The sequence below is a fragment of the Siniperca chuatsi genome, linkage group LG5 (genome assembly GCF_020085105.1).
Source record: "Siniperca chuatsi isolate FFG_IHB_CAS linkage group LG5, ASM2008510v1, whole genome shotgun sequence".
NCBI classification, from domain to species: domain Eukaryota; kingdom Metazoa; phylum Chordata; class Actinopteri; order Centrarchiformes; family Sinipercidae; genus Siniperca; species Siniperca chuatsi.
Genome location: NC_058046.1, coordinates 20,769,565 through 21,022,562, shown reverse-complemented (window position 1 = coordinate 21,022,562; position 252,998 = coordinate 20,769,565). Strand labels below are relative to the sequence as shown.

Sequence of the window (252,998 nt, the reverse complement as noted above, 5' to 3'; positions counted from 1 at the left end):
ACTGATCATGACGCGAAATGCATCTGCTGTCCTCATGACTGCCATTCATTCTGCGTTGGATGTAGTGGATGTAATTTTGCATTTGTTTGTCTGGCAGTAACCACAGCTTTCATTAGCACTGAGGCCATCTGAATATCACATGAAAAAACAGTTAATGACACTTTAAATGTGAAGTTCATCTCATTTCTCACACGGCTGATGGAAATTACCAAGTAAATATCAACTGTTGACTGGTGATACTGACACTTTCAAAGCAGTTTATGTTAGAAGTGCAGTTTATTGATTGTAGAGCAGCTGGTGGCTAATTGATTAGGACTTGCCTACAACAGCACATATTTTGAAACACACAGGAGAAAGATTTTCACCGCATAACAGCACAAAGTGAGACGCTGTGATTGGTTGAAGCTGATGTTCTTTAGGGTCTCCACAGTGATGATGCTGAGGTTGCTCAGACCATTATGCATCACCTTGACAACCATCCCTGTGAGGCAAGACACATGACTGCTCTGTGTGTGTGTGTGTGTTAATGAGTGTGTGGGCTGTCCACTGTACATCCATCAACAGAGTCACAGACGTAAGCATAAGTGATAAAAAAAATAAATAAACAGGATAAAGTGACAGCAGCGTTCCAACTTAATACACCGGGTGACCTGTGGATGAAACCTAATCAAAATGATCTAGTGCCCTCATCGGGTCAAAATTTCACTTTGTGAGCAAATACCTGCAAAACTAATGACATTCCCATCATCTGTACTTTATGTTTAGTGCTAATTAGCAAATTGTAGCATGCTAACACACCAAATTAAGATGTGTTAGCATTTAGGTCAAAGCAAAGAGCCGCTAGCATAGCTAGACTCAATAGTCATGTTAAACAGTATGCTTTACTTTTTACGTCACCAGACAAAAGGCTTTTAGGATAAAGACTAACTAATGTGTTTGATTAACATAAGGCTACCTCAGGTTTCAATCCAAAAACTTTCCTCACACCTTCCTTTCCTCTCCTCCTTTGAACCCCTCACCCCTTCCTCTGAAGCCTGAACACATCACAGGAGTGGGGGATGTATTAAATCTGAAATCTTTCCACTTCAGTGAGATTCAGGAAATTGTCTACCCCGCGGGAAGCAAATGCAGATGGAGGGATGGATGGATGGAAACAGGGAGCGATGGATGGGGGAGTAAAATAGGTGGAGGGAGAGATGGCTTTAGGAAAGGAATGGTTAGTTTGAGAGAGGGAAGGTATTTGGAAGATGGATGGATTGGTGGTGAGCATCAGAGAGACAGAGAGCGAAGGGAGGGAGGGATGGAAAAAGGAGGAGAGAGACAGAGGTGTGGGAGAGGAGATGGCTGAGCTGTCTGTTTGAAGATAAATCAGAGAGGCAGTGTAGTGAGGTGGTCTATATTCATAAACACACACTTGCACACACAAACAGATGTGTGTGCGCATCCACGCTTGAATTCACACACATGCAAACACACACAAATACACTCACTTACTCAGCTAGCGCACACTCTGCCCCACGGCGAGGTGGTAAAAGGCCACGGCTGATTGGGTGCTGCAGGCTGATTTCACCCCGAGTGGCAGAGCAGTGCATGTTGGGATGTTTGGATACATATGCATTCATCCATGAAGGCATGAGGTAGGTCACCCCTCTTTTCTCTCATCCCTTCTTTTTAACATCTCCTTCTTACTCTTTTCTTCCTCACATCATCCTTTTCTCATTTTTTTCTCCTTCTCTGTTCTTTTTCAATACTGGCTCTATGCTTTCCACCATTTTCCCCACAGGGCTTTTGGCTTATACACCTCCAAATCTGCCCTTCTCTCTGTTCTTATCAATCCATCTTTCATACAGAAAGTGTATTCTCTCTGGGTATTAATAGTAGCTCTCAGTTCGCCTCTCTTTCTCCCACTCTTTTGTCTGGCTAGATTCATTTCCATCTGTCTTCCATCTCTCCTATCTCTCTCTTTATCTTTTTCTAGCTTTACTTTCCCTCCATCTTTCCCTGCCTGCAGCCCTCTTTGCTAACACATACACACACACACACACTGTAACCCTCAGTCCCTGCAGCGTAGTGTGCTAACAGAATAATTAGTCGTGCTTGATGTCTCTGACAGTTCTAATCCTTCTAAATGGCCACCACATGCCTCCCCTCATCAGCCCAGGGCTAGGCACACACGCACACAAACCACGCACACACATGCTCGCACACACACACACACACACTTGCAAAGAGGCATAGTTACATCCTCACCAATTGTAAGTTTTAATACTGGAATTTTAAAAAATTATGTAAAAATAGAAGTTGGAAAGATGGATAATTGGCACTTAGAGAGGGCCATTTGGAATAATAAAATTCCATGGTGTTGCATTTAAATAAAACAAATGCTGCAAACAAAGCACTATGCTAGTAAAGGTCATCTTAAAAACTCAATAAAAACACAGATATTTGTTGTTGTTAATTGGAGATTTTTATGATTGTTTTGAACATTTGTTAAAGCCTACATGCAGAATTTGAAAATGTCTGTCACTGTCACTCCCCAGAGGTAGTATTAAAAAGACACTCTCTGTGGTCCGGGACATGGATATAAATGGCCGGAAAGCAACACATAAACCTCGGATATACTTGCTGGGCTAACCCGTACATCCTGCGTTCCTTCTAAACATTGGTTGTGCACATCTTCAGAAATGAATAATAAGCAAGTGACTCATGCATGACAAGTGGGGGCAGACTTTGAACAAACAACAACGGCAGAAAGATTTGAAGAGCAACTAATCTACGATGGCACTGCTACTGCTTTGTCTGCCATGATCTCAACATTTACAGTAACCTTCTCAAGGAAACTATTCCTTATACTTTCCAATTCTCCAGGACTGTGAAGGAAGTGTGTGAACAATGCTGATTGTGTCGCAGCTGCTTGCCTATGCATCTACATTGGTAAAAAGCAATTCTTTCACAAGCCATAGACTGCACCAATTTTCACTGGGACTGTCTCAATTTTCTACAAAAAAAATGCCATCAGAGTAATTTAAAAGAAGCAATAATCACATAAACATTGTACAGAAAGTGGCTTTAAAGATCATGAGAAGAACTAAAGACCACAAAAATCTAACTTGTACGTTATAATTTCCTAGAAAGAGCATCATTGATAAGAGTAGAAATTCAACTGGAAGGTAATGAGTATCACCTCATCTGCTTTAAGAGGATTTACCTGCATGTGTTTTGAAGCCCACTGGATTTAATTCAGGACTGTCTGTGAGTGCCTTGTACCTGAACAAAGATACATATGTGTTTGTTTGTTTGTTGGCTTGAACAGTTGTGTTGGTTTGGATATCCAATTTCCCATATCAATTTCGTATCTGTGAGTTTATATTTCAATATCTCTATGTGTGGTTTTGACTCTGTGTAAGCCTGAATGTGTGTGTGCGTGTGTGTGTGAGTAAGCTAATTTTTCCCAACAGAACATGACAAGCATCATTACAGTGTTGCTCAGCGCCAACGTGGAATAAATACAAACAGATAGAGCGAAACAGAGAGAACACATCTATTACACACACTGTTGTAAGTGTGTGTGTGTTTTGTCTGTGTCTTTGTGTTATTGCATGGCTGTGTACTGTGTGTGTGTGCTTTTTGTGTTCAGTGAATCCTGTGCGGACGTGATAGGAAACAGAGACAGAGTCATGGGGGGTTTACAGCTTTGTACTGCTCTTCTGTGAGATTTCCCCTGAGAAAAGACTATCAGCACAAGAGAACCACTGGAGAGAAACAGAGAGAAAACATGAGAAGGAGCAGAGGGAAAGAGAGACAGAAAATGAGCGACATCTAAGGAGGAGAGAGAGAGAGAGAAACAGGAAAGGAAAAGCTGCAAGAAGAGGCATGCCAGATAGATTCTAAAGGAGAGAAAAAGAAAAAGGAGTGAGGAAGAAGGTAGAGTGAGGGCGAATGAACTCTAGAAAAAAGAGAAGTGAATGGGAGAAAGCTAAAGCAAAATACAGAAAGTTAAAAAAAATGGAAAGGTTGAGAGGTGGAAAAAGAAAATGAGGTGAATGAGGAACAGAGAAAGAGAGTGTAATGAGCTCTTAAAGGAGTGGTTCAACATTTTGGGTAGTACCCTTCTTTTGCTTTCTTTTTGAGAGTGAGATGAAAAGATCGATACCACTATCATGTCTTTGTGTTACTGTAATTAAAGCCGTGGTTGGCTTATCTTACCATGAAGCCTGGAGGCAAGGGGGAAACACCTAGCCTGGTGCTGTCCAAAGTGGGAAAAGAACCCCTCCTATCAACAACTCTAACCTCAGATGTCCACTGGATGATGCTGTCGTGTTCAAGTTGCACCACAGCTCCAGTGCTAAGTTTCCAAGTCTCCAGTGTCCACTGGAAGTGTTTCAAACGTGGAGCGTTCCTTCAACAGTCTGTTCTTCAATGGCCACAATTCAATATTGTTTAGAACTGTTTTGTATTTCTATTTCTTTATTAGTGTATATTAGCAGAAAGAAAACCATAGCATTCCTTCTCCTGCTTCACAGACCTCAGACGATAAAACAAACAAGAAAGAAGTGGTTTGGCTATATTTATGTAAAGCCAAGTCAATAAGAACCGACAGCATCTTTTGCAGGTGCTTTATTCACTTTAGTCAGAACCAGGCTAGCTGTTTCCCACTGCTTCCAGTCTTTATGCTAAGCTAGGCTTAACATGTCTGATTCCAGCTCCATACTTAACGCAACGATATGAGAGTGTTATCGATAGCAAATAAGCATATTTCCCACAATGTTGAACTATTTTTCAAGAGGATGTGGTATATATGAGTGTTAGTATTAGCAATGGGTGTACTTGTTTTCTTAGTTATGGAAAAACTCAAAACAAACAAAAGAAAAGAGAATGTCGAGCACATGGTGCACATGTGAAAAAAAAAAAGGTTAAAGAGTTTACAAGACAAATGTTCCCACGTGCCATCTTCAAATACATGTGTTTCGTTTAGGACACACAAATACAGTCACATGTCTCTAGTGTGAGTATGTTGTCTGCTGCGCAACAGTATCATCATGGCCATCATCATCACCATCATCTGTGAAAGCAAAATTTCTCCACTGAATGTATAACTACGTGTACAGGTGATGTTTCTACCCAACATTTAGTCTTGTAACAGACTGATAAGTTTCCTCACTTATTAGGGTTACAGTCCTTAATGCCAAGTTAACATTTTTGGAAAACATTTGTCTTCAATCAATCTCACAATGTCAATAGTGAGAACTATTATAACTAAAACCAGATGGTTTTCAACTGCCTGTTTTCAACTATTATCAACTTATTTTGGAAAGAAAGGCCTTGTACCTTTTACTATTTCAATCAATGTTCATCCTGTCAGAGTTGATGCTGTGAAGCTATACGTTTATATGATAAGACTTGCACAGATGTTTGTTAGTTTACACAGATGGTCATTTTCATACCGTATCCAGTCATCAAATTATAAATTAAATAAATGTAATTATAAATTATAAATGTAAAAATATTTTCTAAGTATAAATATATATGTGATGTGATGTAATTACACATCATAAACATTTGTTCAAATGTCACAACTTTGCATGCAAAGACAGTTCACAGGTTTTTGGAAAGCTCCATGTTTGGTTATTGTGAATGTTGTCTATTGTTTGTCTTCTGGCGTTGATCGGGGCTCATAAACACTTTTTTACAGCCAGTTCTCAAATGTTGAATGTCCAGACTTCTGAACCGATCTTCAATGCACTAATCCAGATTAGTCTGTGTATTTAGTAAGTCTACTGCCATGCAATGATAATGCAGACTATAAGGAGTTTGAAGAGATTTTCTAAATGGGCTAAAATATGCAAAAACGACAGTAGGATCCTTTGAGTCAATCCATGTTTGTTGAATTGGTAGTTATATAGTACTTTGCTTAGGGACATAGTGCATTGCTCTGTCTTTCTGTGTGTGTGTGTGCTTGTGTGTGTGTGTGTGTGTGTGTGTGAGTGACCATTAACCCATCACATGTGTAATGTGAACGTGTGACCACACACACCGTGAGCCCCTCTGTGACTCAGAGAGCTTGTGGAGATCAAACACTGGTGCCGTCATATGGTTTGAATTAGGGTCAGTCTTCATGTTTCATCGTAAAACTTCAATAAAGCAAGACTCATACAATACACACACACACACACACACACACACAGGGTGTTTGGTTTATGTGAGCAATGTTTGTTATGATGTGTCACAAGATCTGGGTGTTTTTTCAGTGTGTGTGTCTGTATATATAGTTTGGCACGATGGTGTGGTTATGTGTGTTGTGGTTCGTCAGTGTGTGTGTGTGTGTGCGCGCGTGTGTGTGTGTGTATGTGGTTGTGGTTCAGAACATTTTTTCCTAAACCACTGACCCATAAGCTATGAGAGGTTGTGGGTTAATGGGCCCACCCACAATCAGGAAATATATATATATATATATATATATATATATATATATATATATTCACACACACACACACACACCTGCATGAACTCATCTGATGATGTTTTACAAAGAGACATTATTTAGTTCCTTTACACAAGCGAATGTTTCTCAGTGAGAATCATCTCCCTGATTTTTGTTTCTTTGCAGCTTTGCTTTAGTGTTTAATGAGATACATTTGGGTTTCTGCAATAAGAAAAACGGATGTTGAAGAGCATCAAATACCTGGAGAAAAAGGCAAGAAAACCATTGTTATTAATCAGAGATTATTATTCTGTTCTATTTAATGTTTTCTGTCTTCAGAGGTAAAAGGTGAACAAAAGTATCAGGTCCTCCTTGGCCTCTGATCTCATCCTTTTCTGTCATGTTTTATATATATATATATGCACAGCCACAAGAGCAGCGTTGTTCACATGCTTACCTGTGTACTTTGTGTGTTCTTGGAGGATTAAAAAGTATGTCTACGAGGCAAAACTTCTCATACTAAGCTGTGCACTGCTGGACAGGTTCTCATGACAAGTTTAAAATTTCATCTACATATCTTTATTTATTGACACAAATGTTCTTCGTCTGTCATTGACTTATCTGCACGCAAACATTTACCTTGCTTGTTTGAAGGTTCCTTGACACAAACTGCCGACTGGAGCTCCTTGCTAGTGAAAAAACAAGTGGTGTCCTTTTTTTCCTCATTGTGAAAAGAGAGGCTTAGAGGTAAAGGTCATAATGCAGGTTGCTTTTTAGCTGCACTTTATCAACAGAATCAGCTGCAGAATAAATGCTTTTCTCCTGACTTGGATAAATGTGTTTAATTTTTGTTGTGTACATTGTTATAAGATGCTCTGCTGTCAACTACAAGTTTACCTTGAATTGTACTTTGCAGGTCTTGACTGATTGTTGACAGTTGACTGTTGTCTGAACTCAGGGGACTTCATTGATGAATAAAATACAGTCTACAGTTGCCTAAATGTAACATCTGCTTCTTTTGCTGATTCAATAACTAACTTCAGTTCGAGTGTTAAAGTTAATTTTAACTTCAATGTAAACTAACTTTGATGCGTCAGTAAGAAGCAGTCAAACTCTTCCTTTCAGCCATGTTTTGAAGGATTACATGAGTGCTAACAACCGCTAAGATAGAATATGTTTGCTTTTGGCCCTCTTACGGAAACAAAATATGTAATTGTATGAGTGTTTTGATAGCATTTTGCTTTGAAAGTACAACTGGGGTGCAGGCCTTGTTGAGTTATAAAGATGGATTTCACTACATAAAAGTTTTGCCAGCTGGGATGTCAAAATGTTGATTCTCAGTACTCCACAGAAACATCTCCAACCTTATAATTTTAAGCTCAAAATTTGTCAGCGTTAGGACGGTGCTTTCTGTCATGGTTGGATATTCGGTTGTTTGAGCAACAACTTTATTCTTAGAACGCTTTTGATTGTGGAAAAGCAATTTCACTGATGTGGGGTTTAAACTCAGCACCACTGGTGTCACATGCATCGTTGCTAACCACTCGACCATCCAACCCCACTAAAGTGCTTTCTGCTATCAGATTGTGGGCTGAGAATTGTGGGCTTTACTGCTCACAATTTTATCATGGGTTTTACAAAAGAAGAGATGCTTCTTATTTTTCTTGTGTGCAGTGCATGTGTTCATTTAAGTTCAGGATAAAGTAAAAAAATCTGTGTTTCAAGAGTAACAAAAGTCATTAGCATGTTGTCACGCTGCCTCACAGTCTGCCTGGGACTGTAGTCTGTCTGACTTTCATTAGGCCTTAATTCCCCCAGGAGTGTTGAATACACACACACACACACACACACACACACACACACACACACACACACACACACACAGCCCCCACTTAATGCGTCAGCAGTGTTTGCTGCTGTTCTCTCGGCCACTGTACTGCTTTGTTCTCAACATGGAAAATCTCCTTTTAACTACCGCAAGTGCAACAGTCTCTCTCACACACACACACACAGACACACACTTACCACTGTACAGCTACTGCTCCAGCTGCTGCTTGAGAGGATGATTAGGCAGCAGCAGGGCACAAATATAATATGATATGCACATATGTTGCCTGCATGCACGTTAGCACACATGCGTTTTATTATCCTTCTTATGACACTCATTTTGCTTGCATTAATTCCCTAACCAGTAACTCTGACCAACAAAAGGCCTATTCCTAACTGTTAGCCCTTCTTCAAAGCTGGGACTTGAAGACTTTCCCCTAAAATCTGCATTATAGGATAGATGGTTCACCGTCAGAAGGACAATATTTAAACCTGCAATAACTGATTTTTTTTGGCCACTTGGGGGCAGCAGAGACAAAATGTGAGCACAACTTTGACATATCAAGTTTTATGTTGACATGGTGGCGACATGGTGGCATGGTGTTAGCAAACAGTTGCTTATTTACGCAGCTGTAGCTGGGTGAAGTTTTGCTTTTATTAAGCTTCTATTCTAGGCTGCAGAAAACAATGACTGATTGCTAAATAATTGTGGAAATGCTGTTCATTTGCTCTGTCATTTTGACCCTCACAGTTTTGACTGCACTGATACAGCTACTTATCCTAAAATAAAAAGTCATCTCTAAAAGTAGATGTATAAGATCTATTTCCGTGTAGGCTTGTGTTAATGTGATTGTTGCGCACTGGACAGTTTGGATGTAGCACTTACTGCCACTCCTTCACCCAGCATGCAGGAGACTTGACAGAGGGTGAAATTCACCTCAGAGTCCTTTGCTTTTCCTCAGAAAACTGTCTGTTCCCTGCGTTGATCCCCAGAAATAAAACCTGCCTTAGACTTTTAGTTATGAAGTGAATCTGGGAGCCGAATCAAACCATTTTGACACACCACCTAACAGCTGTACTTTGCCTCCAGCCACTGAGAACAATTGTGGTGTTTGTTGGTGGTAGCATCTGATGCTTTTCTACCTCCATGACCTTGGAAATGGGTATTCACAGTATTACTGGCAACAGAAAACACCAAGTCATCAGTAACTGATCATTAACAGCAGACATACCGAGACCCTTCATGATCTTGTAATGTCATGCTGATAACACAGTGTGAATAATCATTGTTAGACATTAACAATCATCTTTTTCCACTTTCTGTGAGTCCTTCCCCTGTTTTTTCCTTCATAGCGTTTCCATGTTGCTTTCAAATGACAATGTGCATGATAAACATCAGATCAGGAGGATGTTTAATGAAGCAAGATTTAGTGCACGTATATTAATGAGTATAACAGAAATTGTTTATTAGATTTAGTGTAATTATGGCACACATATTGACAGCTGATAACAATTAACATTTCATAAGATATCCAAACATTGTTTAATGATATCTGATAGCTACTAATGAAATGAGTATATTTAAAAATTCAAAGTTGTCTGAATAACTTGCTCATCTTGTTTTGTTAAGTGCCTCCCAGGTTTCAGGGGCTGTAACTGATTCTCTGTCCTCCTCAACATGCTGCGTGTCAACAATCTCTTTTTTGTATCCCTTGAAGCTTGGTCACACTTAATGATTTTTACACAGATTGTGAGCCCGATTTGACCATTTCAGCCTGTAAATCAAATTACATAGTGTGAAAGAGCTCAGCATTTGACAAATTTGCCCTTGATGACTTCACGCCTCCTGGAGTTTGATGGAGCATTTGGGGTTGACAGAAAACATTAGATTACATTCCTTTAACAAATGTTTTTTTGACCGTGACTAACATTTTTCCACACACTCATAGATTGAGATGCTTGTCACTTTACATTTCACTGTACATCCTGTGGTGTGGTAGTGTGAAAAAATCAGTAAAAATCAGTTTAGACTGATCTGCCCCTGTTGCACCTCCAAAATGAATGACCCAAAACACGTCTAAAAATTAAATTTTTGCTTATTTTAAACAAGGCAGAGCTGCTCCTGACCTCCCTGGGGCCCTAAGCAGAAATTCTGCTAAGGGGCACTCCTACCTGACCCGTGAGCCATGTAAACCATTTGCCATTGCCACACACACCTGACACCCCAGTGCTCCCACTACAATCCTCCCTCCTTTAAAATAGTTTGCTCCATCTGTCGGTCTCAGAATAAGTAGACCTCTACAGAACAGAATGAGGTATAAACCATCAATATTTATTGAATATAATATTTTCTATAGAATCTGTTTCACTCTCACTTTTGTCAGGCACAAAGTCACAGAACACCACCCTGCAAGTGGCTGGCAAGCAAGCAAGACACAGACAGACCAAGAGATGCTGCCCAGCTTATGTTAGCAAGACGGACAGACTAGAGAGAGATGCTCTGCAAGCTAGCACATCAACTTAACGTTACTGATATTTGCTGACATCAAACTTGGAGAGGGGAGAACACAGGTTTACCTGATAGCTGTTCCCGCAATTCACTCTCATGGTTTTTTCGTGAGCAGAAGGATAGTTCCGCATCATCCTCTCATCGAAGTTGTAAACATTGACACCCGCTTTGACACGAGGGGGAGGCGAGGCCCTTGCGTAGTGAGCATATAGGGCCGCCTGGCTCTGTGACAAGGCCTAAAGTTCAGCCTAAACACAGCGTCTCTCTCAGAGTTTCTGAAAGGGATAGACTCCTTTCCTAAAGGGTGAGTACAACAAGTTTTCCTTTCTCCAAAGGAAGTACGCAAACAGGTAAGTAACATTTCAACATTGTAAGACTCTATGGCCATGCTAGCAGCTCAGTAAGGCTGTACTTAGTTACAACTAACGTCAGTATGCTAACATGCTCAAAATAACAACGCTAACATGCTGAGCTTTATCAGGTATAATATTTAGATGAAAAGTTAGGGGATTACCAGAGTCAGTGTCCAAAATTAACTTTTTGACTCACCGGCCAAGGGGACTGGTAGATAAAAGATCCACCGGCCAAGCATATTTTTTACGGTCAGAATAATAAATTGCCTTTTTTTCCAATAATTGTTGAAACATTTCACTCAAAACCACAGACATGCTGCTAATTCAGAAAAGGTTTGCCTTCTGCTTTTAAGTCTTACAGCTCGATGGCTCAATATCCTGTTTGAGTGAGACGAAGGCCAGGAAAGGAGTGTGTTCAGGGCAGTGTGTGTTGAGTGAAAAGAAAAATCAGTTCACAATGTGTGGGTCTGATCTTGTTTTTTAAATGTCTGTTTTCTTTCATACAAATGTGTTCCTGTGTGTGCCACCTTTGACCTACATGTCATGTTTATCAACCAGTCAGTTTCACTCCTTTTGACCTGATGATGGCACAGAATGAAAAGTTAAGGGATTATCAGAGTTCTTAGAGTTCATCCTGACAGGGACATAAATGTGTGTATCAAATGTCATGGCAATCCATCCAATAGTTTTTGAGACATTTCACTCAAAACCACTCAAAATCTCAACTTCTTGGTGGTGCTAGTGGAAAAGTCAGGGCATCACTAACGTAAATGAGATACATCCGTCTGACCAAAATTTGGTGCCAATCCATCCAGTATATGTAGATATATTTCCCTGGACAAGTGAAAACTTTGACCTGCTGGTGGCACTAGAGGAAAAGTCAGGGGTCACCAAAGTCATTAGGCTTCGTCCATCTGTCCAAAATTTCATGGCAATCCATCAAATAATTGTTGAGATATTTTAGTGGTGGACTGACCGACCCACCGACAGTGCCATCCGTAGAGCCACGCTGCAAGCATGTTGATATAAATCAAAAAGAAATGTCAAGTAATTGTTTCAGGATGGTACACCCCTATATAAAATAGTTACAAAATTGATTTGAAATGACAAGAGTCACTGGTAAATGACACTAGACATTCTTGTTTATGAAACTCTGTGACTACCTTCACGTGACTACCTTCACCAACTCCCACCATACTCCCAGGATGTGTATGGCATGTGTAAACTCATAAAGTAACCCTCTTTTTGTCCCTGTGGCTGTTACTGTAAATACAAATATGCTGCCAGTTAACTGCTCTGGTTAGAAAAGGGCTGAAAATGTGGGCTGTGGTTTTCAATTCAAAACCACAAAGCTGCTGAATTCTTCCCTTTCTTCTCTTTTCTTCCCCTCTTGTCTCTTCTTCCCTGTCCAACTGAGCTCCAACTCTCGTTTATCCACATTAAAGACATGCTGCTAATTCAGAAAAGGTTTGCCTTCTGCTTTTAAGTCTTACAGCTCGATGGCTCAATACCCTGTTTGAGCAAGACCAAGGCCAGGGAAGGAGTGTGTTCAGGGAAGTGAGTGAAAAGAAAAATCAGTTGTCAATCATAGGTATAATCTTGTGTTTGAATGTGTGTTTTCTTTCATACAAGAATGTTATCCTGTGTGTGCCACCTTTGACCTACATGTCATGTTTATCATCATTCACTCCTCTCACCTCTTTTCTCTCAGCCTTTGTCATGTGACCGTCTTCAAGCCTTCCAATTGGTCCACATGCGCTAACCTTATTAAAGCTACCTTGGTTTTATAATGGCTTTTAGCGCTGGCCATGGTGGATCTAATGCCAGTAGTGGCATTAGCACCAGTCTGTATTTACACCCCAATAGATACGGGGTTAGCCATTGCACACTGCCTTAATGCTAATCTGTCCTAATAGATTTAACATTGATCTGTGAGGCTGTAAAGCGGTTAGCAAGGTTCATAAAGGTCAAAGGAAAGCACTGCTACTTTGACCAAGTGGTTAGCTGAGGCTATTGTTATTGCTAAACATGACCTCATCCTATACATAAGCTCTATGCATACCAGTGGCATAATGTGCTTTTATAAGAACAGATTATGAAACATTCCAGAGAGGCTGGAGTTTTTGCTTATTTCCTGTACTGTCTTTGGTGTTATGTCACTGTGTATTTGTTATTGAACCCATTCTCTTGTTTTGTGGTGCTGAATGGAGAGCTCTGGTAAAGTGAAGTTATATATATCTTTCAGTTTGCTGTAGTGTTCTTTTGTGCTGCAACCAAAGTGTTTTCATTGTCTTAACTATGACTGAAGACGGACCAAAGTTGTCTAATCACTCACTGTTTCTCTCTTTGTCTTTTATTGTTTCAACCTGGCTTTGGTCTCTCTCCCTCTCTGTGTGTTTGATAAAACAGTGCCACACATTTTACACACTAAATACAAACACATTTAAATACATATTGCACTAACCCCAAACATGCCATTTTTACAAGTGCATTTTCATTTTATTGGCAGCAAACATGCCTCAGAGTCATTAGAGGAAAATAAAATAAATGACCCTGGATGCAGTAAAACAGTTTTCAAATTCCCATCAAATTTCTTCATACAGCTAATGCATCATAATATTTATAAGTTTTGTTGTCACACAATTGTGTTGTGGACCCATTATTTACCCATCATGTCATATAATCCCTTTTCAGACATGGAATATGTAGCACCTTATTCAGACATGAGGCTGACCTGTAAAGTTTCCATCACTTTTAAGTAGCAATGGGCATGAAAGGGGCTACATTTCCCTTACATGTAATGAATGCACCATACATTAACAGACAGCGCCTTCTTCCAGATTATCGTTGGCTGTGTTTTTGACATGACTGGCGTAGAGAGGAGTAGATTAATGAATGTTTGCTTCCCCTTGCCCTAGACTCCAGGGGCCAGTTCTTAGTTCAGTCTGATTCACACTTATCCTATTGGCAGTTATGCAAAAGCCAGACTACAACTCCCACACACACACACACACACACACACACACACAAGCCCATGGTTGGTCGGTCTACAAAAGGACAGTCAGATGATGACAGGCTAGCAAGAATGTGTGTGTGGTTGTGTAGGTGGGAGCGATGCTGGAATCATAAGCCTCTTTAACATCAGTGTTGAATAACTCAGTTACAGTAAATCTTCTTAGTCTGCTCTCTCACCCACAGCCTCCATCTCTCTCCATCAGTTCGCCTTCTTGTCTCTCACTCCCTTCATCTCTCCACTGTCACTCTCTTTTTCTTTTCCACTGCCCCCCCATCTTTGTCTGTCCTACAGTCCTTCCCCTTTTCTTTACCTTTCACTTCTTCACCTGTATACACAAAGACTCATAAACTTGCACCTACACACACGTACTCACACTCACCTCAAAAGTAATCACTTTAACAACACAACCACTAGAGACGAAGCTCTTTTGCTCATAGAAATATTGTAAGGTGATGAAAAAATATAATTCTGTTGGTTCTCAGAGAAAACAGAGAGAGGAGGTGTGTGAAGACAAAGAATTCGCTTTTAATGCTGTCAGTACTGGAGTGGATTTTGTTCACGATGATATTCACTTTGTGCAAAACCACTGAAATGAATTCATTATTATTAAGCTCCAGTTGACATTTTAACTTGGATGAATTGTTGAAACGTTTCTATCCCCCCGTGCTCTTGCTAATGTGGCGGTATTGGCCTTAGCACAATATCTCTTAATCTACATTTAATGATAATAGCAAAGTAATATTTTCTTAATCCTACAGGGGAATTAGCTTGCCTCCAAAATTATTTTTCTGCTGCATAATATTGTTTTTATTATGTGTTAATGAAAAACCAACAACCCTGATGTAACCTGTGGGGGTTCTGTGTCTTGATCAAGGACTGTGTTATGAGGGCTTTAATCCTCTTTGTTCTTACTGCACCACCTGATTGGCCTTTGCCGTAGAGGTCCTTAAAGTACACAAGTTCAAAACCAACACTGCCACAACTGAAAAGGCATGGTTTGCTAAATACGTAAGAGGTTGATTAGACGTTCATACAGTACGTGTGTGTGTGTGTGTGTGTGAGGGAGAGTGCACACGCTGAAGGTTCTTCTATCTTTATCTCCTCTCTCAATGTGTGTAAGAGCTCAGTTGTGGTTTAACAGTATTAGTGCTTACTTAAAGTAAGTAAGATTCTCAGTGTCTAAGCCTGTCTCTTGGATTAGCATGACAGCCGAGGAGAGGACACACGTACACACACACACACACACACACACACTTCTATTTGCATTTCTTTGTACACACAGATCATTGTGTGTCTCTCTCACACACACATACTCGCACACTTCCATTTGCATTCCCATGACCATAACAAGCCTTTGATTATCACTCGTGGTGGGTATTTTCCCCAAGCCTGTTTGCATGGCTGTTAAACAAACCGGGTGTTGGTGTATCTAGAGACGCATCTTTGTTCCTTTTTTACTCAAAGGGCAAGCCATGAATAGCTACATGTAATTGTCTGATATCGCTCGGTAAGAAAACACACACCTGATGACCATGAATACACTCCTGAGACACCTCCTTCCTGACGCCCACCAACAAGCAGGCCGCCTTGCATAAACAAAACACATAAATGCGGAGGACACACTCAACAGCAACGGAGATAATAAAATGTATGTGCAAGTGCATGCACAGGGCCGTGCAGGCACACACTCAACACACACCAACACCACCAACAACAAGGAGAATGGATTTCAAACAGGCAATATTGTCTCAAATTCAGAGGGTGCAGAAGTAGATCAACTTTATCTTTCATTTTACACTCAGCATAAAAGACTTCATGTTTTTGTGGCTGAGCAACTTGGCAGCTACAGTTCTGCTTTCTGTTTTATCCTTGTTAAAGTGAGGAGGAAAACTAGAGGAGAATGCTTCAAAAAGAATAGACAGATCAAACACGCAGATCAAAAAGACAGATCAAAATACCCCAGTGGTATAAAGTTTGACTCTCTGCTTTAGACTTTGAACATTCCTCACTGCTGTAAAATCATGAGATACCATATGGAATAACATTAAGGGACATAGATGTGTAAGACCCTACAAAGCAGTCAGAGAACGTCAAGACAAGACAAAAGGAGAGCCTTGGAGGGAGCTTGGTGGAGGACTTTATCTTAAGCACTTAATAGGACAACAAATGTACAAATCTTAATTATGAGCTGTTCCAGTATGATTTAAAGCCTCAACAGCCTTAATACTGAGCTACACAGGAGGCGGTTTTGGCTTCGCTTCTCACACAGGCATGAGACGAGTTATTTCCTGCAGTAATAGAGCGTGTGCGGTGAAGAGTATAACAAAGTATTACTGATTTATACAGACAGATGTGTCTCTAAGTGGGCCTGAATTGGGGGTACAAAGCAGAGCTGTTAACAGTCTCCTCTCCTGGTCAAGTTTTGCTTCACCTTGGGAGTATATTTAGTGCTCAAATATGTAAAATTAAAAAAACAAAACAAGTAAAGATCAGATGAAAAATCAATAACACCATGTTGTTTTTACTTACGTAGATGGTTTCTGGTGCATTTCCTCTCAAATTTTCTTTTCCATGACTGCAAGAAACACAACATCTTTTGGGTGCACAAGGACTTAAAATCCAGGTGAAAATTGTTTTAAACCAATTAAGTGTGTTTCAAATGTATAAAAACCTAAAACTATAAATCTTAAGAGCCATTCAGATATGTGCACATATTTTGTAGTATTTCTTCTATTTACCTGGCAACTGTTGTGATAAAAAAATAAATAATTACTGCAGTGATAACTTTACAGATTTGCAAAATCCTGTCTCATAGTTTTATTAAACAATTGTGCAGTGTTTTGGTATCTGATGAGGCTTCAAAATCATAGTTAATCAAACTGACCTTCATTTTATCATCCCATCAATTTCTGAAGCAACACACTCCCACCAACGCAGCCTCTTAGGGTTGTTTTACGCAGGGCTGTTTTTGGTCAGGTTGGTTAAGGTCAGAATGTAAAGAAAACACACCTCACATCATTTCATTCACCCTTTTTTTTACTGAGGAACAAGAAACCTCTTTTACAAGTTTGCAGAGTTGACACCATAAACATGAAAATAAAGATATAAACCATTTCAAAACTTACCTTTCCCATAAATCTTGTTTCATCTGAGAAAATCCACAATTCACTACTTTGTTACAGCAGCACAATTGTCACCATTACAAACCGGGGGGCATATTTGTCCATTTCACATTCATACAGTATTTCACGCTAATGGTAACCTCAGAGTCTCGTCCTGTCTTTAGAATCAAGCACTATGAATGTGACCAGATGTGGTTTGTGCTAATTGCTGTATAATGGCTCCACAGTTACATGATGTCTTCATTAGAATTCACTTTTCTGCATTTAAAGTGATTTGTTATGTTTATATGATATATACCATAAGCCATGCTCGCCCCACACAACTCTTTGAACTTGTGTGTGTGTTTGCGTCTTGATTAGCCAGCCTTTTGCTCAACCATCTGCTGTAGATCATGGCTCTGACTGCCACTACACATGTTAGGACACACAGAGTAACCGCCAAAACCTCTTACAAAAAACATCCACACAGTTCTGCACTCTTTATTCTCTCCAGACAATATATAGTCCTGGTTCGGCTTGTTGTCTTTGTGATCAGAAACACAGACGGATGTCCTGGTGGCTCCGAGCCAAGGTACACAAACACACACACATTGTAGGTTTGCAAGCGGCTCGTCTCCTTTGTTGCATGTCACCTCTGTCGTTCCTGTCTGACTTCACTAAAACAGGAAAGCCATAAAATAAAACAAAGGGACAGAGCAGGGGAGAAAAGATCAGTGTAGAGGCTAGAGCAATATATAACGAAACAAAGCAGGACAAAACAGCAGAGGCGAGTAGGTCTGTCTGACAGACTGGAACCCATCTGGACCTGATCTTCTCTGCAGCATCACAGCTCTGCTCCACATGCTGCCTTTGATACGACTCCGCTCACAGCTGGACTTGATAAAACTGGAGGTTTTGTGGTACGTAGGTTTATGTGTGTGTGTCTGTGTGCATGCATGCTTGTCTGTATGTGTGCGTTTATATATGTGTTTGCAAGTTTTTATGTGTGCGTTTTCACCTCACACTGTGTCACTTCCACATCGTCTAGTTGCGCACCCCCCCACACACACAATCACACATGTTTTCCATTTAGGTTTTAATTTCCCCCCTTCTCCCCTTTTCCTTTCGTCTGTTTAAACAGCCGGCAAGCTGCCTGTAAAAGCCCTGATCTGTTTACATGATGGGCTGCCTGGTGCTAGGCTGTTTAATGCACAGTCATAAATTATACAAAGACTCTGCAAACTGGGAAAGAACACCATACTGCGGCTTCAACAAATGCCAAAAACCTGTTTCACATAGCTTGGATCCGGGACACCCTCAAACTATAGAATAAGTGGATTCTTTGCAATTTTTTCCCCCCAAAGATAAGAGGAAAATCCTTTCAGTCACAATGAAGAAAAAAATCCCCTACATGTAATGTACAGATTTAGTAATACATTAACCATGTATAATTGATTATTTCTCTATAATGTAATTAAAATCTAAAGCACATTCCTTTTACTTCCTGGAAAATAAGATCTTTGTATGCACTTCACGGTGCTTTAGTCACTATACACAAAATACTACCATTGCAGATTATATGTTAATCAATGAATCACTTTCTATGATTATTATCAGCCCAGCACACAAACTATTAAACAGTCCCTCAAAGCATTAGAGTCTGTTTCACATGGAATCAAAATCAAAATGCCGATTCCTTCAGACATCTTTACTTTTTGTCCCTCCAGGGATCAAGAGAGGAAACTGGGGCTAAATTAGCCTAGGGTCAAATCAGAACCCACAGTGCAAAGATAAAGCATGGCTAATAATGAGGAAAAGGCACTGATTGTGAATAAAGTAAAGCACAATAAAAGAACGACGATAATCGTTAACAGTGGGTGAGGATTCTGACCTACATAAAGCTGAAACAGGACCTTAAAGATGTCATTAAAATGTCTCCCTGACAGTCAGCAGAACCAGTTTCTATCTGCTTTCAATACAATTTGCATCCCATATTTACATACAGTAGGTATTTCCTCTTTTCTGATAGCGTGAACAAACTGATGACCTGTGTCCAGACTTTCACATCATCTGTGATGCTTGAGTTTTAGTCAGCGATCACAACATCACCCTTTAAAGACTTGAAACCAGAGACTGTGGGAATGATGTCATCTGTAGACCAACGCTGAGCATGGGAGACTGTGTGCACATATGACAAGCAGTGATTTACTGAAGGTACAGGAGGAGATTTAGTGGAAAAGGTTCATACCTGTAGGCAGTACAATAAAATCCAACAAGGTTGCAGTGAGTTCACAGCTACTGAAGCTGCACTTCATGATGTGAACAGTTTACTGTATGTCAAAAATCAAAATGGCTGGATAAGTGACAATGCTTAAGATGGACTAGAAAGAGGTTGGCTGTTATGCACATGAGCTCAGTGAAATGTCGGCACCAAACACGTTGAATGACACGATCTGATCACTTAAAAATCCCCTCCTGACATGCTACAAAATATATAAAAATACTCTGCTTTGAGTAATAATTTGTGCCACAAAAAAGTTCAATTATCTTGTTAAAAATCCTTAAAATTACATCTCCTTCTCCCTCATTGAAATCCAGAATCTATGAATATGCAAATATTGTATATTTCAAAACTCCTAGACACAAAATGTCTCCTACGCTCAGTGTATGTGCGCTGGAGGTTTCAAGTTCTCACATCACACTTGCGTAAGTTGCATATTGAACCTTCCAAACTAGTTGTGATGTCACAAAATCACGAGTGTATGTGCACGCCTTAAACTGAGATTAAAGGCGAGCGCAGAGAAACTTTCAGCAGATGAACGTGAAAACAGCCTTCTAGTGTCAAACTTTGCACATTCATCATTCTGCACGGTGAAGCTCAAACATCCCAGTGAAGGAACAACAAGCAAAACATATCTTTGAGCGGAGGGGGACTTTAATAAATATACTGAATGTATAATTGTAGGATATATTTGAGCATGAGAAAATGAAGAAAAGACAACAGCTTGACCCAAGGACATGTCAACTGAAGGGGCCAGAAGAGCAAAAGCAAAGTACATATACTTGGTCTGTTCGCATCATCAGTCCTCACTGGCAACAGTTTGTGTTGACACTACAGTTTAGTGCCTTTGGTTACCTGCATGGTTCTGATCTTTGGGGGAAAGCTGACCCTGCCAAATATTGAAATGTGAGGTGTGCTCCTTCATGAATAGGTAACAGATTCAGACCTACAGGACAGCGCCCTCCCACCAATGGTGAAATATTTATTATACCCTTTGCTCCTCTTCTCCTCCTCTCACACAGAACCTCAGTCCATATTGTGCACAAGAAGACTGGATTTGGCTCAAAGGGACTAAAATTCTTCCAAAGAGGAAACAAACCAGTACCCCCAACTCCCTCCACCAAAATACAGAGAAAGTGGCAGACAGGCGGGGTTGATGGTATTCAAATTATGTCCTTGGTTGTCCATTAAAAACTGAAGAGTCACAACAAAACAAAAGGGCTCCATGGGACAGCTCTGCCAGAACCCTCACGCAAATCATCTGCTGTTGACACACACACCACCTCATGACCATGAATACTCTTTAACACCCTCTCCTGACACACACGCACAACCACACACACATTCAGACTAACCAAACTAACCAAATGCGCATATACACACATTCAAATAGCGCACAGCCCAACAAAACACACATGTTTGCATATAAGCTCACACACACAAAGACAGACACACATCACACCAACGCTCTTCTTGTGGTAAGTGGGACTAGAGTGGGATCACTCCATTTGTCCTCCCACACAAAGCTGCTTGTTCAGTCATTATCTGGGAGAGCCTCTTCTCTCCTCTACAGGCAAGATGACCGGGTCACAGCTAAAATAGCCTCTTCTCCCTCATGTCACTCCTCTCTCTCTCTCTCTCTCTCGCTCTCTCCACCACTCTCGCTCCCTCCTCTTTTATAAACAGAGCTCAGTCATTTGTTTTAGCCACTGAAATCAGAAAGAAATGAGACATTTGCAAACCAAATGAGGCTTATATGGCAGGTTCTTGTACCCCATCCAAAGCAGAGACTAATTGTGTGCTTCTCCACTCTAAACAAATGACTGGGAGAGGGAGAGGGAGTGAGAGACTATTAAAGTGAATGAGGGGATGGGCTATTTGTTAAGGAAATCAGGAGGCCAATGAGCTTGTGCAATTATCTATTTGCCTGGTCACTGTTGCTGTCTGATCACTAAGGCAGAACACAAAGTATCACAGAGAACGTTTGGACCAGTTCAGAAACACACAGCGTGGAAACACACACTTCATATACCAAGACCTCCTGGAACACTTTGCTTAAGTGGGCCTGTATTCTCTAACTATGTAAGGCATTAATGGTTACCTTGAAGTCTTAGTCCTATAATCGTGTTGTACTCACTGCACAGGCCACAGTCTGGGTTGACAAAATTGGCTGCCAACCTGACCTTGAGCAGAGACTTTCACAACGTTCTGAGCTACGTAACATCGCTATTCACTGAAGGTCTTCTGTACAGTATGCTGTTGATATAACACATAATAAACCCTCTCAAAATACATTACATCACCTCTTTGCATTACTGTAATGCAACCACAAGGGGGCACAAGCCAGTGTCTTCTTGTGCCAGTCCCAAGTCTGGATAAATGCAGAGGGTTGTGTCAGGAAGGGCATCCGACGTAAAACACATGCCAAATTAAAAATGCGAATCGTGAAAATGACTTCCATACCAGATCAGTCGGGGCCCGGGTTAACAACGACCGCCACCGGTGCTGTTGACCTACAGGGTACCGGTGGAAATTGGACTACTGTTGGTCAAAGACGAAGAAGGAGAGGAGGAAGGTGTGTTCGTAGGCAGAGAGAGAAGGTGAGTGAAGAGGATGCAGAGGACAGGGTTAGATGGAGGCACATGATTCGTTGTGGCGGCCCCTGAAAGGGAACAGCTGAAAGGAAAAGAAGAAGAAGACCTCTTTGCATTACTGTATTAACATTTTGAAAATTATGTTAAAAATCCTTAGCATGATTATTCTTATTCTTTTTTCATTCTCAGCTCGGAGGAAATAAATGACTTGGCACTCAGTTTAAAACATCAACGTTTCCATTGACTGCAGTGATCAAAGTATAAAGGGGAGTGGTAATGGCACTGACAAAAGCCCGTTTCCACACAAGACTGAACACCTTTTCACTGTCTATAAACAAACCAACCAACATTTTATAGCTGTGAAGGAAGAATTCGTTTTACAGTTTTCAGTGTCTTATTTCTATTAGCCTCAAAAGTAAGTCTTAAAACTCTTTGTGAGCAGAGAACGTTTTGTGACTTTTGTGTAATTAAACTTGAATGATCATCATGATACTGTATATGTATCACTCCATATACTTAAAATAAATGGCTAAATAAATAGTTGAAGCACAGAAAAATAATCAACAGGAAACCCTGATCTTTTGCTCTGCTCTCATATCTTGCTGTTGTTTGGGGCAAGGAAATGTGATGTTACACTGTGTTGCATTCTTGGGCCATGTGTGAAAGGAATATTTTATCATACTTATCTTGTTGTGTGACAAACTCCTGTCTGTTGATGTGGTGTTAGAAGATCTTTGATTTGAGAAGAAGTTTTGAGCTGAGTTGAGGACTGATTTGTGCTGAGGTGAGGAAAAGAAGCTATTATGTGGATGTTTAGTAAATATGACTAACTGAACAACTGATGTCCAAATGTAATAGTGCCCAGCAGATGTTTGTCTTGTCTTGTTGTTTGCTGTGTTGTTTGTGTGCTGTGTGTTGGTTAGAGAACTGAGAAAGCACTGAACCAAAAATATTAACGATTACCTCTTTTTATAGGAACTTGGGGAAATCGAATGTAACATGTAGCCATTGTCTCAGGTTCTGCTTTTATTTCCATTTCCACAGTCAGGGGAGAAGTTCGTTGACTTAATTATGTCCAAGCTCACGAAGGTTTCATAGTCAGGTGCATTCAGGTGGTGCTAGCAGTGCACTGGATCCTGAGCAAATCACTAGGACTACTACAGCACCATTTTAAAATGCCGCTTTACTACTGAATCTGAAATGACAAAAAAAAAACCCACACCAATTATGCCAAATTAATTTTGGACAAACCATGACATCCAATCCCTGAGACATTTGGGGAGACCATGAGAAGATGAGGGAACTGGAATCAGCCGGAAGAAACGAAAAGGTGCAGCGGATGATGTTATAGCGTTCGAGATAATTCAGGATATATCTCATAGTGCAGTGCGGAGATTTTAAGAAAATGAAAATGATAGAAAATCAAGAACCATAATGCAGGCAACTGAGCAAACTGTAAATTAACAAAGGGGATCCATGCACTGTGTGCCCTTCTGCACCACCTACTGCCTTGTTTTTCCACGTCTCAGATTGTAAAAATACAATGGAAATGTGAGAAATAACCTATAAACTTCACAAGTTCTCTAAAGTTCAGGTTGTGGAAAGTCTCAAGCTATGGGTTTTTCCTTTGATGGAAATCCACTATATATTCACACATCTGTGCTTATGTGCGACTCCTGTAGCCATTTGGCAATTAAAGATCACCTTTGCAGTTTATATTCTATATAGTTCTTGAAGTAACAAGGTGCTGAGAGAGAGTGAGAGATGTTAAAATAATTGCCCTGTGTTGGTGAAAATCTAATAAATGTCTTTATCGTAAGCTGCAGGAACTTTCTGAAGTATGAGAAAGTTGTCTTACAAATTCTTAACTGTCTCACATTTTTATGTGGTTATAATAATATATTATTAATTCAACTGTATTCTGTGTTACCTATGACTAATTACCATCATATGAGCATAATTTAAATAACAAAAATAGATGGGCGTACAATTAAATACTGCCCAAATAACTTATTAAAAGGATATGTCTGTTATTTTTTTTACCGCAAAAACAAAAGAAAAGGTACACATTCAGGTACTAGGTCAGACCAAAATACTCTGGCGCAGCACAGGATTTCTGTGTTTGTTTTGGCTGTGAATAGCTAAACATTGTGATTGGCTTAAGACAGTCTGATTGGTTCAGCTCAGGGAGGAAGGGTTTGATTGGTTCAGCTCAGGGAGGAAGGGTGACACAGGGGGAAGGTCAAGACAAGTGTTAATACTCACAGAAGAAAGACAAAATGGGATCAAACACGCACGCACATACACACACACACACGTGTAGTTGCACATGCACACCACTGTGATTAACAGTACCACCCACTGAACAGCACCTGTGTGTGTGACTGTGTGTGTGTGTGTGTGTGTGTGTGTGTGTGTGTGTGTCTGTGTGTCTGTGTGTGTGAGTGCTTGTGAGTGCTAGGAAAAAGGTCAGGGCTGATCACAGTCAGGAGTCTCTCATATGGACTGGATCAGCCGCTGCAGAGGTCAGAGGTCACAGGGTCAGGGGTTGAGAGGTGAGCGGTGCTTAGACGGGATGAGTGGAGCACAGAAAACCCTGAACCTGCTTTACGACCCAGTTTCACCCACCTCACCAATCATGACGTGGTCACTTTATCACATCTGTTGTGTGTCGGTCACTTAGTATTTAATACTACTAGTTACACAAAGGAAGGAAGAAGAAAAAAAAAAACAATTCTTAGCAGCTATGGACCCCCACAAATACATATGCATTTCGGTAATTACTTAAAAAAAAATGCATTTCAATACATACAAACAATTTCCTTGTGCAAGGAGTCACTTATTGTAAATAGATCATTCTAATAAAAGCCTCTTTATCAGCTCATATGAATTTATCAAATTATTTTTTGCCAGCAAAGTTATATTATAACTTCATATTCTCAGCATAAGAAAGACACTGGCCTGTGCATACTGGGTAACATGACTATAATGTATATGTATATATTTGTATATAGTTCTGTGAATACAGTATGTATTGTGTACTGCCACCTGGTTGGTGGTGGACACGCTGGTGATAGCCAATAATTTAATTACAGTAATTAGTATATGCTGGATGTTTAGTGTTTAACATGTCTATCCTTACCCATAGCACAATCACCAATATAGCTTTATATTTACCAAAGTAGCTGCTAGTCCAAGCCTTTCTGTGTTCCTTTAGCCTTTTGGTGTCTGGATTTGTGCACAAACTGAGCTGGATTCGTGTGCTTGGATGATAACATACCATTCTGTGAACTACAAATCAGGATTTCTTTATGTGGAAGTAGTATTCACACTAAGACCAATACATTTCTGAAGTGGTACCAGAAAGTCACAATATTCCATTAAAGCTGGGGTTTTGGGTTTGTCCCTGGAGTCATTTTCCTATGAGTTATCTCTGGGGCTATAGTCTGAATGGAGATGAAAACAGCAAACTGCTTGAACATGTAGTGAGCAACAGATGAGCAGCATAAATAGATTTTTTTTTCTTTTAAGAGAAGTGGAACACAAAGTGAGTTCAAGTCCTACTAAATAAATGCACACACCGTATTATATTACATAGACAGAGAGAAAAGGAAAAGAGAGAGAGATTTGAGCTGATTTATCATGACACTTGTTAGGAAGGTTCACGGCAGCTACTAAGAAAGACTATATTTGTGTTTCTGTTTCTGTGTGTGGGTGAGAGCTGATTCGTTTGTACATCTGCGTGCCCGTGTGTGTGCACGCGCACGACTTCAACCCTGTTCCTGCTGAGCCCACGTTACTTTGATTGACAGGTGGGACTTGCCTTCACTCACCGCACTGCCCGCCCAGCGCGCCTCCGGAATGGCAGCTCCTTGCTACGCCCTGATTGGCCAGAATCTGCGTAGTTCAACCAGGTCAACAGACTTAGGGCAGTTTACAGAACGGCTATTGGTCAGCTGCATAATCTACATTAGTAGCCCCACGTGGAGTGGCGGCTCTGATTGGTCCGCGGCCGTTTTGTGGGCCGGCCTAGAGTTTCGGTTAGCTGGGGAGCGTGAAACCGCGTGAGAAAGTTGCCATTGAGGTAAAGCAGAGCTAGACGGTGGACTGTCGCCGTCGCTGTGGGAGTTGTTGCTATCAAAACTAACAACATATTTCCTCTTTTTTCTTGAAATCTATTTTGGACGCAGGTTTGCATCCAAACTCAGCGGGGAAGTAAATATTTCTGTTTTTGTTGACAGTTCAACCGCCAACTAGCGACCGCGGCGAGTCAAGTGGGAACTCTTCACTGCAATTAACTTGTGTGGATTTGTTTCTGATGCTCTGACAGAGAGCCGACAGTTTGCGGCTGTCTGTTGGGGGTCTACTGGCTTTTTCTTGTTCGTTTGTTTGTTTGGTCGTCTCCCTGTACTCGGAATATATCGGAAACCCTCACGAAACAAACGCTGGCTTAGTTTCTCACCTGGTTCTTACCCTCCTCTTCTCCCCCAGCTTAGCTGCCTCCAGCTAATGAGCCGTTTCCTGTGTTGTTCCGGTTGATTTACGGCCACGCTGCCGGTGGAGCGGAGGAGAGACCGCGGCCGAGAGACACAGAGTAGCTAACAGGGATTCACATTAAACGGTCGGTGAACTCGGACGGAGCGGCGGGGCGGCCGGTTTTGTTTAAAATTAACGACAGTTGGCCCTAATAATAACGGCGGATGGATTCGTCTCCGTGATCTGGAGCACCCCACATCCTCACTGTACCCTCATTTGATCCCTCTATTTTTAAGAAGGCAACGGTTGCATCCTCCCGGAGATAACAATGTTTCCCCAGGGGCGACACCCGGTAAGACTCTTCCCTTCCTGCTTTAACAGTTGTTCACCTGGCTGTAACCTGGTGTCCACGGCAGCCAGAGAGATAACATTACCTCTTTGTATGACCCGCGCCTCTTGTTGTCTTTTTGTTAACAGCCTTTAGGCTAAGCAGATGTGTAAATCAAGCTAGTTCTTCTTGTTAATTGGGCTCTGCATCTGCCCCGAGAAGCAGAGTGGGATTGATAATATTGTTTGTTTAATAACGGCTAATAATTAAAAGATGTTGACATTACATGTGAGCCTGGAGAGAAATATGATGCATTTTGTAGACCACATAATGAGGCACTATGATGTTAATAATCCTGTGTGTGTGTGTGTCAGACGCCCCACCAGGCTCCAGGCCAGCCCTTCAAGTTCACCATCCCAGAGTCACTGGACCGCATCAAGGAGGAGTTCCAGTTTCTTCAGGCACAGTACCACAGGTGGATAATACAAACACACACATTCACATGGAAGGGCTCCACTGTCCTTGTTTCCTCATTGTCATCTGCCCTCTAACACTAAACCTCAACCTAACCACAGTCATCCCCTTTACCATAATGAACAAAACCCCAGCTCTGGCCTCATACTAACCCATAAACCTGGATTAGGTTCACATACACACACACACGCACACACGCACACATATGCAGCAGACCGAGGCATCAGTGTTAGTGCTAACACTGTGGTAGGTCTAAGTCTTGGTGATGGGTGAGAGCCAGAGGGTGGCGTGTGGGCTCAGGGTTTCATAAATCACTCCTTATTTTCCCTTGTGTGTGTGTGTGTGTGTGTGTGTGTGTGTAGTTGTGTGTTCGGAAAAGACTGTCTGAGTATGTGTGCAGTTGTGTTTCTCTTTGCTTTGTATGTCTGTACTTGTACTATGTTTTTGGGGAGGGTTGGCCGCAACAGGTGAAAGTTACTGACTTACAAACAGGCTGTTTTGTTTCTAATACACATCCTGATTCACGCAGACAAAGAGCAGGGTTAAACCAAACATCCAGCAGACACTGCTTATCATAGTTCGACAGGAAGAATCACCTTTTCCATTTCACTTTCATCCTCTTGAAAACCAGCTATGTGCCCTGCACTATTTAGGTTTCTCTTCGCATTTGTGAGTGCTTTAATCAGTGAGAAAAGGAAAGAGGGATCAGAGGAGACTTTAACCTGTCTACCAAGTTGTGTGATTTAACATTGTTAATTACCTATTGTAAAAAAAACAGCTGGAGGTTTGTACTGTAAAACTAAGGTTGAAACAACTGAATAACCTTCCACAGGGGCTGACGATTATATGTATAAATTCTCAATCTGTGGAAAACTGAGGTGCTGGTTTACACCGACAGGCTTGGGTTGAATGAGATCAAATTAGCTTAACTTTAGAAGTTTTAAGTTTCTCTTAAAGTAAATGGTGTATTGTTGTGTTTTTCAGTCTCAAGCTGGAGTGTGAGAAGCTGGCCAGTGAAAAGACGGAGATGCAGAGACACTATGTCATGGTGAGATCTTTGTGACACTCAATTAATTTGCCCCACGACAGCACACACTGAGGCTTTTGCCCTGCTGAAGTGTTCTCGAGGAATTCCCTACCAGCTCCATGTGTTTCTAGAGCTGAACTTTCATCTTTCCAAAGGCTGGGAAGTGAAAACTCTTATTTGAAGATTTGGTAAATGATGTCTGAATGAAGGGAAGAGGCACAATAATAATTAGAAAAAACATGAAAGTAACACCTGTTTTTATTGAGCACAGTTGCACTGAGTTTCATTACTCAGAAATGCTAATGAAGATGATTAGAGTGTCAGATTAGACTGTTACGATTTTGCAGTTTGTGAGTAGGCAGATTTTTCATTTAGATTAAACTGAGCACCAGTGTTTCAGCAAACCCAACATGTCACTAGGTTGAATGGATGGGTTTCTGCATTTATCTCTTCTTTCTAAAGTAAAATACCATTTTACTTTAATAGCCACTTTACCTTAAACAGTGTGAGGTCAAAGGAGGCTTAGTGCATTTGATTGGGATGCTGTGTCTGTTTTTAAAGTAGTTTGATTGCTCTGTGAGGAAGACCTGGTGTCACCTTCCAAAAAACACCCTCATCTTTAAAGTTGCATATATTCTCTTAGCTGTTTAAGCCAAGGGTTCAGAATTCCTTTCACTAATCAAACCATCTGACTCTCTGTCCTCTTCAGTACTATGAGATGTCTTATGGCCTCAACATCGAAATGCACAAACAGGTATGGATGCTTATCTGTCTGCCTCTTGTCTACTCTCTGCGTCTTCCTGTTTATCTCTCTTTCCCTCCCTCTCTCTCATGGCAGGTTTTGATGTATTTGGTGTGTGTGTTCCTGTTGACGTGTCCTTGTGTGTGCGCAAATGCATTTGTGCGTTCATTCATTTTTGTGTGTGTGTGTGTGTGTTTTTTACTGTATGCTTGCATGTGTGGATGTGTGTTTATTTGTGATCGATGGGGCTCTGTCTCCATTTCCCCAGTTAGGGCCGGCCACCTGAGCCCAGAGGCAGGATGAATGGCTCTGTAGATTGATTGGTGCTGTCTAGGGGAGCGGCCTGCTTTATTACATTAGAGGGGCAGGGCTGGGGAGGGCAGAGGAATCGATCACGGTGAGGCCGGCAGAGTAGAGACAGTTGAGCTCCCCCTTTTAGAAGCAGGGAGGCAGAAACACACCAACACACACTTTAGTAGGGCAGACACACAAGTATGCAAACACGGAATACAGAAAGGACACTTACCTACTGTAGTGTAAGGTAAGGACATTCAAGTACAGCCATAAGTAATGTATGCAAACACATGAGGACAGAAAGTCAAATATGTTTATGCATGAGTACACACATTGATGCATTGAAAGGCAAACATAATGTGTAGATGCATGGAAGAGAAGGGAAAACTCTCACGCTCTTTCTCATGCACACAAACACACATTTCCCCACAGGAGTGGTGCATGGCTCAGAGCCTTTACCAGTAATTACCACAGCTATCGACCAGTCAGACTAGAGGAAATTGGAGGTGGATTGGCCTGGCTGTTTCACTGAGGAGTGGGGATGCTTCTCTGACTCTCTCACACTCCCTCCCATTAGTTTTTGTTTCTCTTGTTCTCCTTCTCATCCTGTATTATTCTTCCCTTTTTTATGCCCCAAGTTCTCTTCCTTTCTTTCTGCCTTCCTCAGTCTCCATTTAAAGGTATGGGATCTCTTCTTCCTTGTGCTACACCCCCACCCTCTTCCGTCTTTCGTTTTATGTCCATGTGAAGCTACTGTTCTTATATTGTGAGGGAGATGCAGCTCTTCCTATTGTCCACACACACACATAAACACACACACACACACAATAAAAAGCTCCAGGGGAGGTCATTAGCTTGGGGCTGCAGTTGTCAGAGCAACAAGCTTCTGTGGGCGGGGGGTACGGGGGATACAGAAACAACCCACCTCATGCTGTGGAGGTACGTGTGTGTGTGTGTGTGTGTGTGTAGTATGGCGGTAATGCTCCAATTATATGTGTAATGGGAAGCCTGTTCTCTGTTAGCACAGTGTGTGTGTGTGTGTGTGTGTGTGTGTGTGTACACTTGCATCTTCTCTCTGTATCCTCAACCTTTTGTTTACCCACTCTCTCAGTTATATGAATATCACAGTGTGGACGGTTTACCAGAGCAATTCTCCAATGTTGTTATTCAGGAACTGATTTGAGAAATTTACTAAAAGTGCTTGGACACATGAGTTGTGAGTTTTCTGTTACCTTTATTTTATTTCCTCTAAATGTTGTTGAATCATGATTTGTAATGATGCCTCACTTAGGGATTGCAGCTTCGGATATCTGTGGCCTTGTCCGCTTGATCCTTATTAGTTTTGTCAGTTAGCTTAGTTAGAATAGCTCAGCTGACCTGATAGTAGTTGGTCAGACTATTCTCAGATGGCCTAATCAGTGAGCCTTTATACAAGGCTAATTATAGGCTTACAACTCAAGATTCTGAGAATGGACGTGCAGGTATGGTCTAGCCTGAAATAGCTCTTTATTTAAAGCTTTCTAGGCATTCAATAAGTTGGACATTATGAGATTGAGTTACAGCATGCGGAAGTCAGCAACTCAAGTGCGGGCCAGGGTGCAGGTTTCTACAGGGCTGAAAGTATGTTGTTATGGTCCCTCATTCTCATTCCTTGTAGAAAGGCTGAGATTTACACTGAGAACAAGACGTATCACATAAATGCTGCGCAGACTGGCAAACCAAAGCAGTTAAATACAAACATCAAACTAACCAACTGTCTTCCACCAATAGCCTGTTGTGGGCTTGATATAAAAATGTGCCTCTCCATAATAAGCACTGTAAAACAGATGTGCAATTGTCTATTTATAGCTCTTCACATGGTGCAGATAGTATAGTCCCCAATGTACACAGATGTGTAATTGAGCATTTTAAGCTTTTCACATGATCAAATCCTTATTAGACATGTTAAATTGCACATCATGTACTCTCACACATGCAGTCATTAATGACAAACAGAACTACTAGTGCTCTGAAGGCTTATAACTCCTTTTGATTCCATATTCTCTTTGATTCTGGATAAAGAGTCAATTATTTATGGTGTTCGCAGGATTAAGCTGTTCATATTTACTTACCTCTATTTGGTACTTCTATCTTTACTTACTTTTACTAAGCATATTTACTTAGCCACCTTATTTACATTCTTCTGGTTAGTGCCATTTGTAATTATATTAGTTTCAGTGATACTTATATTATAGATGTAGCTTAGTTAGTTAATTTAGTTAGTTCAAGAGTCATTCTAATAGGCTAGTACTCTATTTAGCCCATCCAAGTACATAATTGGCTGAACCGTGGCAGGGTCAGTTATTTTGCAAGCTGAGCTGTGTCTGTGCAGACAGGTCTGATGAGAGAAAGTATGCTAAAGAGGGCGTCTCCACAATGTCAGCTTTTCAGGAATGATCAAACCATTAAATAATACATAGTGCTTAGGTGTTCGGTAAAATTTTTAAAATCGAGACCAAATAATGTATGCCTCGAAAGTTTCTTGGAAAGAGGAAGTCCTGTGTGTTTTGGCCTTTTTCACTGAGTTCTGAAAAGTTTCCAAGCCCATGAGTCATTAGTTTTCAACACATAATAATTACAATCCTCCACCTTTTCCTAGTTTTTCACACAACAACAACAACACATAGGCCTGTGAAGCTTTCACATCCAGCGTGTGTGTCTATGTACCTATTTATGTGTGATGTGTGTGTCTGATGAGCCATTACTAAGTTTCATGGCTCCTCCAATTCCCTCTTCACCCTGGCCTTCTTATCAATTTGATTGGATGTAATATGAGTCCCCTTATCTGATTTGGTGCCACTGTGGGGGTATCTGGTTTCAGCCAATTGTTGCCACCTCCGGGGGTTTGGGGGGCAGTCGGATGTGTTGGCATGGATACTGGGGGAGAGCAAATGGAGTTAGTAGCTGATGAGATTATGTTGAAGTGCTGATGGGAAGAGGGACAAGAGCACACAGAGAGAGAGAGAGAAACTTGAGCTCACACTAATGATTAGACAGGAAAATCTCATTGTACTGTGTGTGTGTTTGTGTGTGTGTGTTAGTGATGCTGAAAATGGCACAAACTGAATTTGTGTGTAAAGGGAAGTGGATGGGTGCCGTTATTTTATCATAGACTGATAGGGTTTCAGTGTGTTTGTGTGTGTGTGTGTGTGTGTGTGTATGTGCACGCTTGTATTACTTTATTGGCGTTGCTGAACAGCTGTCTTTTCTAAATGAATGTAATTATGTTATTAACAATTAAGTCTCTTTCTGTCTCTTCCTCCATCAGACTGAGATTGCCAAGAGACTAAACACCATCTGTGCACAAGTCATTCCCTTCCTCTCGCAGGAGGTAAGCATGTGTGACTTTGAGCTACAGACTGTGTTTTTTATGTGATTCATACACTCCAGTTGTCTCTGCTAGCTTTACTGATAAATCAGCCTTTTACTCTTGGTCTCTAGCAACATTGTGTTTGTCTGTGTGTTTTGCAGCATCAGCAACAGGTGGTCCAAGCTGTGGAGCGAGCCAAACAGGTGACCATGGCAGAGCTCAATGCTGTCATCGGGGTACGTGGACTGCCAGGGCTTCCACCTACAGTGTGTATTCCTCTACTTATTCTTAACTTAAATCAAGTGTGTCTGCATATCTGTGTGTACTCTCGTTCCATCTTTTCAAAAATCTAATTTCTTCAATAAGAAATATAGTAGGGCTAGCGTTGTTGAATGTGAAAGCGCACAGCATGTCATACTAGTTACACAAGTATAGCAGTATATCTATGAGTTTAAACATTTCTGTGTATATGCTTATGGTTCACCTCTCCGTAACCTCACAAGTAAGAAGAGGAGCACAGGTTTGTCTTCCATTTGTAGAAACATTTTCATAATTTGTTTGCATCGTAATGAATATGTTGCAGAAACAAAGACATAACTCAAACACGACACCCAAGTACGTCAAAGTAACTTTCAGAATCACTACTAAAGCTTCACTGTGGTGCTGGTGTTGTATATTATAAACCTGCACAAATAAGTTTACATTGATTTTACATTGTAGCCATATAACTGACACTGTGTTTTAAAGGAAATGCAAATATTTAAATACCTTGATCACCAAAGTAATCAAGGTCAGGCATATATGTAGGACATATGAAGGAGTTGGATGGAAATGGAAAAAAAAAAAATTAAACTCAAGGATGCAGATAGTTTCTCTTTTTTATGGACTATGGGTCTGGAAATACGATTGATTGATTGATTGATTGATTGATTGATTGATTGATAGAACTGATCTTTTTCACGGTGAACGAGAAGAGAACAGAGGATATGAATCAGTTGGGAGAAGTGTGATGAGAGGTGTTATTGAAAAGATGTCATCAGCCTGTGATGAATGATGGTGCATGACCATCTATTCAGACTTGAGCTGAAAAGGGATTGGCCTGGTGAGTGTGAAAAGAAGTTACAAAAACATAAACTTCTTGCTTGCGGTTTCGCTATGATGTTTAGGTTAAAAAAAAGAGAAACAGAGTCTAGCTTTTTGGGTGGGATGGGAGGTAGTTGAGAATACTTTTCTTTATAGGAGCTATAGGGGCTTGACTGGTGGGAGGTGAGACCAGGGGTTTGAGTTGAAGGGGAATGTGGGAAGGGGGGGAGTCTTCATAGCTTTAGCTTAGCAAAGAGTGGGCAGTGGGTTTAAAGAGTTAAATGTGAGGTGGGCTTGTTAGTTGGCGTGCACTGATGGGGGTCTGTGTGTGTGTGTGTGTGTGTGTGTGTGTGAGATGGGGGGAGAGGTGGATTTGGCAGTTGCTGTTTGAGTCTTAATTGCAGGATTTCAGTGTTTGTAAAAGGGGGGGTCACAGCGTTGCCCTTACACTCCCCTCTTCCACTCTCCTCCCGTCTCCCACGCCAGCCTGTCATTCACCCCGTTTGTGAGTTAAATGAGTGTAATGAAGCATGTTGCCCCCACGTCCACACACTCTCTCACACACACACACACACACACACATACATGCATACACACCAGCTCACACTAACGTCCCATGACAAACCGGGCTCCCCTTGCCTCCACCAATACTTCCCCTCCATTTACTCCCATCAGGGGTCCTGTTTGTGTATCCATGTGTATGTGTCTGTGTATTTTTGCATATGTTTGTGTGTGCGTCTGGGTGTAGCAGAGCGTGCATTTCTGTTATCCCCAGAAAGCAACAGGCAAGGGTAGGATGGTTGAGTGAGGATGTGTGTGCCTGTCCTGTTTATCTAGACTCTGTGTATGCATGTTAGTGTGATCAAGTGTGACGTGTGGGTGTGTTTATGTTTGATTGTTTGGCAGGTGAGCCAACTCAGGAAAGTGTGTGTGTGTGTGTGTACAGGCAGGCGTGGGGGTTGAGGCTAAAAGACTGTTTCGTTGTTTTGCTTTCATTCATCGGGGGAAGGACGCAGAGAGTGAAGGATGGATTGAGAGGGAAAGAGAAGGCGGGGGCTCAGGAGAGGGGGAGTGGGTTAGTCAATTAGGTGAGATAAAAGTCGGTTTGACCTTCAGCACTCCTTCCACCCCTGCCGAGTCGCCTCCTGTGCCCCCCTTCCCCTCTCCTCTCCCTCCTTCCTCCTCCCCTCCTGGTGGCGAATCAGTGAGCTTGGATTCCTGCGGCTACTGTCTGAGGAGGCAATAATGATGTTTTGGAACACAAAAGCATTTCACGCTCCGACGAGCGCCTGATTTGGTGTGAAAGAGAGAGCAGGGCTGCCAGCCAAACTCTTTCTCTCTCTCTCTCTCTCTCTCTCTCTCTCTCTCTCTCTCTCTCTCTCTCTCTCTCTTCAGCCACCTCACTCCTTCACAAGACCTGACAGTGCAGGCAGCAGCTGGGCTCTCGGCTCTCTCCCCCCACTTCTCAGTCATTCCTCCTTTTCCTCCCCCTCTTCAACCACCACATCCTCGGGCTCTGGGCTGTGATCCCAGCTGTCAGTATTGTTCAGTGTTTGACCCCAGAGGGAGGAGGGTCTGTGTGTCGGTGTGTGTGAGGTGGTGTTTAGGGGGAGAGGATGTGTTCACCGCCTTGTAGACTGCAGCAGCTTATTGAGGTGGTGTAAACCCAGTCACTGAAGAAACTGTCCCATCTGTTGAAGACTTCAATAAGGCCAGAAATCTCTATTGATAAGGTTACAGAGTGCTATTGATTTTTACTTATAGATGGCTCAGTTTCATTCACTGACACTTGACTTTTTGGTGTCAGGCGTCAATGTTTTACACATTTTATAGCATTTTTTGGCTACATCCAGTGAGCGCAACATCTCATCTTTTTAGTACTTGCCAGCATTTCGCACTGCATCACAGGTGTGATGGATTAGGCTAGCAGCATGCTCCAAACAAAACTGCTAAACTGCTGGTGAAGATGACCATTACTGGTCAGCCTGTGTACACTGAGGACTTAATCAAAAATGCACTGCTGCACTTTGGCAAATCACCAATTTATGTTTCGTTTGCGATACATATTGCCAGCTTTAGGCCTACAACATCTCAAGAAGGTTCAACTGTGTGTTGCAGCATCCCTGAAAGCTCCACGTCTTTCTCTCAACTCAACACCTCTTCCTCTTTCTGTCTTTTCTCTCTGTCTCATAGCAGCAGCATCTATCCCATAACCATGGTGGTGCTCCTGTGCCCCTCACCCCTCACCCTGCCGGCCTCCACCCCTCTCAGTTGGGTGGTTCGGCTGGTCTCCTGGCTCTATCAGGAGCACTTGGTGCTATTCCTCCCCATCTGATGGGAAAAGATGGTGGTGATAAAAAGCCCCACCTGTCAGGACCAGACTCACACCCTGCGGGACCTGAGCACCTGAGAGGTGAACAAACATACCCTACATTCTTGAAATAAATAAGTTTAAGTATAAGTATTAAGTATAATAATAAGTTTGTGAATTTGAGGGAAAACATCAGGACTTAAATAGACATGGGTCATTGAAATTGCTTGAATTTATATATTTAGTGCGAGAATAGAAATTTAAGTTCTTTTGAGATATATATATATATATATATATAATTTAAATTAACATGACTGCAACACAGTCAAGACTCTCTCTCTTTTTACTTGTTGTCAAAAATTCTCAGTGTTGTAACAGTAATTAACCTTGATCTGTGTCTTAAACTTTCTTTCATATTTTTGTTTTGTTTTCTGCTCTGCTGAACACCCAACCCTAACCTCAACTGCATGTACACATTTCCAATGGCAATAGAGCGAGAGCCCAGCACAGTAAGTACTTCCTCTTTCTGCAGCAATGTTTACTGTTCTGACAAACCACTATTTTCTTGTGTTTCTTAAAGGGATAGTTTGGTTTTGGGGAATTTGACTTTGTTCTTAGATGCAATTTGACTTTAGCTCAACAGTGAGATTAGTATGTCTTAGCTCAGTTGAGAGACGTCTATGGGATCAGTAAGCTCTACTCAAGCTGAAGGAAAAACTAATTTAAACTGTCTGCTCTAAGTAAACTATATTTAGTTTACATATAGCAGCTCCAAGTAATGATCTAATTGTTTGGATTTGTACTTATGAAATTATCTACCACTGGTTATGTAGGATGAACAGACCTAAAAAAACAGAATCTCAAGGTCTATCATCCTTAAGGTGTATATTTTTGACTGTCAGTTTCAAAGTCTGTTTGTGTGTTTGGGGATATCTTGGGTAGAGCTTTGGCCTGCCTGTTTAGTTCTGCCCTAGATCTGCTCTGAACTGTTGGGTTTCTTTTCTCCTCCAAATGAGCTTTTTAGCATGGTCACACGCACACTCACTTGCGCACGCACACACACACACACTCCTCCAGCCTATCCTGCATTGTTGTGCCTATTTAACACCTCAGTGAGCAGATTACCCCTCCCCCCTCCTCCCACCGCCCCTGATCCCGCGCTTAAAGACTCTCATTGTGTTTAATATCACCACCACTGAGAGGAGAGGGGTTGGGAAAGGGAGGGGAGGGGGGGCAGCAGTCATATGACACTGTGTGTGTGTGTGTGTGTGTGTGTGTGTGTGCGCGAGAGACCATGCTAAAAGCGAACAGGGGAGAGACGGAGGAGGGAAATTGCTTATGTTTTGCGGGTCAGTGCTCCTGTGCTCAGCTCACTAAAACCTTTCAATAAAGGGGGAGGAGGTGGGTGGGAGGGAGGGAGGAAGAGGGGGAGGGCGTGAAGGAAGGGGCCTTTGGCAGAATACAGATTTTCACCCCCCCCCCATCCTTCTGTTTCCCTCCCGTGTCTCTTGTCACCCTTTCTTCTCCTCCACACTCTCACACCCTCCCTTCATCCTCTCTGTCCTCTAATCTCATCCCCTCCCTTTCTCCTTTTTTCTCACCCTCCTCCTTCTCTTAGCTATTCCTCCTTCATTTACCCTTTCCTCCTCTCAAAGCCCAAGCGCTCACTCGCTAGATGTGTGCACGCGCATGTGTGTTTGTGTATGTTGGATGCACATTTCATTGACAGGCTGAGACTATAATGGACTCAACATGAAGCTTTAATCCATTAACAATAGGATCCGTTGGCCAGGAGGCCGGAGGGGGCCAGCTGTGTGTGTGTGTGTGTGTGTGTAGTCTTGGGACAAAGAGGGACACACAAATGTTATGCAAGTAATACACACACACACAGACACACACACACACACAGTCTGTTACACACTTGATCATACACACAGGCTTTTACAGTCAATTACACATTGTGCACACACACACACACATACACACATTGACACACACACACATACTGCAGCCAGTGCAGCTTGTCAGAGCCAGGAGAGGGAGCACTGATAGATTTTGAGGGCCACTCAATGTAATCATCAACTTCAGGGGCATGTGTTTGTGTGTGTGTGTGTGGGGCTGTGGTCAAGTGAGAAAAGAGGTTGCTGTTTAAGTGTTAGTGCTGCTTAATTCATGCTTCTGTGAACTATTAATCTATTTGCAAGTAAGAGTCTGTTTTTCTAACCTGCTCTACACATAGCTGTGTAGAGCTATGGTAGATGGATCAGACAGTTTAGTGAGCTCATGCAGAATGCACACACAACAACGCACAACCTGAACTTTAAATGGCAAAATTGTCTCACCTCTGCAAATCCTTTTTCTTATTTTTTTTCTTCTTTGTCCTTCAAACTCTCCTTTCTCCTTTTTTTCTTTCTTTCTACGCTACTTATCGTTTTTCTTTAATCTCTCTTTCCTCTGCTCTCCTATCCCACTGTGTTCTGTCCTTCTACTCCTCCTCTCTACTTTCATCTGCAGAGTAACTCATTGCTGCCAGAAAGTCTTAGGAACTCAGATAAGCGACGCAACGGACCTGAGTTTCCAAATGACACCAAGAAACGCAAGGTGGATGACAAAGACTCTAGCCACTATGTAAGTAATGGTTCGCTTAAGGGGAAAAAATATTTAAAATTTGTCTGTGTTCATTTGCACATGCATTTTTAGTCTTTGTACAGATATATATGTATAGTCACACATTGGATGTTAAGAGTGATGTTTCACTTTGGTATTTATTTCCACTTAATATTCACTTAAGTCCCTTGGCCTGTTTTTCAGCTAATCAAAGGGCAAGGACATTTGTGACAATCTTCTGTTAAAGAAAATTACCAGACCTAAGTGCAGAATATTAAATGGTGTGCTAACTGATTGCCTTTCTTTGCAGGATAGCGACGGGGAGAAAAGTGATGATAATTTAGTGGTGGATGTCTCGAATGAGGTCAGTATGTTTTGATATTTTTTATTGTTTGTTAGTAGTTGTGATGATTGTGGTCGTTTGGTTGATCGTGGGATGGATGCAGTCCCTTTTTAAAATTAAGTACAATATATTCATGGTTTGAATCATCTATCCAGGAAAATGCCAACATCACTTTTGTGCAGTAATCTTGCTCTCAGGCAATTAACTGAATCCATGTCCCTCCACCAGGATCCTGCCTCACCTCGTGGCACGCCTCTTCCCTCCCCGAGAGAAAATGGTCTGGATAAAGCACGTCTTCTCAAGAAAGATCCCTGTAGTCCAGCCTCTACTGCATCATCAGCTAGCTCCTCCTCCCTCAAGTCCAAAGAGATGTCAATGGTAGGGATGGACAAGACTGTTTCAGTTGTTTTAGCATATAGTTGGATAGACCAGGTAGACAGATCGTTTGATAGGTGAATACATATGTAAGTAGTTACATATATCTTATATATTCCTAAAGTGTCTCTCTCTTTGTGTGGCAGCGAGACAAGGCAGGTACACCAGGACTAAAATCAAGCACACCTACGCCAAGAGGTGACTCCACCCCTGGTCCAAGCTCCACTCCTGGAATCCGGCCCAGTCTATCAAAACCCCCCTCCATGGAGATGCCACATCCACCCAGTAAACATAAACATTTGTATAAACATTTATAAATAAAATATATAATAGGTTATGGGCTTTGGATAAATGATGTAGGACTTTTTGCTGCTTCCTAAAAAACTTGTAAGTCTTGATGACATCACTAATGTTTCAGGGCACACCTTTTACTTTGGAAAAACCTCATGCATGTGCGGCGGTACCCAGTCTGCTTGATATGAAAGCTAAATCTGATTCACAGTTTCAGTTACAAATCTCTGTTTGCTTATGCTTAAAGGGACAGTTCTGAACTGTCCCTGCTCTCTTAGTTGTTAGCTTTTCATGTGTTGTATTCTTTCCTTCCCTCTCCTCCTCAGCTGCAGGTTTGCGGACCCCCCTGGCTGTACCAGGCCCATACCCGGGTGCATTTGGTATGTTGCCCCACGCAGCAGGAATGAACGGGGAGCTGGCTGGTGCTGCCGGGGCTGCGGCCTATGCTGCCGGACTACACAACATGTCACCTCAGATGAGTGTCGCTGCTGCGGCCGCTGTGGCTGCATATGGCCGTTCACCAATGGTGAGTGGAAAAGGGTGACTTATGTGACATTTCATATCTGTGTGCGTCCATCTGTTGCATCCCAAAATTAAAGAAAGCAGCTGCTAAATATCAAATCAATATAAGCGGTTAACTGTATTTAAGATGTTCGTTTTTTTCATGTTAATAATTGTTGATGTACAATGCGCATAAAATGTTTTAACCACCCTTTGACTTTTTCAGATTTTATTGTGATACAGTATTGAATCACAGTGGATGTAATTAGGTGTTTTTGACCCTGATCAACGGAAATTCAATCAAAGTATCAAAGTGAAAACAAATCAAATTCAAATAGCTTTATTGGCACGACCAAAATACTGTGTTGCCTACAAATGTATCTAAACTAATTACAAATATGAAACAAAAGATATTCACCTCCTTCAAGACAATATTTATTAGAGGCTCCTTTGGCAGGAATTCCAGCCTTGACTCTATGTAGATGGGCCGGTATCGGGTTTGCAAATCGGGACGCTTCAGTTTTTATCCAGATCTTCTTTCTAAAATTTCTTGAGCTCTGTAAAGTTGCATAGTGAATGTGAGTGAACAGAATGGAGTGAATTTTCAAGTCATGCCTTCTGCTTCTGCTGCCTTCATATAAGTTTTTTCAACAGTGGCTTCCTCTTTGCCATTCTCCCTGAAGCACCTGGGCAACTGTTGTATGCACAGTGCTCACAACTCAGCCATGAAACCCTGTAACCTGCTCCAGGCAGATTTACAGCTGTACTACAGTATAGTCTTTCCATTTTTTATGCTTGACCTTACGCTACTCTGAGGAAATATTCAGTGTGTTGGAGATTTTCTTGCATCCTTCCCCTGATTTCATACTTTTCAGTAACAGTACATTAATTGATCTATTGTCTTCATGTAGCTTTTGTCAGGAAAGTGACAGTAACAGATGCACCTACCAGAAATCAAAATTTAAATCACTTGTCATGCCTTGATTCAACATGTGACCAACTCCAACTCATTAGGGAAAAACAACTAACTGCAGCAGTGAAGTCTTATGATGTCAATTATTTCTCATTTTACTTATTTTAGATCTATTTGTAGAATTTTAACTTGATTATGTTGATCAGTTACATCCACCATAATTCAATGTTTTAAAAGGATAAAAGATCAGGAAATTAAGTGGTGTGAATACTTTTCATAAGCACTGTATATTTTATATTTCAACGTGTCAATAGTTGCACCGTTGTATTTCTTTTGTCTCTGTGATAGTATTTATACAGTGGATATGTTGGTGTGCATTACGTTCACTAACCTCATCACTCTTGTCTGTATTTGCATAGGGTTCATTACACTGTTTAAATAGGTTTAGTAGACTTGTAGACAGCTGTGTCTGGGCAACACTTGATAGAAACTCAGGTTGTGTACTCACCAGTTGCGAGTGTGTGTGTGTGTATGTGTGTGTGTTTGTTGGATTGGGGATAGCACAAGTGCTGACAGCTCTGCCTGTGTGTGTTTGCTGACTCTTAAACTTGTCATTCAGATGCAGAGGGTGTGTGTGCTCCAGAGTGCCTGTTTGCTTTGTGCTCATGAATGTTTGTGTTCTGTTCCACAGGTTAGTATTGACTTGTGTGCATTTTGCCAAGGCCCATGGGTGTGTGTTTGCACTGTGCTCATAAAATGTCTGTGTTCTCTCCTCAAGGTCGGTTTTGATCCTCATCCTCACATGCGAGTTCCTGGAATGCCGCCCAGTCTGACAGGAATCCCTGGCGGCAAACCGTAAGTGTGTTTGCGGCTGCTCGTATGGGAATTGCCCTGTGGAACATCTGATATGTCCTAGGAAAACCTCCTCTAGAACTAATGACACTTTTCTCTTCTGATTTAACTCGTTCTTTCCTTTCTGCATATTCTTCCACTTTCTTTCTGTATTATCTGTCCTCCTCCTCTTCATCTTTGCCTTCATGTTTAACCTCCTCTCGTCTTCCTTTGTATCATCAGTGCTTACTCCTTTCACGTGGCGGCCGACGGACAGATGCAGCCGGTGCCGTTCCCCCCTGATGCTTTGGTGGGCCCAGGGATCCCTCGCCACGCCCGTCAGATCAACACACTGAACCATGGAGAGGTGGTGTGTGCCGTTACCATCAGTAACCCCACCCGACACGTTTACACAGGAGGGAAGGGCTGCGTCAAGGTCTGGGATATTAGTCACCCAGGAAACAAAAGCCCAGTGTCGCAGCTTGACTGTCTGGTGAGTGAGGTGGTGGGGTTGGTAGTGCGGATATACAGTACTAAATGTCTTTTGAGTGAGAGAGGTGTGTGTTGTATTCACTGTTTATCAAACCTATTAAACCAGTATTTCTGCAGTCATGGTGCATGTCTGAGAAGAGACTAGAAAGATATTTGTGTGATGTTTGTCACATAGAAATGTTTCCATTGATACAAAATATAGTATTGTTTATATATGAAAACATTAAATATATTTTTTGTGTCTGCCACATCAGAACCGAGACAATTACATCCGCTCCTGTCGTCTCCTCCCTGATGGTCGGACACTGATTGTGGGAGGTGAGGCGAGCACGCTGTCAATCTGGGATTTGGCCACGCCCACTCCCAGGATTAAGGCGGAGTTAACATCATCGGCACCAGCATGTTACGCTCTGGCCATCAGCCCAGACTCCAAGGTCTGCTTCTCTTGCTGCAGCGATGGAAACATCGCAGTCTGGGATTTACACAACCAGACACTCGTTAGGTAAGAGAGACCTTGTTGTTTGTACTCTTTGGTTTTAGTCAGAATGAACATGGAGCGTTTGCTTACTTTCAGAGTCATTCTTTGCGGAAGATTAGTACAAATAAATGTGTGGTTAAGGTAAATTTTAAGGGCATCTACAATTACCGCCTGGCTTCTCTAAACACCTGTGAACCACAGCATTGACCTTCCTTAATTAGCAGACTGTCAGCCCTGCCTTTTATTATTATAAGTTGTAGCACCAAGAGGCAGAATATTTAGCAATAGTACTACAAAAGTGGCTGCTGATGAGAAATACTGTAAGCCCTTCACATTTGGTAGTCTGATGCATACCAACTGCCTGGGCAACCTGATGCCTAGTGTGTCTTTGTTTAAACATTTCTGTCTTTATTTAACTCAGAATGTATGTGTGTATCCTGCAGGCAGTTCCAGGGCCACACAGATGGAGCCAGCTGTATTGACATCTCCAATGACGGCACCAAGCTGTGGACCGGAGGCCTCGATAACACTGTCCGCTCCTGGGATCTGAGAGAGGGACGACAGCTGCAGCAGCATGACTTTACATCACAGGTACACACTCATAATCAGCAAACAGTGTTTTGTTGACTAACTGCATGGCATTCCATAATTCTTTCAAAACGTTTGTATTAAAAGTAGTATCACTAGTAAGACCGAATTCAATTTTAGCAGCTGGTCAAATGGTCAATGCTAATACAACCCAAGTAATATTTCCTGTCTCTTCTGTCCAGATCTTCTCTCTTGGCTACTGTCCAACAGGAGAGTGGCTCGCTGTGGGAATGGAGAGCAGCAACGTTGAGGTCCTTCATGTCACCAAGCCTGACAAATACCAGCTTCATCTACATGAGAGCTGTGTACTCTCCTTGCAGTTTGCCTACTGTGGTAAGCAACTGTGGCTGTCTTGATCTCGGCCTATTTAGTCCTCCTTTCGTTCTTTTTCCACTGCTCGTTTTGAAGTCTAACTTAGAACCATCCCCCTTTAAAACGAGTGATTTATATGTGTTGTGAAGGTTTTAGGACATAGTGTTTTTTGGGGGTATTTTTTCCTTTATTAGGACAGTATAGAGGTAGACAGAAGGGAAGAGAGAGAGAGGGGTATGACATGCAACACAGGTCCTTGGTCCTTAAATTTTACCTTTTTAATTGGCTTTGTCTATTCTACTTTTTTCACTGTTTAACCATATTTTGTTAATGATGTCATTGTCTAACATTTTGTTTTACCCTGAGATTGCTCATTGTGCGTGTGTTTGTTTCCCTACCCAGGTAAATGGTTTGTGAGCACAGGAAAGGATAACTTACTGAATGCATGGAGAACACCGTATGGAGCCAGCATATTCCAGGTTGGGACAACAGATCACTGCATTCATTATATAAACATTCATTATATAAAATATTAACATAGATAATATCTAAAACAGTCGCCTCTGAAGTTGCTGCTTCAGCTTTAACAGGCCAAACTGCATTTCCACCAGCACTGCATTGCATCAGTGACTTGATAACCATGAAATTGTCATGGTGTCCTCAAAAAGAGAATTCTCTACTGTCCATTTACAGTTTTAATGACGCATGAAAGTTGCAAACAAGCTTGCTGTTGAAATATGCAGTGAAATCTTGCTTGTAGTGTGGTAACACTGTCTCATGTGCTGCATCAGCATATTTCTCTGTGACAACATTATCAGAACATGTTATGATAGCGACTGTATCTTATTAACCATTCAGCAATGTTGTTTGGATTGAGAGCACCAGACGTAATTATAATAGTATAGTTTTGTCGAAATTGTTCTTTACTTGTGGCTGATTTTTTTTTCTATTCTACATCTTTTTCTTTCTCTTCAGTCTAAAGAATCATCCTCGGTGCTAAGCTGTGACATATCTGTGGACGACAAGTACATCGTCACTGGTTCAGGGGACAAGAAGGCCACTGTTTACGAGGTCATCTACTAAAATATGGAAACAAAGCAAGGGCATTTGTTCTTTCCCACACAACTGATATGTTTCTAGAAATTTTCAAGTGGAGCCAGAAATCGCAGACAGGAGTGACCTTGATGACACCTTCTTTTTTCTGTTACATCTGCCGAGGAGACGCAGGAAGGAGACAAACATTTTACATGCACACATCTATTGTGCCTGTATACATGACTCCATATCAGCTGAGAATTAACTGGAGCAGCTGGATGTTAATGAAAGGAGAGGAATCATTTGGATGTTCTTGTCTCTACTGTTTTCTGCTACGAACTGCACTGGGATCAGTTACAGGGAGCCGACAATGACTGAACCAAAAGGGGGCACTGCATTGTTTGACTGGAACCAGCTCTTCTGGAGAACACTATACTGAACATCAGATTTTAAAACACACTTGATTCAGTGCCACGACCAGGGGCAGAGATCCTAGAAGGAACACTCAAACCAGATTGTTGAATTTGTAAACACGTGGCAGATGGAAAGCGGAAAATGTGGACAAAAACTGACAAAATAGTGGAGAGATGGATGAGAAGCAACATTTTACAGTGAATGCAGAACATGTTGATTTGTATTTTGTTCCAGACAGAGAATGCTTACAGCCTGTTGATAGCCCAGCTGTGACTCTCTGACCTTAGAACCTCAGCTTGCTGTTCTGATACGCCTACACTGCCTGAAAAGTACCTTTTCTGTCTTAACAGTAAGTCCTATCCTCACTAACTGCACTGTAGTAGCTGTCCAACTACACGCTTAGTACACACACAATGACAGTTTTAGAAATACTGAAGGCCATGTAGACTTGTATAGCATCACGCTGTTGTTGATTTCTGTGATGGGTTTGTTTGATCCTCATGAGGTACCCATTTCAGATGCCACCAAAAAGCATTTACATACTTTGGAGAAAAATTTGCTTACCAAACCAAATAAACTTCTAGAACAGGAGAATATATTGTAAATGTTGTTACAGAAGGATTAACTCTGGTTGTGTTCTTCTTTTTTTCTCCTCTATTTCTTATGATCCTGGTTGAAAGACTAATTAGTAGAAACCTGAAGGGGAAAAAAAGTTTAAAAGATTGAATTAATCCTCAAATCCCATTGATCCTCCTTCTCTAGTGTACCTGTTTCAACAGATTATTTCCCTACTTATATTTTTTCACATAACTTTACTCCACAAGCAACATAAGCCTTCTTACTGGATTTTCTTTTAACTTTTTAGCCCCTTACACTCTATACTTGAGCCACAGTGTGCGTCATCAACTGCACATGTTGATGGGGTTTCCATTAGCAAAGTGAGCCCCTATTACCTGAAGTTGAGCTGAAAACATTTCAGAGACTCGGTATTGATAATTGTTCAACTGGAGAGAGCTTCAGATTTACAAATAGCCTTTTCGATATGGTCTTGTTGAAGTCAAGATGTGGCCCCTGCTGTCAATTTGAATGTAATTCATTTGCTAGTGGACCAAGTTAATTGGTTGAGGTCATAATGATTAAACTTAATGGTCCCCCTTAATTTAAATGAATCACTGTTTTCAAATTCACCCCGACCCTGCCTTTATCACTCTTTGAAACACGATGTCTTACTGTATGGATAGTTAATCATGCTTCATAAACAGGGACCAACTATACTTCTAAAAAGATCATCTTGACAAGTAAATTAACTTTGTGTTTTAACAAGTGAAAAGTCCTTTCTACCATACTCATTAAATAAACGCCATCTTAAAAACTGCCTTTTAAAAAAAATACTGCTATTTGTTTCTGCTAATGTTCTTGAATGTGGGACATTTGTGAAATTGCCTTGAAAAGAACAACTGTGTCATGATGTTGTCTTTTCACTTTACAAAGAAGATTTACAAGCAAGATTAAATTATTTGTCAAGATATAGTCTTAAAGAGAAGGTCAGCAAAGGTGCAGTTGTATTTCAGCTTCAGGAAGGCGTCAGTCAGTTTCAGCCATTTTAAACTCATTATTTTCTTGACCTTGTGCTTAGTTTGTTTTTTTTTAATCTATTTTTGTCTGTTGAATGTTTGTAAAAATGTATATATCTGTTTTTTTTTCTTACAGGACATGCTTTAGAAATAACAAACTGTTTTTGTACATCTTTTACATGAAAAAGAAATGTCTAATCAGGAGAAATACTAAATGGTCTTAATGCTAGCTAATCTAAAATTATTGAAATATCTAGACAATAAATGTTTTTTTTTGTAACTGGAGTGGTCTTTGACTTTCTGAGTTGGTACATGAACACATTAGGACCTCATTTATAAAATCGTTTGGATACATTATAGATATCTGCGATGGAACTCTAAACTGCTCAGTGACCAGCAGAGGATAATTGTTGTCCTCATTTAGCTTTGTGTGTATGAAGCTCTGAAATAAAATTTACTTATTACAGAATAAAATTATCATACGTCACAGTGTCAGTTTTTTCGCTGACATATTTGGTGCATTAAAGCCAAAATAAGAAAAATGTAAATAAGTCACCTGGAGTCTGTTTTTTTACTAAAGGATGCAGTGATGCATGTTGATGGAGTAAAGATTAATGAAAGAACTTGAAATATAGTGGAAACATCAGTGTTTTCAAGCAACATTAAATCTCTGCCCGGGCTCTCTCTGCATGTTCTTCCAATATTTGCTTGAGTTTCCTTTGGTCTCTTCACACAGCCCTTCTCCAGTACACCATGCTTTATTTACTTATGCTATTGCTGTGTATGCATTCCCAAAGTAAGACATTTCTTTTGTTCATTTCCAAAGATGTATAGACATGTCCCCGAATTGTGTTTGCTTTTAAAAAACAGCCTTCGTCATTGTGAAAGTGATTTTAGTGTGAGTGAGTATGGGGTGCTGGCACAAACTGAAGTGACTAAGACTCAAATGTTCCCACAATATAAAGTTATTTAGTCACATTCTGCAAGTTAAAACGTCAAAAGATGAAACAAAATGGAGTCCACTTTAGTTGTCTTTTTTTGTGTTCAGTGAACAGGTTTGCTTGTTCAGAGAGTGCTCTGTATGATGCATAATGAATGTATGACTGGATTAACACTTTGACAGCATCCAGTAAAGATAGTGATTCAGTAAAGGCTGAAATTTAGTCTTGGTAGGTTTTAAAGTGAGCGTGACTCCACTTGATGCAGCAAGCAACATGACTGTGAATGCTTTCTGTTTGAGTGTGGGCAGCTTGAAGGGCTCCAGCTGCATGTGTTGTGGTTTGTTGCTGCTGCTATAACATCGTCTTAATGAATTAACTTAGCCAGACTGCAAGTGCTACAGCCTGTGTATTACTAAGCATAATATTGCATTTATTCTTGCAGTTTTTCAAATAAAATGATGTAATGCCACTTTTCTCCCATGTGACATGAAACAAAATCTCATTAGTTAGTCAAATGAGTAAGTTATCAGGTTTAACTCTGAAACTGGATATAACACTTGTACATGTGATAACTCTAAAACACAGTTGTTTCACCTGCAAATCTCAATCGAAACAACTACTGGTACTGCAGTTGATTATTGCCAACGGGAGACAGTATAGCACGTTCCTCCAACAATGTTATTCACACTTTTCCTATTGAGGTGTTATCAATGCACATGTGCACACACAAACTTGAAACAACCCAGCTGAAGGTATACATGGCAATCAGGTCTCTCCAGCAGAAATCAGACTATCACATCTGGGTTTTTTAATTCCTCAGACTGAAAAAGGAAACCTGGTTTTGCATGTTCTGGAACCAGACTTCTGCTCTTTCCTGCAGGTCCTGTACTAAGACTGTATCTTTGTTTCTCCTGTGAAAACACATGACCTGTCTACATTGTTTTCCTGCTTTCTCTCTGCTGCTTTTAGGTTCAGCTCCAGCCTCTTGTGGTCCTGAACAGCATTAAGTGGGTAAAGAATGAAGAAGCTGGGTGGCCCACTCAACCAACCAGGGATGTTTTAGTCTGCAGAAAAGTGAAGTTACCGGTGTGCAGAGTTTGTGTGGATTTTTTTTTAGCCCATGTGGTATTGATATGGATTTATAGATAGTAGCAGAGCAGAGCAGCTGTTCAAATCAACTGTGTGTTAAATAACCAAGTCCAATCCCCTGCTTAATACTAACACCCACAACAAACAGACAGCTCTCTCTCTCTCTCTCCTGATGTAAACCTGTAAATGTAAATCTGATTAATTACTGTGAATATATAATTCTCTGTCTATCCCTGGCTCTCGCACACAGACACTTGTGCACACACACAGACAACGTTGTACAGTATGAGGTGATTATGTGGCAATTACAGCAGTCACAGTGACAAAATGAAAGCTGATCCTTGGAGAAAAAAAAAGGAGAAAATGTCACTCCAAGTTTTCAGTCTTTCCAGAGATTTCTGAGCTCTGAATCACAACGTTCTCTTTTGATCATCACCGTTGCTGCCTCTCTCCGATACACAGATGGATTATTCCTCCTAAATCTCCCAAATCCTTAATCCTATTTATCTCAACGCCACACAAAAAAGGTGCTCTCTTCCCACTGCTCAGCTTATGTGTACAGTACGGATGTGAATATACTTGTATTTCTACGTTTATGGGGACCAGCTCAGGACACGAGATTTCAGGCTGTGCTCACTTTGAAAATGCTCTGTTTTAGGATTCAAGGCTAAGTTTTAATGTAGCAGTAGTTATTCAATACTGGGGATCCAGACACATACAGAAATACAAATGATTGCGTGATGGAGTGTATATGTATGGTATATTGTTAGAGGCACTATTTAATCTAATTTTCATTCATCATTATTTGTTTAATTTGTTCTAAATGTTCTTCCTCAAGGCTGCCTGAGTCTGGGACAACCTAAATATTAAAAATTGACATAAATAAAATACTGTGAAACCGACTTCATATAAGTGGAAATAAAAAATGTACATTCAGGTGAAGTAGATGAAAATAAGTTAATTTCCGCAACTCATCACAAAATAACTAATAAAATGCACGTGCTCAGCATTAAGGATGGTTGAATATAAATTTGTTTTAAACTTTATGTTGTTTTCAAGCAGAAGTAAAAGATTTTTCGGGCACCTACGTGCAGAGCAAGCTGTAAACACATTAATACAACATTATCATTAATTTGGAGTCGTGTTTCTAGCCACCTTGTGAATGTAAGTCCACTATTCTAAAACTCTGTTTTTGGTTTCCACCATCTTCTGAGGGAAATATCGGGCTCAGCTGATAAATGCTCCACTGTGTTCACCAGCTAGTCGCTAACTTTGTCTGTGTGCCGTTTGACGCTGAGCAGGTAATGTGCAATGGGTTTATCAGAGCTTTTTTTGCTGAAAACAGCTGCCTGGTGTGGTGGAAAGCAACGCTAATAAGAGCAGTGAGAACCAAAACAATAAAGTTAAGGGCTGGAAAATCAAAATAACCAAAAAGCTGCTAAAAAAACTCCATAGAGCTGAGAGGAACTGCAGAGTCGGGTGATATTTCTCACTACGAGCGAACCCTTTTACATTACACAGTCATTTGATTCATTGTTACCTTAAAAATATTGATTAGTGCAGCTTTTATTTGCTAAATGACAGTATACATGTCAATAATGTTGTCATACAAACACTCCAACCCATATTTCTAATAATTGTGGTATCCTAGATCTCTACTTTCATTAATTGATTGACTTTTGCTTGTTTGTTTGTTTAACCTTGTCATGTAGTTTTTCATCAATCAGAATGAAAGTCGGACTTAACCATCATCGTAACGCTGTTTAAATATTCTTCACTGAGTTTGTGGACATCACATAGACAGTAGGAACAATAGAGGGAAGGCAAGCTACAATACACCCAGATTAAATTGAATTTGCACAAATATGAACAGGGGATAACGAGTGTGCAGCTGCTGCCAGCATGAATAGAACCAGGCCTTTAAAACCATTACGTCCTGTTACGCTGTCTTCAAGCCTCCTCCTCCTCTTTTCCTTTCTCTACATTTCTCTACTCCTCCTCTCAGTCTCATTTATGTTTTCCTCCTTGCTCTGTTCTACTTTCTTCCAAAGCCTTCGTCTACCAAGATGTTTTTTTTTTCTTTTCTTATTTCTTTTCCCTTTTTGTCCCTCCAGGCCCCGCACTCCCTCCCTCCCTCATCTTTCTCTTTGTTTTCCACAAGTACCTGGTTATCTCTTATTTGGTGAACCGACTTTCCCCTCTCAGGAGATATACTCTCCTTTCCTCTACTCTATCTCCCCTGAGCTTATTTGCCTTTTCCCTCTTTTCCTCCCGTGTCCTCCCTTTTTGCCCCAACCTCCCCAGGTAGCCCACTGTGCTTTGCACCTGTATGTGTGTATGTGTGTGTGTGTGTGTGTGTGTGTGCTAATGAGCTTGGAGCTGTCTCCCTCCCAAGGTGAGGTGCCATGCTGAGGTGATCATCACTGCTGGTGCTGCAGGTATCAACCATAAACACCTGCCAGGTTGCGCATTAACACACACACACACACACACAAAGTAATTTCCTCTCCCTCTCACTCATATGCACACACACACACACACACACACACACACACACACACACAAAAGAAGAAAATAATTTCCTCTCTCTGTCCGTACACATAAATGCAGAATAAATCTTTACTTTCCTCTCTCACATACAAACAGTATACAAACACACACACACATTAAATACAGTATGTTTTTTCTTTCTCTCTCACACACACACACACACACACACACACACACACAGCTGACTGCTGCACAAGGGCGATAGCACAACTCTGTCCTGTCAACATGCAGGATAATCAGCTGCTGGGGATTGTGGGTAAGCTGTAATAATCCCTTGCATGGAATATGGAAAGCATCAGAGAGTTATTCAATAGGACAGAGATAAAGGTGTGTGTGCATGTTTGTGTGTGTGTGTGTGTCTCTGTATGAGTGACGCGTTTCCATCTTTAATATGCATCTTCACCTGAAGCTGACTGTCAGTTTGAGTAAAAAAAAACACACATCAGTCTACACCAGCAGCTAAACATCAGCCCAGCCCCCTTTCAGAGAAGCTGCAGCTGTCTGAAATGTTCCCTGCCAGAGCCGAAAAGTCTTAATTAAGAAATACATCCTGAACAAAGCCTCATTTAGTCAGAGAAACACCAGAGAATACTACATCATATTTACCTGTCAAGAGGCAAACTCTTTCCAGAACTGAGCCTCTAACTCACAGCTTCATCAACGCGGTGTCATTGTTTTACAGTCAAATTAGGATGTAGTTAATAGGAAATCTGTACATGGATCCTTTTTGTATAGTGACAACAGTGTGCAGTTTGTCCCCTTTTGATCTGTCAAAGGTTCAAAGAAGAGTTATTTTTGTTGAAATGCATTTACAGTGAAAGGGTTTTTAATATAGTGTCATTGTTTATAATGGCTTTCCACAGGCTTGTCAGCAAAAAAGGGTTTCTAGGTAGAGCTCTTTGTCCCTGTAGAGTAGCCTTCTGGAACAATTGTTTCTGGAAAATAATCCCATTTTTCCATAGGGTGTTATGCAGCGAGATCTTCTTGAGTACAATGAAGATCCAGGAGGATTCAGGTGAAACTGTACTGGATTATTTGCCATTCTGGTAACCACTATGTGCACATCTGCAACTCTCTAACTCACATTTGGTGTTACATACTGTATACAATGATGAGATGCGCTCCAAATCAAAGGTTTCCTGCATTGGAAATAAACCTGGGTCAGACTGAATGTGTGCACCTTCCAGTATCCAGTATCCCAGTATTGTACAGTGAAGTCTTAGTTTTAACACCTGAACTACTAATATGAACTATTATCCTTGTAATTAGAAAACTAAATAAAATATACTGACACTCATATTTACCGTAGTTTTTAGTATCTGATTAAGGTTAAATAATGAGAATCTTTTCCATTCAAACTAATATCATAACTAATATTAGTGGTTGGGAGGTGAGGTGTGTGTGTACATAAACAGCTTTTTGAAGAAGTTCTCATCCAGGATATCTGCTGATATCCACAGTATGCAAATGCACTTCTTTGGTCTATACTTTCTATATTTTTCTCATTTGTATGTGTGCATTGAAATCCAATCTTGATTGAAACATTAACTCATGATTCATGAGTCTAAACTGAGCTTGTTTTTCGTGAGTAGCACAAACACTCTCTCACCCAGTTGTGGTGGAATTGATCAGAAAATTGGCAAGCAGTTTTCAGACACACCGCTCCAGGACTGTTTTCCCCAAGGACTGAAAACTCATCTATTGATCCCCCAATAGATAACTATAAACTAGGGTCTGCTGATCAGAGACATTGATTACCTATAACATTAATCATTCCAACTGATGCCAACCGCAAGCGACTGAACACACAAGCATTTCTGTCTTTGACTGTCTCACTTTTGATCCCAAATGCTACATATATCGTCCACAATTAGATTGAAAAAAAAAAGGAATAAAAAAACTATCTCATCAATCATCAGGATGCAAAGGAAATTAAAACTCCTTTGTCACCCTCTGGGTCATGCTAATCCCCTATCTTTATTCTTTCAGCCTCGGCTCTGCGACTACACACACTCAAAAGGAAACACACAAAATGTTCCATAATTATGCTGGAGGAAATAGCTAACAGTGGATTCAGATCCTTAAACGGTGTGGGTCCTCCCCAGAGTCCGGATTTTCAAGGGTTTTAATCAGTTAAATATGTGCGTGGCTACGTGGCTAATCTGCTGGTTAATCTCACTAACACTTTTTATGGGATTGCTCGCTGCGGCAAGGATTACCGCACCACAGATCACAACCTGATTTCCATAATCCTCTTCTTCTGATAAAACTCTGTTTGTCCCCCATCCTGTCCTTTTGTCAGACTGTCAAACATCACCCATTTATTTCATTGATTTTTGGATGTAGTTACTCTAAAGGCATTATTCTTTAGACTAACTCAGTGTCTCACTCTCCCAATCAAATGGGAAAACAAACAAACGAACTGTGGATGAAATGGCAATAGGTACATAAGTGTAGAAATGCTCATCACCTCATCATTATTATAATCATAATGGAAGATCGACCCATATTCTAATTACTTTCTGTTATTTTCGGATTACTTTTCCATCAGCGTAAATGTTCAGAAAAGAAATATGTTGCATCATGAAGAGAAGGATTTTTTTTCAGGTTTTTATTGAATCACAAATTAAAGTTATTGAACAAATGCAGCCACTGAATAATGTCTGCTTTGTTTGATGAAATCACCTTTCATGTACAAGAACAGCATTTTTCACTTCTCAACCGATTTGTGACATTGTTAATACTTTTGGTCACCTCTGTCACTGTCGTGTGATGTTACTTAAAACATGACTGATTCTTAGAGCCCTCTGAGCCTGAGTTAACAGGAAATTAAAAAATAAATTGGTAGCTATTTTTTATGATATATATGAAAAATTGTGGACAGTGAGGAGTCAAACATGATCAAACCATAACCTAACCATGATGAAAAAATGACGTACACTTGATTGAACGAAGGTTGTTTTACATAACTACAACCCAAAATATGTATATGTGAAAAATATCTGACCCAAAGTTAGCTGAAGTTAAAAATAGATGTGACACCAATTTTACATTTATTCATGAATAAATAAATTCATCCATCACTTTTTAGCCCCACTAGTGGGACAGCTCTTGAACGTCCGTCAGTCTGTCCACCACTTTGGTCCAAACTGAAATATCTCAACAACTATTGCTTGGATTGCCCTGAAATTTGATACAGACATTCATAGATCACAGAGGATGAATCCTAATGACTTTGGTGAACCTTTAACATTCCTCTAGCGCCACCAGCAGGTCAAAGTTTTCACTTACAGTATGCAGTGAAATACCTTCAAATCTACTAGATGGATAGCCACAAAACTTGCAGGTAACTGTAGGTATTCATGGTTTCTAGACAATGAATTTGACAACAGTGATCCCTGGACTTTTACTCTAGCACAGGGGTGTCCAAACTACGGCCCGCGGGTCAGTTTTTATTGGCCCGCAGCAAATTCTGAAAATATAATTGAATATGGCCCGCACATGGCGCTTGAGCTCAACTCTGTTGCACTTCTCAGTTTCAACACTAGATGGAGCCAGTCACAGAAAAGGTGCTTCTCCACTAAACAAAATTAAGCAAAGAAAAATATTTACCACGAGTCACCAGAAATGGCAGCACCGAAGAAACGCAAGATAGCAAGTGAGTGTAGAAGATTTCAAACACGGTGGGAAAATGAATATTTCTTTAAAGAAATCAACGGAAAGTGTGTCTGTTTGATTTGCAATGAAGATGTTGCCGTGAGTATAATGTCCGTCGGCACTATGAGACCAAGCATCAGAGCTACGCATCGTACACAGGTGCCGAACGAGCACAGAAATTCAAGCAAATGGCAGCTAGCCTGCAAGCTCAACAACAGTTTTTTTTTCGTGCTAACAAAATACAGGAAAACGCCACAGCAGCAAGCTATGAAGTCGCACAACTTATTGCCCAGCATGGCAAACCGTTCTCAGACGGTGATTTCATAAAGCAGTGCCTCATCAAAGTCACAGAAGTAATGTGCCCGGAAAAAGTGCAGGATTTCAACAACGTGAGCTTATCCAGAAATACAGTGGTGCGGAGAATCGAGGACTTGTCAGCTAACCTGAAACTTCAGCTGAGAGAGAAAGCTTGTGCTTTTGATTTTTACTCGATAGCATGCGATGAGAGCACAGACGCCACAGACACCGCACAGCTTTTAATTTTTTTGCGGGGAGTCGATGATAATTTTTGCTGTACGGAGGAGCTGCTTGATATGATGAGCCTAAAAGGCACAACGACGGGTGGAAATATTTTTGACGCTGTGTCAGAGGCAGTTGAAAAGATGGGGCTTAAATGGGACAAGCTCTGTGCAGTAACAACGGATGGAGCTCCAGGCCATGACGGGTGAGCGCAAAGGAATGGCATCCATGGTGTGCGTCAAGGTAAAAGAGAGCGGAGGTGAGGCTGTTAGGATGCACTGTATAATCCACCAAGAAGCACTGTGTGCCAAGACTGTCCAGCTGGGCGATGTGATGAACACTGTTGTAAAAACTGTCAACATAATTCGAGCTAGAGGACTGTACCACAGGGAATTTCAAGCTTTCTTATCTGACGTGGATGCTGAATACGGGGATGTGCTCTACCACTCTGATGTGCGCTGGCTCAGCCGCGGCTCTTTGCTGCAGCGGTTTTATTCGCTGAGATCAGAAATCGACAAGTTTTTGAAAGAGAAGGGCCGACCTCTTCATAAACTGAGTGACCCTCTGTGGCTGGCAGACCTGGCATTTTTAGTTGATCTCACTCATCATCTGAATACACTGAACAAGAACCTACAAGGCAAAGAACAGCTGGTGTCACACCTGTATGCGCACATGAAAGCCTTCTGTGTAAAGCTCCGCCTGTTTGAGACACAACTACGAAGCTTTAATGCTGCACACTTCCCTGCGCTGTCTGAAATCAAGTCTGCTTTTCCAAAGGCAGACCTTTCTGCTAAAAAGGAGAAATATGCTTCTGTAATTACATCTCTCGTGACAGAATTCAACCAGCGTTTTTCTGTCATTGAAAAACAAATCAAGCTGTTCTCGACCCCCTTCCTGGTGGATGCAGAAGAAGTGGAGGAGAGTCTGCAGTTAGAACTGATTGAAATGCAATGTGATGATTCTCTGAAGAGTCAACATCAGCTTCTCTCCCTCCCTGACTTCTATCAGAGTTTGGATCATGCCAAGTTTCCTCTGATGAGACGCCACGCAAAAAGAATGATGAGCCTGTTCGGCTCAACATACATATGTGAACAAACATTTTCTCTGTTAAATCAGAACAAAAGCAGACTGAGATCCAGAATGACCATAGCCATCTCTGTGAAGTCCTTCATGTCTCAACCACCAAACTTTCTCCTGACATCCCAGCCATCCTTCAATCCAAAGGACAGCATCACTGCTCCCACTGAGAGCAATGTTCTTCACATTATAGGTGATTTAGAAATACACACAGTAATCATGTGTCAATATGTCACCTCTTGTGTGTGGCCCGGGCCTTTGCTTATTTTTCTGTATTTGGCCCTCACCAAAAAAACTTTGGACACCCCTGCTCTAGCACCACATTGAGATCAACATTTGTAGTTTTAAGTGAAATGTTTCAACAACTATTGGATGAATTTTCATGACATTTGGTACAGACATTCATGTTCCCCTAGGAATGAATTGTTCAACGTGTCCTCTAGCGCCATCATCAGGTCTAAATGTTCATTTGTCCAATATGTTGGTTTATGACCAAATAACTAGCCTAATAACATTCTCATAAGCCTCAGCTATAGTTAATTAGCAAATGTTAGCATGCTAACATGCTAATCTAAAACTGTGAGCAGGGTAATCAACATACTTGCTAAACATCACATAGCACTGTCATTTTGAGCATGTTATTATGCTAATATTAGTGTGTTAGTGTGACATTAGTGTTAACATTTCAGCAGCTTAAGTATAGCCTCACAGAACCATTAGCACCCGGCTGTAGACTCTCAATCTTATTTGGACATTACTGATTTTACTTTTGTCGTTTTTATAGTGTAGGATGCACAAAAGCATTAATCTAATCTTGCTGAAGGTGACACCATTGTCCAAAATCACAAGAATTAGTAGTTAGAACAGATGTAAGTGTAGGAAACTTGTGTTGAACTGTATGAGTTGAACAACAGCCTGAAATTGTGGTTTTCTTTACACTAAACATTCCGTTTTGAACAGCTGTATTTTGAAGCTGTTTGTAGTGAACTGTGTGTAGAATCACATCTGATGACCATAATGCTGACTATAAGAATGGTACTGAATGTGAGTATAATAATCCTAACAATGAATGCATTGGCATTGCTTTCAGTTTGTCTCCTTGAAAACAACATTTTGTATGTATGTATGTCTGTGTGTACATGTGTGTCTGTGCAACATATTTGCCAGTGTGATTTTTTTTTAATCTCTTGCTGTCTCTCTCCACTAGCCTCCATTTTCTGCTCCGAGGGTCCGGAGAATCCCCTCATGTGGAGAGAAGCTATGATAAAGTAAGCAGAAGAGAAGTGAGGGAGGGAGAGAAGGAGGAGGTGAGAAAAAAAAGATAAAGAGGAGGTTTGGGGAAGAGGGGGAGGAGGTAAGGATGTTGGAGACAGTTGAAGACTGAGAATTAGGCTAGGAGTTGAATATGATCAGGGGAGGAGAGACAGAAGAAAGGCTATCTATCAGGAGGAAGAGAACGGGGGGTGAAGGGAGGGAGCACAGACGTTCAGTGGTGATGGCGGTGGAAATGAGGCTTTAACTGTATTACACTGTGGCAGCTCCATCTCCATCACTTTGTGGGTGAGTGTATAAGCTCATGTGACCCTGTGTGTGTGTGTGTGTGTGTGTGTGTGTAAATGTGTGTGTGTTAGTATCACGCCCAGGGGGCTTATGCTCTGTCAGTGCTCAGCAATAATCAAATAATCAGCCTCTATCTCTCTCCTGATCCATCTCCACCTCTATGTCTCCCCTGCCACCATCACTCACCTCGCCCCCCACAGTGCTCTCTCCTCTGTTTTTCACTCTCCCTCACACCCACTCCTCCCACTTCACACACACACACACACACACACATGCACAGATAGTGTAGATTAATGCCTGTGTATGTGTATTGATTCAGCCTCTGCCCTTTCTAAGCACTCTACAAGCACCATTGGCCTCTCACTCTCCACTGAGCAGCATCTGTTTCACACTCCACTACTGCTGTATGCCATATCACTCCATCTCTCTCTCTCTCACTCTGGATTCATATGTCTCTCTGTCCTTGTCCGTCCTCTCTCTTTTGCCTTTTAATGCTTCTGATTTCTTTCAAGCCCTGTCCCTCACTCTGTTTTTTCTCTTTCACCAACCCCCCATACTCCGTATTGATTAATGCTCAGGTAAGAATGAATGAAAAATCTTAAGGGTTTACAGTATATCGATAATAGGGGCTTAACTGTACTGTTGTAATTCATGGCTTCCTGGTGGGATCCTGGATTTAAAAAGCTTAACTGGTCAATGGCTTATGGTCCTACGATTGACTAATCTCGTCTATATGGCCAGACGGGAAAGATCTTGGTTAAATGTCAATACAGTATATATGTCATGTTACCTGCTTTGGGTCACTGTTGACAGTATTAAACCAGAACGTGATCTTTCCCTCACCTTAACCAAGTGCTGTGAGTGCCCAAACATAACCACAAAAAAGTTTAACCTTGCTTTAGTTGCTATGAGCGGATATTGTGGGGAAAACAAATAAAATATGTTTTCAGTAAATATTTGGATCCATTCAGTACCAACATTTTGTAACTTGGCAGATACGTTAATTAAAAAAGAACTTGAAAATTGTGTTTGGTTCACTACATATTGTTAAAAACAATATAAGACAATTGACAACACAGGATGAGGACAAACCGCAAGGACATAGTATCAACAAACAACATGATTTAAAAAACATTAATACAGAAGAAGGCATAAAAACACAACATAATCCCGGCTGCATTATGTTTCTTTCAAAATGTATTTTCTGTCGCAGAAGCATATACACATAATTTCTAGGAGACAGGGTTGGAAAATACATGTTTATCAGTAACAGAAAATTTGTAGTTTAAATTCACGACAAATGATGTATGTAACTGTGTAAAACACAATTCTTTGCCAAAGCCATGCCACCGTAGCAGTTAAAGTAATATAATCTATTTATTCATCCATCCATCTGTCGGTTTCCCACAACTTATCCGGTTCTAGATCATGGTGGCAGCAGGATAAGCAAGGAAGTCAATATCATAAAGGTTTTATACAGAATCAGAATCAGAAATACTTAATTTTGTTACACTTGCGTGTAACAGTCTGGCCATAAATGCCTCCAGCGTACTAATTGTTTTAAAGCTTAACGTCGTATTTTACCAATTGATACCACCATCGTAACGTAGATGTGTTGAACATTATTAGGCCATTTTGTGCTTTAATTATACACCGCAAATATAGTGATATAGTGGTAATGATGGTAAGACACTAGCTTATTATGGGCTATTATGTGTTTATGGGCTCTGCCACACTAGCATTTATAACAGATAAAAATTCTCTTCAATAGATTTGCTGGAATCAGTCGATTTGCTTGCAGAGCCAAGATAATATTGTTCAATGCTATCACACAGAATTCAATTTTGGTAAACTTTGACATGTGGATGTGCACTGTTGAGCAGCTGCAAACTGTCTTGATAGTGCTGACCTTTGATTAAGGAAAAATTTGGATTTACATGGCAGTCTGTAAACCGCCATAAGGATTATATTAGGCCACTGGAAGCTCTAGTAAATTAATGCAGATAATGGTGCCTGCAGTGTTTGTTCTTTTGAAAAAATACATATCATGAAAAGAGAAATGCCTCTGTTTTGTTATTATGGTGCTATCAGGTAGCACTGACTCTGAATAAAGGCAGTTAGTGTGCATCTCTAATTTCCCAGGGAGAGACCGCAAGAGGGATTGTGACTCACAGCTCAGTGAGGAGATAATTACTGTTTCCTCCTCACCTCTCTCCTCTCCACCCCCTCCATCCCTCCCTCGACTTGTTTTTTTTTATCGCTGCTCTTCCTCTCTAGCTGAGTGATTACCCCTCATTAAAAATCAGAATAAAACATTGTTAGTGCAGATCGTTAGGGCGCTCTCTCCCGCCTCTCTCTCACCTGCTACTCCGTTGTTAGCACTCAGCTCTGGCACTAAATGAGCGGCCTTTGAGGAATGTTATTCTAATTCCAATTAGCTCTTCAGGCTTGGCGGGAAGCCAAGTAGCAGAGAAAAACACTAAAGCTATGGGCATGCGTGCACCAATGAGAAGCAAATAAGGGCTTACACACAGAAGAACAAGCATACACACACATATGCTTGAAACAAAGTACACACACACGCACACATACATGCATAAGTAGGCCTACAGTGAAGTGACGTGCACACTCATTTTCAAGAGACCAAACACACACACAAGCGACACACACTGAATGCTCTGAGAATAGCAGCAGCTAATGGCTTTGGCAGCACTCTCACAGGGACCTGAAGAGCAATTAGGCTCCAAACTACACATTGTAAATCCCCTCTGATTACTGTGTGTGTGTGTGTGTGTGTGTTTGTGTGTATGTTTGTTAAGCACTGTTTATCTGCCACCAATTACCTCGCCCTGCCACAAGAGACGCATACTGGATAAATGGAATCTATAAACACACACACACACACACAGACTCAGGCAGACACACAATCGTTCAGTGCATGCACTCAGGTAAATGTGCACAGTCATACAGCGAGCAGGACACGCACACGCACACCCACACACACACACCCACACACACTCACAAATACACACTCACAGTAGCTGTCTTATCAGTTTATGTTGGTGTGACTGGAGGATTTAGTCACATGACCTGCAAGACAGGAGCAGCCAGGCGCCAAAACTAATTTCCACCTTCAAAGACTCCCTTATCTCCTCAGACACCGTGTGAATGTGTGTGTGTGTGTGTGTGTGTGTGTGTGTTGCCTGCATGCGTGTGTATGAGAGTGTGTATGTGGTTGATGATCTGATGTCCTTTGACAGAAAGACTCGCAGCAAATCATGTATCACTCTCTCATCTGCATCAGCCAGGGACAGGCACACACACACACACACACACACACACACACACAGAAAGAAAGCAAGATAGAGAGAGACAGACAGATAGATAGATGGACGGATCAAGAGAAAGGACACACACACACACACACACACACACAGAGCAGCAGCAGTGCAGGGGGAGGTGGAAACAGTAAGTGCGAGGGAATAGCAGACAGGCCAAGTGAAGGATATGAAGTGTGGAAAGAGATGGAGGGAGAGATGGATTTAAAGAGGGAGGGAGACACAAAGAAGAGCCACATCTGATTTCGTGTCATATTTCTTTCAAACAACAGATAAAAACCTTCGGCCCTCACAAAGCCAAAGTTCAGGAGATACAGAGACGAAAAGACAACAATCTGTATTCCAACAGCTTGTGTTTTACAGGGGCTTCTGGGGAAGCAACTCTTAGCCGACCTGTGAAGGAAAATATCAAAGATGAGCACGAGCAGAAAACAACCAGTTGGAAAAACACCACACCTGGAGCTGCAAGGTTTTCAAGCGACAGCAGTGGCGGTGGTGTGTTGTATATTTCATGGTGCTCTTTTTGAAGTTACTACATTTTCCACCGGCTCTTCAAAGGTCGAGACTGCAACTACGTTTCATCATCCCCCCCCACCCCCCCCACCCCCATACACCATGATTCTCCTCACTGATGTTTCACTCATGTTGTATTCTCTCTGTTCGCCCCCCCCCCCTCAAATCAAATGAAAATCAGAATGAAATCAATTGAAATCAAATCATATTTAATGCTTGGTGACAGATCTGTGATGCTCAGGGGAGACACAAAGAGAGCAGAGACAGGGAGGCAAGAGAAGAAGAGCACGTTCCTGAACCACATGATAAACCGCAAATCAAAACAGACATCAGAGGAGGATATAATGTCTGTGTGTGTGGGGGTGTAAAGGTGAGAAGAAGACATGCTATGTGCCTGGCATATGTGGGTATTATATATATTTGTACTGTATGTAAATTGTCACATTTAAGCTAAGTGAATACTATTCACGAATCATTATTTCCAAATAGTCTACAAGGAATCATTTACATGAAAATATTTGTATTATGTAAAACAATTGCAAATGAGCTAACTGATTATCAGGTGAGTCAGTGACGACTCTGCTAATGATACACACAAAGTCAGATAGGGGGTGAGTGTGTGTCCATACACTGAGTGTGTGCAAGATATTCTTCATGTGTGACCTATTTGTTCATGTGTGTGTCCTTGTGTGTGTGTGTGTGTGTGTGTGTGTCTGCATTGCTGCATGCAATTTGTTGTCCACATCAGATCCATTAGCATCCTCCTGACCTGGAGCCATTCCAGCCAATCAGATTTTAGTGTGCTGTCAGCAGGTGTTGTCAGCTCGCTGTGAGATTTATCAAAGTGATGGAGCGCACCGCACAGCACGACAGCAGCATTTATCTCTCTTTATCTCTCTCTCTCTCTCTGCACCACACACACACACACACACACACACACACACACACACAAGAGCACCACATGAGAATCACATCAGCATCACTTTATTTACTGCAGAAGCAAAGGATGCTCATGCTGAATAAGAGGAATACTGACAAGTCCTGTACTGCAGTGATCTTAGAACATACAGACGCACGATATGAGGCCAACAAGACAATAATAATGAGAAGGGGAGGAAGAAGAGGAGGAGGGGGAAGAAGAAAAATGTAGCTCAAAGCACTTTACAGTAATGTGAAACAAGAAAAACAGAAACAAGAAAACGGTTGAGCAAAATAAGTAACAAATATTAGTAATAGAAGTAAAATTTTAAGACAAATAAACAAATACAGAATAACATCAATAATGTCAATAACATAAATTATGAAGGGACCCGAGACAGAAAATTATTAAAGACTAGTTAAAAGACTAGTTGAAAGCTAACTGATTTAAAGGATACTTCAGTTATTTACAACTTGTAGCTTTCATAGTTTTGCTTATCATCATCTTATCTGTAATAATTTACTACTACTACTAATAATAATAATACGATGAGTCAGACCATCAGACCTGTTGTAGGTATACCCCCAGGTTAGCCTAATTTATTTGTAAAAGAAAATAAAGGCAAATGGTAGAATGATTATCCAAACTGTCCATTGTAAACATCCATAACAAACTCCCTGATTCAATTTTAACCTGTCAAACTTGCTGTTCAGTTTTCTGACTGACAGTTTGGATGTGCTCAGTCAGTGGTTTAGATAATCTGGCTAAACTGGTTTGTTTACAGCTCGTCTGATCGCCTCACTGCTTGTGTTTCTTTTAGGCGACGTTCGCCATGTTCTTAGATCTCAGCAATTACAAGTGGGTACAATGTTATCATAAATGATAACGGTATGATGGTCAAAACTACAAGAATAAGATCCAAGTTGTAGTAAACCAGACTCCTCCTTTAAGTTATCAGTTAAAAATGCTCACTGGAGTTGCCTCACTAGTCTCTTGGGAATGGTATTCCACATTTTGGGACTATAGTTGACAAAAGCTGCAACTTTAAATTTCTTTAAAAACTGTGGTTCTGAACATCTGCACGGAAGATGACACTTTTATATGGTATATTAATGCTCTGATTAAATTAAACCTCATAATTCCAAGTTCACATTTAAATGCATAGATGCATGGATGCCGTGGGTACTTTCTACTAGACTATTCTACTCAATCTAATACATCAAATTCTCTAAATACAACCTCTGACTGTATCTTTGACATGTAAATGGCTTCAAACTGCTTTTTTTTGGGTTGATTGCTCACAAAACGCTCTCACATTGTAAGATTTTCCCCCTCAGGACAGTCCTCACACACCACACACCATGCCACCCATGACCTTTGACCTTTCACTGTGCCACGACCCCTTCATGATGATGTACAGCAAGCTCATCATCTCCATGGTAACATGAACTAGTTGCACAGAGGAGCGCCACAGGGGAGTGTGTGCACAGTGTGTGGGTTCAGTCAGTGAAGTGAGAGGGGACTGGATACACACACACGGGCACACACGGGCACACACACACACACCCTAATAGGACTCTCCATCTGTCTATGTAAATCAATCCTGACCTTTGTTGAACTCTGGCTGTGCAGTTTGACAGTTAATCATTTGATAAGTGTGTGTGTGTGTGTGTGTGTGTGTGTGTAAACTATTGTTTCTTGTTTAGTGTAATTGAGTACAGAAAAACAGCAGGCCACCAAACCATCAGGCAAAATGGAAGTAGCACTGTGTGTGTGTGTTTGTGTTTGTGTGTGTGTGTGTAAGATGACGGTAAGATATGATGTTTTCTGACCTTGGTGGTGAATCAGACAAGAGATGTCTATCTGTCTGTGTGAAAAGCTGAGAGAATGATGGACACATAGATGGTTCTGTGTAACAAACCATCTGGAGCATCAGGTTAATAGACCATTTACTTGTGTTTTAGTAACGTTTGCTAAAAACTATAGTGCCCAGCTGTTTAAGGAAATGACAGGGACACTTTAAAAAAACAAAACTATATATTTGTAAAGATTTACATGTTCAGTAGTGAATGGGCTTGGAATGCCAGAGACAAGGAAGAGAAGTTGGAAAGTATTGAAATAGAGGACTAACACATTGTTGGTTATGTAAGTAATAAGAAAAACAAAGCTAAAATAAGCAAAGCTAAAATAAGCTACAGTGTCTCCTCTACTTAAGTTTACCTTTAGCAAAGTAATAGTATTTGTGACAAACTAGATGGCAGCTGCTCTAAACCAAAATCTAGGTTACATTCCCGTGTGAACAGCATGTCGATATAGTCTGCTCTCGTGTGTGACAAGTTTGGTCAATATGTCAGTACAGTTTCTAGATGAGATCTCTATATTGTTGTGTGGGCTGGGAGGGTCATTATGTCAGTGGGTGCCTGCTTTGTGTGCAGTCACACACACACACACACACACACACACACGCACGCACACACACACACACACACACACACACACACACACACACACACACACACACACACACACACACACGTCAATGGACTGCCAGTGGATTTGACAGATGAATGTAAATACACACAATCTGTTTTTTATGCTTTGTCTCAGATAAACCACACAGAAACAGATTTTTATCAGTTAAAATGTCATTCTTAAATCGTAGTGGGGATATGGCGTCAGACAGGAATAATGATGTCTGGTCTCCGAAGGGGATTCAGTTTATAGAGGGACTCTGTGGACATCGACTGCAGCTGGAGCTTATTGACATCAACAAAACGCTGTTTAGACACTGTGAAGAATACAGCCTGGCAACCCCCACCATCAGCCCGTCAAATACTATCTTATAAACTTTGAATCTTACCAGCGAAGACATTCAGATATACTGCATGTGGTTTTGAGTGGTACTACAGTGGAGCCAAGTCATAATACCCATAGATATACACTCACACCCACACACACAAATGTTCTCAGATTAACCTAATCAAGCTAATCTGTCAGATTAACACACATTATAAAACGGCCACTAATCCCCGCCCAGCCTTCTACAGAGCCAAATGAGTGGGCATTGAGATAAACCGAACTGCAGCACCTCTTCTGTCATTAGACTTCACATGAACACAAATGTTCACTGTTTAAAATGGTTTTAAACAGTGAACACAGGGACAAGTGCGCACAGGGCATATCTGTCTCTTAGGCTATTTCTACTGAAACTATTGGACTTTTGCTGCAATATTATAAACCGCGTCACATGCTTTGTTTTATATTAAATCAGAAAATTTAAACATATGCCATGCTGGTATTTTAACACAGAAAAGTGACGTTTTTTATGATTCAAAAATGCAAACTTGTTCATTTAGAGATAGAGACGACACAGTCACTCAACACAGTCCAGTTGATGATGCGCTTCTGGATAAGTCCACAGACTGTTTGGCAAGTTCAACATTATAAACTCAGGACATCTAGAATGTTCCAGCTATCATTTTTGTGTGTGTGATATAGCCTTAGCATGTGGTAAAAGCATTAAATGCTATTTATAAAGTTTCAGGACAGTACAGTACAACAACCCAGTCTTGTATTATAGGAGGCTGCTGCCCTCTTGCCTGCAGGAGGTGAATAGCATACAGTGTTGTTAACCACCAGCTGCACTTACATAAACTGTAAACATAAACTTTTTGTTAAATTAGCACTATTTACAGTGAAGCTGTGCATTTAGAAAGAAGACTATGATAAAGAAAACAGGGTTTCCAAGATCAAAAGATCAGTGCCACAAAAATATGTTGTGACACTATATGTATTTGTTTTAATACTAGACAGTAATTTATAAGATCTGCTTACAATATCAAGTGAAAATATATCTACTAAGGCCCCTCCCAAACAGACACATACGCACACACACACACACATAGTCTGGTGCACCCGATCTGCCATGTTGTTTATCATGTCTGGTTTTGACAATGTCATCAAAGACACAAACCATTTCAGCATGGTGTGTGTGTGTGTGTGTGTGTGTGTGTGTGTGGGGGGGTATTAATAATGTTGTGGGGACATAAATCTCTTTACACAATCACATTGTGGGTACTCGCCTTTAAATTTTAGGGTGAAGACTTGGCTTAAGGTTAGGGTGAGGGAAAGGGTTAGGTTTAGGCTCCAGGGAATGAATGTAAGTCAATGGATTTGGACAGACAGTCTACCATCCCAGATGTCATCAGAGTGACCAGTGGTCCCGTTTTCTGACCTCTGACCTTTCCAGATGGTGACACCCCGCTCCCTCCATCAGCGACCCCTCCCAGGAACAATCTCTGTCTGTTGTGTGTGCGTGTGTGTGTGTAAAAGTTTTAAAGACTGACTGATGAGATTTGAAGGATGTGCCATGACGGTTTCAATTAATTTAAGCTCTAATGTGATTTCAAAATTTCAATTTTTTTAGCAAAGGTTTGTGAAAATCTTTAAACATGAAATGCAAGATAAACTTTTTGTCATGACTCCACCTGATACAGAATACAGCTCTTCTTCACTCCAACAGTTCAAATAATTTGAGCATAAACTATAAAAGCTTCAAAATGATGCCTGAGTTTATAATGAGCTGATGCCACTCCATTTTCAAATAAAAACAAGTGCATTAATCAGGCAGAAACAATTAAACTTGTATTTTACAGTATATGAAACATACAACATTACTTTGTGTGATGCACAATTAACTTTATCCACTTTATGTGAACATAAATAGAGAACAGAGAGGTCAAACCTGAAATTGCACAACAGTGTGTATGAGCAGACTAAAGGATGGTTCTTTGAAATATTTTTTTATACCAAAACAAATATTAATTTTAAACTAAAACAGAACAGAAAAAATACTCCAATATTTCCAGAAAACATTATTGATGAATCAGCTGTGACCATGTTTATATTTCTTCTTGCATGGAGCATCTTCAGATAACATATATGAGACTTAACTGTCTTTTTTTCTGGGCTTTTGGAAAGAATTGTTCATTTTCACAAAACTGCACAGAATAATTTGTGGGAATTTTTAGGTTTTGTGGAATTCTGTTTTCCGAACATGCAGATGCAAAACAACGAAGAGAACCTGCTCTCTCCTCTACACTAATATATTCATTACTGTCATTAACCTTTCTGCTACACACTCCCCTTATCTAATTATCCCCCTGTTACCACACAACACACACACGCACGCACAAACACACACGCACACACACACCATTCTCAGCTGCTACTCCCCACACACCTCGTCCCCACCTCCGCTACCCCACATGTTGTTTGACAAATGAGTGGTCTCGCCTCATTAAGCACATGACAAAGTAAACAGATGGGAGGTGGAGACAGGGACCCGTGCACACACAGTGCAAAATCCCTAACATATGTTGAAGTAATTCAGCTACGCTCAGAGACACTTGCAGACGTTGCACGCAACCAAGGAGAAATGATTCAATTCAATTTGTTTATATAGCGCCAATTCATAACATAAGTTATCTCATTGCACTTTTCCTATAGAGCAGGTCTAGACCATACTCTTTATAATATTACTTACAGTACAGAGACCCAATTCCCACCATGAGCAAGCACTTGGCAACAGTGGCAAGGAAAAACTTCCTTTAAGAGGTAGAACCAGACTCAAAGGTGGGCGAGAGAGAGGGGGGGGAGGGAAGCACAATGCAAATTCCACCTAGAATTTTAAAATAATAATAATGTAATGGTAGTGGTAATATCAATATTAATAATAATAATAATAGGAATAATCGTAATAGGAATAATAATGAGAATAATAGGAGACTAATAATAATAATTGTAGCAGCAGGTCCTGATTCCACAGGAGAGGAGCTTGACAGCTGAAAGCTCTGGCTCCCATTCTACTTTTGGAGACTCACAACACAAGGGAACCTGGGAGCGCAGTGTTCTAGTCGGGTTATAAGGTATTATGAGATCTTTAAGATACAATGGTGCCTGACCATTAAGAGCTTTGTAGGTGAGGAGAAGGATTTTAAATTCTATTCTGGATTTTACAGGGAGCCAGTGCAGAGAAGCTAATATTGGAGAAATATGATCTCTTTTCCTAGTTCTTGTCAGTACACGTGCCACAGCATTCTGGATCTTAAGGGACTTATTCGGACAGCCTGATAATAAGGCATTGCAATAATCCAGCCTAACAAATGCATGGACTAGTTTTTCAGCATCATTTTGAGACAGGACATGCCTGATTTTTGCAATGTTGCATAGGTGAAAAAAGGTAGTCCTTGAAGTTTGTTTTATGTGGGAGTTAAAGGATAAATCCTGATCAAAGATAACTCAGAGGTTCCTTATGGTGGTGCTGGAGGCCAGGGCAATGCCATCTAGAGTAACTATATCTTTAGACACTGTGTCTCGGAGGTGTATGGGGCCAAGTACAATAACTTCAGTTTAACGTCAGAAAATTGCAGGTCATCCAGGTTTTTATGTCCTTAAGGCATGCTTGAAGTTTAGCTAACTGGTTAGTTTCATCTGGCTTGATCAATAAATATAATTGGGTATTATCCGCATAACATTGAAAGTTTATGGAGTGTTTCCTAATAAATATTGCCTAAAGGAAGCATATATAAAGTGAATAGAATCGGTCCAAGCACAGAACCTTGTGGAACTCCGTGCCTAACTTTGGTGTGCACGGAGGACTCACCGCTAACATGTACAAACTGAGATTGATCTGATAGATGGGATTTAAACCAGTTTAAGACAAGACAAGACAAGTACAGAGTCCATTGGCTGATGCAATTAAAAGGTCATTTGTAATTTTCACCAGTGCGGTCTCTGTGCTATGATGCACTCTAAATCCTGACTGAAAATCCTCAAATAAACTATTGTTATTTAGAAAGTCACACAACTGATTGGCGACTGCTTTATCAAGTGTCTTGGAAAGAAAGGGTAAGTTAGATATACTGTAGATCTATAGTCGGTTAAAACCCCTTTATCTGATTAATTGATTTGTCTCCTCCTTTGTGCCTTTATAATGGGGGTGCAGGTTGCTTGAGTATGAGAGACAGATAGTCAGACAGACAGATAGACAGATAGATAGATAGATAGATAGATAGATAGATAGATAGATAGATAGTACCAGTGGTGGTAAGTAGCCAAGTACATTTACTCAAGTACTGTACATAAAGGGGAAATCCACCGATTGTCCACAACAAAAGCCGCGTTTCCACCCAAAGTACCACCCAGGAACTACTTTTCAAGGAACTAAAAGGTTCCTTCAGCCCATTGTTGTGTGCGTTTCCACTGCAGTCTAATCAGCCACAAAGACTAGGCAAATTACACCCAATAGGTTACACCCATCACACAGCTGCATAACTTATTAAACACATGACTTGCAATTCAGCATCAGGACCTTTGCTTATTTTAACCTATGCACTCTCACCTGTTTTAAATATTGAGCTTACCGGTGCATAATGATGAAATTGACAGCCACTACTTCCTCAGAGCGTTGTAAATATGAGAATATTTACACAAGCAGAATATGGTAATAGTAATGGTAATAATACTAATATGGTAGTAGTACTTGTTTTCAGATACAAGAACAACCACTATACACACATTTAGTTCCACAACTATTTATTTATCTGCAGAAATATAAATGTGCAAAATACAGTATTTGTGTGCTTTTAGCCAACCCTTGCCTTAATGAACACCACAATTCCACACCTTTAGCGGTTGGCGTTAGCATGTAGCTAACGTTAGCTTTTTGCTAGGGTAGCAATAACATGACGTCAGTTGTGTTTGAGCATTTAACAAGCATCATGTGCATGTGGGCCGTATGTGATTTACCTTCAAATGACTGGTCATCTGTTTCTGTGTCTTCCACCATGGCTTCCAACAGCGCAGTAGCTGAGCCACTGCGAGAAGGCCGGCCTGTGACCCAGCAACACATCGATCCAGACGGTCAAACCACTTGCTGCTCCGCCGGTCCGTGCTCGGCCAATCAGAAATGTTCAGTTCAGCAAGCCTCACCGCAAAAGTTCTTGTACTTTTGGAAAGTACTACACCCGAGCAGGGACCTGTTGGAGTTCCTCCAAAGTTTCCTAGTCTCTGGGGAAAGTTCCTGCGGTGATCTGTTTACAGGTGTTGCTGAATTCTACTGCATATGTGAAAAAAGCAACCAATAAACAATATCGGTGTGTGGAGTTAGAAAAACGTGAGCTTACCAGACTCCTCATCTCTGCTCGAGGCTAGCGGCTCAAGGCTGCATTAACCACAATCACCGCATTTGATGATGTTTTTTTTTAAAGTGTCCATTGTGGGTCTGACAGTGTTGTAGTAGTACAATGCTATATCGGCAGAGTACACTTTTAAGTACAAATTTGAGGTACTTGATTTGATTTTACATTTTGTACAACTTTATACTTCTACGTGACCAAATTTCAGAGTGAAATATTGTACATTTTGTTCGCACACTACACGCTACACTCAGGTTTTGTCCTGATTTCATGGACTACTGAATGCTGAGAGGTGGTGTTGACAGACTGGTTAAATTGCACACAGATGACCTACTTTAGTTCGAAATCAATATACTGTTGTTGACAGGGAGTGATCAGGAAAAATGCATTACAGCCTGTGTCAAGTTAAGTCATTACAGCAAAAATATCCTATGACAGCCTATAAAGTTATATAATTAATATTAAACTTTTTTGCTGAATCATATGGTTTTTCTTGCGGCCCTTTAGCAAATATTCTAAGGCCTGTAACTGGTTCATGGCCAGGGTGTTGGGAACCTTTGGCTTATAAGATTGGCAGATGACAGTATGTACATTATATGAAGTAGGTAAAATGTTTTACCTAAATCTTAACAAGCTACATTAAAGTACTGCACATATTAGTGCATCAGTACTAATAATCCCACAATATAATACACAGTATATACAGTATATAATAATCAAACACATTGAAAGGAGCCATTCAGGATAATGTGCACAGTACTGCACTACTGGATGTTGTAAACCTCTTACGACAACCCTTTTGAGCTTTCTGAGTGGCTTTAGAAATATTTCTTCCAGTTGGTCAAATGTCACTCATGGACAAGGACAAATGTTTGTATCAAATTTGTTGAATACATTTTCTAATAAAGATCGAATGTTTTATCTGGATGATATTACTCTTGTGATGTGACATTCACACTGTATTTTTATTGACTTTTAACACAGACACAGAGACCTTAGCTGTGACTTTGCAGTTGCAACTCTTATGACATTAACAAAGACTTTCATGCAAAAAGAAGTTTAAATTGTGAAGAAATAAGTAGCTTCAGTGCTCCATGCACATTTAGATAACTGGTGGTTCTTGAGCTTGTATTGTTACATATTATTTGTTTGGAAATTCAATAAATGAAGTTTGTAAAAGAAACACTGCCAGACACAGCCCCCCAATTCCAACTTTGGAGAGGTTTCGGAGGGGCTTCAATTGCTGTTTGAGAATCCAACAAGCATTTACTTTGAAGCATATTGATACCTTTATACACTGCCCTTCAGCAGACTGACATTACAAGGTCATTTATTTATCAAGGCAATTTAACACGGAGAGACCTTAGCTGCAAAGGCAGTGATTTCGCAGTTGCAACTCTTATGACATTAACAAAGGCATTTATGTAATATGGATAACATGGTGTTATTATTAAGAAATAATGACATACTCTATAACATCAGTAGTGACAATTTGCCAAGATCACACGTACACATTTAAACAGAATTACAGTCATGTACTGTATCTAAGGGATAAAAATAAGGGCTTTGCTTTCCTTCCACCTCTCTTTTATGCTTATCTAATTTTTATTACTCATACCAGATAATAAAATTACATTAGTTGTTGAGAGCGTTCGTGCAAATTGAAAATGATCTGGTATAGATTCAGCTCCAAAAATATAAATTCTATAACACAAAGTCATCCGCAGTGGAAAGTCAAATTAAAAGAAATGTAACACTGTGGGGTAATATAATATAGACATTAGCATAAAGTCTCATACAATCACACATTGCACCAGGGTTCATCGTATATGAACAAAGACGAAGCTGAGCATTTCTTGCTTTAAGTTCTCCCATAATTCTCAGTGTCTCCATGTCAGCAATCGATGCAGTTCACTTGCAATAAAGTTTGACATCCTGGGTGGAACAAACAACAAACTCCTGTTCCCTTTCAGATCACCTACATGCTGCAGATGTAATTTCAAACTAGCACTTACATTGATGATAAGTGAGCCCAGAAATAATTAGATAACTGCCACAGTCTTATTTTCTCACCATAACAATATGCTAAAATATCTCTTTGTTCTCTATCACATGCAATTATTTGTCAGCATCACATACTAATGTTACTTTAAAAACATATACTTGGCTTCACCTTTAAATCCTTCTCATACATTTTACTTCACTTTCACAGCTGTCTTTCTTCACGTCATGGCAGTGCCAGTCTGGGCAAACTGTACAAATCACATCAAATATGTAGCAGGAACTAATGCAAATATGTGTAATAGCATAATAAAAATGGACATAACTTTCACATGACAAGACGTTTACACACACTTTCTTAAATTCATAAAATACGGAACAGTAAGACTTGGCTGAAATGCAGCTCAATACATCATGCTTAAATAACCTTGAATAACAAAAGAAATCTGAATTTATGTGAAGTTGTGGATATTCGGCTGTGATCCAGTGTCACTTGTTTGATCACTTAATCCATGTGTTAAATTGTTTTAGTTATTCACAATGATGATTTGTTCCCGTTGCTGTACTTGGTGAGATTATGTCTAATTTCTTGTTTTTTCACGTTTCTGCATTTGTAGTCATTTTTCCACCTGTGCTGAGTTCACATTAAGTCAGATGTGGAGGTCCGGCTCTGATGAATTTGATCAGGTGCAGCAGAAGACGTTTGGTTTCTTCCTGGGAGCAGCTAAGTTGGGCAGCGACTGACAGTAACTGTTTTCATTAAAAGTAGCCTGTTTTGTTACCTGCCTGTGGGGAGGAAAGAAAAGAGGAACAGGTGGAACAAGAAATTCAGGGAAGAAAAACTCACATTGAAATTTTTATTTTTGTTATCATATGTTTTTTAAAGGTAGGCGCCAATCAATTTCCTCATGGATCAATCAATTTCATTATGGCTAATAGTGTTCAGCAGGGCAGAAGCTACAGTTTTCTGTTTCTTTTCTATTGTTTTCAGTTTCACGTCAGGTCAGTCTAAATAGACAAGCCTCTTGCAACTTCCAATGAACAAACACTTGTATTTTGAGACCGATTTAAAGGTTACCTGTGTAGTTTTTAATCTCTAGTAGCTGTGGGTTTTGTTTATCATCAAGGATACATAGAAAGCGTTTGTTCACAAGAAAACTCCACAGGATACCTTTAGTTGCTCCTTTGCAGCAACCTTTTTGGTTTCACTTTTTCACACCAGAGGGCAGCAAAGGTCGCAATTAAGAGCTTGGCATACAGAGTATTTGCTGTTCATACTGTATATAAGGTGGTCCTGATTCTTTTCTTTTTAATTATTCAACTTGTAAAACAAAACATCAACTCTTATTTCCCCTCAGAGATGTTACCTTTGCATTTTTGGCACTGGTAATAGACCTTTCTCTTGGCAGACACTTTAACTTGTTATGGCAGGAAAATGTCCTAATGTGTAACTAATGTTCGATTTTAGTGTTCCACTAAGCCATGCCATTTAGCCTGCAGTAACACTTGTACCCTGGAACAGCCAAAACTAAAAGGAATGCAGCCAATATTTTTTTATTAATTACACCTGTGTTTGACAAGTGAAATGTCTCCTGTGAGGTAAAACAGACTAATAGGCTATCAACTCCTCAGTGTTGTCAATGTCCGACAATGATGACTGATAATTTGTCTTGGAAATAGACTCAAAAGTGCACAACTTTGTGAAGATTAAAACTTCAACTGCTGTTTTGTGTTTTGTACATTCAGCAGACTAAAACAGTTGTATCTCACCTGGCCAGGTGCAGCACAGCCTCCAGGGTGTTGGAGCCATCTTTGGCACTAGTTTCACAGAACAGAGTGTTGTATGTCTGTTGGGTGAAAACAGGAAATCCTTAATCATTAATTTTTATTGACTGCTAGTCATAAACCTACACCCAGCGACAGGTTAAGGGTTGTGCCTTGGATTTATATTTGGATTAAACTAGAATAAGAGTTAGGTGTAGATATGTAGCAGGTGTGCCAAATGTCCTCAAGTATAGCAAGATGAGTGGGTGTTTATTTGTCATTACCATGGCCAGTTTTTCTCCATAGCTGGTAGGAACACAGTTAACTCCATCTTGTCTAAGGTCACACTTATTACCCACGAGCATAATGGGAATATCTTCCTGGGACACATCCTGCCATGCAAAAAAACCCAAAACAAAACCGCTCTGTTGTTCATTGTACATACTTTGCAGCACGGTGATTACAGAATTTATGTGCTAAATGAAACACAAAATTTTACTATGAAAGACTGAAACTAATGGTTTGACATTAAGCACCACAGTGTGTACATCAGTGGTGGAAGAAGTATTCAGATCTTTTACTTAAGTAAAAGTAGAAATACCACAGTGTAAAAATACTCTGTTACAAGTCCTGGATTCAAACCCTTACCTAAGTAAAACTACAAATGTATTAGGATTAAAATATACTTAAAGTACTCATTATGAAGAATGGCCCATTTAAGAACCATTTCTATATATATTACATAATTAAATTTAAATTATTGATGCATTAATGTATAAGCATCACTATTGTAGCTGGTAAAGGTGGGGCTAATTTTTATTACTTGATATACCGCTGGGTAGCTATAATAATAAATCATAATATATTTGTTGATTAATAGTTTGCATTAATGATCTAAACCTGCAAAGTAACTTGTAAATAAAGTTATCAAATCAATGTAGTGGAGTAAAAGTATAAAGTAGCATAAAATGGAAAAACTCAAGAAATGTACAAGTAGCTCAACATTGTACTTAAGTACAGTACTTGTGTAAATGTACTTAGTAACTTTCCACCACTGGTGTACATAGTACATTATATCAGACAACACAGGATGTTACAAGTCACATACTGCATGCATACATAAAAAGTCACAATTTAACAGCAGAACACAATGTAGTCACTGTACATCTAACACTTACATATCTGCTGCATGTAAAAAGAGAGAAACAAGCACTTAGTTTGGTATTCAAGTGAACATGTGACAACACTTTAACTTACTTATAATAACACAAATGATGCCAATACAAATTTCCATTACAGAAAAGTAGATGGATTTCACCTTCACTGTATTACTGTCACTTCACTGTATTAAGTCTGGAACTTTTTTGCTAACTACTGTAATACAAACAGTGTCAGGCAGAAACTTTTTAGCAGAGGAGAGTAGTGCATTACCTCAATCATATCCACCCACTCTCTCACGTTAAGGAAGCTCTTCTCACAGGTGACGTCGTACAGCAGCAACACACCGTCCGCTCGCCGGAAATAAGACTTTGCAATGCTGCGAAACCTGAGATGAGAAAATGGTTCAAGACACACACAAATGTATATGACTCTTATTTTCTCCAACAGATTAGCAAATTAAACATTGTTAATTATTGTTTGTTGTGATAAGATAAATACAGTATGTCCGCTTATACAGTGTTTTGTGTATATATTCATTTTTTAGGAACCTCATACATGTAATAATAAGCTTTATTTACATAAAAACATCTAGAAATGAATAGTTGGAGACAACATACATATCTGATAAAACAATAGATATTTTAGCGTTACAAAGAAATCATTGAAAAGTTAATCTCACGCTTCTGTTTGCAAATATTCACACCAACACACACCTCTCTTGTCCTGCAGTGTCCCATAGTTGTAGTAAAACGGGCTCTCCATCCACGATTAGTGTCTTCATCTGGAAGTCCACTCCTGAACACACAAAGGAGACACAACCAACATGTCACACTACTAAGCTTGTAAAGAAAAAGGAAAAGATCAGATCAACAGAATATCTACTGTAGCTATGACGTCATGTCACCATGTGAAGAGATTAATCATTAATCAGTCAGCTAACACTTCCTCTGAGCCTTTTTTCTTGGGGAATAGTTTTGGCCTTAATTTGACAGGTCAACGAGGAGAGAACGAGACAATAAAGTTTATGTTCACTAAATATTGACAAAGAGTTGGCTTTAGTTTATCCCACTCACCCAGCGTAGTGCTGGAGTTTAACTTGAATTCATTCTTGCAGAGGCGTAGCAGGAAGCTGGACTTTCCCACAGCAGCATCTCCAGCCAACACAATCCTGTAGGCCTTCTCTGATGTCATGTAGCCCAGGTCAGCGCTGTCCTTGTCCTCCTTCTGGAGAGGGGACAGAGAGGACAGAGTGAAGATAAGGAAGAGTGAGGCACTCATGCAGCTGACTTTCTGTACATTCACTTCATGTTAAATATATTTTGTCCTCATCATCCATCAGCTCTGTTCAGCGATGGAGATGAGGGATTTATGTCTCACTGCAGGTAGGGAAATGTTAAAACATACACAAAGCAAACTCCAAAGCTCCACTAGCAGCAGCTAGAGATCGCAATGTAAACATTATAAAAGTGTTTTAATAAGCAAAAAACATCCTGAGTTTGCAAATCTGGGTGCCATAAAAGTGGTGGAGCTAAAAATGTAAAGTTTGTTCTTGAGGAAGGTGCTATAGAAAAGGCAATGTGATCCTTAAAATCTAAACCTTGATTTTGTTATAGTACGCCACAAAGTCCCAAAATTCCAAAATGCATTTCCAGCTCACTGTTGATTGGGATTAATCTTCTTTCTCTTGAATATCTGCAGCAAATTTTACGAAAATCTGGCCATTAATTTTCAAAATACACATTGGAAAGTTTGACACGATTGTAGCTCTAAACAAAAAGGTCTGAAAGTCACCAAAATCATTGGGAATAATCTTCAAATGACCATGAATATCGATACTAAATTTGATAGAAATCTGACCAGTAGAGATATTTAGCTCTGGAACAACATGTTGGAAAGAACAGGAAAAAAATTTTTTTCTCAACAATCCATGAGGGTTCTTCCTCCACCTGTCTTTCTATCTCCCTTTCTCAGTCAGGTCTCTTGTCGTCCGTCTCTCTCTTACCTGAACACTGATGGCACTGAGGGCTTTTCGTGTAGTTGGGGGTTTGGTCACCCTAATGGATTCAGCTGGCTTCCAGTCCAAAACTGAGCTGCTGTCCGACCCGAATGCTGATTCACCATCCTGTGTCTCTGCTGGCTGTGATGTAGACACACAGTAGCAGACATTGTAACAGATACAATAATCTACACAGAATTCATGTTATCACTAGGACTTCTTTACAACATTACAACCTATACAGTAACTGTAACCATGAGCAGGTTGTTGCTACACAAAACATCTCAGGTTTAATATTTTTTTCTCATCTGATGTCAAAGCATTTTATTTTTTGCATACTGCAAAAAGCTTTTCAAAATGGCTCCTTAACTTCAGTGCCTTACTTGTACGATGTTCTTTTATATTTATTGACTGAAGCAGAGCCTGAGTGTGGTTACCATGCAAACCGATCACTTCACAACTCTCACAGACTCAGAGATCACCCACCAAAGAAACTATTGTCAGAGGGGTTAATGACTCACTTGACCACCTAAAAACCTGTGCAGCTGTATGAAACATTTTTAGCGGTGGGTGCTCTTGCCATGTCTGATGGTCGGTCGGTCGGTCCACCACCTTGGTCCTGACTGAAATATCTCAACAACTATCGGATGGATTAGCATGAAATTTTGTATAGACATTAACAGTCCCCAGAGGATAAATCCTACTGACTTTGGTGATCTTCTGACCTTTTCTCTAGCACCATCATCAGGATAAATTTGTAAAATACTTTGGTTTATGGCCAAATACCTGTATATCTAATGACACTCCCATCAGCCTCAGCTGTACTTTGTGTTTAGTGCAAACATATAACATAAGATTGTGAACATGGTAAACATTATATGTTAGCATTATCTTTGTGAGCATGTTGCCATAATGACATTACAGCAAACACTGTACAGCCTCACAGAGCCATTAACGTGACTCTAGACTCTTAGTCTTGTTAAAGCACATATTGCATTTCTACAGTATAGATGGGCAGGCACACTTGTGTCACTTATGTGCTTGACTTTCTTATCATCTCACCTCGGTGTCAGAGTTTTCTCCTATCATGCTATCATTGTTGTCATCCTCTCCTTTCTTCTCCTCCCTCTCTTCCTCTTCTTCTTGACCTTTGACCTCCTGCTCCGAGTCGTAGCCTCCATGTGAGCCTCTGAGTGTCGACAGGCCGCTGTCCATGCAGATCTCTGGCAGGCTGTCCTCCTCGCACTCACTGCTGTGTCTGCGCCTCAGGCCTGGGTCGCACATGGCCAAGGCCAGAGTGTCACAGCTCGGCCGGCGGCTGTACAGAGGGTAATCATCCATACGCTGGCAGAACCTGAGGAAGAGGTCAGGAAATAATCTGTGACGTAAAACACAAGGGTCGATTCAGCCAAATTAGAACCCTATCCCTGGTGGTATCTACCCACTCAAATAGTTTAATTTACCTGGGGTTGAGATATCTGTCTCTGAGAGTTCTACCTTGGTCCCAGTACAATGTCAGTAAACAGATTGGTCTACCACCTTTCACCTCCATTGATCTGAGGTGGAAGCAGAATTCTTAGAGGTGAATGTGTTCAAATCTGGCCAAAAAACGAATCAATTGGCCATCATGGTGACCTTGTGGTCAAAGACGCATTCCACATAACCACATATGCCGATATTTGCTGTATATCAACCCCACCTCTCTACCCACATTTCCTGTTGGACTCCTCCCTGTATGCTGTTGAATAAAGACTGAAATGCCCCAAAATAAATAAAACAAAACAAAAACAGCTGAATGGCTAGATACCACTAAGAGTTAATGAGAAATTTGTCTGTAATTTGGGTGAACTGACCCACATTTATACTTTAATACTAATACACAATACTAATACACTATACTGCTATCTGTATACACTCCCTCAAAAACTATTATGTATAATATGTTTTTATTAAAGTGTAAGTTCCTTTATGTTAGATTTTCCTCTGTTATTCTTTAAGTCTGTAAATGATCTGTGTCCATCATACAGTGTGTGTAGTCTGCGTAATCAAAGTACAGTTTACTGTGTATGTGTATAAATGCTGTTTTTATAATGCTTTTGTCTTGTTTTTCTACATGTTTTGAAGGGAAACAGTGTACGATTTCCAGTGCACCTGTACTCATTCCTGTAAATGTCTGTAAATGGCAAAAAGCCTCATTTAATACTTGTACTAATGCTATAATACTTTATTGCAGGAATATTTTCTCTCTTTGTGGCCGTGACTGGGAGAATTCACCATTACAAGCTGTTATTTGTTCACTTAAACAGAAAAGATCACCACCTTTTATTAAGATGTCAAACTGTATATGCAATAAGTGGATTGCTGCATATCTTCTTTCTTTATCACACGGAGACAAAACCTTTGTCCCTAGACACCACAGAATCATGTGGTTCAACTTCTCAGTGCATCAGCTTGGATAGCACCTTAAATAAATATCTCACAGCACATTTAACATTTACTTTACTACTGTGTAAATACACAGTTATGTGTTCTGAGAAAAAAAACAACAACCTTCAATTCCAAGCAAAAGCGTCTTGATTTGCTGTTTGTCATTGTACTTAAGCCAAATCCCTTTTGCACTGTAGATGCAAACGGCTCAAACCTGATAAACCTGGTCTGAAATAAAAACCCCTGAAGCTGCTAACCAGTTAATCATCCTAAATCTACTGCTTAACCTTAAACTTCTGTCCTTGATGCAACTGAAACAATGCTCAACAATTACAGCTTTACCCTTAATAAGAAGATAATATCATATAAAGTATACTGTACCATGTATACTGAAGCACTCATACACTGGTGCAGAACGTATGGTGATATTTGAACAGATATAACTTCATACCCTTCATAACCATCTGCATTGTTTGTAGGTCTTACCTATCCATTAATGCATAAGGTGATGTATAGCAGATGCTTTTACTTCTGCTTCTGTCCTTTATTTCTCCTGGTGAGCCCCCGTTACCAGACTGTAACACACAGCAATTACAAATGAGTTTTCCATTGTTTGTGTTTGTCTGAAATTGACAAATGATCTGTGATTGTTTTGCAACACAACATATAGTTTTCAGCTCACAAAACATTTTTAATCAAACTCTGAATATTACTTAACATCTGTTGTTCCAATGAATTTAAATGATATAAACAAGTTTAAACATCAGAAAATCAAGTTTGCTCTCTCTTTCTTTCTGTGTAAAATTCAACATGCGTCCCCAAATATACCATCAGCAGGGAGAAGCTGCAGACAAACCTGATTAATCAAATACGATACTGCAATTCAACTTTAATGTCTTGCAAAAAACAAAACAGATTGTAAAAAAGATTGAAACTCAACTCAAAGCTACATGAGCCAAAATAAATCCAGTCAAATGACCCACAAGTGAACTGAATATTTATATAAAGAAGCATCAGAATTAGTTTATATGGACTCCACCAACCCAATGCATGAAACAACTTCAGCCTCTTGCAATTTGTAAACTAAACTTGTTTTGAATTTTGATTATTTTTCGATTAACTGTGCAGCTTTACCCTGCTGATCCTCTCCAGAGCGGTCCTCAGGCCATCGTTGCTGTCATGGAGCTTCCTGTTGGCTGTCCTATCCACACACACAGAAAAATAATTGTTATTATATATTTTTACTCTCTACTACATTTCTTTTTAAAATATAAGCTCTTGCTCAGTACAGTAAAATTTCTTTCCATCTCTAGTAGAAAACCTCAACAATAGTCAGTGTGTATGATACTGTGTGACTTACTGCAGAATCTCGATCTGGCTCTCCAGGATGTCTCGCTCATCAGAGAAGTGCTTCATGAGCTCCTCATCTCTGCAACAAAACACAGTCAAAAACACAGTTATTGGTTATTATAAATATTAACCAAAAGATGTATTAGTGCCAGTGAAAATGTGTTTTTAGTGTCACAAAGGACATCCTGCGCATAACACGAAATACATATCTATCATGAGGATGAAATTCACAATAATCAAATCATGCTGACTTTGAAAACTGACAATAAATAGGATGAGAGATATTTCCATTCCTCTGTGTCTCAGTTAATGTCAGTAAAACCAGAACATTTCTAACTGCAGAACAACTGATTCACTCAAAGACATTACACCTCACAACTTATGATTAACATGAGCCACCTAAGAGATAGAGACACAACAATGCAAACACCATCACTGAGATGGTCCGAGGAGGCGGAGTGTTATCCTGCCGGCGGCCCCGTTGCTTCTGTTGCTGAGCAACGCTTCTGAAGAAGTTATTGTGTGTGTGAAGTCACTCCAGGATATCCTGTTTCAGCTGTGACAAAATGAAAACATCCCACAGGAACGAACGCACCGTCAGTCAGTCAGAGGGGGCGTGGCCTCCTCCTCTTTGTCCCTCTGCAACAACACTTCTCAACAGTGGGGTCGTTTGATAAGCAGATTGGGGCCAGATTCATATACTCGATTCTTCTAAAACTAATGTATCTTTTATTAAAAATAGGTTTGAAATGTATGTAAGTTGGAACATTTGGAACTTTCTACATGTGATGGAGAAGAGGGTGGAAATATTTATTAATCTCAAGCTCACATTAATGTACAAGTGAGGAGAGAAAAAGGTGGATAAAAACCAGCTCCACAACTCAGTAATTCTAGGTTTAGACTTTCAGAGTTCACACTGAAAGCGATGATTGTGTATGCGTGTAGAGCGAAAGAGAGAGAGACAGAGAGAGAGAGAGAGAGAGAGAGAGAGAGAGAGAGAGATTATGTGTGTCTTATGTAACGATCCTTTTTCCTTCTCACTATGAAAAATTTAAAATACATCCCATAATGGATGATCAGCAGAGACGGCTGTGAACAAACCTGACTAATAAAATGTGATGCTGAGGCATATAAGACTGTGCTTGAACATCTTGCAATAAACAAAAAAAGGTTGCAAAAAGGATTGAAATTCAACATAACATGAGTCAAGATAAATCCAGTCAAATGACCCAAAACTGAACTGAATAATTACATTACAAAGAAATTAAACATTAACACACAGAATGCATAAGGAAACCAGACCAAACTATAATAAATTCACCGTTCAGAGCTGATGCTTTGATCTGTTAGCTCTGTCTTTAGCGAGTCCATCTCACTGCGCAGACAGGCGACAGTGGTCTGAGACTTCATCAGCTCCTGTTTTAACCGCTGGTTCTCCTGCGGAAAGGAAGAGGGAAAATGGAAGAATATGAGTGTGTCTTAAACTAGGAGTAGAGAGACACCTGACGCCTCATACAAAATTGACTGAAATGACAGAAACATTATGTTATAAATGAGTATATTCAGTCTTACCAGTGTTAGCTCATTGATCTTCTTCTTTAAAGCTGGGCTCTCGTCTTTCACGGTGATGTTCTTATACTTCTCTTCTATCTGATGGAGGAGTCCACACATTTAGGATTAAGGTTATGTGACTTTTGGGTAGACCTAAATCAGAGTGTACTCACACTGTAGTTTTTTAACCTGCATATACTGTACACATACATACACACGCTCATGGTAACTTTGAGTTTCAATCAGTGGATACAGTGAATGGAGTCCAGCTGACATTTGTGTTTTCATGAGGTCAGAAGAATAAATTAGTCCTGGTTCAGGTTCTTGTGAATGCAGTCAGTGTTGTTTATAAAGCACTCAATTTTCCACTGAGTAGCAGAACCGTGTTTTTCCCAAATATTACAGTACAGTGAACTTTTAAGAAACTGTTTGCATTTAAATACTTCAAATGCAAGCACAAGTGCATTCCTTGTTATGAAGCCTGAGCCCCCACATTATTGAGATAGTACAACAGTACATTGTTGTATTTATTGACATGTTTGTTCTTTAAGACTTTCATCTGGCTGTTCTAATGTGTAGCTTAAAGTTTTGCATACTTATCACCAAACATAAATCATTTGTTTTAACGTGTGAATAACATTATTAGTGTGCATATTTTTCCACTATTATCTACATGCTGTTCATGATTCAAGCCTCATGGTGCTGGTATGATTTTTATTCATTTAGGACAAATACACAACACTGAGCAGAATCTAAATGTACAGTAAGTGGGTTGTAAATATGACTGCAGAAGTCTGTATTGATGACAGTGTTGATGTGTTCAGTGCAGTCAAAGAGGTGAAAAATGTACCATCTGCATCCTCTGGATCTTACACTGCAGCTCACACACTTCATTTTCATAACCTCTTCGTAACTCGCTCAGTGCAGCCTCTGTTCGCTTCTTCTCCTACATCAAGACACACACGAACACAAACACATACAATACAAAAACCTAATAATTAGTTGCATTACGATAACTGTTTGTGAAATTATTTTATGATAGTGTGTGTGTGTCTCTACAGTTATGTCATTTCTGTGACACATTAATCTGTGCTATTTTAGGACAGGTTTTGAACTGTGGATGAAGGCCGCTGGGGGATCGATAAGTGTATCAGCAACTGATACTAAAAGCCTATCTAAAAGGTGTGCAGTGTGTGAGAATACATGCCCTCTAATTTTGCATGCTTTTCTTAGACAAAACAAACAGCAGCTTCTGAGTTAGCGTAGTCAATGAAGTACACTTACATAAGTTTATACACACACGCAGTGATAAGATACGTTTATGTTCCTGCACAAGTTTTAAAGAAACATCAGGACCAAAGATAAAATGAAAAGAAAACAAGTCTGTGATCCACCTATCATACGGTCTGATGTCTAATCTAGCAAGTGATCTGCACCATTCTGTCACTTTGTCGTTTGTTTTCACTTTTCATTTTATGTCATGGAAAGCTAAATATTGTTATCAAATCTTATCATTTCACGCACCGCACTGTTTAATGTGTTTTACCTGATTCTGGGAAATATATCCAGCTTTCATGAAACTCACAATCCAGTAGTTTATAATTAATGGAAAAGATTTAAAACAAAGGCCAACATGGCAATAAAATAACTTTCATTTGACTTCTCTCATTGTGGCCATACATTAATTTACAGACAGACATCAAAGAACTCATAGATAACCCATTAAAAAAACAAAAAGACTTAACTCTTAACACATCCTTCACTGCAAACAGGTTAAACAACAATTCAGAGTTCAGGTAAGCTACAAGTTGCTGGCACATTATCTGGAGCCACAGTGGTGGCATGTCAGTAGACTTGAATCATCAAGTATGCAGCCTGATTCTTTATAGATCATCATTTTCATCCACACATCCGTATCATCACAAATATATACAGCCTTATCTTTTTAAAAACTGGTGCTTCAGCACCTCTATCTATCTGCTGTTTCATATCTGGGATCCACAGAGTTGTGAAATCCAGCAGATCAGCAGGCGTGTCTGAGTTTGGATCAGTAATCTGATATCCAGCTGCGTACGTTTGTTTGACATGAGGGAAGAGCTGAACAAACGTGGCCTGCTTATCGCTTTGCCTACACAAACTCCAGAGAGACAAAAACCACGAGTCTGGAATATTAAAACAAGATCAAAAAGTCATGTTTTTGTGTTTTAGGGGGTCTTGTGTGTGTTTGTGTGTGTGGGTTCGAGTTTGACCCACCTGCTCACGCGTCTTTCTCTCAGCAGCATGAATGCGATGGTCCATCTCCTCCTCCATTTCACTGAGCTGCATTGATGCTTGGTCCTGCGCTCTGCAAAACAGTAACAGGATGATTTCACTGTACTTACACAAACCTCCATCCACCCATTATCTACTGTATACCGGCTTATCCTACTAATAATATAGTTACGGTATCTTGTTCCAATTAATACGTCATCTACTGGTAGCTCTACAGATTGGCCTATTACTGAAAGCTGCAGCCCCAACAAGACCCTCAAATTTGTTTTATTAACATCAGATCACTGTCTACCAAAGCCTTACTGATAACTGATTTGATTATTCAGTATTGTCTGGATATGATTGATTGTGTGTCCCACAAGTACAGCTTTGTCTCTCTCTCTCTCTCTCTAGTTTCTCCCCCGTGTCCTCTCTTTTCACTCAGGCTTCTTCCATCGGCCATCCTGGGTCTTCTCTCTCTCCCCTGGCTGTCGGTGCCTCTCGCCAGATGTTTTGGATCTGGATCCTCTCCTCTTGTCTCTCTCTCTCTCTCTCCCTCTGTGTGTCTGTTTCTTTCTCCCATCTGTGTGAATGGTGTGCTTAAGCTTTGCTCTTGTGAGTCTGTGTAGTCTGCCCTCTTCCAGGCCTGCGTGGTGGAGAGGAGGTTGTGTGGCTCAGATCTGTTTGGCGACACCTGAAGTTGCTCGACGTCTTCTCGGATCCATATTCTTCATATATGTTTACAATCTATTTATAATTTTGTCATCCTGATTGTCCATACTGGGAGAAGGATCCCTCCTCTGTTGCTCTTCCTGAGGTTTCTTTCATTTCTTTTTCCCGTTAAAAGTTTTTTTTGAGGGGGAAGTTTTCCTTATTCAAATCAAGGGTCTACGGATGGAGAGTGTCACATATTGTAAAGCCCCTTGAGGCAAATTTGTGATTCGTGATATTGGGCTATATGAATAAAATTGACTTGACTATCCTGTGCATGGTCACAGGGCAGCTGAAGCCAATTTAGAGTTGTCAAATTGACCTGACCTGCATGTGTTTGGACTGTAGGAGAAAATTGGAGCATAACAGCATTTTTTGCAAGTTGATAGCTAACGATGAATTTGGACATTTGGACCAAGACAAATGCATTTACAATTCATTGGAACTGACATCAGAACTATATAATACCTTCTTTTACCAAACAGTTTTAAACTAATAAAAAAGAAGGAAACAAGTATTTACTGTTGAAAATATTACTTAAACAATGAAGCTCCACAATCCTGTTAATGTCAGATGAAAATCTTCATTTCACGTAATTTAAGGGATGCAAGTGAGTGCTTGTATACGTGTGTGTTTCTCACCGTTTGATAGCGAGGGCCAGGTTCTCCATCTCTGAGTTCTGCTGTTTTATCTCTTTGGTGAAGTTTACGATGACTTTCTCAAGCTGAGGTATCAGTCTGGGCTCAGTCAGACTGATGTTCTGGTACAACATAGCTGTTTGTTCATTCCTGGAAGATAATCAGGATTTGATGTCAGCTTTGCTCCCCAACATAATTTTAGGACTTTGAGGAGAATCAGGAGTTTAAGAAACAGTCAACTGTGAGTAAAAAATGTCTGCCTTGTCAGCTCTACAATGTATGACAGGTGGATCACAGATGATAGGTGAAATGTACTGCTCTACTTAGTTGTTTTATTGAGTCAAACAAAGTGAAGCTGAATTACAATAATTGTAGCATATTGAATTGCTATTAAGATAAGATAAACCTTTATTGATCCCAAGCAGGGAAATTCGGTTGTTGATTATTTGAAGTTTAAAGGAACAGTTTGACATTTTGGGAAATACCCTTAATACCCTTTCTCTCTGAGAGTTAGATGAGAAGATTGACACCACTCTTATGTCTGTCCGTTCAAAATGAAGCTACCAACAATAGCCGGATAGCTTAGTTTAGCACAACAACAGGAAACAGGGGGAACAGCTAGCCTGGCTCTGTCCAAAGGTAACAAAATCCACCTACCAACACCTCTAAAGCTCAGTAATTAACACGTTATATCTCGTTTGTTTAATCTGTAAAAAACCCAAGTGTAAAACCTACACTTTGCCGGGACCAGTTGCCAGGCAACCATCGGACACTCTAGGAATTACTGGTCCCAGACAAGTAATAGACCAGCATATAACCCCCCGTAAAACTGAAACGTCTGGTTTTTACACTTCGTTTTTTATTTGGAATAAAAAAAAGAGAGACACATAACGACAGAGCCAGGCTAGCTGTTTCCCCCTGTATCCAGTCCTTATGCTAAGCTAAGCTAACCGGCTGCTGACAATAGCTTTACTATACAGACATGAGAGTGGTATCAGTCTTACTATCTAACTCTCGAATTTAAACCTTTTAAAAATTACAAACTTAAATAATTTGGGTCTTCCTGGGTATTGTGCATTTCTAGTTTGGTTGATTGAGTTTCTTGATTAATAAACAATGAAAGACAAAAAAACAAAACAAAGAAAAAAGTAAATAGTGGTCTGGTGAGCTGGCAAACATTTTATTTATGTTTCTACAGAGTATGTGTCCCATGGAAGACAATATGCTGTGTGACTTAACTATAGTATAACTAACTTTTAAGTTGAGTGTACAACCATTTGATAATATTGTCCAATACACAAAAGCTGCGCAGCTTATTTGGATTTAAAAATAGACCAAAATAATTACTTAATTACTCACACACATTACATGCACACTTTGTCTCACTTTATTTGCCATTGACTCAGCATAACTACATTGCAACACGTACCACAGTTCCCCGACAAAACAATACAGAAACCAGACTAAAAGAATGTGTCAATGTATAAGTTAATGCCAATATGTGCATCCTAATCACACAGTTTATCCCACGTATGTTGTTCTAAAGCCATTATAATTATACAATGATAAAGAATCCTGCGTCACAGCACGATGGTAAAAGTCAGTCATAAGTCTACAGTGTGTGTGTGTGTGTTTGCCTTCTGACAGGGCGGGATGGCTGTAATGCTAAAGCATATAGACACTGCTGCCTGTCTGTCAATAACTCACGGTGTCACACTGCTCGCTGCATTGTCATACAGTGTCACACACAAACTGATCATAACAGAAACACACACAAACAAGCACAGACAAACAGACGTCAGACCGGTGAAGGTGGAGATGCCCGACATGAAAACATAAAGTTGTACACAGAAACTGTTGTTAGCTTGTAATTGATATGATCATGTGTTTATAGAAAGCACCTCTTGTCCCAAGAAAATCTTAAGATATTATGTAGACAGGAAAAGCTACCAGCAAATGCAAATGTCTTGTTTGGGAAGTCTCAAAGAAATGGCACAGAAATAATGTCAAGTGACCCAAATTTTGCAAATAACCTTGCTCCCTCATTCCTTATTCCACTTGTTTTTCTGTGTTTATTATTAGTATTTACTTCACGTACCTCCCCTGTATTCAACAAAACCTCTGAAACGGCTGCATGTTGAGGGCGCATCGATGTGCCATCTTAACCAAAGTATCTGTGAAAGTATCTGTAACCAGTCATCCAGGTTGTAGGATACAATATCTACAAATACTAAGTTAAACCCAATGTATAGCTTATTTTTAGTCCGTGTCTCAGTCAGCTGAGAGATTCATAGACTCATTACGTCAGCCTCAGTCAGCAATAAAATTAGGAATGGGAATGTAATTGATTTTTTGCTCTTGATGTCTCTGTCTCATATTTACACAAAATATCCTTTCATCCCCTGAAAAACAGACACTTGTCTGAAGTGAGCTGTTTGCTATATTTTCCAAATTGTCGTCTCTCAGCTGACTGCTGTAACTGCTCAAAGATAAGGGAGTTTATTCAGCAGAAGGCACCACTGTGACAATCAACGTCTCAATGCCACAGCACAGCAGCATGAGGATGAGTCCCATGCCAGGCCTGAAGCCACACACACACACACACACACACACACACACACACACACACACACACACACACACACACACTAAAGATAATATATACACAAACACAGATGTAGAGGCACACTTACACAGGTTTGCCCAGGATAGGACTGGGTACCAGTTGAAATTTTGTGATATTATTGCCAATTCGATACCTGAGTTTTGGTTCTTATACCAAAACCTGGAGCCAAAACCCTCTTTCTACAAAGGAAGCCAAACTTCTGAAATGTTAAATGTTGTCCAAACACAAGCAGCCCTGCTAGAACTTTGGCAAAATGTAAGAGTTGAAAATTAGCAACATTTTCATTTAAATCAGGAAGCATCTGGTCAAAGAATAAGTACTAATTAAACTTATTTAGTGCTTTCGGTAAGTGACAGTTTTTGATACCTGGCTCTATCCAAGGCGCTTTTGCACTTGATCAAATGTTAAGAAATGTGAGCTGGCAGTCAAAGGTTAGGTCAGTTTTAAGAAATGTAATTGTAAGTTTATCGTAGAAAAGGTTTCAGTCGTAGTCATCTGGACACTGTTTTCAGAATCAAGACGTTTCGGCTCCCATCCAGAAGTCATTCTCAATTGTGAAAAAATGATCAGAGTAATCAGAGTAGCTTAAATTTCCAGTTCCCGTCCAATTTTTTCACAATTGAGAATGACTTCCGGGTGGGAGCCGAAACGTCTTGATTCTGAAAACAGTGTCCAGATGACTACGACTGAAACCTTTTCTACGATAGAACACTCCTGGACGAATGAGGGACTACACCGTCGTAATTGTAAGTTGAATAAAATTAGAAATCAGAAAGGAATGACTGAATTAAAAATCTTGAGACTTTTCATTTTATCATAAGTGAATTAGATGATAGATTACACAGCTAGCAGACACCAAACTGTATAACTGAGTTACAACTGATATGTATTCTATTTGTAATTTTGACAGTTAACAAATCCTTTCATACAAAGAGGTCAGGAGGCATCATGGGAGGAAAACCTTAACTCTCAACAGAGAAAACGCAAAGTGGTGATAAGAATGCCAAACTCAAACCTTACATATTCCAAGAAAATCTAGAAACTTGAAAGATATGATAGAGAAAATTCTGGCAGACTTAGTGTATGTTAAAAACTTAAAGTGCAAGAAAAATATACATTGTGTACATATGTACATATACAACACTTCAATAAGGAAAGAAAAACATAACATCTGGAATCCCAAAGAAGACAATAACTATAGTTATAGGTGGAGAAACACAATGATGCAGGATCAACACCTTACAGTCATACTCCAATACATCAGTGGAGCAGAATGTCAATAAATACCAATAAAAATCTAATGATGTGATACTGACCCTACAGTATTGCACAATTATGTTGCCAAAGTTATAAGGGCTTGACATTAACTGACAATGTTTCACTGTTAATTTCCTTTAGTTTTAGTTCAATGTAGGACCACTCTAGTAATTCTCTTCATAGAAACATGTGAGAAATGTGTTTTCTGCCTTCTGTGGTGAAGCTGCTGACAAACTGTTCTTATAATATTTAAAGCGAAAAAGAAGAACATGGTGAGGTCTGCAGCTGGATGTGGCTGAAAATAAACAGCATGTCTAAGCTTCATTCACTGAATCTCAGTGGAATCATATTGTGATTAAATTTTTATTTTGTTTTGATTTAATTAATGATTCTCAGAAAACTATAATTGAAAATTAACAAAATTAGTTATTAACTTTACACGAGGGACTTTTGTCTTATAACAGTAAAACACAATTTAGTTGTTTTAATGCGTGACTCTTCAAACATCTGCTTTTAAATAATGTTGTTACAACAACAAAATATCTCTCAGCAGGGCAAAATGTTATGAATGGCAATACAGCATCTTATCATTCAGTGAGCATAAGTCTTTGCTGTTGTAAAGGGTGTAGCTTGGCTTCAGCTGACTCTACTTGGCTCCAGTTATGAAACAGATGACAAAAGTTTCAAAATTATATAGGTTTTTATCTCACCCTCCTTAACTGGCACTGAGAAAATCAATTTACGAAAGGTTTGGACCCATAACTCCACAACAGTTAAAAAGAACTGTTAAATTAACAGGTAGATGTATAAATTATACCAATAAAGATTCAGTTTAGAACAAATATTTCAGTAAAGAACAGAAATGGAAGAAATTTAGCCACAAAGCATTAGACAGCTGTTGGTATTAGTGTGAAAAGACGCGTTTACCAGAAGTAAGAGGATTTTCAACAATTATTCTCTGTTAATTAGAAAGATCCAAAAGACTCAACTGTAGTGTCATGGAAGTTTAGTGCTGCAACATACAGTTATTTTCATTTTTGATTAATTGGTTTGCTATTTAATCATTTGGTCTATAACATGTCAGATAATGTCCATCACGGTTTGCCAGAAACACCTTGTTTTGACTAATCAACAGTCGATTCAGCTTACAATCATATAAAACAGACTCTCAGTTAAAAAGCTAGGACTAGATAATGTTTGGCATTTTTGCTTGATATTCTGTCGACTAATAACCGTTCAACATGTTTTAACTTTTGATCACCTGCAGGTCTCATTATCCACACATCTACTTGTAGCCTACATTAGAAGCTGCGTGACATCTCAGCTGTTACATGAGTGTTATGACCCCTCACAGAGGTTAACTGCTTTGGATGTTTGGATTTCTCTTTCCTTTTTCCTCTTGTAATAGTGAATTTCCCTGTGGAGATCACACACTGCGCTCCCTGTTAAACACACTCATATCATCTAAAACATTTCCATATTTTAAAGACATCCACCCATCTGTACAGCACCACCTCCCTGACTGACTGCCCAGCGGACAGGTGTGCACTCTCACCTGGGGATGAACTTGGCTTGCTCGCCCATTCTCATCTCGAAGTTCTCCCATGCGGCGGACGGGTCTCCTCCGTCCGACTCCATGTCCTCTACGTAGCGGTCGTGGAAGCCGCTCATGAATTCCTGCAGGGTAACGGTTCCGTCCCGGTCGACGTCCAGCCGGTTAAATATCCGGTCGGCCTCGGCCGCGGACACCTGCAGCTCCGCACAGATGGTGAGAAACTCGTTTCTCTCGATCCGCGCGGACTTGTCCACGTCGTACGCGTGAAAGAGGGAGCGAAGCCGGTCCTGCTCCTCTGAGCTCATTCCCTTAATGGAGGGATGTAGCTGGCTGCTAAAAATAAGGCGTTTCAGTAAATTAAGGTGACCACCGAGACGAACAAACCCAGAAACCCCGTTTAAAGTGCCAGTGTTTTATTCTCGGGACACCAGAGTATAGCTCCAAACTTCCAGACTTCTCCGCTCTTATCCAAACATTTCGACAGCTGTTATGCGTTTACAAAAAAAAAAAGTGATCGAATTCATCTATTATAAACGACGTCAATAAATCAAACGTGGACATTCTGCTCCTTTGTTGTCTTCGCCAAATAATTTTCCGGTTTGTTGCAGCCAATAGCCTGTCGGACGGACAGAGAAGCGGCTGTGTCTGACTCAGGGAACGCGCCAGCTATCTGTACGCTACCTGTGTGCAGTGTGTGGTGTGTGTGTGTGTGAGATGTGTGTTCACTCCTCTCTCTCACTTAAACAACAGAGGTCTGGGCTTCAGGCCAAATGAAAGTACTTTCATTGTGGGGAAAGGCTAATAGTCTGTAATGTAGTTTAATAAACTTTATAAATCTCTAAATAAGTCTTTATGAGTCTCTATACCTCAGATGCATGTTTACACACAATGTACTGTACTCCAGTTAATTTGCATCTTTGGGACAAATCATTCATTTTCACACTATAAATCAATAAGATTACTTTAGTTTTTGTTTTAATGGATTATTTACTTGAGCTCAAAAGTAACACAAACAAACAAAAACAAAGGAAAAACGTTCCAAAATGGATGCCTGGATGAACATATATATTCTGTTTATACCTGGGATCATGTTTTGAATTTGGCAATGAGCCTTTAATGGTTTCCCACAATGTGTTAAAGATACATTTCTTTTCCCTTAACTGTGAGTTATCAGTCACTTGGATTTAAAGAAGGAAAGATCCTGAACATGATCTTTTAGTGGGTCAAATGTGTCACACCACTCACTCACACTCCATTTGTTTTCAACAGGTGGTCTTACCTCTTACCTCAACAATCTGTTATTACTTAATGTACATATTACTTAAAGTAATAACATCAAGGAAAAACGGCAGGGCTAGATTAACCCACTAAGAGGCCCTAGGGCAAAAGTGAGCCGCAGCCCCTGTTCAGCCCTTTGTGTCCCCCACTTAGTTTGGCTATACATTGAGGAAATGCATCATATAATCACAATATCAACTGATATATAAAAGTATCAAAACTAGATTTCGACACAGAGCCTCTCTACAAGGCAGGGCCTCAAGATTAGGTACGTCACCTTAAGACCCTTTCCTTCTGAGTTTATATTAAATCAATTAATTAAACTACTCGAAACTTATCGCCACACAAGCAGCCCTGTTTGCTAGAAATTACGTTTATAGACAACTAATTTACAACAGCAAACACGTTTTGAGGGAAACATAATGCAGGGATAAAGCATAGCATTAAGGCTGCGGTTAGCTCCCGCCTGACACACCGCCTGATTATGGGCATGGATTGGCCTGGGTTTAATAGGTTAGTGGGACAGTGTGTGGGGGTGCGTTCACGACCGACAGGGACATCCCGAAAGAGATCCTGCCTGTCCAGGGCACCTTGTTTATGTCACGCACACTGAGAGAACTTTATGGATTATTGGGCATCAAGTCAATTCGGACCAGTGTTTACTACCCTCACACCGACAGATTTGTTGAGCATCTGAACAAAACATTTAAGTCCATGATCTGGAAATTTGTCCAAGAGGACAAGCGAAATTGCTATAGGTGGCTGGATCTGCTGTTGTTTGCAGTGTGGGAAGTACCCCAGGCCTCCATGGGATTTTCTCCCTTAGAACTGCTGTTTGGTAGGAAACCATGTGGGGTTTTGGACCTAGTTAAAGAAAGCTGGGAGGAGGGTCTGAGCCCCAGTAAAAATGAAGTTCAGTACATCCTGGACCTGAGAGCAAAACTCCATACACTAGGGCAGTTGTCACAGGAGAATTTGCTCCAGGCCCAGGAATGTTAACAACGCCTGTACAACAGAGGAACTACGTTAAAACAATTTACGCCGGGAGATAAAGTGATTGTATTGCTCCCTTCTTCCAGCTCCAAATTACTTGCCAGGTGTCAAGGACCCTTTGTGGTCACACGGCGAGTGGACGATGTGGACTATGAGGTTGGATGGTCTGACAGGGGAGGGGCAATGCAAATTTACCACCTCAACCTCCTCCTCAGATGGATAGAGGTGAAGTCTGTCTCTCTGGTGAGTATGGTGCAATAGAAAGATGAGTTGGGTCCCGAGGTAAAATCCACCAATGCTGCCAATGTGTGCGATCATGGCCCTATTGGTTGCCAGAACACAAAAGAAAAGTGGTTCAGAAAGAATTAAAGGCCATGCTGGAAATGGGAGTAATAGAAGAGTCCAGCAGTGCCTGGTGTAGTCCCATCCTTCTTGACCACAAGAAGGATGGGACTACACCAGGCAGTGGCCAAGGTGCTTGAGTCACTGAGGCAGACTGGGCTCACTTTTATACCCTCCCTCCTCTATCTCTTTCCTTTTTTGACACAGGTACACTCCTGACAAAAACAAATTTTGTAGGAACCCTCAAAGGTGGTGTTGCAAATGCTGTTAAAGCAATAACTAGCATCAAAGTGGAATAATCCCTCTAGGCAAGCCAAAAAGATAGAACAGTGTGCAGTGTGGCCAGGATCATATTTACTTTTCCTCACATGTATTTGCATAGCAGTTTGCCATTCACTGTATATGCATTCTGTTAATGTTTCTATTTTCTATCTTGTAATGTTAGTGTTAGAGTTCACCATACTCTAAAGGGCATGTGGGAAGACACTGTGAGGGATGCTTGCATGTATCCTGAATACAGCAGAGAGCTGGTGATAAGTTGCTACACACACTGCAGTCAGCTGCACACACAAACCAGCATGGTTAAACTGCCAGTGCATCTTGTCTTGTTTTATAGAGTAAACTAGCTCTTTTCTCACAGAAATACGGGGGTAACTAATGAGCCAAGGTAAAGATAACAAGTTAATGAGCCTGATCAAAACTAGAAAAACTCAAGTAACCCATTTCAAAGATTCCAACACAGCTGGATTAAATTGAGATTAAATACTCAATGCCCTGCAGGTAATGGAGCCTCCGTATGGGAGGTCATAGTACATCTGAAATCCATCTCCGAACACACACAGTCAGACACATGCAGAGATATTCAAAAGCATTTAATTCATTTCTGAACATTAAGTCATAATCCTCCTTGAGACTTAATGGACCTCATTCAGCCCATTATTGTAATATCACAAGAATAAATGTAATAAAGGTAAAAATGTTACGATATGTAGATTCTTTTCAAGATGATCTACTATTACTAGTAAAATTTTGCTCTTCGATATGTCTTGTATGGCTGTCCAGTTGTGTGCAGATGTTTGTGTGTGAGTCAGGACAGAGGGTAAACTTTAACAGTAGTGTTAGCTTCTCTGATCTCTCTCTCAGTGGGGAGATGGGCACAGCCATAGAGATGGAGCATCTTCAACCTAAAGAGAGAAAGAAACATGGAATAAGTGTAATTGTGTGGTCATATGTTATGGTGCTTTTTAGGTTTTCTAGCTACAGAGCAGTTATCACATGGTTAGATGTTTGGTGTTGGTAGTAGGTGCTAGACTTTTTTTATTCTGGCATATCACTCCCATAATTACACCACTGGCAGAAGATCTGATCTGTCAGGTCAGTGACAGTTGTGACAGTTGGTGATTGTATTCATGGTTGGTGATTGTATTCATGTTTGGCATCTACACTGTGCACATCAAAGCAAGATAGGGTCGGCTTGTTGCATGTTTGGTATTTGTAATATCTTATGAAAGCCCCACAGAGTTTCATGCCAGTTAAATGCCTGTTTCCTTTAGTGTGTCACAATTAACAGTCAGAAATGTTTTCACGCAAGTATGAACTTCTAAATATCATATTGTAAGTATAAGGCAGATACAGTATATGTACACAGCAGAATTTCCCGACAGCTTAACTTAATACTTTATAATAATTATAAACATGTGTTCATGTTCACTCTGGTCATCAGCAGCAAAAGTGCTCACTTTGATGAAAGTTTAAAGCAGTGAATTGGTTTTGAGAATTACTTTTCTACATCGCAATTTTAAAAGTTGTATTGCACAACAGAGTTAAGAGTCATTGAACCGATTTAACACGTACTCCTCATGGTGTTAAAATAAAGGCAGCAACATCGGAGAGCTTTTGACCAAAGAGTGTCAAAGAGCTAACTGCACCTTCAACTGAACCTTCATAGACATATTCAAGTGTTGATAAGTTTCATAGTGTTTTCAGAGACTGATTACTCTGTGAAATTAAGGCAGACAAATAGTGACTCCGTATTTTTGGCACGTGTGTGTTTACCTCTTGCAGTGTCTGCAGAGCTTCAGTATATTCTCTAAGGTGATGTGGCAGAAACTGAGTTTGACAGTATGGAGGTGTCTGCTGCAGTAATTTGCCAGCAGAGAAACCCTGTGTCACACACACACACACACACACACACACACACACACACACACACACACACACACACACACACACACACAGCTTAAGTGATCAAAAGAAGTTGTTACAGTAGATCCATTCAAAAGTAATGGTAGATCTTTACCAAATCACACCACTGGACCAACATAGAGCTCAATTTGTGATGTGACATGTGTTGTACCCTCTGTTTCCTGTGCCAGTGGAGCTGAGATCCAGCTGCTGAAGTCTTATACATCCCAGAGCCAGAGACTGAACTCCTGCATCTGTTACTGCCTTACAGCCACTCACATCCAGGGATCTGACACACAAACACACGGACATACACACACTATAGCTGCTAACTGTCAAGATGTCAAGACCACATCAGTCAAGACTACCAACCAAAACTGGACATAGTCTAACTTAACTGAAACCCCAGTTAAGAGCAAGTTGTGTTTTTTGTGATTTCCTGCAGCACACACATTTCTGTTGGTACAAACCCCTCTGACATTTCTTTTGCCCCGCTCACCCGAAAAGCTAACCATTTACTTTAGGGTTAAGACTCGGTCATAGGGATAAGGTTAGACGGCACTACGTTAAAGTAAGGGTACGTCTCAAGGGAATTAATTAGCTCAAGTGTGTGTGTGTGTACCTGATACAAGGTGTGTATTTGCTGATGCTGTGCAGTGTCAGGTCAGTGACTCCAGGACAGGAACTGAAGGTCAATCTCTGAAGTTCAACACAGTTCTGAAGCAAAGTGTCCACTGAGGCATCAGTGACCTGATGCAGTAAAAACAGATGCAGAGCATCCATTTAAATCTCCAGATACATTAAGACTTTGTACCATAAAATCCAAAGACAGAATTTCGTAATCATACAAAGCTTTGAAGATAGATTCAACATTTCTGTAAGTTTGAGTCACAAAATTTGAAACTCACTGCCTGTAGTCCAGTGAGATTTAGTGAAATGAGACATTTGAGCTGTGACGTCATCACTGTGAGACTACGTGCGTTGACTTTTGGCACCTGTCCGATGTTAAGATGCTGAAGGCCAGGACACATCTAAAACACAGAGACTGAAATACTGTACATACTGAACATGTAGTGGAAAACATTGTTTTGTTGTGCTGTATACATAGAACGTGTATATAAGCACTGTACAAGGAGTCTTTTTCACATGCTGCAGCATGTTCGAGACATATTTTAGACATGGTGTATGTGGTGCAAAACAATGTTTAGCAGCTTAAAACAAGATAAATTGTGTTTGGTTACTTCTTTAAAATAAAGTACCTCATATACTCTCTGTAGACAGGATGGAGTGAGGAACTGACAGCCAAACACCTCCAACCTGCACAGACTAATGTGGGAACACACTCACACAAACAGAAACAGACATGTGTGCACATCCTGATTATATCTGCATGGATCATCCACTAAAAAGGCAGGTGGAAAATGTAAAAGTGTTCGTCAAGTCCACTTCAGAAGGTGAACAAAGACACATTCTAGCCAGATGAAGAACTAATACAGCCACACAATCAAAACTCCTCAGTGTATTGAGGATTGTATTACATGATGTTGCCATAGATCCATCCCAAACCCCAATGCTTCATGCACGGCTTAACAGTGTTTGCCACTGCTGCAGCCCAACGACGATACAATGATACACCTGACTACTAAATGTAGATGCAACATGCTTAAATCATATCAGCCATTAAACAACTTGGTGTTAAAGGGCCAATAGTCACACAGAGGAATCCACATTCACAAATACATTTATGAAGACAATTTATTGAGAGTCATAGACAGGAAAACACACCCATATACTCACACTCAAATGCTTTGTCTGATGAGTCTTGACCGTCTTGACATGCACATACATTATCGTACAAGCTATAGCAACTTAATATTTTTACAGTACATAAATAAATACAGACATACTTATACATACCTTTCTTTGTGTCTCATGACAAGTTTCATCAGTGGGTCATCAGTGACATGACAGCCGTTCAGCACAACAGATTTAAGTCGTAATCTACAGGATTAATGAAGGATCAATACTGAATAGCATCCTGACACTTTAGTTGTCCATCCATCCTCCCAGTAAGTTTCGAACTTACCACATATACTGCGTCAACAAGCACCTTTCTATAGGACGCATGTTGTACGACAAACACTTTGACAATAAATTCACTTTCAACATGTAAAAATGTTGTGTGTGTGTGTGTGTGTGTGTGTGTGTGTGTGTGTGTGTGTGTGAAACTGACCTTGCGCAGCAGTCACTCAGAGCTTTCACTCCTGTATCTGTTGCTCCACTCCAGCTCACATCCACACTGATCACATGATGACACAGTTGACCAATCAGAGGCAGCATCTGGTCACCATGGAGACCCGGACCAGTACAACTTGTGACCTTGACTTCCTGTAATTAACAAATGACAGGATAGATATAATATGGACTATTCACCTACTTAATACAGAAAGACAATACAATTCTCCAGTGAGTCTGCATGTGACATTGGCTAATAAATAAACAGTTACAGAGGCATACATTCAATTTTAAATAATCTCGTCTAACATGTGATTCCTTATGATTGCTGGTAAGTTATCACAGCAAAGCAAAATGCTGAAAAATGAAAATACATTTTACACAATTAAAATAATAATACTGTATGTTGTTTGTGGCTATAATTCAGTCACAATACAATATGTGTATATGAGTATGTAGCCTGCAACATGTGATCTACTGTGTTGTTAGTAATATTATTACTTTTCACAGAATAAAAGGATGTAGCTGTGGTGAGTTACTGTCCGCTCCAGTGACACTTAATGTAGGCTACTGTACTTTCATGTTTTGTTGCCATTGACAGCAGGCAGATGGATTCAGGATGTGGGGTCAATAAATTCACAGTGTCAATAGAAAAAAATAAAATGTCAGTCTGTCTGGCAAATGACAGAACATTCAACAGAGACAAGACACAACAGTGGCTTAATGATGAGGAGGATCTAATCTTACATCCTACAGGGCCATGCTGTAAAGTCATGTGATGGCAAACATCCAAAAGCTTTCACCACACATCAACCCCTTACAGCTTTCCTTTTGCTGACCTCTGATCCTCCATGCCTGCTCTGAGCGATCAAGAAAGTACGCCACAATAATGAAATCTCTTGACTTGACTCGACGAGTTTACTGTTTTACCTCTAGAAAGTTTCTACACAGAGTGAAAAACACCTCCAGCCACCAGGAGGTGAGAGACACGCCACTGCAGCTGTACAGACACAGACTGCGAGGATGACGTCGGCCCACACAAAGTAACCACCGCTCCGTCAGGTTGGAGTTTTCAATCCTCAGATTTTTCCCTTCAGACAGAGAAAGATTTAGTGTTCAGTATATGAGCATGTTTTCTGACCTACAGTGTGTGTACAGGTATGAGAGCATGTGATGGTGCAGGTCTGGGTTATCTTACTGTATGTTTGTCCAGGGAGTGGTACAGTACACCACTGCACTGGAGGTATTTACATCATGAGAACACACCATGTGCTGTGACACACACACACACACACACACACACACTTTGGAAATCCTACTTGGAAAAGTTCAGGACATCCCACTTACCCATGTCATTAACTCCAATGTTTAACCTGAACCTTGATGCAAAAAAGGCTGCTTAACACTAACTCTAGCCAAAACATGTTTGTTTTTTTCAAGTGAGAAGAGTTTACAGTGCAGCGGGCTGACTCACAGAGTGTGTGATCAGTGGCCAGTGTGTGCAGGCGGCTGCAGACCTGCACCACTCTGCACAGATCACTGTGAGGCAGCAGAGACAGGATGGACAGCCACACCTCATCAGGCAGACACAGCCAGCAGTCAAATACAGGGACACCTGCTGGCTGAAAGACATAACGACAACAACACATATACAACTCATTATAACTCTCAAACAAAACAGATATTTGATAGAAACCCAAAGCATTCTCTTAATTAAAAATTATTCTGAAATACTGCAGTGTCATGAGCTTTTAAAGCATTTGATAAATGTGTTAATTAATCATAATAATATCATGAACAAATAAAGATTTCTTACGCTGTGTTTGCAGTCAGTTTGTTCACATTGACATGCACCTGTAAAGGTAAACAAAGAGTTATATATTGATATTCTATTAGGCTATTAAAAACTATATAAAAGTTTTAATTCTCATCATTGGATGTTACTTAAGTCTTACTAAACTTTTACTGTTCCATGACTTTACTAAAGTAGTAGTTACATAATCAGTTTAGTTCAATAGCCCCCACCCCCCTTAATTAATTAACTGCTACAATCTGAAACATCACCTTTCCCTATAACCTTAACGGAAAACGGAAATCAGAGTCTAAACCTTTAAAATAAATAGTTAACCTTGTGAGAACTTGATTTATGTCCGCATACAGGAGACGAGTGTAATGAAACTGTTGGAACAAACTGTTGTCCCTACAACATGATTAACACGCATTAAGTAAGCACACGGAACTCCTTTTTCAACTCTAATGAAAATCCCCTTTATCTTATGACTTGCTGCTTGAACGATGTCCGATAAAGTGTGAAATTCAATTCAAACAAAGATTCCTCACAAGGAATAGAAGCAAATCTGTGTTATGTGACACCGCAAGTATAAACCCATTATATTTAGCCATTCATGTGAATTGTTGAATGACTTTGCTTTTTTAATTTATTAGTTTTTTGTAGCTTTTCATAATGTGTCTGTAGGTAATATTCTCAGCATGTAATTTGGCGTTGAACTCACTTGAGGCTGGTGACGTTGGTCTGGGGTCATCATGAAGAGGTGTGTGTGTCTCTGTACGTGGCAGACATTTGGCTGTAACTCTATAGGCTAAAGTAGGTTTCACTTTGTCCTCTGGTGTGTGTCTTTTTGTGTGTTCGATTACACCTGATGACTGAGGTCTGCAAGGGACACAGGGGGAGGTTCAGCCTGACAATAGTATAGTACAATACACCTAGAAAACATTTCATTTGATGCTATTTGTAGAGCTGATTTCGATATTTTGAATGTAGATAATAATTTTGTCTATCAGGAAGTGCACGCTCTCCCCTAAAAGTATACCTGTTTTCATGTGCTGCTAAGCTGTGTTGCCTTTTTTTTTTAAATCAAATTGTGAATCCAAGTTTGCAACAAAACTAAAACTAAAAAGCTGGGCACTGCTGAATGGGTGAGTATGGACGAGAAGTTATTTAATGAGATGAATTCAGGCGAATATTACAGGTTCATTTTGTAGATTATCTGTTACCTTTGCAATATTTCTTTATTGGTTGGAGAAGACAGGGAGACACTTGACTTTTCACAGAGTCTCAATGATACTTTTTTCTTTTGACCTTTGACACCACTCCGACAACCCTTTGCACCTGGATTATGTCTGATTCTCTTTGGAAGCAAACCTGAACACAGACACAGACAGAGGCAAATCACACAAGGACACACAGAAAAACAAACACATGCAGTATATTCATGCGCACGCACACTCACACACGCACAAATCATTATCATCATCATTATTAATTGTATCACCTATTTGGCATCTCTGTGAAGAAGAGTAAAGGGAAAGGAAATGGCAGAGAACAAAATAGTAAGAGGACTTTCCCTTGACCAGTTCCCAACCTTTTTACCTAAAGGTTTTAACCTTAAAATTAAGAAATGTCCTCTTGATTTGTGAATGGTTCCATGAAAGAGTGATTTTTCCTTTTCAGATTGTTTCATTTAAATAATTTTAGAGGCATGAGGAGGTTAAAGAAACAACCAAAGTCTTAAAAAAATATATAATTTGTCTAGCAAAAGTGTGTTTTGTCTTCTTCACTGTCCTGAAAATCAGGTTTATTTGTGACCCCTTGGAGGGGACCTGACCCCCAGGTTGGGAACCACAACAATGGGTGGCACTGATACAACATTTAACTGCCGTCATATATGATATTCAATACCTGGGTTAGTAGTGAGTGCAGCACTCTCCTCCACAGTGGGAACATTTTCACCAGGTGCCTTCCTCAGGTGCTCCATAGGTGTGTTAATAACCTTATATGTTGAAGTTATGCCTCCTGCAGTTCCCTTTATAAATTCACCACATTTGTTGAAATCAAGATCCAAATGTGTGTCGCTGGTAACTGTGTTTCTCTGACAAACAGATCTACTCTCAACACAATGTTTGGTCTGTCCATGTTCAGGAAGTGTTGCCCTATTTCTATTGTATTTAGATCTGTCCTGGTTTTTATTAATGACATCTCTTTCTGCAGCTGTAACCCTTTTGCTTCCTACTTTATTAAGACGTTTTTTAATCTCAGGATTTGTGGTAGAGTTAAACTCAAAGCCAGATGTAGGCAGGGCTGGTGCTTCAACAGCTGCTGCAATTTCTTCAGATGTCATTCTCTCTTTTGCAGGTGACTCTATTAAGCATCCGATATGTTGGCTTTGACTTACTCTGAGGTGATGCAATTGATCCACACAAAGCTGGTACTGCTCATATACAGTTGAAGTTGGTGGTATTTTCAAATGACAGTTAAAACTGAGGTTTGAAGTCTTTTCTATCTGTTCCTGTGTCCCCTCAGGCGCACCGTTGCTTATGTTATTCTTTGCAAACACTGCAAACTCTGAGCTATATTCTTGTTCTTCATTTACCCTTCCCTTCCTTTCGCCCATCCTAGCATCCTCTGTTTTCTCCTTAACAACTTCCTTCCTTGATCCCACCTTCCCCTCCTCAGCCTTTACTCTGCTCAGCTCCATCTCATGACCTGATATGTCACTTTCTGACTGAGCTGTTTTATAACTCAGTTTCAACATTGTGCTCATCTTGTGACGGGTATCGCTCCAGCATGATGTGGATTCTTTGATCAAGCATTTTACACCATCTGATGCGAGCATTTGATTTGTGTTTCTGTCTGATAAGTTGGTGCATTGTCTTTGATTCGATATGAACAGACTGCTTGTTCTGCAGTTGTTGTCTTGGCTACAAGTTTGTTTATTGGTGGCATCCAGTAGCTCCATGCTTGTCACATTTTCAGGAGTTTCTCTGTCATCAGGCTGAGTTACCTCATCTCTTCCTGGGGTACAGGAGAAGGGGATGCAGGGATCATCTGGAAAAGGAGGTTTATATGCACAGAGGTCATTTTTTGATTCACTGTTCACATAATTTGATGGTTCAAGTTGCCAAACCTTCTCCAAACCAAATACCCCACTACCACCTGCAGTACAGGAGACAGGATGTTGGTATTTAGCTACAGATGACTGCTTATATGCAGGTGAGTTTTTCTGAGTTTCCGTCTGCTCGTTATTGGCCAATATCAAGCTGTCAGCTCTGCAGAATTCATGGTGAACCTCTGACCCACTGCTGAGGAAAGTGTGAGCCCAGTCCAACACACGCCTCAGCTTCTGCTGCTCACTGAAGAGAGAGTCACTGAGAAGCTCCGGGTTAATGATCTGCCTACAATTCCCAGAGTCCTCCAGGAGGTCAGACGCAGTCTGTCCTGCCCTTGTGATAGGATGTGTCTCCATACTTGGATTTGCTGTTTGAAAAGTCATCTGTGGCTCATGTTTTTTAGATTGCAGCAGAGTTATTTTTTTTCTCCTTGCGAAATCACACAGCCTTCATGCATTGTCTTGTTGCTTGAATGTGTTTTTTTCCTTCCTGATTAGACTGTACACACTAATATCTTACAGTGAGAAAACTGTCCTGTTAAAACAGAAGAAGCAAAACAACCATTTCCATTTGATGCACTAAACAAAAATAATCACCATGCATTACATATTCAACACCTGCTGTATCAGACATACTTCTTCCTGCTTATGTAAATATTCTCTCTATGATTGAAAGGTAATTTTGTCCATCGAAGCCATAAAACAGCAGCTACACTACAGCCACTCTTACCCCAAAGGTCTCCTCTCTTCTGTATATTTCAGCACAATCCTTCTTGTAGAGTCAGTATAGTCGAGCTTACTTGAGATCATTGGATGAAGAAGTTTTCTACTCGAAAACTCATCCAGTAGAGAACAGACTCTAGTCTACTACAGTCAACTCCTGATAGTAAAGGTTTGAACACTCCCAGAAATCTTGTGTTGCTAATACAAACATCATCATAGAAACGCCAACACAAAGTGCAATCTCACTTTAACGCCACACGAGGGAGACAGAGCTTTGAGAAAGTTTTGGGAAATTGTCTTGACTCTAAGGTTCATATTTCAATGTGTGCTGACAGGAAGATCACTGAGAAGTAGAATAATTAGAAATGTAGGGATTTTTCTCAGAGATTAAACAAAAACCTTTAACTTAACCACAATAAACAAAACATATAAATAATCCACACATTAGGCACCATATTTCAATATATATTCATTAGGGAGCTTTATTGTGGCAGTATTAACATATAAAACAATCCATGTTTTCTTTTATAACATACAAACATTCAAAATTTTCACTTCACAAAGTTCATAAGGCTTGGTTGTCCCAGAAGAGAGGGGGTCATTACTTAGGGATTTATTTTTTTGTCTTTTTTTCTGATTCTTCATAAATTTAATCTCCCAGAGTTTCTTATTAAAAGAGACTGAATGACAAAAGAACAAAAAAACTAAACAAAAAATCTGACTAACCAATAAAACAACAAAACAATCAGTTTGACTAACAATCAAAAACAACAAAGTGACCGTGCAAGAGAATCTGCTACTGTACATGCCCACACAACACTGAAATAATATAATAAACAACAGCCTATTTTTCTCCTTTACCATATGATGTACAATAGTTTTGCATATAGTAGACCTGAGATCAAATATTTAAAATCTTAAATAAATTAATTAAAAGCAGTATTTGTGTATTAGGTTGAAACAGTTTTGAATTCCATGTGTTGGTTGTCTGTAAAGCAGTTTTTGTTATATTATTTTTACTGATACTTAAAAGGCAGGTAATTAAATTTAAGGTTTGTAAATACTTGACTCATGTCAGGAACTATCTGAATTTGTATTAAGTAATACCTCAGATATGACATCAACAGGTGTGTGATCTCGATGATGTTTTTATCACAGTTTTATGTAAGTGCAGGCAACAACAGTTGTACTCTCTGTCCGTCTATATGCTGTTTGTAAAACATAGGAACTCAAGTTCAGTAGCTCAAAACAAGAGCTAAATCTCAAAGGTGTGAAATTCCCTTTTAAATTCATGAAGGCTGCTAAACTGATAAATGAGCTACAAACTAATATAATGCTACCGTGTCATATGGGGCCAGAGATCTGTTTAATCACAGAACCAAAAGGCCTTTTGTTGTTTGCAATGAGTTGAGGTGTTTTATTTTCCATTCATTCGGTTCAGTGTTTTTAAACATCTTAAAAACTGAACAATTAATGTTTCTGAACTCAATCGATTCAGTTAATAGCATGCTCCGTTAGCAATGAGGTTAGGTGTTAGCGTTAGCGCTTAGCGTCTGGCTTTAATGATTTACACATACACACACAGCATAAGCACAACGAAACTAACTAGTCAAATATTTTAGAGCAGCTCTTTAGGAGATTGTAAAATGATCTTTTCCAAGCAGCTGTCAATAGGTTTTCCCTTTTGTACTGAGACAGAATTTAACTGAGACAAAATCCTGTTTTGTTTTGGGATCAATTGAAAGGAAGCTAACAGAATTAGCAATCACATCTTGTCATGTCAAGTCATTGATTAAAATGAAGCCCAAAGCACACTGCATGATGTGTTTTGGTTTTTAAATGTGGTCAAAAAACTGTTCAGATTAACCAGTGCCTAATTTTGATTTGCCTGATAAGCCTTTTAATGTCTCAAACTCTTATCTTATATTCCCTATCTTCTCTTGGTAAAAACACAGAGAACATGCATTCATCTAAGATGGTCAAGACAGCCAAGCCTATATCTAGATCGCTTTACACAGACAAGACACGCAGAGGGAAGAAAGAAAGGAAATCTTTACCCAGATTGGGTTTTTTTTGCCACAACTATAAACACAGTATTTACAGATGAGGTCATGCAATTTGCATTGAGAGGTCAGCAAAAAGGAGGCGAGTGAGAGATACCCGGGGATAGTTAGGAGCAGGGAAATAAAGGACCAAAGCTGGGGACAAACTATGTCTGTACAGCTGTGTACACGAAGCCTTTACAGAGTCTTTTTATTTTAAATCTACAGTGAATCACTCGAGTGTTTTGGTGCATACTGGAGGAGCAACAGCTACACATGAAGACGGGATGATAGTTCATGATGATATCCCCCTCTTGTTAGTTATCATGGGATGACGGTGATCATTTAGCAGTGCATACAGATCAGCTTCATCCACTACAGTGAAGCTGTTTGTGTCTCAGTCTGTGATGTTAAATGCAAACGTCGTCATCATAGTGGTTTGGCCCTTCGCTTGGTTTCAGCATTGAAACTCAGTGCATGTACTGTAGTAGGAAAATAAATGCTTTGTCCCAAATAAGCGTGTTTCTGTTACTGCATATTTTCTATATGCATAAAGCTGGTTAATGCATAAAGTCTACAGAGTTACATGACAACACAGCTGATAGTATGAGGCAGCAACATTTGATCGATTATCATTAGAGGGCTTTGATGGTAATGTGTACAGCAGAGGTCTCTGTAGCAGCCAAAGAGTATGGAGAGTGATTCCTGAAAATAAACTTTATAGCATTAGTTCAGTTCTTTATAAGAGCGTACTACTGTAGTATTGTGTGAGAGCTTTGATAGAGAAATTGGCCAATCTAGACTCCATGTTGCTGTTGCTTGTTTGATAGCATTGTACCAATGTGGAGGTTCAGCTATGACAGCTAAACTGCAGTTACTGGCTCTCATCAGTAAAGACGTTTTGGGTAAAACTTTTTTTAGAATGACATGGATGCATATGTAGTTGAGTGAAATGAGGCTACAACATCACAGACAGTCTGCAGCCATATTTATGTCTAGCTACAGACTTGGAATAAATACATACAGTGTTTGGATATTCATAATATTATAATAGCAAGACATGTATGAATGTTATGGATAAACTATATGGTGGATGCTGTGATTACATGCATTTTTTTTTAGACACATATTTGTATTTTGAACATAAACTGCTAATGCCCTTTCCTGAGAAGTTGATCCAAATCGAACTACATTTTGAACAGAACTTTAAAAAAAATAAAACATCTGCTTTTATTGGATCTGAAGTAATTTCTCATCTCTGTTCCCCTCGCCATTCAGAGCCACTATACTATAACTGACAGGCACCGTCTGTATGATGAACAATCACGTGATGATGGATGTTAGTTCCCAAAAGTGACTGATGCATTTCTTATCAGGAATACAGGAGTCAGATTTAGTCTTTAGCCCAATGAGTCGATTTCATTTCATACTGTGACCTCAACTTTGTGTACTGTCAGTACACACACTTATATACTGTAAGACCAATACATTTTGACAGCATAAAGTCAGTTCATTCCTTGTACTAAATAAAGATTTTTAAATCACTTTTTTGCATCCCCTCTTGGTTTTAACCTTGATATTGTTCATGTTTGACACCATGGCTCCAGAATATTTGGGAACTAATAGCCATATCAGCTGTGAACGTCCATGAACACTTTATATCAACTCAAGCCAGAATCACATTCCTCAAAGTTCACTATTGAACATCTTCCCCGTCTATAACTCCTGATAATGCTGTCATGTTGGTCACTGACAATAAAATGAGAAAATAATACCGTCACGTACTCTGTTTAAAGGTACAAATATGATGTTATCACAGATCCTCTTAGAAATGGCTACAAATCATTTCTAATTTGATTTGGTGACTAAAATGCTGATCTGCTTCTGTAAGTTAAATACCTGCAACTGTTCTCCCGTTCAGTCTGATCAACATCTTCTACACCAGAAAACGACCTGTATGAGAGATTTAAATGCATCACGTGTCCCATCAAGTGTCACGTACCAGCAGTGTAGTTGGAGTATACACACCTGTTCCTCTGGGCTTTTTTGAGTGTACCATATCACTTAGCTCCCTCAAAACTAGCACACCATCGACTAACAAATAACCCACCTGTAAGTCCAAAATCACAGTTTTACCCAGAATTACAACACAATTCCCCACAGTAACTTTTTCTCATAAGCCTACAGGTGACCTTTTCTTCCCTTAGCAATTCTTTATATGTTTTATGTTAAAACTCTCTTAAAACACACTGAAAGATGCACTAGTAGCCTTAATCAGTGAGCTAACAAAACAACAACAAAACACACAAGTTTCATCATCATAAACAGACTCAAGTTTCTCTCCTGCCGCCCTCCAAAATGACATCACATAATCTGAAACAGTTGTAATCTGTGGTCTGTGTAAAAGATTTGTGCTATAGCCACTGTAGGAAAAACCCAGGGTGCTACCGAGTCAACCAATGCTGACGGTAGTCTTAAAAAACAGCTTAAATTTCTCAACACCCACCACCCCGATAAACTTCAATAAATTAGCTTTTTTTGTAATCTTTTGTAAACTCTTAATTTCAAAATAAGCTCAAAGTAGATCCTCTGACTGAAAAATTCCTGAAAGATCTGGATCACATAAAAATGTACAAAATGTTAAAAACAACTTAGTTAAGATTGGTATTAATTATCAATATTTCTCTTTTGCTTTTAAATATATATAATGTACCTCTGACTGTGGCTATTGTTGCATTCAGTGACAAATCAATCATTTCTCTTTCTGTCCCCACCCACTCCGTCATGACTGACAGGCTCTGTGACCAATCGGGTGCTCCGCTCTGAGGACGCGAACCAATCAGGATGGTTGGTGATATTTACTAATGAGTCATTGCATCAGCTTGTCAGCATCAGGAGTGAACAGACCTCTAAAACTTCTAATAAAACCAAACCAACCCCTTTTTTTCTTTCTGAATCTTTTTGTGACTTTGTCTCTGTCCATGGCTTCCCTCATTTTTTATTTTCATCTCTCCCTTCAACAGGTTCTTCCTCGAACACTTACAGTATCTCTTGTCCTCTTTCTTTTCAGTTCATAACCGCCAAACATGTCTATCTTAACAAGTGATTGGATCCTATGATTCAAATCTTATTTCTCTCTTACCTCTCTTTCTTCAAGACAGCAAATTATGCTGCCAAAGAGATGAAACAAATCTACTTGTTTCAGTGTAATTCAATCAGAAATAATGTTGTACAAAGAGGCATCCTCATTCTGGGAACCCTGAAAGTATATCTGAGGCACCTTTTTAATAAAACCTACTACAGTTTTGTGAGCCCTCATAAGTGATCTATTGCATCTGCTCATAATATAAATTGGACTTTCTCTTAAACAAGTGAACTCATTTCATCCCATTTGCAGACTGGTTCTTTTGTCTCAAGAGACACCAGTTGTTAAGACTGAACCTAAGATTAAATTACATGTTGAGACAGACATTTGGGCATATTTGTCTCCCCCGCAGTAACTCCTCACTCTCTCCTTTTCCTTCTCCTTCTTTTCCTCTTCAGTCTGACCAGAGGTTCTCCATGGCCATGCTGATCCTACACAGGATCCAGCGCCGAAGCGGGCAGTAATACTCGTAGTGAAACTGCTCAAACTCTGGTGTCTGGCGGATCTCGTGGAGGAACGACACGTCGATGTCTGACTCTAGCAGTAGCAGCAGTGTGGGCACAGTGACGAGCAGGACGCCCATTACCACGGCAGCAAAGCGGGCCACACTCAGCACGCATGCGTTGAATCTCTCATTGGACGACAGCAGGCGTAGGCTGCTGGTCAGGACTCCACCCATTCGACTTCTCGCAGCCAGTCGGGTGCGTTCATAGGCCCGGTCTCGCTCCCTCTCGGCCTCCAGCTGGGCCTGGATGTCGGGGTCGGCATGGAGCTCCCTCAGCAGCCTGGCGGGGCTCTGGACTGGAGAGGAGAAGAGCAAGTCGACGCCTCCCTGACTGTCGTCCACTGGGGTGGGTAGCATGCTGGCACAGGGGCTGGAGAGGAGAGGGAAGATGTTTAAACACATTTAGAAAACACATTATCATATACTTAGTAGGAATGAACAAGGATCTAAAAGAGGAAGAAGGAACATTTCTCAAAGGGTGATGTCAGAGCTGCCATTGTTTTGTTTGGACAGCAGTACAGCAGTAGTGTTCTGCACTTTTATAAGTGAATGTCGATTTACACTGTTATCTACCACTGTTAACTGTCAATTTGTAATTTACTGGGCAAAATATGAAGAGTTGTAAACCACTTTTGTGGTATATCCACTTTCACCTTAAACCTATGTTGTCTATTCAGAGCACTAGTGATTCCTAGTGATTAAAGCATTATGTATTGTGCTTTCATGCTCCAGAAGGACTACTTCTAGAGAAGTGGCATGAACTTGAAATGCAATATATCTAATGTGACATTTACTGTATTATATGTATTAAATAGGTGAATTTTCTTCAATTTACCATCATAGCTGCACCAGAAATATCTGAATTATGTCATGTCTCGGAATTTGTTAAAATTTAAATGGAGTATTAAAATAATTAAACAGATATTTATTTATTATTTACTTAAATTAGGGATCTTTCCCCTTGACATATATTTGTCTAATTTGTTATTGATATATGTCATCATTTATTTTGTTTATTAATATAATCATGACCCATCTAGTCTTCAATATATATATAGGGCTAAATATATTTTAAAAAATGACACCAACAATAAATGGGCAGATACATTATTTTAGAAAAGATGTTTTAAAAGTAGTTAGGTCAACCTAAACCTACAGTAACAGATTCATTATAATTTAAATTGAGTACTTGGAGGCAGAAACAAGCTGAATACACTGATGTAATATGGTAATAAGTTGATATGGTGAACTTGTTAGCAAATAGTGGCTTATTTACACATCCAGCAGATACAGAGCAGCATTAGCATTTATTAATTTATTTAGAGTCATGTTTCTGGCCACCTGACAGATTTAAATCCAATATTCAGTCTCTTTTTAGCTCTGTTTTTGTCTCCACCAGCTCCTGAGGGACACATCTGTCTCTTAAGCTGCTAAATGCTTCACTAGGTTCATCAGCTAGGTGCTAACTTTTGTTAACTTTTCTCTCTGTCATCTTCTGCTTGGTGAGCAGGTAGTGTACAGTGGGTTTTTCACTGAAAACAGCTGCCCAGTAAAGTTGGGAGCCAGAAAATCAAAACAATGAGCTAAAAGAGGCTATAAAACATAGTTATAATAAAATACTGATTATAGCCACTTTGAATAATTTGTTATAAACTCTGTGGACCTGTAGACAAGCTCAGAAATGGTGAGTGGGCCGCTGGCATCGTCATCTTCCTCCACTTCATCTTCAGCTTTGGTAGTCTGAGGTCGGAGATTTGAGGTTTCCATGGAAACACGGGGAGGCTGCAGGTCGTTGCTCAAAGCAGAGTTTCCTCCTTCAGTACTCTGTTGGTCTGTGTCTGTAGGTGCGGCTGAAGGTTTGAGAGGAGACAAGGGGACAGAGTCCTTCACAGCAACAACACCTGGTGAGGGAAAAAGACAAGAAAGACAGAAGAAACATGTTTTACATTACATCATATACTGGGCTTAAAGATAACTTCCATTAACATGAGACTATAGACCTACTGTCAAAAAGATTTCCTGAGTTCTTATGAGAAGGCAAAATACGGTGAAACAGCATTATCACATGAGTCAGACTGAAGAGCTTACGTATTACTGGCAAACAATCTACTCCACTTTTTTCACACAAATTGGATATATACTGTATTATATTATATTTATAGTTAGTAAAGTTAGTAAAAGTAAAGGTAGTTTCTACTTCTACTAAGAAGCAGAAATTAAGAGAGGATATAAAAATAATTGCTGTTATGTGCCATTTTAGTGTTTAGTGTTATTTAATATTATTCTTTGTATCTTTTTAGCTTGATGCATTTCATGTCTGTTGTCTGTTTTATTGTGAAGCACTTTGTGACATCTGCTCTTGAAAAGATGCTATATAAATAAATGTACTAACTATTAACTTACATTAATAATATTTCTACATTGTCCCAATTCCATATTCCATACTATATACTAATACTATATTATAATGTATACACTAGCTGTAGATACTAATAGTTTGCTATTTTGACAGATTACAGTATGCACTGTCCCATTTGTCCTTTCTTTTTAAACAGGATGCTACCCAGCTTAAGCAAAAGGACGTCAACTTAACTATGACTATGATGTAATATTGCTGCGGTTTTCAAAATATAAAACTTCACAAATATCAAGCGAGCTGCCGCACCCATATCAACAATCACTTGACTTTTTCCAAGTAGTCTCTTACTGTCTTTTGTGTTTTCCTGTATGGCACAATGTGTGAATGTGTCAGATACACAAAATACAGCTATTTTGTATGCAACTGGGACAAAGGGCCACTCTCAGCACAAGCTTTTGGGCTGCAGTTGAACACACTAGCCACATGATGGCGATCTTGTATTTTTTAAGGATCGAGCACCCACAGATATCACCCATAATACTGACAAATAAAAAAAAAACCCCAAAAAAACGATCTAATGTTGCTCAATAAATATTCAACCTCGCTTCAACCTTGAAAATATGAGGTGCAATTACGTTATTTATATATATTTATGTTCTCATCTGCTTGGCTCCAGGCTCCAAGCGTATGTCGCAGCTTTAAGTCATTGCATTTGCCCTACGGATGCTGGCAGGGGACATTAACTCTGTGAGTGTGAGTAATACAGTTCAGTTCAGGCTGTGATTAACTTCATGATACTGTTTGAACTATCATTGTGTTCATGCGTGCTGATTTCAATTGTTATAGCTCAATTAAAATATAATAACTCTGCAGTGTAACAGTCATTCCTGCTGATGTGACGTAGCTTGACAACAGAGAGGAGAATGCAGTGTGTGTGTGTGTATAGATGCACTTCACTCTGAGGTGTTAACTTAGTGATGAGTTTCTCAGACATCACTGATGCCTCGGTGCACACGATGAATCTGAATGTGAGCGCCTGTGTGTGTGTGTGTGTGTGTGTATATATATATATATATATGTGCATGTGAATGTTAAAAAACAAGCCTAGCTGTCTTCCTGCTATGGATTAAGTAGGAGCTGGGGGGTAAATGTCCAGTGACATATGATTCAGTAGTCAACACCTTTCTAATCCAGACTCTATCTCGTGATCACACACACAGACACACATAAGAACACACACACACTGCTAGACATAGAAATTGTCAATATTCAGTATACAGTATGTTTCATTGCATAATACTAAATCTATTACTATTGTCTTGAAGTGCATAAACTAAAAGAGTCATACTCTTTCTAACAAAATGGAAAACCACAACCACAGTTACGAAGGGGCAATCATCATTAACAACACATTTGACATTTAAGATTTCTGAGAGTGTGTAGCCTCTTAGTTTACCATACATGGCTGAGAAAGGAAGGTTGAACCATCGAAATCACAGCATACTGACGTGGCAGGTGTTTGTTTGCCACAAACCTGAACCTCACAATGATCCATTTATCAAAAGTGACATAAAATCAGCCAAAGAAACTCAAAACTGACTAATCAGTTACCATGTCAACTATGAGTTGAGAGAAATAAAAGAAGGATAGAGATGGAGGGAGTGGAAAACCTGAGGAGCGAGTGGTGACAGCTACCATGGAAACAGAGTCAGCAAAAAGGCAACGAGTGGATGAACTCAGAGAGAGAGGGGCATTAAACTTGAAAACAGGGAAGCAGGATCAGAAGAAAAATGAGAGGAGCAAAACAACACAGAAGTGAGGAATCTAAGTAAAGTGATAAAAATATACATAAATATTCAACATATCAACATTACTTGGTTTCTTGAGTAATATATTACATCAGACTTGGCCAGTGATAGCCTGAATTTATCATAATTCATCTTCTCACAGTGCACAGTTGCACACCAAATACAGGGCAAGACCAAACTGTAATAGAATACAGATTTATTATATATATAAAAAAATAATCAAAGGAGACTTTCACACTTGGGTCTCAGGTCCTCCTCAAAATGATGGACCCATGCTTAATGTGTTAAAGTAACTGTATTTCAAAGAAGAAAAATAGGAGACGAGTATACTCACGCTCACATTCCCACCTGCAGGCAATTTAGAGTCGCATAACCTGCATGTCTTTGGACTAGGACTGTGGGAGGAAACTGGAGCACCTGGAGGAAACCAGGAGAACATGCGAACGCCACACAGAAACCCAGAACCCTCTTGCTGTGAGGCGACACTGCTAAACCCTGTACTGAGCGAGTCCAAAGACATAGAGGTTAGGTTAATTGGCGACTCTAAATTGCCCTTAGATGTGAACGTGAGTGTGAATGATTGTCTGTCTCTGTCTGTCATCCCTGTGATTGACTGGAATTGGCTCCAGCCCCCTCCCGCGACCCAAAGCCAAAGTGAAACCGCAACCTTCGGGTTCTGTTCCAGAAATAAGATGTTTAGACAGTTTTCTGAAAAACCATCTAATATCGTTGTTTATTCAATATTTATGTTTTTAGAGGCCTATTACAAACACAACACTAGATGTTTGCGGGATAAACGTCACAACTCGAAGGAAGAGGCGAGTCCACGGGTCCTGAGTCGACCTCCAAAGTATATTTATCTGTACAACTGTGCATTGGTGAGGATAGAGCCGTCATTTTCTGTACTGTATGTTTACTCAGCTCTTCTCCTTGTCAATTTGACTGATTTATCAACTCATGTGACTGAAGCAACACACAAGACTCCCGATAGATACAGCAATTCATCTCTATCTATTTCAGAGATTTCTACTTTGTTAACTAAAGTCAAAAATCTTATTTTCCTTCAAGGACTTTTTATCAGCTGTGTTAGAAAAGACATACTGTATTTCATGTTAAGATTGCTTGTTTTGCACGGTTTCAACAATGCAACAATGTCAAAGTTCAGTGTTATTTTACGGAAACTGCAGACATTCTCCTCTTATACACACCTCTTATTACAATGGAATGACCTCTCACGCTCGCCCTCCCTGTACAGTTTCAAGTGAAAGAACAGGATGAGCTGAAAAGCATCACTGCTAAACCTAAAGATTCAGTGTTGGGTCAAGGACACGACAACAGGGGTAGTGTGAGGCCAGTATGTGAAGAGCCACCCCGAGGCCCCTGTCTTAATGTCTACTTATCCCTGAGAACACATTCCAAACAGAGTACAGGGAATATAGTTACCAACCTTCTGTAAATCAAATTAGCACTGATATTGAATAAAAACTACGAGGAGATATCATGATAAATCATTATTAATTTTTTTATCAAAACTTTTGTTAAACCTTTATTCAAAATATGGCTTAATTCTTAAATTTGCCTTTGCCTTTGTGAATTTACTCAAAATGTTTAAGTTTGTTTTGAAGTCACGAAACTTTTTCATCTCATAAATGGTCTTATAAAACTTAACCAGAAACAAAAGCATGAAAATAACTAACATTTCAGCTGATTTTTCAGTGTTGTAGCAGCTCTCTTCCATTCACAAATCTACCCTCCAAATATTCAAAATGCTTTCCTGAATCCTTCAGCCTGTTGTTTTACCTCAAATCTGTCTGCCACCTCTCTCAGAAAACAAAGCACCGTGTTATACTTAAGTTATTGATGCTTTCTTAATGAACAGAGTATGTTTGTGCATGCTGCATACTACTCAATTTCTCTCTCTCTCTCTCTCTCTCTCACACACACACACACACATACACACATACATTAAAGAGGTCTCTTGAGAGTTTCAGGATGTTTGACAGATTACACTTACAGTTTGCACCATGCGGTTGCCACAACAAACCTGGCAACGCAACTAAAACATACATACACTGGAAAGATGGAAAGGCCTGTTAATGCACTGTTCAATGAACCTTCACTGAATGCCACTAACTTTAACTTTAGGTAACATGTATTTCTGACACATATTTCTGCCTATGCCACCCAGTCTTACTCTGTTCCAGCGTATTACTCGGAAGTCCAGTATTGATTTCGGCGACGCGCCCCCCATGTCCCACCAGCCGTACATAAATATCCTGGGCCGTGTGATTGGCTATACGTAAATGCAGGCTCCGCCGTGTTGTTATCTTCACCTGGCACCTCAAGGCCTCAGCCGCTATTATCGATGATGCCCGCTCATCTGTAGACTCCCCTGGGTGGAATACTTCAAGAGGCCCGGCCTGACCCTCCTGCATTCCCTCACCCTCCAGCCTCTCTGGGGTCATGTCCAGCTCGAGTCCCCCTGCCCTGCCCTGGCTCCCGCAGCTCAGGGTGTCGCCTGCGTTGGGTCGGTCGCTAACCCCCAACTCCAAACTGCTCTGTATGAGGCCACCTCCAACATCATCGCTGTTTCTGTGCTCGAGGACCTCCATCGTTCAGTCTGATGACAAACCTCACACCCAGCTGTCGACTGCCCGACTGACCAGGCTGCCAGCTGAGCTCTGAGGCTGGGATGGGTACGAACACACACACACACATACACACACGTGCACAAACACACACACATGCCTATACATACACACTGAGAGAGATGATGAGAGACATACACCAGACACATTCTCTCTCTCTCTGATACACAGACCTCCTGTGAATGTCAGTGATGTTAACAAAGAGTGGAGGGGCATTAGAGGAGGATCAGGCCCAAAGCTGCAGTTTCTATATATAACCAGGTGGTCCTGGCTGCAGAGGGGCAGCTAATCTAACTCTGATTATAGAGGGGCAGGCCTGACCCAGGATGGGATGGGGATCGCTTTCTTTTCCTCTCTGCAAGTCTTTCTTTATCTCTGTCTTTATATCAGACATATTTATTTCTGTTTCACTCCACAGTAAATCTCTGACACTCCAAGAATGACAGACAGAGACAAACTTAATTCACTCAAATACATCCCTCCGAGCAAATTTTTGATTACAGACAGGCAAGTGTGAACTGTGAAGGGACATTAATAAGCATTAATATGAATTGAACTGTACAGTAGTTTGCTTGAGGAAAAAAGAAGACTTGTTGCATCACTCGCAGGGTCCCATTTGTTGTGTTAAGTGATGACATGTGTGTGGATGAAGCCTCAAATGTGAGACACGAATATGAAGTCTAATCCCCATGAAACATCCACAAGTGATAACCTTAGCCAAAACATGACCACTGTGTGTGTGTGTGGATTTTGGTAGATAAGAAGGGGACAGGCTGTACAAACAGAACAAGGTCAGCACTGACCTTGGGTCAGCTTTCTGTTTCCCCTCTAATGGCTGAGATTAGTGCTCTGAATATAGACGGTGATCCTAGACCATCTCGAGGACACTTTATCCCAAAGTCCTTGCAGCAGCCTTCTTATAAGAATCAGCATTTGACTGTTTAAAGGTGGGGATATGCTTGAAACTAGTTTGGATGATGTCGTTATAGAGAAGACACGATAATCATTCAAACAGGGAATGATTTCCTTGAGGGCAATCATGGTGTCGCTCTCAGATGCACACACAAAAAGTGACAGAAGCATTTGTGTAACAAAATAAAAAAGAGAGCTAGAGAGAGAAATTCAAACCCTACATTTTCATCTCCATACAACTTGCACAATTTCTGTAACTAAACCACAATCCAACAAGCACACCCACTTCATGCAGCGATAGGCCAGGTGTGCCAAGATGACAAAGTAGGATTTGAACTTCTCTCTAAAGCTCTCCTTTTTAATATTCTTTTTTAAATTCCTCACACAACTATTTCTGTGATTTTTCGTGAGTACAACAAAGCGTACACCTTTGAGGAGAGACCGAAAGTGTGCGCTGTTATCCCCATTTGTACGATTCATTGCATCTTGCCACTCTTTATGACAGCTGGCCATTTGTAACAGCTATAAACACTTTTGCCTTTTAAACAGATGAAATGTTTTCTGTATGATTAAATTATTGAGTATCATACAACACAGAGTAGCAGGAACTGCAGTAGGAAACAAGGCATTTTCAAATTGAATCTTGTGTCATTGCTCAGCCTGTATCCTGTCAGTGGTGCATGAGGCCCTTGATTTGATGACTACCTCCTGCCCCTCCCAAACTAACCAACTGAGACAGACGAGATGCTTACTGCTGCAGCTCTTTGACCCTGAGCCAAGAAGTATTGATTTTCCTCTAAATGGGATGAGGGGAGATGGGAGAAAGACAGAGAGAGCAAGAGAGAGGAGGAGAGGCAGGTGGCCACAAATTCTGTCAGAAGAGGCGTCAGAGAGAGAAGAAGTCAATCAGGAATTTGAAGAGAAGGATGGCACAACAGCATGATTGTACTGTGCATGTGTGAAGACCTAAAGAGCATGGCTCGGGTCGATGTGTGAGAGTGAAGGAAGTTTGGAGGGAGGGAGAAAGGAGGGTGGGGTGTAAAAGATGGCGGGAAGGAGTTAGGTAATAGGAGAAGAAGGGCTCCATGTCAGTGAAAGACAAAGGGTCATGTCCTGTGGTGTGTGGAGGGGACGGACAGATGGATGAAGGAAAAGAAAAGATACAACACAGCAGCAATAGCTCAGTAGTATGGACAGGCAAGGTAATTATACCAACACTTTTATAGTTTCAGTTGGATTTACGCACTAAAATCTTTCAAAACTGTGTCTAGCTGCCAAAATCCAGATGGCAGAAACTGGATTGAGTTGATAAAAATGTTTATACACTCATACAGCACCGTGCTCTAACCCTGCAATTGGTGGTGGCTCAGCCTGAGAGAAGAATCCTGCTCAGAGAATACTGCCACGTCCTCTGCATATTTTTAGGTTATATTCTCTTAATATAATCTACATAATCTATATAAGATAATCAGAGCATCAGTCAAAGATAAAGCAGTAAAGATCAGTGCTCTGTGATGTCCCTCCCTCTCTGTCTGCGGCTTGTGTGGTTGGTTTGGCTTCCTGGGTCAGGAGCCAATAGGAGTAGGAAGCAAAATCAGGAAATGGTCTGCACCTGAGTAGCCTGGGCCTTAAGGTATGGTCACATTAAATTTCCCCGTACACGGCCCTGAAAAAGAATGTGATGACATGGCTCTAACGCAGCCAATACATAAATATTGAACAGAACACTCACAAACTGTAAAGAGTGTGTGAGAGTGACACAACAGTTTATACTCTGGTAGTGTGATAATGTACTAAAAACACGGAGGAAACACACTAGAGTAATATCTTCTCCATTTTCAAACACAGCACATCCGTGTTTCTGTTGGCCGACTAAGCACATCTGCTCGGTCAAGGTTGAACAAAAGTGAACAGCTTGCGAGTTGGCCGGAGCAGGCCGGATATCATACTGAAACAGGAAATGCACGCTTGAATTTGTCCGTTGCAAGCTTCAATAGAAGTCAATGGGAGACGGAGCAAATATTCATAGGATGGAAGTGTAAGGGGATCAATTAACATCACTCTTTTCTTCCTTCCAGGCCTCCGCCAGCAAGTCTGAGTTGAGACGTTTTGTTTGAACACATCGCACACACTGCATTAATGACTGATATTCCCGACCATCTTATTTTAACTAAGAAAAAATGTAACTAAGTTTACAGTAAATCACATTTTCAAACCTTTATTCATGTGTGACGTCCGTTTTTGTCACTTACTCTGGGCCAGTTTGTGACAGCTCTTTTTTAGTAAACATGCATATACAACAGTATCTGTCTAACTAGTATTTATCAGCTAAACAAAAATGTATTTTATATAGGGTTAGTGGATTAATACTACAGTAATTTATATTGTATTCTAATTCTTTTCTTAGATTAACATTATTATTAAAGCACAATTATCAATACTGTCACCATTTGTTAGACTGATATATTGTTTTTTTTTTGTTGAATAACACCTGACTCCCACCTTACTTCTGAGACCAAACCTATGCCCTTGTCATTATCTCTACCAGACACACACACACACACATACACATACACACACACACACACACACACACACACACACACACACACACACATGGTTTTACATCTCTTCTGTAATATGTACTTCGATTTGTCTTACATTCACCCTCACGATTTATGCTTCAATCAGATAATAGGTCGCAGTGGAGAGTGTCAGGAATATCAGAGAGAAAAGGCGACAGAGAAATACGATAACATGCAAAAAATGTCATGAGGGAAACATTAATACCCACAGTGTTGTGTCCTGGGGAAAAGGCCTTAAAATACCAACTACTCTATGCTGCTTCATTGGGTTTTTCCTGGGTGTTGCTCTCTTCAGCCACATCACCTCATAAGGGGAAAAAAACCAGACCCTACTCTTAAACCCTCTCATGGGGAAAGAACTGAGCCAAGTTCAGCTGTGAGCCAGGTGTCAATAAGCCAGCTGATAAAAGGCTTAATTGAAATATCCTTCACCCTTGTTATACACCTCACCACTATGGCTACATACTCCTACATAATTTCTAAATAATCTCCTAAAAAATCTCTCTAGAATATGATGGTCTTATGTACTCTATTGCTCAATACTGAGTTCTTAGTCAGCTGACTGTTCTACATCATAAAAGTTTTGAATTAAGTATGCATTGGTGTTTTGCAAATAATCAAAGTTTAGATTAAAATGTAGAAAAAACTGTGAAATAATGCTAAAAATATGAAACAACATAATGGACACACGCTGTATATACAGGGTTCCCTGTCAAATTGCAGCTGGTGTAGCAAAGCATGAATGTGCTCGACTTTTACTTTTGAGATGTAACCACTGAACATTAACACACACGCGCATAGGAAAATGTACAAATAAAAGCTTGCATGTGCACACAGACGCATACAAGGACTTGAACAGAGACAGACCCCTGGGAGCCGAACAAATAACTTCTAATTGAGTTTTTATTAATGATAACACAAGCTGGGTCTATGACTCTGTTTCCGTGAGGTCACAAAGTGCACCTTCCTCTGTAAAACACAAAGTCAGACACATGGACACACAGACACACACAGGCATGGTGGTAAACTCAGGGAGGATCATGGGAGGGGTATTTTTAGCATGCTGCGATTGGTGTCTCCAGGGAGACAAGACTGATGGAGGGACGGGAGCATCAGCTGCTCAGTTAACACTTTCTGTCTGAGGGTTGTGCATGTGCATGTGCTTCTTCCTACACAAGGGAGACCCCATGTGACTTTCCAGAGGTCTGTGTTAGGAGGACATTTGTGTGTGTCTGCTTGTGTGCGTGCAGGGTAAGTAACATCCTACCATTGTCTGTGGCCGTCTCTTCGTATTCATTGGTGGAGGGCAGTGCAGGTACCAGCGGTTCCATGTTCATGATGAGGTTTTTATGGCTCAGAGAGTTAAAACTTCGACTCTGACCAAACTGGGCTCTGAAAACACAAACATCAACTACACTGACTGCTTTGTGCGTTACGTTGAGAAGTGTATTGTCTCGCATAATGAAGGCATGTCTGCTCCAGATGTTTCTCTATTTTCACTATCTATCCTTGCACGTTTTGAGCTCCATAAATTGATGATTATTTGATTTTTTCATGTAATATCCCTCAATAGAAGGGTATTACTGTAAATAAGTAGGCAATAACTTCAGTTTTAATAACTGTTTTCTATCTGTGTGAGAGAGTGCAGGTGATTTGTCCTTACCTGCGCACCTCTGGTGGCTCTCTCTGAATCTTAGAGCTGGCTTCTATCACCTCCTTGGCCACTCTTCCGCTAACAGGGAGAAACACACATTCATTGCAAGAAAGACAAAGAGGTGCAACTGCTGTAAAAATACTGTAATTTATCTTTTTCCATGTTACATTTTTCAAATCTCAATGACAAATAGCTTTACAAAATAAAAAACTGAACTGAAACAGCAACAAAATAATTTTTTAAAGCACTGACTGAGGCAAAGGCCACAAAAGCAGCTAACAGGTAACATTGACAGGTCATTACTGTGCAGAGAAGTCTATAAAAGAGTTAATCATTTCTTGTTCTTAATTGACACAGACATACTTGAACTCCTCAGGCTTCAGTCAGGCTCATATTGTGTTAAAAAGACTTTTTTCCAAACCTGTATGTGAGTTAAAACCTTGATATCAGTTTTCAAATTGAAATCAGGAGTCTGACTGATAGGGCGATGCCAGAAGAGAAACGTATGTAATTTTTCATCTATGTTTTGCTGTTGTTTCTCATAATCAGTGCTGGATCTGTCCTGCTCAGCAGGCAGTTTCCTGCCAGCAGGGTCAGTTACTCCATTAGACTGATTGTTGGACTCTGACCACTCTGTTTCAAGCCAGCAGGCTCCACCATCCCACCCATTAGTCTATTGTTGCTGAGATTGATGGTTAGGTTGTAAATTAGAGGGTAAAATGACACATCTGGGGTGGTAGGCATCCACAAGGGACATCAGTACAGCGTGCTGGCAAATGTGGGCCTACAGTATGCTAGAACATGCTTTATGATAAACAGTAATTGGCTGGTCCAACACAAGTTTGATGAAGATCTGATCTGCTCTGCTTTATGAAAATTGCCTTTGTTCGTGGACCACAAATCTCTTCTCTGCGTGCATTTGCACAAATGACCAATTCCCATATTTCAGAACAAACTCCACCATATGCTATTACTCATCGTTGAGCCCTTAAGCCAAACTGCTTTAGCTAGCTGATGAAATGGAGCGGACTGAAGTGTAAGCCTGGTAAAGAGCTTTGTCTGAGAGGAGAATCGGGGCTGACATGGCTACAATAACAGACTTATGTAGAGGCTTTCCTGTGATATTAGAGTCAGTAAATCACAGAGACCAATACCAAGCTGGATGTAGGTGCTGATGTACAAAGAGGAGAAGCAGCATGTTGATGGGCTCAAGGTAAATCAGCATGTGTGGTATGTACATTTATGTACATTGAGATTTTAGTCATGCTTACTGGCTGAAATAAATGATTTATCTATAGTAATCTACTGCACAAAAGTAAAGTATAAACTGTGGGTGAATTTTAAAATCTCTCAAGTGGATGAATCTGACTGTGTCTTTGTATCTCCCCCTGCTGTCATTGGTTAAATTCCCGCATCAGGTTCCCCTTTTTTCTTTGTCTCTGTTCACACATATAGATCCTGCTTTCTTTCCTTTAATACATGTTAGCCTACACATCTTTTACAGTCAAAATTGTCATTGTATTATCTGTAAAAAACTAACTTGAATACCGTCTCACCTGTATCTGAACCTGCTGCCTTTGAAGAAGATGTTACTGCTAGAAACTGTCTTTATCTGACTTGACTTCGCACACCTATCAGAGAGAGGGACGAAGAAACAAAAAGAGATGCAAATATAGAACTTCATTATTACAAAGCACATGAGGCACAAACACTGAACAAGTCATTCTTCATTGGTTTTTGTTTTTGACTGTAACATTAACCCTTACCACAACACATCTACCATATTCTTTTAGGTAATGTACCAACAGTGAGTGGCTGGCAGTGAGTTACTGTGTTATACAGACTAGCCTCTCAGTAAGCATAAGAGGAGGTGTTTTAAGGTGTACCAACTTTATGCAGTAGGTCAAACCTTCATGTTTGGTTCAGCATCATTTATCATGCGAAACCAAACTCCAGAGCAGCAGAGATGGTGCCAGAGTGCTGACACACACCTCTGCTCTGCTTAGTGTGTGTGAGAGACAGAGAGAGAGGCCGTGTGTTCTCTGCTTGGCTGCCATTTACAAACTCAATTCACTCTGATTTGATTAAGCTGGTCTGATGCTTGTCTGACATCTGAGATGACATCCACTCCCTCTCTGTCCGCCTCTCAGAGACACATGAGCTGCTGAATTCAATATCCAGAGTTATACAGGCTAAGGGCTATTAACAGAAAGCTTTTATGACTTTATAAACTTGTCCTTCTTTTGTAAGCTTTCTTACATGTTATGTAATTCAAACAAGATGACACACAACTTGTGGGAAAACTGGCTCATTGTAGTGACAAATAAAAGAGTGTATGGCAAATATAGTAAAGGAAAATCATATGGAAATATTTCAAAACTAAAATGCGTTAAAAAGAAAGTATGAGTGAACAGTGAGGGGAAAATACGGGCTGCAGTAAAGAGGGAGGGGTGGACTTTCAGAGTGATTGACAGTGTGGAGGAGGAAGGGCACTGTGAAGAAATCTCAAAGCATCCTCCAATTCCTGAGTCAAACCTCTGGAAAATCTCGTCTCCTCCAACCTCACTTCTCCACATTAAATCTGACCAGCTGTTTACAGCTAGCGGTCCTTCTCATCCCGCTGCACACCTTCTTCACACTGCCTCCTTTGTAGTTTGTTATCACTTCTTGAGATGAGATGGGTGTTGTCTCTGTTCATTATTTCAGTCTACCTTTGGACTCACATGAGTTCCTGTCAGGTTTTTAATGCATATTTTCACGGATTTAAAGTCCATTTATAATCCAGGGTGTTGTGTTTGTCTTGTATGATTTTCTCCTCCTTTTCCCTGAGGATACACAAGTCTTGAGAGCCCAGAAAATGAGATCTGTCAGTTGACAAAACAATCTCACCACAAAATCCACTCAAGGTCCACGCTGTTCTACAGCTTTCTGCTTTCTACATTTTCCTCAGCAGGTAGAGTTGCCCTGCTGTCCATGGATTTTCAGATGAACACTTTAGGGACTTCTTGTCCTTGTTGGTAAGGCTGCAATTTAAGATTATTTTCATTATCGATTAATCGTTTGTAAACTGTGAAAAGTTTCAGAGTCCAAGGAGACATCATCAAATGTCTTGTTTTAATCAGTTTACTAGCTGGAACTAGGCAATGTTTAGCATTTTTGCTTGAAAATTGACTTGTTGAATTTACTGTTGATCAACTAATCGATTAATCAACTAATCGTTTCAGCTCTACATGTTGGCTTAAAGATTGAGACTGAAAGTTCATTCTGGACGTTGGAAACAGCAGTTGTGAAACTTGTGAAACTGATGGGTGTCATAGTTTGGAGTTTTGTCCTGTTTCCTGTTTAATTTTGTAGTGTTCTCCTCTCCTCGTGTGTCTTGTGGTTTTACTTCCTGTCTTTGTTTGCTTTCCCTCCAGTTTGGATTGTTGGCCCCGCCTTGAGTGGTTGCACCTGTGTCTTGTTGTCTCCCCTACCTAAGTGTATTTAGTCTGGGTTTTTTTCATTGGTTCAGTGTCAGTTTGTCTTTGTGAGTTGTGTGTTAAGTGTTTTAGGTCTTCACCAGTGTTTCCTTGCTTGTTTACTGTGTACCTTGGATTTTCTTCCCCCTCATGGATTTATGTTACCTGTTTACTATCTGCCTTCCTGCCTGTTACCTGTTTGCTGCTTGTCTACCTGCCTGCACCCCTGCCAACCAGTGTACCTGCCTGCCTATCTACCTGTATCTGCCAGTAAGTTCCTAAATAAACCATTCAAGTTATCGTTCTGCTTCCTCTGTCTGCGTTTGGGTCCAACCCCTCGTTTCCCCTGAGTTCCCTGCTTGGCAACATGACAATGGGGATGTTTTGAGCAACTACGTACATAAGGAGTGTGATCACAAGTCTGACAACTTCCTTATCTGTTGTGTGACTATCAACTCCAATATATTGCTTTGCTGATATTCCCACTTTACCCTGACTGAGGCAAAGAGCTTATTCATTTAGTTTGCTGGTAACCTTGCATTCCCCATGACCACAATTCAGGCTCCAGTCTCTCACTTTCGCCTTCACCCCAAGCTTGTTTCCATTCCTGACATGCCAGCAGTGTGATAGTCAGTCAATATTCAGAGCGACGGCCTCGGAGCAATCAGCTGCTTCACAGTGAAGGACAGCAGCATATTGCAGCAGAGCCATACACAGAGATGCAGGAAAATAAGGTGACAATAGTGATAATGTGCTAAAAATCAAAGTGGAAGACAGAGGAAAGCTAATTTTAGCTGCTTGTGAGTGCTAAAAAGGACAAAAGGAAATTACAGAGGTATAAAACAAATTTTAAAATAGATTATATTTAAATATATTTAGAAACTGCTGCAGCAATCACCAACTACATCAGTGCTATCTTTGTTAAAGATATGATAATTCTATGTTCCTCAAGTTAAGCTTAACACCCATTTTGGGAATGGTAACTATCTTATTAGCTATAAATTCATATATTACCTAGAAATATTAACTATTCATTTTGTGGTGGAAGGGACATTTTGGGATGGAATAATGCTGCACAGTCTCAAGTGACTCAGAGCAGCTCAATACATTTCCTTGATATGTGTGTGAGTGTGTGACGCACTTGTAAAAGGCTTGGTTCTCCACCCCGCACTTCCATAAGTGCTTACACGCTGCAGGGGTCGAGGTGTGAAATGTCAACACCAGTTTCTTCTGCACAGAAAAGGACAAAGACAGACAGACAGAGAGAGAAAGACAATGAGGATCAGAAATTAGATTATCAAGACGTGTGAATAAGGACAAGAGAAGTGCTGAACACCTTGAGAGGGAGCTGTGCAAAATGCTGACCCACAGACCCCAAGGCTGTAAGCTTAGCAAGATATAGTGATTTGCCCACAGTGTTCAGCTGTAAAAAGGGCTTGTAGCTTGCAGAACATGGGTCTTTAATGGACTAGGAGGAGGGATATATTCCTGTAAATGTCGAGTTTTCAGTCCTGCATGTCTGGTAAGGTGAGATACCAGATCAATGCTGCTCTACAACAAGGATGGAGGGTGAGCGAGAGACGGAGAGTGGAAACACTGAGATCAATAACATGGGAGTGAGTTACTGTAAAACAGTAACGACCATGGTATGCTATACCTATACACTTTATTTATTTTAAAAGAAAATAAGACTAAGATTGGGACCTTGAATCATGAACTTGTCTAGAAAACCTCACCACACAGTTTACAGCTGTGCACTGATCCAGTTTATTTCCTTTCCTAAAGTCAGCTATATTGCTCAACCCCCTCAGTGTCACACATTAGCTATATTAGGTATGTAGTTGTGATTTACACACATGTGCTGCAGTGGCCATGTGTGTGTGAAAGTACCAGAACTGCATGTCAAAATATTATTAACGAATTGTCTTTCGTCCCACTTTGGCTGACATGCAAAAGTGCTTAGCATGACATGACATTTTATGATGCTGATTTGAATCTGAAAAGATACATTTACATGTACTAAAGTATTACACAGAGTATTTAGGAGTACCAACAACATTTACAGAAATAACTTGCATCTTGTGTTTCCAATACCTCAATCAACGATATACACTAATTTGCTAGCTAGTTTTCAACAGCTATCCCCTGGTGTAATGTTAAAACCTTTTAAATTAAACATTAACTTTTTTTTCCTAAGATAAAAGATAAACTGCTGTTTGAAAATCCATTTGAAGCAAGTGTTACAGTAATAAAGCCATGAAAAGTTGCCATCAGCGCAAAGTGGGACAGTTACATTAATGTGTTCCAGACGAAATAACAGAGGTGAGGGCAAAGAGTGAAATCATGCAGTGACCTATCACACAGTGGAAGACTCAGAACAGACTACACATCAATACACGATTCAAAGCCTGATAAAATGCAGTGAAAGATCTTCACAGAAATGATGTAAATATATACAGTATACACACACTCACACACATACAGTGGTGTGCAAAAGTGTTTGCCCCCTTCCTGATTTCTTTTTTTTGCATGTTTGTCACACTTAAATGTTTCAGATCATCAAACAAATTTAAATATTAGTCAAAGATAACACAAGTAAACACAAAATGCAGTTTTTAAATGAAGGTTGTTATTATTAAGGGAAAACAAAATCCAAACCTACATGGCCCTGTGTGAAAAAGTGATTACCTCCTAAACCTAATAACTGGTTGGGCCACCCTTAGCAGCAACAACTGCAATCAAGCGTTTGTGATAACTTGCAATGAGTCTTTTATAGCGCTGTGGAGGAATTTTGGCCTACTCATCTTTGCAGAATTGTTGTAATTCAGCCACATTGGAGGGTTTTCGAGCATGAACTGCCTTTTTAAGGTCATGCCACAGCATCTCAACAGGATTCAGGTGAGGACTTTGACTAGGCCACTTCAAAGTCTTCATTTTGTTCTTCTTCAGCCATTCAGAGGTGGACTTGCTGGTGTGTTTTGGATCATTGTCCTGCTGCAGAACCCAAGTTCGCTTCAGCTTGAGGTCACGAACAGATGGCCGGACATTCTCCTTCAGGAGTTTTTGGTAGACAGCAGAATTCATGGTTCCATTTATCACAGCAAGTCTTCCAGGTCCTGAAGCAGCAAAACAGCCCCAGACCATCACACCACCACCATATTTTACTGTTGGTATGATGTTCTTTTTCTGAAATGCGGTGTTACTTTTACGCCAGATGTAATGGGACACACACCTTCCAAAAATATCAACTTTTGTCTCGTCAGTCCACAGAGTATTTTCCCAAAAGTCTTGGGGATCATCAAGATGTTTTCTGGCAAAAATGAGACAAGCCTTAATGTTCTTTTTTCTCAGCAGTGTTTTTTGTCTTGGAACTCTGCCATGCAGGCCATTTTTGCCCAGTCTCTTTCTTATGGTGGAGTCATGAACACTGACCTTAACTGAGGCAAGTAAGGCCTGCAGTTCTTTGGATGTTGTTGTGGAGTCTCTGAATGGCTGAAGAAGAACAAAATAAAGACTTTGGAGTGCCCTAGTGGAGATAAGTTGAGCAAACTGTTTGCGAATGTTTATTCAACATCTGTTGCATAATAGCCGAACCTTATATGGATTCAGATGTGAATTTGATACAGCATTCTAGTGAGGCTGACAGACTATGGAGTGGCCTAGTCAAAGTCCTGACCTGAATCCTATTGAGATGCTGTGGCATGACCTTAAAAAGGCAGTTCATGCTCGAAAACCCTCCAATGTCGCTGAATTACAATTAACATTAACACTTTTGCACACCACTGTACAAGATCAAAATTAAGTAATTAATATTTTTTTCAACACGTCTGACATTGAATACATGACATGGACACAGTAGATTATGATGCATAATCTATAACTTTTACTTTTAGGTTTACTGATAATGGAGCTATGAAGCTTATTTTGATAATGAGGCAATGGGGAATAGTTGCACAGGGATACTAATTGAAATTTCAACCATAGAACTGAATATTTTTTATCAACAAAGACTCAAAATAACTGTTAAATAAATAACAGAAAATTAATAAACAAATTGAATAAGCTAACAATGCAGACAACTTTTGTATAAAACGATATATAACAAAATGACACAAAACAACACTGGACAACCAAATAATGAACACAGTAAAAGATGAAAAAGGTTCCTCCAATCATAAAGTGAGGTGAGAGCAGGACTGTGGGGAGAGGCATCAAATTCAGGATTTAAGTACAACAGTGTTTTGTGCTGCTATTATTACTTGTATTTACTCACCAGTGATGACTATGTTTACACACAGAGAGAAGAGACAGAAACACAAAGATAAAACTGCATCTTCATCCATTCATGAGTTGCCAAACAGACAAACAGGCAGACAGACTGACAAGTTAAGCAGAGATGAGAGAGCTGGTTTGAGCTTCTGTAATGAAGAAAATAGTTACGAGACTGACAGACTGATTGATTGGTAGATTAAAGAGCAACCTGGCTTTAACTACAGTAACGACCATTTTCAAGTATTTTTAAGGCACCTCTGACTGAATCTATATGGGTTCATGTGTGTCAAACAGCAATATGAGACTATATAATGTGTATGTATATGTATGAGGCATAGTGCACCAAAATCAGTGCTCAGAATCTACCACAGCTCTGGACTGGATGACAAACATTGAGCGTACAAATGAAACATGTGTCCCAAATGCAAGACAACTGTTCTTGTTGTATTTTAACGTTTTAATTCAGTATTTGCTGTCTATGTCAGTTTCAAGCAGAGATGTCATGTAATTTATATTTGTCAAAGACATCCTAACATGGATGTAGTGAAGGAGTCTCATATTTGGGCCACAGTTGACACATAATGTGAGTAAGGAGGTTAGTCGTAACACACCCACCATCCTGTTACAGTGAATCCTGCCTGTTAAGGAGATCTGAAACAGCGACACACATATACAGTGTGTGTGATGGTGGACAGGATTACACAGACAAACAGTACAGTTTCATAGCACATTTATTGGATGTAACCATTACACGGATGAAGGAAGGAGGAAAGAGAATAAAGGATGTGCAGTACACTTGAAGGTCAAAAACACGGAACGGAATTCAAATGAACACTGACAGTAACTGTGCATCTACATCAAAGTCATGGTCTTTTTTCCAGAAGTACCGAACTCCACAAATGTTAGAGGTTGGGGATCTAACAGGTCAGCATGATGATGACGACTCTAGTACGACTACATAATTCATCATCATGATGGAGGAAAATACACAGCACATTTTATTCTTCATTTTTACCCTTTAGAGCAGAAAGTGCATGCAGGACACTGCACTCACCTCTTTCTGAATCCCGATGACGTAAAAGGTTTTCCCTTCGAACTTCAGCTTGCTAACATCAGTCCTGCAAACAACCATGATGTTATAACTTAAAAAAATTTTAAATTAAAAAAATATCTATATGCTCAGGGTTAAAGATAGGCTAAATGATTAAAAAAAACAAATGTGACTTAATAGCTGAGTTCAGTGTTTATGAAACTAGAAGAAATGTCTATTGTAAAGTCAGAAACATGTAAAAAATATATGATTAAAGGTGGTGCCGTATGATTATTTTTTGTTTGGCAAAGCTGTTAGTGTCCTTAAAGTCATGACAAACAATATTGTAAACACTGAGTTTTACAATTTAAGTTTGTTTACATCTGCACCTATTAAAAGTGGTGTTGAGTACATTTACTCAAGTACTGTACTTTACTTCCATTTTATGGCATTTATACTTCAGAGAGGTAAATATTGTCTTTTTTTACTCCACTACATTTATTTGAATTTCAGATGTAAATTTTCATCAAAGCATATAATCATTTTATAAAATATGATGCATTGTTATAGATTAAACTACCCAAGAGTACACAAAGCAGTTAGAAATAGCACCACCTTGACCAGCTGCAACATGAAATGGCCACAAACATTAATGCATCAGTAATAATAATCTAATAACATTCATAACAGTACAACACTCTAAATGGTGTCACTCTGCATAATATGTACTTTTACTTTATGTAAGGTACATTTTGCTGTTAATTCTTATGTACTTTTACTTAAGACAAACTGTGTATTGCTTCTTTTACTTAAGTTAAGGATCTAAATACTTTTGCCACCACTGCATATTAACAATAGATGCTAAAAACTGTGTATATTTTTAGTTTTTACAACATGGTGTAACAGTGTACCAAACAGTTACATGATGCAGCTAAATGTTCTCACCAAAATCCTGCAGGAGATTCATCAAATTATTGAAGCAAGATAATCATGAGGTTTCATTGACTTTAACTTCTAATATATAGGTAATATAGTAATTTAATAGAGGTATCATCTGATGAATCAGAGTAACTGATTTGTTCAGCGTGCAAAGGAACAAAGCTCTGCCATGACAACTTAAGTCAAAGACCATCATTTTAAATTGCTCCTAGTACATAATATATTGAGCTCCATTTGAGATGAAACATAGAGAGTGAGAGTGTGTTATGATTAGATTTGATAGAGGCTACACATTCAATTTCCATTACAAGTTCAAGGATTAGGGACAAATTTGTACCATTTGAGTAGGTGGATCCTCTTGTTTCCCTGGAAGACCACAAAACCTGTGGCTGTGAACCCGAGAAAGGCTGTGGAGCCTGTGAAATCCTACACACACACACACACACAAACAAACATGCGCACAGACACACATGTAGAGTGAGAGGCATTAGGGGATACAGGTGGATTAACAGCGGGGAGGCAAGTGGGCCATCAATAATCTCCATGGTAATGGCACCTACTTAAAATCACTTGTTTGTTTCAAACTTCATCGCCCCATAGAGAACAGGTAGACTCAGTCTGATATGGTGACGCAAAATGAAACCAATATCAACTCCAGAGTAAGAGCAGAACACAATATGTTCCCGTCATTCTCCCACAGCGTTGTTTATCATCTGTAGACCTCCTTTCCTCTGCTGCGGTGCCTCTCTGTATCTCTCTGTAAATCACTCTGTGTTCCCCACATTTTCTTACTTACTTTCTCTGATTCTTGATCTTCACAGATCTGCAAGTGCAATATGACACAGCCATTTCCTGCAAACCAAATTAAAAACAGCCCCACTGACAAGAGTGAAGCAGATATAGTGGATTCTCTCCAATAGACAGAATTTAAATATCTCGTTAATCTGCGTAGCATGCTTTGATATGCCTGTTCATGGGAGAATGTCCCTATTTTACACTCTGACTGGGCGGAGGATGAACAGAGAGGGTGAGAATGAGTGAAAAGCAAATGTAAAATATTGCTTTTCTTTATCAGATTCAATCTGTTCCATCAATCACAATAGTACAAGAGAAACACCAAGAAAAATGTTTATGCAGTATTTATATCACAGTAGACATTTAAGTGTTAACTATAAAGACTTCCAATGTTAACAGAAAAGATGGAGTCAATGACATTGACTTGCTGAAGAAATGATTTTTCTGAGAACTATCAATAAGAATATTAATTCCTCAAAGTGATGGTTTCTGTGCAGACCAAATTTCTTTTGTTTACCAAAATAACATTGCCAGAGGGGCAAATGTAAACGAGCCACCTCTCTGACTTAACTAACAGACCTCACAGGTTTGCTGCTGTCGGTAAAGTTAATCATGTGTATAGTTGTCTGTTTAATGTGCAAATGAAGGGCAAATAAACAAAGTGTAAAGAGGACAGGTGAGTATATGTATGTGTGCAATTGGCACAGTCACTCTCTCCAGAATTTGTACTTCAACACAACTACATGAACAACTTTGGTGAGTATTTACACCTATAAATGAATGGCTGCAACTGAAAGAAGCTTTTAATCAATAATGATGCCAAAATGATGTTTTGTTCACTATTGGCAGACAGTGACAACAGAAAGAGTGACTTCGTACTTAAAAGACAGATCAGAAAACTGTGCTCATCCTGAACATTTACTGTAACTGTAAATGTTCTTGAACAATAACTGTTATAACCGTAACCAGAAGTTTCACTATCACATAATCAGAGCAACTGAACAATGACTTTATCCGTTATCAAATGGGTTAAACATTAAGGCCATCTGTGTGGAAATTATTATATACAAGCCATTATGTTTAAAGGCATTATAATATAGTATACTTTATACATACATATACCGTACATGCTGTATATACAGAGAGAGGGACAAAGGTGGAGACATGAGGTGGCGGCCTTCTAAGACAGTGATATATTTTTCTGTATATTATGATCAAGAAAATGCAACATTAATCTGAGAAAATTGCTGAGGCGTGGAGAAGAAATTGTGGCGACATTAAGAAAGAGATTTGCATCACTTTGTTCAGAGGAACCTTGCCAGTATCAACAGCACGAGGCCTCACAGCCAGAGTGGATGAAAGTGTACATTCTCCACTGATGTTACCTTGCATGGGTGAGGGTCAACTCCATACGTTTCGAGGCTGTGAGCCCTTTGGAGCATGCTCAACTCCGCTAATGCAGCACACTGGCCCCTGAAAGAGAGGAGAGGAGAAGTTTATTTAAAAATCAACACATTGATCACATTTTACACATTTTAGCACCAAAAACGAATTAAAGTCATTACATTTGGCCCAGTGTTTGATCATCTGTTAACATTTAGCAGAAACAGACATTTTAACAGAGGCCCAGTGTTCAGCTTTACTTGCTCATTAGTCTAAGTGCTACAAAGTCAAGAAACTGAGTGATGTACAGTGCTACTCACCCTGGTGCCAGACAAATAAATCAACATTAAAATTGCACACACATACATCTGTCTACATGCACATAGAAACCCATTAAAGTACTGCTTGACTATGAAAGTACCACTCACAGACACACACAGCCCACCCCACCCCATTTGTAAACCACCTTTCTACGGCTCAGTAGTAATCTACATGCTGTTAATCCTGTCTGTCGGACCCATCGGGGTAGGCAGAGGGCACTTAGCATCATCTGCCTCTGGGCTGTGGGAAATGAAGGCTTTGTCTTTGATGTTCTATAATCGCTGTACGTGTGACGGTCACAAACCTAACAACATAATTTATGAGCTGCAGCGATGATAACACAAACAACCTGAGAGAGGGGGTTTATGTATACATTCACACATATATTTATATCTATATATATGATTATGATTTAGGAACTTATTCTGAGTGCAGAGTGAATAGTAAGACTAAGAATGCAACAATTAATTTCAATCAATTTCAATTTCAAAATATTTTAATCTTTTTTACTGTCATATTTATGCAGAAACCTCTGGGTGCATTAATCATCTCCTCGTTTAATTCAACTTCTTCCTCGTATTGCATCTTATTCCACATCCTATTTCTGTGTTTACAGATGTTTATTGTGTCTGTGCAGTTTTCTTTGGACCTAAAAGCAGGGCGTCTGATCACATGCAGAGGAATAAGGATACACAGAGGATGAACAAGAGGATCTAATTTATCAGGTCTAGGTTTAGCTCATATTTTTTTAATCAAAATTTAAATTCTGAAAATCTGCAGTAACAAACAAGGTGTCCAAAACAAGTTTGACATAAATAATACATGCTCATTTCTTTGCAAATTAATTTATATGTTTATTTACTTTCAACTGAATCTAAACTGAAATACCTTCTGCAATGCAATGAACCACAAGTCTCTGGGTATCATCCAATTTTGTTTCTAGCCAGAACGACAGAAAGCACTTTATTGTCTGCAGAGTAGAAAATTGTCTCCACAGCATGTTTTGAAAACACAGATCACAGGAGTGAGCATCCATGCCTGTCACCGAAATCAAACAGTAATCTGATAACAAAGATGCAGCTTCAGACAACAAACAACCCCACCAGACACACATAAATACATCTCTTTTACCTGAGCTCGTTCTTGTGTATTTCTATAATCTTCCTCTCCAGTTTGAGGGATTGTTTAGGAAACAGCTTGAAGTCTCTGATGTAGTCTGACGGGTGCTCCTCTGGATCGTAGTCCCCGAGCTCAGCTGGAGACAGATGGTGATATCAGTGTGAAAATGGTCTAAAAAACAGGTTAAAACGTTGTGTGTATGTGTATATCTGTTTTAAAGGAACAATACAAAAATATATAAATATATAAATGCAGTCAATTTACCATAACATTTTGGGAAATGCACTTATTTGCTTTGTGGTGGAGAGTTAGATGAGAAGATTGATACCGCTCTCTGTCTGTATAGTAAATATGACACTGGAGCCAGCAGCTGGTTAGCTTAGCTTAGCATAAAGACTGGAAACTGAGGGAAAGAGTTCGCACTATCCAAAGGTAACAAAATCCACCTTTCAGCACCTGTAAAGCTCACAAATTAACATGTTATATCTTGTTTAATCTGTACAAAAACTGAAGTCTAAAACAAATTGACGTTTTATGTGGGGTTATATGCCGCACTATGTCTTCGTTGGGAGCAGTAACTTCCTGGAGTCTCTGCTGGTTGCCTGGCAACTGCTTAGAGCCAGATGTCTGGTAGATAACGACCTGTAAAATGGCGAATTGTCATTTTTAATCTTTGTTTTTTGTACGGATTACACAAACGAGCGATATAGCATGTTAGGTTAATTAGTGAGCTTTAGAGGTGAAGTGGATTTTGTTACCTTTGGACAGAGTCAGGCTAGCTGTTTCACCCTGTTTCCAGTCTTTATGCTAAGCTATCTGGCTGTTTGGTGTATTCAACGAACAGATGTGAGAGTGGTATCAGTCTTCTCTTCTAACTTTCCACCAGAGAGAGAATAAGCTTATTTCCCAAAATGTTGAACTATTCCTTTAACATCTGATTTAACAGATTTGTGTCACCAGCAAATTTACTGGTTGTTCAAGCCCAAACAAAGGCTCATTACATCTTTAATTCCACAGGATACTCATAAGCCTGATAGATAAATATTTTCTTTATTGAATCCAGTACAAAGTCCTAACAGACACTAATTTCTCTTTTAAATCCGTTCTTAATTAGCAGTCATAATAAAGGTTAAATCAAATACTTGCCTGGAGTTTAATTAAACAGTAATCCTCAACCTATTCTCCAGCTCTATAATCAACACCCTGACAAAGCGGGACAGGGACCTGCCCTCGTTAATCAGAGCAGCCAATGACACGCTGCAGACACACTCTGGGTCGAGATAACACAGCCAGTCACACTCTGCTCTCTGGGGATATGAGCCAATCAGCGAGTGCTTGCAGAGTTCAGTGATTTGTGTACCAGCCAGAAGGGTTCATTTATATGATACAGCTCAGCTAATTCCACTCTTAATCCACATTAAAGCAAGTGGCTCCACACTGTGATTCAACATTGAACTATTATTGCTAATTAACTGAAGAAAAAAATATGACTTATTCCTTTTCCCAGTGGTCCATCTCATGGAGTTTAGGATTACCAGTCTGATGACTTGAAATGTAGCCAGTTAATGAGACAGAGACCAGACAAATCAAGTGATTGGTTTGACTGCCAAAGTTAGTTTGATGCTCTTTAGCTGGTTGCATTAAGCTAGCTCTTCCTTCAGACTTAGCCTAGTTATGACATGACAAAGTGTTAACTAAGTGGAGATTTAATGTTACACATCACTAAATCAAAACAGGCTGCACCACACAAACTACTTCTTACATAGAAATGAGTTGTTACTAAATATTTACACTGTTGTGAAACTATAACAACCAACCGACAAAGCTAACGTTAGCTTGCTAATATGTGACCTGTTTGGATTGAAGAGTAAAAGAGATAAAATGAAATATGGTCGACATATCAGACCTGACACTTGATCAAAATGCTGTTTAACAATGATGAATTGTGAACTAGGAAGATTTTTCCGCTAAATGCTAAAAACATCAGACTAAATAACTAGCAAAATAGTGTTGGTTAGATTATCATAATTTGATATTTACCACTCATTCCACTATTTTTGTCAGTTATGTTACAGCTTGTGTTGCTACAGTGACTTCCTGTTTACATTACATGATTTGATTGCTTTTGATTGGACTAGACTACAGATGTTTCCTAGCTGTGATATTTCTTCAGATTCAATGGGTTAACCCAAATGAGTAAATCACTAATTTAATTAGTTGTCACTAAGAACTTAGGGAAGACTCTACACACAACTTAGTAATGGATTTACAAATAGCTTGTGCAACCACAGACTGTATATATAACTCATATATACATGCTATACATATACATAGGCTATATATGTATATATATATATATATATATATATATATATATATATATATATATATGGGTGATCTGTAACTAAGGTGGCATCTGATGTCAGGTGTACTTCTCTGGGGTTGTTCATATAAAAAAATTGAGACTGAAATTAATCAAGCCATGTGCAGCAACCATACTGATATAAAAACATCTGTCATGACTCCTCTAACATGTTGGACAAGATACTTACAGTAAGATAAACTGGATTGAAACAGAAATTAAAGTACTGAAAACTGTGATACAAGCAGTACGAATGTGCCAGGGGCCATCACAAGTGTCATGTCAACTGGTGTAAACTGTGCATTTTAAGTAATGTTTGAAAATGTAGCAAAGCTCAGAAAATAAACAGGAAAAACCTACTCAATCCATGTGTAAATCTTAAAAATCAAATATAATAATTGTTAGCTGTAACATGCTAAATCGCCAGAAGAGTCACACAGTCAGTAAATCTATACCAAATCCACAGGTTGTCACTAGGCCTCACCCTGTACAATGCAGGCTCCCAGATATGCAGCTTCAGCAAAAGGACAGAGGAGACGACCGTGGTAGATATCTCTCTTCAGCTGGAGGTACAGAAGGTACCTTGACACACAGACACAACACATACACAGTTAAGAAGACAGAAAAACTGACAATGCCACTTAGCCTAAATGTGCTTTACATTTGTTACTCAAATTGAAAGTTTATTTAGTAAGGCAGCGTATGGCTGCAGTACAGCAGAAATATGTAGAAAATTTAATGTGGATGTGCATCATTGGTTATCCTTACTGCAAGTGTGAATTTAGTATTTATTTTGTAAAATGAGTCTTAATTACATGACTTACAGTAAACGCACACATTATGAATGAGAATCAGTACTGTTGTCTCATCATCATAATATCATATTATCTTCACGTTAAATTTTTCCAAATGGTTAAAGGTAAAATTTATAAAACCAATATACGCACTTGATTTCATAATGATGTAGCTGTGTTACTATGGCACTTAGAGAGAGTATTACTATGGAAACAACTACTATACAGCAGCGACTGGTAGTTACTATGGAAACGGCTTCAATGGAGGCAAGTTTAGCCATGCTGCTGATACGCTGATTTGTCTTGTGTTACCAAGGAGACGAGAAGTGACAGTGGTGCTGAACCTATAGGGACTTGTGTTGCCATGGATCCAGATGAGTTTCCAGAGGAGACGAAAACACCTCACCAGTCAACTGACTCATTAAACTTGTTTTCTAACTCAAGCGAAAGAAGCAGCAGAAGGAAAGCATGAAAGATTGAATGGAGTGAAAAGCCTGCTGCTGTAGCTAAATAGTTATATTTATAGAGTCAGTCTGTAGCTGCATGGAGGTTCTTCAAATTGGCCTAAAAAACACATCTATCTATATTTACATGACCTTCTCAGTTGTGGTTAATTTTGTATTCCTTTACTTCCTCGTCGCATGCAGAGATTCCTCCTATCTCTGTCTTCTTCTATTTCCTTCCCTGAACTCTTGTCTCGATGTTACAGTCACAGTATCTTTTACATGCTTCTTGTTTTATGTCACAAGAAGTTCAGTCTGTCCTTCGTCTGTATCTCCTCTGTGTATACAAAGTCACTTTTCTGATTTAATCAATGAACAGAGTATATATAGAATCAGCTGTCATAATGACTACATAATGCTGAGTCTCATAAAATGTATTCCAACTTTCTCTAATTTGACCCCTTTTCTGTCTCCACTCGTGACTTTGAAAAAACGCTTTTTTTCCTTCCTCTCTACTTTAGTCTCTTCTGCTCCCACTCTGTGTTTTATTATTCACATTCTCATGTGCTGTATGAGGTTTCATTTGTGTAGGTCAGATGTGCTTTGACTGTACATGGGATCATCAAGCAGGTTACGTTTATGCAGAACACTTTTACAGCTGAGCTAATGGTCAATTCTTCCAAATAAGAAACTGGCAGATTTTTTTTCAATCTTATCACCAGGCAAAAACATCAATTTTTGACAATTCTGTAAAACCTTGGATTACATTCAAAGTGGATGTTTTTAAAATTCTTGCTTTCTGCAACATTTGTGCATGGAAACTGGTTTATGTTAGGTAAAGATTGTGGTTATGGTTAATAAAAAGGCAAAGGCATTTGTAAGTGATGAGACTTGAACTGCAATCTCCTGCATGAATGTCAGACCTCTTCAACCATACTTTCTGCCACTCTATATAAAAAGTACACTACTACTTGTGAGGTGCAGAATTACCTAATCTGGATGTGATTCCTAAGAATACTGGGTTGTTTTTTTCATCTCTTTGATATTTGGAGGGGGAAAGTAAAGTTGAGGAGAAAAATGGCAGACTTCAAATAACATCCTGCAAACTGGAGCACATGCAGCACACACACATTAGCATAATCGTTTTTGGATTTTGATGATGAAAATCCCTACCAAATAAACTTGATATTGATCGCTCCATTGGATTTCATCTCTGACTGCAATTCCTTCTGAACTTTCAAAACTGAACTTTAACTATGTCCACTCCAAACTCATCAGTAGACTGTTTTTAGACAAGCTAATCAACAGAAATGGACATGAGGACTACATAAAAATGCAGTCCCTTCAAATTGTTGAAATGCAAGCAGAGGGAAGTAAAAAAAGATGATAAATGAAAAATCTAGAGAGACAACAAAAGCTGAAGGAGAACTCAAGGAAGGAGGAAGCTGAGAAACAGAGAGGAAAGTTTTTATGACATTGATGATGCACAAAAACACCTTTAAGTAATAAAAGTTGCAGAGGACAGGGAGACATGCCAATATGAGTTGAGAGATGTGGAGAGACACCTGAGGGAGGAGAGCGAGCTGTGATTATGGGGAGGAAGAAGGAGGACAGAGAGAGACCAACAGACAGGAGGGAGGAGACACCTGAGGGGTGAAATTATGGAGTGACAGAGTGGAGAAATCTGAAAAGGATGGACGAGAGAGAGGGAGCAAGATGGAAAAGCAGGGATAGAAGGAGGGAAGAGAGAAATGGTGATCTTTAGAGAGGAGCAGAGATGGTGAGACATTACAGCTCAGATGGGATGGAGAACACGAAAACAGAGTCCCTGCTGAGTGAGCATCTCTAATTATCACTATGCCTGAGAGAAGGTGTGTGTGTGTGTGTGTATTTTTGGGGGGAGGAAGGAGAGGGGGGATATTATAACGTTTGTATACCAGATTTTCCACAAGTTGGACTATAGCGCAGTTATTAAAGCAGAAATGTATTTTTTTTCGTTACATCTACCAAACAAAGGTTGTTTTAATAAAGTGCATATATGCATCTGCAATGCAATATATATCACTAAGCAGCCTATTACTGAAAAAAGGTACATAGGTGATAGCCAGCCAGCAGCCATTTTAAGCTCTAACGCTCATTACACACTGGAAAACAAAATTGTTGGATTGATGAAAAATTGAAAGACAACTTTCCTATAGCATATTCACATGCAATCCCCATAAGTATGCGTTGCCAAAGTCATTTCCACCTGAGTGGCAAACACAACAACATTTAGCATCTGCAGGGTGCATTACTGTAACACAGGATAAAAAAACAACAGTGAGAATTGTAAGTGTCAATTTTAAGAGCTGCTGAGCAATCAACTGCACAAACAGATAAAATATTGTATTTCTGAATCTATTTAGAAAGAATTAGTCCTAATTAATCCTTTTAGGCTAAAGGCTAAAGAAAGAGAAGGAAATAGATCCCTGCAATTTGGTGAAAATTAGCCTTAGATTTGTGGTGGCAAAACTTGGATATTATGTGTCAGGGATATTAATTTTTTTAAATGACAACAAAACACCTCTGTGTTTCAAAGGAATACACGAGTCTCTGCTGCATTGTAAATTGTTACCTGGTGAGCTCCTCCTTGATTTTCATTGGCTCGTTGGGGTAAAACTTGACCCGGAAACACATTGTGTACGGCTGCTGAGCTGCTGAAGACAAGAGAGACATGAACATGAGAAGAAAGTTTAGAAGAGAGAAGAAATTAGAGAAGAAGAAAGTGAGGAGAGGCAGAGACAGAAAGTAGTTTGAGAATGCAAAAGTGAAACAGAGAAATGAGAGAAGAAACGTAGAATAAAAGTAGATGGTTTTAATGAGGAGAGGAGAGAGATAAATGAATAGAAGAGAGAAGGGGAGCAGAGCAATGAGGATTATGTAAAACTGAGAAAAAGAAGTTGGAGACAAAAAAAGAAATCACAGTATGCCTCTAATACTGATTAGTCATTTGATAATTACAGTAATTACTCATCACACACACACACACAAACACACACACACACACACACACACACACACACACACACACACACACACACACACACACACACACACACACACAGAGTCAGAAATGAAATGCTTTAGGACTCAGATCAAAGGAAAGAAATAGATCCCAGTTCAAGTGAGGCACTTTGTGTGTGTGTGTGTGTGTGCGTGTGTGCAGCTGCTGCGGGAGAGAATTTGAGCTTAGTATAGTATTTAAATATGCATGGTAACATATATACACACACTTACGTAAGTGCGCGTGCACGCGCACACACACACACACACACACACACACACACACACACACACACACACACACAGTCCACGATAGGCTGTGGGGTTCGGATCAAACGACAGCAATGGCTTAAACCCCCCCCCCCCGGGGTCTCACAGATCTCACAAATTTGCATATAAACACACATTCACGTACACACATGAAGGTACTAAAATCAATGTCCATCATTCTGATGTACAGTTTATGTCATGATATATGTATATAGAGATGTTTCATTTACACTTCCTGGCCCAATTCAGATATTTTTTATTTTATTTTAAGTTCTTTCAAAGGTCTAATGTGACCTTGAAACATTTTCATATCTATGTAAAGTAAAATTCTTGACCTCTAAAGGTCATTGTGATTCAGTTGGAGTGTATTATTTTTATTGGGAACATGTAAAAGCAACTATACAATAACCATATTGACAATACAAGGACATGTATTCCTTCTTTTTTTCCCATCAGTCTTTTTAAGAAAGAGATGGGAAGCTGGAATAAGTGCTCCGTCATGGGCTTCAGGCTCCTCCCACTGCTCTGGTTGACCCTCCAGCCCATAATTTACACTGTATTTTCATTGTATGAATCAGGTACTAATAAATGACTTACAAGTACTTATTTGTAAGTACAGTGGAAGAAAACAAGACTATGGGGAACAAGAGTGTAACAACTGGGCATTTTAGGGGAAGAGATAAATTAATTATACTATAAATTAAGTATCTTTGTAAATACTGGATAACTACGGGGTACAGTGCACTGAAGTTTGGGAAAAAATAGGCAACTGATATTCGGCAGAACCTACAGTATAAAACAGTTATGGCATGGCAAATCTTGGGATAATGAGGGACTTGTTTGTATTCACTGTGCTCATAGGTTAAGCTTATGTCTGAAGTGAACTCATGTACACATGTGGGTTATTTGAGTGTAAACACGGGAATCTGATACAGATTAGTTTCAAAGCAGATGCTAAAGTAAGATGCAAAATAATCTGATAATAGGCAATGATTCCAAAGTGGGCATCAAGCATAAACTAAACAGAGAAGGAAAAAAGGAGGTGGCAGAAGAAGAGGAAGAAATCATCTAACATGGGACCATAAATCTTTACAGAGTGGCCTCACCACTCTGTCTTTAATGTCGGGATCCTCTGCGGTATTATCCAGCTATGAAAAACAGCACACATCTACATAATACATGCTGAGCAATATGAAAGACGCAATCCTCCCACTCACTCCCAAAGAATTTGAGATGCTTTTTTTGCTCAGGCTTAAGGGACCAAGATGCTTTAAAAAAAAAAAAAGGTTTTAGAGAAAGTGAATTGACACAATAGTATGCACACACACAAATGTGACGCATATGCGCATAGACGCACAAAGAGAAAATAAAACACAAGACACCCATCCTAATTTGAGAGTAAAAACTGCCACAGGGAGAAGTGATGTGTCAGTACGACTCAGATCTATTCAACACTTGTCCTCCATCCGTCTCTCTCATCTCAAACTGTCTCTCCAATCTCCTCTTTCTGGCAATCTGACTTCTTTCTTTAGCTAAGTTATCTATCACTGTCTCCCCTCTCTCCCTTCTGCATTAGCCCCCCACACATTTCCTCTTAATCACTCTTTTCCTCCCATTCTCTCTTCCTCTATCTCTCATTCTAATTTTCAATGATCTCCTCATCCTCCCCCCTCCTGTCCTCTCGCACATGTTCTAATGAAGCAGAATATGCGCTGCTAATAGCTCCTTTATTAATTTATAGCGGTACAGAAAGAACAGGACAGTCATTAAAAGGGTGGGCGAACTTTAGACACAGACACATTTTTGCTGATCACACAGGCAATTGGCCAAATGTAGACGAAAATCACGCTGAGAAATCCTGCAGGAAAGATTCAGTTTCATCAGAAGTTTGATAGAAGAATTATCTAAAATCAACAACAGTAAACTTGAGGATTTGGTATCAGTCCAATAAATTGAAAGACTGAGGCAATTTTTCTAGACTAGATAGAAAAGTAACAATGTGATAGAAGAGATAGAGGACGTGGACACTAAGGTGCATTTGTTTGTCTCCCACACCCATGTATAAAATGTGGCTGACAAAGCGACATTTGTTTAAATTTTTTATGAAGCAAAGGCAGAATTATCTTACCTTGTTCCTTCAGTTACTTCTTTCCAGGAAGGGAATAAAACATTATGGCAGCTGTGGCTTAGAGGTAGAGCAAGCCGTCCACTAATTGGAAGATCGGCTGTTCGATCAAGGCTTCCCTCAGCCCACATGTCAAAGTGTCCTTGGACAAGATACTGAACCCCAAATTGCTCTGTCAGTGTGTGTGTGAATGATTAGTTTCTTTGTTCTGATGAGCAGATGGCACCTGCAGTGTGTGAATGGAGTGAATGACATGTAGTGCAGTCCATTTTACATTTGTCTCTAGAATAAAGTGTCTCTCGCAGTTCACACAGTTGAGTATTTCTGTTTTATGCTACTTTATACTTCAACTCCACTACATCTCAGAGGCAAATATTGTACTTTTTACTCCACTACATTTATTTGACATTAGTTACTAGTTACTTTGCAGATTTAGATTATTAATGCCAAATATAAATTAACTAATAAATAATGATGTATTGTTATAAATTAAGCTACCCAGCAGTATTTAAAGTAGTTGAAATTAGCCACACCTTTACCAGCTGCAACATTAAAGGAATGTTCACATTAATGTATCAATAATTATAATCCATTAATATAATATATATGATTCTGTAATGGGCCATTCTGTATAATGAGTACATTTACTTTTGGAACTTTAAGTATATTGTTATGCTAATTCTTATTTACTTTTACTTAAGTAAGATTCTGAATGCATGTTGATTTGTTGTAGAACATAAAGAAAGTAGTTCTTATCTAATATGTGTCAATCAGAGGCAAACATCAAGAGGGAAAGGAAAAGCAAACGCAAGAAAGTTGGTGTGCTACAGAGTAGCGGAAAACTGTGACAATGGTCAATAGACAATGAGTTTACCCTTATCCCTGAAGTAGCCTTTTGTTTAGTGTTTGTCAGCATCTACATATTAACCCAAATGAACTGATACAAATGCCAACCTGTGAGGGAGATGCAACAGGACGGCAGGCCCGGCTCCCACCGCCGACCTAAAATAAAGCAACACCACTGTAGAAGAGTCAAATGTACCGGGGCTCAGGTGAAATCTGCTTCCTTTCATTGGTGATGACCAATAACAAGCAGCATACTCTCGCTGTATGTAGCTGGTATAGGCTCGTAGTTAATTCAGTACTACCTGTTCGATGAAACGTGTTACTGGTTAACCTCCACTGAAGGCAGCCTGTTTATTTGTTTGACAATTGAGTTCTCTGTCTTAAGCTTGTGCTCTCCTGCCATGGCTGTGTGTTTTACGCTGTGTATTTGTGTTTATTTTCTCTTTGGGGCCACTTGTCCCTCTGGCAGTTTGTTGTGTTCCTGAGAAACTCTACTCTTGTCACTTTGTCTGCCTTTATTGTGTCTCTGTTTGTCTCCCTGTGGTGTTTCTGAGAAAAGACGCTGTCCGACATTGTCTGGCTTTGTCACTACTCGTGGCAAATGGTAATGTGAGCAATGTGTATTGGGGATATAGGGTAATAATGCCCTAAAACTATGAGTAAACTTCCTAAATGCTATTTGTCCATTATGAAAAACAAATGTATTTACAGTTTGTTTCTTTTTTTAACAACACAATGAATTTTCCATACAATAGGCTACATGATTTTTAATTTCAAATGTTTTTGAATATCCAGTGGCTTTAAAACTGTTGCGTGTCTGCTGTCATGACCCTGTATGTGTGTATGAGTCCCTGTGGTGTTGTCTGTTTGCTGTAAAGCTTGACCCCCTCAAACTGAAGCAGCTCTCGGGAGAGAAAAATTCAAGCCTGCATGCAAGGCATTAATAAATACATACACACACAAATATACACACAAGAATGTGCACACACGAGTACACACACACGCACGGGCATTTCACACTCTGCTCATTGCTGTGTACACGTACACTGATGCAAAACACTAAGAAAAACACAAAGGGAGCAGAAGTGACACTTACACTTCATCTGTCTCACCACGGGCTTATTGGGCTCCAGCCAGTGCTGAGAGAGAGAGAGAGAGACAGACAGACAGAGAGAGAGAGGGTGAGAGAAAAGACAAATATTACTCTAAAATAAGGACACTGGCTTTTAGAGCAGATCAATTCGAAAGAGTATGTTGCAATTTCAATGAGCTCAATTTTTCCAAATCAAAAATGTTGTTTTTGATGAATAATTGAATGACACATTGCTTGAACTCAGCAATGTGAGGCAACTTCAGTGCATTAAAAACTTTAAAATCACATCAGAAAATGTTTAAATGCATCATTGGATATATTTATGTTTTTTGTTGCCCCTGACCCTGCTGGATGCACTTGACATATGTACTTATAATACAGACAGTATGTGTTCTTGTAATGAGCAACACCTGAAAAAAGTAAGTAAAAAGTAAGTTTTTTAAGTTTCATTAAGAGCAATGCTGTATGTTTTGTAACGGGCTGCCCACCTGGAAGCCTCCCAGCACAGTCTGACCTGTTGGCCACTGAGCAGCTCCACTGGAACAGTTGGAGGTTAAGGGCCTCACTTAAGGGTTTCTACTACTTTCTACTACTAGGAGGCTAGACTACTCCTGAGTACTACTCCTGTACATGAATTTCGGTCTCTTGTTAAATACATCCAGAACAAGTCATTATTTAAACTGAAATTTTGAAGGTAAGCACCTTATTTGTCCTCCATCCCTTTGACACATTTGGACATTTTACCCAAATCTCCAAATTTATTACAACATAAAGTGGGTGTAACAACTGCACCCATCCAATAAGATGAAACAACTTCACTAATGTTACATTTCAGTTGCTTCAACAACTTTGCTATAGCTTTGGACGGCAGTTTTAATTTGTCTGACTTCAGAGCCTTTATTCTATTGTAAGGTGTTCTTTACTGCACTCTATTGTACTTGTGCCTTTTGTGCTGTAACACCTCTTGCTGATATTTGCTTGTTGTTATTCCTTTCTCATTTTGTAATTTAAATGCAGCTAGAGGCTTGCTGAGCTTCTGTAGAGACAAAGAGTCTGGTCTCTTCTGTGTGTGGGCTGTTTGAAATATGGAGACTGATCTTGTTATTATTTGTCACTTGAACTTGTAATATACTGTACTGCCTCCTGATTAATATCCAACAATCCCATTGTGGCCATGCTGACTCAGTGGAGCTGTTTCCTGTTAGTAGGTGTGATAATCAGTTCTTCTGCTGTGATTACGTGCAACCATGTAATTATTTTTGATGGGATAAAATTTGTATGAACCATAAATATATATACGTTGATCAGTAGATTCTACTTCAGAGGCAAAACAGCATAGCATAATACGTTTGATATTTCCCTTCACTGCAATATTTTATGAAAACCAGTGCAAACAAACTATTTGTTGCCTCAAGATAAAATCATGAGACTGGAATCATCTGGTTCCAGCACTGAAACAAGTAGTCGATTGATCGGTTAGTCAATCAACAGAAAAAGAATCAGCAACATTTGGGTTAATTATTTCATTAACTGTTAAATTAACCAAACAACTGCTGATTCCAGCTTCTTAAATGTGAGGATTTGTTCTGATTTTCTGTTTAATATCATTTTAAACTGCACATCTTTTGGATTGTTGGACGGACAAAACCAGCAATTTGAAGACATCACTCTGGTCTCTTGCAAAATTGCGATAGGCATTTTCACTTTTTATACACATTTTATAGACTAAACAACTAATTCATTAATCAAAAAAAAAAAAATATTGACAGATAATGAAAATAGTTAGTTAGTTTCAGCCTTACTGCTTTTGGTTGTTCTGCGTGTGTGTGTATGTGTGTGTGTGTGTGTGTGTGTGTGATAGTTACCCTCTGTTTCTCGGGGTCCACATATCGAATACCAAAGTAATCTTTCTCAAGTAGGTTGTAGTGGTTACACACATGGTCCAACAGGAACTGGCCTTTAGTGTCTCTCTGTAAAGACATAAAACACATTAAATCCAGGAAGATATTTTGTGATCAGTCAGCATCCGGTACTTTCATCTAAGCAATCTTTCCATCCCTGCTGATAAATCCCATAAACCTCCCAACTGCATCTGATGCCAGCTGCATCACTGTGCCATAATCACAACAAACAATCCCCTCTTGGGTAATATTTCTGTGATGCACACGTAGTTTTATCAGGGTAAAACGTGTTAATGGAAAGAAATACGTCAGCAACTGCATATTAGTAAATATCTACTCATCATATACATACACACACAGGGATTCTCATGCTAAAGTGTATGTAGCTGAGCACAAAACAACACTTTCAGATGCATGTAAAGTGATTATACATGCACACACACGCACACACACATCCTTGTACTTCTATCTCTGTGAGGACCGTCATTGACATAATGCATTCCCTAGCCTCTTACCCTAACCTTAACCATCATAAATAAATGCCTAACCCTAACCCTTACCCTCACTCTGTAGGTAAAAAAGTGTTTCAGTCCTCACTATGTAGCAAGTACAAGTAGATACATACACACACACACACACACACACACACACACACACACACATGCTGATGGAGACATGCAGCTTACAGAGACTGACTTTTTACCTAACTCACACACACACACACACACCAGAGGCAGGCCAGCATGGAGACACAGACGATCACAGCTACACCCACAGGGACACACACTTGACAGTGTTATAACAGTAAACCTGAACCAGCCAATAGGGACATGCTGTCTCAGAGATCACTGACAACTGATTGTTGCCACAGTGATGTAACAAAGGACACAGGGGACATCCACCTAAGTGTGCTGTTGATGTTTTTGAATACAGTGTTGTGTATTCAATTGCTCATTACACATTGATACTCAACAGAAAATAAGTAGTTACTTTACTCGTTAGCTTTGTTATTCAGCCCAGCTCCTCAAAGGTGCCTTTAAACAACTCCATATCTTCCACACATACATTCAGATTTTGTTTTCACATGTAGAAATAGAAAACAAGACATTGTGATTTAACAATCAGCCAGTCTACATTTTGGAGGGATTTACTGACCATCACCAGCTTGCTTAACGTTGGAGCTCCAATTCTGTCTGAACAAAACCAGGTGATTCCTGAATGTATGCTTACCAGTGACTAATGTTAACAAACCAGCTAAGAAGGCACAACATTAAAATAAGACAACTTTGGAGTCACTAAGCCATGTTTCTTCTTTTCTGGTAGAGGCTTACCGCCTACCTACACCTCCAGCACCAAGCTAGCTGACACATTCGGCCACACTAGTCTGTCCACTGAAAGCAGACCAAAATCAATCAACCCTCCATACACTTCCAGTAAGACAGCAAACAAGCCGACCCCCAAATCATGGAAGTAACAAAGCTTTGATGGGATTATAGGCTAACTGTAATGTAATTACTGAATTTCTATTTGTAATTGTAAATCGTTACTGAAAAAATCACATTATTGTAACACGTTGCTAAGTAATGCATTACTGGCCAACACTGGAAAAAACATGAATACATCTTCCTGATATGGTAACTATGCTGTCCTGTTTGTGTCTGGCAGTCTACAGAAATAATGGATGAACAACTGGGAATGGGGGGATTAATTAAATATTGATATGATAATGTGCGGAGTGTGGTGTGTTTGTATGGTTAGCCTATATATGAACTCCTTCTGTGTATTGTGTACAGTGTACTTGTTTTATTTTTAATTCTTCTTCATTGTTCATTGCATTGAGCTGAAATTGTTGGCTGCTTTGCAATAGTGTGCCCTTTATGCATTTACTGAAATTAAGTTTGATCGGTGTGTAACATACAGCTGCTGTGTTGGTGCTGGTATTGTGGACAGTCGAGCACATAGCCGCTGTGTTATTTCTACTCACTGTGCTTTTTCTATTTTTACTATTTTTGAGTTGTTGCTGTGACATTTACAAGAAATATCTTGCTTTGTGGCTGTTCTGTCAACAGCTACAGTATACTGCAATTACCGCACATAATGTTTACTGAGAAATGGAGCATGACTCACCAAGAAATGTATTTAAAAGGTTTCCTCTGTGAGAGATTGCAGTGTTTACCAAACACTACATATGCACAGGAATTCATTTTGTGACACACAGGCCACAGTCAGCTGCTGAAAAGGATCATCTAAGGTGCTGATTTCAGAATCAGCATCATACTGCAGTCACAATGTACTCTTAAAATAAAGGGTTTAGATGCTGATGCACACTCAGATCTCATTTCAATAAGGAGAGATCAACTGGAAGTAAATAACAATATTTAGACTCCAGTGACTTGAAGCATCTTCATTAAACACAACGTGCCATGTTTAATGGGCCTATGGAGAGGACAGGAAGTCTAGACGCTGCTGGTGGTGGAGTAAAGCCAGCAGGTGGAAAATGGAAACAACCATCCTGAAGATGATGTTGGTGATAGGGGAGGTGTGAATTAATTGGCTCAAAGAACGCTGGCAGAGAGATTATTGGCCAGATACGGTGATGTAGCAGAAGTGATGGAGAACATTAGACCAACAAGAAATAGCAGAAATGTGAGAGAAAACATCTTCCTGAACTTTCTCCAAATCTCTTTCTTTTCTGCAATCAAACTGGATAAGGGTGTTGCTTTAACTGAACAAAGTGCTCTTGCACTGTAAATGCTGAACTGAGCATGGGCATGAACATACTGGACAGCTGAGTTTCAAGGCCTTTCGTTTGACAAACTGCCTGTGCTTGCTGAGGAAGACCAAAACATACCAACCATTGCTTATGTGGCAGCCATTTGACAGAAGAGAAAACAACAGGCGTGTCGGACGCATCTCTTCCACATTCTCAATCACGTCGCTCCCACATTTTCAAACATTTTCTCAAAGTAAACTAGAGGTAAGTGAGACGCTGTTAGCAGAAAACATGAAGCACCTTGAGTGCAAGAAAAATGTGTAAAATGCTTCACAGTCAATAAAAACAATGAGGACAGGTGCCTCCTGCAGTTTAAAGTGTGTCTAAGACAAACCAGCCATGATAAGACTATGTTAGTGCAGTTGAACACATAAAATAAGTGATCAGCTGCAACGGAGACGTCTCGTGATTTCATGGCATATTGTCTGATTAGTGTTGATTGGCAGTTTTACATGTTTTACTGAACAGCTGTGGCCAAAGAGACAGCTGTGGCCCTCTCTCCCTCTCTCTGTGTGTGTGTGTACGCTTATGTGTGTGTCCAGTGGTGAGTAAATCACAACAAGGGCAAACAGACGATTTCCTACTGAATCAATCAGTCCTGCTTAACTGAGCACAGAATCCACCTCCGTCAGCAGGCTATAGAGCAGTTACAGGACACACATACACCAACACATGCACACACAATCACAAGACCTGAGGGGATCTGTGATGCATATAATATGACAAAATGGCAATCTAAGGAATACTGAGAGCTTTAGTCAATAGGTTAGGAAGGTGAGAATGGAGATGGGACACATGCAGCATCCATGCATATACTATATATACTTTGTTTTATGTGGGGACTTTAACCTGAATGCACACTAACCCATGGGGACTTGTGTCACAGTGGGAACAAAAACTGAGGTCCCCACGGGTAGAGACTGCTTTTCGAGGGTTAAGACTTGGTTTTAAGGCAGAGGTTACAATTAGGTTAGGGTTAGGGTAAGGATAAGGGTTAAGGTTAGGCATTTAGTTTTGATGGTTAAGGTTAGGGTAAGTGGCTAGGGAAAGCTACATGTCTCCATCAGCATGTATGTGTGTGTTTGTGTATGTGTTTGTCTGTCTACATCTCTTTAGGATTTTCGGCTGATCTGTGACAACAGTGTTACTAAGCTGTTAAATCTGAAGAGCAAACAGACAGAGACACACACACACCGAGGGAGGAGAAAAATAGAAGAAATTGAACAAAAACAGCCACGCTGCGAGCTGTTTCTAACCAGATCATCAAACGACACCTTTCCTCTGTCTGAGTCTCAGGGCAGACGCTCGTGGGGAGAAGAGAGGCGGACTGATGCCAAAAGAGAAGAGAGAGAACCACACCAGACAGAGAGTGAACCAGGGCCAAACACGCCAAGAGGCTGAAAGAGAGAGTGGGCAAAGACAGAGCTAAAAAAAGAGTGAATAATAGAGACATGAAGGAGGAAGATTGACTTAGACGAGGGAGGCAGAGAGATATAAAGAGTCTATGTCATGTCCAACAAGGGCTGAATACATATTTAATATATATCCAAAGGCTGGGCATTAAAAATTAACCCGGTCATCCTGTCTCTACATGATCTCACCTAATGACAGCAAAGTGCTCTTCTCTCTGCCTCGCTTGAACACATACATACTTTAAATAAAGCCTCAGTGTGGATTCAGTTTAGCAGAAGCAAAGTGCACTTTGACGTGTATGTTCAAGCGTGTCTATCCATCCTCCACCATTTTTTCTCAATATAGCAACTTCCTTAGAGCAGCCGAGTCCAGACACAGACCAAGCAAACAAAAACTAGAAGGAAAAAATAGAAAACCATCAGCATACAGCAAAAACACACATACGGTCAATTATTTATTCCTATCTATTGTAAATTCACAAAAACATTGGTTAAACCAAGCAAGTGAAATTTTTGAACTCCATAGTGGACAATGCCATAATAACTGTGGACTGATAAATCCCTGAAAAATCCAGAAAGTCGTTTGACAACATTTAGCTCAGTTTTAAGGTATTTCCAGAATCCTTAAACCTGCAATAACTGATTTTTTTGGCCACATGGAGGTAGTGGAAACGCAACATATCATCGCAAACAGTTGCTCATTTACTCATCCAGCAGTTACAGAAAAACATTTTCATTGATTTGGAGTCGTGTTTCTGGCCATCTGATGAACGTAAGTCCAATATTCACTCTCCTTTAGCTCTGTTCATCAACAAAACAGCTGCCCACTGTGGCTGAAAACAATTATGAGAGCGCTGAGAGTGAACCAAAAAGGTAAAGCCGGACAGCTAAACAATAAGCTGAAACTCTATAAAGCTCCGTAAAGCCAATTACAGCTGCAGATTCAGGTGTGTTTGTGTGTTTCTGTTCAGCTGAGCCTCTGAATGAACTCAGAACTCACCAAAAACTTGGTTCTTTTTGTTAATTCCCTCCAGTCCCTTTTTTCCTCTCATCTCTATATGTTTATGAAGCAGAATCATAAAGCCCGAGAATGAGAGCAAAGTTTTCGAGTTTCGAGGAAAGATCATGGTTGCGTAATCCGATTGTCATTATGTTTCCTTAAAAACGTATTTGCTGTTGAAAATTAGTTGTATATAAACGGAATTTCTAGGAAACGTTGCCCTGGGTGAATTCATGTCTAATCCCGTCTTTCCATTGACTTTGTATACAATCACGCCGCCTCCTCCTCTGCATTGACATATCTCCTTGCTTGTTTTGTATGACAAAATACAGATGCATTATTGTGTATGAAAATATAAAATCATGAGAAATGATAAAGGATGATAATGATAATAAAACTTGCACTGAGCATGAAATCATGTTATTTCCAGCTTCCATCTTTTCATTAGGAAATAGAGTTGCAACTTTGGTTAAAATCAGCTGACGAAATATTTTTTTTTGTCCAGATGGACAGAAGAGTCTTTGAGGATTAAGGAAATACTTTCAAAACTGTGGTACATGTTGTTCAATAACTATCTGGGTTTTTCCACACATCACCAGGGATTTATCTTTCCAAAAAACAGATGCTTAGCTATGACTCAAATGCAGTGATATGAGACATGAGAGGAACAAACTGGGGCTGGATCAAACCAAAATAGTTGTCCACTGATATAAAATGTAAAATCCTAAAAGTTACCAGTAAAAATAAACAGATAGTATATTAAAATGAGCGCTATTCTTTATTCTGAATTAGATTTTTAGATTAATTGATGAAACAACACACAGATAAAGCCTTAATAACATACCGATTAGTTACTAAAGCAGGTGAATGCTTTGTTCTGTGACCACTCCAAGTGAAGCACTAGGACCCTGGGTGCCCTGGCCCAGTTAAACACCGCTTGTTGTTTAATTAATATGCATGCCAACTCAATTATGACTGGTTGTTATCGACTTCAGCGCGCGATTCATTTCATGGCATGGCATTCCTAATTGGCTGAGCTGAAACGCTGTGAGGAGAAAGAGCGTTAAATTCCTGTGATCCCTACAGTATATGAAGAAACCAACACACACTCCTTATCTGCACACATGGAGGGAGTGAAGGACAGGGGACATAGAGAGAGAGTAGTGGGACTTTAAAGATAATAATATGCCCCTCTTTACCGCCACACAAACCAATTTAAAAGCCTAGCGGCTGCCTTAAAGACAAATGCTACACTACTTCTCTGTTGTCACTGCAGCTACTCTGGAGATTTAAGACACTACTGGACCAATCTGCCAGTTTATTTGCCAATTAGGATAAATGTGTAAGCAGGCTTTTGTGCATATGTGACAACATTATCCTCCTATTATTAACACCCAGTTTGTGTTTAAACTCAACCCCCCTGAGCCAATGAATGGATCAATTCAGAGGCTTGACCAGGATACAACAGAGACAAATCAATGTGCTGGATCTGGGGTGTGGAAAAGCAAGCAGAAGATCAGATAAGTTAAAACCACTTCTTTTTCTATTTCTCAGGAAAAAACACAATCTTTCTATTGCCATAACCTCCAGTCTTCCCTTTTTTAGGTCCCCTTAGGTGGCTTCATGTTCAAAAATCAACTTATTTCACATAAATATATGTTGTGTTTTGTTCCAGCTTTTCATTGAAGCTACATGATGTTTACTCTGAGACAAATATTAAAACCCAAGACTCCATGACTTTATGGCTGCACCATGCCAGCAAAGGGCAATATTCTAGATGCCTTGTCTCTTATTTTATACATATTTCCCCCAAATCCAACCTGATGTATTTCTTATCTTTGGAAACTTTGGGGCTCTACTATAAATTAAAATAAAGTTCTGTAGGTTTGTACAGTGTTCAGCTGCACAGCATGAGTTTGTAATGACTCACCAGTGGGTCAGTTGGTTTTAAAAGGCTATTTTTGATAATTTTAACAATTAGACTGCTTGAAAAAAAGAAGGGAAAGCTGGGATAGTAATATCTTAAAACAAATTTTAAAAGTAAGCTACAAAGGTAGGACGCAAATGCAAATTATCCTCTGACGCTAGACTGACTACAAGATTGGAAGAGAGAAGCAAAGGATCAAACGCTTCCAGTCGGGGAGCTGAATTATGGAACGCATTCCAGCTTGTATTGAGGAGAGAAACCCTTGGAAAAAGATGCTTGACCTCACCACCAACAACCCTCTCTGTGATAGCCTCCCATCATCACACCATTTATCAGTAAATATTTGATTAGTAAATCCAGGAAAGGGAAGATTGAGAGTAGCAGTGTGAAGAGACCAGGTATAAGGTGATATATCCCACACAGCTCCAGTGTAATATTGATCTCATGAGCTGCATAACAGAGTGGGTTTAACCTCTTCAACCACTGACCCACAACAGTAATGGACTCTTGCCTGGAGCTACAGACTTGCCATTTGGAAGGATTTACTTCCTTTATCATCAGCGTACCATAGCCAGAAAAAGAGTAAATATTCCTTTATTTAATAAACCATGGTATAGTTAGTACCTCTTACTAATAGATCATCCAGTTCAAGTGACATTTTTAGCCACATAGCAGCATGGTTCTATAGATGGCGATGTTGGTCTGTCCACCACTTTGGTCCAGACTGAAATATCTCAACAATTGTGGGATGGATTGCCATGAAATTCCATTCATGCAATTCATGTTCCCCTTAAGATGAACTGTAATAACATTGGTGATCCTCTGCCTTGTTGTCTAGCACTATCATCAGGTCAAATATTTATAACAATGTTTCATGACCAACTACCTGCAAAAGTAATGACATTCCCATCAGCCTCAGCTGCGCTTTGTGTTTTTGTTAAATTAGCAAATGTTAGCACGCTAACACGCTAAACTAACGTGATGAACGTGGTAAACATTATAGCCTACCTGCTAAACATCAGCATGTTAGCATTGTCGATGTGAGCATGTTAGCATGCTGATATTAGCATTTAGTTCAAAGCACCACTGTGCCTAAGTGCATCCTCACAGAGCTGCTAGCATGGCTGTGGACTTTTGTCCCTCGCTGTTCTTAAGTGACGATTTTGCCATTTTGTTTTTTGTTATTCTTGTTTTAAGTCTGTTTTGTTGTTCTTGTGCCTGTAACTATCCTGCCTCTTTGATATTGTGTGCAAATTGTTTTCAAGGGTGCAGCACTTTGACTAACTAAATAGTACTTACTTTACTTACAAGTGATCAGTACTCATTGCCTCAGTAAATGCTGATGTCTATCATCAGCGTTTTTTGTTAACATGGGATAAAGTTCAAACAAATGATGTCAGTATAAATTTAAGAAACCTTTAAATCATTTTACTTCCATCTTACCATTTAAATAATTTATATATGAAACCTATAATCCTTCCCATCCCTGTGAGCAGCAGCGTGACTGTGACCTTGTCCCAGTGTGGGAGGAGACAAACCAATTACCTTATCATCGCTTGCAATGCTGCAGAGATGCTCACACACACACATGTAAAGGCATGCACAAATGAACACACATGATATGAAACATGTCGTGCACGTGCATTCATGGCTGGCTACACAGCCTAATAAGCTTAGAGGTATAGAGCCATAAATTATCAATATATGGAGCAGAACCAGTTTTTATTATAATGGAGCTTCATCACTCTCGCTCTGTGAACAGCTGGACACTAACTCACAGGATGGCAGGAGAGAGAATGGGTGATGATGATGGCTTGACTGTAGCCGCAACACTGCTGTTATAAGTGTGTGCACATGGTGGGTGCATTGAAGCAGCTGTCTTATCTTTGCACTGCATGATGTTCAAAATTTTGTGGCAGACAAAAAAAACAAACAATCCATGATGGAGAAAAGAGAGACTGTGTGTGTAGAATAGAGAATTTTAACCTGTGAGTTAATGTGACTGGTCTGTTTGTTTGCTTATTTGCATTATTTGGCACAAATTAGTGTCTCTCTGTCTGTGAGACATCTGCCACCGCCTCGCTCTCATTTTTCTGATAACATTATGATGCAATAAGCAAGTATGTGTGCATCCTACAGGAAAAGGGGTTAATACACCACATGTGCACACTCACACAAACACAAAGAACACTATACACACTATAACGTTCAGCTTCACAGATGGCGTCACACACCTACAGTTTTCTCTTTATCTACTTACATTCTAAATATTTAAATAAAGATATGAATGCAGATGTGATTGAAGTGAAGTTTGAACTACAGCAGATATGTTGTGGAAGGTTGTGCGGAAGCCTGCTGTTTGTTTCAGCCTTTGCAAAATTAGACAAATATGCCAGCAAACAAGGTGTAATACATCTTAGGTTGTTACTATCAACACATGAAAATACAAGCAAGGCTGTGTAGATTGTCACTGTTTGATATGTTTTAAGTGTTTTATTGTTTCGCTTTTAATATATATACCCAGGACTCCCTAGACGGCAGTATTGATACTGAATAAAGTAAATTGAATTAAATGTAATTACGTCAAACCACTTTCAGTACACTTGCTCGGCTGCTTTGAACAGACTTTATTGGCATCAGAAACCGGGACAGAAGCAACCCGACAAGCTGATTAACAATTCTCGATTATCGAGTATGGACAGTGCCTCCAACCACATGCTCCAGATGTTATGTTTAAAAAACTATTACAAATCCCAAAAAGGGCTTCTTGTTTAGCTTGTTTAATTTATTTTGTTTGAAATTAGTTTTTACAGATAAACTGTCAAAGTATTTTTCAAACCATGTTTCCAAAAAGTGGTAGAAGTATACGTGTTGCTGTATCTGTGTCTTTTGTACCATCCCCCCCCTTATACTGAATTTAGACAAGTATGAATTCGAATTCTAAAACAGATGTGTGTGATGAAGTGAGGGGAGTAAATGCAAACCTCTTGACTCACATACAAATGCTTTCAAATGTCATTCTAACAAACGACCATGTACTCTAATATCTTTGCAGTGGTTATCATGCAACATGATGACAGTGAGTAAGGAGTCCGTCCTTCACAGGGATAATCTGATGCTGACGTGTCCTTGAACAAGACAATGAATATCAATCAACTCCGTGTGTGACCTCTGACCTACCTCAGTCTTTCTACCTCCTACTGTCCCTTCTCTGTTGTTCATTATTTGACTATTTCTCCTCTTTTCAGCTTTCCACCTCTTTGTAGATTCTTTTCTATCAACAATTAGCCCGTTTTCACACTTCCCCCTTTCCTGGATTACCCTTCCCTCTTTTTCTCCATGTCTTCCTTTTTCAAAATGTGCCCATGTCTGCCAGTTTCATTTCAAATCTGTTTCATGTTTTAATCTGCTTAATCTGTTTTTTTCCCACAGCCGCTCCACCTCGTTTCCTCTGCTACTCTTCCTCCTACAATCACCCTGTTGATTTGTTGCTGTCATCCTCACAGCTCATGTAATGTGACCAACCATGTCATCCTATATTTTGCCTTATCAACCATCTCTCTTTCTTTCTCCCAAACCCATTTCTTTTGATGTTTCCCTCCCTCCCTTCTATCCCGCTGTCTCATCTCTCAGTTGTGAGCACAAGTCAGAAAAAGGATTATTTCTCTTTAGTCAACTTCGGAGGGGCATCAAAGAGGCGCCGGCAAGTGGGATAAGAATAGAAAACTGATGCTATTTATAACTTGTTCCAAAGAATGCCTACCAGCTGAAACAATTGCACTGCCTCAGCATCGCTAATAGACACACACACACACACAGCCAGCCACAAAAAGGTTAGTAAATAAAAGGCCAGCAACACCTCAGCTACACACACATAGACACACCTCTGCTTGACCAAGTAAAAGGCAGATGCAGTTAAAAACAATACCAGCATCCATATGCATCTTTAAATAGACTGTACTAGTCATGTATTGATAAGGTGACTCCCACAAGAATAGAAACAGAGCAATCTGCATTTTAAGCTTTCAAAAGTTCAAGCTATTGCAAGCTATTTCGGCGCCATGCAGTAATTTCTCACTAAGTATGGTGAATTAATGTCAATAATTGCAGAACTTTGGCTCAGTGGCCACTTCTAAATCTTTCATGCAAGTGAGCCATGGTTACCCCACCCTCCAAACACACACACACACACACACACACGTGTGTAGCGCATCGCTGACAGCTGACTGATGTTGGCCTCATGAAGAAAAGTGATCTCCCTTAATTATACATGATGTATCACAGAGAAGGAGCAGCGAGAGAAAGAGAGCGATAGAGGGGAGGGAGGTAGGAAAAAGATATAGATGAGAGATGTAAAAATAGAAAGTGAGAAAAGGTGGTCAGAGGAGTAAATATGAAGCTGAAAGTGGAGCAGAGAATAAGTGGGGTGAAAGAGAGGAGCAGGAGAGAGCTTGGAGGAGACGACAGAGGGAAAGAGGAGAAGGACAGATGGGAGGATGAGAAGAAAAAGGGTGGATGATGAAGGGGAGAGGAGCAGAGAGCAGAGGAGGTCACTGTGTTCTGATATTGACGTGTCTCTCCTGCAGGTCTGACTTTAACATTACCGCTGAACATGAGAGCAGCAGGCTGCACATGTTCAACTCCCCGGGCTGTAGACACACATTCAAAACACACACATACACACACACCTGCACACACACAGCCACATACCCACACCCTCTCTACCTGCCGTATCTTCTGCTGTCAAGCTATTCTTAGAGTCACAGTAAACAACTTGAAAATAATTATGCTCTGCTGTTGGCTGTCGTCATGTTTCGTGACCCAGAACCTGAAATCTTTTCAAAAACAACGTTAATCCACCTAACTTCGGAGTGTTTTAATTTTGATGGACTTGCATTGAAGCTCACACTGGTCTGCACCTCGCTGTGTGTGCGTTTACATTCTTTAACTCTTACCACATCCAGTAACATTTCAAACAACTACGACATCAGTTCACCAGCGTTGACTCTTTATAAATCTAAGATTTTCACCCCCAATCATGTCAGAAACGAAATTTGGGACGATTCACTCATATATTGCACTTTTTTCAACATATATGTGCCTGTTTGTATCATCTTGTGTTTCTTTTAAGGTCTCGATGCCTTTTATGTCTTATGTAAAGCAGTTTAAATGCCCTTGTTGTTGAAAGGTGCTATACAAATAAACTTGCCTTCCCTTTATTTTTTGCACTTGCAGTAATGAGACGTGTTAATGTAATGACCATTCCAATCATAAATATTCATCAGTTTTTTTGGCAAAATTGTCTATTACCTTCAAATATTCATACTTATTGTGGTTTTTCAAGACATTTTAAAGTCTTCATTTAATCAGGATAATCTGGTGCCAAACATTGTGTCCCAAAGGAACCTGGCTAATGCATGTTTTATGCAAAGTCAAGACCTGATGCCTTACGGGAAAGTTAAAAGAAATAAGGGCGTTGCAGACTCACATTAAGCAAACTATTCAATTGTGACACATTTGCATAATTTGAGAATTTTTATGATAGCATTCAATCTAGTGCTGTCTTTGACATCTCATCCTGACCTACATGTGCAGCACAATGGAGAGACGCAGAATGAACAAAATAAGAAAGACAGACAGCGACAATGCGCAGAGAGAAAATAAGCAGTTTAAGTAAGAGATGGAAGTCTCCGTACAGTGGAAAGAGGAGAAGTGCTGTTGTTAGCATGAGGAGCACAGGATGTCATGAAATATGTAGGAAGGAGCAGCTCAGCACTGGAACACAAAGCCATTAAAGAAAGCGCTGGAAAAATGCAGTCAGCTAGAAATATAAATGTCCATTTCCTAATCATGCATAGATACACAGCTAAAAGCACATACACACTTTCACAATCTTGGACCTGAAAAGCCACACTTTAATGTTCTCTGACGTGTACACGCAGTTTAACACACTTCAATGCTCTCAAAGACACAAGCACGCAGGTATACATGCATGTGCAACACAAAGAAACAGACACAACCTCTCTCAGGCTCTCTCCCTCCTTCTCTCTCAGTGCACTTTATGGTGTTTTGTAAATCATTGATTGGGTGCATGTAGACGACCAGTGAGACAGTTAGTTTGACATGCAGCGAGTGTTTTCGGTCTTTCAGGGTCAGACAACAGGGCAGAGGCGGCTGCCAACTTCTTCTGAAGACGGCTCAGGATGAGACAAGCTGCATTCACTCACTGCGCTCTCAACGCTGTTCAACTCACTGGGTTGTCAACAAACTGGTGCTGCTTTGAAGGAGTTGGTGCAATGCTTAAGATGTGGTAGAATGGAATAGTGTTTATATGCTGTTTAACATATTTTTTCTGCACTGTCCTCTATTAAACTTGTGTGTGCTCTATAATTATGAATCATAATTTGGCAGATTCATACCTCTCTGGCAGCAGCTGCAGCTCAGGGTTGGAAGGGCCCAGGAGCCACACAGGATCTAATTTGTTTGTGTAAACAAGGGAAACTTATATTTTCCTTTGTTCAGGCAGCCCAAAAAGTTTTCAGTAGTTAAAGCCTACTATCCATTTGCTGCGTCCAATGATAAAGTTTTATTCCCTTTATGTCAGTTTACCAGTTGGCTAAATTATCAGAAATTCAGAGGTCTTCCAACCACAGTTTGCTCAAAGTCTGATCCCGCTGACTGCAAAATTTCAGCAGATGGCAGATCATGATCTTGTAAAGTCACACCTTCTTCAATCTGCTTTTACACTAAGTATATAACTTTATTTCCCTGATAACATTTTAATACAGTAGTTTGTGTATGCGCAAACATCTCAGAAATACCTCCTCCTGCTTGTGGCTTGGGAGTCGCTAGGCCTACTCTTTAATCAATAAAGGTACAGGACTGTGACTACCTCAGTCATTTTGAAATAAAGAAAAGATTGTAAATTAGTTGTAGATCTCTTCTGTTCTCAGACTCCAAAGGCTGTTATTTGAACCTGATAAATACAATTAAAGGCTCAGATTTCAGAAACTGATTCGTTTTTTTGAGTAGTTTTGGGTAAAGCCAGTAAAAACCTTGTATTTCTAAATTGTCTACTTTTCAAGAATTTATAAGAATAAACTTTGACACTGCAGCTGCTTATCAGCTGAGTGCTAAACAGGCGTGACTTTCTTGGCTGTCTGGCAGGGCTACTTGAAGCCGGCTGGGTGGAAACAACATCAATGGAAGTGAAAGCACACAAGTAAGCACAACTGTCTACCTCTCTCTCGCCACATACACACACATACACACAGCTTCACATGACTGATTGCAATCAATAACCCAAACAGCAGTCCTCTCTGCCCTCATCATCATCATCACTATCATCACCACCACACCCATGGAGCTCCATCATTTCCTCTGCTATGAACCAAACTTCATCCTAACTTCTCTCCATGTGGGTCACATCTTGCTTGGAGCCCAACACACACATGCACGGATCACTATTTCTTGGGTATGCTTTTTTTTTTTATCTCTTCACTACAGGCAGTATGGAGCAAAGCATGCAAGCTCTCCAGTAAATCACAGCAGCGTGGAAACTAGAAGAACAACACGTTCAAATGGTCTTTGTTGTACAAAAATGCCGATATGATCAGAATAATAATACGCAATATGAGGTTGTTAAAAGCCTTAAATTCGAGAATCGTGTGGAAATTTAAGGAAATGTATCTGCTGCGTCCACGTGATATTTGCAATAATCACAGAGGACAATACACGAGGTGGTTGAGGCTTTCGTCTACCTGGATGCTGCAGGAGATCTCGGAGTCGTCCAGTAACCGGATCGTGCAGAGGACCTCCTGGTCCAAGGAGCGGATGCTAGGGCTGCGAAACCGGAGCATTTTCATCCTCCTGTCGGTTCTGTTTCAGCTCCTCATGTCAGCGGATCTACGGGCAGACCAGACGCACACGTACGTACACGGAAAACTCACGCATACACACGCATACATGCATGTGCCTTTTAGATGGGGCTTGTCACCCCTTGTGACGCCCTTGGGAATGAGTCGGTGGATGGAGAGATGGATGGATGGGTGGATAAGAGAACAGAGCGGGAGGGAGGAGAGCTTGCATCCGTCTCTTGCCTGCCCACTGATGAAGCTACAGGAGGGAGGATGGCTTCTCTCTCTCTCTCTCTCTCTCTGGTTTGCTCACCCCCACTTTTTTTTCTCTCTCTTTCCAAATTTCAGCGTGAACCTTCACATTGCAATTATGATTCCACGTGTGTGGTGTCAGATTTGCCACCTGGTGAATGTAAATCACCCGCCCTGTGGAGTTTGAAATAAAGCCTATCATGTTTTCATAATTCAGAGAAAACATATTCACTCACTCATTTTATGTGCTAAATTTATTGGGTGAATTTTATATAATAATTATGCTAAAATCTACAGATTCCCAGGTGCATGTAGTCATAGGCTATAGGTGTAAGGAAATATTTATTGCATTGCTTTTAACTTGTGCATCATCATGCGAATTTGTGTAGCTAAATGTCTGTGTTTACCTATGAGATTTTGAGGAAATACATCATATTACGCATTATTTCACAAGGTGATCGAACCTGTGATCAGAAACCCAAACAGCTGTAGTCAAAACAAATTTTAAATGCGGGATTATTTTAGTTTCATCAATAATGACGTCAAAGACAATTTAGCTGCAACGTGATATGAACGCTGTCCCTTTAAATGCGCAACGTAGCAGACGTGCTTGGTGCGTCATCACGTACTTTAGCCAAACCTGCGGACATGGTAGAAGAAGTCATTACGTTCATGTTTTTTTTCGCCTCTTTTATACAAGAGAGACGTGTTGAGTGTTTCGTATGGTTCAGTTTTTTCCCTGTAAAATGAGAGTTTTGCTTAGCGAAAACCGCAGTATTTAAGATCTTATTCTGTTAGTCAGCGGCCGAAAAAGTTAGAAGATGTTTATTGTTAGAACTAATAAAATATGCTCAGTGGTAGGCTACACCTGTGCAGGGGTTCCGTAATAATTAACGAGTGTATGAGTAAGATCCCAGCAGCTACGGAAGCACCGTCGGTACATTATAACGGTAGGTTACATCACATGAGCACTGATATTATTTCTACATATTTCTATGGTTCACATAGGCGATGTAAGATTTGTTGACCATGCAGCCAAGTTTATGGCAGCAGTTATAAATTAGTTAAAATTTTCTTTTCTTCTTAAATCCATGTCGGGACAGGCCCTGCCTTTAGGTGTCTGAGGATCCAGACAGGATGATCTACATCATAATGGGAGTCTCAGGCTGTGGGAAGTATGTATACTGTATATTTATGTTTATTTAGGAGAGCTTTACAAGGTGGCATCTGACCCATAAGAAGCACATTTAGTAGAGCATAACCAACATATTTAACTTTGTTGAGTCACACGAGGAAAAGGATGTGTAAATGCCTTGGAGAAAATAAATTAGATATTTGTTTAGAGATTACTAGGTGGTAGTTTATAAACTATTAATGTCCCATTACATAATTAGTAACAACAGTACACTGGTATCTGTTACAAGCTTCCTGAGGTAGTAAACCAACTGCAGCACAGTCCTGTAAGGGATGTAATTCAACACAAAAATACCACAGCAGAGCTGCAACTAACAATTATTTTCATTATCTGATGATCAGCAAATTTCTTTCTCGATTAATTGATTCATTAATCTGTCTATAAAATGTCAGAATCACAATTGCCTAAAGCCTAAGGCTCACATTGCTTGTTTTGTCTGCCAAAAGATATTCAAATTACTTTAACATAAGACAAAGAGAAGCAGCAAATTAGCATTTTTGCTTGAAAAATGTTATCAATTATTCCTTGATTATCAATATAGTTTCTGATTAATTTTTGCCAATCAACTAATCATTTAAGCTCTAAACTACAGCATGTCTGTGACAGTAAAGTATTGTCTCAAAGCAGCAAATCAGATCAATGTTTTCTTCTTATTAATATTATTGCACTGTATCAATTGGGTCTGTTATGTCTTCTTTTCTTATACAGAAGCACTTTAGGGGCTTTCCTATCAGAAAAGGTAATTGGATCCATTCCACCCCCATACACACAAACACACACACACGCACACACACACACACACACACACACACACACACACCTCCATCATGTTTCTGCACACAGTATGACTTTACACTCTCTTGTGCATATGTGTGTGTGTCTACTCATCAGCTGGGCTTGCCTCTGCATGAAGGGGATAACTTTCACCCACAGGGGAACATTGAGAAGATGGCTCATGGTGAACCACTGACAGACCAGGTCAGCCCAGGTGTGTGTCTGTGTGTGTGTGTGTGTGTGTGTGTGTGTGTGTGTGTGTGTGTGTGTGTCTGCTGGAGGTGTCTTGTCAGCTCAGACTGAATGTCAGTCATTTATGGAGTGAGCCATTTCTCTTCTGCCATGAGTAAATCATTGTCTCAGACTTGCAGCCACAGAAAACTCAACAAGTTTCCTTCACTAGAGCAGACAGAGCCGACAGTGGAATTAGCAGGGAGGGAAACTGAGCTTTTCATCACATCCCACAGTCCTAAAATTCACTTGAGGGATTTATTTTCTGTTTGTCCAACATTTATCTTTTCCCTGTCCGTGCTGACTTTCAAAAAAAAGGGAGACCTCCAAACAATTGACTGGCTACCTGCCAAAGTCGAGTTTACAAGCTTACAGGCAGCGCAACCTCTGCCAGCATGTAGCAGCAGTTTGCTGGTAGCAGTCTTTGGTGGTGATAACCTCCCACTCAGAAATCTGCTTTGAACGGCGGGGAGAATCCCCCTGGGATCTGCTCTGTCCAATGCTTTGGCATTTTAAAAACACTCAACATTTGGCAGTTTGAGAATGAATGATGAAGTGAGGCAGAAATGTAAATTTGGGATTACTGTCAGACTCTGGCAAAAAAATGTGCCTTTTACGCCAGTGTTAGAGTTGGCAGGTTGAGGTTGGCATAACCAGACAGGACATTTGATTCCTCTCATTCCAGTTCAGCTCTTCATATTAAAGGCACCGACTGCAGTGTGAAAAAAAATGTGACTCCGGTTCAGTTGTAACCAAATTAGGACTGATTCTATTTCTGATTGCAGTGTAATCAAAGATGTGTCTGTACTGCCTGATCTGTGTTTGATTCCGTTATTGTTTTTTTTTTAAAGACTCTTTTAGTTAAGTCCATTAAACAGAAAATATTGTTAGTGTGAATTCTGACTTGGAATAATCAGATCTACCATAAACACTTCTTCACAGCTTCTGCTGCATTGTGCTCAATGTAACTATGAGTGTAGTTAGTTTTTTACATTTGACCTTTTTGTCAGATATCTTTTTCATATCTGAATGTAGTATTTTCAGAGGAGCAAGGTTTCTACATCAGTTTCACCATTGCAGGCTCAGCTCACTCTGTCTGTCCTGTGATGCTCTGCAATGCACGGCTTGCCCCTCTGATGGCCAATGATATGCTGAAAGATATGCTGAGTGTATGTGATTGGATTTACATACCCACTTACCATTGTATTAAAGGGCAAAGCCAGAATCTGTGTTCATGCTAGTGACCACAAAAGTGAGGCAAAGCCTTCTCTTCCTTTCCTGGGCAGCCAAAACTACTCAAAGGTGTAAACCCCTGAAACCAAGTAAATAATAAGATTTATTTTCCTTCTTTAAAGTGGCTATAATCAGTATTTTTTATATTAACAATGTATCAAATGACAATGCATGTGAAAGGGGTCACTCATACTGATGAACCTACAGAGAATTATCACCTGAATCTGCAGCTTCCCTCGGCTTTACTGAGATTTGTAGTGAGTTTCAGCTCATTGTTTAGCTGTCCGTCCCGCAACTTGGTTCACTCTCACCACCCTCAGCGTTGTTTTCGGCCGCAGCAGGCAGCTGTTTCCAGAGAAAAACCTCTAAAAACCCAATCTAAACTCTACCTGCTCGGCACCAAATGGCAGACAGACACAGTTCTTGTGAACATAGTGGAGCATTTAGCAGCTAAAGAGACAGATATTTCCCTCAGGAGTTGGTAGAGACTAAAAACAGAGCTAAAAGAGAGAGAATATTGGACTTATAATCATCAGGTGGCCAGAAACATGACTCAAAATGAATGATAATGTAGCTTCGTAACTGCTGGATGTGTAAATAAGCAACTGTTTGCTAACAAGTTTGATGTATCAATTTAAAAGGTGATGATATGTCAATGTTGTGTTCATAGCTTGTCATTGCAGGTTTAAGTTACTTTAACTTTTAAGCTTTTGGAAGGAGACTACAGGCTGCTCTATTTCTTAAGCAAAACATTTATTAACAAGGACAACTGCTGCTGTAGACAACCATAAAATAAATATACAACAAGCTGTTCATAACAAAAATGTAACCAGTTGTTATGTTGTTGTTTGTTTCTTCAGGACAGATTGCCTTGGCTTCTCAAACTGCATGAAGTCATTGAGAGGTAAGAATAAACAAACCTTTTATACACACAGATTATTATGCACATGCACACTCACGTGAACATTTTGCACTGAAAACACAACATACTTTTATAATGACAGAAATGGAGAAGAGGATGGGTTTAGAGAGTGAGAGGGAGCTGAAGAGCAGAGCAGCGAGGTAAGGATATGCAGGCGTGAAATTGTCAGAAAAAAAGATAAAAAATATCAGAGATGGTTTTGAAAATTGAGATGAAAACCAGAGAGCGAGGAGAGGGAGTTTGGGAGAGTAAAGACTAAGATTAAGTGAGCGAGGGTGTAGAGAAGAGGTGAGGGAGAACTGAAAAGTATGCCATCTCTTTCTTAAAACGTCAGCGGCGACATCAAAGACTTCTTTTCCTCAACTCTTCCACACTCAGTCACACTTATTTTTCTCTATCAGCTCGTCCTTGTATGCCGTCTCTTCTCTTCTCTTCATTCTTCTCTTTAGCGGTTTGTGATCGGAGTTCACTTTAAGTTTGTTTAGTTTGTTTCCCCACTGTTTTCAACCTTTTTCTTGTTATCCACATGACATTTCAGTGTACAGCTCAGCATTTATTACTAATTCACTCCTGCTCTTACTAACTATGTGCATATGTGTCTTCTCATCCTAGAGAACGGTGTTCAGGGTCTGATGCTCTTGTGGCGTGCTCCGCCCTGAAGCGCCTGTACAGACAGATCCTGCTCTATGGCTCCAAAGCCCTCGCTCCCTCTTCTGGTCCAGACCAAGATATTTTGCCTCCCACCTCTCCTGATGTCTTTTTTCTTTTCCTACATGGTGACTACGATCTCCTTCACCAGAGGATGGTGGCCCGGAGGGGACATTACATGAAAGAAGACCTGCTGCGTTCCCAGTTTGACGTTTTAGAGCCGCCGTTGGATGAGGAGAATGTGTTGCCACTGGACATCCGGAGGAGCATCCCTGATATGGCCACGGAGGTTGAGAAGCACATCATCAGCATCAAGTCGTCACCAGTGGCTTAACCACCGTAGCATATCAAAAGAGATCTTCATCATCATCATGTTTTCAAGTGTGTTCAGTTTTTAGCCATGCTAGTGGCGTGATTCTAGGGATGGTCCACCACTTTGGTCCAGACTGAAATATCTCAACAACTATTAGATGGATTGCCATGAAATTTGCTACAGATATTCAAAGTCCCTACAGGATCAATTCTAATGACTTCCGTGATCCCCTGACACACTAGCGTAGCGCCACAAGCCGGTCAAAGTTTTCACTTGTTCAGTGAAATATCTCAACATCTATTTGATGGACTGGCACAAAATTCTGTACATACATGGTTCCCAGACGGGAACTGACTTTGGTGATTCTCGGACTTTTCCCCTTCAGTATAGCATGAACTACAGAATCTGTATGATCCTGTGGTGCATTTGGGATTCTGGAAACTGCAGCTAGTTAGCTGAAAATATTTCAAAGCCCAGCCCAAGTGCCATTCCAGTATATGCTGTGGGTGTGAGTGTTTGATATTGCAAAGGTTTGGGACCAAAAAGTGCTTTTTTTGTGAAATAAAAATTAACTGATGACGGTTTTGGTTGAATAAGTTATACCTTGAGTTTTGGAAAGCTGTGTTTAATTTTTAATTTTTTTTTACTTTGACATTAAATTTAAATGTTTGCATTACGTGCTGACATTTTAACGACACAGGGAGCTAAGGTTTTAACTAACTTTATTAATTTAATTTCATTCAACAATTATTTACTTCATTTATATATTATTACTTACTCGAATTATTGATTAATCATTTGGTCTATAAAATATCAGAGAATGGTGAAAAGTGTTGGCCACAATTTCCTAAAGGCCAAGGTGCTTTATTTACCATTAAACTTTGATCTTTAATAGTTGATCTTAATGCATTAGAGTTAGCTATCCCATTCATTTTTGATTTGTCCGACCAACAGTGCAAAACTCAAAGATATTCAGTTTACAATCACATTAGACAATGAAAAGCAGAAAATCCTCACAATTCAGAAGCTGGAATTAGGGAATGTTAACTAATTTTTGTTTGAAAAATGACAAACAATTAATGGATTATCAGAATAGATGCCTATTCATTTTCTGTCAATCAACTAATCGTTTCAGCTCTACAGGGAACCCATTAAATACATCAGAAAATAAATCTTTTTTTCTTAATCCCTGAAAAGTTAATTTATATATTTGTATGATTTAGGTTCAGTTTGGTTTAGATGACAATTAGAAGCAGAATCCCAGGCCTGTGGAAACACACGTGATGTGTTGATGATTTACTTTCTTAACAAATTCTACTTGATTTAACACAATATTTTGTTCCAGATTTTTCTGTTTTCTCTCATCTGCTCTTAAATAGATTTTTAAAAATCTAAGCTGCTTTGCTGGAGTTCCTGACAACTTAGCATCAGTAAATGGATTAGTTTAGTTGCAGGTTACTGCAAATCATGTTTTGTATCATTTGATCTGTCAAACCACCTTTCATGCACTGACATCACCTGCCAAATGCACCAACCAATCTTAGTAAAATCTTCACACAGAATAATATCAAAGACGAACAAAGGGATTTAGATTCAACACCTTACTGCTGCACACTGCTGTGAGGCAGGTTTAGCTCCTCTGACAATAGGTTGTTACCATACTAAAGGTCAGATCAGGTCAAGGCTTTGTGATCGTTGTTTCCTGATCTATAAGCATCTTCAGATGACACACACACACACAGGTGACCATTACCACAACACCCCCACACTCTCTGCCAAACACACACCTCCACTCAGCAGTGTAGAGCTGTTTTTGTGGTGTGACTCATCTCCAAACCTCAACCCGAATATTTTAGGAGCTTCTAATCCAGAAAACCCCCCTTGGCTACTCTCATATCTCACACATCCAGACAAATGGCCGCACACACACACACACACGCCGCTAGAGATAAAAACCCCCTCAGTCTGGCAGCAACAGACAAACACGCACAGGTTGTCAAGTGGATCACATGCACACATATCTGATGTCAGAGTACGTGTCGTCTGCGTCAGTTAATCCACTAGGTTTCTGTGAGTGAGGAAACAAAATCAGGCATGGAAAACAGTGCAACCCTCATGAACACACACACAGATACACACTCACATATCTAACTATACAAACCAAAATTGCTGATATTACTGAGGAGTTTAAGTGTAATTGCCCTCTAGTGTTTGTAGTTGAGTAGATGTAAATAGTACAGAAAATAGTATGGTAAAATACCTACTTAAAAAGTCTGATTTGATTTACTAATAACTCATTTTGATGAGTAGAGGATTTTCTCTCAAATTCGGTGAACAGTGTGTTGGATTATAGTTACACTAATAAATGATGTTTTTATCAATCAAAGATGGCAGACCAGTTTGTGTATGACTCTTGTCTTTATTGATTGCTACACCAACTCTGGGTACAATGTTATATATTTTCAGCTTCTCAAATGTCAATCTTTTTAATATGATTGTAAATGGAACATCTTTGGACTTTGGACTCTTAGTTGATCCTGAAGACGTCACCTTGGCCTTTAGCTAGTTTAGGGAAGTTGTGATTTTGTATTTTCTGACATTTTAGAGACTAAAATGATGAATGTATTAATCACAAAAGAAAAACAATCGACAGATTAATTGATAATGAAAATAATCATTTGTAGCAGCCAAACTACTGTTGAATTACCTGTAAGGTTAAGCCTATTGCAGAACTACTGTTAACATTACAATGAACATGGAGGCATGAAGGGAATGTAACATGTTTTACAATGCAGGACATCACCATAAATTTGTGTGAAATGACAAACTGCATACATAATAAAACACATACATATCTGAGGGACAATAGAATTTTGTTGACTGACTCAAAAAGTAAATAACAGAATTGCATTCAACAGATTACAGATTACATCAGATCCACAAGTCAGCTAGATGAGTGAAAGTATTTGCTGTTAAGTGAAATCCAAACGGATACAAAATGTACCCACTCCTTATGGCATAAAAACACTGTGGCATGGTGTATTTACTGGAGCTAGGTTGAATATAAGCATAAGGAAATAACAGTAAATCCCAGGTATTACCAGTAAGTGCAGTGAAAGATAGTTTGGCACAAAGGGTTTCTAGGAACAGCCTCACCAATGTAAAGTAAATCATCATAATCATCATCAGCATAGGTTGTGTTGTAAGTGAGCCTGTGTGATATAAACATTGACATTCAAGCACTTTTTGGCTTTGCACAAAGTCAACCTCTCCATTTTAAATACATCTTTTGGAGCCGAGTCTACCTTTGGACACAAACTTTATAATTAGCTGGTGTGTCTGATCTTTACAGCACAAGAGTAGCAAGGGAGAGTGGGAACAGCACACAACAGATTGTGCTCCTGGTTCAGTCTGCTGACTGAGACCGAGAGTGTGAATCCTCTGTGTGCTTCCAGGACATCTGACTGTCTCTGGGTGTTACAAGATTTCATTATTGTCCAGGTGGCAAGATGAAAAGCGCCTTGAGCTTCATATCGTTGCACAGAGATAAATAATCCATGACCTGTCTCTGATTACGTTTGCAATTGCTACAAGTCTACATATGTAAGGTGGATTGAAGTGCCTGTATGGACCTGCTTCAGTGTGTGTCACTGACGGAGTGAAAGTGATTGTATTCTTTTGTTTTTACCCTAATATTAACCCAAAGTATTCACTCTGGAAGGACAAAAAGGAAGGAAAAATCCTGCTACTGTATATGTGTACATTTTCTCAGTTCTCACTTCATAAAAAGCAAGTCAAGTCAATTTGTACATGTATTTATACAGTCAAATATCACAAATTTGCCTCAAGGGGCTTTACAATCTGTATATCATACGGTACCCACTATCCTTAGACCCTCAATTCGGATAAAGAAAAACAAGTATTAAGCGTACTAGGTTAAGGGTGACTGTTACGCTATGATTGAACATAATGTACTACTGCAGACAGAGGTTAGTATGGGAAGTTAAGGAATGAATATAAGGATTACTTTGAAAGTACAGCAATATACTGTAAATATGGCTTACATGTCTCATGTTCATTTTTGTAAAGCACTTTATAATCATTGATAATGATAAGTTTATTATTATTATTATTATTATTATTATTATTATGTTTGAGTGTGCGTGCTTATATCTAATATGTATATGTGCATTTACTTATGTATGTATATGTGCACAGATCAACATCTGTGTGTGTGTGTGTGTGTGTGTGTGTGTGTGTGTGTGTGTGTGTGTGTCAGAGACTGAGCAGGTGTTGTACAGCAGTGGTGAGGTCTCCTCCTGTGCTGATGAGGGCCTGAAGGTTTGCCTGTCTGTCGCTGAAGCCCATTGAGCTCAGCTGCTCCAGCTCCTCCTGGAACTCAACCTCCTCACCATGGACCTGACAGGACATGACAGGAGAGATATTTAAAGTATTATTCATTACAATAACACGATCAAAAAGAATAAGTAAACAGGTTTTGTGCCTCTGGGAGTGAAAACGTGCCATACAATTTGACAAAACTTCACGTGTGTCTCTCCTATTCTGTCCTTCACTCTTTTTAAATAAATAAGAACAATGAAACAAACAGATGAATGAACTTTCTGGAGATCATGCAGTCTATTTAGTTAGACTGAATCTTGACAAGAAATGTGTCCACAGCATACTTAACTGTATTTTCTTATTTGACCACACTGTACCACACAAATGCATGTGGGAAGCACAGGTAGCAACAGTGACTCCTGTTCTACTTAATGTGACAAACTTTAAAGAGTAACTCAACAGTAGATTTTGGAAGGAGGAAAAACATAGCTGCACTGGCCTCTACAGGTTGAAAGGTATAAATCTCTCGAACCTCTGACCACGTCAAACATCACAGCTGGATGTGGCCAGATGTGGTGTAGCGTGGTACTATAGATTATTAGACTGGGTGCAGTTATTCTCTAAATGTGTTACTGTGTAAATACTTTGACTGAACCATCATATTAGGGACATGTTGTATCATATGCTTGCCTTTTGTGATAATAATAAGAAGAGGCCAGCATTGTAAAGGGAAGGTACCAGTTGACCTTTGGCCTAAAAATGTTATTTACTGGTGATATTTCAAATTCAGGCGCAGTTCAGATCAATTACAGAAGCAGAAAACAAGGTTATAAGGAAACATTCAGATACCCCATAATTGCTGTTAGCCAGTGCCTGTAGCATCTGTTGTACAAACTGCTGCTGCTGCTGCTCTATCACCGTGGCAACCCCAAGACCACTTCCTGATTGGCCGTTAAGGACAGAGTCGGATGCTAGCTCAGGGGCAGCATTAACACTGGCTCCAATGTTTCCGAGTCCAGCCCTGCAAGACAGACATGTGGTGGTACTTTGCATAAAAGTGCTGCTTCTACCCAGAAACTAAACCAATCTTGTGAGTAATCTTCAGCTCGAGGTGCACTGTGTGCGTTTGTTTTGTGTATTTATACTCACGTAGGTATCAGTGCAGGAGCCTCTGCAGCCAGAGTCTGTAGGGCCTGTTGGATCTGTAGCAGAGCCTCCATGGCTCTGGGGTTCAACATGGCTGACAGCAGCTCTGGACTCTGCATCTACATATTTATCATTGGCCATTAATAATGAAGATATTAATCAGAAACAATAAGCACTGGAGTTGTAGCAGAGACTGTGTGGAGTTTACTATGGAAGACTACAAGTAAATGATGAATGTATCATCATATACATAAGACATTTTGCCCAATATTGAGCAAATCATAATTACATCACTGTATGTTATCTAGTTGCAAGAAGTGAGAGTGTTTAACAGTGAGGAGAGTAACTAACCTGTTGCAGGAAGAGAGGGATCTGCTGTCTCATCTGCTGCTGCAGCTGAGGATTTCCTGAGAACAAAGGGTGGCTCAGCAGCATCTGAAACAGTATGAAAATGAGAGCCGTATGGGCTGTAAGACTTGTGTAGGATTTGTGTGGAGAGATTATGGGGATATGTTAACAAGACGTGGGGTAGGGGTGGATTGTAGCCTGGTTCCACACCTCTGAATTGCAGCCCATGTGATTCAGATGCTCATAAATAACATAATCTAAAAGATAACTACATGGTTGGGAAGAAGAAAATGCTATGCAGCTGTCAAGTGAAAACAAGCTATCTAACTGGCTCTCATGTGTTCCCTGCCCATGCATGTTTATGTGCTTGCATCCACCCATAAATTGTGTATGTGTCACCTGTGCAGCCAGGTCAGGATTCTGGCTGAGGCAATTCAGGAGACTGCTGACATACGGCCCAGACAGCAGGCTCTCCATCAGTCCTGGACTGGCCATGATCTCCTCTAGCAGTGACTGCATGCCTGATGGAAAAGAGGGGTGAGGCCACAGACACAAGATGAAGAAAGGCAGGGAGAAATGTACATGTATAGTTATAGTTCAGCCAATTAAAATTGATGACCTGTTTCTTGGTTTGTTTGGGGGGAAATGGCTGAGTACCAACACCTTTAAAATAACTTGAAATACATCAAAGGACAAAAAAGGGTAAAACTGAGAAAGCATGCGTTATTGTAGGTTACCCCACTATCCCATGGCCCTCTCTTAGTGTAGTTAAACTGTGTGGATTTGTATTTTCGTGCCTGCAGTGCTCTGAGGGTTTGGATCAGCTCTGGGCGTGGCGTTCACTTCTCTGAGAGGATCTGTGGAGTGAGTGGAGAGGGGTGAAGTCTGCTCGCTTTCTTTTTCAGTTGGCTGTTGATTCCCAGATGATGTAGTCACAACCGGGGGTTCTCCTATCTGGATCTGAAAGACACACCAAAAACAACAGATTGAAAAATATTAGTTTGACATTATCGGAACAGATAATTCAGAAAAACACAATTTCCAAACCTGTACCTGTGATAATTTGAGACTTTTTGTGTCTGTCTTCTGAAGGCCATCACAATCACCAGTGATGGTTTCAGGGTTGTCCTGCTCTGGCTGCAAATTGTCTAATGCTCTGTCTTCATTACGCATCACTTCCTCTATCATGTCAGGGTTCCTGACGAGCTCCAGCACCTGGAAAGGGAAGGAAGAGCAAGAAGATGTTGAACATATGGGTGGGAGAAATTAGTCAAGGAGGGAGCAACTATGTTCAAGTCGCAGTGAAATGAAAAAAAATCACAATTAAGTGATATAAGTAGTAACTTGGTACAGTGGGGCATTTTTGCACATACACAGTATAATGCCGTCACAACTCGTAACAAATCTGTACCTCAAACACACACTCACACACCCTTTTTATCCCCACCTGTGTGATGACATCTGCGTTGTTAAGTATATCTCCCACCTCTGGGTTTGTCTGCAGGAGCTGCTGAATTTGAGGATTTGACAGAATGAGCTGTCTGGTAAGTTGAGGGCTGGAGGTGGAGAGGGTGCTCTGCACAAAGGGGCTGCCCAGGACATGGCACATTATCTGCGGGTCAGCCAGCAGCTGGCTCTCCATCTGCCGCTGGAGCGCAGGGAAGAAGCCACGCCCGCTGTTTGTTAGGCCAAGACTGTCCAGACCTTCCACTATGGAGACAAGGTCAGATCGAAAGACCAGGAGTATGTAAGCCCAGATAGAGAGGAGAGGAAAAATTTAAAGTGGAAACACAAATTAAATGCAAATGTGATGTGAGATTGAAATGTGAGAAAAGGAAGAAAATAATTGGAGGTGAGGGGAGTTCCTGTGTTGTGCAGTTCTTACCCAGACAGAGGGGAGAGGTGGGAGATGGTGTGGAGTTATCAGGGTCAGGATCAAGAACGGCTGTGAGCTCTGACTGGACCTCATCTGGAGCTGGATCACTGTTGGGAGCAGCAGATGAATGCTGAGGCCTGAGAAGGATGGACTGAATCTGAATCTAGAGTTCCAGTACTGTGGTAAAAAAAAATGACAACTGTATGCATGCAAAGGTATTTTGGGCTCAAGTCAAATTTAATGCATTATTTGGGAGTCTGACACTGATGCTGATTACTGTGAAACAATCATTATTTCATTTGCTTGTTTGTATAAAATTATTGCTGAATTTAAAAGCATTTGAGGAAAAAAAAAGTTTAAACAGTACATTTTAGGAAAATACCATCCATTTTTCATTTCAATCTGTTATTGTGTCCCATAACAGGTCAGTCCATACTTACAAACATTGGACACTCTTCCCTAAAGTAAGGAACTGAATAGGGTGCTGACTTTGTTGACCTGCAACTTTTTGTTCTGTCTCCTTCACTCCTTTAAAATCTGTTGCAATGATATAAACGTAATTTTATTTTGGTAGTGCAACATGCAGTTCTTCTACCAGCCTGTCTCACAGGACAGAAATGACTTCACCAACAATCACAAGACAATGCGGTGCAGTTCTATATTTAGCAGAGCACCTTATAGTGACATTGCAAATTTACTGTCTTTCCATTTGATTTCTAGATTTAGGCAAAAGTGATCCTGGTTTACCAACATTGACTGTCTCGGTGCACAAAAGTAAAGTGTCTAATTTAAAAAGGAGTCCTCCCTGGCATCCACGTGCTGTATGTAGAATACTAAAACACACAGTTTACTATTTCTAGACACATAATGTACATTCCTGTAAATTAGGATATATGATGTGGGTCTGATGACCCCATGAGTCAGCTCTTTAAATGTTTCCGAGTACCTTTGGATCATGCAGAGGCTGACTGAGCCATCTTGTGCTTTAAGGTGACTCAGGAGTTCTGACTCTCTGAGGATCCGGCCGGAATGGATCAGCACCAGCCGCTCTGCCGCGACTCCCAGGCGCTCTGCTAGACCCCATTTCAGCTGTACACACAGACACCAAAACATCAGACTTTGTCCGTGTTTTCACATTCGTCCACAGCTTGAGCGCAAATCAAACAATTTTTACATTTAGACCGAAATTATCTTGACCTGTCTGGCGGTGCAGCCTCCGCTAACGGTGAAGTCTTTGCTCTCTGTGAGACTTTTAACGGCAACGTGGATCGTTTCAGACCTCTGACAATCACTCGGTGCTCTCGGTTCATCCTTCACCGCGCCTGACATCTCAGTCCTGTCTGGCTGCTGCTGCTGCTGATGATGATGATGAAGAAGAAGATGAGCGGACCTGGAGAGGAGCGCACAGTCCCGGGGCGGAGGTGCGTGTCTGTCCCGATGACTCGGCAGAAAGTTGTGCGGATGTGTGCCAGCTCTGACCAGGCTGCGCAGGGCGGTGTAGATACAAATCCTACACCTTTGTATTGTCTTTCTTACCTTTTATAATATACAGTTTTTCACATGGGTGCCACTGCGAGCAGTCTGATTACATGATTTCATAACTAACAGTTATGTAACCGGAGTCAACTTAAAGATATAGTACACAAAATCAGTAATAATCATCGGCAGTTCTAAGACTATGTGCGCTCTGATTTATTTCACTTTTTAAAAAGTCCATCCAGATTGCACAAAACATATTTTTAAAGCCTCAAAAAAGCACATTTCCCCAAATTTCTCCAAAGTGGCTGTATTATGGGTCCAAAAGTCAAATATAATCTCTATTCTCTCTGGATTTCAGCTCAGAGCTGCTACAACTGAATTATGCTGCACAAACTGTGGAAGTCAGGGCTGAACTTTGACATGTGATGCTTTAAAATGATTATCAATAGGAAGAAAGATGTTACTCTTGCTGATTGTATTACAAAACTCAGACGTTTCCTATTACAAGATGATGAGGGTTGGGAGTGAGTTTTAAGAATCAGTGACATCTTTTAAATTGGGTTTTGAAAAGTGCTCTATAAATGATTATTATTAAAGTTTTGGTGCCAACAAGTTGTCGATGGCTACACTATACCCATACAGAAATACAGCTTGGGCCTGTACAGTTGCATTTTGCATTTCAGACCCAGGTTCATAAAAATCTTTCATGACAATATACAAAAAATGGAAGAATTTTTTCACTGAAAAAGTCCTTTATTAACTCAACAGTGAGGAAAAAAACAACAAAACAAAAACATACATTTTACATCTGTCATTTTGGCATTAAACCCAACAGACAGATCAGGCACACGGCCTTCAACAGATGAGTGATGCAGTGGCACACTTGTGCCTGCAGAGGGCAGCACTGTGTGCCAAGCCACCATTTCAACACAAACTTTAAACTTAGTCAATCATTTTTAAAAGCTTCTGTAACTCTTATTCAGCTGTGTAATACATCCTGCTATGTCTGGAGTGTATTCTGTGTGTGTGTGTGTAATTACAGGGGCATGCATTATATGCTGACATGGAGTCCGAACTAAAAAAAAAAAAAAAAAAAAGGAAAGAACCCTGATTGTGATCAGTAGCGTTTTTCTTCATTTGTTCATTCGTTTATTTAACTTTGCTTTTATGGTCTTTTCCTTTTGAATCCTTCATAGATCCATCTCCGAGCCTTTCTTCCCTTTCTTGTTTCCCTGCCAACCAGAAACGCCCAGAAAGTATACAATTATTTATAAGTATGACAAAGTATTTTATTGACCTAATTCTAGTTAAAGGTCAATAAAAAATACAAAGTGAAAAAAAATAAAGAAACCACATGAAACAAAGTTTTACTAAACTTTGAAAACATACAATTAAATTCTCTGTGGCATTTTTAAAAAGTAAAAATAAAAAATAAAATAGTTCTCCGAACTGAAACTAAGCTTACTTCTGTTCTACCCTGACCTCAGCTGGGTATAGCAAAACAAATTGTACTCAATTTAATTGTACTTATTACTGTACTTCTGTGCTGTGTCTGTTACTTACACTTCAACTTCTTTCACTGCACCTGACTTACTGGCTGCTTTTTCTCTGGTCTACAGACAGGGAAAGAAGGAACATGCATGCAAGTGCACACACCCACGTATTCACATATACACCCACGTATACACACACACACAGACACAAACGTGAACATCAACTAATACACAGACAACCCCACACACACATACAATGCATCATGGCTTCTCAGTGATTATTTGAACTCTCACCTGTTTTGGTTGTTCTGACTGCAGACCTTTGACTTTAGACCTTTCTTGTTCAAGGGCAGCGTGTAGTAACGTTACCTACATTAAAAAAATTACATTATTCAAATGCACATACATGTACAAATATCTCACACACCCACATTCCTCTCTCATAGTCTTTATCTCACTGTAACACACCTGTGAGGACAGTTCTTCTTTTATATGTAGTAGCTCTTCTACATGTAGAAGGATTTCTGCTTTATCTTTCACTGAAGGGGAGAGGTTAGAAACATCACAAACCATTAGACAGATCACATTAAACCTCCATTAGGAAAGAAAAGGAAGGAGGGCTATCTAGTGTAATTATGTTCAACTCACTCTCTCCCTGTTGGAGCATCTTAAGCAGCTGGGAATTTCTTGCTTTCACCTCTTTGTATTTCACCTGCAGAGTTGAGAAGCAAGAAGAAAAACTCTTTGTTGTTGTTTTTAAAGCGTTTGTGGCATTTGCCACAACAGATAGGTGAGGAGAAGTGGATTGTGCTGTATGTGTGGTTTAAAGGTCCAGTGTTTAGGATTTAGTGACATCTAGCTGTGAAATTGCAGTTTGAACACTGCTCGCATCACCCTCCCCTTGCAAACATGTAGGAGAAACTACGGTGGCCGTGAAACTCGCGAAGAACGTGAACGGCCCAATCTAGAGCCAGTTTTTGGTTTGAAACATAGCGTGGAAAGGGACCTGCTCCCTCTGTAGATATAAAGGGCTTAATCGAAGGTAACGAAAACACAACAATTCTTATTTTCAGGTGATTATACACTAATGAAAACACACACATTAATAAAAAAATTTCATGCTGGAAACTCTTCACTTTTGGACTCTTTTGGATTGTAACAAACAGAAATTCAAGCTAAAACTTAGCTGATAGCTGAAACTATCATGTTTTAAGAGAGATGAAACAAAAACTTTTAAGCTACATTTCAAGTTCACAGGGAAACAGAGTTTGATACTCAACAGACAGTTAAGAGGAAATTTCCATCAAGCTGCCCATAGTCAGTCTGCCCTGCAAAATCCAGCTTTTCTGTCCTTGGTGCTTTCTTTCTCACCACCTCATCTTATCCCTTGCTTGCACATTCCCATACGCTCATGTACTGATTTTTTTCCGTAAATCATCATTGCCTGAATTCTTATTTTTCCTCAACAGTGTCACTTTAAAACAAAGCTGAAGCCATTTGTGTATCAGTTAAAAGGGCTGTAGCCTACAGTAGCAAATGGACTTCCCTGATCCTCTGACAACAGATTTAAAGCTCAAGTGCAGGACTTTTACATATAAATGATGCATCATTTACACACACATTTACATTCTAGCCCTTGACAAGCGAGTTCAAACAATGCTGATTAAGCCTGTCACCGCCAGTTGAATCTCTTTGTATTTCGTAGTATACAAGAGTTTTTAAATCTGGTGTCTGTAGTGCTGGGTTTGCTAGAGCTGAAGTGGGGAGCAACCCAGAGCCATGTAGAGAGCTTTGCAATCAGCCATGTAGAAAAAGAAAAAAAAAGGTCCATTGGAGATAATGTTTATTATTGAGAATTGTTTCTTTTGTTTATTAAGGTTGTATAGTTTGTGTTAATATGCTTTGGCAAAGTTGTATTATATGCAGTCACGCCAATAAAGCCAATTGAAATTGAACGGAGATGACGCAACTCTCTCTCTCTCTACATGGCTCTGGAACAACTGTCGTGATGGAGCAGGCTACAGCAACTAGGAGTAAAACCTAAGAAGGGTCCAAGAAAAGTGTCTGATGATCCACATAAAAGTGAAACTCGAGAGTGCTGAGAGACGGGACTGAGGGCAGACACAGATGTCACGTTACTGCTCTTGGACAGGTTGGTAAAATATTTGGAGTAGGCTATGTAGCTATTAGCTATAGCTACATTTACTCTACCTAAATAATGGATTATTGTCTTGGAACTGTGGAAATTTCTCTGTATTTTTGTAACTATTTCTGAACAAGAGCGTGGGGCGAGCTCACTGTAGGCATACATCATAAGCATGCAGCAACAGTGTTTGTGTAATTACTCTCACTGCCAGAAGGGGGAGACAAACGTTCCACACTCCGGCTTTGTCTTATTAGTTTTATTTAAAAATATGGTCATAATTGCATGCCAAGTGTGAGTTATGGACACTGTGGACTCTTGAAGCTTCTTGTTGAGAGAACTTAGTTTAAAAATATATAGATATATTTGTATATGATATGTAATAAATAGATATTTCTTAGCACATTTCTGGCAGATCAGGGTGAAATTAAAATTTTCCAGGTAATTTATAGAATGATGAAGTAACCACTTATGACTGCTGACCTCCCACTGTGAGATGGTCTTCTTTAGCTTATCGATTTCCTGGTCTTTCTTCTCCAGCTCGTACTTCAGCTGCTCTGCTCTGGGATCCTAATGGGAAGGACAGGAAGAAAAGAGCAAGTCGGGAAAAATTATACTTCCCACTAATTTAGCTAAGTAAGGAAACACAAACTTCACTATGACTATTGATAAGATCTAGGATTTGAACTTTTACAGCACGATAAAAGTTAATCTTAAATCTGCCTGCCTAAGAAATTATGTGAAAAGGAAATTCACCTCTGACTGTAGAATTTTAACTTTTATTGCTGATCTGTTCTCTCTCTCTCTGATAGGCCAGATAAAATGTTCATGTTCATGTACTGTAGATACCTGAGGCATAACAGACAGCTGGACAAATGTTTGTTCATGTATGTGTTTCTATCCATCTGCTCACCGGTTCGTGTTCTGTGGAGGTGTTGACTTCTTGTCCCTGGCTGTTAACGTACTGCTCACGTCTCTTCTCCTGTTGGATAATCCGACTAACATCATCCTCGAGCTTATTGAAAAAACGCTCCTCTTGCCCGACTGCCAACGCTACGTTAGCCGTTCTGGTGTCCTGGACAGGAATGAGGTCAGTGTTTAAACATGGATATGACGCATCAAACATGACATTTAATCCCAAACAAAACCCTGTGCATATTATTTACAGGTAATATTTATTCTTTATTTATATACAATAGGGATTAATAATATTCCGCCAAATGTGTTCCATTGATTAGACAACAGTACAGATTTATGATTGGGGTTAAGAAAGGAAAAAGATGCTTTACTCACCTCTTTCTCTTGTTTCCTACTCAAATGTTCTGCAAAGAGACAAAGTATACTGACATAAATATTATACTTAGGAGGCTGATGAGCTACGGACTGCAGCACACATGATCCTAGTTTAATGGTTTTTGAAATGGATCAATACGTTTCTCTCACCTGCACTGCCTTCAGCCTGGAAGTCCTGCAGTGACACTGTCTTTTTGTCTTTTGCCTGGTGATTCTTCTTTTTGTCCTTCTTCCCTCCGCCCTCTTTTCCTCCTCGTGACTTTGGCGAGGAAGCGTTTGCGTTGTTGTGCTGAGTAAAGGCAGATCATTTTACATATAATTAAGATTCTTAACTTAGAATTACTTTTTTTTTAAAACTACACAGAATATGACTTTAAAATAAAACTGAATTCAACTTCCATTTCATGCTAGAACTTATTTTAAAGAATACGATGCAGTTTGAAATTATTAGGACAGTGTTTTACATTGTTTTGGCTCTACGCCAGCACACCAGATTTCAAATCAAACAGTGACTAGACTCAGGCATCAAAGTATAAATGCCTAAAATGCTTTTGTTACAGATTCGTTTATCCATCAAACTAAAACACTTGAGCGTTTCCTGTAACCGCATCATAATTCCTGCTGAATCGCTGATTATCTTAAGTAACCTAAAGAAAAACTAACTTGCACCAATACTTAGATCCAAAAGACCCAACTGCATACACTGCACACATACCGAAAACTTTCACAAACTATCTGCTCTGAAACTACCAACATAACGCTGCTCATACTACAAGGTCAGAAAATAAGGTTGCATCATGACAAAATATTAAGTGGAACATCAAGACAGAGGATACAACACATCCACCTGTGTGTCTGTAACACACACACACACACACACACACACACACACAGGAAAATCCTCTCTCATCCCCCACTCGTTCTCTCTCTGAATACGACTTCTACCCATCTCTTTTTTTTGTTCGTTCAGTAAAACTTAATTAGTTATTAACGTTAGCCTCAGCAGTTGTGGACATATTTGATCTAATCTTTTGATTAGATTGAGTCGATATGTGTCACATATCGGCCATTGTGGCTCCACGCTAAAAACGGGCACGGACGGTACCGTCCAGATTCTAGCTGAAAAACAAACAATTATAATAAGACTTTGCTTCTTCCCAGAACACCTCTGGGGCTGTCTTTAGCTTAGCATCTTCAGTCAATTATTTATTTACTTACTGAATCCTGTTATCTTTAGGGAAAATCATAAAAACAGGTGGGGAACCAGGCCAACACAGAGTAGACTACAATAAAATGGGAGGAAAAAGCGACGATCAACCGATTTTATATCGGACTCTCTGGGGGTGGTGTCAGAGAGGAAGATGCTGGCCAAACTACATGCCATCTTGGACAGTGTCTCCCACCCACTCCATGACGTGCTGGTCAAACAAAGGAGTACCTTCAGCGGAAGACTCATCCCCCAAAAAAGCACCACAAAGCGCCACAGGAAGTCATTCCTGCCTGTGGCCATCAAACTCTCTAACTCCTCCCTCTAAGTGTCAGTCTATATAACCTTAAGTCATTAAACTGGACATTGGATCATTAACATCACTGTAATACTTCACATAAGTGTGTAATATTCTCTGTGTTAATACTGCTGTGCAATATACTCTTTTCAGTTTAAAATTCCCTATTTATTGATATTTATTCATACTTCTACTATTACTGTTGTGCAATATCTTCCGTCTCATTATAATCGTAATAAGCTACACTTAACTTGACAGTTCATGCACTAATACCTTATAGCGTATTATTATCATCAACCGGTAAACCCACTTTGTACTTATTTTAATTTTATACTTATACCCACTTGGTACTTAATTTATCTGACCTGTATTATAGTGTATTTTATTTTTTTGCTTAGTACTTCTATTTCTGTGTGCACTGACGTGATAGTGAACTGCTGTAACAAAAGAGTTTCCCCTCGGGGATCAATAAAGTATTTCTGATTCTGATTTAAATATGTAGCATTTAATCCTGTCGGTCGTGCGATTTCTCATGGGTCTGCATCATCTCAAAATTTAAGATGTTTACGACTTTTTAAGACATTTTATGGCTCTAATCGTAAAAACCTAATTTGAGGCATTTTAAGTCTGTCTGACAACTGTACTTCACCTCAAATTTGCCTTTCAAAAGAGGTGTATTAGTGTGTGTGGGCAATGTACCTGTTTGTTTTGTTCAAACTCCAGTTTACTTAGAATCAAGGCCTTTTCCAAGTCAGCCTCATATAGCTCAGTGGTCATCTACAGAGGGAGGAGGAAAGAACACCCACTTGAGACACATAGTTGGTACTGTCTGTAAGGTCAGACGTGAAGAGCTGGAAATGCAGTTATATCAGGGAAAGACAATATACTACATTTCATGCATCTGCTCTTTCCTAATGCATGTAACAAAAAGATGTGGTGCACCCTTACTTCCTCCAAGTTTTCAGTAACAGGAGAAGAAAAAAGGTGACACGTTTGGTAAGTGTATCTAAAATCAGTTTTTCAGTTCTAAGAATACCATGATTCTGGCTCATGCTGCTGTTTACAGCCCTCAGCCAGTCCTCTACTGCTGAGCCCTTAACAGCTCTACTAAAACAGCTGGAAGTAATGTGGCTTCCTGAAGGGCATGTCAGTTATCAAGAGAAAATTATCTACAGCATGGCTCACCAGCTCACACATATAATAGGTGGTTGTTGTTCTCTCTTACCTGCTCATCCCTCTGCTTCCACTGCTGCCACCCCTCTGAAGGTATATTGTGGTCCCCTGATGCAGGACTGAGAAGTTCACCGGCTATTCCTGACAGCGTCACACACGGAGGTGGGGCACAAGACTTCTGAGGAATCTTCTTGAAGGCCAGATTACGTAACTGATAGAAAGAGAGATTTGAGATTAATGAAATTACTCTTGATATGACCATTATTGCAACTATTATAATTGACTACAATACTCTCTTGTTAGCTATAGAAGCAGTCAGCATGTGTGTGCATGACCAGTAGCAGTTTTGAGTCTTAAAATGTTTAGGGACTTGCACACAGCACACTGACGACGATCCAGTCAGACCTTAGGTCATCAGGTGGTGCTTTGCTAACTGTACCCAGAATAAAATCAACACCTGATGAGGGCACTTTTTGTTATGTTGGTTCTGTTCAAACTGCCTGATGACCTGAGATCTGTCTCAACTGTGTCCACTCTCAAAAAACACACTGAAAACTATATATGTGCTGCCTTTGCGCATGCATTTTAACAGGGCTGCAACAATTATTTTCCAATGTGACCTCCTCAAATGCCTTGTTTTTACAGACCAACAGTCCAAAACTTAAACATATTTAGTTTGCAATTATATAAAACAAAGAAAAGCAGCAAATCCTCAAATTAGAGAAGCAGAAACCAGAGAATATTTGACATTTCTGCTTTAAAAAATTACTTGCACGATTAATCAATTATCACAATAGTTGCAGGCTTTTCTGTCCACAGATTAATCTATTAACCGACTTATTGACTCAGCTATACATTTTAATGTAAAGCACAGTGATTTTACCTGTTACGAAATGTGATATATAAATAAAATTGCCTTGCTGAGGGCCGATTTGATTATCTGACAAAAGATGTATACATCTTTTTCTCTGCTTAATATCATAGATGAAATATTATAGGTATTTTGAGTGTTGCTTTAGCTAAGTAAACAATTTCGAGACAATATTTTGTGATGTGTCTTATCAAACAATAAAAAGCCCCAATGAAGAAAAACGCTGGTTACATGCTTAATTTGAACGAGTGCCAACACTTGGTGTAAACAGCTGGGAGCAAAATAAAACAAAGAACACAATCTGTTTCTTTGTAAAGCCACCTGGCACCATCCTTTGCAGTTTCAGTTCAGGTGAAGTGAAACAACAGATGAGCACAATCACGATTCATGTCTGTCACAAAACGGAAGGCATGTATGCAGCCTAAGATATGTATGAAGCACAGGGTCGTGAAATGCTTCTTTCACTCACCTCATTTGCCTCAGTCTGCTGCTGTTCCTTCTTCTTCTTTTTCTTGTCTTTCTTCTTGTCGTTGCACTGAGCCGCTTTCCCCCCGGCTGCCTTTCCTTGTCGGGGCTTCCCGGAGGAGTCCCGTCCGCCTTTGGTGATGATCTTCCCCGCATCGGAGGCGTCGGAGTCCGAATCCGAGTCGATCTGGAGCAGGGCGAAGCGGGAGGCGGTGGTGGGGACAGTGATCATTGCAGACGATGCCATTACGAAAAGGAAAGTAACTGATGACAAAAGGAGAAAATGAACAATGCAGTTAACTTGGGACAACTTGAAGCCAGTCAAAAAACAACGACTTAGCTTCTAGTGGCAACCTCTTTTCAAATAAAAACGTCACCATATCTCGGGCAACAGCTTTATTTAAACCAACAGATTGTACGGTTGACGTTAGTATGTCTAACCAAAACAGGCAGTAGTGATGATAAATGAAATGTGATTTGAATTGTACCGTTGCTAACAGTCTGGTGACAGACACAGCTAGCATTACATAGCAGCAAGTTGTTAGCTAACTGTACACCGCGTAGCCGGTTTTGTTAGCTTCTAAACAAGTGCAAAAGTAGTGATGCCTGACAGTCAAAAACACATTAACGGACTCACGTTGATCTTTTCTTCTTAATACACTTGCTGGCTTGTTTTGAAGAGGCAGCACTCACAAGAAAAGTTGCTAAAGAAGACTTTCACCTGTCCGTGAAGGTACTGTCAGTTACCGTTGGTTTGCTACCAGCGACGGTCTGAGTACAGCATCCCGGCGGGGCCAAAAAGGATAAAGACTCGGATTCCTATTGGTGATCGCAGTTTCTCTTTAAAGTGGCTGCTGTTACCACAGGGAACAAAGGAAAACTGTTCTTTGTTTATTGGTTATCCGATCTGTTTTGTGTAAAATGTATATTGTGTGTTATGTGTATACTGTTTCCTGACAGAATCAATGATTTTAAAGCAAATCATTAATTATCCCCTAATAACTCAGACCTACTCACTAAAGTTTGCTCAACTGTCATGGTGATATCTCAGTTGTCATGTCTTTTCTCATGTCTTATCTGTCATTACAACTGTCCTATCACCATGACAACTGAGCAAACTCCATCCTCTGAGGAAGACTGTGATGGTGAAAACTCTGGAAAAGCTAGTAAGTGTAGATATAATGCTATAGAAACGTATCAATATCTAAGACCTTAAAAATGATATTAAATATTTATTAATATTATTACATATTGCTAAATAACATTATGTTTAATCAAATTAACACAAACAAACCTACCTTAAATTATATTTCTCATTTAGTCCGTGAAAGAAATTCAGCGTGAAATGTGTTACAGCCTTATCCGATTTTGAAAATAAAAGTATGATATGTAGTTTTCTGCAATTTGTCTTATTGTTCACCTAATTTACAGCATGTGATACAGTGGGATGCACACTTTGTGGGGCATCCCCAAACCATGGCTCCATGGGTTAATCTGTTCATGGGTTAGGGGTGAGAGGATGGAATAAGCCCAATAAAAGCAAAACTGTGAGATATGCATATTAGTAAGTTTAATACATTTGACTGTAATAAGAGTCAACCATATAAAAAATAATTTACACAGCAATCAACATATAACTAATGGTACATAGTGCACACAAATACAAAAAGTTTGTATCATGCATAAAAAACACTACCAAGCTTTATATTACTGTTGTAGTGCGGAAAACTTTATCTACTGGCCATTTTAAGTGCTAAACAGTGCTGAAAATTAAAGGTGAAAGCACTTCTCTTCACGAGGCACTATTTTATTATATTAAACAATAGCTTGATGAACATGTTTTACCTAACTTATTGTATTGTTTAAACTAATAATGTTTGTAAAGGCTAGGAATCAATTTAGTGGAAGCAGCTGTTGATAACTTTAAGGTGAGCTGCTGTATTATGACTACAGAAATAATCACAGAAAAGTGCTGCTTTTTGCATTAAATATCCCATTCTCACACAATTTACATAAGGTTGTAAGTTATGTATAGAATCTATTTATGTCAGAAATATTTATGACATTACAAAGATAGTTTTTAAAACTTGTTTTATGTATTTATCTAGAACAAGAGCTTGAAACTTAAGATCCCCAAATAATTTAGGGGTCCAAAACATGGAATGTGCAGTGTTGTATTTGGGTGTGGCAAAAGCTGAGACAAAAATCTATAATCGCAAATGGGAAATTTCACTCCATTTTTTTGTGTAATAAATCTGCCATGTTATTGTAAATGTACTTCTGTAAATGCCATTTATCTTGTTAATTCTGTTGTCATGACAACACTGGCCTTTCTTTGTGTTTCTTATCTTTGAAACACAAAGATAAGAAATGGCAAAACTCCACAACATTCAGCATAGTTAGGATCTGGGAAATCTGTGACCACCAAGGAAGACGGATAAATAGGAAGACAGTGCTATGACAAGAGACTGAACTGGTTCACTGTAAAGACATTTCAACATTAACCAACATTTCAGTCAATCTAGAAGACACTGTCTTCTCCTCAGGTCATAAACTCTGCAGTTCTCACTTTTGGTGGTTTCACTATTCTGTGGTACTACATTGACAGCAGTATTGCATTGTTTAACAATGGTATTTATAAAGAAAAACTGAGAATAAAAACTGTCCAACTTAACACACATTCTTCTAATTCTTTTGTATATTGTGAATATGGAAATGTATTAAATATTGACCAGTATTTTGATATTGTTAAGTAATTTAATTAGCTTGTGGGCACTTCTCACTGGCCCTATAAAGTCCTTAAATTAAGTATTTTCCCTCAAACAATACATGAACATTTTCACAAGATACTTAAGATGAGTTTTTGTCATCGGTTATTCATGACACACATTTTCCTTTGTTTACTAGCACCCAACTGGAATTGGCTGTACACATTGCTGCTGCCAAGTGACTCGTAGATACTATGATCTACGTAAAGCCACTGAATAGATCCGCAAATGATGCATCGTCATCTGTCAGTGTTTCTGGGCACTTCTATGGAGTCCTCTAGTATTGACTCTGTGCTGGTATCCACAACAGACTGGCGCCTCCTTGTGGCAGAACCACAGACCTGCAGGTCATCTGGAGAAATCTGTCTCAGCTGTATGCGACACAAACGGACTGATGTCATCTCTAAACTTCCCCCAGAGTGACCAGCCCCTCTTTCACTCCCCCCCCGGGACTGTGTGTGTATCTGGCTGTATTCGGGCATTTTCGTCGTTTTGCGTGTTTGGAGGTCAGACGATGAGGAGAGGCAAGGGGTCTGGTGTGCATGTCTCTTCATATGAGAATCGCTGTGTGTCTTTTTGTTTGTTTGTTCAGTGTGTATGTTTGTGTATGTTGTTGCAAGATGTGTCCTCGTCTGTACCTCTTCAGTGTGCGTTTGGGGTTCACTTGCACTTGCATGTATCTGCATATTGTGTGTTTGTCTGTGTTCCTGCGAGTGTGAGGACTGATCGTCAGGGTGTAGGGCGTCACCAAGAAGCTTTTTGAGTTTCTTTTTAAGCTGGCGGCTGGAGCTTTTGTAGAAAAACAGCTCTTTCTCTAGATGCTGCAGTCTGTCTTGGATGGCCTGCTGTGCCTCTCCTGAACCACCCTCTGAACACACACATACACACACAAGCACACAGGGAGACAGAAGTAAATGAAACTGCAATATTCATAAAACTATTTCTGTACAAATATTATGGAGAGGGATATGACAAAACATTTCATGTATAAACGGTTTGGTCCAGGCTGACCTAATTTCCTCACCTTTAAGTTTCTGAAGCAGTAGCTGGATGTTGTTCTGGTGATCTCGGTGCTGCTGGGTGAGCCTGCGGTCTGCATCCAGGGCCAGGCGCTGCATGGCGACCTCCAACTGCCTCAGCACCACCTCTTGCTCTCCAGCATGAAGCTCCAGCTCTTCACAACGCAAACGCAAATGACGCTCCGCCTCACGAAGACAAATAACCTGGAGAGGTTGATACATGTTACTACACAATATAATTACAAAGATATTGGCTGAATCTTATACCTTTGTTTACTCTCACCCCTGCAGAGAAAAATGGACCGAGAAAAACAGGTGGGAGGGAGGTTAACGTGGTGTAATAATATAACATGGTGCAAACAAACCTCCTGGAGAGAAGTTGATATAGTTTATAATGTTATTAAGACATATCAGCTGGAAAGATAAAGGGCACAGCAAGGAGCATTAGGGGAGCAGACAGATGGAGGAGGTATAATTTTATTAGCATTACAGAAATAGTGCAGCTGCATTTCTGATTCACAGAAGCACATCACCTGGAAAGTGAAGAAAGAGAAGGTAAATAATGGAGAAAAGGAGAAACAAAAATCTCCAGCTGCAACAGAAAGAGAAGAAGTCAGTATTCAGTTTCTGTCTGACCATGTTAGAGTCCACTTTTACAAATTAATAAACATGTTTTTAGCAAAGCGAAGCCACCAGGCATACATGGAATTTACTTGTAAATAGGAAAGAATAGGATTGGAAAGGGACAACAGAGTAAAGGAAGGAAAGACAGATAGACAGCATTTAGGCACTGGTAAAGAAACTAGAATGGAGAGCACGTAGGCTTTGTATGTAGAGCTGAATGTTGCGTATATCCATAGGTGTGCATGCATTTTATCTTACCTTGTTGAAATATTTGACAAGCAGCTCCGAAGCTTCAGGTGGTGAGAGCTCCTTCAGCTTCCTGATGACATTACAGAGCTGGGCGGGTTCAGTGCTGTGTGACTGATGTGAAGAGGAGTCTGTGATTAACAATTTCTTCTGTTTGTCCTGGATGGAGTGGTTTTTAAACTCCAGAGCTGCATCCAGAGCATCAATAGCTTCCTCCAGCTGAAGCAGGGAATGCTCCTCCTACATGAAGACACATGCAAAGTGCACAAAAGAAAAAAGATGCACACTGATGAACAATAAAATTCATCATGAAATAACATCTAATAATAGGACTGTACCAAAACCTGATCATGTATTTCATACACACATACAATGTTCCCTTTTTTCTGACCTCCACAGTGAGCACTCTGTTGTCCTTCAGCTGGGCGTCCAGAGTGTCTCTCCTCTTTTGAAGTGCAACTCTCTCTTTTTCCAGTTCCTCTATGGTGACTCCTCCAGTTTGCCTCACACTGCTGCTGCTCTGCAGCTGCTCCTCCAGAGACTCCAACTGCACCGACACATGCAGCAGGTCCTGACTCAGAGCCTGAAAAGTCATTGATAAAAACTTCCAGATTCCAGCTTCGATAATACATGCTGCACTAATCCATAAGTGTCATTGATAAACAGACTTGTCACAATATTTGCTAAATCATAATATAAACGTCACAGGGGCACCACCACATATGTATGTTCACACATATACAGGCTGACCTGACTGGAGCGTAGCATCTTGACCTCCAGTTTGTTTTTCTGTTGCAGACAGGCCTCCCTGCGCAGGAGCACCTCCTCTCTCCTCCCCAGCTCCTCCTCCAGCTCCTGGAGCTCTGCTCTCTTCTGAAGCACCCACTCCTCCTCCTCCTCCAGCCAACTACTGTCACGAAGCTACAGCGAGGACAAGGAAGAACGAGGAGTGTGAGGAGGGGAAAATGGAGCAAAGAGGAGGAAGGGGTACAGGAGGAGGGAGATGACAGAAAATATTAAGATAAGAAGACTATGACAAAGACAAAGAGGTAGAAACAGTAACTGGCAAAAGAAGGGGTTGTATATAAAAGAAACTTGGTCAAAATGGCTATTTTGGGGGGAGAAACTGCAAAACAAACTTTTTTAAGAATTTATACTGCTTCTATATTTAACAACAATGTTTTACCTTTTCCTTTGACTCTTTCTGGTGATTGCTTTTGCAAGCAGTCAAATCTCCTGCCCTTTGCTCCTATAAACAAAAACACAAATCATGTTTAGTCAGAGGAGTAGTTTATGTTTTACCCATGCTGAGTGACAGCTGTTTTTGCAGTTTTGTATTTCCCAATGAGTCTAACTCAACTGAGATGTTGTGTGGATGATATGCATACTCAAGGTGACTTCCGCCAAGGTTTCATTTGGACCTAGATCAGGGTTAGTAATAGTTAAGTCAATCTGGTCTTAAAATGATATTTAAACCTCAGTTAAACCAAAGTCAAATATCAATTCAAACCAAAAAGTAGGCATAAAAGATCACTGACAAAAAGTAGCACCTAAGTAGAGCCATCAACAATAGCTGTTTTTTTTAACAGTTTGTTTTTTACACAGTGTGGATACACTATTGCTTATCCACAAAGTTTCCTAGTTTAACTGGCTTTGGGATATCAGAAAGAGTCCAATATCTATCAAAGTGATCATAATTACAACTGTGTTAACCCTTTTCTTCTTGGGAATTTGCTCATTTTGGACTATCAACTAAAAGCATTTTAAATATTTAGATCAACAGAACCAACATATACTGTAGGTCTACACTACAAGACTCAACTGAAGTTTAATATGTTCATCTCTTTTCCTGTTGCACTGTCTAGATAATGTGTTTGATGTTAGTGGGTTAATTTTTATCTTATCTGTACAACTAACCCCATTTTGGTCAAGTTCTTTGTGGTTGTCACTGGTCTCTCTCTGCTGCCTGAGGCTGGTCTGAAGCTGTGCTCTCTGCAGTCTCATGTGCTGCAGGCTGTGGTACACCTCTGCTTGGACCTGCTGGCTCTGCATGGAAAGTCTTGCCAACACGCCGGCTTCTCTGCCATCACCACTGTGCCTGCCATGTCTGTCCACTGCTTGGGACTCCTTGTCTGTCAGACAAAAACACACATTTAGAGATGCAAATACTGCTCAAAATGACATACAGTGTCAAAGGTTTGAAACTATTATGTTATGATTCACTGGTCTTGTGCAGTTGTTGCCTGGAGATTCAGTACAAAAGCTGTGTTAATCTAAATAAGAGTTAGCCTGCCCATGATAAACAGTACAGGACTCCAATCAAAACAGGTTTTGAAGAGACTTCAATCTGCTGCAACAGCTGCAACAGCGTTGTTATTTTCATACACTCACGCACAAGCCACCTGTTGTGTAGCCAATCATGGTTCACCTTTTGCCTCTCAGGCCATCATTTTAGATTAACTTGTCACTGCATACCAACTTTACACATGCTTTGGCTCCAGACATGTTGTTGACAATAAAAAAATCCCATCGACTAATTATGCGTCAACAACCCAGTACTTGGCAATCGGGGTGGCAGCTGAGCCACGCATTACTGTCTGCTACAGTATACATTTTTGAGCAGTCCCATAGGGGGGACAAAGTTCAAATTCTATACACAGTGGCTTTAAACAAAAAAACACAATTACCAGAGTAAACTCTGATTTGTAAAAAAAAAAAGATAATGGAATTATCAGATCATTACTATAGGCTGGTCATGTGTATGTATTGCTACCATAGCTATAAACTGCAGACTCAACTACAAACTACAAAAAACCAACAGACACAGGAATACACAGTATGTAATTATATAAACACACCAGTTTTATCAAGTTCTTTGATGAGCTCCTCTTTCATGCGCATGTTGACTGACAGATCTTCGATCCTTCTCTGAGTAACACTGGCTCTTAGTCTCGCCTTCCTCATGTGGCTTTGCTTGGAGGGGTTTTCCTTGGTTCCTGAGAATAAATAGCAACTGACAATATGAAAAAGGAAACAACTTGTTGGATATAAAATAACTCCTTGAAACGTCACAGAAGAGATCTGAAACAGGAAAGCATGCCTCTGTCAATACAAAGAAACAAAAGATTAAGTCAAATACATGTAAAGTATACCTGTGGCTTGCTGAGGCTGTTGAACTAATGGATTTCCATTAGATGTTTGGTCTAGTCTAGAGTTTTTCTCTTTCAGAGCTGATTTCTTCTGCCGGTTGGTCCATGTTCGGTTTAAAGAACGCCTGCAGTGATGTCACAATATTTGATTAGATAGATCATTTCAGATTAACTTACTTCTGTAAGAAAAACTGATTTTCTGAATGAAAGATTATTAGTGTGTTAAACTTAAGGTCCAGCACTTTTTGTATTTCTGTGGCACACAGCACACCTGCAGTACACTTGGAAACAGAGAGAAACTGTTATACATTAACAATGCATGTCAGAGCCTGGCATCAGTAATGGCCAAACATGTCAGCTTCTCTCATCTTCTTTACAGGGTTTGTACAGCTTTTTAAGAGTGAAATTCAAACACTTTCAAGGTACCTCTTGTACCTCTTGAAACCAAAAATTTCCAGACGCTCGAAGCTTTTATCATCACATCTAAATTGTTACTATAAATGCAATAGCGAAAAATAAAGTTTACAGAATTACTTTATACCCACAACAGTCAACGTATTGTCACGTTATATTTTACCAGCTGTTCATATTTTTTCATAACTTTGATTGCATGTTTTGATCATGATTATTTAATGCTTGCTAATTTCCAGAGTAAGGAATCAACAGAGGACTTATCTAGCTATGAATGAATGTGGCTGCTCTCTGAAGCCATTTTTTATATTTTTCGTTGACCAGCCAGTTTTCATTAAAACGACAGCCTGGCATTTTGCTAAAGCGATAACAAAATCCACCTGTTCTCTAGTAGCTGATGAGCAGGTACAATAGTTAGCTAGCTACCTTCAATGTGCATGCATGTACAACGTCAAAGGTCAGAGGACGCGCACGCATTCTGAGAGTAGATGATCTCCCTCATGATGCCGGGTTTACACCAGACGCAGAGCGGAACGGAAAAACGCCCCCTTTTCATTTCAGCGCCCATGTCAGTCAATCTAGCTCCAGTCAGCTCTGCTCCGTGTCTGGTGTGAGACACCAGGAGACAACAAACAAATACGACAACGGGATCATTTCATTTCAAATATTAAACATTTTTGGTTTACATTAATGATTGTGTAAATGAAACACCTATGATTATGTTGAAAATCAAGCATTTTTCAAGGAGTATATATTCGAATTCAAGCATATTCCTAACCTTGAAAACATAACGGTTAAAATTAAGCATTTTCCAAACTTTCAAGACTTTGTACGAACCCTGTCTTTAAAAGCAGCGTGCTCCCTGCCACGTGTCCACAATACTCCCCCAGGGATATCACATCTCCTTTAAGAATTTGCACTGCATATGTTGGGAGGCTGTGGGAAGTTATTTTTGACCAGTTTGAGGTGCACAGGGGCATATATATTGGTGTGGTTAGTATTTTGCAACAGCTTGGTGCTGGTTCCACAAAATGTAATTAATTAACTACATCGTATATGGTATGTGTAATGCATTGTACTTAAATGCAGGACTACATTTAGAGGCTACAGATGGAACCATTATTATTATTATCAAAAAATTACCACAATTAAAACAGTATTATTGCTGTCATTTAAATGTTTCTACTAGTTGCAACATGTATAAAAAAGGTGAAAGTGAAAAGCATAACAGGGTTTGTGTGATTTGTGAGAGGTTTTACTTGGGTGCACCAACTAAAGTGACAAGTGCTTTGTAGACTTCGCCTGAACAGGCAGGTGGTTGACCACAAAATGCAGTCATCCCTTGACACCAAAATTGTTGTGTCACTGGATTGCCAATGACACCCCCCCCCCTACTGTGCCTCTCTTCCCACGTTGGTGTATGGAGGGTCACTGCTATACAAAGCAGGAGCAGGTGAGGAATAAATGTTACCACACCTGAAGAAAATGCCGCTTCACTGGCGCAAAGCCGATCATTGCACTACACATCTTGATAAAAGTTTACATTTAATTTAACATTAATTAATAATTGAATGCATTTTTGTGAACATTTTTTTGTTGCAACATGTTAACAAAATCTCAGTGACTCACAGGCTATTGGCTGAAATTGTATTTGTTGTAGTGAATCAGTGGTGGCTTGACAAAGAAAGAACCAGTAGGCTTGTATTATACAGGCTCTCACCTAAATCCCATTCTGCCCACTAAGATGTCATCCTCCTCCTCCTTCTCTTGATCTCTGTCTTTGCTCTCTGCCTGTTGTTTTAAGAATGGACAGTACACCTCATCCTTTTCCTCAATCTCAGCCAGCAGGAGATGACCGCGCATCTTAAAGGCTGCCATCACCCTCTCCAGTGAATAGGCTGGGGGACTGGAGTGAATCTACAAACACACATGCATTCAGACAGAAATATGCACAGCCATGAACAACAGAGTGTGTGGATCCACATATAAATGTATGTAGCAACATCATTTAGGACTACGATAATCAAAGTCACAAGCAACAAGTCAAGTGCAACTGGTACAACAGATAAACACTCAAACAATTACACACACACACACACACAGAGCAAAACAGTGCAGCAACCTACCCTCCTGAGGGGCCCGTGTCCACAGCTGTGTCTGATCAGAGGGACACTGTGGGGTCTCTTGCCCGAGGTCCCAGAAGCCCCTGCTTCCACTGAGGTTGCACACTTAAATGTCATGAGGTCGCTGCGAAGACGACTGATGAGGATCTGCTGGTCCACAAGTTGTTCAGTCTGAAAAAAGATTCACACACAAATGTGCACACAGACACATATTTAAACAACCACTGAAAAACCAGCATGGCTGTCATTTAATTCTAGGACAGTTTTGAGGTTTTATTTGCTGATAACCTACAATGCTGAAGGTGTTAGTGTCCTTTACAGAGCTGTATTCAGGACTCTTCTTCTCCTCACCTGTATACGAGTACGTTCCTTTTCTTCCTCAAAGGCCTGACGGTGGGTTTTGCTCTGTTGAAGAAGTTTCTCTACTTCATTTTGGACCTGTCTCAGCTCTGCATCTTTCTTCTCCAATAGCTGTTCCTCTATGGCGAGAGCCTCCTGAAAGACAGAGAATGTTCTCTGAGCTTTTTCTTTACCTTGACTTGTGGATATCTTATGATACGTTCAGCAGCCCTCTTTTTTATTTTGTAAAAGTCAAAATAGCTTTATTGTCCATGTAACTAACTTCAACCAGTGTATCTAAGGTTTTTGATAGCATGATCTACTCTTGGACACTTTGACTTGAAATAAAAGGGAAAAACACAGGTGTAACTAGTAACATTAATGATGGCTTAATGTGTGCCAGTAAACCAGCATGCACAGTGCAAAGGCCCTGATGGCACTGGCACACCTTAAGGGAATGTAGCCATTATTAATGTTATTAGTTATACCTGTGTTTTCGTCCTGTTATGGCAGCTTGGACAATAATATTGTATTCCTACTTGGAGAAGCTGGTCTGGACTCTCCTCTCCAGTTGGGGAGACAGTATTTTCCTCATGCATCAGTGTGACTAGCAGGCTTAGAAGATAATGATTAATTAACAGTTCACAGTCTGCTGTTTTAATGAATTTAAACTCTTTTGAACCTATGCACCTATATGCCCTTATTTTTGCTGGCACATCAGCTTACACTTTGTGCTGGATGTCACCATTGCCCTATTAAAATAAAGTGTTCCTAATGGATAATATACAGATATCCAACATATTTTGACTCTGAACAAAAGCAAACCCACAGCAGCTAAATAGAGACATCCAGTCCCTGTATTTTTCCTCTGAGTCTTAGATTATGGACCTGTTCTATTGGATAAAACAAAGACCTTTAATGGCGACCTGGTGTTTCTTTTTCACTTATAATTATAAGTTATAGTTATAATTACCTTACATTTGTTGAGTTCTTCTCTTAGCTTTAATATGGCCACATGGTGGGGTTGGTCTCCACCCCCCTCTGAACACTCCATATCATCAGCTTGATGTGAGTGATTGACAGCTGTCAGTCTCTCCTGCCAATCCTGCAGTCGCTGTCTGAAAGAGTGACTTGGAGTGGGGCAAGGGATATCTGCAAGCAGTGCTGCAGCTTCCTGTGTCAGAAGGCGGTACTGTGATGGTTCCTCTTGGTTCACCTTCTTATCTGGATCAGATATCCTTATCTGACTGGGCTGTTTGAAGCTGTCCCCCTCTCCAGCTCTTCCAGCAGTCCTCTCCCTTTTCATCTCCATCTCTCTCTCCTTCTCTTTCAGCAGCTCTCTCAGTGTCCGTACTTCATACTCAAGCTCACCCAGTCGAGCCTCACCAGGGTCCCAGGTTGTAGGACATGATTTAACCTCTGTGTGAGTAGATACTGCTCCGGGACGGTTACGAATGTGACGAGCCTTGGATGCAAACTGCAGGACACTCAGAGTCTCAGCTACACTGTGGTGGGAGGGGCTCACGCACGCCACCATCAGCGTATGGGCGGTGCCTCCCAGTGAATCACGGAGGAGACGGGTGATCTTGGCATCACGGTACGGTATGTGTGCACTGTTGCAGCTGTTACCACGGCGATTTCGACCAGGGTCAGAGAGGGCACGAATGACGTTGCCCAGCGCGAGCAGGCCTGTGTTGATATGAACAGACTCTTTGAGCCGCGTCCCAGTGTTTCCAGTTTTTCCAGCACGCTCTGAGCCTGCTAGGTCAACCAAACAGAGTTTGGAAGAGCGGACGGATTTTAAGGAGGAGTTGTTGTGGCAACACTGGATAAGCTGAAGGGTGAGGATGGCGTGAGAGCGACTCGAGTGCTCGTTCATCCCCGTGGTGCCAGTGTGGCGCAGAGCATTGCCCGTCTCTAGAACACTTAGTAGCTCCTCTGCTGAGGTGACAACCACCTCTTTGGCTCCCACCACCACTGAAAACACAAACAAAACCACACAATGAACTTTTTTAATGAAACACTTTTACACTCAGTTGGAATATTACTTTCCCCAGTGGGCAGTAATCCAATGTATAACGTAGTGTTGAATCTCATTGTATTACTATGACTTCCTCATCCTCTCTGAAATAATGTCTCTCATTCATTAAATGGGAATGCCACTGATTTTACACATTCAGAACAGTTTACTAATCATGGGAAGCATTACGCAGCCTGTAATTTTGACTGATTACATACAATGGCTTCTGCAGCTCTAGGCTTATCTCTTGGGCTTGGAGACTAAAAATCTGTAAGAGAAAGCCCTTGTTACAAGGTGGGGGCATGGAGTTTGAAAGATGTGGGCATTAACAAAGTGAGTAATCCTAGGGTACTGCATTCTGTGATGCATTCTGTCTATGTCTCATGATGTTTTTTTAGGAAATCATATGAGCTCATTCCCTCATATATTGTCACATTTGCTTGCCAGTCAAAAAGATGTTTTAATTACCTGTGTGTCCCCTCTCATCCTCTCTAATATGAAGCTCTTTGTGAATGGTGTGCAGTTCCAGCAGGTCTCGCAGTTCCTCCCTGTACAGCTCCATATATGAGACCCGCACTGTGGCTTCCACACCATCACTGTTCTCCCTCTTCACCCCCAGCAACAAGAACACATCCTGAGCCACACGGTCAATAATCCCTCCCTCTTCATCTAAGAGAGGTGAGAGAGGCACAGAGTTATAACGTACATGTTGCAAAGACCAGAGAGTGAAACATTAGAGGAGACCTTTTGGGATCAAATCCCTAGTACATCTGTAAAGTATAGCAACAGCAGATTACTGGTGAGGAAAGCTTGCTTTTGCCTTGAGGTGGCCACTTTCTTGGCTTTAAAAAACTGCAAACTAGAATCAGAATCAGAAATACTTTATTGATCCCTGAGGGGAAACTCTTTTGTTACAGCAGCTCACTATCACGTCAGTGCACACAGGAATAGAAGTACTAAGCAAAAAATATACTACACTATAACACAGGTCAGAAAATAAATTAAGTACCAAGTGGGTATAAGTATAAAATTAAAATAAGTGTGAGGTACAAAGTGGGTTTACCGTTTGATGATAATAATACGGTATAAAGTAAACTCTCAAAACTATGCCATTTACAAACTACTGAATTGAATCCTTTGGTGCCAGCTTGAAAGACACAAAACAATGTGTAACAGTACATATCAGAGCCTACAAAGATCACCTAACACACAGAAAAGATGCAATGACACACCAGTATTTCTCATCTTAACCAGATTGGCTTCAATAATTAATTTCCCCCCACAATAAACAAACTCGGAGTCAAGGAGTCATAAAATGCAGCTCCCTTCTGTCATTTTCCCAAACAGTCTAACTAATCAGTCCATCTCTGTTCTCCTAAATCCCCGTCTGGATCTTTCTTAAAAACTGCCACCTGTGCTCTGTACAACTTACCCAGGTTCCCCCCTCCGAGTGTGTATGTCTTCCCTGACCCCGTTTGTCCATAACAGAAGACGGTGGCATTGTAGCCGTCGACCAGGGACTCCACCAGGGGCTGGACGCAGGACTCGTACACCTCATCCTGGCTGTCTGTGGGTCCAAACGCGTGGTCAAAGGAGAAGAGTCGGTCTAAGCCCAGCATCACCTGTGCGGAGCCCGGCACCACCCGCACACACACCTGGTGGTTGTGGAGGACTTCTTTAGGAAGCAGGGGACGGATACGGACCGCCACCCGGACACACACCTCGCTCATGACGGTGAAATTTACAGAGAATTACTTAATGGCGTTTCACTTTCATCCCAGCACCTCACACACAGCTGAGTTGTAGTAAAACTTTTTATTTGAGCGCTTAAACTTGTTGGATACGAAATAAACATGCCAATGGTCTACATTTTACCAAAACAAACCGTCTGATAATTGGCATTGTCTGTTTATCTACCGTCGTCGTTACTTTGCTTATTGTTAACTTGGTCCAGTCTCCTGTTTGTTGTCGCTCCTCGGTTGCCCGGGAAACCGCCGTCGCGGTGCAGCAGGAGTCGACGAAAGCAGGAGAGGCGTTCAAGAGTCTTCATGGAGGGCGGAACGAGTAGTAAGTGAAGCCAACAGCGCCATCTTGTGGCGCCCCCAGAACATTATGTATAAACGTAAAACCCATGTACAAACAAAGCTGTACTGAACTGAACAACAGATATAAATAAATAAATGAAACAAAAAATAAAAATTCTGTTAACATGAAAATGATGACATAAGATTTCACATTTCATACATACCAAATACATGTAATATGTATCATATTGCACACCAAATACATGTACTATTTATTATATTGCATATTACACTATATTTATTATATATTATGCTATAGTATACTCACACTATATTATATTTCATATTCTGTTATATTGATGTACTATACTATATATTATGTTATACTATAGTACTACATTTCACCTTATATTTTATATCCCATACTATTTTATACTATATTATGTTACTATATTATGTTACTATGTTATACTGTTTTATTACATAATGTACTACATTATATTTCTATATTAATACAGACGAACACTAAGTATAATTGCTTTATCATATTATATACTATTCTGGTGTACACTGTTATATCATATTACTCTTACATTACTTTACTTTGCTGCTACTAACCACACCACTATGTCACATTGCTTGAGACAGTACTGCACTATTAGTTGCCTTGTAATTTTGAGCTTAATTACTCTTGTATCGTTTCTATTATTTTATCTATTCTTATTGTATATACCTCTTATTATTTTTTTTTCTTTTCTCTATTTGTATTTATTTCTGTCCTTTTGCTGCTGCAACACCAGAATTTCCTCTCTGAGGATCAATAAAGGCTTATATTAACTTATCTGATCTTACATTAACTAACTTTTAATAATTTATTAAAATAATTTCACAATGTATTGCTTCTTTTATATATTTTACTCTAGTAATAAGATTATTTATTTTATAATGACTTATGTGTTTGAAATTAAACATTTTGTGGCTCCGATATGTTTATTTTTCTAATTTACAGAAATATATATAAATATATACATAAGAATATTCAGCATCCAGTTCAAACCCCTTTTCCTAAAAGATACCTCTCTTACTTTATTATATAACATTTATCAACAGTTAACCATATCTTTTTCCAGTTCAATCTCCCCCGAGGAAAAATTACATCTCACACATTTCTGATATACTTATTGGAGGCTGCAGCTTCCTCTACCCCTCCTCTTCTTCCAGCCAAACGCTACATGTGGCCACATGGTAAATGGACTGTACTTGTATAGCGCCTTTCTAGTCTTCCGACCACTCAAAGCGCTTTACACACTTTCATACAACTGCCAACTGCTCATCAGTACAAAGAAACTAATCATTCACACACACTCACACACCAAAGGCAACCTTTGGGAGCAATTTAGGGTTCAGTATCTTGCTGGGAGATGCCGGGATAGAATTGCCGATCTTCCAATTAGAGGACTACCTGCACTACCACTAAGTCAAAGCCACCCATAATTTGAGCTATAGAATATTTTTCTAATTACACTTTTAACAATTGGAAAAAATTGATTTTCCAACCATTTAAGATAAAGTAGCCACACATTCCAGCTGCTTTTAGCTCACACAAATACTGTTTTTTCATTCATTCATTATATTTACATGTGCTATACTAGATTTATTGCATTATAAATCTCTAAATCTAAAATTAGAGGACTTCTTCAGGAGTTGCCCTGCAGACATCCTGATTTAAGGGGAGCAGTGGATGATGTGAAATTTGATCTCCAGAAATTGACCTATTGCAACATTCCTTCAAAAAAACAAGCATAATATCTAATCAAATTTTTTTTATTTTCACAGTTTGATGAGTGTCAGTTCACTAGTTCAAATTGCTGCAGATACACCGATGTGTCCATCATTGTATGTTCCCATACAATATATGATCACTTGCTCTCCAGTGATAAGTTTGTTAGAAAATGGTCCACATCAACAACAGTAAACACTTTAATTGACTGCATATGGACAACAGTGCTACTACCCACATAGACCAAAAAGCTACATTAAAGCTTGACACCTGTTTCCATTACAGCTAGTGAGAAGCCCATTTGTACATATATCTGGCACAAAGACGTGCTTGGCTTTATCTCAGGGAGAGGCACCGATGCCAAGGCTGCACACTGAGAAGTACAGCCTACTGTAAGTAATGCTGCCAGCATTCGTCAGTAGTAAATACAGCGTGTGTGGTGTATGGGAATGTGGGCCATCTCTTTGTGGTGCTGCTTGGCATAAGGCCAAAGGTAGAAGTCGATGATTGCAGAGTTGATGCTGCAGGTCTGTCCATCTCTCTCCTGCATCAATTTGCAAAGACGATCTTTGATCAGCTCCACAGACCAAATCGAACAACCTCGGATCTCGACCTCTCTCCTGTCCCCTGAACTCAGCAGCTCGCCTGAGAGAAATGGGAGATGCATAACACACAGAGTGATTATAGCTTACTATTTTTAAATGATTTATTTCTTTATGACCAGAGAAACACATGCACACAAACTCCTGCCTCACCGCTCTTCAGCGCCTGCATCAGTGCATCAGAGTATCGTAGTGCTCCGAGGTAGACAAGAACCTGAGGGACTCTGTAGTCTGCGAACATGGTGAGCCAGTCCATGTCAATGATGTCTCCCTCTCCTCTGGCCTCCATGACACCCCAGAAATCTGCCACCAGGATCTGGGCTCGCTTGTAGAACGAGATTCTCTTCCCCTGAAACAAACCGAGGTGCAGCTCTACACTCAGCTCATACTGTACTGTTCGACCATCCGTTTATTTGTTCTTAAGCCATTGCTGTTTATTATTAGACAGATGTTCTTACGCAAAGATAATATAATGGCAACAACGCACTTGCAAAGAGTATAATTTGCTCCTTCACTGGCTGTATAATATGAAGAGAGCATTAGAAATCTTGCCACACAGTCTTTGGCCAGGAGATGGAACTCTCACATCAAAATTTATGTAAGTTCTCCAAATGCATACATTTATCTCAGCTCACATACACTTCCTCTAAGCTTCCAGGATGTTTTATACATTTTGTATATTTTTTATAAGGCTATGAATTCAAAGTGTCTAAACAACTCTTGTTTTTTGACAAACAATTTGAAATCATTAAACCTTGAGTTTGGAGTAGTAAAAATATAAAATTTATAAAATCAAGGATGCTTTGTGGGAAAATTTCTCTGTCAAACAACAACTTTTAACCACAAATTTCCAAACATGAAATATTCCACAATTTTAGACTCATCCATCTCTAACTCTAACCTCATATGTAGCTTCGTCCCTGTAGGAAGGGATCTTCTCCACGATGAGTTCCACCATCTTCCGGGCGTTGTTCCCGGCTTGGCTGATAAAACTCCGGAAGCTGCCACCGTTTTCCAGCAGCACGCGGCCACCTTCAGTCAGCACCTTGTTAGAAAGTTCAAATTGAACTTTTATGATGAGTAGGAGGTTAAGAGCTGCAATTCAAATTCCACTCATTATAAAGGGAATGCAGTTCAGCTAATAATGCAACACTGATGGACATAATATTTATATGAGCTCTAAAATAAATTTTTCTTAGTTAATATGAAAATAAATGCAGAGAGGTGGTAAACAAATCTAATAAAATCATCTAATCTGTCAAGGAACATGGTATGTAAGGTGTGTTTCATGTAATATTTTGTGTAAATAACATGTCTGACACAGCTGTCACCTAAATATGGACACAGAGCAATATAATTTAAGACACTTTATGTACTATGTAGGGATGTAACAGTACACTGGTTTTCGATTCAGTGTACCTTCTTTGTTCAGTCTATTGATTAGAAAGATGAGAAGATACATCCTGTATTCCTCACCACATCTGTTTGTCTTGAAATTGAAATGCACTGCTTTTGTTTTATGCGCTGTGAAGGATGTCTAGATGGGTTCACACAGAAGTCAGCTTTTCATTCAGAATTTCCAAATAGTACACTTTTGTAAAAAGTTTTAAACAGAAAGTAAAAACATAGCCGGATTTTGTGTAAATGTAGCCAAAGCTGGCCTCTGGTCTGCATGTGTGTGTAGCTTAGCCCCGCCCTCAGTCAAACAGACACACAGACCATTGCTACGTTTTTATAGAGTCCCGAACTCACACCCTGCACGCTGCCCAAAGGTCGACGCCCAGAAAAGTCCCGAACACAGCAAAATAATAACAAAATACAGGCAGAGGGCAGGGTCTCTGCAGATACAGACACCGCCATACACTTCTAGTTGGTCATAAGTGATGATTGAGAGGGATTATTTTTGTATGAGCCTATACATTTTTTTTTTTTTTAAAGGAAAATGCCTTTAACATGAGGATGTTACCTGGTGACGCTCCTGAAGCATGGGCATGGGTGTTTTATTGTCTGATCGAAGGACATGTCCCAACTCCTCCACACTCATCTGAGAGAAGTACTTCGGATCAGTGATGGGTATACCTGTGGACAGTGGTGGACGAAGTATTCAGATTCTTTACTTAAGTAAAAGTAGAAATACCATAGTCTAAAAATACTCCCTTACAAGTTAAAGTCCTGAATTCAAAACCTTTAGTAAAAGTACGCAAGTAATAACAACAGAATGTCACAAGTGTCACAAGAAAAGTACTCATTATGCAGAATGACTCCTTTCAGAGTGTTATATCATCATAATATATTCTATTATTCAGTTTTTATCACTAACAAATACATGTAAGAGCATTTTATTGTTGTAGTTCGTCAATGTGGAGCCAATTTTAGATACTTTATATGCTACTGGGTAGATTAGAGCAGATTTTTTTCACTGCACACACTGAACGGACAGCTAGCGGACCATGAGGAGATAATCGCTGAATTTGACAAAAAGACGTGTATTGGATTAGAATCGCATACCCCACCTTTAAGTACAGTACTTGAGTAAATGTACTTAGTTACTTTCCACCACTGCCTGTGGAGTGAGGAGAAGAGAAGCAGCAAGGATTTATCTTTAGACAGGAACTGCTGGAGAGAAAGACGAAGAGGACACTCAAGGCTACTAAGTTTTTAAGTTATAGTGTACTATAATAACAGGAATATAACTCCACAGTAGCCATATCTCACAAGCGCCTCAAACTACATAATTTGTTCTGATCTCACGCTGTTGAACCTTGAGTTTCACACTTTGAAGCAAACCTACCTGTGCTTTTCTGAGAGAATATCTTATACAATTATAAAGGCCACAGCGACCACACATTGAGAGCACTATGCCATATGAGACATAATTGGTTCATATCTGGAGTCATTCACGCTAATTATGAATGATGCACAGGCGCATGCAGAGCTACGACCAATTTTTCAGCAATCCAAGGTCAAGTAAAGGGGACATACACAATATTTGGTAATAGTAGTGCACAACAAAAGCACATAGGAAAGAGGAACAAAAAGAGACGTTGTATGGGCTTGAATATACATCTTTTTTTCCAGAGATGAAGCTGCTATCAAAAAGGATAAATCAATCTATAAAAAAGGCAAATATGTCATGTAACCTTTTCTGGGTGACAGAAATGGCAGAATTTGTCTTCATAATTCTGACATTTCTATCACCCAGATTTTTTTTTGTAGAATCTGGTTTATTTTCTGTTTAAGTTTGATGAATCCTGCAAAAATATTGCCCACCAAATGAAAGTAACAGCTATGATGCATCACCTCAACTTGGCACCTGAGAAAGGAGGTCAGGCATGTGCAAGCTAAATCAACATACTATTAAACAAAACAATACTTTATTTTTCATCTAATTAAAAGGCTGTAACACCCCTTTAACCCCAAAAACTAAACTCTATAAATGCTCTCACCTTCCTCCATGGCCCTGGTGATGGCAGCACACAATGTTGTGTATCCTGTGTATGTGGTCCCTTTATAGGTCACCTCACACTGTTGAGTTTCTTTCTCTGGCCAAAAGGAGAAGTTAATTGTGTCTACCACAAACACCCAGTTCAAGGCCTGCAATGTTGAAAAACACAAATTATCAAGAGAGCAGAAAAAAGTCTGGAAAACTGAGAGTTGCAGGGTGTTACTGTAGTAAAGACACAATGGATAAAATACCCCAAATATTTAAAAAGGTCACTTTGAAGCCTACATTTTGTGAAGAGATATTTCTCAGCGTTCCACCATGGGGTGAAAACTTGTGGAGCACAGAGGATGCTCAAGGTAAAAACATTCTATTCACTAGTTGCTGACTTGAATAATTATTTTCCTGATGTCCGAGTAAACATCTTAGTCAGTAATAATTAACTTGTAAGCTGTGATGACATTATTTTCCATAATTGTGCTTTTCATTCATAGTTGGCCAGTTTTCACTAACTAAAGTATTAAGAGTAGCCTGGTTCCAGACCTCTGAATCACCATCCACATCTCCGATTTGTTCAGCAATTCAAATAGTGTGACTGAAGTGAAATTAAATGCAGTGGTGAAAGAAGTATTTAGATCCTTTACTTAAGTATAAGTAGAAATACCACAATGTAAAAATATTCTCTTACAAGTAAACGTCCTGAATTCAAAAATTTGAGTTATATCAGCAAAATGTACTGAAAGTATCAAAAGTAAAAGTACTCATTATGCAGAATGGCTCCTTTCAGAGTGATATATCAACATAATATATTCTATTATTCAGTTTTTATCACTAACAAATAAATGTAAGAACATGTATCATGTTTTTTTATGAAACATCTTTTTCAGCAAAGTGACCTACAGCTGTCAGATAAATGTAGCAGAATCAAAAGTACAATATTTCCATCTGAAATGTAGTGGAGTAGAAGTGTAAAGTAGCAAAAAATGGAAATACTCAAGTGAAGTACAAGTACCTAAAATTTGTACTTAAGTACAGTATTTGAGTAAATGTACTTAGTTACATTCCACCACTGATGAAATGGCAGTTCAGTCCAACTATCAGGCTATATTTATTAGAGCTTCACAAATTTTATAAAATAGTTTAAAATTTGCATTTTTCACCACTGAATACAAGCGTCATATAAAATCTACAAATTATTTGAAGCATGTAGAAATGCAGACTACATTAGACAACACCACATCTCAATCCATCTGAACTTTCTCTCTTGTCCATATTATTAGCAGGGTTAAAGATACATGTAATTAATTTATATATCTTACAGGAATTAATGTGGTGCCTCTCCATGAGTTAGTCCATAGATCGTTACCACCTGATACCTTATTAATGCCGTATTGCTGTTGCCACTGAGCAAAATCATCTATGTACGACGCAATTCAGTACTCATGTATACTTGTAAAAATAATCTATTTCTCTGGGTGGCCCCAGCTGTTGACAGACTCCCCTGGTCAGAGGTGGGTGCTGGAGCCAATGGATTTGCCATCTTCCAGCCACTGGCAGTCAGTTCGTCACTGTGTCGGAGGCTGTAGAGCATCTCTGCCACCTTCTGCACTCCTTCCTCCTCCACAAACACATCCCGACCCCGCTCTGCTACGAACTGCCCAGACTCACGGGGAAACAGAGGTGGCTCCATGATGGACACGGTACTGTATGGAGAACACGTGCATTTATAAACATAAATACCTTCCCCAGCAGTCCCTAGATTAATCTAAGGAGATTACTATGAAAATAATGATCTCCTTTAACACAAAAAACACATTCATGTTTGCAAGTTTGAAAATAAACTTGAGAAGTCTAGGTTCTAATCAGACACATTACAGAGTTCAGGAGCTGCTTCTAAGCACATGCATGGGTGGGTGCAGGAGATATGAGTGGCAGTGCCCTTTTCATACTGAAACACCAATATCCTATTCCCACTCTGGGGAAGTGCCATTTGAAAGATCATCTCCCTGCTTTATTGGATAATTCACAATTAAAAAACTTAATCAAGATGGGAGGGATGTAACAAAGCAAGAACTTTTTTTTTTAAAGCACGAGTTTACAATGTAGCCTAAATGTGTATTACTTAAATTTAAAAAATCAGTGTTGGTTTTGAAACTCATTCTACAGTGTTTTTAGGGTCGGACTTCACTCTCATCTCATGTAGGCTCTGTATAACTACAAGTAGAGTGCACAAACATAAAAGCCCGCAGGAGCATCTCTGACCAACCCCATTATTAAAACCAAAAGAACTAAATTATATCCTTCTCTGTCGACCTCTAAAAGCTGCCTCGTCTTTTCCATCTATGTGAAGTGTCCTATGGCTGTGTGTGTTAATGATGTGTTCCCTATCAGGCTGATAATAGGATGCTGTGACGCACAAACATAGTGGCCTACTGAATGAAATTCATTTTCTCTGCTCTTTCTGTGGTGAGTCACATGATTCACTCTCCACTCTGAAATTTGAAAAGTGAAAGAGCAGTATTGTACCTGCGTCAATGAGTAGCCCATTTATATGACGCCATTACGTTTCAGTGAAAACTGGACGAGGGAAGTGCACGTAGTAACCTTTACACAGTCTATGGTAGTATCTGACTGTAGTAAAGTATTCACGTTACACAGCGACTTTGTCACCACTAATACGGACACTACTGAGCTTTCACACCGTGGGTCAACAATGCAAGTTTTTCCATACAAACTTTCTGCTCAGCGAGAATTTACTTATTTATTCGTTCATAAACGGACATTTCACTTAACTTACCGATGAACGCTGGGCAGTATACCGCAAGTGTTTCCACTACCTGGTTTCCAGCTATTGGCCAATCAAAGCGTCCCTTGTGGGCTCATCACAGCCTGATAAACCAATCATGAGAAGCCAGGAGAGGAAACCGGAAAACAATATCCATTCTGTTATGAATACGCAAAAAAATAATTAACCCTATATAAATGATATGTTCTAGGCCAGTTGAAGCCATAAATGGCATAATTTTAGAGCTGTGGGTCATCAAATGCATCCAGTAACCGACCAATGAACATGAAATAGGAAGTTTAACGCCCAGTGAACAAGATTGTCAGGTAAGAGATGACACGATTAATCGACGGACAGAAAACTAATCAGCAATAATTTTGATAATTGATTTGAGTCACTTTTTAAGCAAAAATACTAAATATCTGCAGATACCACCTTCCTTAATGTGAAGATTTGCTGCTTTTCTTTGTAAATTTAGTATTTTTGGACAAAACAATTTGCAGATGTCAGCTTGGGCTCTCGATTTTTATGGACATTTTCTCACTATTTTCTGTCATTTTAGACAAAGCTATCACTTAGTCCATACAATAATCTGCATATTAACAGATAATGAAAATTGTCAATAGCCATAGGTTTAAATATAACGTGCATTAAATGGCAGCTGGACCGTCAGCAAGACTTTCATACCACATGCCATCAGTGCACAGAAAACTGATCCAGCTGCTAGAAATGTTCAATAAGGAAGCTCATTAAAAATGCAAATTGGTTCAGTAAAAAGTGGCACCATCTTTATTCATTTTACAATTTGACAATGTGAAGTCTACAGCATGGAGAGAAAACAAGTGTAGAGAACAGGAAATTGCAGGGACAAAATAGATAAGTTCAGTATCATTTGTCAAATCTCCAATAAAATGTCAAAACAAATTTCTAGCTACATGTTTCCATTTGTGAGGAGTTGCTCAAATTATTCAGATTTATTTAATCACACAACTACCATGGATATTCTTACAAATTAGTCAGACTGTCCTGTATCTGGTGTGTACAAGAGTCCCAACTTAAACATCCCAAAATCCATTCTTAAAAAAGGTAAAATTTCCCACATTTCTAAAAACAAAAACAAATTGTTCAATAAGAAAAGAAACATAGCTTACATTCTGCATGTTGCACAGAGTAGTAATGTGGTACAACTGTGTGTGAAGGGACTGATATAGACAACAGAAAGCACACCAACCCACACACGCTGACATGCTCGCACACGCGTACACACATACAGGACAGATTTAAACTGGAGACACAAACATACACATACAAGTCATACAAAACAAACCCATCAAAAAATAAAAGGTAATGTTTATTTTTGTCTGTCAGGAGACTGAAGTATTTTTTGATAGATGTGTGTTGAAAAAAAAAAAAAGCAAAGTGTATCTGATAAACTAATTGACTACACTCTTAAAAAAATGCAGAACATCTCCATTTTCTTTTATGCACAGGAATGTTGGACATTTATTTCATTAAAAAATACAAAAATAAAATTCAAAAAAGACACCCACAATCCAGAATAATAGTCTGAAGGGGATATGTTGGACAGGGGCAGAAAGGTTGGGGGGGTGGGGGGCAATCTGAGTCTGCTTCAATCTGAGTCTCCTGGGTCTACAGCAAATGACCAGAGTACTGCTTCACACTGAAATAAAAAGAGTGGAAAAATAAATAAAATACACAAGAAGAAAAATGCAATTCACAAGTCGATGACAGTGTAAATATATAGCTGTGGGAGGATGAAGTCTTGGGAGGAAAAGGATCGGGAGGCAGAGCGGGAAGAGAGACAGACAGCAAGTAAGAAAGCCAGGCAGAGAGGAAGAGGTGAAATAAGTGGCGGAAGGAGAGCGAGGAAGAGGGGGAGGAAAAAAAGAGGGGTGTGGTTAGTCCTTGTGTCCAAGCAGGTGCAGCACACTGAAGGGGGAGGAGAGGAAGGAAGAGGGAGGCAGGGTTAGTTACCATGGCAACACTACACTACTCATGAGACAGCGACGGCAGGTCTACAGCTGTATTAGTATTCGGACTAAGCTCGGATAGCATCAACAAGGAAGTAGTGTGTATTATACGTGCCTACTGGTTGCCAAGGGAGACAGAAGAGGAGGAGCCTGTGCTATTTGGCAGACTGTGATTTGTTGTCGGTTGATCTAACTAAAAACAACAAAATCACTAGTCTTCCACACAGCAGCAGCCAGGGGAAGAATCAATCCACTCCCTGCTTCACAGTGAAACGGCTTAGATGGCAAATAGACATTCTGTTTAGTTTTTTCTTCTTCCAAATCATATTCAATGGACAAATGTGACAGCCAAAGAAACATGTCAATCACATTCACCCTTTTAAAAAAATGTTATGCAATATGTACAACTATTAAGTTTGCCTACTCCTTCACAGCCATTTCATGCAAGAGGAAGGTTTGAACTAGTTGCAGGTTGCATGGGGAAGAAAGGAAGGGGGTTAGTGAAGAAGAGACAGCAGGCAAAAGAAATGCATAACCCAATAAGAAGTGGGTTAACTAGTATGAGGATGCTATTTCTGAAAAACACATTTATGCATTTCTAATCTTAACAAAATCTATAATTTATATATGTATGGTTCAGAGGGTTGAAAGAGAAGGTAAAGAAAGTAAAGATCTTTTAAGTATTTGTAGTTATTTTTAGCTTGCATTTAGTCTTGTTTACAAGACTGCCCTTTCTAAGATGGGTTGCATCAACAAACTTTTTATGATGTGACCCAACGGATGTGAGCTCAGGCCAGTTTAAGGGCCCACAGAACAATTTCATAGAGGTTTTTTTTAAAGGGTTCCCACTCTCAGACGACAAGCTAGTAGGCTTGATGAGCACAATTTGATGGGATAAATGATTGAATCACTACTAGGGTGCTGAATCAAGAATTTATACATCTAATAAGACGGAAGTCAGTGTAATACAGTGAGGCTGTGTCAGAACTTGCCTGTTTTGTAGAAGGTACTGGGCGTTCTGGATCTGATCCTGGGTGCCAGTAATGGTGATGATTCGGTCTTCAGAACCTTCCAGAGGCTCATCGATCTTGATGGAGGCTCCAGACTCGTGGCGGATCTGTTTGATCCGCTGGCCTCCCTTACCAATGATAGAGCCAGCCAGCTATGAAAGTGAAACGCAAAGAGGAGATGGAGACACAAAACCAGAGTAAAGCATAAAATATAGTTAATATAAGTTTCAAGTATTTTAGGTTTTCTAAAACTGTGTAAATGTGAAAAGATGAATAATACTTCTCAAATGATTTTTGTTAATTACACTGAAATATTACTATGACCTTGTCTAGTGTGGGTGCATATGGAAAAAGTCGGTGTGTGGGACACAATGTGACTTATTGGTCCCTACCGCTGGAATACTGTACCAGTCACTTAGTTGCTGCACAAATAACGGAATATGATACACACACACACACACGACTAAATGTAATTTATATAAGGATAATTAGCGTGCAGATGACATGATCACATATTGCGATGTAGGTTTTCACTTTACTAGTCTGACTGAATGTTACATGGGTGAGGTAGACTGATTTTTGTTTAGTGTGCCAGTTTGTTGCGGTTATTTACTCACATCTTTAGGGATCGTCACTTGTGTGGTGATGACAGGGCCGCCCATGTCATTATAGGAGCCACGTCCACCTGATGGCAAGAGGGAGGGGAGAGGTGAAGACCAAAGCAAACAAGCAGGGAAAAAGAGGAGTGTAGAAACAAAGGGAAAGTAACTAGAGCACTAAAAATCAATACTTGGCTGCCAACATTATCACACATGGGTCAGCAAATTTTTCTAATCGTACTGATCGATGAAAGAGTGTACAGACTCACCTGACTGATAGCTATCCCAAGAGGAACTGTTGTCTGAGCAGGAGAGAAAGCAAGAAAGACTGACTCAGTGATAAACATTCATTTATTTCTGTGACATTTGTAAACAACAAATATTCAAATTACCCATCTCAATACGAAACTCAAACATATGACTGGTCATACATTTTCAAAAAAGATGTTCTGAAGAAAACCGTGCCATCTTTAAACATTTGTTGTAAACAGTGATACTTTAAGTAAAATGTCATTCCACTAGAGTTTCAATAAAAAGCACAATATTGTTGCAAACCAATAGCCAAGACACATTAATCTGAGCTGCAATGTCCTTCTAGCCAGGTTGTCACTGCACTGTACAGATTTTGTCATTTTGTCTATGAACATTACATCCAGAGAAAATGCATGACACTACAGTATGTTGAAAAGAACACTGAGACCTGCACACTAAGACACATTAACAGCCTGGAAACCACATATTTCCATCCATATAATGACACAGAAAAAACATGAGGCTTAGTACTTACCATATCCTCCTCCGCTCTGTAAAAAAACAGAAATACAAATGGTTTACATACAGTACAGCCAATTCCCTTCATCTTTCTACAGATTCCCGATGAACGGACGGAGGATTGTAAGCACAAATGTATGGATGATGCAGCAGCCTTGTCCATGGAGTAGACTCAACTAAAAGCCACCCAGTTTTCATCCATAAGCCAGACTCCTCCTCCTTCCCTCCTTCCATCCCCCCTTCCCATCTCTCCTTGCATCTCCATCAGCCCCCTTTTCACCTGCTATTCAGCTGCTGCTGTCACCAGGGCAACAGGCAATTCAAAAAGCTGTTGCTGAGCAACGGCAGGCAGTATCCTGCCAGCTCTCAGAGAGGGAGAGGGAGAGAGAGGGAGAGGGAGAGAGAGACCTTCCAGTCTGTCAACAAAGCGTTATTATTGCCTAGCAACCAACCATGGCCACCCCCACCCTCCCCACCTCCAACATCCTCCCTCTCTTCGCAGGAAAAACAGGCTGGCCGTGAAAAGTACACAGTAAGAGGGCAATTATAGCTGATTATTATGGGGTGTCGGCTGTGGTGATTATGGTCATTTGGTGGGAAGACTTATACCATGCCAAAATGCATGGCCAGGGCTCAGATGAGTATGTGCACACGCATCTGCACAAGTGACCAGCTATGGTTCTATTGTCAATAAACCACTATTATCATTACAACACAATGGACAATCACAGCATATTGTCTAGTGCTAGGACCAACCAGTGTGCTAGCCTGAGGATGCTGGCGCCCAATGAGATGCTAGAACCAGAGCTGCATGCATTTAGCAAAGGGTCACTAACCATGTTATCGCTATAGCGATCCGGTCTGCCTCTTCTGTCACTGGTGATGAAAGAGTGCCATAGAGGGAGGGAGACGGGGGGCACAGAGAGACAGAGACAGACAAACAGAGAGAGAGAGAGATGTGGGTGGGGGTGGAAAGAAATAGAAAATGCTTACAAAAAAGGCTTGACAACATTCCAAAGGAAAATTTCTGGTCTAGGTCAAACTGCACACACGCTGAGCAAGATTACAGTATAAACACGTTTCCTATCAGCCATCTTCCCACACAGTAACAGGAACAGCTCTGACAGTGTTATAGTGAGAGAAGTGACAGGTGGTGGTGGTGATGATGATCAGAGCCAACGGCTGCTGCTTTTCCCCCCAAAACTGGGCTCAAATAAAGGAATTAGCTGAAGAAATGTGTTTGGATTTATTTGGTATTCTTGCTGTTCCTGTAGAACATACATGCACGGATGTTACTGTCATGTCATGATAGCATTATTCTGGTTTTGGGGAGTGCACAGCTTCCCATTTTAGAATTTATTTGAACAGCCCACCAAAATAGTTTGACACCCCAAAAGGTCTTATTCATCTGTTATTTTCTCCTTTCAGAGGGCTGCATGAAACTAAACTAATGTATAAATCTACCAGAATGTTGCATTCATATGCAACTGTACATGTTAGAAAAATGCTTGTGAAACCATGCCGTTTTGCAGGGGACTCAAGTGACGAATGTCTGCTTCACATCAGCACATGACCTTCATACACACCACCACAAATACTCTCTTTCAACATGGGAAATGCTGGGCGTGAATAGCACATTGGATGGGTTATTAACACAGAAAAGAGGAGATCATACAACATTACTGCAGTTCCCTACAAACACTCCAAATAACTGGAGTGCGAACGGATGAATGGGGATCGGGGTAAGGGACTTGTGCAGGCAAGGGCACTACGGGCAATGGGTGTAGAGCAATGGGTGTTTGTAAGGCAGTAGTTAGTATTGAGAGTTAAGGATATGAAAGAAGGGCAAAAGTTTACAAAGAGTATTATGAGAAGAAGTGGATAACCAGTCATATTAAAAAAAACAAAAACAAAAAATGCAGCAATAAAGTAGTAAGTCAGGGAAATATGAGACGTGTAGGAATACCTCAACACTTATAACTTCATTTTAATTCATCACAGCCAATTTGTCACATTTGTGAATGGAAATAATGCTCGACACCTGTCAGCACTAGTAAATGAATTCCTCACCAAGACCAAATGGTAAAATGCTACTCTACAGGTAGCACCACAAAATGGTATTAATGAGGAATCTTTGCTTCAATGAATTACCATTACAGAGCACCTACCTATATTATGGTAGTAAGTGCAAGTAAACTAAAATTGCAAGGGCAAGTAAACTAAAATTACAGAATATCAGAATGTCAAAGTATCCCTGTTAGGATAAATTGGGGGGTTTAGGCAAAGGTTTGGGGACAGAAACTTACTTTGACCTGTCATCTGAGCCACGGTACGATTCATAGTATCGATCATCTCTGTGGGCAAGATGGAGATGAGAAAAAAAAGACACACACAAACACACCCAGACATACATTGATGAGAACATACAATTAATGGAATAACCATGAATACAAATGTTTCCAGAAGATTGCATAGTGTGACACTGGATTACATGCAGAATACTGGATTCAGTGTATCCTATGAATTAGATAATGTAAAGCAAGACTGGTGAATCTGTGAACAGAACACACCTGTAAGGAAAATAAGCACCTGAAGAGGGATTAAGCTTTGTATATGCAGATGCAGGAGGGAAAAAAACCCAAGTGCTCTAGAAGAGGAACTCTAGCACTGAACAGAGCCTAGTATTTCTAAAATATCAAACACTTAAAACTCAAGAGGCTAACAGAGTAAAAGGACTTTCAATTTCAAACTGATGAGTGGGATCTAGTGTTAAAAAAAAAGTCCACAAGATTTTATCTGTATTTGGCATAGACAACATGCCCACTGTAATGTACAACTTATGTTTTGGGAAAAAAGGTTAAACACAAACTCAATTAAAGTGGCCATGCCTTGTGACAGGACTTTGTGCATGAGTAAAAGAAAAAGCAAAGCAGGAGAGCGACAGAGAAAAGAGCAACAGACTGTACATCATTTATGTTCACATCTTACCCTCCTCTGTGTGGGTGTCCCATGGGCATGTTGCGTCCACGGCCACTCCCCCTGCCAACCCTGCTCGGGTGGGGTGGAGGAGGACCTCTGCGGGGGCTCATCTCATCGTAATCCCGGCGGGAGGGAGGCATGGGTCCCCGTCCCCCTCTGCTAGAGGGCATTCGGTCAAACCCACGGTCTCCACCGCTGGACCTGCCCCCACGCATGGGGAACCCACCCATTAGCCTGCGACCACCTGCCCTCTCTTCAAACATCACGGTGAAACCACCATATTCATACGTTTCATCGTAGAAATTAGGGTCATATGGCTGTGCACGGCCCTTTATGGGAGCCTAAAAAAGGAGGACAGAGGAAGATATACTGACCTGCTCAAGGGAATTTGTAATACATAGTTTACAAGAATACAAATGTGCTAGGAATAAATGTACATCTACTTGCAACAATACAATATTCCTAATGTAAAATAAAATCTTGCTGGACGGGCATTAAATGTTCTGAAGCATCTCCAACGAAATCAGCTGGAGCATGACATGCTGTTGAAATGTTTGTTTTCTCATTTGAGTGTCTTACATTATGCTACATTTTAAAATTCCAACCATCACGGCATCTTTAATCAGAAAATGGATTTAATATGTTGCAATTTTTCAATGCATCAAACTTGACAAATCACAAAAAGAGGCCTCTCAACCACTGTAAAAGATACTTACTTCAGCGATGAGCTCCAGCATAGTCTTGATACACTCCACCACCCTCTCAGTTTTACCGCCGACCAGCACCACCCGGTCTGTTGACTGAGGACAACACTCCTGAAACAGCTTGATGCTGGTCTTTGTGTTCTGGAGACGCATAGACACAGGCACACATGAGGATCACAGGAAAATAGCAAGCTACAACATGATACAGCAGCTGATGCTACTGTAGAAAAAATAAACTCCAAGCATATTACACATCAAATCACAACTGTTATTTTATGGGTATTTCCACATCTTTGAGGTACATTAAGTAGTCCAGTAGCAATCAACAATTAAGCCAGAAGCATAGAACAGATAAGAAATCAATTCAAAAAACACTAACAATATAAAACAAACGATTAACACGAGAAAAGTATATCCTGTGTGGGTACCTCCAGCTGGGTTTAATCCAGTCATTACAATGAGTGTATTCTTTACAACTGAAAAACTGGCAGTGACAGAAGAATGTTGTACATTACTCAAACATTCCAGTCTGTAAACTGCTTTGCAACTGATTTAATAGCAAATTAATTCCCATGCATTGTATCAACATACCTCTCGGAGCTCCTTGATCTTGGCTCCCTTCACCCCAATGATTGAGCCAGCCAGGCTCTGGTGGATAAGCAGCCGCAGCTCACAATCAAAATCCATGCCATTGTACTGCTGGTACTGACAAGGACATTTAGCATGTTAATATTATGATACAATCCATTTTGTTCTCTGAAAGACTCAAACCTACCCCAAGACTTATGTTTCTTGCAAAATCATCCACCAAAAAGGCAGGTAATGGCAAGTTAATGTAGAGGGTATAAAGATGACCCTAAGAACATATTACCATACTTCAGATCATGGGTAGCAGAATAAGAACTAAGAATTGTTTTTAATCTCAGTTTCAAAGTTCTTATGGTAACATTTTTTCCACCTGTTAACTGCAGATACAGGCACATGGCAAGTGTTATACACAACCTCAAAATAGAGTGCAGACTCAAGCAGACAGGTTTTGAACCAGTCCAGCTTAACCTATCTAAACCACTTATTATCAAGTGGGAAAAGAGGTCAAAATACACAAACTGCAAAACAGCAAGCACACAAAACTACTGCAGTAAATTTAATTTGAACTAGAAATCATCTCTGCAACACAATGGACATTTACAACAGATAGTTTGTGGTAAGTGTTAACATTCACCATTGTTTTCAGTTCCAAATAAAATACTTTAGTTCACTGGGTTCAACTGGACTTGACATGAGGAGAAAGAAAATAAGTTCAATAAGTCCTCACCTCTTCCAGTGTTGGGATAATCTTCAGCAGAATTTCTCCAACTGTCTCGATGTCGGCACTGATGCTCAGGATGCTTCATATTTCATCCACCAATGACAAGGCAGAGCACAGCCACGCAAAGAGGGTGGGGTTGGGGAAGCCAACAAGGCATCCCAGGAGGGAAGGAACAACATTTCAGATCAGAGAATTCATTACATCCTCTTTTTTTTTTGCCATAGATAAACAGTCACACCCCATTTAACCAACTCACTACTGAGACTAACACAGCTAAATGTTGAGGTCCAGTGTTTTCTAAACTTCTCATGGTAGGTTCAACACTAATTCAACACTGTAACTGGAAAAAAAGCTGGTACCCAAACGATGCAATGAAAAGAAAACATTCTTTTGTCCAGAGAAAGGAAGAAGAGAGACAAAATAAAAGGGACCCAAAGAAAAGTGACTGCATTTGGTGACCACTGAAGGGGCAAGACGGGGAGGGTGAAGCCTGAGGAGGATCTGGCAGGAATAAGCACCAATGGTGCCAGAGAGAACTCTAAAGTCCTAAAGCATAGTTTGGTGGATGCACACCACAAAGACTTTGACTACAAAGACCACAAATAAGGTGCCCAACAGAACAGATCAGGGAAGATGGAGAGAATGAATACATTTGCTCTCCCATATTTATCATTTGGTTCCGGTCTTTAAAAAATTGGCTTGGACAGCGATTGATGCTTCATTTGGCCAACAAATTGTAAATAAAATTTTGTTGTCTGCACCCACCTAGTGACATAATAAAATAAACACAATGAATTTACTGATCAAGAAAACTTAAGCACAGTTTGTACATAGAAGTAGAATGGTAGACAGCTGAGGAAGAGTAACAGAGCAGATTATACCATGGAAAATTAAGTTTGCCACCACTGGAGATGATGCTTTTTAAGGGGATGGGAGAAGTGATAAATATAAAAATCAAAGAATGCAGAGATGACTGAGACAGAGAGAGATAATATGTACTTTCAAATGCTCCAGCAGTCAATAACCAAGTTCAGATGAAGCAGAAAACAGGAAAGGAGAAAAACACACACACACACACACCACTTGAATCCTAGCTTGCTTTTTTGGATGGACAATCTGGGTTTCAGTATAATGAGGGCATCACAAGGAAAGAATGGGATGGTGCGAGAAGCAGGTGAGCTTATGAAACTAACAAAAAAACAAGAACACCAGTATATCCACTCTGAGGGGGGAGGGAGGTGAAAACGCGAAAGATAGAGGACAGATAATCATCAATGAAAATAAAAATAAATAAAAAACACGGACATATTGCACAGATTATAGCAAAGATTTAAAAAGACAGTGGCAGACTGTGGAAAAACCCTGACAACACCAGCCTCAAGTTTCAATGTTGACATGACTTTAAAAATGGCATATAAAAAGGATGTTGACATGGCTTTTACAGGCTCAACAGGCAGATTTGGACATGAACGCATTTAGGCATTTTGACTCAGGCTAAAATACTGTGAGAACAGGTAGATTAAAATACAGTGACCTGACAGAGGCAGGATGACTATTTATTATTCATCTCTTCTTGTTTGTTTGACCTGTAGTCAGGCAGTGAGAGGGAGGAGCTTAGGGACATACCGCTCAGGCCCACTGCTGTCTGGGACTGACACACTGGCATTGTACTGGGCGTGGCATGGGCAGGGGCCAGGGCCAGGGCCATTCGAGCACAGATGTCAATCAAGTAAGGCGCCCATTTAGGGACAGGGCACGATTATGGACAGGGCCAACCAGGGTGTCAGGTGGGCGGGCGCAGGAGGGGCCATCCAGAACATGGGCAACAGAGGAGGAAGTGGGCAAAAAAGTCAACAGTAAAATAATAAACAAGGGAGAGGGAAGAGGGAAGAGGAATACATTTTTAATATACAGGCTCTACACTGTTCAAACGTGACTTTAATTTGATTCTCTCAGAGATTGGTTTGTCAAAGAGAGAAAAGGAGACATTGGAAAATGGGTAATGGCATATTAAGAACATGAAGAGTTCAATGTTGGGGAATAGACCAGAGACAGTGAGAAAGAGGGGTAGAACAAATTGTGGAGGGCTAGAGAAAGAGGCAATGACATTGAATGAATTAAAAATTGGCCATGTTGCCTTAACACTAATAAAAAAAATGTTAGCTGGCACTGTAGGTGACCTCATGAACACCGCACTGTGCCCATAAATTTAAATTAACAAGAGCATCAGTGCTGCCACAACAGCATCGTTACAATAAATTATCAATCTAGAGAAACAAATGGACACGAAATTGGACTTTTGTGCCAAGGGCCAGTTTAGCTGAGGCAATCACATGATGTTCATGTGCAAAAGATAAAACCAACCCCAAAGGGTTTGTCAAAAGATCTCATGAACAGAGGGCTAATATCAACACAGGCATCAGCTAACCACATCCCTTGTTTACACAGAAGAAAACATTGCCGAATACCAAAATACGTTTTTAATCAGTTATCCAGGGTAAACATTTGTATAAAAAAAAAAAAAAAAAAAAAAAAAGCAAACAACAAAAAAAAACTGCTGTCCTATAGAGGCTGGGTAGTTTTGAGAGGCTGAACACCAGTGGAGGGGAAAAAATACAAAATAAAAATTCAGGGTGTATAAAATAGATGTACTCACGTCTGTACGAAGGGCTTTGATGTTTTTGCCACCCTTCCCAATTACAGCTCCTGCATTCTGAGTAATACAGAGAATACTTACAAAAACTGAAAACATGACAAATAAATGAAAAAGTGTGAACTATGGTACTGTAATTAAGAGATACGGTGCGACAGGGTATTCCAATTAAGGTCAGGAAAAGCACAATGACTGTATGAATATCCCTAATAAAGGGTGGAAATTAATCATTCAAAAAGGCAGAGATGTGATCAGGGCAACAAAAAGAAATCAGCAGTCTTATTGAAGGGGTGCACAAACGAAAGAGACAAAAATACAAATAATCACACAAGGGTTCGACATGAAATGTGAAATGAAAGGGGAGCTGATTTACTTTGCTCTGCAGGAGGATGCGAAGCTCAACCATCTCGTCCGAGTTCCTGGAGCGCTTGAATGATTTCTGCTCATCTGCATCCTCAGCAGGGCGCTTACCTGGCATAAGGAGATAACAACACACACTGACAACCCTACACAACCTTCCACAAGATAAAATTAAATAATCAAAAAGATCACAGAAAGCAGTGAAACACAGAAACACAAGACGGATATTTTCAAAATCTGTTTTCATACGATAAGCTAAATCTACACAAATTACTGTGCGCAAAACTAGGAAAGACAAAGACTTATTTAATGCGTCTATGAAAACATGAACACAATCTTGGGGGAGGAGACCAGTGAATATGTATGGCTTAGGTCCCTAAGGTTGCATACTCATTTTCGGACATCAAGGAATACCAAGTGAAATAATTCAGGCATAGAAAACTTGCAACAATTTCCAAAATCAGAGCTGTAAGTAATCTGCTACAACAACACTGCTATTGCTATCCTTTCATTACATAACACACAGACATTTCTGATGTAAAGAGGTTTGTCAAACCTGTCAATAAACCGATGCATTTGACAACATAACCAACAATGTAAAGAAGCTATGTTTTATACCGTTAGTCTCTGTGTTGCTGAATGAAGTCTCTTCTTGCTGTTCAATTTCTGTCTCCATGGTCTTCTGAAAGTGGAAGGGATAGGGTGGGCACCTCGGTCAGGGGAACAGGCGGCAGCAGCAGGAAGAGAGAAGCAGAAAACTGGCCCCTGCGAGCTGTGGTACTCTGTCAGCATTGTAAAGGGGGGGGGGGATAAGACAATTCAAGCTGCGTACTCGAGATCCTGCTATTCAAGAACCACGGATGACAGTGAGAAAAAGAGAGTAACTGGCAGAAAACTGGTACTCACCGATATTTATTACAGGGACAAGGGCGTGTTGATAGGCGGAACTAAATAAGCAAAGACCAAACAGCTGCTGCGACCTGTCGGGGAGGGAGAGGCTAGTTGAATACTGAAATGTAATACGAAAAAGGATCAATGACAGCAAAGTTTGAAACGCACCAATTATGATCACATACATCTTATTTCATTCCTGCGTTTGAATCGCTGTGGTTGATATTTAACTAACCAATACGGGTCAACTAGGCTTATGGTCGATCCAGCGAGCATTAAAGACCATCATTATTTGAAGGGACACAATTATCATTATAATATTCTCAGTTATCACATCGTGACATTGAAGGGATTGTTTGGGTGAATAGAGAAGCAAGCATTTTGCAATGTTTCGTAGTTAAGGAAGTGTCCTGCAATCAAAGGATGAGTTAACTTAATCCGCCAGTGATAAACGAATAATATTCTCAATTTCAAGCAATGTATATGTTAATAACTAACTCCAGAATTTTAGTAGTTAGCTTATATGCTGACACTGACCAAAACCGAAAGTGAGATAACCTGTCTCAACTGAAGCTAACTTAGCGTCCGTTGGCTAAGCTACGTCATTATCGGTGGTTAATGTTAGCTATAGCTAACTAGCCTGGGAGAAATACGTTAGCTACGAGCTTCGTCGTGTAGATTTTAATTAGCAGTTTCACTTAATGTCGATCGTACTCTTTTCAAACACTTTACTAGTTGCATAATAGGCAAGCCAACGCGATGTATCACTGATCTAACGTAAGTAGGTTGATAAAACATTACCAATCGATCAATACAAAGACCACCCCGAGCCACTCAAGCTAGCGGCTTGCTAATTTCGCCATGTTGCCATAATTTCGGTTGAGCACAAGGGGAGCAAGCCAGCTAATAAGACAGCGTTGCACCGGACACAAAATAAGTAACAAAGTGACTGCTAAAGATATATTTCTTTTTATAGTACCTGTGCACTTTAACTGCATTAGGCTCAATGTGGAAATATCGTCAAAACACAAACCTGCAATGCAACACCTCGCTCGTCCCCCTTCCTTCTCTACCGAACTTGGAAATGTCCAAGTTGAGCTAAAGTGTGCCGATTGGTTGACCAGAATGCAAATCAAACAGGCGAGAGTCACAATTGGCTGGAAAAGACGTCAATCACAAAGCTGAGGCGTTTCCAAAGCCCTATTTTCCGGTACAGCTACCTCCCAGTTTACTGTCGCTGTTCAAGTTAAGCCTGTCTATAAGGTATGATCTGCAAGGCTAATGTTAATTTGTGTCTTTCTAAGAACTTGTAGAGGCATAATTGTTAGGTTTAAGAACTGCTGTTGTATATAAGAGCTTTTATTGTCACGTTGTATGGACACAAAGCTAGCAACAGTAGCGTCAACATTGCTAAATAAATTGGATTAGTCAATTTGGCGCCTTAGCTACTTTCCACAACACGTAATGGGAGAGGCTGCCTTCATGCTTCTCAGGTAACCTTTATAAACAACACTTATTTGAACAAACATTTTTTATAATTCCGTCGCATGCTATCTCTCTTTCTCTCTCCGCCATAGTACCCAGACGTGACCATCTGCAGAGACACAGGGCTTATCCATGCTGATATGACCACAGAAACATAACATAAAGCAATTCTCCTATGTGCTTGTATAATAATAATCTCATCTCTCCTGTCGATAAATCACCACAGGATTTGGTGTCAAGTGGATCTGGATATACAGAGAGAAGATGGTTCCTTAACATAGAAACTCCCTTTAAACCCCCAGGCATTGTCCTATGCCATGAATCAAATAAAATGTAACATTTGAACCACTGTTTGTATACTACACCTGCAATAGTTAATTTGTCTTTTCAAAACTGTTTTACTGAAATATTGATGGATTATAATTGGAAATAGGAACTATTTAGTCTGCTAATGAAACCGTAATTTACAAAATGTATTATTGCTAATGTGTAATCCAGAGTAGAGTAATTACTGATAAATGCAACTAAATATGCTAACAATAATAATAATAACTGAACTCAGTAATCAATTACTTGGCTGCAACATCTTAAAAAAACAACTACCTGATGCTTGAGTTGTGTGCCTTTTATATAATAGCAAGTAACATTGGAGAAAATAGCAGGAAGTCGCCTACTTCAAATACACACAAAGGAAGAGGATGGCCCCTGAGATCCAGGCAGTGGTACATGCTACCCAAGCCTGGCTGCAGTCCTCTTGGCACATCCATGTGCCCTTTGCCTGGCTTGAAGCCTGCGTGGAGTGGCTGCAAGAAGAGGCAGGAGGAGCAGGTCATCTGTCACAGCAGCAAATCAACCAACAGGTAGGTACGATGTCTGACTGTCTTAACTGTGCAGCTGAATGCCAAATGATCACAGTCTAGAGTTTGCTCAACTGTCATGGAGATAGCTCAGTTACTAGCACGTGAGTAAGTGTGAAACATGGGTCGTGGGATAACAGGTGGTCGTATATGGAGGGTAAGAAGGTTTCTCCTGTCTCTGTTCCAAGATGGTCTCCTGCATTGGATTTGAATGTCCTCCTTGATCTTTCTGCAGCCATCCACTGACTCCTGACCCCTTTCCAGTTGATGCTGTGACTGGTTTTGGTCTGGTCTTTACAGTCAGCTGATGTGTGTTTTCAATGTTCATTCAGTGTCCAAGTTTCTTGCTGTTCCACCTACATCGTGTTCTTCACAGCTGTGTAGAGCTGAAACAATTAGTCGATTAATCAACAAAAATATCTGCAATTTTGATAATCTGATCGTTTATGCCATTTAATCAAGTAAAAATGTCAAACATTTGCTGATTTGGGCATTTTAACTTAATAATATATATATTTCATAGACTAAATGATTAATCAGAAATATTATCAACAGATTAATCAATAATGAAAATGATCGTTAGTTGCATTTGGTGTCAAACAACACTTCACATCCTGTCTCGGGTGTACTACTCTAGTGGGTGTAACCCAGCTCAAACTGAATCCCCTTCACAGAGTAGACGGTTCTTCTTTCTTGAATGGAAGGAAATTCTGGTTTCCTTGCACACTAAACAGATCAGATCAGAACAACTCGAACAACAATGATTTAAGTAGCTGTTCTGTTTAAGTTGGCATGCAAAAGTAACCTCAAAAGATGCTATACATACTGTGGGGTCCAGTAAACAAAATGTTGAACGCTTCACAAATATGCAGCACACAGAAAGCACATTGAACCTTGGATCAGATGAGCAACAAAAGCCCAAGTATACTGTCAGCTGAGAACAAGAAGTTTATGATAAAAGATCGGCAAAAGTGGACGATTGAGGAGTGAGAACACCTCCTGTCTGACAAATCCTGGTTTCTGTTGCAACATGCAGATAAGATACATTTTTGTGTAAACAGCATGAATCCATCCTGCTAAGTGTCATCTGTACCAGCTGGTGCTGGCGTCATGTGGGGTATGTTTTCCTGCATTTACGCATCATTTGTACACCACTGTGTACCTAAATATTGTTGCTGAACTTGATACTTGAGTAGGATAATGCTTCATTTCTCGAGGCACATATTGTCTCTTGATGGTTCCAGGAACATGACATAGTCACTAGATCTCAACCCAGAAGAGTACTTTTTGAGTGATGTAGATTAGGATGTTTATATCATAAATAAGATACCAAAAATCTGCAGGGACCTTATGACACCACTGAGTCACTAAGCCTCAACATCTCTGTGACGTTTTTAGCTCTTTGTTGAATCATTTCTTTGAAGAATTCAGACTTCTCTAATGGCTCTAACCCAGAGCTAAGCGTGGCTAATGTTGGTCTAATGAGGTTACTTCTTTTGATGGCCATTTATCTCATGGAAGTGAATGTATGGAACTAATTCTTTGTCATTGCTAGAGTTGCAAAATTCCAGGAATATTTAAAGTGGAAACTTTCCATGGGAACTAATGGGAATTTATGGAAATTAACAGGAATAAAATATAGGGGTTATTAGCTCAGGCTGTATTTACCATGTCGTGAAGATAGAAACAATTTAGTTGAGCTGAACTTTAAACTTTAATCTAATTAGTTGACTCACTTAGCATTGTATTAACCTTGTAGTTATTTAACAACAACAACAAAAAAACATTCCCGTATGGCGCACCCCCCAAACAAAAAAAGACTTCTCTCCAAAAACTAATTTTCCTCTCAGTCCTCCATATCCTCTCCCTGGACTTCCTGAATGTCAGACTCATGCATGCAGAGGGTCGTAATTTTACTGAATTATATGGGATGCTGGCAAATTATCTGTACATATGATGGAAGAGTGCGCTGCTGAATGCAGTGCATGGTTACAATTCAATTAAGTGGGCATACTTGTAACCAAAACATACCATAAGACCTAGTATTGCTTTTTTATGCATAATCCCCCCAAATTAGTTCACTATTAAAATGTACAATTTTAATTTGAAATTGTGCAAAATATCTTCCGAACTTAACTTCCCTTGGACAATTTCCGGAAATTTACCGACCCTTCGCAAGCCTAGTCATGTTACAGAATGTGAAGCATAAATCTAGTCAAATAACTGATACCTGCCTCACTGCATGCCGTGAAATTGTAGGCGCTGGACCAGTGGCTGTTGACAGACCTGAGGGACCTGGACTACCCTGTTCTCCCTGAAGGGCTCACTCAGGCCCAGAAGACTGAACTCAGAGGCACCTTCTGTGTCCAGGTACAGGCTTGTTGATGATATATTTCAGGTTATATATTTCATCTTATGTATATTATTAGATTTTATGTTAGGGACGATGCCCATTGATCGGTAGAAAATGAGTTTACCTAGAAGGCTAATTTTGGCCAGAGATTAAAAGGCACCCTAAAAAACCTTGTAAAAACTAACATGTATAAACAGCAAACAGCATGCCGAGGACAATATATGCACCTACAGCAGGAAAATGGCAAGAAGACAAATCAACAACACACATGAGCAAAATCATGTAAGAGTAAAAAATAGCAGTCTACATTGAGCAAAGAAATGATCAGAATGTTCCTACTGCATTCGTTTAATGAAGCCATCAGTTTATATTGCCCTTATTGTAGTTTGTGTTTGTACATTGTGTTTGTTGTGTTGAATCTTAAAAATATTTGGTTGAAGGCAATTTTTGCTTAATAACATAGCAGTCTAGATATTTTCTATTCACTTAATAATGAGTGGTGTGTTCTTTGTGCGATACAGATTATAATTCATTAGACCAGTGATATACAAAATAGAAAAAATCACACAGCAAGCTGTTGTAGCAAAAACATGCCTGTTGTGCTGTTCAAGGAAAAAAGATGATTGGAGTGCAGTCAGAAGCCATATTATAACAAAGCACCACTGGATGTCAGTTTTCCTTTAGATGTTAAATGGAAACCCAGCTGGAAACCCTGAGACAGAGTCATTAAATGTTAGTTAGTTCCAAATATACAATGATGGGAGCCGCAAGATGCATGTTCAGCTCTCAAATAAGACTAGCAATTCAAGAAATACTCATGTACTGAACTGTATATCCATTATACTGTAATATGATGTAGTGTCAAACATTTCATTGGATATTTAAGAAATGAATATGCAGGGAAATGGCAACGTAATCAAAGGTCCCACTGTGTTTCAGGTTGACTCATTACTGGACATCAGTCAGCCTGCGTATGGTCAGCTGCAGAAGTGGAGGGGCGCAGACTGTGCCAACGACGAGGTGTCTGCTGTCACACAGACCACCCAGAGGCCCTGGGAAGCCAGACAAACCCGTATGCTACTATTGCAGGTCAGAAGCATTCATAAATATAAAATCCCCTCTGAGCTTCTGAAATGAATGCCCCAGTGGACCAAACAACTGAATTAACCTAAAAAAAAAAAAATCAGACAGAATATGTGATATAAGTTGTCTGCCTCCCAACTAACACAACCTGATCGTTGTAGCAAAAGGTAACCAAGAAACACAAAGTTAAAAAAAAACAATAAAATTATGAGTAATTAACTTTGATTAGTATGCATGTGTGTGTATTTTTGAACTTGTGGCTTTTACATCAAAACCCATACTCAATAAAGGAGTGTGTCTTAGCACTTAAAGAGATTAGTTTTTTCACTCACAGCAAACAACAGTGAAATAGTTTGTGGCATCTCACAGCTTATTGCTAGACTAAAGGTCACTGTGCGGTTTCTTTAAGAGATCTAGATCTAGTAGAAAACTCTACATGTCAAGGACGGCGCTGTATTATTATTTTGTTGAAAAAACATTTGTAATCTGGAAGGAAAATTATGGTACAGCACTTTTTGGCATTATACATGAACTAGCCTTGACTACAGTGTATTTGACATTATAAATACAGCGTTGCACTATTTACTTGTGTGTACAATTATACTGAAATCAAGGGTCCAACCCTAATCTACAACCAGACTTGATCAGAAATCTGTCTTATCTTTGTGTGTTTGGTTGCGGATAACAGAGACTTCTGCTTCTCTTCCTAACTGAATCAGAGTAGACAGGTAGAATCAGTTAGAGCATATGAAAGAGTAAATTGCTGGGATATAAGGCGCAGTCTGTAATTTTCACCTTAAGTAATACACTTGTCACTGCTCTATGGTTTCTCAAGAATAGTGCTGGTGTTGCTTAGAAACGTTGCAGTGGCTTTTTTCCCTTTTCTTTTTACTGTTTCTCAGACCGTTTTGAGCAAGTCCCAAAATTCTAGGAGTCATGGGATGCAAAGACCCACAGCGGTTAAAATGCACTGGAATCACTGCCAAAAGGATAATAAAGCAGATATGTTCAGATAAGCTTTGACCAGCTTTGCATTCTGAAAAGTCCAGGCCAGCCAGCATATATAATGAGAAAATAGAAAAACAATTATTTCCAAATTCACTTAGTCAAGGTTTAAACCAGCTGTAAAGTTTTGGTAAGTTTTGCAGCTAAACAACCTACAGTGTGACTTATATATACAGCATTAGAGTATAACTAGCTGCATGTCACAGAGAAAAATGTATAGAACTGTTTTCATGTCAGTTTTTTGAATTTTTAGTTAGGGCTTTAATAATTTATCAATAATTTCCCTGTTCGGTTGTTCCTGGTGAAATACACTGTCTCTGTTGTACAGGTGACAGATGGAGTCCAGAGCTTGGAGGCCATGGAGTATCAATCTATCCCTGCACTCAGCACAGCTCTCAGGTTAACAATTGATCTGTGAAACACTAAACTGCACTGTGCTGTCTTTTTGCTGTTACCGATGTAATAAGAACCATGACTTTCTACAATTTAGTCATTTCTATTTTTTTTTACTTTTTTTTCTCTCTCTCTAGTTTTTAAACGAAGAATGCATTTAAGCTAATTTTACAGAGGCAAACAGAGTGGCTGCTGTTACTTATTTATATGTAATGTTACTTAGATTTTGGGTGGAGATGTCATGAAATAAAACATTTAAATAAAAATTAATAAACATATTACAGCTATGTCACTGCCACTTTCTTGTGAATTAAGAAAACACAATTGATTTTCTGAGACTTTTGTACCACATTTAAAACATATGAAACTATATGTTTAAATGGGATCATTGACTCTTGTAACCCTCAGGCCTGGTGTGAAGCTGCAGTTGAAAGGGCAGATAGTTTGCAGACTTGGGGTGCTTCTGTTAGGGCCATCCAACATCAAGGTTCTGGGTGGTGAGGTGGAGGACCTGGTGGACAGGAATAACAAGGTAAACTGTCGAAAACAGATTTAGACCAATACATGTTAATGTTTTCTTTATTTTTGTTACAAATTTAGTATGAATATTATTTGGACCTAATCATCTTTTGATTAATTTTTCTGGTATATAGAACACAGAGTTGAGATTAAACCTAGTTATGGGCCAGTTACTGTTTTGACATTTTTTTTATAGCTAAAGACATAATCCCAGCTGTTCTTATACAGCAGTGTATAACATGCAATGATTTATACAGATCCAGTGGTATATTTCTATACTACTCTGACAGGGCAGTGTGCTGTGTAGGACGCTGGGACTTCCTGAGGAACAGCAGCAGCAGGAGGGGGAGGAGGCCCCAACAGCACCACAGCAAGGTATATTCATGAGAGCTTGTATCTTTAATGGTAGATTGTGTGCTACAAAGGTCACTGATAGTATAAAATATGTACAATATTACACTACAACAGTTCTGCATAAAGTTTTATATAAAATAAGGCCTGTTTAAGAATGTAAAGAGATGCCTCAAGTTGCTTGCTTTATTCTTTATCTTATCTGATTTGATTGACATTCTCACTGGTATCCCTCTTTTGTGCCTCTTATTTTCTCCTTAGGTAACCAGGAAGTGGAGGACCTGGAGCTAGATGACGCAGAGTTGTTGGCCAGTCTGGAAGCCCAGGAGGAGGTGGGAAGGGTTCAGGCTGGGCCTGTTCGAGACAGTGGCTACGGGACACTCAGTGAGACCTCCACTCAGTCCTCGAGAAACTCCTATGTCAGGAGCCTTGTCTCGACAGCCTCATCCAGGTGGGTGGTTAACAATGTGATGTCTTATATTTTGATGCTGTAACTCCAGCACCATCACCGTCGTGCAAATATACCTTGATATTTTGAATTTCAGCATAATGTTTGTCTTCAGAACAAACATCAGCATTTATCTTTCAGCTATATTAGGAAGCATTTAGCACTTTCACTCTACAGCCTGTGTACAAACCTATTTTATATAATATTTTTGTGATTGTTGCTGTCTTTATATTTGCCTGCTGTCAGGTTGTTCATCTACAGCAAGTGACAACCGTTAGATTTGATGAGCATTCATATAGCATTACCTCTGGTACAGTGAGCCCCTCAACACTGTTAACACTGCGCTGGTTTAAAGCTATATTAACTCAGTCCAACATTATTCTCTTGCAGAAGTGGTTTGACTGAGAGCAACAGAGGTGATTCAGTCCAAGGTCATCGCCACGGTAACGAACAAGAGGATTCTGACCTCTTTGATCACTTGACTCAACAAGAGATCCCAGATCACAACATGGCAGACGAAGACTTTCCTGATGAAGACTTTGACGATCTACCCCTGGATGAGTTGGATGGTGTGATCTTTCAAGAAAGTACGAAATTTAATGAGAGCAGTCACAGAAGCATGCCACAGAACAACAACTGGATAACAAGAAATCCTAACGGAGCAACCAAACCCCAAACTGCTCCGACTGAGCAGCCCACTTTGAATGGCTCTGGGTCACGTCTTGGTTCTAGCAACTCCAGATCCACCACACAGAAAAGAGACTATCAAGGCTGCTCTAGAGGAGCTACAGAGCAGTTATTTACCCCAGCAGCTTCAGAGCCATCACATAAATTAGAATTTGTTACAAATGATGAGAGTGATTTCATGGATGAAGATATAGACTGCAAGGTAGAAACTTACAGAGTGCAAACTGGGAGGACTGGAGGGCCAAATCAGCTCCCTGTTTACCAAGGACCTAGTAGAGACAACAAAAGCGCTACCAACAAAACAGAATTACCAGGCTCCAGTTGTAGACTTACCGGCGACTCATCAAGGAGTATAACATCTCAGGGGCAAAGTTACACCTCAAGCACTGCAGAATTTGATAGACTATGTGCTAAAAAAGGTCCACAGAGTGACAGCTTGGGCCCTGCTCTCTCTCTGACCTCTCCACCTTTTACATATTTGTGCCTGCTAGAAGAGATGATGTCCAAACCACACACCCACACCAAAGAGATCTGTGTCAAAGCTTTCATTGTGACTCTCTTGGGGAAACTGAGCAGCAACAACGGTCTTTGGCGCGTCTGCGCTACAATATCTGACGGAACCGGTTACCTGGACGTGGAGCTGTCCGATGAGGTTTTGACAGGCCTGCTGGGCTTCTCAGTGGCGGAGAAGGGGGCTCTGAAGCGTGACCCAGCCCGGAGAGGTGAGCTGGACACTGGGATGAGGAGATGTCAGGAAGAGCTGGTGGACATGTGTTGTGTTATGAGGATCGTGGTCGAACTAGAGGGCAGAAAAGCTGTGGTGACCAAGGCAGACCCTGTCAATGAGAAAGTGGTCCAGGAGCTGGAGCAGAGGGTGAGAGACAGGCAAAAATAAACACAGAGGAGAGGTTGAGGGGAAGTGGGTGATGAGAAAATTACAGGCAGCGGAGAAGTATATTGCCCTTAAGCAGAGATGAAAAATTGCCAACAAATCTGAGGCAAATATAACATTGCACATCGGCATTGCCTTACAAGTTTCCCCTCATGCAATGAAACTAAGGTATTTCTTTAGGATTGGCGATCAACCTGCCACTTTGCTTCAGATTTGGAGAGCAGAATGTGTGAACTGGATGTCTGGTGATCAGCAAGCAGTGGGTTGCAATGCATCCCATCTGCTGTATGTGAATATGACATTCTGTCATATGTCATTAGAAGATTTCATTCATCTATTCTGTGTCACTCCCAAGCAAAGTAAACAGATTAAAGATGGAAAAATGTATCTGTACTGTATATTAATGATTGGTCATCAACATATTAGTTCAGTAGTTGAGCATCCCAAATTGTATGTAAAACTTTAAAACTGTGAAGAGAAGAGTGAAGCATGTGAGATGATAGAAGGGAAATGAGGGGGAGAGGATAATTCCTTTTCTGATTGTTGTGATGAATTGCCAGCCTTTGCATTCATTCAGTACATCCATTACTTCTGACTGAAAAATGATTGAATATCCCACGGCCACGTGGGTCTCTCCCCCAGAGGAGAATGAGAGGAACGGAAGATAAAGGAGAGGCCATGAGCTTTGATTATTTCTGTTCATTATAGAGCCTCATCTATGTCTTTGATGAGTACATATACCACAGATTTGATACGTTGCCTGTATTTACTGTATATTGAAATAGAAATGTTCCAGACATTTTTTTTTTCACACTCTTTGACTAATAAAAAATGCGTGAAGTAAGAGTTCAGTGCTAATTTTACCTTTCTATTTGTCTTTGTCAAATGAGTATTGTATTCCTCGAGATTAGATGAATAGCCGGACAAACAAGACCGCTGCACTGTGTTTCATTTGGTTTGTAATAGTTTTATTAAATGCACCTTTGTGATATGCACTGTTTAAGCATACACATAATATTAATTAAGCCCTACAGTATTATCTGGACTTGTAGCTCTGTAGCGGTGTCAGAATGTCTTTAAGATGAAACATCTGAACAATTTGTGTTACACAAATTAATGTGTCTTGTCTGCCATCATACAATATAATTAGGTGGCAGTCTCATACTTAAATGTCTTCATTATGAAAATGAGCAAAACACAGGCTCATAAAGGTACCACAGAGAATGTATGTTAGTACGTATGTGTGCTTACATTTGTGTGTCTCATGCAGGAGGGCACATGCATGTATGTTATTGTTTTATGCCACTGTGTGCACTTCCATTCAGGTAGCTTGTCTCATATCATTAAGGGCTAATCAGGTTGAACATCTAAATCAGGACCCTGCTATGCATGTCGATAGCCTGTTATGTGCTAATGAGGCTGGTTGCGACGGAGGGGCGGGGGAGGAGGGGGAGAAAAGCAACCCATTGGGAGATACAAGTGGAATGAATATTGGGTGATAGAGTAAATGGAACAAGAAAGGAGTGTGTCTCAGTGGGTATGGAAGTGATGCCACAGTTAAACCTCACTAAATACAGTACATATTGTATGTATTTCACTGGTAGTCAAGCTGTCATTTCTATTTGTTCAACAGGTATGTATGTAGTCAGGTTGAAATGTAGGAAGGGGAAGGATGAAAAAGAGGGAATTACAGAAAATAATACATGGGGTATAAGAGTCCACATATGAGTGTACTAATATTACATGAAAGTACCCTTATACTTAAAGAGCTGTTATTGATTTGAATGAAGTTTCTTTAGCGCAAATTGTGTTGAAAGTCAAAAATGTATGTATGATGGTTTGTTGATCTATGATTTAGGCCTGTAAAAAGATAAAACAAGGTTTTCATTAAAAGAAAGTTGTAAATTGAATAAAAGATTTTAAATATAAATGAAAATTAAAAAAAAACTAAGATCAAATTAAAAGGTTATTCATTTGCTTATCAAGATCATGTGGTATGATCAAAAGCTCCACAACAACAACGACTAAATGGACCTTGAGATTAGACTGTTTCCAAGATCAAAAATGAACTTTGATGCTTAAAGTTCTCAGAATCAATGGGAAAACTGGACAAACTCCATTTGCTGATGAAGATCATGTGATATGATCGAAAGCTCAAGAACTTGAAGGATTGAATGGACCTTGATGTGAGATTTTAAAGTTTTAGTTTTCATCATTCTTTGAAGGGATTTTTATGATTAATACACAATTGAATGTCAGTATTATATTTTACTTTTGTTTTATTTCTACATTTATTTGACAGGTTTAGTTGCTATTTATTTTGCGGATTCCGATTTTACATTGAAAACTTATGAGCTTATAAAATATTGTGTATTTTGTGAGATTTAACTACCAACAGTACATAAAGTAAAATGAACCCCACCTCGAACATCTGTAACATTTAAATGCTGCTTAAATGTTAGGTAATATATCAATAATAATCCTATAATATAATGTATTATATATAATATATAACACACATTTTACATAGCGACTAGTTGTATTTTTGATGTTTTAAGTATATTTTCAGTGTAGGACTTTTACTGTAACAAAGTATTATTTTTTTAACATTTTACTTAAGTGAAGGATCTTTTAGAGTCTTTAAGTTCCAAATTAGGACGGAAGTGGGCAAAACTAATCAAGTACAGAGGACCAAACCAAACATTTACAGCAGGAATTCTTTTCTCAGAGATCTCAGATGAAGCTTATGACTTTCATCATTTCCTCATAAATGTATTACATGTACACTGTGGGTCTGGGGTTCATTGAAAGGCTGGACTGCACAGTCTTGTGAGGAAATTACAATTTTTGAGCCTTTAAAAGTTTGTCATTCAGCAGCACATGACAAATGACATATTTCAGGAGCAGCATGAGAAAGTGCTCGAGTACCTTAATAGCTTTCCATTTGAAATATTATTTCCTCCATGTTAGTCTTCCACTTCTGTCTCAGTCCAGAGCGGCAGCAGGAGGAAAAATAAGCTTTTTCATTCCCCTGTGAGTTTGGACGTACTTTTCCAAATTGCAGATAGCAGGTGAGTGGAGGAGACTGAGACAGGAGGGACAGAGCGCACACATGGGAGAGAGAGCACTGAGTTAATTTCTCTAATGCTCATACACAGCTGCACTGTACCTCTTTGGTCATTACAAATATCAATGTAAAAAGTACATGAGCAGTCCTAATACTCCTCCTGCTGCAGCAGCTGTAATTTTCTTTGCCCTAATACATTTAGTAATGAAAAATCCACTTAGACAGCTCAACCTCTCTTTTAGGCCTCCATCAAAATGAGCAAATGGTTTCTCTTCATGGCAAAAACATACCTCTTTGTGTGTGTGTGTGTGTGTGTGCGTGCGTGTGTGTGTGCATGCCTGCTGAAGCTTGAGGATGTGAATCATTAAAGGAATAGAAAATTATGAGGAACTAGGACTAAGGACACAATTAACTACCCTCCTACTTTGTTTTGGCTCATCTGGATGGATAGAGGGGATGTTTATTGTGGTTTGAAAAGGAATGTATATATATATATATATATATATATATATATATATATACATACACATACATATATGTATAATTGTAAGTTTCCTTGCTTAGTACTTCTATTCCTGTGTGCACTGATGTGACAGTGAGCTGCTGTAACAAAAGAGTTTCCCCTCGGGGATCAATAAAGTATTTCTGATTCTGATATATACATATACATATGTATACGTATATATACATATATTATAATAATAAATATACATGTATATAAAGACATGATATAATATTTTTATTTCATTTTCTAATGTTACCAACATTAACTCTGTCCTATACACACACATACATAATGTAGGGGGGAGGGGAAAACGAAAAGCAAGATACACATGAATGGGAATTTGTCCAGTTTTGCAAATAGAGCATAAATGGTTGACAGATCTTCAGTGCTGGAAGAAGTACTCAGATTACTCAGATTTACTATTACTTGAGTAAAAGTAATAATACAAAAGTCATGCATTCCAAATTTTACTTAAGTTACAAGTACACAAGTATTAGTATCAAAATATACTTAAAGTATCAAAAGTAAAACCCATTATGCAGATGTACCCATTTCAGAATATTACATAATTGGCCGCATTTTAATGTTGGTAAAGGTGGAGCAGGATAATTACATTTTTGATTATATTTTGTATTAATGATCTGAATCTGCAAAGTGACACGTAACTAAAGCCTTAAAATAAAATAGTGGAGTAAAAAGTTAAATTTTTGCCACTGAAATGTAGTAGAGTAGAAGTATAAAGGAGAATAGAAATACTCAAGTAAAGTACATGCACCTCAAAATTGTACTTAAGTACAGTACTTGAGTAAATGTTACTTTCCACCACTGCAGATCTTATAAAACTTCCTGGTTGAGCGAAGAGTACAATGCTTTAGCAGTTTGCGTTCAATGTGTGCCATTACATCCTCCAGCCAGCATTAATGAGATGGTGCTGTAGTCTTTTTACATTTGAGGAGAATCAGTCGTCGAGTGAGCAGGGTAGCTTAGGCCACAACTACAGCTTGGTTAGCTTTGATCTTTAAATCCTCTGGGACTACCCTGAATATGGTCTTCAAAGGGTTAGGATCAATAACCACATTTGCTTGAAAGGATGCTCGGATCATGTCCACATATTAAAGGATAGGTTCACATTTGTCTTAAAACAATAGTCAGTTGCTCGCTGTAATCATTCCTCATGTTCATACCAGCCACGAAAAGATCCCTTCCAGACTTGAAAAATTGTCAACCTTTCCTAATTCTCATCTACTCCTGAAAGTAGTAGATGAAAACAGCAAAGTTTTGCCAAATCACTGTTGGTCAGATGCCTATGAAGTACTCCAAACTGCCGTAACCCCACGCCTAATGCATATTGATGAGGAGGTGCATGAATTGTCTAAAATAGATACTGCACACTTTTGCAATGGGTCAATTTCCAACCATTCTAAGACAACACATTTTTAAACCCTTGAAAACATATAGGTAAGACATGTTATTGAATATATTTTAACACTCAAATTAATGTTGAAAACATCATCTTTTCTTTGATGGAAAATTCCGGAAAAAAAACTGTTAGACACAATGTATGAAGAGTAAGATACAAAAAGGACCTTAATGATTTTGAACATCTAATCTTGCAAATAAGGAGTAATAATTAATCCAGTCTTTGACCTTCAACTGATGATTCAGGTGAATGATGGTTAACTAGATTTAATGGGAAAACCTATTAAAGCTTGGTGAGGCAACTCTGAAAGAGTGCAGACAAACGATTGACAGGCCCACAATACAGCTGGCCTCCCTCTGTTCTACTTTCATGCTACCAAGTCATTACTACCATTTGAATACGAGAAGGATGCACTTGAGAAGCAGGACTTAAAAGAAAAGAAAGCAAAGGTACCATATAAAGAGACGAATGAGTGATTTTGCTGTGACAAGGAAGAGAATGGATCGCTCCCCCCACTTGTCCTTTCTTTCTCCACAGAGACAAGGAAGCCTGACAAGCTGGCCATTAGGAAGGTAATTTGACAAGCTGTGCGGAGTGCTTTTGCTGCGCCCTTACACTTGAACATCATGAAGCCTCGTTCTGTACCCCTAGTTAATATTAAGAGAATACAAAGGCTGGAAATGACTACAGACAAACACGCAAATGAGTATAAGTGTATAAAGTGCATCAAAGGTATTTTGTGTTTGGGTCATGGCTCTTTGAACTCAGTGGCGTTCAGAAGAGTGAGTCAGTCAATCAGTCGTCAGCCAGCTGTTCAGGGTTTACACACTGTCTCTGAATTCCTGTTATGTTTTATTCATAAAGGAGATTACTGCAGTTGATCTTTTGGGTGATCTGGTCACATTTTTAGGTGAAGGCATCACAGTCGTATATGTCGTTAGGGTGTTTATTTATGAGTATGTACACCTGTTTTTGTGTGTGAGTTAATGCCTTTAATTCATGAGGCAGGATATGAAACGAAAGGTCACCATAAGGAAACCATTGGGACAAGGAGGGAATTAAGGGGAAATGAGAGCCACCAGAAGACATTAGGAGGTATGTAGGTTAAAGAGAGACAGAAAGAGAAAATACTCTGAATGGGGAGCTTCTATACAGAAGAAACCTACAAAAAAGTAACATTTTAGCTTGTGTCTGAGAGGTTGTTTAAGTGTATTTTACTTGTGTTTGCATAGACAGGAAAGGCAGAAAAGTAAATGCTGAAGGCTGATAAAAGTACAGTACATCCAGTTGCTTGTGTAAAAAACACAGCAAGTGATAACTGATGTCTTCTGGGTCCAGGACAGAGGTACCAAAGAACTGTGTTGTGTTCTTGATAACCATGGATTGAGTCAGCATGTGACAGAGCCCACGCACAACAAGGGGCACACTCTCGACTTAATCATCTCCAAGGGTCTGAACATTTCTAAGGTTGTGATGTTGCTCTTTCTGATTCCTGTGTTTTCTTTGAGAGTGCTATCACCATCACAAAAAGGTATATTACTGAAAATACCAGTGAAATATTTATTCAGGTTTTCTCATCCACACACACCCTGTCCTGGGTCTCAGTCATTGAGCTTGAAGATAACTTCAATTCTAAAATTACAAATCTTTTTTCTGCCATTGCACCCACTAAGGGTCTCTGGTAAGAAAAGATCTCCATGGAAAAATGCCACGCTGGTAAGAAGAGAAAAAAGAGAGTGTCGTAAAGCTGAACACAGGTAGCGAAAAACAAATTTCCAGGTTCATTATGACATCTATAAAGAGACTTAGCATTTATAATTTAGAACTGAGAAATGCAAGGTGGTCCTTTTTCTCTGATGTCATTGCCAAAAACAATAATGATGTGACTCGTGCCTTGTCTGCTGTTGTCGACTGGCTAACAAACCCTCCTGTGTCAGTAGCCTCTGAATTTCTATCAACCAGGGCCTGCAATGAATTTGCCTCCTTCTTCACTGACAAAATTCAGAAAATTAGACAGGCCCTCCGTATCAGGTACACAATATGTGTTGTCCCTGTGCCCAATTAAGATCAATTCAAATAGCATGACATAATTTGATCCTAATAACCATAAAAACTTGGAGTACTTTGTACAACATCTGAAATTCTACTCCTGCTAGCCTTGATATTCTGCCAACAGGCTTTTTTGCATGGCCTCAGATCTTCTACAAAATGTCAAAATGTCTCTTCTCTCAGGTGTCTTCCCACAGGCCCTGAAAACTGCAGTCATCAAGCCACTCTTAAAAATGAACAAACTAGACAGGTCACTTATGAACAATTATAGGCCTATATCAAACCTCCCATTTTTAAGTAAAATCATTGAAAAAGCTGTTTTTCAACAGCTGAACAACTTCTTGGCATTAAACAGCTTTTTTGATGTCTTCCAGTCAGGTTTTGGACCATACCACAGCACTGAGACTGCTCTTGTTAAGGTCTTCAGTGACATCCACTGACAGTGGCAGAATGTCAGTCTTGGTAGTAATGGATCTGCATGGGACTAAACATAAAAGCAGCGTTCAGTTTTTATGCACCACGTATCTGGAACAAACTCCCAGAAAACTGCAGGTCTGCTGCAACTCTCAGTTCTTTTAAATCAAGGCTGAAGACTATTCTGTTTGCCACTACCTTTTATTAAATCTAATAATGATTAATTTCTTACACTCCTGTTTAGTCTTGTTTTTTATTTCTCTTTTAAATATCTTTTTATATTGCCCTATGTTGCTTTTATGTTTTATGTAAAGCACTTTGAATTGCCTTGTTGTTGAAATGTGCTATACAAATAAACTTGCCTTGCCTTGAAGTGACAGACCTCTCATCAGCATGAAACCAAATGACACCCCATCTCAGGATTGTTACACACACACACATATACACAACACACCCAGAGACTGAAAGGCTGTTTGGCAACTGCCTGTGTTGTTGCCGTAGTGATTGGCATACAGGAAAAAACCTTCAGTTGTCTCGGAAAAAAAGACAGTATTCACTGCTGAAGGCTGTAGGCATACACAACCCACCATCCTTATGTTATTGTCTTGTTATTCTGTGCCTTTATCTCCTCTTCACCCTCCAGTGTCTCTTTCTCCTTTTACAGGCTCCATTCTCCCTAGGTCTCCCTGTTAGTCTGTTAAAACTGATGTTTTGTACATTTTCTGAAATTTTCATTGACATGAAATATCACGATAATGGAGTATTTTGTTTTTCCTCTACATTTCTTTAACTGTGGAAAAATAATAATTTTGTTGTTGTGTTGCGCCTTATCAGATTATTTATCTGTGTAGGGAGTGAATAATTCATATCTACTGTGTTAGCAAACACCAGAATCAAATCATCTAAAAATAACATTGTCCAACATTCACAGATTATTTGCTCTTCACTGATTTATCTCATGTTATTTCCCACATGTTGCACAACCATTTCCTTATGTAGTTTCTGGAGGAAGTAAATTAATTACTTTGATGAGTGTTCAAAATGTCATTGCCGTCTCCTTCTACATGGTCCTTTATTAAAGGTATTTCACAAATTCAAATTCTTGTCACTGGTTTGCTGAACTGAAAAGGAATACATTAGTGTAGTGAAACATGTTCACTATAACCTTATTTCTTATTTAGTTATTTAAAGATGCTGTTTCCATGTTTTCTGGGCATTACCAGGTGAATGTTTTCACGCACAAATCTTGTGCATAACGCAGGATATTAAACATGGTCAACCCATGTTTTGATAATTCACATAGCTTAGTATCGTTGTCAGTTACACAATACTTGGTTCTGTGGTTGTAGTTTTATACACATTGCTGCTAAAACATGGAGTTTATACCACACTTAACTCCTTTATCACATTTCAGCATCATTAAAAGTGGCAGCGGCAGTGTTGCTTTTACACTAGAAGGTCAACCTGGCAGACACTTTGGACAATCAGGTGGATTTCTCCTCTTTATTTGGTCACTTAAAGTTCCTTTCAACTCAAAAATATGTTTTGCTTATTGTTGCTTCACTTGGACGTTTGACCTTCACTGTGCAGAATGATGTTTAGTTTGACAGAAAGCTGTTAAAACTTTTATCTGCTGAAGGGGGAAGTTTCTCTGTGTTCACTGTAAATCTTAGTGTAAGGTGCCCCGATAGCTAAATGGTTACCATACCATATACTGTAACAGCAACATCTTTTGCCTTTGTTGCATGTCAAAGTTGACTTTTGGTTTCACACAGGACGCGAACAGCAGTCTGTTCAGGTGAAAGTCCTGTGTGGCTCTTTATACTACCTCACCTGACTTCCTCCTTTGCTCCTGTCATAATTACTACAGCCACAACAGATAGCTGTAGTAATGGGTCGTAATATGATGCTTGCACAGATGACCTATACGTCTGTATTTTTGGGGAGGACGGTCTGTATAAAACCTGAAACAGGAGTTATGGGTAGATCATGTTTGTATTTACTGTAAGTAGTTATGCTCTCTCTCACTCTTTCTTTCCCTCTCTTTTCCTCTCTCTCTCTCTCTCTCTCTCTCTCTCTCTCTCACACACACACACGATAAGCTATAGCACTTGTGGAAGAAATTATACAATCAAAATTAGTCATTCATTTATGCACACTCACACGCATGAGAAACAAGTCTTGGATGTCTATGGGGACATTATAAGTCTTATTAATGTACCTGATCAGAAATGGTCCAGCTGGCTGCTAACTGTTGCTCGTCCATTAGAATGCATTATCACACTCCTGCAAATGTCTTGCCCTGTAACCTTGTTTACTTCTCTGTTGACTCCAATGCTGCCTAATTATATTTTATTGAGCTCCCCATAATGTAAAAATGTTTAATTTTGCATCTAATGGATCATTTATTAAATTGTAACATTAGGAGTAGTGGTCAGGTAATTTTGTTTTCTTTAAATCAACAGCTAACAAGGTAAATATTTGTGGTTCATCATTTCTGCTTGGTAAGTTTTTCTTAAGGTTGCAAACAAGTGTTCAGTCTGTTCAGTTTGCACAAGCCTGGACAAAAATTATACATCATGCATCAGCGCCGTCTGCTCTTTTAGGATTGCAAAACTATAGCTTTTGTAAACAGATGTAACTTTGCAGTCTCTATATTCTTTTGCAGTCCTTTCATCTTCTTGCAGCCCCTTAAAATCGCTTCCCCATCCTAATGCTGAAACCTTCTGCTTTCAAGCTACTCAAATCCATCATCTGTTGCTGAAGAAAACTGAGATGCCTCTCACTCTACCCAATTTGATGAGCATAAATACAACAGTGGATGAGGGGGAAAAGGAGTGAAGAGGAGAATGAGGAGGGAGAGGGAGGAAATTATAAGGCAATATAAAAAGGATGGACAGAGGGGGGAGGAGGCTAAGAGAGAGAGGAGGGTTTACAGGAGAGATGAGGAGGGAATGAGGGTTTGTGGGAAGCAAGAGAAGTCTTAATTGTACCAGAAGAAGCAGAATTTGCTTACTTGCAGTTTCAATGAATCTATGAAAGGAATAGCGCCTGCACACTGACTCCAAACCCCAAATTTATTTAAATGGACAATGTTTCGATCTCAGGGGCCATTTTCACAGATGGACTCAAGACAGACGATTTCACAAGATAGACTTTCAGTATGGCTTAGACAGACTTCAGACATAATTCTAAATCCATCTGTTGCACAAAGCTATCTAGTTCTTGACTATCTTCAGTAAGGCTAATCAGCAGGTGTCACTGATTGTTACCATGGAAACATGGCTGTTAGTTCAGAGTTAGCCTGGGGGTTGGGTGGCTTGTAGGCTTAAAATAAGTCAGTCTTAATTTTTGTGAAACAATCTAACTTGTATTAGACAAATTTACGAGCAAAATGTTTTGGTCTCTCTTACACAATTACTTGTCTTTACTATTCGATCTTTCTTCATTATCATTTGTGAGGAAGGTACAAATAAACTACGCATTCTAAAATACAGTGATGACATTTGATATTGACATTTTTAAAGCTAAAGATTTTAACCAAGCCAATATCAATTAGCTGTTCTTCATTTTCAGACCAACATCTGGAAGGAATAGATGTTTTATAGAATAGACTTTACTGCTGTTGATTATCAGGATTGCAAATGTCCACTGCTCTGAAACTACAGAGAAGAAGCCTGATTTAATGCATTTACAGCTACAGAAAAGCAATGTCCTTGTAATATCTATTCTTTTTCCAGAAGACAGTGCTGACCACCATAATTGTACTTTTGTCATTTGTCACTCTTTCAGCTGTAAATTATTGTTCTCATGTTCTCTTGTTCTCTTTCTCAAGTAACTTGAGAGGCTTACAGTGCTTTGAGTTATTGAGAAACTTTTCATGTATGTAATCTACTTAGTTTTTACCCCCCAAAAGAGGAAATAAGCAGATAACTGATACAGACAGAAAAAATGTATCTTTCAAAGTATAGTTTCTTCTTCACTGAACCTCATTTTAGAGTTTTACATTTAAATTTCTATATGCATAATCATTACCTGATCATTCAGATTGCTCTCAGTGCAGCTCATATTTAGATGATGATTCCAGGCTAATCCAATGCAATCTGCACTGGCCCTTGAAACAGGCCTGCTGCACAGTTTAGCTTACAGCTAAGATGCATCCCCTTGTTGCAAGAAGATCCTAATGCATCCTCAAGGGCCCTCCACCTGCTCTCTGCTGCCTTGGCTGCCATGGAGATTTGTCTAATTCAGCAAATGATAGGTTTAAATAAGTACACATTCAGAATAGCATGAACAACAGCAAAACATGTAAACACTTGTTGGATGCCTGGAACAGCGGACGGTATGAAATAGAAGGACTCGACATGGTGCTTTGATATGCTTTTAAAACTCACATCCTTCCCCTCCTCCACTTAGAAAAAAAAAGAAAAGGTTGGAGCCATCTATTTAGTAGCTGTTTGTGGAGTGACACTAAATGGGGTCTGAATTGATGGAAAGATGGACAGAAGAGCTGGTGGAGGGATGGTATGAATGTAAAGCCTGAATAGAATTAAAAAATTAAAGAGCACTTGATATTCTTCAGGGGCCCGAGGCCATTAGGGGAGCGGCATGCTCTCTAAATTAGAGTAATGAGGAGTTTGGTACCCAGCTAGCTACATGAAAAAAAGACAGAAGCAAGGAGGGGAGTGTTGGATCAAGACAGAAAACACACAATTCTTTAAATGAGAGGAAGAGAGAGCAAAAATCACCTGATTTCAATCATAAATATCTAATTGCCTCTATAGGTTCAGGAAGAGTCCTCTGATGAGTTTGTGTGCAGAATACATTTGAAACACTCAGGTTTTCAAAAGCACAGGGGGGTAAACAGAGCAGGGAGAGGTGGGAGTGGGCTGTCAATGATAAGAGAAAGAAGGAAGCGAGAGACTGAAGGAAAGAAAGAGAGAGAGAGAAATGTGAATCACACACTGCTGCTCTGATCCCAGCATGTGTCCATCTCTGTCCCAGCCAGACCCCCCGCCTGGTCTCCAGAGAATTTGTGTGTGTGTGTGTGTGTGCGTGTGTGTGTGTGTGTGTGTGTGTGTGTGTGACTGACAGAGAAAGAGTGTGCATTGGTCATTAAGCGTATTTGCGTCTGTGTGTTTTCGTGCACGCTTGTGTGTGCGTGAGGGGCTGTGTGAGCTCTCCCAGCAGGGGTGAAAGCACATGGGATGAAGGGCACATGTGGCTAAACACACATTTAGTCATAAAACAGTCGCTCGGCACAGGTTTTTCTCAGAACCTGCCACAAACGTGTGTTGTTGAAGGCATTAGCTGTCAGAACAAATGGCAAACAAGAAACACTCTTGACTCCTGAATCTCCAACACTCCCAAATGCAACTTGATCTAAATGATAAATGGGCACTGGTCTCACTTCTGCCCGGCCTGGAAAAGATGGTCTTGGTAGATAGAAAGACTTCATGGGCATGGGGGTCCTTTCTCAGAAAAAAAAGAAAATAATGACACAATTCTCTGCAATTTTACATACATATTCAAAGACTTTGGGGGGATTATTTTAAAACTTCACTAAATCAGTTTTTGTAGCGCAGTAATCTCCCTCTTAATGTTAAGGTAAATACTGTATATTTATTTAGAGATTTTCATGTCATTTATTTGTGCTGTTATGGTTATTGAAAATGACACTCACTCACTCACTTCTACACTATAGCTTCTACACTGCTGCCACTTTTCTTGAAAAAGAGCTAAATCTTGTCTCCTTCACCCAAAATTTTTAAGGGGCATACATTCACATAAAACACTATCTACAATTCAAATTAATTTAGAGAACATATATAATAAAGCCATAGATTAAATGAACCTGCCAACATGGTAATAGCTGTATTTTCAAACAAAATGCATAGGAAGCAGCATGAATACTGATGCTCCATTGCCAATAAAAGCTCAGATTGAGCAGTGGTAACCTATTTTCCAAACTGCTCAGTCTCCTTGAAAGATCCATCAACACACTAGCCTAAGTACATAAAACCTGTAACCACACCTAAAAACTGATACTAGAGTGAGAGAGAGAGAAAGAGGGGGAAGCAATAATAGCCAAGTGTAGGATTTTCATGCATTGCAATGCATTTCATTTTCACACGTTTGAAAAGGGGACTGATGCTCTACTAACCACTTTAGCAATAATGTTGGTGTTTCACAGATTCTCCTTTTTATCGTAATGTCTTCATCTGTTCAACATGTACACAAAACACTAACATCACATTCCCACTCTGATGTACAACAAAAAGATGGATAATGATCACACAAATAAGGAGCTCACTGCTGTGATGTCAGGGGAGATACATAAACACAGATAGCTTGCACATTTGCCCTTGTGATGTATACAAATATTCATTAGACTGATACAGTTACTTAAAGGAACAGCTTGACAGCTTGGGAAATATGCTTATTCACTTTCTTGCTCAGAGTTAGATGAGAAGATTGATACCACTCTCATGCCTCCAAAGTAAATGTGAAGCTACAGCCAACAGCTGGTTAGCTTAGCTTAGCATAGCATAAAGACTGGAAACGTCTATCATGGCTCTGTCCAATGGTAACAAAATCCGCCTACAGTGCCTCAAAAGGTCATTAATTAACATGTTATATCATGTTTTTTTAATCCATACAAATTTGCTGTTCTTTCCTGGGACTGGTTGGCAGGCAACCAGCAGAGACTCCAGGTAGTTTCTCGTCCAAACCAAAAAATAGTCCAACACATAACTCCCTATAAAATAGCCAGTGTCGCTTTTCCACTTTGTTTTTGTAGAGATTAAACAAATAAGATATTATGTGTCAATCTGTGAGGTTTAGAGGTGCTGGTTGGTGGATTTTGTTACCTTCAGACAGAGCCAGGCTAACTGTTTCTGTCTGTTTCCAGTCTTTATGCTAAGCTAAGCTAAACGGCTGCTGGCTCCAGCTTCATATTGAACATACAGACAAGAGTGGTATCAAACATCTCATCTAACTCTATGCAAAAACAGTGAATAACTGTATTTCCCAAAATTTTAAACTATTCCTTTAATTTGGACATTTTGAATTGCATGAGCATAAGATTGAACAGTAAAAGTTACCATTTGATACCAAGCAAGGGTCATTGGGAAGCTGTGAGCTTGTATAGTGGAGACAAAAGCAAAGAAGGTAACTCAAACTTCTCGGGTGTCAGCCTGACCAATAAATAAATTAATTAATAAATGAGCGAACATGTTATTTCTGGAGTTTGCATGTTCTCGCTTTCCTCCCTCAGACTGAATACAAGCAGGTTAGGTGAATTATTCTAAATTGCTTGTAGGTGTGAATTGAGAGTGTGAATGTGTCCATTTAGTGTAAGTCTTGTGATCGACAGGCAGTCTATCCAGGGTGTCCACCTCTAGCCTAATGTGTGCAGGAATGGATCCCAGGATGGATGGAAGGTGTTGAGCTTAGTACTCCATAGCAGAAGATAATGTGAAATGTATAAAACAGTGGTGGAATGTAACCAATTACATTTACTCAAGTACTGTACTTAAGTACAATTTTGAGCTAGTTTTACTTTAATTGAATGTTTACTTTTCATGCCACTTTATCCTTCTACTTCACTACAATTCAGCATAAATTCAACATTAATCAACAGATTAATCCATAATAAAAATAATCATTAGTTGCAGTCCGACACAAAATAGTTAAAATTAATCTCGACGGTACATTTTCCTGATGATACATACATACTTAGTAACATTTTCAATACTTTTACTTCAGATGGAGTATTTTTACAGTACTAGTACAAGTAAAAGATCTGTATACTTCCTCCACCACTGAAGATATTAAGAGTCTCTAATTTTTTGATCAGTGTAGTGAACAAACCTCTAAACAAAAAGCACCATAGAGTGATCTGAGTTTTATGGAATTTGTTTCTGTTTGTTTTTTAAATTATTTATCCAGCCTATCAAGAAAAAAACAAGGGAGAAATTCTTGAAGAAAACAGTGGTATGCCGTATGTGTACAGATGCAGAGACCACAATACAGTATGACTTTCTGGAAAGGACATATTGCATCACTCCATGATGATTCCATCCCCAAGGTTTGTGCAAACACTTTTAAAATGGTGTAACCTCTGTGTGTGTTTCTGTATAAATTGTTATTTTGACTAACATGATCACTACTTTTGTGGGTAATTTGCTGATGAGAAACATGCCTCTCCATTGTTAACCACAATTAATGAACTAGAGCGTCTGTTCGTCTGCACACGTTCGTCAGGGATTCTCCCGTTTAATTTCTCACTCCGCACCAAGACACGTCCATCTAATTATGTGTCAACGAGCAATTAAAGCATCATTAAAGTTTGTTAAGCAGAGAGCATTTCATGGAGAACAGTGATTAGGCACATCAGGCACATAAATGTTTGTGCAGCTTGATAAGATTGTCGATAAGCTTATTATCTATCTATCTATCTATCTATCTATCTATCTATCTATCTATCTATCTATCTATCTATCTATCTATCTATCTATCTATCTATCTATCTATCTATCTATCTATCTATCTATCTATCTATCTATCTATCTATCTATCTATCTATCTATCTATCTATCTATCTATCTATCTATCATCTTCAGTTCTTCTTCATACCACCCCACCAATCCTTTTACCATCTCTGTCTTTTCTAATCATCCTTCTAAGTGTCTCTGTGAATCCGTCCAAACTCCAGATTTAATCAGTCTGTTGTATAGCTTTGCTTGATCCACCTCCATATCCTTCCTTCATCCCAGCAGCCTCCTTCCTTCCTTCCGTTCCTCTTCCTGTGTGTGCTCCTTGGACTCCTGGTGGATGACAACTTCATCTCTATCATTCAGTTTCTCTCACCTCCTCTTCATCCCCCTCTCCTTCGGTTGAAGTGCTTCATGACAATACAATATCCACCAGTCTCAGCCTCCTAATACTCACCCTCTTCTTTTGTGTTTTTCTACATCTCTGTGTTTCTTACTTTTCCTCCATCTATCCACCTTTCTCTTTCCTTCCATCCTTGTATCGACCTCTGTGCGGCTGCAGTAAAAGCAACATTAAAGTGTCATAAAAACATGGAGATACGAATTCACAGTCAGTGTATCTGTATCTTAAAGCAAACCTTCAATATGTCTAAATGCGAATTTTAGGAAAAACTTTTTATTTAATTTTTATATATTTTTTATTAGATTTGCAAATACCCACAGCATAACACATTCATATTGTGCATATTGTCCCAACAGATAAACAATAATACACAATAATGGCTGAAGTATAATTAAAAAAAATCACATGTAATGTTTACAAACAGTACATTTTACACACATTTACAGATCGTCCACGAGATTAATTTTCAGATCAGATCTTTAATCAGTTTTCTGTAAGGTTAATTTATTTTACGCTTTCAGATAATTATTCCAAGATTGCAAGTTTCACAAAATAGGTAGAAACTATGTACAGTATATCTCAGGTGTTACATGCATGAGCTATTTTCCCAGTATGAAATATTAGTGCGAACGCTATTTCTCCATTTTGATTTTTAAATTGTTTTTTTTGGGTTGCTCTTAAGATATTTGCTAATTTAACTAATAATTTGACATTTTGAATAGAAGGGCACAACAGTTACTGTAATGTTCAGCCAAATTATTTGAAACCAGTTTTTTTCTTTATTTTTATAAAGCTATTTTTGATTTAATTATTTAAGAGGGATAGTGCAGATAAAAAACAACTATCCCAACACAAATAAAAACAGAACATTTGTCACCACAGTAAACACAGTCCAGCTTCATTGAGTGAGATGTGCAAGAGAAAAAGCATATTATCAAAGGCAAATTTCCAGATCTCATAGTCTCACAATTTTCTTATTATGTTGTGATAATGTTGTTACTGTGTTATTTTATTCAGATTATTTTCATACATTAGCCAAAGAGAATACATAGAATTCAAAAGGTCCCTTTGTTTGTTTGTAGCAGCGAAATTCCAGTCTATGGTTTAAAAAATTACAGATATAGATTAAGCAACGTCTCAAATGACATAACCTTAAAAAATGTTATGTCCTCTACTTTGTTTCTAGCTTTCCAAACTTTTTAGTTCTTGACCCTACACACACACACACACACACACACACACACACACACACACACACACTCAAATCATCCTGACTCCTGAAAATTCCCAGAGACATGATGTGTGCTTTTCCCTCCTGATCTAACAGCTCCATGTTTTAAAGACACTTTTTCTTGATGGTGCTGACAAACATGAAAATGAAAGAGAGCTCAGTGTGATTTATTTTTATTTTTATGGGGGACACATGGTAACACGGAGCCTAAAAATGTCCTACGTGACAGCGTCTGATGGCTGAGTCTAATGTTCCCTCTCTGTGGGTGTGTGAAATTCACACATGTGAACACACCTCCTGCCCGCCGAGAAGGGAGCCATCTGACCTTTAGCTTGTGGCGGACTTAATGAAGAGACTGTCATTTGCCGTCTCTGTGAGTGCAAGGCCTCTGAATACACACAAGTGCCTTGATACCCTCCTCTTTGTCCGGTAGACAGTCTGAGTGTATGATTTCTGTCAGTATTAATGAGCCAGTTACTTGGACAATCGGCTTGCCAGTCAAGCCAGTATGACTGACTGGTCTATGGTGGGCTGATGAATCTGACATGCACTTTGGTGTGTACTGCCAAATGGGAAAACGAAGACACCAGTGGCATCCAGTGGCCAAGTAATACACTGCTTTTACATTTATTTTGCTTTTTCGCTCGGTCCATTCAGGCAAGGCAGGGAAAAGTGAGGGATAGTTTTATCTATCTATCCAATATGTAGTGATGGATATTTTGCTGTTTTTCTTTCTTTTTGTATTAGAAATGATTCTGAAGCAGCTTTTATACCATGTGATGTTAACACTTTGCACTGTGGCCATTGTCTATGACATCCATTAGAGGAAATGACAGCTGCAGGCAGATGGGAAACAAACAAATACATAAATACATGAGATAAATACATGAGATACACATGAGAAATGATACAACACACTTTAGCTGCCCAAATGATTGTTTTGCATAACATGTTCATGTCCAGGAGGTTGCC

General features: G+C 39.8%; 12 protein-coding genes and 1 long non-coding RNA gene across 46 annotated transcripts; 5 read left to right on the top strand and 8 right to left on the bottom strand.

Annotated features, from left to right (window-relative positions):
* The first annotated feature begins 26,164 nt into the window (after positions 1–26,164).
* Positions 26,165–47,225, top strand: LOC122876236 (transducin-like enhancer protein 1). Of its 5 annotated transcripts, none has more exons than XM_044196292.1 (20): positions 26,165–26,930; positions 27,281–27,381; positions 28,365–28,428; positions 29,117–29,161; positions 32,751–32,813; positions 32,954–33,028; positions 36,072–36,288; positions 36,679–36,695; positions 38,701–38,814; positions 39,104–39,157; positions 39,365–39,514; positions 39,658–39,796; positions 40,129–40,328; positions 41,995–42,071; positions 42,291–42,540; positions 42,794–43,041; positions 43,461–43,608; positions 43,788–43,938; positions 44,320–44,396; positions 44,893–47,225. In XM_044196292.1, exons 1-20 carry the CDS (start codon positions 26,907–26,909, stop codon positions 44,998–45,000), a joined length of 2,322 nt encoding a protein of 773 aa, XP_044052227.1. In that variant the 5' UTR covers positions 26,165–26,906; the 3' UTR covers positions 45,001–47,225. The 5 variants fall into 5 exon arrangements, with proteins under 5 accessions (XP_044052227.1, XP_044052226.1, XP_044052225.1 ...); XM_044196291.1 differs by having other exon boundaries at positions 36,069–36,288; XM_044196290.1 differs by having other exon boundaries at positions 32,954–33,058.
* Positions 47,226–54,784: 7,559 nt separating this feature from the next.
* LOC122876234 (general transcription factor II-I repeat domain-containing protein 2-like) lies at positions 54,785–57,212 on the top strand. The gene is made up of 2 exons (XM_044196288.1): positions 54,785–55,340; positions 56,024–57,212. Exon 2 carries the CDS (start codon positions 56,030–56,032, stop codon positions 57,098–57,100), a length of 1,071 nt encoding a protein of 356 aa, XP_044052223.1. The 5' UTR covers positions 54,785–55,340; positions 56,024–56,029; the 3' UTR covers positions 57,101–57,212.
* Positions 57,213–72,247: 15,035 nt separating this feature from the next.
* rasef (RAS and EF-hand domain containing) lies at positions 72,248–93,294 on the bottom strand. 2 transcript variants are annotated; one of them, XM_044197075.1, is made up of 18 exons: positions 92,589–93,294; positions 87,154–87,300; positions 85,805–85,895; positions 84,402–84,497; positions 83,573–83,650; positions 83,322–83,437; positions 82,011–82,079; positions 81,785–81,851; positions 81,137–81,225; positions 79,687–79,779; positions 79,286–79,577; positions 78,230–78,364; positions 77,301–77,451; positions 76,941–77,022; positions 76,498–76,612; positions 75,351–75,458; positions 75,073–75,149; positions 72,248–74,088 (listed from the first exon to the last, which is right to left on the bottom strand). In XM_044197075.1, the coding sequence occupies exons 1-18, from the start codon at positions 92,891–92,893 to the stop codon at positions 73,986–73,988; spliced, it is 2,214 nt and encodes a 737-aa protein (XP_044053010.1). In that variant the 5' UTR covers positions 92,894–93,294; the 3' UTR covers positions 72,248–73,985. The 2 variants fall into 2 exon arrangements, with proteins under 2 accessions (XP_044053010.1, XP_044053011.1); XM_044197076.1 differs by lacking the exon at positions 79,687–79,779.
* Positions 93,295–96,058: 2,764 nt separating this feature from the next.
* LOC122876706 (F-box/LRR-repeat protein 7-like) lies at positions 96,059–105,417 on the bottom strand. 5 transcript variants are annotated; one of them, XM_044197335.1, is made up of 15 exons: positions 105,258–105,416; positions 103,321–105,062; positions 102,636–102,783; positions 102,134–102,291; positions 101,437–101,474; positions 101,095–101,242; positions 100,551–100,711; positions 99,619–99,773; positions 99,303–99,386; positions 98,645–98,711; positions 98,294–98,416; positions 98,008–98,135; positions 97,558–97,674; positions 97,257–97,364; positions 96,059–96,385 (listed from the first exon to the last, which is right to left on the bottom strand). In XM_044197335.1, the coding sequence occupies exons 2-15, from the start codon at positions 104,909–104,911 to the stop codon at positions 96,289–96,291; spliced, it is 3,123 nt and encodes a 1,040-aa protein (XP_044053270.1). In that variant the 5' UTR covers positions 104,912–105,062; positions 105,258–105,416; the 3' UTR covers positions 96,059–96,288. The 5 variants fall into 5 exon arrangements, with proteins under 5 accessions (XP_044053270.1, XP_044053271.1, XP_044053273.1 ...); XM_044197336.1 differs by lacking the exon at positions 99,303–99,386; XM_044197338.1 differs by lacking the exon at positions 100,551–100,711 and having other exon boundaries at positions 105,258–105,415.
* Positions 105,418–105,706: 289 nt separating this feature from the next.
* On the bottom strand, positions 105,707–164,313 carry frmd3 (FERM domain containing 3). Of its 6 annotated transcripts, none has more exons than XM_044197014.1 (17): positions 163,974–164,313; positions 149,066–149,170; positions 147,204–147,246; positions 142,439–142,520; positions 139,072–139,169; positions 136,238–136,361; positions 134,788–134,875; positions 132,945–133,033; positions 131,693–131,756; positions 131,254–131,289; positions 130,640–130,648; positions 127,508–127,596; positions 124,465–124,539; positions 122,918–122,986; positions 122,522–122,646; positions 112,606–112,843; positions 105,707–111,312 (listed from the first exon to the last, which is right to left on the bottom strand). In XM_044197014.1, exons 1-17 carry the CDS (start codon positions 164,076–164,078, stop codon positions 110,832–110,834), a joined length of 1,920 nt encoding a protein of 639 aa, XP_044052949.1. In that variant the 5' UTR covers positions 164,079–164,313; the 3' UTR covers positions 105,707–110,831. The 6 variants fall into 6 exon arrangements, with proteins under 6 accessions (XP_044052949.1, XP_044052950.1, XP_044052952.1 ...); XM_044197015.1 differs by having other exon boundaries at positions 142,439–142,517; XM_044197017.1 differs by lacking the exon at positions 130,640–130,648.
* LOC122876538 lies at positions 124,555–142,065 on the top strand. Its single transcript, XR_006378084.1, has 3 exons — positions 124,555–126,636; positions 139,054–139,165; positions 139,698–142,065. It is a non-coding gene; the product is annotated as an uncharacterized LOC122876538 (long non-coding RNA).
* Positions 164,314–164,936: 623 nt separating the features above from the next.
* On the top strand, positions 164,937–170,216 carry LOC122876194 (probable gluconokinase). 4 transcript variants are annotated; one of them, XM_044196222.1, is made up of 6 exons: positions 164,938–165,271; positions 165,425–165,496; positions 166,225–166,255; positions 166,408–166,494; positions 168,615–168,658; positions 169,289–170,216. In XM_044196222.1, exons 2-6 carry the CDS (start codon positions 165,459–165,461, stop codon positions 169,656–169,658), a joined length of 570 nt encoding a protein of 189 aa, XP_044052157.1. In that variant the 5' UTR covers positions 164,938–165,271; positions 165,425–165,458; the 3' UTR covers positions 169,659–170,216. The 4 variants fall into 4 exon arrangements, with proteins under 4 accessions (XP_044052159.1, XP_044052160.1, XP_044052157.1 ...); XM_044196223.1 differs by having other exon boundaries at positions 165,420–165,496; XM_044196224.1 differs by lacking the exon at positions 166,408–166,494 and having other exon boundaries at positions 164,937–165,271.
* A 1,820-nt stretch (positions 170,217–172,036) lies between these two features.
* LOC122876192 (ubiquilin-1-like) lies at positions 172,037–179,438 on the bottom strand. 2 transcript variants are annotated; one of them, XM_044196217.1, is made up of 11 exons: positions 178,546–179,438; positions 178,295–178,437; positions 177,358–177,485; positions 176,920–177,182; positions 176,526–176,687; positions 176,270–176,432; positions 175,872–175,993; positions 175,476–175,559; positions 175,128–175,243; positions 174,828–174,999; positions 172,037–174,056 (listed from the first exon to the last, which is right to left on the bottom strand). In XM_044196217.1, exons 1-11 carry the CDS (start codon positions 178,675–178,677, stop codon positions 173,913–173,915), a joined length of 1,629 nt encoding a protein of 542 aa, XP_044052152.1. In that variant the 5' UTR covers positions 178,678–179,438; the 3' UTR covers positions 172,037–173,912. The 2 variants fall into 2 exon arrangements, with proteins under 2 accessions (XP_044052152.1, XP_044052153.1); XM_044196218.1 differs by having other exon boundaries at positions 177,358–177,455.
* Positions 179,439–179,848: 410 nt separating this feature from the next.
* On the bottom strand, positions 179,849–188,586 carry gkap1 (G kinase anchoring protein 1). 3 transcript variants are annotated; one of them, XM_044196219.1, is made up of 13 exons: positions 188,408–188,583; positions 187,775–188,034; positions 186,487–186,645; positions 185,961–186,038; positions 183,907–184,045; positions 183,757–183,785; positions 183,377–183,538; positions 182,947–183,033; positions 180,969–181,032; positions 180,789–180,859; positions 180,615–180,689; positions 180,391–180,440; positions 179,849–180,059 (listed from the first exon to the last, which is right to left on the bottom strand). In XM_044196219.1, the coding sequence occupies exons 2-13, from the start codon at positions 188,015–188,017 to the stop codon at positions 179,993–179,995; spliced, it is 1,224 nt and encodes a 407-aa protein (XP_044052154.1). In that variant the 5' UTR covers positions 188,018–188,034; positions 188,408–188,583; the 3' UTR covers positions 179,849–179,992. The 3 variants fall into 3 exon arrangements, with proteins under 3 accessions (XP_044052154.1, XP_044052156.1, XP_044052155.1); XM_044196221.1 differs by lacking the exon at positions 185,961–186,038 and having other exon boundaries at positions 188,408–188,586; XM_044196220.1 differs by lacking the exon at positions 180,391–180,440.
* A 732-nt stretch (positions 188,587–189,318) lies between these two features.
* Positions 189,319–202,683, bottom strand: LOC122876191 (kinesin-like protein KIF27). The gene is made up of 15 exons (XM_044196215.1): positions 201,902–202,683; positions 200,938–201,138; positions 199,423–200,426; positions 198,462–198,605; positions 198,114–198,281; positions 197,708–197,904; positions 195,580–195,701; positions 195,286–195,423; positions 194,345–194,559; positions 193,614–193,676; positions 193,178–193,348; positions 192,819–193,010; positions 192,440–192,667; positions 191,563–191,761; positions 189,319–191,406 (listed from the first exon to the last, which is right to left on the bottom strand). The coding sequence occupies exons 1-15, from the start codon at positions 202,197–202,199 to the stop codon at positions 190,778–190,780; spliced, it is 3,969 nt and encodes a 1,322-aa protein (XP_044052150.1). The 5' UTR covers positions 202,200–202,683; the 3' UTR covers positions 189,319–190,777.
* Positions 202,684–204,301: 1,618 nt separating this feature from the next.
* On the bottom strand, positions 204,302–211,212 carry lg5h9orf64 (linkage group 5 C9orf64 homolog). The gene is made up of 7 exons (XM_044195428.1): positions 211,115–211,212; positions 209,819–210,020; positions 208,322–208,469; positions 206,842–206,954; positions 205,777–205,920; positions 205,029–205,224; positions 204,302–204,918 (listed from the first exon to the last, which is right to left on the bottom strand). The coding sequence occupies exons 2-7, from the start codon at positions 210,005–210,007 to the stop codon at positions 204,689–204,691; spliced, it is 1,020 nt and encodes a 339-aa protein (XP_044051363.1). The 5' UTR covers positions 210,008–210,020; positions 211,115–211,212; the 3' UTR covers positions 204,302–204,688.
* A 656-nt stretch (positions 211,213–211,868) lies between these two features.
* On the bottom strand, positions 211,869–225,470 carry hnrnpk (heterogeneous nuclear ribonucleoprotein K). Of its 7 annotated transcripts, none has more exons than XM_044195419.1 (17): positions 225,403–225,470; positions 224,385–224,458; positions 224,097–224,260; positions 223,492–223,589; positions 223,122–223,178; positions 222,092–222,135; positions 220,472–220,544; positions 219,748–219,861; positions 219,169–219,297; positions 218,462–218,793; positions 217,780–217,827; positions 216,310–216,349; positions 215,490–215,505; positions 214,972–215,004; positions 214,721–214,788; positions 214,086–214,255; positions 211,869–212,783 (listed from the first exon to the last, which is right to left on the bottom strand). In XM_044195419.1, exons 3-17 carry the CDS (start codon positions 224,152–224,154, stop codon positions 212,753–212,755), a joined length of 1,311 nt encoding a protein of 436 aa, XP_044051354.1. In that variant the 5' UTR covers positions 224,155–224,260; positions 224,385–224,458; positions 225,403–225,470; the 3' UTR covers positions 211,869–212,752. The 7 variants fall into 7 exon arrangements, with proteins under 7 accessions (XP_044051354.1, XP_044051355.1, XP_044051361.1 ...); XM_044195420.1 differs by having other exon boundaries at positions 225,349–225,430; XM_044195426.1 differs by having other exon boundaries at positions 219,748–219,855; positions 224,385–224,487; positions 225,403–225,425.
* A 25-nt stretch (positions 225,471–225,495) lies between these two features.
* On the top strand, positions 225,496–235,288 carry rmi1 (RMI1, RecQ mediated genome instability 1, homolog (S. cerevisiae)). Of its 8 annotated transcripts, none has more exons than XM_044195411.1 (10): positions 225,500–225,632; positions 225,947–226,187; positions 226,492–226,714; positions 228,971–229,081; positions 230,004–230,153; positions 231,481–231,551; positions 231,954–232,077; positions 232,355–232,439; positions 232,677–232,866; positions 233,254–235,288. In XM_044195411.1, exons 3-10 carry the CDS (start codon positions 226,553–226,555, stop codon positions 234,443–234,445), a joined length of 2,085 nt encoding a protein of 694 aa, XP_044051346.1. In that variant the 5' UTR covers positions 225,500–225,632; positions 225,947–226,187; positions 226,492–226,552; the 3' UTR covers positions 234,446–235,288. The 8 variants fall into 8 exon arrangements, with proteins under 8 accessions (XP_044051353.1, XP_044051346.1, XP_044051348.1 ...); XM_044195416.1 differs by having other exon boundaries at positions 225,503–225,632; positions 226,081–226,187; XM_044195417.1 differs by lacking the exon at positions 225,500–225,632 and adding an exon at positions 225,639–225,862 and having other exon boundaries at positions 226,081–226,187.
* Positions 235,289–252,998: the final 17,710 nt, after the last annotated feature.

What these genes read in the sequence shown, in the direction of transcription:
- lg5h9orf64 (XM_044195428.1), bottom strand. Translation starts at nt 210,007, where the DNA reads ATGGAGCCACCTCTGTTTCCCCGTGAGTCTGGGCAGTTCGTAGCAGAG. An exon ending in CAGCACCCACCTCTGACCAG is followed by an intron (nt 208,470 to 209,818) that starts GGGAGTCTGTCA and finishes TCAACATTGCAG; the next exon opens with GCCTTGAACTGGGTGTTTGT. An exon ending in GATGCAGGCGCTGAAGAGCG is followed by an intron (nt 204,919 to 205,028) that starts GTGAGGCAGGAG and finishes CATTTCTCTCAG; the next exon opens with GCGAGCTGCTGAGTTCAGGG.
- hnrnpk (XM_044195419.1), bottom strand. Translation starts at nt 224,154, where the DNA reads ATGGAGACAGAAATTGAACAGCAAGAAGAGACTTCATTCAGCAACACA. An exon ending in TTATCCCAACACTGGAAGAG is followed by an intron (nt 219,862 to 220,471) that starts GTGAGGACTTAT and finishes TGTCCTTGTCAG; the next exon opens with TACCAGCAGTACAATGGCAT. An exon ending in AAGTGACGATCCCTAAAGAT is followed by an intron (nt 214,256 to 214,720) that starts GTGAGTAAATAA and finishes TCACTTTCATAG; the next exon opens with CTGGCTGGCTCTATCATTGG.
- rasef (XM_044197075.1), bottom strand. Translation starts at nt 92,893, where the DNA reads ATGAGCTCAGAGGAGCAGGACCGGCTTCGCTCCCTCTTTCACGCGTAC. An exon ending in CAAAGCATCAGCTCTGAACG is followed by an intron (nt 82,080 to 83,321) that starts GTGAATTTATTA and finishes GTTTTGTTGCAG; the next exon opens with AGATGAGGAGCTCATGAAGC. An exon ending in TCAGTGCCATCAGTGTTCAG is followed by an intron (nt 77,452 to 78,229) that starts GTAAGAGAGAGA and finishes TCCCCTCTCCAG; the next exon opens with AAGGAGGACAAGGACAGCGC.
- gkap1 (XM_044196219.1), bottom strand. Translation starts at nt 188,017, where the DNA reads ATGGCATCGTCTGCAATGATCACTGTCCCCACCACCGCCTCCCGCTTC. An exon ending in AGCAGACTGAGGCAAATGAG is followed by an intron (nt 186,646 to 187,774) that starts GTGAGTGAAAGA and finishes TCTTTCTATCAG; the next exon opens with TTACGTAATCTGGCCTTCAA. An exon ending in GTAGGAAACAAGAGAAAGAG is followed by an intron (nt 183,539 to 183,756) that starts GTGAGTAAAGCA and finishes ATTCCTGTCCAG; the next exon opens with GACACCAGAACGGCTAACGT.
- LOC122876191 (XM_044196215.1), bottom strand. Translation starts at nt 202,199, where the DNA reads ATGAGCGAGGTGTGTGTCCGGGTGGCGGTCCGTATCCGTCCCCTGCTT. An exon ending in GGATGAGAGGGGACACACAG is followed by an intron (nt 200,427 to 200,937) that starts GTAATTAAAACA and finishes TTGTGTTTTCAG; the next exon opens with TGGTGGTGGGAGCCAAAGAG. An exon ending in AGGAACGTACTCGTATACAG is followed by an intron (nt 198,282 to 198,461) that starts GTGAGGAGAAGA and finishes ATCTTTTTTCAG; the next exon opens with ACTGAACAACTTGTGGACCA.
- LOC122876706 (XM_044197335.1), bottom strand. Translation starts at nt 104,911, where the DNA reads ATGACTTTTCAAACAGCAAATCCAAGTATGGAGACACATCCTATCACA. An exon ending in TGCACTCACTACTAACCCAG is followed by an intron (nt 102,784 to 103,320) that starts GTATTGAATATC and finishes GTCTGTGTTCAG; the next exon opens with GTTTGCTTCCAAAGAGAATC. An exon ending in ACTGGCACAGGAAACAGAGG is followed by an intron (nt 97,365 to 97,557) that starts GTACAACACATG and finishes TGTGTGACACAG; the next exon opens with GGTTTCTCTGCTGGCAAATT.
- rmi1 (XM_044195418.1), top strand. Translation starts at nt 226,553, where the DNA reads ATGGCCCCTGAGATCCAGGCAGTGGTACATGCTACCCAAGCCTGGCTG. An exon ending in AGCAGCAAATCAACCAACAG is followed by an intron (nt 226,715 to 228,970) that starts GTAGGTACGATG and finishes GTGAAATTGTAG; the next exon opens with GCGCTGGACCAGTGGCTGTT. An exon ending in CCCAACAGCACCACAGCAAG is followed by an intron (nt 232,440 to 232,676) that starts GTATATTCATGA and finishes TTTTCTCCTTAG; the next exon opens with GTAACCAGGAAGTGGAGGAC.
- frmd3 (XM_044197014.1), bottom strand. Translation starts at nt 164,078, where the DNA reads ATGAAAATGCTCCGGTTTCGCAGCCCTAGCATCCGCTCCTTGGACCAG. An exon ending in TGGACCCCGAGAAACAGAGG is followed by an intron (nt 147,247 to 149,065) that starts GTAACTATCACA and finishes TCTCTCTCTCAG; the next exon opens with CACTGGCTGGAGCCCAATAA. An exon ending in AGAGACGGCCACAGACAATG is followed by an intron (nt 112,844 to 122,521) that starts GTAGGATGTTAC and finishes TTCCCTCACCAG; the next exon opens with GTGTTGTTGCTGTGAAGGAC.
- LOC122876234 (XM_044196288.1), top strand. Translation starts at nt 56,030, where the DNA reads ATGAACACTGTTGTAAAAACTGTCAACATAATTCGAGCTAGAGGACTG.
- LOC122876192 (XM_044196217.1), bottom strand. Translation starts at nt 178,677, where the DNA reads ATGTCAGGCGCGGTGAAGGATGAACCGAGAGCACCGAGTGATTGTCAG. An exon ending in GAGGCTGCACCGCCAGACAG is followed by an intron (nt 178,438 to 178,545) that starts GTCAAGATAATT and finishes CTGTGTGTACAG; the next exon opens with CTGAAATGGGGTCTAGCAGA. An exon ending in TCCCTCTCTTCCTGCAACAG is followed by an intron (nt 175,244 to 175,475) that starts GTTAGTTACTCT and finishes ATAAATATGTAG; the next exon opens with ATGCAGAGTCCAGAGCTGCT.
- LOC122876236 (XM_044196289.1), top strand. Translation starts at nt 26,907, where the DNA reads ATGTTTCCCCAGGGGCGACACCCG. An exon ending in TTCCCCAGGGGCGACACCCG is followed by an intron (nt 26,931 to 27,280) that starts GTAAGACTCTTC and finishes TGTGTGTGTCAG; the next exon opens with ACGCCCCACCAGGCTCCAGG. An exon ending in ACAAAGACTCTAGCCACTAT is followed by an intron (nt 38,815 to 39,103) that starts GTAAGTAATGGT and finishes CTTTCTTTGCAG; the next exon opens with GATAGCGACGGGGAGAAAAG.
- LOC122876194 (XM_044196222.1), top strand. Translation starts at nt 165,459, where the DNA reads ATGATCTACATCATAATGGGAGTCTCAGGCTGTGGGAA. An exon ending in GGAGTCTCAGGCTGTGGGAA is followed by an intron (nt 165,497 to 166,224) that starts GTATGTATACTG and finishes TTTCTTATACAG; the next exon opens with AAGCACTTTAGGGGCTTTCC. An exon ending in GGGCTTTCCTATCAGAAAAG is followed by an intron (nt 166,256 to 166,407) that starts GTAATTGGATCC and finishes TCTACTCATCAG; the next exon opens with CTGGGCTTGCCTCTGCATGA.